The sequence below is a fragment of the Vicia villosa genome, linkage group LG1, assembly GCF_029867415.1.
Source record: "Vicia villosa cultivar HV-30 ecotype Madison, WI linkage group LG1, Vvil1.0, whole genome shotgun sequence".
Lineage (NCBI taxonomy): Eukaryota > Viridiplantae > Streptophyta > Magnoliopsida > Fabales > Fabaceae > Vicia > Vicia villosa.
The window spans coordinates 219072804-219361161 of NC_081180.1; the positions used below are offsets into that span (position 1 = coordinate 219072804).

Genomic DNA, 288358 nt, shown 5'->3' on the forward strand with positions numbered 1-288358 from the left:
CTTCGGTTCGGTCGGGTATGTACGGTTGGTCTTCTTGTGTCCACCCCTACTGCCCACTTTACTTTACCATGAAAAATATATGGAAAGTAGTTTATTTGACAAGTCCTTGAGGTCCAAGTGTTTATGTTAAGTATCAATTTGAAAAAGTCGATTGAATTTCTGTCAATCAACTCCAAAATGACAAGTGAATTCCAAAATGACAATTGATTTTATGGTGGTCTTATGAATTTGGTAAAACTATACTAGTGATGTCCAAGTGATTTTATGTAGCATAAGTCATCTAACTATATCAGTGGTAAAACTACACTGTTAGTCATGCTTTTCACAATTGGTCTTAATTTTCTTCTATGAGTTTATGAAACAAAAAAAGCAACACTACAGACAATTTGAGGACTAACGCACAAGATCTTGTTAGAACAAGAAATGTTCTGATCAATATTCTTAGTTTTGACGATAACATTATATATGAATTTTGTATAAGACAATGTGGTACTCTAATTATTCACGTTTTCCATTTCAGGAAAAGTCTAAAAGAGCATGCATAAAATCAGCGTTCAGAAGCTCTGACCTAGAAGATCTGGATGGCTTCATCAGAACATGGTCTGACAGATATCAGAAGATGGTCTTGAAGAAATCAGAACATAATCTGGAAAGCATCAGAAGATGGCAGTCATAAGAAAGGCTCTGAAGATCTGATTGTATCACGCTCCAAAGCACTTCTAAAGTTTGAAGACAGAAGTTATATCTGCACCAATGCTGAAGACTCTGATATTCAAATGTTTATTCTATATATTCTGAGTCCAGAAGCAAGTACAAGATGAAAAGGCTATAACGTCAAATCTGTCTGACTGACAAAAGGAACGTTAGAAGCTACAAAAGGCAAAGTAAAAAAAAGCAGTTGAAGCATGGCTCGAGGTAGTTGACAAAAGAGTGAAAGATTAAATGCAGTAGTGTACTATTCACGCAAAGCATTAAATGCTCTTAACGATCACATTTTATCACTGCCTATATATAGAAGTTCTGATTCAGAAGCAACAAGTACTCTTACATGCTAAGTACCAAAACGCTGCCAAAACATTATCACACCAAAGCAAAGAAGAACTTCATCTTCAACCTCACAACATTGTAATATTTTAGTGAGTGTTAGAACTTAAACCTGAGAGAAAAATCACTCGGTGATTATAGCTTATTAAGAAGCAATTTAATCTCTTGTAATATTTATTTTACATTGATTCTAGAAGGAAGTTCCTATAGTGATCAAGTTGTGATATGTAGACTCTAGAAGACTTAGAGGTTATTTAAGTGGAGAACCATTGTAATCAGTTTGATTAGTGGATTAAATCCTTAGTTGAGGTAAATCACCTTGTTAGGGATAGACTGGAGTAGTTTAGTTAACAACGAACTAGGATAAAAATAATTGTGTGATTTATTTTTATCTACCATTTTTGGAAACAACCCTTATTCAATCCCCCCTTTCTAAGTGTTTTTCACTCCTTCAATTGGCATCAGAGGGCCGGTTCTAGGTGCAAACACTTAACCGTGTTAGAGAAAAGATTCAGGGAGAAAAACACAAAATGGTTGATCCAGCTACTTGTTTACGGTGATTTTCGGTAAACAACCGCTAGTCTTCCAAACTATAATAAATATGATTTGGTTACTCGCAGGATCGACTAGATTGATCCTAGGACATAGTCAAAAAGGTTGTTATTCATGATAGTTCGAATTATTTCTATGATTGGTGTGTCTCGAAATAAGAAATACTTAATCAAAGAAATAAATATTAGCAATCACCTTGTTATACACGTAAATACAACATCAGCGAAGGATAAGTTAAAAATAAAACATAAGACAAAACTGTAAAAGTGCAAGAATCTTAAAGTGCATAGAAGTTAAATGCTTCGAAAATTAAATAACATGAAAGTAACAAGTGCAGGAATATAAATGACATAAAGTAAATGAAAGGCAGTAATATCGAAAGATACTTGAATAAAGAGAAAAATACACATGTATTTAAATTGGTGTTGGTGTCATACGTACATTTCTCAGCGAATTCTTTCTCATAACACTTGATACTTGAGTAATATGTGAGTGATTTGTACAAAATGAACACACAGAATCCTAACATTAAGACCCTTATTTAGACTAGTTTCGACCCTAACGGTCCTACACTAATCTAATGCCACGTTGCCCACAGAAAATCCAGGGATGCCATCTATCTTCGTGCAGTTACATAAACTATTTCGAAATTCAAATCATCCCGCCTAAATCTCCCTTCGACGCGTGGCAACATAATCAGAATCGAGAATACCACGAAAACATGCTAAGCTTCAGTACTTCGCATATTTCGCAAAAAATGTTTAAGTCCCAAAGACTATTCTTTTCGAATTTAGCTTCGACGCTCACTATCTTTGTTCCAACTTAAACATCATTCTCGAAGCATGGCCATCAGTAGCCATTTTTATCTTCAAAGATGATCATCAGTAACCATCTTCCTTTAAATTCCAAATCTTCGAAGGATATTCTTCTCAAACGAAATCTTCAGCTAACAAATTGCCCCCAATAAATGCCTGTTTCGAAAAACAAGAGAAATAGGCGTTTCTTGCTATGACAAGATTTCGTTTTTTAGAGTTCCGAGACCATTGACTGACATCGTAATCATTTATGACTCTATTTCCAAAACGTCTTGTCATTTTCAAAGATGTCTACTCATAACTTACATTCCCACGTTCTGGTCTTACTTCATGATCATTACTCCTATATACTAGGAGTGAAGCTAAGAACTATTCGACCGCCGTTGGATTAAATCAACGCCTGCCGCGTGTCTCTTGGCTTTTACACAAAAGATTTGAAAGGGTTTCCGTTAAACCTTTAAATACCTGAACTCTTACCTTCATATAACTTTCACCTCTATTTCCTCATTCTTTCCATAGAAAAGAACGTTTCTGGTTATATTCAAACCCATTTCCAAAATCAAACTTACTCATGGCGTCTTCCTCAAACGTTCTTCAACCAGCTTTGAAACTTCAAAAATCTACACAGATGGGGGATCAAGAGTACATACCAAACCCAAATACTTCAGAAGTGCGCGCCATTTATGCTTCTCAGGTAATCATTCCCTTTGAACTTTCTGGAAAAACTCATGCCTTCATGGGACCTTTACCAGGAGAAAATAATTCTGCTTTGAATAAATTCTTTCCTGCTTATTATAAAACTAGGCCCTTAGTTAGTAAGAACAAGATAGATGAAGATGGCCGTCCAGTCTTAGCAGATCCTAATGGTGCAGAAGATACTTCGACTGTAACCCCTTCAACCCTAGAAAAAATTAGGTTAAACTATGTAAACAATTTTGTGAAAGTTTTTAGGTCAATTCCCCTAGCAAAAGACCCTGAATTGTACTATGCCTGGTTAGCAAGAGTAGAGAAACACAAGGCTTCTTTCTGGAAACAACTGGGCATTTATGACTTAATCCAATTATCCAAAACTGGTTTAGAATACAACCAAACCATGTTAGTAGCATCAGTTCATTTCTGGGATGCTTCCCATAACACTTTCCATCTTCCATGTGGAATGGTCACCTTCACTCTTTTCGACATAGCTGCTATCACAGGGCTTCGACCAACCGGAGAAACCTTTGACCCCAATGTCATGGATACTGATATTATTAACTTTAACGAAGCAACAGTTACTTACACTGCGTTCATTCAACAATATCATAACGAAAACAATGAGGTAGTCTCGGATGAAGAGCATATTGCTTTCTTAGCCTTGTGGCTCTCGAGATGCGTTTTCTGTTCTAGGTCCATACAAGTAGCAAAGAGGTATCTTTATATGGCCAATCAACTACATGCTGGAACACAACTAAACCTGAGCCAGTTAATTCTTGGGTTTCTCTACGAGAATCTAGGTGAAGCAACAGACCTTGTTAAGAATTACAAAACAGGATCCCTGCTTTTCGCTGGCCCCTTCTGGCTGCTGCAACTGTGGCTCAATGCTACTTTCGAGGCTCAACTCCCATTTCGAGGTGTTGTGAACGAAGAAGATCCAAACATTAAAAATCGGGCTGTAGAAGGAACCAGGTTGGCTTTGCTAACCCCAAAGGAGGAAACTAGGAAGCTTCGCGAACATTTTTTAGCATACGTCATGATGTTTGCTCAGTGTTATCAATTCAGCCCTTCGATGGCTCCATTCGTAAACAGGACAGTGGGTCCTGAATGGTTCACTCGAAAGTTTCCAGCAATGTCTCAGGATCAGGAGGTGGAATCCATGACCATTTGGGAAGCTTTTCTCACTCCAAGGCTATTCTATCACCGACTTCGACCCTCCAAGGGCCAATGTGTTCTTCTTGGCTACCAACCAAATCTTGTATCAAGACAGTTTGGATTAGTCCAGGTGAAACCCAAATGCTTATATGACAAAAGGAACCACATGTGTCTATACACTTTACATCTAACTGAAGAAGAATGCGAGTCCAAAATTGCCAGATACGCTGGTGTTGCCAATCTTTCCCCTATTCCTTTCGAACCTGCCTTTTATTCTACTCCAGATTTCCAACAATGGTGGACAAATTACTACACCATGCAAATCTTCGATGCTGAGAGCCTTACTCGAGAACTAACTGAAGCTTTTGCTGATGTGCAGGAAAACTTTCACAAAGGTACTTCGACTCATATTAAAGAAATACAAGCTTTTCAAAAATTCTTTGAAACTATTTACGGGCCTGATGATCTTAGTCGGACCGTTCGTGAAGCTGCAGTTATTTTACGTGAAAAGTTTTATGCTAAACTGGATAAGTTGAAACTGCCCCCGTCTGTTCGACCAGAAATGCGTTATGAAGTGGCTTTCAAACTTAATCCTCCAAAATTCCCTCCACTGCCAAGCGCTGATTTTGGTGTGGCTTTGAGCCCTCCTTTCCCAGACTGGTTTGTGTGTGGGAATGCTTTTAAAATTCTTCAAGAACAAACTAAAAAACGCGCTAAACGAGTGGTCCCGACTAAGCATACCCTGGATACTTTCAAAGGACATCTCCATATAGATCTTGAACATGTTCGTGTCTTGACTCCAATACCTGAAGGTTTGGGTTTAGACATTCTTTCGACTAACTTTTCCTTTTCTACTGGAACACTGATTCCAATTTTACTTCCAGCCGTTACTCGAAAGAGAAAGATCAAAGAGATCCCGACGCAGAAGGCTTCTGAAGTTTCGAAGAGTAACAAACCAAGTGGGAGTGACTCTATCACCACTGATAAGAAACCCACGGTATATACATACTTTATATTCCGTTTGTATATCTTGTAAATCATACTTACTTTACTCAATCTCCATTTTCAGAGCTCGAAGCCTCCGACACATTCGAAGCGAAAAGCTTCTCAAATAGTCGTTTCAGACAACGACGACAAATCTCCTCCTCGAACCAGACAAGCCCAAAAGAAAAGACAGAAGGCCGTCACTCCTTTAGGAAAAGAAAAGGGATCTGGGTCTTCGAAAATTACGTCACCGGGTGAAAAGGTATCTTCTGAAGAGTCACCTTTAAAAGGTGGTAGTAACGTTCTTGTTGTAGAGAGCCACAACTCGAGTCCAGATAACATTCCAACCAAGGTATTTGGATTTCACAACATAATCATCCTTATAGTCTTTAACTTATACAATTAAGTTAACGTTTTACCTTATGATTGTAGGATGATGTTGGCACAGCCACTTCTGATCTCAAAGCCTTCACCCTCACTATTGACCTTGATAATCTCCAAGGTAAGTGCATGTTCTTTTTATGGCAACGAGATTTCTTGCAACCTTCCCACCATAATATGTTCTAATTACTCCATGCAGACAAATCTCACGTGCTTTCGCCAGTTGTCGAAGACGCTCAGCCTCTTGCGACTATCATTCCTACTACAGCAGTTGAAGAAAGCCATTCAACTGATGATTCTCCTCCTACCCACAAAAGCGAAAATATGGGGGCAGATCGTCAATGTTCCGGTAGTAAAAATGCAGCTGGACACCCAACGGGCAGTGTGGATACTACATCTGAACAGGATGCTATGGAGGAAACTTCCAAACTAGCCACCGCTGGTCCTCACGAAACCCCATCCTTTGGGACCATAGTTTCTCCTGAAACTACTTCGACGCCTGCCCCAGCAAAGCCTACCCCTTCAGATTTGGAGCAACTTAAGCAAATTGATCCTCTCAGCTTCCTCAAGGCCATGATGAATATTGATAATATTTCGCATTCTGAGCTCGAAACTTCTTCAGCTGTTCAGACAGAAACTAGTGACAAAGAGGATACTTCTGGTCTTCTTTATTAGATAAAGGAGAAGTTCTTTGAAACCAACCTTGTCGAAATTCTTAATAAGGATCCTACCAAAGGTCATAGCTTGAACCAACTTTTGAAGAAGGTGGATCTACTTGTGGTTTCAAAAGAAGTTTCAGAGGTGATTGTGTTGCTAAGTTCTCTAATCGAACAACTTCAGTCTAACATTCTCCGAAAGCGAAATGTTGATGAACAACTTACCACAAAGGTGGCTTCTCATAGCTCTTCTTGGAAAGCTGCTACTGATGCGACGAAGAAGGGTGATGCTCTCAAGCTTAAACGCTCAGAGAAACAAAAAGAGTGTGACGAATGTGAGCAGAATATCAAATCCTGGAAGCAGGAAATTATTAAGCTTGAAGAGAAGATAAAAGAGGCTGAATCTCGTAAGGCAACAATTCAACAAATCAGTGAGCAAGAATTGATTGAAGTTGCACATTTAGGAATCCAGCATTTCGAAGCTGCGCATAAACTAGTACCCGAAATCGAAGAATTGAAGAAACAACGGGCTTTGATTGAACTTCGCATGTCTTCATGGGAGGTTCAGTATTCGAAGATAAGAGACCATCTTCCCAGGGATTTCAATTAATCATTTCGAACCTTGTACTTTATTTTGTGATGCGCACTTATTTTGCTTTGTAATCGAATTCCTCCAGGAATAATATACATATGCGCACCTTTTGTCTTTCAATTTACCCATTTATTTCATTTTGCAATGATCATGAGTAACACTCTAGCAATTTCTTCAAATCTTGCCAAAATATATTTTTATTGCCACAGTAATCTTAATAAATGTAAGCACGTGACCTGACTATCCTTCGCACCCCTTTTAGCGTAGACTTGACGTTTCTACTCCCTTAGCCGTAACCATCATTAAGTGATGACGTCACTTTCTTCAAAATGTCTCTTTAAGACGTGCGTGCACCAGTTTTTCATGATTGCATCTCAACTTCCAAGGGCGGGAAACGGCGGAAGCCATAACTTCTCTTTGGAATACCAAACGCGGTCTAATCAATCATTAAAATTAAATCGTTCCTTTATTGCCCCAGGTCTATATAAAGGATTAGCATTATACTTCTTTCTTCACACTTGCTTCAAAACTCTTGTCCAAGACTTCGTTTCTCTTCTTGCATTCTCTCAAAACACAGAGTCTGAGAAAAACCCTTTTCAAACTTTTTCTTCTCCACATGGCACTACCTCTCACTTACAATAACATTAGGGCTTGCATAAAAAAGGAGTTCAAACTCTCTGAAGAGGAGTTTGATGAGAACTTCATAAGCATCAGTGCCCTTTTTGCTAACCAAGAACTTAATTTCTACTATGAAATCCTAGAGGGACCTATTTATCCCAACATGCTAGCAGACTTCTGGATGTTTGCATCTCTACGCATAGATCCGGAAGGCAGAACTACTATAGTCTCCGAGGTTCGACGTGCCCACATTAGAATCACTCCTTCCATCATCTCTGACCTGATGAGATGTAATAATTCTGGTGAGACCTTTGATGACAATAGCTTCAACATGACTACTCACCTTCTGCTGAGGACTCTTATGGATAACGATCCTTTCAGTGCCAAGGTCATCAGGGTTTGGCATCAACTGCTCGTGGGTAACTTTTATCCACGAAACCATGATCAAAACAGCATCATGGTGGAGGACTTGGAATTTATCCTCTGTGCCCTTCGTGGGAAGAAAATCAACTTCCCTTTAATGATTTTCAAAGGGCTTGTTGAAGCAGTTTCCATGGCTGCTGCTCGTCAAGGGGTTGTAACCTGTCTTCCATATGGAAGGCTCTTATCTTACATATTCCTCAAAAAGGGAATAGTAAGGAGGATGCATAACTCTGGATCCATGGACATGTTCGAGGCAGAAAGCTTGCCCATGTTGCCCCTAGAGGGTTTAGACCAAAAGATCAATTAGGAGGTAGTTTGTTTTAGGTTTTTTATGTTTTGGATTTTGTGACCTTCAATGTTTAGGGAACCACCTTTCCTGTAATGAATGTACTCTTTTAATATTAATGGAAGATATTTTTGAAGTTTCTTTGTCTTCTTCTTTATTTGCCATACATGTTTGTTTGAACACAAAGCCATTTTGGTGTTAGTTCAACCATTTTGGCTCACGTAGTACACCTCAATATCTACGTTTTTGCAATCTTTACTTCATGCATGCTTGGTTTGTATCTCTTCAGATACTTCCCTTTTACTCTTAAGATCCTGCGATCTTCTGCTAACTCTTCTATCTCGTAAGCGTTATTCGAGAATACTTTCAAGATTCGAAAGGGTCCCTCCCAGTGTGGAGACCATTTACTAAGTGCTTGATTCTTTCGATCTATAGGTAAAATAACTTTCCAAACTAAGTCATTATTGATAAAAGTTTTACCTTTCACCTTTTTGTTGTATGCTCTGGACACTCTTTCTTTTTGTCTTTTTATCATCTCCAATGCTCGAAGTCTGTCTTCGTCCAAGTCTACTAGTTCATTCATCATCAACTCCCAATACATGTTAGGAGGGATTTCTGCCTGTCTTTGTATCCGAACTGACTGCAAATATATCTCAACTGGGAGTACTGCGTCATGTCCAAATGTCAGTTGGAAAGGCGTAGTGTTTGTAGCTTCTTTTGGAGATGTTCGACAAGCCCAAAGCGCTTGGTCCAAGGTTTTGTGCCAACTCTTAGGCTTTTTTCCCACATGTTTCTTTATGAGACCGATTATTTTCTTGTTCGTTGCTTCGACTTGTCCATTTGCCTTAGCATAGTAAGGTGTAGAAGTAAACAACTTGAAACCCATTTCTGTGGCGAAGTCTTGCATTTTTCGCCCAGTGAACACTGATCCTTGATCTGTGGTTATACTTTCTGGGATTCCAAATCTGTATATGATATGTTTCTGAATAAACTCAATCACAGCCTCTTGGTCTACGTTCGCCAGTGGTATCGCTTCGACCCATTTTGTGAAGTAGTCTATTCCTACTAATATGTATTTTTGACCCTTAGAGGATTTAGGGTGAATTTCTCCAATCAGATCCAATGCCCAGCCTCTGAAAGGCCATGGTTTTATTATTGAACTTAATTCATTCGCTGGAGCGTGTTGAATACCTGCATGCTCTTGGCATTCTTGACACCCTTTTGCAAATTCTATGGAGTCTTTTAACATAGAAGGCCAATACATTTCATATCGAAACAGAAGCCATTTCATTTTGTGCCCCGCTTGATGTGCCCCACATGCTCCACTGTGCACATTTGAGAGAGCCAAATATGCTTCTGCTTCTCCCAGACATTTCAACAAGACTCCTTCAGGAGTTTTCTTGAACAATTCATTCCCCATCAGGAAATAGGATAAAGCTCTATACTTCACCTTTCTATCTGTGTCTGTCGAAGGATCTTTTAGATAGTTCACAATTGGACTCCTCCAATCTGTGTCTGCTAAAGAGTCTATATTTAATACCTCAAACTCTTCTTTGCTGGCAAAACCTAAGTGTGAATTCTCCAGGTCACTTGGGGAAAGCTTGGTAGCCATTGCTTTTCCTCTTACTTCGATCAGTTCCTCTAATTTCTCTTTCGATACCTTGTATCCTGAGGCTAACTGTGCCAGATCGTTTGCTTCTTGATTCTTGGTCCTCGAAACGTGATTTAACTCCACATATTCAAATTTTTTAAGCAGCCTATTTGCTATGGCAAAGTACATGATCAAGTTTTCTTTGATACATTTGTACTCCTTTGTTAGTTGCTTAATCACTAGTTCGGAGTCTCCTTTAATTTCGACTCTGGTTGCCCCCAATTCTAACAAAGCTTCAAGTCCAGTAATCAGTGCTTCATATTTAGCTTCGTTGTTGGAGCATAAGGGACCTTCAATCTTGTACTTGAGCTTTGTTGGAATTCCATCAGGAAAAATTATCAATATTCCAACACCAGTTCCCTCTCTATGAGTCGAACCATCGAAGTATAGCTTCCAAGGCTTCAATTCTACATATTGTTGAGGGTTCTCAACCACTGCATGGTCAACAATGAAATCTGATACAATCTGACCTTTCATTGCCTTAAGAGGTTGAAATATCAGTGAGCATTCAGTAAGGGCTAAAGCCCATTTGCCAATTCGACTATGCAATATTGGCTAGTCTCTGCATCATTGAGTACCCTACTTAAATAATAAATGGCTCTTTCGATGCCATTTTCATCTTCTTGTGCTAACATACTGCCTATTGTATTATCTGAAGCTGAAATATACAGGCGCATGTGCTTCTTCCCATTTGGGGGAGACAAAATTGGTGGATGGATTAAGTATTGCTTGATTTTATCAAAAGCTTCTTGATGTTCAACACGCCATTCGAACTTTCCTTGCTTGAGTCGAAGTAGAGGGGAGAAAGCTTGCGTGCGTCCACTCAAATTAGAGATAAACCTTCTTAAGAAGTTTATCTTCCCCAGCAAGGACTGCAATTCTTTCTTCGTGGATGGAGGCTTAGTTTCCATGATAGCCTTCGTTTTATTCTGGTTAATTTCTATTCCCTTCTTATGGACTACGAAGCCCAGGAAATCTCCAGCCTGCACAAAGAAAGCACATTTAAGGGGATTCATCTTTAAGCCATGTTTTCTTATTCTTTCGAATGATTGGCTTAGATGATCGAGATGATCGTAATCTGAGACAGATTTCACAACGATGTCATCTATGTATACTTGCATGAATGTTTCTATAAAATCATGAAATATAGAGTTCATTGCTCTCTGATAGGTTGCCCCAGCATTCTTTAAACCGAAAGACATTACAACCCACTCATAGGTGCCTATTGCCCATGGGCAACGAAAAGCTGTTTTAGACACATCTTCTTCTACAATGAAGATCTGATTATACCCAGAGTATCCATCCAACATACTTAGGTATTCGAAGCCTGCGGCTGAATCTACTAACATTTCTGCCACAGGCATGGGATATTCATCCTTAGGAGTTGCTGCATTCAGATCACGAAAATCTATGCATACTCTTAATGAATCATTCTTTTTAATAATTGGTACAATATTAGCAATCCATTCGACATACCTCGTAGTTCTGATGAACTAGCATCGTAGAAGTCTTTCGACCTCTGCTTTGATCTTTGAATGAATTTCTGGTGCGAACCTTCTAGGAGTTTGCTTTATGGGCTTTCTCCCTTCCTTTATGGGTAGCTTTAATTCGACCAAATCTCGCCCCAAACCTGGCATCTCGTCATAATCCCATGCGAATCAATCTTTATTTTCCTTCAGCAACGTGATGACTTTTGACTTCAGCGTTGGCGCCAGTTTCGCACTGATGTATGTTACCCTCTTCTGATCTCCATCTCCGAGATTTACTTCTTCGAGTGGATCTTGGGCTAACATTTTGATACTTCCCCCATTGGGTCTTTCCCGAAACCCAAAGGCTCTTCGTCGTAGATTGCATCCTATCTTTGACTTATCTCTTCGACTCGAACTGGATCTTCAGGTATTTGAGAGATCATATGTATCCCTGAATCTGGCGTTTCCTCCTTTCTTAGACCTGCATTAACCAACATATTTGATAATTCGGCTTCAAGAGCCGTCTTTCTTTTATTCTCGGCTATATAAGCCGAAATCTCTTCGAAAAATGATGACTCAGACATCATCAACGTCGTCATGCCAGCCTGTTGGCCGTATCGTTGGATAATGCTCCATTGGTGCGGTATCTTCTGGGCCATCCATTATTTCCCTATTCCATTGGAAACCATTTGGGTGCAAAGACAAGTAATACAACGCATTCTTATTTGGGGTGTATATATCTTCCGCAGCATGGCAAGGTCCTATGTTTGCCAAGTTCCTATCGAAGTTAGTCTTATTAACTTGGTTAACTTCAGCCATGTAGTAACTCTGATCCCCCTCAATATTCTCTACTATGCCATCTTCTCTCCAAATGGTTAACCTTTGATGCATTGTCGAAGGCACAGCAGCAACTCCATGGATCCATTCCCTTCCGAGCAAGAGGTTATAATTTGCTTTCGCTGGTATGACCATAAACATAGTTGGCCTTGTGACTGAACCCACCGTTAGATTTACTTGGACAACTCCCAAGTTTTGCCCTATTTTTCCTTCGTAGTTAGACAAAACCATTTTATGTGGCCTAATATCAGTATCAAACATACCAATTCTTTTTAGCATGTATTGGGGCATTAGGTTCACCGCTGCCCCTTCATCTACCAGGACTTTATTAATGCCAACATTTTCAATCTTAGCCCTTATGTAGAGTGGTTTCAAATGATTCCTAATACCTTCATCAGGCCTTTCGAAGAAAGCATTCCGCTCTTCAACTTCACCACTGTTCAGCACATAGTAACACACAGGTCTGTGTTTCGCCATCTCTTCGACGTCAACCTCTTCACAATCTTCGACTTCAATTTCTTGATTAAAGTCATGAGGGAGTACAGATATAACATTGCAGTTGAGGTTTATAGATGATACTCCATCAGGGTCAAAATCATTTTTCATTCTATCATCTTCTTTCCAAAGGCTGGAATGCATCTTTTCCTCTTCTTTCTCATTTTCAGAATCGAACAACTTGCGTTCCACTAGAGGTTTGCTTGTCCCTGCCCCTAGCACTGGGATTTGATTGCTACTTGATTCTCCAGCTTCCCTTGGTTTGAATTCCCTTTGGGCTTTCTTCATCCTCTGATGCCTTCTCCATTGGGACCTAGACATAGGATTTTTACCTTTGTAGTTTTCCAACCTGTACATCTCTCGATTGGAAGTCTTGAATTGCTTCCTATATGCCATTGCAGTTCTTCCTCCTTGATCCCAACTTCGCCATTTGTTGGTTCTGGCACCAGCTTGCATCCATCTATCCCTGGGTATGTCTGCAGGAACTTTGAATGTGACCCTTCGAGCTCTAGGGTGTGGGCTGTCAGGCCTTCTCGATGGGGTCCGGTTGTCGAACCCAAACAAGTTAGGAAAAAGTCCCTGAGTCTCCCGACCCATATAAAGATACACCCTTTCGAATGATCCTTCTAGTAATTCGTCATAGACTGCACCACATCTAGGGCACAGTGCAACTTCAGAATTGTCGTTGTGACACCTGACCAAGAAACCAACCAAGCTTTCTTCAGACTTTGGGTACACTTTCAACAGAAAGTTTCCTCCTCTCCAAGGTTGCTCTAATCCTTCTCGCAAGGCCCTCTCGAAATTGGCTTGAACCCTCCGATTTATCATAACTGAACATCTTGGGCACATCACCCTTTTCCCACCATTCTTTACATGGAAATCCCAGAGATAATCTTTCAGACTGTTTCCTCTTGGCGGGATCTCAATGTTTCCTTTCTCCCTTATTAACCATTTTTCTAGTTCTTCGATTTCAGATAAAGGACGTCTAACACTGACCATGTTAACAACTGCTGGAGGGGTTTCAGAAATCTGAATTTGTTGAAGTTTCACCCTGAGGTCTTCAGTGGCCTCACTGGTTTCTTCTTTCAAAACTTCCGTTGTTTTAGCATCGAAGGATCCTTCAACATCAGTATTGAGGATCGGATTGGTCTTTAGGCTTTCAGTAGCCTGCTTTCCATCTGAAATTATTTCTGATTCAGTAGCATGAATTTCAGATACTTCCACCATGTTGACATCAAGTGGTTCACACAAGTTAGTGTCAGCTGAAGGATAGAAAAACACTTAGAAAGGGGGGGTTTGAATAAGTGTGACTTTAAAAACTTGAACGGTAAAAATAAATTGCACAGTTATTTTTATCCTGGTTCGTTGTTAACTAAACTACTCCAGTCCACCCCCGCAGAGATGATTTACCTCAACTGAGGATTTAATCCACTAATCGCACGGATTACAATGGTTTTCCACTTAGTCAGCAACTAAGTCTTCCAGAGTCTTCTGATCACACACTGATCACTCCAGGAACAACTGCTTAGATACCCTCTAAGACTTTTCTAGAGTCTACTGATCCACACGATCACTCTAGTTACAACTGCTTAGTTCACTCCTAAGACTTTCCTAGAGTATTCTGATCCACACGATCACTCTAGTTACAACTTAATGTAATCAATTCTAAGAGTTTACAAATGCTTCTTAAAAGCGATAATCACAAACTGTGATATTTCTCTTAATCGTTTAAGCTTAATCTCACTAAAATATTACAGCAGCAATGTAGTGAGCTTTGATGAAGATGAAGATTCTGAGTTTTGATTTGAACAGCGTTTCAGCAAGTTAATTTGAGGTTGTTTTCGTTCAGAGTCGTTAACCTTGCTTCTCATCAGAACTTCATTTTTATAGGCGTTGGAGAAGATGACCGTTGAATGCATTTAATGCTTTGCGTGTTCCGTACAGCATCGCATTTAATGTTATACGCTTTTGTCAACTACCTCGAGCCTTGTTCACGCTGTGTCTACTGACGTAGCCTTTAGTAGCTTTTAACGTTCCTTTTGTCAGTCAGCGTAGCTTGCCACTTGTACTTCCTTCTGATTCTGATGTTTGTGAATACAACGTTTGAATATCATCAGAGTCAAACAGCTTGGTGCAAAGCATCTTCTGATCTTCTGACCTTGAAGTGCTTCTGAGCGTGATACCATCAGAACTTCAGTGCTTCTGATCTCTTGTTCTTCTGATGCTTCCATAGACCCATGTTCTGATTCTGCTTCGACCATCTTCTGATGTCTTGCCAGACCATGTTCTGATGTTGCATGCTGAACCCTTGAGACAAAGCTTCTGAGTGCTGAATTATGCGTACTCTTTATATATTTCCTGAAAAGGAAATTGCATTGGATTAGAGTACCATATTATCTTAAGCAAAATTCATATTATTGTTATCATCAAAACTAAGATAATTGATCAGAACAAATCTTGTTCTAACAATCTCCCCCTTTTTGATGATGACAAAAACATATATAAATGATATGAATTTGCAATCAGAAAGAACGGATGGCAAAAAAAAAACAAATTACACAGCTATAGCATAAGCATATGAATATGTCTCCCCCTGAGATTAACAATCTCCCCCTGAGATAAATAATCTCCCCCTGAAATAAATACTCGAAGAACTTTAATAAAAGACTTCCCTGATTATTTCGGTAGAGACGATCATATAAGCTTTTGTCTTCAGAGAATTCATAGCTTCTGACTTCTGCTTCCATTGGACAGCTTCAGAACTAGAATTTCTTTGGATTCCTAGAACACTCACAGCTTCTGATTCCTGCTTCCATCTAGGACAGCTTCAGAACTTGAATTTCTTTGATCTTCTGAACATTCACAGCTTCTGACTTCTGCTTCCATCTAGGACAGCTTCAGAACTTGAATTTCTTTGATCTTCTGAACATTCACAGCTTCTGATTTCTGCTTCCCTCGGATAGCTTCAGAACTTGAGTTTTCTGGATCTTTGGAACATTCGCAGCTTCTGATTTCTGCTTCCCTCGGATAGCTTCAGAGCTTTGAATTTCTACCAACATCACTTCATGCTAGGTTTGTATCAGAACATTGTTGAATGTACCAGAGCATTATCTGAGCATCTCTACATCCTGAAATGTTACAGAACAAAAAACTAAACGACAAAAGTCAGCATGAACGAGTCAGAACATAAAATGTATATTAGAACACATTATATGTATCAGAGCCATATAGGCTAAAATAATGTATCAGAGCAAATAGAATTTTGTTAGATCAAATAAACAAATATGGATCAAATTCTATTGTCAGTGCTTCTGATTCCTGAAGCTTGATAGCATTCAGCTTGCTTCAGTTTCCATGAGTTTATTCTTTTTACAGAATAACACTTCTTATGGTTTTGCTTCTTGTGTTTGCTTTGAAGATTCTCTTCACTCCTTTATACCTGCAAAACACTTAAACCATATAGAACTAGCAAGTTCTTGTTAGTAAATGTGTGGGAGCTTTTACCCAGCAACTGATAGATTAATCAAATCATTTATCATTTATCTTCTCCCCCTTTTTGTCATATCATCAAAAAGAATATTTTAAAAGATTCAGATGTAAAACGACAAAAACACTGGAACAAAGAAACTTTTCATTGATAATCAAAGCAAGATTACAAAAAAGGCATGCAGGAAAAATAGATGCAGCAAGGAAGGAAAACGACAAAGGCCAAAAGACTAAGATCCTAGCCTACGCAAAATCCGCGCCAGAACTTCATGAATCCCGTCAGTGCTTGTAGCTTGCCTTGCCATGAAGGAGCGAAACTCAGCATTTGCTACTTCTTGCGCGTCCAAACGCGAAGCCAGCATAGCTTGATTCTGATGCAGGGCTTCCAAGGTCTCCATCAGAGCTGAGGTTTCACCAGAAGAGGAGGCACCAGTATTTCTGCCAGGAGGGACAGTAATCTCAGCAGGGTGATCTTATGGGAGATCTTCAGCTTGTGCATCTTCCATTTCCTCATCTGAGTCTGACTCAGAAATAGCATTAGCATATACTGGTTCAGGTAGCTCAGAAGTTCCATCTTCCAACGCTTGAAGAATAGCAGCTAGGTTTGTTGGAGGAGTCGGACCAGCTACTTCAGCACGATACACCACTACTGGAAAGACCATGTGAGGTGCTTTTTCAGAAGGGTTCATTCTGAACCAGTTGAACAGCCACTGAAAATCTCCAGTCAGCACAGGAAACCATGGTCTCCATACCACGATGTCTCTACAGAGATTTTCTCCTTTCAACTCATCTGCTGGTATCTTCTTCTCAAAATGGTGATTGCTGCTTTCACCAACTTCCAACCGAAGACCACGAACACCAGGAGCTTCAGACATAATCCTTCTCTGAGTGTCTGTAGCCTTAGCCAGAAAATCCTGACGAAAGGTATTCCAGAGGTTGTTAGTAGCATACTCATCCAGATGGTTAAGGTGAGCAGCACCTAGAATCTCCAACCAGCCATTTACATCAGAATGTAAAAGCTCCAGAAATGATTGAGTGGTAGGGGCTGGAGGGTTGACAGTGAACCTGGAGTCAGGAAGAACAACACTGTAGGGATTAGGTGTTCTGGTGGGAAAGGGGTGTGAGAGAGATGAAGAAATATCTGATGGAAGGGTTGAAGGAGAGGAGATATCAGATGGTGAAGAAGGTGGTTCCGAGAGGATGACTGAAGAGGAAGAGGTGGTGGAGGTCTTTGAAGAGGGAGGTGATTGAGGGGTACCGTCAAGGGGTTGATACACTTTGAGAGGGTCATAGGTGATCCTTACTCTTTTTGGTTTGGTTTCTGGTTCAGCAGTTGCCTTTCTCTTTTGTTTTCGATCATTATCTTCATTTCCAGAGCTTGACGATGGATTCATGATGAATTTGCAGAAAATGGAAGCAGCTAGGGTTTATGATATGAATGCAAAGGGAGAGAGCGAAAAAGAAACTGAATGCAAAGTGTGAGAAATATAAGAGGGAAAAGAAACGTTTGATGAATTTAAAAAGAAAACTGAAAGAGAGTAAATGATGAAAAGCATTTAATGTTACGTGACGTGAGGAGAGATAATAATGACAAAAGACGTGATTTGCACAGTTACCTAAGTAGACGTCCCCTCCACTGCACGCACGCTTGTCCAGGAATAGTGAACACGTGTTTACCATCTGGATAGCCAGTTACAGCTGCTTTGCTTTAAAAGAGATTCTGAATCAACTTAGACAATGAAACGTTAGTAATAACTGAATCACAAATTCTAATTGATTTCTATCAGAACTTCTTAAAAAATTTCATTTCAGAAGATACTCATACATAAGAACTTCTCATCTTCTCATTCTGAACTTGTTTCTGAAGACCCATTTTGTACCGATTATATTGAACCCATCTGTTCTAGGAACAAGATCCCAAACATCATTCCTTGTAAACTGATTCAGTTCTTCTTGCATAGCAATTATCCAGTCTGGATCTTCTAGAGCATGATCAACAGAAGTTGGCTCGATCAAAGATACAAGACCTAATTGACAGTCTGCATTGTTCTTAAGGAATGCTCTTGTTCTGATTGGATCATCCTTCTTTCCAAGAATGACATCTTCTGAATGATCAGAGATGAGTCTGGATGATCTTCTGACAGGTGGTTCTTCAGAAATGTTTAGATTCTCCAGAGAAGCTGATACTTGTTCTTCCGATTCTTTGCTTCTGAGAAGCTCTGCTTCTGATGCATTGCTTCTTGGCTCAACAACTTCTGATATGTCAATATCATAATCTGCAAAATTATCAAACTGCTTTGGTTTTTCAGAACCAAGCTTATCATCAAACCTGATATTGATTGATTCTTCTACAACCAATGTTTCAGTATTGTATACTCTGTAGCCTTTTGAGCGTTCAGAATATCCAAGAAGGAAACATTTTTGTGCTTTGGAATCAAACTTACCAAGATGATCTTTAGTGTTCAGAATAAAGCATACACATCCAAAAGGATGGAAATATGAAATGTTAGGCTTTCTATTCTTCCACAATTCATAAGGAGTCTTATTTAGAATAGGTCTGATAGAGATTCTATTCTGAATATAGCATGCAATGTTTATTGCTTCTGCCCAGAAATGTTTAGCCATATTGGTTTCATTGATCATGGTTCTGGCCATTTCTTGCAGAGTCCTATTCTTTCGTTCTACAACTCCATTTTGCTGAGGAGTTCTAGGACAAGAGAAATCATGGGCAATACCATTTTCTTTGAAGAATTCTTCAAAGAATCTGTTCTCAAATTCACCACCATGATCACTTCTGACCTTTATGATTTTACACTCTTTTTCAGATTGAATCTGAATGCAGAAATCAAAGAACACTGAATGAGACTCATCCTTGTGTTTCAAGAATTTTACCCATGTCCAGCGGCTATAATCATCTACGATGACTAATCCATATTTCTTTCCTCTGACAGATGCTGTTTTGACTGGGCCAAACAGATCAATATGCAAGAGTTCTAATGGCCTTGAGGTAGAAATAACATTCTTGGACTTGAATGCAGGTTTGGAGAACTTGCCCTTCTGACATGCTTCACAGAGAGCATCTGATTTGAATTTCAGATTAGGGAGTCCTCTGACAAGATTCAGTTTGTTAATCTGAGAAATCTTTCTCAAACTAGCATGACCTAATCTTCTGTGCCAGACCCACTGCTCATCAGAAACAGACATAAGACAAGTCACCTTCTGACTCATAAGATCTTGCAGATCTGTCTTATAAATGTTGTTCTTCCTCTTGCCTGTAAATAGGATTGAGCCATCCTTCTGATTTACAGCCTTGCAAGACTTTTGATTAAAGATTATATCATAACCATTGTCACTCAATTGACTGATAGATAAGAGGTTATGTGTTAATCCTTCTACAAGAAGTACATTAGAAATGGAAGGAGAGTTACCAGACTTTATAGTTCCAGAGCCAATTATCTTGCCCTTCTGATCTCCTCCAAACTTGACTTCTCCTCCAGACTTAAGCACCAGGTCTTGGAACATAGACCTTCTTCCTGTCATGTGTCGCGAGCATCCAGAGTCCAGGTACCATGACATGTTGTGCTTTGTCCTTTTTGCAGTCAAGGATATCTGCAATAGGAATAATCTTATCCTTAGGTACCCACATTCTCTTGGGTCCTTTCTTGTTAGATTTTCTCAAGTTCTGATTGAACTTGGGTTTAACATTGTAAGCAATAGAAGGAACAGCATGATAATTTTTAATGTGAGTTTCATGATATTTCCTAGGTTGTGTCACATGCTTTTTAGTGTGTGTAATGTGAAAACTTTGAGCATGTGAAGTGTGCCTAATATCATGGGAGTGGCCAAACTTGAACTGATCATACAATGGCTTGTATGTGAATTTCATTTCATCAACAGGTTCAAGTTTGTATGGGGTTTCACCCTCAAAACCAATGCCTACTCTTTTGTTTCCTGACACAGCATATATCATAGAAGCTAGCTGACTTCTGCCAATACTTCTAGATAAGAACTTCCTGAAACTTAAATCATATTCTTTCAGAATATGGTTTAGACTGGGAGTGGATTTTTCTGAATCAGAAGGAGATCCAACATTATTGGATAATTTTAAAAGTTTTTCTTTTAATTCAGAATTCTCCAACTCAAGCTTCTTCGTTTCAAATTCAAATAGCTTTTTCAGCTTTTTGTATTTGAGACTCATCTGAGACTTGAGTTCCAGAAGTTCAGTTAGACCGGAAACTAACTCATCTCTAGTAAGTTCAGAAAATACCTCTTCAGAATCTGATTCTGATGTAGATTCTGATCCGTCATCTTCTGTCGCCATCAGCGCACAGTTAGCTTGCTCATCTTCAGAGTCTGAATCATCTTCTGACTCATCCCAGGTTGCCATAAGACCTTTCTTCTTATGAAACTTCTTCTTGGGATTCTCCTTCTGAAGATTTGGACATTCATTCCTGAAGTGTCCAGGCTCATTGCATTCATAGCACATGACCTTCTTCTTGTCAAATCTCCTGTCATCAGAAGATTCTCCACGTTCAAATTTCTTTGAACTTCTGAAGCCTCTGAACTTCCTTTGCTTGGTCTTCCAGAGTTGATTTAGCCTTCTGGAGATCAAGGACAGTTCATCTTCTTCTTCAGATTCTGATTCTTCAGGATCTTCTTCTCTGGCCTGAAAAGCGTTAGTGCATTTCTTGATATTGGACTTTAATGCAATAGACTTACCTTTCTTTTGAGGCTCATTTGCGTCCAGCTCTATTTCATGACTCCTCAAGGCACTGATAAGCTCTTCCAGAGAAACTTCATTCAGATTCTTTGCAATCTTGAATGCAGTCACCATAGGACCCCATCTTCTGGGTAAGCTTCTGATGATCTTCTTTACGTGATCAGCCTTGGTGTATCCCTTGTCAAGAACTCTCAATCCAGCAGTAAGAGTTTGAAATCTTGAAAACATCTTTTCAATGTCTTCATCATCCTCCATCTTGAAGGCTTCATACTTCTGGATTAAGGCTAGAGCTTTAGTCTCCTTGACTTGAGCATTTCCTTCATGAGTCATTTTCAAGGACTCATATATGTCATAGGCCGTTTCCCTGTTAGATATCTTCTCATACTCAGCATGAGAGATAGCATTCAGCAAAACAGTTCTGCATTTATGATGATTCCTGAAAAGCTTCTTCTGATCATCATTCATTTCTTGCCTTGACAGCTTTACGCCTCTGGCATTTACTGGATGTTTGTAACCATCCATCAGAAGATCCCATAGATCACCATCTAGACCAAGAAAGTAACTTTCCAGTTTATCTTTCCAGTATTCAAAGTTTTCACCATCAAATACCGGCGGTCTAGTATAACCATTGTTACCGTTGTATTGCTCAGCAGAGCCAGATGTAGATGCAGGTGTAGGTGTAGACTTTTCACTTTCATCAACCATCTTTTACTGAAGCGTTTTTCTCTTCCTGAATCTTTTCTAAACACGGTTAAGTGCTTGCACCTTAGAACCGGCGCTCTGATGCCAATTGAAGGATAGAAAAACACTTAGAAAGGGGGGGTTTGAATAAGTGTGACTTTAAAAACTTGAACGGTAAAAATAAATTGCACAGTTATTTTTATCCTGGTTCGTTGTTAACTAAACTACTCCAGTCCACCCCCGCAGAGATGATTTACCTCAACTGAGGATTTAATCCACTAATCGCACGGATTACAATGGTTTTCCACTTAGTCAGCAACTAAGTCTTCCAGAGTCTTCTGATCACACACTGATCACTCCAGGAACAACTGCTTAGATACCCTCTAAGACTTTTCTAGAGTCTACTGATCCACACGATCACTCTAGTTACAACTGCTTAGTTCACTCCTAAGACTTTCCTAGAGTATTCTGATCCACACGATCACTCTAGTTACAACTTAATGTAATCAATTCTAAGAGTTTACAAATGCTTCTTAAAAGCGATAATCACAAACTGTGATATTTCTCTTAATCGTTTAAGCTTAATCTCACTAAAATATTACAGCAGCAATGTAGTGAGCTTTGATGAAGATGAAGATTCTGAGTTTTGATTTGAACAGCGTTTCAGCAAGTTAATTTGAGGTTGTTTTCGTTCAGAGTCGTTAACCTTGCTTCTCATCAGAACTTCATTTTTATAGGCGTTGGAGAAGATGACCGTTGAATGCATTTAATGCTTTGCGTGTTCCGTACAGCATCGCATTTAATGTTATACGCTTTTGTCAACTACCTCGAGCCTTGTTCACGCTGTGTCTACTGACGTAGCCTTTAGTAGCTTTTAACGTTCCTTTTGTCAGTCAGCGTAGCTTGCCACTTGTACTTCCTTCTGATTCTGATGTTTGTGAATACAACGTTTGAATATCATCAGAGTCAAACAGCTTGGTGCAAAGCATCTTCTGATCTTCTGACCTTGAAGTGCTTCTGAGCGTGATACCATCAGAACTTCAGTGCTTCTGATCTCTTGTTCTTCTGATGCTTCCATAGACCCATGTTCTGATTCTGCTTCGACCATCTTCTGATGTCTTGCCAGACCATGTTCTGATGTTGCATGCTGAACCCTTGAGACAAAGCTTCTGAGTGCTGAATTATGCGTACTCTTTATATATTTCCTGAAAAGGAAATTGCATTGGATTAGAGTACCATATTATCTTAAGCAAAATTCATATTATTGTTATCATCAAAACTAAGATAATTGATCAGAACAAATCTTGTTCTAACATCAGCCACGTTCAAAGGATCTGTGTCAACCTTCATAAGGTTCTTGCTTTTGTCAGCGAATTTCAGACGTCCATCCTTGATAGCATTCTGGATTAGATCCCAAAAAAGAAAACATTGTGAGGTTTTATGGCCTAGAAAACCATGATATTTACAAAAACCTCTCTTCTTCCGTTGTTCTAACGGAGGAATTTTAGAATTAGGAGGCACTATCATTTGGCCATCTTTCACTAGTAAATCGAATATTTCGTCACACTTAGTGACATCAAACGTATAAGTTTTCTTAGGAAATCTATCACTTTTATCATTATCTACTGGATTTCTTCCATTAGAAGGGGTGAGTAATTTGCAAGCATAGGGTGGCGCTTCCTTTAACTCAGCAAGATCTATTTCGACCTCTTCCATGTCGTATGAGTCTTCGAAAGGTTCGCCATCAACTTTGTCTGCTTCGACGTATGCTACTCTCTCTTTCTTATAACTTTTACTTGCTCTAGCCTTTTCTGCTTTTAACCGTTCGACTTGCCGAACCCTATCTGCCAATTGGGCCATATCTCTCAGGTATTGAGTATCCAGTTTCTTTCGAATCGAATAATCTAGGCCACCTGCAGCCATTTCAACTAATTCATACTCTGGGACAGTCGTGAAGCATCTTGATTTCAGCAAACAGAACCTGTTTAAGTAATCGTCAATAGACTCCGTGAATTTCCTCTTGATGCTAGCCAATTCTTTCAGACTTATCTTGGTTTGACCCATGTAAAATTGTTCATGGAATAATCTTTCTAAGTGGGCCCATGAATCTATGGAATTTGGGGGTAAGGTAGTGAACCAAACAAAAGCATTTTTTGTCAGCGAACTAGGGAAGTATTTAATCCTTAAATCCTCATTTCCTGCTAAATCTCCAGCTTCTGTCAGATACCTGGCAATATGTTCCACCGTTGATTCACTAGTGTCCCCTGAAAACTTTGTGAATTTGGGTACTTTGGTACCCCTTGGCAATTCTGTTTGCATAATATAATCCGCTATGGGGGATGTATAATTTGGACGTCGAAGTCCAGTACTGAGGCCATTATTGGCCATAACTCTCTCTATCATGGCAGTAAGGTTATTCTCTGCAGCCAGGTTTTCTCTCCTGACTCTCTGAACTAATTCGTCTAGGTGTTCGTTCCTACCTACTACCCTTAATCTGGGTCTTTCTTCCTCAAACTCTTGCTGAACGGGAACAGTTCTTTGGTTTGAAGCCTCTAAATCTATTACCCGATTCCTTTCGACCGTTGTTGTTCTTTGTGGAGGAATCACGCCAGCAGTGGTGGTACCAGGCGGAGGAATCACGCCAGCAGTAGTTGTACTAGGCGGAGGAACCGCATTTTGGATACGTTCTAGAATGGGATCGCCTTCTCGATAAGAGGATTGGTTATTTCTCCGCTTGGGTTGTTGAACTCCCATGAATTCTGCCATTCGATTCATTTGGGAAGATATTTTTTGAAAAGTTTCCACATTCTCCGATTAGCATTAGAAATATTAATTGCTAATGGATTCAAGATTGACGCTAATTCTCTGGCCAGGGTTCCTAACATATCGTGGTTACTTGCGTCCATCTCTTGTCGGAATGCTGCTTGATTGCTTGTGGTAAAATTGGGTATTTGGGCAGAGAAGCCAGTGTTTTGTGCGCTTCGACCCACTGATCCAGCATTTGGCGAAAATGTTGTCGGGTTTGTAGTATATGTGGGTCCTGCTGCTCGTGTACCTGTCATGTATGGATTTGGCATTCCATATTGACTGTTTGTTCTCCATTCGAACGCGGATGATCCTGGGGTAAATAACTGATTTGCAGCATTTGTCGAGGCAAGTTGCATTGCGCTCGCACTTGAGGACGGAGGCGCAGTAGTCGATACTGAAACTGGGATAGTCCCTGTCGTGGCTGCATTATTTTCAGGTATAGCCTGGGAACTATCCGTAGGTCTCGATCCAGTCGGACCCGGTATATCCTGCGCTCCTTGAGTAGAAGTCGAAACATGCGTAGAATTTGCCGCTCCAGTTCCTGACCCTTGTGGGGGATCTTGATCTCCCCCTGCACTGGCCGTAACGACCATTTTCTTGTTGTACCTTCGTTTGGGAATCGGTTGTGCACTGTTTGTTAATTTACCGTTCATAAGGTTCATACAAGGTCTTGATATTTTCTAGACAAAACAAAACAATCGCTTAATAACAATCTGTTTGACATTGTCCAACTGGGCGTGCCAATTTGTTTACGGTGATTTCCGGTAAACAACCGCTAGTCTTCCAAACTATAATAAATATGATTTGGTTACTCGCAGGATCGACTAGATTGATCCTAGGACATAGTCAAAAAGGTTGTTATTCATGATAGTTCGAATTATGTCTATGATTGGTGTGTCTCGAAATAAGAAATACTTAATCAAAGAAATAAATATTAGCAATCACCTTGTTATACACGTAAATACAACATCAGCGAAGGATAAGTTAAAAATAAAACATAAGACAAAACTGTAAAAGTGCAAGAATCTTAAAGTGCAGAAAAGTTAAATGCTTCGAAAATTAAATGACATGAAAGTAACAAGTGCAGGAATATAAATGACATAAAGTAAATGAAAGGCAGTAATATCAAAAGATACTTGAATAAAGAGAAAAATACACATGTATTTAAATTGGTGTTGGTGTCATACGTACATTTCTCAGCGAACTCTTTCTCTTAACACTTGATACTTGAGTAATATGTGAGTGATTTGTACAAAATGAACACACGGAATCCTAACATTAAGACCCTTATTTATACTAGTTTCGACCCTAACGGTCCTACACAAATCTAATGCCACGTTGCCCACATAAAATCCAGGGATGCCATCTGTCTTCGTGCGGTTACATAAACTATTTCGAAATTCAAATCATCCCGCCTGAATCTCCCTTCGACGCGTGGCAACATAATCAGAATCGAGAATGCCACGAAAACACGCTAAGCTTCAGTACTTCACATATTTCTCAAAAAACGTTTAAGTCCCAAAGACTATTCTTTTCGAATTTAGCTTCGGCGCTCACTATCTTTGTTCCAACTTAAACATCATTCTCGAAGCATGGCCATCAGTAGCCATTTTTATCTTCAAAGATGATCATCAGTAACCATCTTCCTTTAAATTCCAAATCTTCAAAGGATATTCTTCTCAAACGAAATCTTCAGCTAACAAATTGCCCCCAATAAATGCCTGTTTCAAAAAGCAAGAGAAATAGGCGTTTCTTGCTATGACAAGATTTCGTTTTTTAGAGTTTCGAGACCATTGACTGACGTCATAATCATTTATGACTCTATTTCCAAAACGTCTTGTCATTTTCAAAGATGTCTACTCATAACTTACATAAAATACTTTGGATAAGGTCACATGCCTTAAACAAACTTTGGATATTTCTTAAAACCACATAAAATACTATTCATAATGTCACATGCCTTAATTTCAAAAGAAATAATTATCCAAATAATCAAACTGAAATAATAGAGCATAAACAACTCTCAATCAAGCGTTCCCCAGTGTTACAAGTCTCAGAGCATGACACCGACACCTATTTATTAAAACCAATGACATGACTTTACAAGCCATCCTCACCGATCGCTTAAGCCGCTACTTAAATCTGAAATCATCAAAGTAAGGGTGAGACTACATCATAAATTAAATAGCATTATAAATCGTCAGATATAGAATTCATAAGCAATTATCCACCCTACTTAGCATATTCAGATTTACCAATTCATACCAATCACAAGCACAAGTCAATAGTATGCACCAATAACACAACACCATCATAACACCGGATTTCATCCCGACATGTCACAATTTGTACAAAGACCATGCAGACTCTTATGCATGTGGTACCAAACATGGGCTAAACCCATCCGACTGATCTATTCCTCACCAAGATACAGCCCAACCGACACAAATTCCTCACAATGGAAATTATGCCCACCATTTGATCCACAACATCCCCAGGATCCATCACCAAAATGCATATGAATGAATGCACACATATGTCATACTTACAACATCACCGATCCGATGAACAACATCGTCTCACATAACTCAACATAGTTATCACCAACAAGTATGTACATGTATCATGCATCATTCAAAACAAATCAATCATCATACGATCAAAACAATCACCGGTTACAACCACGACATCATAACAAATAAAACATTCATCAAAACAAATGATAACCATATCTACCACGAACAAAATCTATTTGCATAACAAGCGGAAGTAATCATATTATCACAACACACATCTTTGCATATATTCACTTATGCAAACAACAAATCGTTGCACCTCGTCAATTATGCAATACAAGAATAAACCACATTGGGAGAAAACGATACTTTTTAAAATAAAATCAAGTTATTGTTGTTTTATTTATTTCATATGGTAGGGCATTCAATTTAAGGAACAATGTCCAAAACGGCATCTAAAACGAACTTACGGTTTGAAAATTAGAAGCTTTTAAAGTTAAGTGAAAATTAAGAAAATCTGTGGAACCCGGTTCCTCCCCATCTGGGAACCGGTTCCTGCTGGACAAAATCACCTCGTTTCGGGTTTTTATCATGGGAACCCGGTTCCTCCCACCTGGGAACCGGTTCCTGACGCCGCTGTAGCAGAAAACTCCAATTTTATGACTTTTCTTCATTCCTACTTCCACTATCAACACCAAATACGAACCCACACATTATAGTGACCAATATTCTTCAGTTTTCATGATTCTAACACAATAACAATGCAATATAACTATCATCCATCAATTATAATAAACCAATTGCATCATATTCATCAAATTGGGCATGTCAGTGTCAGAATCTCATAAATCTTAACATCCTAAATAGAGGTTCAACTCTTAATCTATTTTACCATCATCAAAACTATAATACTATTTAATAAAGAATAGTCACCCCTTACCTTATGTTTTCGGATTCCTCAAGCTCTTGCCATGGCTACCTGCACTCTCTTCCCTTAGGTTTTCCTTCTTCTCTTGCCTCTTCCTCTTGTTTTCACGATCCATAAAAAATAAAACCTATTCTCTCTATTTTTCTTCTTTTATCCAACATACTCTTAAATCATAATACCAACAATGCCCTTCTCTAATTAAAATAAATCAAATAATTATTATAATAATATTCATTCTATTATTTTGCTAATAATAATTATTATAAAATAATTATTCTCCAACTACACTTCATATTCTCAACACACCTCAAGTCCAACTAATCTCTCACAAGACCTTAATTGTTATAAATTTTAAGGCACCACTCCACACCAAAGCATCTAAATTCATTCCTTATAAATTCTAAGGCAACTACCCTTATCCCAGGTATCAAAATATCACGAAATCATAGATAACACAAACACTAACACATAAGCATCATGCTAAAATAATTAAATAAATAATTAGTCTAGAATTTGGGGTGTTACACTAATTGAATTGATTTATAATATCAGTTACTGGGCTTAAGTCTCAACATTCCTAACAATTATATTGCAAAGTTTTTCCGTCTCTGATAAATGTGCAAGAATGTGATACTCTGAACAAGCTCAAAAAGGGGAGAAGCGCATCTGAAGAAAATCTCTTAAAGAGTTGAAGCAAACAAGCTTAATGTTCTGATACAAGAAGTTTCAATATCACAAAGAAGTTATGCTCTGATACAAGAAATTTCAAGCTCTGGTACAACAAGCCTTCTTGATGCTCTGATAAGCCAAGTGCTCTCAAAGAGAAATTCAAAGCTCTGAAGCTGTCCAAATGGAAGCTCTGAAGTAAAGCTCTGAATCATCTGAAGTTTAAAGTTCAACGTGAAAGTCTCTTCTGAAATGGAAAATACTCAGGGAAGTCTTTTATTTATAAAATCTTCTAGTATTAATTTCAGGGGGAGATTGTTAATCTCAGGGGGAGACGTATTCACACACTCTGATTAATATGTTTTCATGCTATATATGCGTATTGTCTTTTTCATCTGATATTCTGGATACAAATTCATATCAATTTTGTATGTTTTTGTCATCATAAAAAAGGGGGAGATTGCTAGAACAAGAAATGTTTTGATCAATATTCTTAGTTTTGATGATAACATTATATATGAATTTTGTATAAGACAATGTGGTACTCTAATTATTCACGTTTTCCATTTCAGTAAAAGTCTAAAAGAGTATGCACAAAATCAGCGTTCAGAAGCTCTGACCCATAAGATCTGGATGGCTTCATCAGAATATGGTCTGACAGACATCAGAAGATGGTCTTGAAGAAATCAAAACATGATCTGGAAAGCATCAGAAGATGGCATTCAGAAGCAAGGTTCTGAAGATCTGATGGTATCAGGCTCCAAAGCACTTATAAAGTCTGAAGACAGAAGTTGCATCTGCACCAAAGCTGAAGACTCTGATATTCAAATGTTTATTCTACATATTCTGAGTCCAGAAGTGATGAGAATGTAATCCAAGACATAAATGATACAATGCGAATATTAGGAGGTCCTATGACAAGGGCACGTGTAAGAAGAGTCAATGATGCTTTAGTTCACTTCATGATCGAGTCAATAGAATGCATGGGCGAAATTGAAGAAAAAGAGCCCAAGTTTATTCTTATCATCCAAGCATGTGATAAAAGGCCCAATAATGCATAAATAAATAAAAATAAAGGAAATACCAATAACCACACTATAATGGACGAAAATTGCAAGAGAAGTGGTATATAAAGACTTGCCATTATTCTGCCCTTTCAAGAACCCCATTATCTCGTCTTTATTTTGCACTTTCTTTGTAATAAATGAACCCACTATCATGATAATTAGTGGCTGAAATACTTTTGTTTTCTTAGGAGTTAATTTTTACTTATTTCATCATCTTAAGCCATTCCTATATAAAGGGGGCATGTATCTTCTTTTTGGATCAATGAATTTTATCGACTTTACACATTGTGTACGTTAGAGTATTTGCTCTTAGGTTCTGGATTGGACCAAAACTGATCTTATCAAGAAATCCTTTTTTTGTGGTGATCCTCATGCATAGGCTTATCATTCTATCTTGGATAAGAAAGAGTGTGGCGCCCCTTCTACTTAATTCCATTTCTTATCTCTCGTTTATTTTATATGTATCAAATTCTGCCATTCTTTCACTTTTAAGGCAGATTACTTCCTTTGAGTCACAAGAATTAGTATTCCAAAAGTTAACAAAGTTAGTGCATATCAAGTGGTATCAGAGCATATTCCAAAAAAAAAGGGCCAAAACGTGGTAAATTGTCTATATTCTTGTTCTTCATTATTATCCATTTATCATTATAAAGAAAATAAAAAAAAATAGAAAAAAATATAAAATATTGAAAAAAAAGGGATCTGATTGTTAAAGATTATGATTAAAAAAAAATATTTCTTTTTTTTTGCTTGCCACACTCTTAAAATTCTTCTTGTTTCCTTTGTTTTAGAGTCTTCTTTTTTTTTTGTTTGCTGTTTTTTTTAAAGCTTTTTATATGTTGATTATCATCTGAAATTGATTTCTTTGTGCTGATTCATTTTGGTTTCTCTAAAGAACTAAAAGAGCAAATTGATCGGTAAAAGGCAGAGTGTTTTAATATTAAAAAAAAAGCCAAAAAAAAAAAAATTGAGTGAAACACGAGTGATTGAGTGTAAACACGTGAGTAGAGTGGTGAGGTCCATTTTTAAACACTTGTTCCTAATTTCACAAATATTTCAGAATTATGTCTAGTCCACCTTCACCTAGAACAGCGGCTTTAACTGTTCAAATCGCAACCATGTGTGACAATTTTGAAAGGTTGTTAAGAGAACAAGGTGAACAGTTTCAACAAAGAATTGATGAGTTGGAAAGGAGGCCACAAAATTCTAATGATGGTATTGGTGATGAGGATGAAAGAAGGCGTAGAAGGAGACAAGGGGGAGATAATTTGAGGGGCATAAAAATTAAAGTTCCATCTTTTGTTGGGAAGAGTGACCCAGAGGCATATCTAGAATGGGAGACTAAAATTGAACAAATTTTTAATTGTCACAATTATTCTAATCTTGAAAAAGTGCATGTTGCTTCTATTGAGTTCAAGGAGTATGCCTTAGTTTGGTGGGATCAATTGATCAAAGATAGAAGGAGGTATGCAGAACGACCAATTGATACTTGGGAAGAAATGAAAAGAATCACGAGGAGAAGGTTTGTTCCTTCCTATTATCATAGGGAATTGCACAACAAATTGCAAAGACTCACTCAAGGTTCTAAAAGTGTTGAAGAATATTTCAAGGAGATGGAAGTTCTCAAAATTAGAGCTAATGTAGAGGAGGACGATGAAGCAACTATGGCTAGGTTTCTCCATGGTCTAAATCATGACATTAGTGACATATTGGAACTTCATCACTATGTTGAAATGGATGAATTGGTACACCAAGCTATCAAAGTGGAACAACAACTCAAAAGAAAAAGCCAAGTAAGGAGAAATTCCACCACTTTCAATTCTCAAAGTTGGAAGGACAAAACAAAGAAGGAGGGTGCTTCATCATCTAAGGAAGCCACGGTTGAAAACAAAGGTAAGACTATTACACCTTCTTCTTCAAGTGTTTCAACTAACAAAAGTGTTAAGTGTTTCAAGTGTCAAGGCCAAGGACATATCGCATCTCAATGTCCAACAAAGAGAACTATGCTTATGGAAGAAAATGAAGAAATTGTTGAAGAGGAAGATGGTAATTATGATGAGGAGTTTGAAGAAGAAATACCTAGTGGAGATTTACTCATGGTGAGAAGAATGTTGGGAAGCCAAATCAAGGAGGAGGATACAAGTCAAAGAGAAAACCTTTTTCACACAAGATGCTTTGTGCAAGGAAACGTTTGTTCTTTAATTATTGATGGAGGGAGTTGTACAAATGTTGCTAGCACGCGTTTGGTTTCTAAACTAAATTTGGAAACAAAACCTCACCCTAAGCCTTACAAACTTCAATGGCTTAATGAAAGTGTAGAAATGCTTGTTAATAAACAAGTTGAGGTCTGTTTTAAAATTGGAAAATATGAGGATGTAGTGTTGTGTGATGTAGTACCAATGGAAGCTAGTCATTTGTTATTAGGTAGGCCTTGGCAATTTGATAGAAAAGCCAATCATGACGGGTACTCCAATAAGTACTCTTTTATGTATCATGGTCAAAATATCAATCTTGTACCATTAAATCCTAGTGAGGTGGGAGAAGATCAAAAGAAAGTGAGAGAAAAAAATGAGCAAGAAAGAAAAGAAAAGAAAAGAATGAAAAACAAAAACAAAAAGAAAAAGAAAAGAAAAAAAATGACAAAAAAAAGAATGATGAAAAGAAAGAGATTTTGATTGCAAAAAAAGGAGAGGTTAAAAATGCAATTGTTTCACAACAGCCCCTATATTTGCTATTTTGCAAAGAGGTGGCGTTGCCAGCTAACACTCCTAACACACCAAATTTGCCTAGTTGTGTTGAAACTCTTGTGCAGGAATTTGAAGACATGTTTCCAAAAGAGGTACCAAGTGGGTTACCACCTTTAAGAGGAATTGAGCATCACATTGATCTCAATCCGGGAGCGTCCTTGCCTAATAGGCCAGCTTACTGAAGCAATCCACAACAAACTCAAGAAATACAAAGACAAGTGGCTGAATTAGTAAGTAAAGGATGGGTAAGAGAAAGTCTAAGTCCGTGCACTGTTCCGGTAATTTTAGTTCCAAAAAAAGATGGTAGTTGGAGAATGTGCACCGATTGTAGGGCTGTTAACAACATTACCATTAAGTATAGACATCCCATTCAAAGGTTAGATGACTTGCTTGATGAATTGTTTGGTGCATGTTTATTTTCCAAAATTGATTTGAAAAGTGGATACCATCAAATTAGAATAAGGGAGGGGGATGAATGGAAAACAGCTTTCAAAACAAAATATGGTTTATATGAGTGGTTGGTTATGCCATTTGGTCTAACTAATGCACCTAGAACTTTCATGAGATTAATGAACCATGTTTTGAGGGATTTTTTGGGTAATTTTGTTGTTGTGTATTTTGATGATATCTTGATCTATAGCAAGAACTTAGATGATCGTTGTAATCATTTAAGGGCTGTTTTGCAAGTGTTAAGACAAGAAAAATTGTATGCCAATTTAGAAAAATGTGTCTTTTGCACCGATCATGTGATTTTTTTAGGTTTCATTGTAAGCTCTAAAGGAGTCCATGTTGACGAGGAAAAGGTGAAAGCCGTCAGAGAGTGGCCACCTCCCAAAAATGTAAGTGAGGTAAGAAGTTTTCATGGTTTGGCTAGCTTTTATAGGAGGTTTGTGAAGGATTTCAGTACCTTGGCAACACCCCTCAATGAAATTGTTAAAAAAGATGTTGGTTTTAAATGGGGTGAGAAACAAGAGCAGGCCTTTGTTGCCCTAAAGGAAAAGCTCACCCAAGCACCCATTCTTGCCTTGCCTAATTTTTCTAAATCTTTTGAAATTGAATGTGATGCATCTAATGTGGGAATTGGAGTTATTTTGTTGCAGGAAGGACACCCAATTGCTTACTTTAGTGAAAAGTTAAAAGGGGCTGGTCTGAATTATTCTACCTATGACAAGGAGTTGTATTCTTTTGTGAGAGCTCTACAAACTTGGCAACATTACTTGCTGCCCAAAGAGTTTGTAATTCATGGTGATCACGAGTCCTTAAAGCATTTGAAGGGACAAGGTAAGTTGAATAAGAGACATGCCAAGTGGGTTGAGTTTCTTGAACAATTTCCTTATGTAATCAAGCATAAAAAAAGGTAAATCTAATGTTGTGGCAGATGCACTCTCAAGAAGACATGTCTTGCTTTCTACTCTTGAAACAAAAGTTTTCGGTCTTGAGCATATTAAAGATTTGTATAAAAGTGACCTTGAATTTTCTTCAAAATTTTTAGCTTGTGAGCATATTGCCTTCAATGGGTATTTTAGGCACAATGGCTATTTATTTAAAGAAAAAAGACTATGTGTGCCTAAAGATTCCATTAGAGAATTACTTGTAAAAGAGGCGCATGAGGGAGGACTAATGGGTCATTTTGGGATTTCTAAAACTCTAGAATTCTTAAAAGAACATTTTTATTGGCCTCACATGAAAATTAATGTTCAAAAGCTTTGTGAAAGATGCATTGTATGTAAAAAGGCTAAATCAAAAGTTATGCCTCATGGTTTGTATACTCCTTTGCCTGTACCTGAATTTCCTTGGATTGACATTTCCATGGACTTTGTTTTGGGGCTGCCTAGAACAAAGAATGACAAAGATTCTATTTTTGTAGTTGTGGACAGGTTTCCAAAAATGGTACATTTTATTCCATGTAAAAAGGTGGATGATGCGTGTCATGTTGCTGATTTGTTCTATAAGGAAGTGGTGCGCCTACATGGCTTACCAAGGAGCATTGTCTCTGATCGTGACTCTAAGTTCTTAAGCCATTTTTGGAGGACATTGTGGGGAAAGGTGGGTACAAAGTTATTATTTTTCACTACTTGTCATCCCCAAACAGATGGACAAACTGAAGTAGTAAATAGAATTCTTTCTACTCTTCTTAGGGATGTTCTTAAAAAGAATTTAAAAATGTGGGAGGAATGGTTACCTCATGTAGAGTTTGCTTATAATAGGGTTGTTCATAGCACTACACAACATTCACCTTTCGAGATTGTGTATGGTTTTAATCCTTTAACACCTCTTGATTTGTTACCATTGCCTAACACATCTATTTTGAAGCATAAAGATGGGAAAGCTAAGGCTGAATTTGTGAGAAAATTGCATGAACAAGTAAAATTGCAAATTGAAAAGAAAAATGAAAGTTATGCAAAAAGTGCAAACAAAGGGAGAAAGAAAGTTATTTTTGTACCCGGGGATTGGGTTTGGATACATATGAGAAAAGAGAGATTCCCATCACAAAGGAAGTCCAAACTTCAACCTAGGGGAGATGGACCATTTCAAGTACTTTCAAGGATCAATGACATTGCCTACAAAATAGAACTTCCAGGTGAGTATGGGGTAAGTACTACTTTTAATGTGGCTGATTTATCTCCTTTTGATGTAGGTGATGATGGTCTAAATTCGAGGTCGAATTCTTTCCAAGAAGGAGAGAATGATGAGAACGTAATCCAAGACATAAATGATACAATGCGAAGCTTAGGAGGTCCTATGACAAGGGCACGTGTAAGAAGAGTCAATGATGCTTTAGTTCACTTCATGATCAAGTCAATAGAATGCATGGGCGAAATTGAAGAAAAAGATCCCTAGTTTATTCTTATCATCCAAGCATGTGATAAAAGGCCCAATAATGCATAAATAAATAAAAATAAAGGAAATACCAATAACCACACTATAATGGACGAAAATTGCAAGAGAAGTGGTAAATAATGACTTGCCATTATTCTGCCCTTTCAAGAACCCCATTATCTCGTCTTTATTTTGCACTTTCTTTGTAATAAATGAACCCACTATCATGATAATTAGTGGCTGAAATCCTTTTGTTTTCTTAGGAGTTAATTTTTACTTATTTCATCATCTTAAGTCATTCCTATATAAAGGAGGCATGTATCTTCTTTTTGGATCAATGAATTTTATCGAGTTTGCACATTGTGTAAGTTAGAGTATTTGCTCTTAGGTTCTGGATTAGACCAAAACTAATCTTATCAAGAAATCCTTTTCTTGTGGTGATCCTCATCCATAGGCTTATCATTCTATCTTGGATAATAAAGAGTGTGGCGCCCCTTCTACTTAATTCCATTTCTTATCTCTCGTTTATTTTATATGTATGTATCAAATTCTGCCATTCTTTCACTTTTAAGGCAGATTACTTCCTTTGAGTCACAAGAATTAGTATTCCAAAAGTTAACAAAGTTAGTGCCTATCAAGAAGCAAATACAATATGAAAAGGCTATAACGTCAAATCTGGCTGACTGACAAAAGGAACGTTAGAAGCTACAAAAGGCAAAGTTAGAAAAAGCAGTCGAAGCATGGCTCGAGGTAGTTGACAAAAGAGTGAAACATTAAATGCAGCAGTGTACTATTCATGCAAAGCATTAAATGCTCTCAATGGTCACATTTTATCACTATGTATATATAGAAGTTCTGATTCAGAAGCAGCAAGTACTCTTACATGCTAAGTACCAAAACGCTGCCAAAACGTTATCACACCAAAGCAAAGAAGAATTTCCTCTTCAACCTCACAATATTGTAATATTTTAGTGAGTGTTAGAACTTAAACTTGAGAGAAAAATAACTTGGTGATTATAGCTTATTAAGAAGCAATTTAATCTCTTGTAATATTTATTTTACGTTGATTGTAAAAGGAAGTTCCTAGAGTGATCAAGTTGTGATATGCAGACTCTAGAAGACTTAGAGGTTATCTAAGTGAAGAACCATTGTAATTAGTTTGATTAGTGGATTAAATCCTCAGTTGAGGTAAATCACCTTGTCAGGGGTGGACTGGAGTAGTTTAGTTAACAATGAACCAGGATAAAAATAACTGTGTGATTTATTTTTATCTACCATTTTTGGAAACAACCCTTATTCAATCCCCCCTTTCTAAGTGTTTTTCACTCCTTCAGATCTCAAATTTGTCATGGTTAATCTATGGTTATATATAATTTCACAAAATATTTATAATGATTAAATCGTGGTTATATAAGTCTTATGTGTTTTTTATTGTTAAATTACGATTAAGTTACATAAGGTTTCTAAGAAACTTAAGACAACTTCGAAAATGATAGTATAGACTTTGATTTGTAAATTTGTTAATAGTTTTTCATTAGATTTAAATAGATTTAGTTATAAAAACAATTTGTTTTTTTTAATGGTAAAACAAGATCAATAACAAAAACAACAAGAACAAGAACAAAAACAAAAACAAGATTGTTGTGAAAAGGATGCCTTGATGAACAAATGATAAACTGTTTCTTTGTGATCAAGAAACACACAAAGGTAGAAAAGATGATAAACAAGAAGAACAACAAGGAATGGTTATAACTTCTATTCTTTCCTTTTTTTTTTCAATCAAGATTACAAGTTACAAGAATAACAAATAACCCTCTCACCCTAAATTAGGATTTGTAGTATGCAATGATGAGAGACTAGTATTCTATTTATAATAAAATCTAACATACTAAACTAATGGGATTTTTTTTCTCAAATACCCATCACAAGCCAACTTAGGGTACAAGTTAACTTAAACAATTGGACATAACAAACATGCCCAGTTCGAAATACTAACAACCCTAGCATTTCAACACCCACATACTAAAACATGCTTCGACTATAGTATGTAGGTCTTCACACAGTCTCTATCGAACTAGAAGCTACCCTTCGACACACTAGAGTTCGATCCAATTCTCGGAAATCTCCACCTTGGAGCAAACTCCATAACATCAAAGAACAAACTATCTTTCTTCATGCAGCTTTATCAACTGTATACAGCGGAAAAACTTGCAACTCGACAATGTTTTGGTGATCATACCATCAACATTGTGATTTGTCGAAACATTTAGCACTTGGACTTCTCCACGCTCGATTACTCCTATCATGAAATGCAACCTCACATCAATGTGCTTAGTTCGCCCATGACATGCTGAGTTCTTCGACAGGTGTATTGCACTTTGACTATCACATTGCTTTTTTCACAGCTTCAATTAGGGCAATATACTCCGCTTCAGTGGTTGATAAAGCAACAATCTTCTGAAGTGTTGCTTTTGTTAGAACAAGATTGAGAATCTATGTTCAGAATCTAGTTTTGATGATAACAAGCATAAATTTTGTGAGTAACAATTTTATCACTAATGGTTTCATTTAGTGTGCAGATATTATACTATAAATCTTATACAAGATTCATCAGAAAAAGAGTACAACAACTACATCCAAAAGATTGACGAAGCTAAACATCATTCATCAGATGTTTTGATTAAGAACACGTCAAACAAGCCAAAGATTGCAAATTAGAAGCAAGAGAAGCAACAATCAGAGACAAGACCACTCAGAAGAACAAGCAATATCAATGCTTACATACAACAAGCACATAACCAGAAACTACATCAGAAGCTGCAAGGAAATGAACAAGAAAGATCATTACAAGAAGCTTTGCAAACATCAGAAAATAACACAAGTATAAAGATCAGAAGATCTGAAGTTACAAGTTCTGAAGCTACAACGAAGTGACATGCAAGATACAAACATCAACACAAGTCACGTACATGCCCGTGAAGAATCTATAGCGCAATATAAAGATTTGAATACAATATAAAGAGCTTAGAATCTAAGGGAGAGCTGTTAGAAACATCTTCACGTACAAAACGGTTACAACATTTAAAAGGAACAAATCCCAAGGTTAAAAGAAGAAGCAAGCTACATGCAACACATTGAAGAAAGAAAAACCAGAGTAGCATGCCACAAACTGACATCAGGATAAGGTTCTGTCATGGACACATGCAGCCAATCAATACGAAGCATTCAAATCCAAACTCAACCAGATTGCAACGACTACATTACAACGGTAACCACTCATCAAGCTATAAATAGAACCAATCTTCAAACTTGATGTGTATGGAGTGACCACTATGTATGAAATCCATCCTTCCTGCACTGAGTAAAGAATCAATCTACCCAGAATGGAGAGTGAGTGATCATCTATCCCTTGAATGGATCTGGAAGAGAAAAAGGCAATATCCAGTAAGGATCATCCATGGAGATAAGAAGAAAGTGTGCAACCAAAAATATATTCTGCACAAAAGAAGAAGAAAGAATCTGCAGAATACACCAGTGTATTTGTAGATGAAGCAGCTTAGCATGAACAATTAATTGAAGAAATATGAAGACCTACATAAGAAGATACAAGAGGCAACACATAGTCTGCATGTGATAAGCGACAGTGCTAATATACACTGATTATATGCTTGTACAATACAAGAGAGAGAGAGAGAGAGAGAGAGAGAAAATGTGTGAGAAATAAAACACTCGTCAAAAGATACGCAAGAGGAAACACATAATATGTATGCGAACATCCACAGTGTTGTTATACACTAAACGCGTGCTTATGTGATGGAAATAGAAAGCATAAACATGAAAGCTGACGAGCTAATTCAACTACTCCAATAAGAGGCAACATACCCTATGTGTATGATGATTAAATGTTGAAATACATATCATATGCCTACCATGAAGAATCTCTCAGAGGATGAAGAAGAAAACCTGCATGCTATGCAGAATGCTCCATTGAGGAGAATTGAAGACATCCAAGAATACTTGATCAAACATTAAATTGATCATGTTGAAAGACAAAGGGAACTGAATACACTGAATTGTTGCTCGTAGAGTGTTTCATGTTTACTGATGTTGATCAATGTGTCATAGGCTATTATCAGCTTGATGATCAGTATTGAAGAAGAAGATGAAGATCAAGACAGAAGCAATTGAGATTAATCTATTGATTAACTTAACCCACAAAGCAAGAGTCGCCACTGAACTTTATTGTTTCCAAAGGAAAGGGAAAATATTGATAAAACCCAACAAAAGAAAAGATCAAGGTACAAGGGTTAGTTATGCAAGGGAAAAGTATTAGCACCCATCACATCCGTGGTACTCCACAGGAACTGAAATTCTGGCACTTTGCAATCTTGATGTCAAGACTGATGTCTCAATACAAAACATAATGTCAGGACCAATGTTATGACATCATCTGCTGACTGAAAACACTTGGTAAAACATAAGAATATGCAGAAAATAAATTGCAGAAAAATAACAACATAATAAACTGTTAACCCAGTTCAGTGCAACGTCACCTACTCAGGGGGCTACAAAGCCATGAAGAAAATTTACTATGATAGTATAAGCTCACAGCCTAAACAATCTCAATTTATAACTTCTCGCCTAATCACTACCTTGTGCGACTTCTACCTAGAATCCTCTAGATATGAGATCCTCTCTCACTACCTGTCGCTACTGCAAAAAAATAACTAGAGTCGTCACTAATATATTTATCTCACAAAGAGGAAGGAATATCAAAAACTAACAAGAACAAGAACAAGGTCTCACGACCAGAGAAGAGGGTAAGGAAGTCGGTTACGCAAGGGGAAGGCGTTAGGACCATTCACATCCATCGAACTCGATGAGATCCACTTTTGTTTGTTTCTATCCAAAGGGTGTATCTAATAGTGTTTACTCGCTAAGAGGAAAATGAAAGGATTATAAACAATACGGGAGGAATCAAGTTTTTTAAATAGTTGTGCTCGCTTAGGTCCCGCAACCTAATGCCTATGTATCCCCTTATGAGGAATCAGAGCGCTGTAGTTCAGCTCAATATTTTTTGTTTGTTTGTGTTTTTTAGTGGACAAAGTTACGTTCGTATTCTACCGTTAGGATAACTGCTCGGTGAGTGGAGTCTTATGCGTTACCTGTTAGCAATAGAAAGGAAGTAACATGTCCGATTAAGAGAAAGAAAGCTCTGAAAGCGAGAAAGAAGATAGAGAATTATTTGTCGAGTGTTTTTAGTGACTCCCTTAAACAAGCGAGACTTGAACTTCTCTTTGTTGAGTTTTTTTTTATGGTTGGGAGAATAATCTCAAGTGACTCCCTTAAACAAGCGAGACTTGAGCTTCACCTCCCTCTTTATGAAGTTTCAACCTTTATGTATTTTATGTGTGTTTACTGTGTATTTTTTAAGGGAATTAATTTGAGTGTTTGTTAAGTGTTTTTGAAGTTGAAAAAGAAAAAGAAATTGTTTTATCGGAAATTTCTATACTAATGTTGTCATGTTAATCTACCTAAGTGGTTATAGGATTTTAGAATATGGGGAATGCTACCTAAAGTTATCATACAAAAGGTTTTGGTTAAAGACCTAAAAATTTACATCTTATCTTAATCTTATCTTAATATCTTAATCTTAATCTTAATCTTAATATATATAAATCTAAGGTTGTCATAATGACAACCTTTTTTTTTTGGAGCAAATAGGATATATATATTCCAAAAAACAGTTGGGGTACAAACTGATCCAAGGGATCCAAGTATCATAAAGACTAGGCCTAAGTTACTAACTAAGGCTAACCAAGGGCATCAACAAATAATTTGAGTTTGTTGTTATGAGCCACTCTCCCTTTTACCCTATACAATATGTCCTGAGCAAGTAAATTTTCCTCCTTTGGGCCATTAAACACTTTCCTATTCCTTTGAATCCAGACATGGTAAACAGCTTCAACTATGCACATTTTAAGAATCCTGGCAGATTTGCTACTACCTTTAGTGTGCTCACTGATCCAGCGAACTTCTCTACTCCATTCTTGTGGAACATGATTCAGCTTCAACCAAAATAGAATTTGTTGCCAAAGGACTTTTGTGACAGCACAGTCGAAGAACAGGTGATCACATGTCTCCATTGCACCACAGAAAACGCACACACCATCAGTATGAACACCTATCTTCAGTATGCGGTCCTTCGTGTTGAGTCGACAATGACATGCCATCCACAAACTGAAAACGGCACGAGGGCTTTCCAAATTCCCACGGATCATATTCTTCCATGGAACATCAGGCCGGATCCCACGCAATTCACTATAGATCATTCTCGTCCTATAGATTCCTGTACCTGCAAAATTGTTCCAAGCATCAGAGTTGCATAAGGTATCTCTATGTTTGAACATGGCTTTGATAATCCACGAGGCTGTCGGTTTAGGCACGAAATTCATAACATCATGGTTCTTCATATAGAAATGGTGCACCCAATTAATCCACATCCTATCCTTCTTTGTATGGAGGTTCCAAAGCATCTTTCCAATCGAGGCACGGTTCCAAACACCTAAATCAGTAATATTCAAACCTCCTGCAGCAACAGGATCACAGATGTGGTCCCAAGAGATAGGTGCTCGATTGCTGACAGTTTCTTGGCCAGTCCAAAGGAAGCTTCGGCAAAGACTCTCCACATGCTTTAGAATCTTCTTTGGAAGAGGAAAAATATGTAGCCAATAATTAGCTATAGATGTTATGGCGATCTTGATAAGTTGGAGTCTACCTGCATACGATAACATACGAGTATTCCAATGTTTGAACTTGCATAGCATTTTTTCTATAAGCGGTTGGCAGTTAAGGACAGTTAACTTCTTGCTATCAAGTGGAACACCAAGGTACTTAAAAGGCATGACCCCAATTTGAAAGCCAGTTTCTAGTTGAAGCTGCTCTTGGCAGGCACTGTTTACTCCACCAAAATAGATTTTGCTCTTTGCAGCACTCATGTGTAAGCCAGTTGTCTGTGAAAATTCTCTAATTTTCCCCATGATCAGCCTAATAGAATTTGTATCTGCCCTGGAAAAAAGCAATATATCATCAGCGAAACAAACATTCAACATTGACATCTTAGCACATTTGGGGTGAAATTTGAATGCTGGTTCATCCTCCAGTCCTTGGAGTACTCTGTGCATATATTCCATGATTAGAACAAAGAGCAAAGGGGATATGGGATCCCCTTGCCTCAGACCTCTCTTAGCATTGATGCTCACACTAGGCTCACCATTAATAGCGAACTTGTATGAAACTGTCGACACACAAGCCATAATCCAGATTATAAATTTATGAGGTATGCCTAGTCCATACATGATCTATTCCAGGGCCTTCCATTCAACGGTATCATACGCTTTTTGTATGTCCATTTGGATCATACAACGAGGAGACACAGATTTCCTACCATAACCTCTAACAAGTTCTTGCGCCAGCATAATATTGTCGTGTATTATTCTGCCAGGGATGAATTCTGATTGATTCTCATTGACGATGGTATGAATGACCTTACTAAGCCTTCTAGTTAGAATCTTTGACAGAATTTTGTAGAAGGTGCTGCAGCAGGCAATAGGGCGCCAATCTTTGATATTTTGAGCATGGTCAGACTTAGGAATCAAGGTAATCAAAGAGAAGTTTAGAGTTTTGTGCATATGATTAGTAGTGAAGAATTCTTGTATTGTTGTGATGACATCGTGCTTAACAATATGCCACGAGCTCTTGAAGAAATGGGAGTTGAATCCATCTAATCCTGGAGCTTTGGAACTGCCAATACTATCCAATGCATTCCAAATCTCCACCTCTGTGATGGGCTGAATCAGACTTAATGCATCCTCTCGAGAGAGGATAGGTCCCCTCATGATGCTTGGCAGGTGTATACCAGTCATCTGGTCAGTTGCAGTACCCACCAAGGCAGTGTAGAAATCGAGCACTTCATTGGTAATCTCCTCTTTAGTGCTAAGAGTCTCACCTGTCAAGGAAGTGATGGTATGCATGAATTTTTGCTTGTTCTTTTCTTTAACAGTGGAGTGGAAGAAAGTATTATTTCCATCTCCAAGTCTCAACCAATCTACTTTAGATTTTTGCCTCAGAATTTGCTCCTCTATTTGAGACAGGTCCAGCACTTTATCAGTCAAGTTTTTCACCTGTATAACTGCCTGTTCATCAAACAAATGAGACTCCAGATATTTGTGTGCTTCATTGAGATCTTTTCTGGCCTCAAGTATTTGAATCTGGATATTAGAAAAGCTTCTTTGTAGGGACTTCAGTGGTTGTTGCAGCCTCTTCATCTTGAGCCATAACCTCTGCATAGCATATCCTTGTGCTCTTTGATTCCAACTATTCTTGACAATATCAAGGTAACCATCTTTATTTGTAATACAATTCAGAAACTTGAACAAGCTTTTCCTCCGGGGAGCAGTCACCAGCCAACTAGCTCTGATAGGGGAATGGTCAGAGATATTAGGAGGGAGCACTTCAACAATCACATCTTGGTAAGCCTGGAACCATTGAGCATTACCTAAAAGTCTATCAATTCTCGAGTGAACGGGGTCAGCTGAGTGTTTATTAGACCATGTATAGTAGCATCCTCTAATTGGTGCTTCAAACAAACCTTGTTTGTGCATCATATTAGCAAGGTCAGAGTACTTTGCAGTATGTACACGATTACCACCGATTCTATCTTAACTTGTAAGGACATTATTGAAATCGCCTAGTACAATCCAAGGAACACTAGTAACACAACCCAATTGATCAATCTGAGTCCACAGAACTTTCCTTCTATCAGGTTGGCTTATAGCATACACTATGGTAGCCTGGTAGAGGATCTGCTTATTGAGATTCTTGACTTCAACATGAAGAAATTGTTCCTCACACTTTAACAATTTAACATTAATCTCCTGGTCCTTCCACAGTAACCAAATTCTTCCATTTTGATGGTGGGAATAGTTATCCAAATAGGACCAGTGATTACCAAAATTTCTACGAATTTTATTAGCATTGTCTTTCTTAACACGGGTCTCAAGCAAGGTAATGATGGGAACCTGAAAAGTAGAGAAGTAGGAGCAAACTTCTCGATACCGAGCTTCTTTATTAATACCCCTAACGTTCCATGAAGAGATCATTTAAGGTTACTACTCTCCCCCACCAGAATAGTTCCAATTCCAAGTGGAGTGAAGTTGTTCTATATTGGCATCTCAATAGTAGGCGTGAAGATGATTTTCTTCTTGGCTTTTTCTGTCTTATTCGTTCCAACAACCGTCCATGCTTCATCAGGTCTAGCCTTAGGAGGTTCACTAGTCACGTTAACTGGTTCCTCAGGGCACTTCTCTGGCTTCTGTATAACTGCTGCAGGTTTCTTGGCTGGCTGCCAGACTTTCTTTATCTGTTTATGTTGTTCAGGCTCCTTCTTATTTGAGCAGTCATGACCAATCTTAACGCATGTTTGGCAATATTTTGGTCTCCATTCGTATTCAATCTTTTGCTCCCATTCTTTACCATTGTGTCCCAGAATTGTGATAGTCTCTTTGATAGGTGTAGTGATATCAACCTCAACTAACACTCGCGCATAGGAGATTCTGAGTTTCCTAGCTGTGCATTCATCCGTAGTACTGGGTCGTCCCACAGCACTAGTTATCTTAGAGATGCTCTTGCTTCCCCATAAATACAGAGGTAAATTCGACAATGTAATCCAGATAGGAAGAACACGCAGCAAACCAGAAGTTATCTCAAAATCAATAGACCAGTATTTCAAGAACAATGGTTTACCATAGATGAAGTAAGGCCCTTGTTCCATCACCTGGCTTTGTTCCTCATGTGTCTTGAATCGGACAATAAAGTATCCGGCGTCGTTGAAGTAGAGTTCCGGTAGAGATACAAAATTCCACGACTTCTCCATAAAATTCTTAACGGCGTGCATAGAGAGGGTTTCACCCAACGCGAAGAGAATGATTGCATTATCCCAATAGTTCACCTCCTCCGTGACATCGCACTCCTCAATAACAATCTTTTCAGCTCCATTGATGATTTGAGGTGCGACGAACTCGAAAGTCATACCTCTATTTAGATTCCTATTGCCTTGCAAGATTTCCACCCAAGGTTTAGTTGCAATCTGTTCCTTTTCCGGCGACTTAACCACCGCTGGGACGGGTGTTTTCTTATTCTCCATCATCTTTTCAATGTTTTCCGTATGCCGTTCTGGTGGTACCTGTGTCACTGTAGTATCTGTGGTGCGTTCCGCTGTCCCTGGCTGCGCCACCACCGTGGATTTAAGGCGGCCGACGCGCCGCTTCGCCTTGGTCATCAACCCTAGCAGAGGAAGCAGAGGAACAAAAAATTTTCATAATGACAACCTTAAACACATGTCATCTTAATAAACTACTCTAAATCCACTCTAATTTTATTTAGACACATGCCATCTTGATAGCTTCTCTATCATCGACTTTTATTTTATTTTTTCTTAAATTAATCATACATTAATAATTAATAATAATAATCATATAATATTAAGCTAGCACTATTAATAATCTTAATCTTAATCTTATTTTAATCTTAATCTACTTAATATAAATCCAAGGTTGTCATGATGACAACTTTGGACACAATTCTAACCCTAATTCTTACGTGGCATCATATTAGAATCCTAATGCTTATGTGGCATCATATTAAAATTTAGAATTTTTATCACTCTTATTTTAATTCTTCATACCAACTCCAATTCAATACCACAATTAATAATAATATTAATATAATAATATTAAAATAATAATAATAAATATGTATTTATTTTAAATATAAATATGAAATAATAGTATAATATAATTTTCATACCTAAATTTTGATATTATCATATAAAATTTATATATTTTATATTTATCTATATCCCATAAAAAAATATCTCTCAAGTAAATAACTGGATAAAAAAATATGATTATTAAAAATCTCCTATATTTCTTAAGAGACATTCGATTTTTTTTAATTTTCTTCCTTAACTTAACATTAAATTGCCCGTTTCAAACATCCTACATTTTTGTAACTTCTCACATTTATAATTCCATTTATTCTACTTATTATTTTTAACTTTTTTTTTATATAGGTTAAACTTTTAGCATATTTTTATGTAAAATATTCTACCATTTGTTATTTGTTTTTGTCAATGAATATAAGCGAAAAATTAAGATTAAAAAAAATTTATGATAGAGACTCTTATAAATTTATGAAACTTTTACATTAAAGTTTTTATAGCTAAATTTAGATAGTATAATATAAAGTTTATATTCATCTATACCCCATCAAAAAATATCTCTCGAGTAAAAAATAGGATAAAAAATATTTTTTGAAAGAAAAATATCTCTTCTATCTCTTAATTGACATTCACTAATTAATTTTTTTCTTTAACTATTCATTTAATTGTCCGTTTCAAATTTTATAACTTTAATTCTCACAAAATATTCAGTTTAATTTCTCATATCATAAATAGAAAATGATAGGTCATAACATTAATGATAATATAATAAAACACTAATAAAATGCCATGTCTCTTTGCATTCTTTCACACATATATAACCTTACTTAATCTCATATTGGTATGCATTGTCATCTACTCATTTCACAAACTCACCATTTTATATGATTTTTTTATCATGTATGCTACTGATACAACTTCAACAAGTACGTTGTTTTTTTTTTCTCCTAATGTTTTTAAATTAGTGTGTTTTAAAGGTAAGTTTGTAAGTAAGTTTATCTTATTATTAAATCTCATATTCAATTATTATATTTTCATGTAATATATATTATATGTTTTTGTTGAACAGATGTAACTGGGTTTATTATTGAAGTAAACCTAATTGAGAAGATCATACATACAAATGTTGATATCAAGTCCCTCAATATTTAAAGAACCAAAACACATAGATTAAAAATAACTATTTCTTCCTATTTTTTTCTTTAATACTTATATGGATGAACTATGTATCACGTCAATAAAAATTATATCAAATACTAGCTCTATTTAGCTTCAAATTTAGTAAGCTAAAACAATATGTCTACTTTTTATTCGGATGCAACTCTTTGTCCAATCAACTATTGGAGATCTAAGTGATGTTATGGGAGACTTAGATAATCAACAAGTAAAGAATTGATGACAAAAGAAGAAGGATATTATGTATATTAATAATTTCTATTATACTATAGTAAATTAATAGTAGTAAACATGCTTATATTATTAAATTATTTGAGGTTTTTATTAACTTTTTAAATTGATGTTACTGAACATGTATCATATATTATGAAATTATATTAAAAAACCTTTTACTCTAAATTATGACTATTTTGAAAATATTGATTCAATATTGCATTATTTTAAAAATACATTAATTAAAAAAATCTCACAACCGTTTTTTTTTAATATTCTATACACTCTTATATTATTATTAAATTTATAAAAGGAAAATTATACTAACTTTTAAATTTATAATTTTGAAATTCTTAAGTGTATCTACTATGCTATTAAATAGAAAATAAATTCACTAATAATAATCAAATTTATTTAGTACCAATAGGGAGACTAAAAGTTATTTATTTGATATGATTTTTAATTGAATATACTTTTTATAAATAATATAATATATTTTATTTTAATAATATATAATAATCAATTCCATTCACTCAATTTTTAAATATTTTTTAATTGAGTTATATTTTATTTTAATATTTAACTAGTAGAAGACCCGTGCGTCCGCACGGGTAAATCAAATCTTAAGATGAATAATGTATTACAATCGCAAAAAAAAAATATAAAAATTCGAATAAGGAATGTTAATTTAAGATTAGCAAAACATAATATAGATGAAATGTATCTATATAATAGGTATGTAATATTTAAAAAGAAATATTTATCAAATCACCAATATGATATATTTAATATGTCAAATAACTATAAATATTTACAAGTATGACTAATAACTATAAATATTTACAAATATCACTAATAATTATAAATATTTATAATATTTTATTATTTAAATAAAAAAAGTATTGTGATGATAGTGTCCCGTAAAAATAGTGAGTTTATGTTGTTATTATAAATATTTATAATATTTAGTTGATTAAAATAAAAAAAATATTGTGGTGATAGTATCCTGTAAAAATTAATAGTAAGTTGTGAAACTGGAGATTCTATAGTTAGTAAAAAAAACTAAATTTTTATTGTATCCAAATACTTTTACCATGAACAGGAATGTAATTATAAGGATGGACCAAATTTAGTTGCAAATTTGTTATTGTTTGGTTTCATGGACCAACTTCATTTGTTTCTACTTTTCAAACCGTGACCTTTTTGATACTGTTCAGAGAGTGGTATCATGTGTGGTAGTGTGTTGACAGGTTAAGTGTTCTACAAAGTCTAACTTTTTATACTGTTAACACAGTAATCAAGGTTGACGACGTGACAAATTGAAAAGCTCTAGTTAGTTGGTCTGACAAATTGAAAAGCTCTAGTTAGTTGGTCTGAATTTAGGAAGAGAATTGCGTACTATATAATCACTATAGGGAGAGAATTACAATACTATTTAAAATTTAACTTTTAAATTTATTAATTCTGATAATCAGTGATGCTTAGTTAAAATAATTCATAGAATTAAAAAACACATTATATAATTAATCATTAATTTAAAAAAATTTATTTTAACTTGTTTTAATTTTTGTTGTTCACAAGTTATTTTAACAATAATATTGATTTTTTAAACTTAAAATGAATAGTGTTTTGAAATTGTTTGTAAACATCGATAAAATAAAATTGCTCAACTAATCACACAATTATTCATCAATCACTTAAAAAATTGCTTTTTATTTAATGTATTAACATTTGTCATAAATATTCATCAATACCTTTAAAATCACATAATTTTAGTTTTAATATAGAGTAATTGATAATTAAAATGTATTTATTTTGTATTTTTTCATACATTTGCTCTAGTTATTTTCTCATTTTTTGAATAAAAATGATTGGTCATAAGATTAATACTATTACAGATTATAAATATAGATTATTTAGAAATACATTTGTCTCTTACAATTCTCCTATACATTTTTAATCATTATAATTGCATATTATAGTGGGCACTTTAATAATATAGTATCAGACATTTTTTAACACATTATTTTTTATAATCAAATAATTTTATATTTTAAATTTTAATCTTATGGTTGCCTAACTCAATTTAAACTCTCATAGCATAAGGAGAATTCTTGAGGTTGAAAGAACTATAAATTTCAAAAAAATTCTTTTTAACTGAATATATATTTTTTCATATATCAATGAAAAAGAATGTTCCAATTATTATAATTTTTAAAAAAAAACTAAAAATAAACATTTTAACATTATTATCTTTGTTTATGCCTCTTAGACCACTTTTGTTAACATTTGTCCTCACTATTTTAATATCGAATACAATTTTTTCTTTTTTTTACCATAGCAGCAAGCAAATTCTTAATCATATACATGTAAAGCTAATTTAATCATAAAAAATACGCATGTTTTTCTCAAGTCATAATTTTTATTTTTATTTATCCAACAAATACTAAAGTTAATTTTCGTAATTATACATATTAAAATCATCATTTTAGTTATAAATAATTATGTTCAAACCTTATACAACTATTCATAAAAAAATAAATTTATAGAAAGTCAAGTAAACCAAAATAATTTATTTTCCTATCATAAAACTTTATTTAAATACATTCTAATTAATCCCGTGCAACGCATGAATTTATTACCTAGTATATATAAATTCAAGGTTGTCATGATGTCAACCCTAAACACATGTTATCTTAATAACTACTCTAAATCAACCCTAATTTTATTTAGACGCATGTCATCTTGATAGCTTCTCTATCATCGACTTTTATTTTATTTTTTCTTAAATTAATCCTACATCAAATGTTAATAATAATAATAATCATATAATATTAAGCTAGCACTATTAATAATAATAATAACAATAATTATTATAATATATATATATATATATATATATAATGATTTTTTGGTCTCTCTAAATATTTCAAATTTCGTTTTTAGTCCCTCAAAAATTTTTTTTCAAAGAATGGTCCTCCTAAAGTTTTTCGTCCACACTTTTGGTCCATCCTATCAACGTCCGTTAACAGAGACTGATGTGGCATGCTAGTGTTGCCAGATGTTGACGTGTCAGGCCACGTGGCTAAGATAAACATGATAATTGAACCCATAAAATTTCGTAGCTAATTGGTAGCTAAAATCGTAACTAATCTCTAACAAAATTTCTGGTTCTGAAAAATACAATTTGTTCATATGAAAAGAAGCCAAACAAAAACAGTAGATTAATATATCAGACAAAAATTTAAAATTAAATGCTAAATTAAACATAACAATCTAAAAAAACAGAAAGATGGTAAAGACCACACAGTTCACAGGAAATGAAGATGATTCTTCTAAAAAGAAATTAAATCTCTCTTGAATATTGATTATTTGCTTTGTTGTTCTAAGACAGATTAATGAGAAGTTACACCATAGCATCCTTGGAAAACATGGACGCAATTGTTACTTTTCGAGATATGTCAAAATATAAGAAAAAGAAAAAAAGTCTGACTTTATATCTTTTATTTCCAAACTTTGTGATAATTAACGATAATAGTATTCGGTTGATCTATGTGTATATTTGTGAATTGCATCACCTTTTTATAATATTACTATTTTTCTGTTTCAAGCTTTCTACTCTTTCTTTGTTCTACATTTGCGGCTAGTATAATATATTCTTCCTTAGTTTATTCTAGTACTTGGAGTGTGGAATATTGATATTTACATTAGTTGATTAAAAAAGACCTTAATATTTTGTAGTGTTGTGAATGAAAGAATTTGTAGGTGTAAGAGGCATCTTATGCTTAGAAGGTCATAGTTCTTTTATCTGGTTTTAAAGTGTCAATGAGGATAAAAATCTTCCCTTTAGGTAAGATGGTAAAGACTATGTCATATCTCATTACAGTCTTTACAAATTGCATAGAATAATCTATTTTACAATCCACAAAGTTCAAATCAAAAGAAAATAGTTTCCATGCTAAAGCAATCTTATTTAAAAAGTAACCCACTTTACAAATTTCATATTACACTGAAGCAACAAAAGTATTAAAGGTTGTAAATTTATTTTACTTAAATATCACTATTTTACTTAAATCTCATCAGATTTCTTTGGCTGCCTTGTAGGTTTTGAGTTATTTGAATCTCCCTTAGCCACATGGCATGCGACGTTAACATCTGACCATGCTAGCATTGCCATGTGGCATGCCACATCAGCTTCTGTTAACGGACGTTGACAAGAGGGACTAAAAATTAGATGAAAAATTTTAGGAGGACCATTCTTTGAAGGAAATTTTTTGAGGGAGTAAAAACGAAATTTGAAATATTTAGAGGGACCAAAAACTTATTTAACCTTAAACTTAATATAGTTTCAGTTGTCCCATTTTTATACTCATAAATTTATGTGTTAAGATTCTTTATATAAATGATAATTTATAATAGAGAAGTAATAAAAAGTAAACTATATATACAAAACATACTAAATATAAATCTATTTCAAAAATATTTCAATACATTTAATTCATGGAAGTTACATAATAAAAAGATTACTAGACTAATATTTCAATACCTTTAATTCACAGAAGTTACTTAATAAAAATATTACTAAACTATTAATTTCTTAAACGTTAAATGATAAATGAGTTATGAGAATCTTTTTAAAATTTAATAAATATAACGTCATAGTTAAATATATATTTTAAAAATTCAATTCATAGTTTTTTTTTTTGAGGAAAATAATACTTTATTTCTAACCAAAAACAGTTAATACATGCCGATCCGAAGATCCAGGCTACAAGATAAGATCAAAACAACATAACAACAACTCTAAAAGATAATTACTTAATCAGCATGTGTTCCACATCCAAATGCTCAGCTAGTTTCCTTTTATGTTGCCCACGAATCATTACCATGATTTTTATTCTCTCATCTATATTCATGGTTTGATTAGTGTTCCCAAAAACTCTTTCATTTCTATATTGCCATACATGATAAATGGTTTCAGCAACAACCATTTTTAGTAGACATCTCTTCCAGCCCTTCTTTGCAGTTTCTTCCATAATCCATTGCCACTCTCTACTCCAGTCCCGCCTCTGTATTTGGTACCCGAGCCATGTGAGTACCTTGGTCCAAATCTGTTGTGTGAAGCTGCAGTCAAAAAACAGGTGAAGGACCGTCTCGGGTTGGTCACACGCACTGCATTTTCCATCAGTGTGAATACCAATACGCCCTAGTCTATCCTTCGTAGGGATTCTGCCCAGAACAGTAAGCCAAAGAATAAACCGAGCACGGGGGCGAGCATAATTTTGATAAAACAATTTCCTCCAATTCATGTCAGCCCTATCACCTCTCAGCTCAGTGTACATTTTCCGTGTGCTAAAACTATTGTCATTTAGACTTTTCATCCAATAGGGGCTGCATCGAATCATGTCTCTTTTCTTCATAATACTTTTGAAAATCCATGAACAGTCTTGTTTCATTTGCCATTGCATTATGTCGACACCCTTCATATAATATGCATCAAGCCATCGAATCCAGAGTTTGTCCTCCTTCTTATGAAGGTTCCAAAGTAACTTTGCGAACGTGGCTTTGTTCCAGCAATCCAACGCCGTAATGTTTAATCCTCCAGCATTATGAGGATCACAGACTTTATCCCAGGCTACAAGCGCTCTCTTCCCAGTTGCTTTCCCCGACCATAAGAAATTTTTACACAAAGCTTCAACTCTATGAATTATTTTCTTAGGCAAAGGAAAAACTTGAGTCCAATAATTCGTAATAGCTAGCAACGTACTTTGAACCAGCTGAGTTCTACCTGCGTAACTCAAGAACTTTGTGGACCAGTGTTGTATTTTCGCGAGCATTCTATCAATGAGAGGCTGGCACTGATGTATCGTGAGTTTCCTGCTAGAGAGAGGTACACCCAGATATTTAAATGGTAGCTGCCCCAAACCGTAAGAAGTCACCTCCTTAATATTTGCCTGGTCAATTACCGATGTTCCACCAAAATAAATTCTACACTTAGACGGGTTAGCTTTGAGTCCCGTGGCCGCGGAGAATTCATTGAACTTCTGCATCAATCCTTTCACGGATTCAACATCACCTCTTGAGAAAAGTAAAAGGTCGTCAGCAAAGCAAATGTGCGTGATCTTCAGCTTTTTGCATTTCGGATGATAGTGAAACTCAGAGTTGCTGTTTAGTGTGCCCAGATATCTGTGGAGATACTCCATGATGAGTACAAAGAGAAGCGGCGAGATAGGGTCTCCCTGTCGGATACACTTCTGACAGCCAGCATGACCCATTTTGTAAATTTTGTGGGGAAATTCATTTCGTTCATAATTTGTTCCAGAGCATTCCACTCGACCGTATCATACGCTTTTTGGAGGTCAATTTGCAGAGTACATCGGGGAGAAAGATGCTTCCTATTGTATCCTCGAAGCAGCTCATACGCCATAATTATATTGTCGTGGATGGACTTGCCTGGTAGGAACGCTGATTGGCTGTCTTCGACTAAATGGTTGATCACTCTATTGAGTCTGGCAGTAAGAATCCATGAGATGATTTTGTAAATTGTTGTACAGCATGCAATAGGTCGCATATATTTCATTCTCCTTGCATTACTAGTTTTGGGAATTAGGGTCACCAACGCACAATTCACAGCTTTATACAATTTGTTATGAATAAAGAAATCTTGGACAGCATTGACGACATCGTGGTTGATCACACTCCAGCTAGCTTTAAAGAACTTTGCATTATAACCGTCCATGCCGGGGGCCTTGTTATCTCCCATCCCCTGAATTGCTTTCCAAATCTCAGTCATGGTAACAGGTTTGATCAAGTTTTCCTGTTGTTCCCTATTCAATTGTGCACCTCTCCGAAGCCCAGTAATATCCACATGCTGAATGTTCCTGGCAGACTGTCCAATGAGTTGTTGGTAAAAATCCAACACCTCTTTCTCAATGTCCTTTGGCTCAGTCAAACGATTTCCACACTCATCTTCCAATTCTTTAATGTGAATCTACTTGTTCTTCTGTTTGAGATTGGCATAGAAATACGCGTTATTTCCGTCCCCCAAATTGATCCAATCACTCTTGGATTTCTGCTTCAGAATTTGTTCTTCAATCTCACTATACTTCATCACATCCTCAGTTAGGTTTTTAACCTCAAGACAAATGTTTGCATTTTGTTGATCCTTAGCCCATTTTTCATGGGCCTGATCCAATCTCTGCCTGCTATCTCTTAGATTACGGACACCTTCAGTCATCTGCCAGCTTAGTCCTTTCAGAGGGTATTGCAGTTTCTGTAAATTCTTCCACAGTCTGTACATAGGAGAGTCATGTTGGTTTGGTGCCCAGTTTGCTGTCACGATGTGGAGGAAATCAGGATGCTTTGCAATACAGTTAAGAAAAGCAAACCGTCTTCTGTTCTTGTTCACGACCACACTAGAATCCTGTCTAACTCGCAGAGGGGAGTGATCCGAGATATGTGGTGAAAGCACATCAATTTCAGAGTTTGGGAAAGCATGGAACCATTTTGCATTTGTGAGAGCTCTATCAATTCTGGAGCAAATCAAATTTGCTGTTTGCCTATTTGACCATGTAAAATGAGGACCTATTGTTTCATGTTCAAATAAGCTAGTGTCAGTCATCATCTGTTCCATATCATTATACTCTGCAGCCTGCACATCATGACCCCCAATTCAGTCTCCTATTTTCAGAATATTATTGAAATCACCTATTATAATCCAAGGGCCATGGATAGTGCTTCCAATTTGTATGAGATCGATCCACAATTTTCTTCTATTGGCAAGCTGGTTTTGGGCATAGATAACAATCAGGTAATGTGAGAAACCTCCTCTTGTGTCATATACCTCACTATGTATCAATTGATCCGATTTATCACGGGCTATCACTTTCATCTCCACAGGGTTCCAAGCCAGCCAGATCCTTCCATTATTATGGTGTTCATAGTTGTCAATGAACTCCCATTGAAAACCTAATCTTTTACGGATAGTGCCGCAGTTTTTATTACGAACACGAGTCTCAAGGAGCGCAATGCAGTGTACCTGTAATTTTCTGAGGTGAGCTCCTACCTCAAGGCACCTAGCATGTTTATTGAGCCCACGAACGTTCCATACGATCATGTAACACCAGTAGATTGAGAGCCCTCTCCTATATGCAAGCCCCCCAATATGTTGTTGTTTTCTACTTGTATGTCCTGTGGTGCTTTTCCTCTGCTCCGATTTTGAACCACTGTCCAAGGGACCTCTGTTTCCATTTCAGTAGGTTTTGGTACTTCTGTTTCCACATGATCAGGCTTTGGTTGTTCAGTGCCTTTAGGTACATTCACAGTAGGTTCTGCTTGCTTTTCTTGAGGTTTCTTTTGTTCCCATGCTTGTTTCCCCTCCTTCTTTTTCCGAGCCTGAGCTTCTGTTTGCTTGCACACATGCCCAACTTTATTACACACAGTGCAATATGGCGGCGTCCATTCATACTCTACTTGTTGTAACATCTTTTCCCCCTGTGGATCGCGGATTGTGATGTGGGTTCTTAGTTGCTTCGTAACGTCCACTTCAATGAGTACCCTTGCATACGAAACTCTTAATTTCTTTGATGTACACTCATCCGTGAGTAACGGCTTTCCTATGGCGTTCGCAATTTTCCCTATGCTATGTTCCCCCCAGCAATATAACGGCAATTGTGGGAATATCACCCAGATTGGGAGAACTCGTAGGACATCATCTTGCAGCGTAAATTTGGGGGTCCATTCATGTAACAAGATAGGCTTCTTGAATACTGTGTATGGTCCTCGCATTAAGACCGCATCTCTATCCAGTCGTGTCTTGAATCGGACAAGGAAATACCCCTCCTCATTATAGTATAATTCCGGCAGGGTGACAAAATTCCAAGTGAGAGACATGAATTTCTTTACTGCGTGCATAGAAAGATTATTTCCTATGGCGTACATGATTAAAGCATTGCTCCAGAAGGCTTTCTCTGAAGCTACACCTTTCTCCTCTAGCTGAACCTCAATTTCACCATCTATCTCCACCGGTGCTGTATATTTCAATTCACAGCCATTCGACGGGATACGATTTCCTTAAATAATATCCACCCAAAGCTGTGGTGTTGCTTCCTGCTCTGCATCATTTTGTTTTCCTTCCACATGTGGCTCCTCAACAATTGGTTCTAGTTGCGTGTTTTTGCCCTCAGTTGGTTTCCTGATTCCAGTGGTGCCCTTCCCCGATGAGTTTGGAGTAGACGGGAACAATCTCGTACTCGCCGGTGGTGTCATAATTGCCTTCTTCTTCGGCCTGCCACGACCCATCTCCAAATTCAAAAGCGACCAAAAAAAACCCTAATACCCTTCCGTCGTGGCCCCTAACCCTAGGGTTAGGAGTTTAAGCCATCGTCCAGAGAGGCGTAGCGTTTTCCTTGATCTCGTCTACCCACCAAAAACGTAAGATTCGTGTGCGCTTCAATTGCCGGAAATCGCCTCAATTTCGCCGGAAATCGCCGGAAACCACAAAATTCAATTCATAGTTTATTATAGTACAAATGCATTTATCAAAACATTTTGAATTTCATAATTTATAAATCAAAATCAAATATGCCATGATATAAAATTATTTTTTATTAAAATTTATTAGATTATTAGTACAAGATTTTCTTAAAATCTACAATTGTATTTTTAAATATTATTAAACTATTAATGTAAAACTTTATTAAATAGCTCTCTCTACATTTCAAATTTAAATTTAAATAATACATTAAAATTTTAAATTATAAATTAAATATTAAATTTAATATAGTTTTAGTAGTCACATTTTTATACTCATAAATTTATAAGATACAGTCCTTTATATAAATAATTTATGATAGAGAAATAATAAAATATATATATATATATATATATATATATATATATATATATATATATATATATATATATATATATATATATATATACAAAATATATTAAATATAAATCTATTTCAAAACATTTTGAATTTTATAAATTATAAAGAAAAATATAATATGCCAAGATATAAAATTATTTTTTATTAAAATTTATTAGATTATTAGTACAAGATTTTATTAAAATCTATAATTGTATTTTAAAATATTATTAAACGACTAATGTAAAATTTTATTAAATCACTCTCTTCTACAGTTCAAATTTAAATTTAAATAATATATTAAATTATTAAATTTAATATTGTTTTAGTAGTCACATTTTTGTACTCATAAATATTTGTGTTAAGATCCTTTATATAAATAATTTATAATAGATAAGTAATAAAAAAATATATACAAAATATATTAAAAATAAATCCATTTCAAAAAATTTCAATACCTTTAATTCGTGAAACTTACATAATTAAAAGATTAATAAACTATTAATTTCCTGAACGTTACATGATAAATGGATTATAAAAGACTTATAAGAAATTTTTTAAAATTTAATAAATATAATTTCAAATTTAAATTTATTTTTAAAAATTCAATTCATAGTTTATTATAGTACAAATTCATTTATTAAAATATTTTAAATTTTATAATTTATATAGAAAATATTATAGTCCAATTTATTAAATTATTTTTTATTAAAATATATTAGATTATCAGTATAAGATTTTATTAAAATCTACAATTTTATTTTTAGATATTATTAAACTATTAATGTAAAATTTTATTAATTTAAATTATCTACTTCAATATTTTTTTTTAATTTAATAAATTTAATTTTATAGTTTATTGTTAAAATAAAATATTATATTCATAATTTATCATAGTAGAAATGCATTTATTAAAACATTTTTAATTTATTATGTAACACCCGAGGCCGAAGAAGGCGAGGGGTGGTTGCACCGCATGGAACACCTGGGGCCAATTGGGGCAAGGGTGGTCGCCACATCGGAATGAGAGGGATCCTAAAGCCGTGCAGGTATGGGACTGCATGGTTGAATGAAGGCTTATAAGGATTGATGGGTACTACCTATACCAACAAGATGCATCTTCTTTTCGGGAGTCCGTTCAATAAGAACTCCACAGTTAAGCGTGCTTGACTTGGAGTAGTATTGGGATGGGTGACCTTCTGGGAAGTTTCCCAGAAAGCGTGCGAGTGAGGTCAAAGCATGCTGAAAAGACCCGTGTTGGTTTGTGGGGTCAGTCGATCATCCCGAAAGCAGTCTGGGGTGTTACAAATGGTATCAGAGCCATACCTCTCCCAGTACGATGTGGTTCGAGGACGAACCATGCGGAAGCTGGTGGGCATGTAACACCCGAGGCCGAAGAAGGCGAGGGGTGGTTGCACCGCATGGAACACCTAGGGCCAATTGGGGCAAGGGTGGTCGCCACATCGGAATGAGAGGGATCCTAAAGCCGTGCAGGTATGGGACTGCATGGTTGAATGAAGGCTTATAAGGATTGATGGGTACTACCTATACCAACAAGATGCATCTTCTTTTCGGGAGTCCGTTCAATAAGAACTCCACAGTTAAGCGTGCTTGACTTGGAGTAGTATTGGGATGGGTGACCTTCTGGGAAGTTTCCCAGAAAGCGTGCGAGTGAGGTCAAAGCATGCTGAAAAGACCCGTGTTGGTTTGTGGGGTCAGTCGATCATCCCGAAAGCAGTCTGGGGTGTTACATATTATTTATTGAGGAAAAACACATAGCTCAAACTATTACATTATTATTTTTTTTTGTTGTAGTTTATTAGATTATTACTACAAGCTTTTGACACAATAAATAAATATAGTGTAACTCATATTCTTAACCTATGAATTACATTTTTTAATATTCTGTAACTCATATTCTTTCATTATTATGATTACTTATTTATTGTATTAATATAAATTTTAATTAATAATTTAATTAGTCATCATACTATTAATTATCATTGTTTATTATTTTATTTTATTAATATAAATGTAAAGATGTCATGATGGCAACCCTAGCCACATGTCATCCTTACAACAATCTAAACCACGTGTCATCATGAGAATAAAACCTTAATTATACAAACCTAATAATAATAATAAATAATAATAATTCATGAGAATAAAACCTACATGTCATAAACCAAATAATAATAATAATAATAATAGTAATAATAATAATAATAATAATTTATGAGAATAAAACCTTAATTATACAAACCTAATAATAATAATAATAATAATAATAATAATAATAATAATATTAATATTAATAAAATATTATGGTTGCTGAGACCGAAATCCAAGTCCAGACTCAAAGGCTACCATTACGGTTGCTGTAGATGAAATTGAGGACAATCTATATTACTTTAGTGATGTGATCTCTGCGGGAATTCTTGATGTTGAAAGGTTAATAACAGACAGCATTCTGACATTTCTGATTTTTCCAGTGCTTCTTCCTTCTCTAAGGATAGATTTCATAGGATACACAGTACCAACAACTATTATCTTCCTTTGATTCGGATCAATGAATTCACTAGTACAAAAAGATTAATATAATTTTTAAATTTACACCCATTATATTAAAAACGGGTGTAAATAAGAAACGCGGTGGCAATTTTGTAAATAAAGTATTATTTTAAAAACTATCATATGACAATATACACCCTATTTTCTAAAACCGGGTTTAAATTAAAAATATTATTATAATTAAATCTCAATTACTCCTTTTTATTTAAAAAAAAGGGTGTAAATATATATAAATTACAAATTTTTATTTAATTTTATAACTCACAATGTGACATATTAACCAATAATTTAAATATTATTAAAAATTAATGAATAAATATTAATAGATCTAAATTTAAATTTATAAAATAATTTAAACATTATTATGAATATCAATGGTCTAATAAATTGAATATAATAATCTAATTTCTTTCTAAACCCAGTTTTCAGAAACTCTCGTTCTAAATCGCATCGCAGTTTTCAACAAATTTCACCGAAAATGGAATCGAAGATGAAAGCCGCATCAAAATTTTCAACGAATTTCTGAGTTCTTCTCACAGAGAATCCAAACACAGTTTCATCGCATTTCACCAAACCCTTTTCACCGTCGCAGTGACGACAACGAAGCTGAAGAATGTTCACCATCGCTCGGTTCACATGACGACATCGCATTGGTAAAACGAAGGTAGAGTTTTATACTTTGAGTACATGCATTGGTAGCTGAAGAATTAGGGTTTTATACTCCTGAAAATGGATGTTGGTTCAGAAATTAGTTCCTATTGTTTGAATGTCTTGTGTTGTGTATGATTATTTTAGTAAATTTAAGCATTAATAGTTATTCAGGAAGTGAAATTGTTTTGAGTGAGTCTTAGGGAACATTTTTACATTGTCAGATTTTGGGTTGTCTTGTAGTGTGATTTCGTGGTGTTTTGGGAATTTTTTTACATAGTCAGATTTTGGGTTGTCTTGTAGTGTGATTTCGTGGTGTTTTGTGGTTCTCTGCAGGGTGAGAATAAGGGTTATTGTTGTGGGTTTTGCAACGTGTGAATCTCGGTTCTGCAATGGTGTGAAATGGGTTTTTTGCTGCAGATGAAAAAATCTCCATGTTCTCTGTGTTGTCGGGTCAATTATACAGTGAAAGGAACCATAACTCAAATCTCCAACTGTGGTGGCTCCAACTGCTGCTGCTGCTGTAGGTTTAGCATTCTTCAGCTATGGATTTCCACAAGCTGGCACTTGCGTTGAGTAACACTGGTTTTGAAAATCTGAGGTGAGAAACACTGTTGAGACAGCGGTAAAGGTGGGTTTTGTTCACTATTGAAAACTAGTGATTTGGTAGCTTAAAAGACGAGTCTTTATAGGTTTTGTTTTTTGCCCTTCTTTTTTTTTCCACTTCTTGGTTTGGTAGCTTGTGGCTGACAAGATATCAACAAGTATCAATTTATGTTTTGAATTAGAAACTCTTGTTGATGATTCTTTGATTCTTTTAAAGGCGTGTGTGAATTTTTCATATTCTATACTGTAGTGTTTTTCATTTTAGTGTTACCATTCTGGTTGGATAAGATAGCATCTTGTCAACAAGGTTGTCATGTCTCATGTTCCTTTCCTGTTCACTTTGAAATCTTTTCTTCACTGCTACTACTTCATTTATTGAGCTTTCATTCTTCACAAGTTTTCACAACATGTGAAGATTCTTTGGAACTGTTGTGGATGAGTTTGCTCCATGTAATTGGGTTTGGTCTAAAAGATCAATTTATTGGGGAGAAGATATTGGGGAGTGTGTGTAGAATTAATCAGCAATATTATCAGTGTATTGGGTTTAAAAAAGTTAGGAGAAAGTTATGGAGGAAATTGTTGTTGACATGGGTTTTGGGTTAGTGTATAGTGTCTTTGTGGATCTTTTGTTTTATGAATCTGCAAGTTACTGAGAAGAGGAAAGAGACTCTTGCTAGTATGTGTGATGAAAGAGCTAGGATGCTACAAGATCAATTTAATGTTAGTATGAATCATATTCAAGCCATGTCGATCTTCAACCAATTATTTTTATACATGATCTTCTTCGACCGACCTACCTAGGTACCCTCTCTACCTTCAATCGCACTTTCACTTATCATCTGATTATTCATGCTTTGCTTTCCTATCTGATTATTCACGCATTTAGGTTTAACTACTCTTAGGTGAATTCACACTCAACTTTTTTATCACTTCTTTACCATACCATTCATGTTTTTCAAATTCTGTATCAATATATTCAATTTACATTTCAATTCCGTTGCAGTTGTTTTTCGTATAATCATCAGAGGGATTACTCCTTTCTCCCAGCACTTTGCAGCTGAACCAACACCATGGAGGGACAATCTTCTAATGAAGGTTCCAGTACCGGCAATGTCTCAGCAGACTCTTCTGATTCAACTGTTCAGCTCAATATTAAAACTTTAGATTCCCGCATCTACAGTTTTCAAGTTGAAAAAAATGTGATTATAAACTCTACTGTCTTTGTGGTAATATATTATCAGTAAATTAGATTGTACCTCTAAATCTGATCTTTTTAATTATTTCAGATACCCGTTTCCTTGTTCAAAGAAAAAATTGCTAGTGAAATAGGTGTACCGGTTAATCAGCAACGACTCATATTTAGAGGAAAAGTCCTCAAGGATGAACATGTCCTTTCTGAGTATCGTATCCTTCAAATTCTACAATTTCATTTTAACCACACATATGACCTGGATCATTTAGAATCCTCTCTTTATCCAACATTGCTTATTAGTTTGGCTTTTAAATATGTGGATTTCTACGTCTAAGAGAATGCTATGGCTTGAACTAAAATTTCATGTTTCATTAAATGGTTTCTTGTTTGTTTGGATCATGCTGTGATGCTAATCTATTTATTTTACAACATAATCCTTATCCATTGTAAGATGTTGAGAATGGGCATACGTTGCATTTAGTTGAAAGACAGCCAAATCCGCCTCAGACTTCTGGTGCGGGTTCCGTTGAGACAACTAGTACAAACAGTAACCGAGGTATAACTTAAGTCATTCATGCCCCCTTTCATAGATTAAGCTGTGTTGTGCTAAATGCTGATGGTAAATTGTGTCATTTGAAAGGAAACGGTGCTGGATCAGGAGCTCCTCGTAACCGTGTTGGCCAAATTTCACACAGCGTGGTTCTTGGGACTTTTAATGTGGGGGAACAAGTTGAAAGCACTGCTCAAGACCTTACTAGGGTTTGTTTATGCATTCTCTGCATCTATCTTCAGTATCTAATACTTATGCTTTCTATTAAGTTTTTTTGCTTTGGTTTTTTGTAATTTATTGCCGTATTACGCATCTAGGTTTTTGCTTTGGTTGGTATTCAAATTTTTTCTTTCAAATTCTATATGCGCTGTAAGTGTATATATGTGTGTGAATATTTGTGTAGTTATCATTGGTAGAATCCCTGGAACTTCAAAATAGTGTTGGTTCTAGTGAGTTTCTCTCTCATATTAATTGAGAAAACAGATACAGAAGCTCCTTGAGAAGTTAAATTCATGATGCAAAGCCAGTTTCAAGTTTATGCTTCAGGAATTTGATGATTTTAATAACCAGAATAGGAGAGATGATCCTGGTTAAACCACTCTCCTCTTGGGTCCTCCGAGTTCAGGAAAGACCATTCTCCTCTTGGCTTTGGCAGGAAAACTTAATCCCAAATTAAAGGTGACAATTCAATTGTTAAATAACGCATTCATATTTTGTTTTGGAATTTTCAATTCTAGCTAGCTAATGAGGTGCAATTTCTACACCTAATGTGTATTGGATTGATAAAATTTACAGGATGATTTTTCTACAGAGCTTGACAATTGATGGGATTCTAACTTTGTAGATAGTTAAAGTCAACAACTCTGCTGGATTTGACTAAGCAGTCTTTAGAGGTATCTAGTTGTGTGCATGGCCACAGAAATATTTGTAATTGTTTTCTTTTAAACATGTTGTTTTTAAAATGGGTGGTTGCAATTACTTGATTTAATGTTAATCCTTGCGGTGCAGTCGGTATTCTGTTGACTACTGCTACAACAAACGTGAAGATAATGAAGTTATCTATCCCTTAAACTTTTATAGTAAATGCATGTGTTCTTTACGTTACTGTCTTCATATTTTTGTCTGTTTTCAAAGGAAGATGTTTTATAGTAAATTCCTATATATTAAACTGTGTACCGGCCACAATTATGCATGGTTCTTTCCTTTTTGTCTTAAACATTTGGAGTCACTATTCAATCCTCATCCACTTAAACATTTCATAAACCAATCACAAACCACCTTGCTCTATTCATACTCTTCACAACCTTTAAACCATGTTGAATTTCTTCAAAAGATTGTCATGCCTTATATGTTTTCTCTTGCTATTCTTTGATGTTTCTGTGTGTTTATCTTCTTCTTCATTTGATGACTTCAACTTTTGTTTGGAGAATCACAAAATAAAAAACTTCACTATTTTTCCTTACAATGATTACTATAAAATTCTCAACTTTTCAATTCAAAATCTTCGGTTTGCAGAACCTACGACACCTAAGCCGATAGTAATTGTACTTCAAGAGAGTTTGAAGCAGCTAAAGAAAAGTTTAGCATGCTGCAGAGAATTCTCTTTGGGAATAAGAGTGAGAAGTGGAGGACATAGCTATGAAGGTACTTCTTTTGTTGATGTTGACAGTATTCTTTTTGTCATCATTGACATGATGAATTTAAACCATGTTAAGGTTGATATGGAGACGAAAACAACGTGGATTGAAGGTGGTGCAACATTGGAAGAAACTTACTATGCTATCTCTCAGGCAAGTGATGTATATGGGTTCTCAGCTGGATCATGTCCAACTGTAGGAGTTGGCGGACATATTGGTGGTGGGGGGTTCGGTCTGTTGTCTAGAAAATATGAATCACTCGATATGTATGCAGTAGCAAGAAGAAAAAGAGAGGTCAACAGAGGGCTGTTGGAGGTGATAAAAGTGGAAGAGGGCTTCGTCAACTTTGTATAATTTGTATAATTGTTTGAATTTTTGTGTGTGAATTTTCTGTAGGAAAAAGCGGCTCTTGCATCGGCTGAGTCGCATCGATATGTTGAGACTCGAAAACCTGTTCCTGATCCTCAAGTTCGTCTTCTTACCACTTTTGGTTCTTATGTATTCTAGATTCCTTAGTTCTGTTTGCTGTTGTTTTCTAAATTTTGATGTTGCAATTTTGATTTCAGGTTACAGGTTTGATATATGGAAACAAAAACAAAGATAGTTCAAATAGGACACAGGATTAGCTTATAGCTTGTAAGTTTCTTGCCTTCTTACTTGTAGTAGTTCTATATAAATTTGTAAAGAATTAACTGAGTTGAGTTATAGTGGATTATGGTGGAAAAACATGCATTGACCGATATTTACCATTGCGGTGAGCTCAAAAACTTTCATGTGTATCTGCCATAGTGATGTAGTGGCGGGTATTTGATAACACTGGTCTCATGTCCATACGTTTTCTATTACTTAAGTATCTAGTTATTGGTTTTAATTATGGGCTAGGATTTTTGCTAATTGAAAATGTCACATGAGAGAATCGTAACTTGAGTTTAGTAACTGTACATTGACTACGTGTATACGTCCGATCGTGTTTCATGAATTTGACACGTTGCAAAGATGATCTTCTGAAAGTAATATTATGACGTGACAAAATAGTTGAACTTGATCGCGTGTACTTGTTAACTTTATTTACATTGTTGGTAATATAGTTATTATATTACTTTCTATATTGTACGGTGAAATGCTAATGCTATGTGGTGCACCGATTTGTCAATACACTGATATGGATATTTTAAAATTTGATATATGATAGACCTGGGGTACATGTTTGAATATGCTTTAAAAAGTTCATGGAGGATATTTACTTCCTAGATGTTACCTCTTAAAACTACTACCTGGTTTTGGTTGTATGCTGTAGGGTTTGGACTTTGGACCAGAGTAGTCAATAGCGGCACTATCCCGCTATAACAGAGCAGAGGCTGGCCGCTATGGGAAGAGCCTTCACGGTGCAAAACACTATACTGTAGCTCACTCAAGGAATAGGTCTTCTAAGACAACTAGTGATTTTGATAGTCCTCGTTCCGTGTTTCTTGAACGGGCATTTTCGTCATATTCTCGAAGGGGCACTATCAACGGCTCGGTATGGTTACCATTGATACATGTGGCTCTTGTAATAATTTCTTGTGTCTTGTTTTTTTGCATACAGAAAACAATTGCTTCTCCAGGACGTGGTATTTTGGCCATGGATGAATCCAATGCTACATGTGGAAAGCGGTTGGATTCAATTGGACTAGAGAACACCGAAGCTAACCGTCAAGCATGGCGTAAAATTATATATGAAGAAAGTGTTATGACTTAGTTAAAATATAATTTTTATGTGTATGATTTTATAATACTTGAAATATTATGACTGTACACGATTTTGTATACTTTTTGGTTAATATTAAAAATATTTTGACTTAGTTAAAATATGATTTTTATGTGTATGATTTTATAGTATTTGCAATATTATGACTGAAAATGAAATATAACTAAATGGTGTGTATGAAATAGGGTGTAAATAAAAATAATTGTTCATTCATAAATGGCGTATTTACACCCGATTTTTACTAAAATAGGGGGTAATTAAGAACATATTTACATCCGATTTTTATTAAAATAGAATGTAATTAAAACATAATTAAGCCCAATTACACCCGATATTTATTAAAATAGGGTGTAATTAAAACGTAATTACGTTCAATTACACCCGATTTTTATTAAAACAGGGTGTAATTAAAACGTAATTATGTCCAATTACACCCGATTTTTATTAAAACAGGGTGTAATTAAAAACGTAATTACGCCCAATTACATCCGATTTTTGTTAAAAATAACGGGTGTAATTAAAAACGTAATTACGCTCAATTACACCCGATTTTTGTTAAAAATAACGGGTGTAATTAAAAACGTAATTACGCTCAATTACACCCGATTTTTGTTAAAAATAACGGGTGTAAATTCGTTAGACATTTCTCACCCTGTGGATATACACCCGATTTTTATTAAAAATAACGGGTGTAAATTTAATAAAAAACGGGTGTAAATTAACATTTTTGTACTAGTGATTTCACTCCTGATTTCAAAACATTCACACTTCAATAAAATTAAATATTAAAAAAAATACTAAACTATATAAAAAATAAAATTCAGAATAATAACAACTCTGAAAAATTAAAACAAACCTGTGAAAACAAGAGGGAAACTCCCGTGCTTGAAAGCACCTTCGGAGTAATACTGTCAAAATTGTTCCTACTTGAAGAAGAACTAACTTCAGCCCCTATTATGATTGACCAAACACTCAGTGGGTGCCGCCAAGAATACCATCAGATAGAGAGAGGGTTGAAACAAACGGGGTTGAAACAAACGCTTCTTCCACTTCCGCAATCCGAAACGAGACCCAGTGACGCCGTGAAAGCTGAAGTAGAAGGTTTCTACGGAGTTTTCATGGGCGGCTAGAGAAAACCCTTTTTTATTAATTAATAATAATAAAAATTAACATAAATTTTCTTTATTTTGATTTATTTACAATTACAATTATACACATATAAAGTTTTAGTTATTTCAATTTAGGGTTAATAGTACTTCACCCCCCTGTAATGTTAGCGAATTTTGCTTTTGCCCTCTCCCTACCTTTTGGCAACGGTTTTTTCAAAAAAACCGTTGCCAAAACCTGCCTTTGGCAACGGTAGGGGGGTAAACCGAAACACACTCATATTACAGGGGGGTAAAGTACTATTAACCCTTCAATTTATTACCAATGATAAAATAAAAATAATTACAATTGTTAGAAATAATATTTAAATGACAGTTATATTATATTCATCAATGTCATTATTATTCATCCATTATAACCTTTTGTGTCACATCAATATAACATTTTTTGTCGAGTGGTCACACATCTTCAAATTTTGTCAATCAATGTCATTATAGTCATTTATAAAAACTTCCTATTATGATTTCATGACAATTAAAAAATATTTACTATATTGGTATCAATTCTTTTTTATAGATAATATTTAGAGAAAAATAAATTGATTTCTCATAATTATTCAATTAACATATTGCATATATTTATTTTTTTTCGTAATAAATTAAAGAGTCACTTTTGTAGGAGCAATCTAAAAAATATATAATTGGAATAAATATTGAACTAATTAATAAGTTATGTTTTAATATAAAAATAAGTTATAATTATTTGAAATACTCACATTTTTTACTATTTATTTTTTATTTTTTAAAGTAATAATACATTTTCAAAATAAAAATTTGGGTTTAATATACTTCACCCCCTGCCATTATAGCGAGTTTTGGTTTACGCCCCCTGAAGTTTTTTTTTATTAAAGGCCCCTTATAAAATATAAATCCTGGATTTACCTAGCCCTTTTACCACATTTGCTGACTGGACTTGACTTAATTGAATATGTGGCAAAAGGTGACATGGGTTTTTACCCTTTTATCCCACGATCACCTCTCCAACTTCCATCTCCACCACTACCACCATTACCAACTTCAATCTCACATTATTTCGCCGAGTTCATCAATGTCGCCGTTCATCAAAGCTTCTCTCCCAATCCTTGCGAGCACTACTAAGCGCTTGATACTGGATACAAGAAGGTTATCACGACGAAGATATCTAATTACCACCTTCTGCAGGACCTTCTTTGCAAGTCGAACCTACAAAGCAAAACAAAAGATATTATTGCTGTTAATAATAAATATGTTATAGGAAAATATTTTAATGGATCATCTACATTAAATGGTGCACATATAGTTTTATAATCCTCAATATAAAACTGCTCGTGTGTGTCATCACTAATTAATACTCCTGGTGTTTGAGTGGTCTCAATGATGGTGCCAAGTGGAAGAGAACCTTCTAAGCTTATTGCCATATTTAGAACACATCCAGCACGCTCGATGCTCCATGAAGGGGTATCACTCCAACCCCCAACAAAATCTACAATTGAGCCAATTGGTTGAAAGACTTAATTAGCTATTAAGCTGATAACGACTTCTCATACAGATCTAACTAAAGTGCCCTTTTCAATATTAATTATTTATTTGATAGTTTTGAATCTAATCAAAGGGAAAGAAAAATAACAAATTTAGCATAATGCTTTTGTTTGTTTCATAAAAAATAAAAATGTGTGTATTTGTTATTAATGTATGATATGATAATTGATGTTTAGAAAAGTAGCAATTTAATTATATTTTAAGTGTCTTTGCCATATTTAAAATGTTGTTGTCTATTTTTCTAAATATATGAATAGAGAATGTGATCTCTACAATCAATGCAATTAAGAGACATTTGACAACAAAAGAGTGGCTGTATGTATATGAGTTTTATTGTAGTTTTTATTTTACTATAGCTAATGCTTGTTTTAAGAAAATATAGAAGCATCTTTAGAGAGTAGGCGGTATACTATAAAAAAAAGTTATAAGAAAACATTCCTACAGGTTATGGATGTGTAAACTGAAATGAAAATAAATAAGAAGATTAAGTTAAAATCCTAGAAAACAAAGGTTAATTAAAGGGTGAAAAAATAGAGGCTGTTTTAGAAGAAGAAGAATAAGAACAGGGTATCTATAGAATTGCTCAAAGAAGGAAAATTAAAACAAGACTTTAACCAGGTGAGGTGCATTAAGGATAAGGAAGCAAAAGTGTTAATCAAAGGATGCACCTTTAAATCCAAATCTTACTGCAGAAGCAGTTTCATCAGCCACAGCATCCCAAACTTTGTGCTCCAAGTCACATGCTGTCTTTTCATCATTGCAAGCTCGAAGGAGGTCGACTTGCACCTGGTATGCTCGGCTCTTGGGAAGTATATTAGTGTTTTGCTCTTGTAGAGTTCTTGCAATAGAAGTTTGTGTTTGTTTTGACAAAATGATAACGGGACACACGAAGACAAAAGAAGAACAATGGGAGCTGAAAAAAATTTCAGAAATGAAGAAAATTAGGGGGCCCACGGACCATAGAATCATATATTGAAGAAATTGTCCCAGTCAGCAAACAATTGCCACCGTGGCCAATACTTCAAAGCCCAGTCAGCAAATGTGGTAAAAGGGTTAGGTAAATCCAGGATTTATATTTTATAAGGGGCCTTTAATAAAAAAAAACTTCAGGGGGCGTAAACCAAAACTCGCTATATTGGCAGGGGGGTGAAGTATATTAAACCCTAAAAATTTAGAAGATAAATTACTACTTTTTTTTTGATACAAAGATAAATTACTACTTTTATAAATTACTACTTTTTTTTTTTTGGTATAAACCGGGGTATCCTCTGCGCGCAACTGCAGAGACTAATCCCTCGAGCCGGGTAGGACCATATAGGCGGTAAAGCTCTCCCTCAAGAGATTTAACACTGCTGCGTACCCAGGGCCGGGATCGAACCCAGGACCTCTGGTTAAGCTGGAAGAGATCCTTGCCATCTCACCCAAGTGCTCTTGGGTAGATAAATTACTACTTTTAATAAATCATAATCATTTGTATAAAATAAACGCATTAATTGATAATTATTTTTATATAAATTGTTTATAAAATCAACAAATTAAATTAAGAATGATATTTAAAAACCAACGCATTAAATTGACAATAATTTTTTTAATATAAATTATATTTATTTTTTCGTAATAAATTAAAGAGTCACATTTGTAGGAGCAATCTAAAAAATATTGTAACATCCCTATTTCTAGAAGCATGAGAACTAAACTATAAGACCTATTAATATTGAGAATGGTTAAGAGGAATGGATAGAAGTATGACATTAAGAGAAGATTAGTTAGAATCAAAGGATTTGGTTAGAATAGAACTAAGTGGCATCTTAGTAAATATTTCATAGTTGAAGGGTAGTATGGTCACTCCACTCTCAAGAATGGGACTTAAGGACTTGTGTGGTTGCAATACTTCATTAATGTATTTCCAAAATCAGAATTGGTGGGAGAGCTAGAGAGAGGACGTGAGGCAAGAGGAAGAAGGAAATTGTCAACTCAAGTTCATCCTCCATTGATGCATGCATGAGGTTTGGATGGTTTAGGATGAAGAGCCATGATCAAGTGTAAAGAACAAGGTTGTAATCATCTCTATTCTTCCATCATCAAGTCAGAATCTTCTTCACATCTTCATCAAGTTCAGATTATGGAGGTGAGTTCCATTAGTTAGAACCTTGGGTAGAGTTTGGGAATAATGCATGATTTGGGAAATAAGGGTTTAGGTTGTGATAAATCCTTTGCATGTTGATTAAATGCCGAAAATCATGTTCCTATACTGATAATTTTTGCCTGGGGTTGTTTTATATGTTGAGGTTTGGATTGGGATGGATTAGGATGTGCTGGAACTGGTATATTGCGAGAAAAATGTGATTTTTGCTTCTGGTTCAGTAAGCAATCGATTGCAGGGGTCAAGCAATCGATTGCACTGTGAAAATTTGACATTCTGCGCTTCTGGTTCAACGAGCAATCGATTGCACACTGGTGCAAATCGATTTCACCTGACAGAAAATTATTCCTTAATTGTTTCGACCATAACTTGAGTTCTACAACTCGAAACAAAGCCCGGTCGGAAGCGTTGGAAAGGTCTTTTAATGATCTTTATGAATATGCTTAGATATAATGCTTTTAATTGATTTAAAATTTATGGCAAATGGATGTTTAGTTACATGATGTCGGATTAACATTTATAGAATTAAGAAATGTATGTTTAATTCCCCGAGTGCGGTTCCGTTCCATGTCGGGAATCGGAAGCCTCTTTGTTATGAGACTAATGTGTGTTCATGTACGTTCTAAATAATTATATGGTCTGATTATTTTTAATATATTCCATGATCGAAACATATTTAACTCACATGTGACAAGTATGTACAAATGACATGATATTTATACGATGGATTTTTGTCTAATATTATGTGCATATAATACAATGTAAATTGTTTTCCCGTCGTTCCGGTTGGATGTTCGGATGCTTGATTTTTGTGAACTTGCCTTGGTTGAATATGCGTGAATCGGAGTATAACCGTACTACTAGGATAGTAAATCCTGTTTACCCACTATGTGGATGCCCATTGGTAGCCCGTGTGGCGTTTGTGATATGTATTATATACCATGGATGATTTGCCTTTTATGCCTGTTGTATATACGTGTCTATATCCGTATATTTTGCGTTACCTGAGCTACTATTACGGTGGAAGCAAGTGAGGGTCTTTAATGGCGTTTCCCACTTGGTAACTCACCTGCGTGATTAGTATGGTAAGTGGGTGATGCCACGTGTCTCTAGTAACGTTAATTAGGCAATGTTACTAGGCTTTCTCCCGGTGGGTTTGTACGTCGAAAATGACATATTGCACCTGTTTACTCACCTGCGTACAGAGGATGAATACCATTGCAGTGGAAGCAAGACCGGGGTCTTTAATGGCGTTTCCCACTTGGTAACTCACTGGCGTGCTTGGTGATGAGGTTGTAAATTCCACGTAGGCAATGGTACAACTTAACTCATCTCGGGTGGAATTCCATATAGGAATGACCCGAATTCATCGTGCGGTGTGCTTGTGCAAGTCTTTCGACATATATGTACTTGGATACTCACCGAGGGTACGTGGCAGAGGTAGCCTAGTCAGATGGGTATAACTCCTTGATTCCTCACATAAGGATGTGAGTTTGCATATTGTGAATTGTTGTTTTATTGAACGCCTCATTGGATAGTTAAGGGACTTCCAATTGTGGTGATACCCTTGTTTGTATTTGCACCTAAACGTGAGGCATAACCCCGGATTCTAGGTGAATCCGTTTATGATGCATGCACCCTGTAGAACCGAGTGAACCCGTAAGATAGGGGAACTAACTGAGATTTAGTAATCTCACCCCATTCCAATTTTTTTTTTCAGGAACAGGTTATAAGTGTTAGATTTGCTAGATGATTGGTTTCGAAGCTACAGATGTGCAGAAGGCAGGAAGACCTCTGTAGAAGTTACCTTTCCGCTGTGCAATGATGGAGACAAGCTTCTTGGATACTCTATAATTAAGATTTATGTTGTATTCAGTTTTTTCCAATTCTTGTCTTTCACCCCGTACATATATGTCTAGAATAATATGCAGTAATGTTATTTATGATACAAGAAACATAAAAACTAGGTGAAAGACAAGAATCGAAAAAAACTGAATACAACTTAAATCTTAATTATAGAGTATCCAAGAAGCTTGTCTCCATCATTGCACAGCGGAAAGGTAACTTCTACAGAGGTCTTCCTGCCTTCTGCACATCTGTAGCTTCGAAACCGATCATCTAGCAAATCTAACACTTATAACCTGTTCCTGAAAAAAAATTGGAATGGGGTGAGATTACTAAATCTCAGTGAGTTCCCCTATCTTACGGGTTCACTCGGTTCTACAGGGTGCATGCATCATAAACGGATTCACCTAGAATCCGGGGTTATGCCTCACGTTTAGGTGCAAATACAAACAAGGGTATCACCACAATTGGAAGTCCCTTAACTATCCAATGAGGCGTTCAATAAAACAACAATTCACAATATGCAAACTCACATCCTTATGTGAGGAATCAAGGAGTTATACCCATCTGACTAGGCTACCTCTGCCACGTACCCTCGGTGAGTATCCAAGTACATATATGTCGAAAGACTTGCACAAGCACACCGCACGATGAATTCGAGTCATTCCTATATGGAATTCCACTCGAGATGAGTTAAATTGTACCATTGCCTACGTGGCATTTACAACCTCATCACCAAGCACGCCAGTGAGTTACCAAGTGGGAAACACCATTAAAGACCCCGGTCTTGCTTCCACTGCAATGGTATTCATCCTCTGTACGCAGGTGAGTAAACAGGTGCAATATGTCATTTTCGACGTACAAACCCACCGGGCGAAAGCCTAGTAACATTGTCTAATTGACGTTACTAGAGGCAAGTAATTCAGTGATTGCCTACGTGGCATCACCCACTTACCATACTAATCACGCAGGTGAGTTACCAAGTGGGAAACGCCATTAAAGACCCTCACTTGCTTCCACCGCAATAGTAGCTCAGGTAACGCAAAATATACGGATATAGACACGTATATACAACAGGCATAAAAGCCAAATCATCCATGGTATATAATACATATCACAAACGCCACACGGGCTACCAATGGGCATCCACATAGTGGGTAAACAGGATTTACTATCCTAGTAGTACGGTTATACTCCGATTCACGCATATTCAACCAAGGCAAGTTCACAAAAATCAAGCATCCGAACGTCCAACCGGAACGACGAGAAAACAATTTACATTGTATTATATGCACATAATATTAGACAAAAATCCATCGTATAAATATCATGTCATTTGTACATACTTGTCACATGTGAGTTAAATATGTTTCGATCATGGAATATATTAAAAATAATCAGACCATATAATTATTTAGAACGTACATGAACACACATTAGTCTCATAACAAAGAGGCTTCCGATTCCCGACATGGAACGGAACCGCACTCGGGGAATTAAACATACATTTCTTAATTCTATAAATGTTAATCCGACATCATGTAACTAAACATCCATTTGCCATAAATTTTAAATCAATTAAAAGCATTATATCTAAGCATATTCATAAAGATCATTAAAAGACCTTTCCAACGCTTCCGACCGGGCTTTGTTTCGAGTTGTAGAACTCAAGTTATGGTCGAAACAATAAAGGAATAATTTTCTGTCAGGTGAAATCGATTTGCACCAGTGTGCAATCGATTGCTCGCTGAACCAGAAGCGCAGAATGTCAAATTTTCACAGTGCAATCGATTGCTTGACCCCTGCAATCGATTGCTTACTGAACCAGAAGCAAAAATCACATTTTTCTCGCAATATACCAGTTCCAACACATCCTAATCCATCCCAATCCAAACCTCAACATATAAAACAACCCCAGGCACAAATTATCAGTATAGGAACATGATTTTCGGCATTTAATCAACATGCAAAGGATTTATCACAACCTAAACCCTTATTTCCCAAATCATGCATTATTCCCAAACTCTACCCAAGGTTCTAACTAATGGAACTCACCTCCATAATCTGAACTTGATGAAGATGTGAAGAAGATTCTGACTTGATGATGGAAGAATAGAGATGATTACAACCTTGTTCTTTACACTTGATCATGGCTCTTCATCCTAAACCATCCAAACCTCATGCATGCATCAATGGAGGATGAACTTGAGTTGACAATTTCCTTCTTCCTCTTGCCTCACGTCCTCTCTCTAGCTCTCCCACCAATTCTGAGTTTGGAAATACATTAATGAAGTATTGCAACCACACAAGTCCTTAAGTCCCATTCTTGAGAGTGGAGTGACCATACTACCCTTCAACTATGAAATATTTACTAAGATGCCACTTAGTTCTATTCTAACCAAATCCTTTGATTCTAACTAATCTTCTCTTAATGTCATACTTCTATCCATCCCTCTTAACCATTCTCAATATTAATAGGTCTTATAGTTTAGTTCTCATGCTTCTAGAAATAGGGATGTTACATTCTCCCCTCTTAAATAGAATCCGTCCTCGAATTCTTTACTATCATCATGAAAACAAGCTCCAGGCATCTTCCTCCAACGAGGGGGATGTAATGTCCTTTACATTGCTTCTTTGAATAAAACTTACGATTTTGTATGAGTTTCGTTCCATCCAAGAAAATACAATATGCTAATAAACTCGTGCTTTACTGTCCTCGATTGAAAACCTTAGGTCTCATATAGCACACCTTTCCTGGTACTCTGTCTGGACGTACCTAGAAAACGATCCTTTTGAGGTTTCCAATCTTTACTGTTCTGCACTGAGTCTATGTAGCTTCGAAACGGATGGCAATCCATACCTAGTTGGATATTTCTCGTTCCTCATGTCTACCAAACTTATCCTTACTCAACATAAGCCCTAGACCCTCCACGTTTGTCCTTGGTTTCTGGAAACACTACCATTCTAAGAAATCTTACCACGACTTCCTTCAATGATGATACTCCAGGTTCTCTCCCAAATGGATACTTATCATGTCGCATACCGGCTCGCTAAGTCCCAAAACTTATAAACTTTAAAAATAATAAAATTAATTATTTATATATTTCAGTTACTATTATAATTATTTTCTTATTTCAGTTACTAAACATAAAATTAGTAACAATTATTATTATATTTCATTTCTTTTATAATATAAGCAACTTAAAATTCTTTAAAAAACAAAACAAAATCTCTCTTTTCAATAACAACACATACTACTAATTCTTCACTGTTCATTCACTATAATACCAAATTTGATATGGGTATATACATGCACTACTATTAAATTTAACAACTTTCCATTTTACAACACTTTATTTTATAAATATTTTTATAGTATTAATTATATCATCACATTTTTAATATATTTATATTTTATATTTGTTTTAACTTTTAAACTGTGTTATTTTCCACTCTAAAACAGAAAAGCAACTTGGAGTGGCAGAAATTCAACGTCTCAATCGGCTCAAAAGGAAGCAACAACTTGATTTGAAACGTATTAAAAAAAACACATTTCAAAAGATGGGTAAATTTAAATATTCAAAAATATATTAAAATCTGTAAAAATAACAACACTTTATTTTATAAATATTTTTTATTTTTTAAAATATTAATTATATCATCACATTTTTAATATCTTTACATTTTATATTTGTTTTAAATAGATAAAGTGTGTTATTTTCTACTCTAAAACAAAAAATCAACATGGAAAAAATGAGGAAGAAATTCAACGTCTCAATCGGCTCAAAAGGAAGCAACAACTTTCAGACATTGATTCTTTTATTGAAAATCATAATGAGTACAACAACATGGTACCCATCACAAATGGAGAAGAGTCAGATATACCTTCTAATTCAGGTATTTTTTTTATATGAAAAATATTTATTTAAAGGATATATATTTTTAACATTTAAAAAAATATATAAAAATAGTCTAATATTGTATTTTATATAAAAAAATTTATAGTATCAACACACTAAATTAACAAATTTATTTGAAAAATCAAACGTATTAAATTGACGATAAATTTTTGTTTATAAAATCAAAGCATTAAATTAGCAATTGTATTAAGTTATTTAACCTTCAAAGATAGGTAAATTTAAATATTCAAGAATATAATAAAATCTGTAAAAATAACAGCACTTTATTTTATAAATATTTTTTATAATATTAATTATATTATTACATCTTTAATATCTTTATATCTTTATATTTGTTTTAAGTTGATAAAGTGTCTTATTTCCCGCTATAAAACAGAAAAGCAACATGGAGAAAATGATGCAGAAATTCAACGTTTCAATTGGCTCAAAAGGAAGCAACAACTTGATTTGAAACGTATTAAAAAAATCACATTACAAAATATGGGTAAATTTAAATATTATAAAATATATTCAAATCTTAAAATACGTAATTTTTAATGTAATTAAAAATAATTCGTCTTTTATCTTTCAGAAATTGATTCTTCTATTGAAAATCATAATGAGTACAACAACATGGTATCCATCACAAATGGAGAAGAGTCGGATATACCTTCTAATTTAGGTATTTTTATATAAAAATATTTATTTAAAGGATATATATTTTTAACATTTAAAAATTTATATTTACATAGTCTAATATTGTAGTTTATTTTCTTCTAAGAATTCTTTTTCAATTACAAATTGTCAATGATATTGTATTTATTTACACAAATTAGATTAGTATCATTTTGTAGAATATTTTACTCTTATTGAACTTAATTAATTAAAACGAATTTACCTTTTAACTTTCAGACATTATGTCAATGGTGGAAAATGATAATGAGTTAAACACCATGGTATGCATGACAAATGGAGAAGAGTCGAATGTACCTTCTAATTCAGGTAATTTAATCAAAATATTTATTTAAAGTAATATTACAATATTCTCAAATCTATGATTTAAAAACCTATTATATGTATATTTAACATTGTAAAAATATGTTTACTTATTTTAGGGATTCAATTTCCGTTAGAAATTGACAATGAACAATTAGATGATACTGCTAACTCAGGTTCAAAATTTTATATCTACATAATATTGCTACATTATATTGTTAAAGATATCTTGCCAATATTAAAATTGACTATTTGGCAAATAAAATTGTTAATTTTTTGTTTTGTATAAATTGTAGATTCGCAATATTTAAATATGGGTCACCCAATATGTGTTTGTGAATTCTGTGGTGCATTGATGTGGTATGACGAACGCGTTCAAAAATAGTATAGACCACTGACACCAAAATTTTCAATGTGTTGCATGCAAGGCAAGATTCTAATTGCTCCATACCCCAGTCTTCCTCAATCTTTGCATGATTTGTATCACAAACATGACAGAAGGAGTAAATTCTTTTTGGAAAATATTAGATCTTTCAATAGTATGTTTGCTTTCACCTCTATGGGAGGAAAAATAAATAAGGAAATAAATAATGGTAATGCACCACCAATATTTGTGATGAATGGTGAAAACTTTCATCAAATTGAAAGTTTGTTGCCTTTACCAGGGAACCAACCAAATTTTTCTCAACTATACATCTACGACACTGATAATGAAATAGCTAACAGAATGGCCGTTGTCAGGTAATTACACTCATTTGTATAGTTTCATAGTCATAATTATCATATCGAACCTTGAGCTTATTATATTTTTGTTTTAAGATTATTGATAAACACCACTTCAATTACATATAACCACCAATTATTTTTTCATATATTATAGAATGGATGGTGAAGACTTTGAGTTGAAATCAACAATTGTTAGCGATATAAGGGAAGTTCTTGATAATTTCAATCCCTATGTCAAAACATATAGGATAATTCGAGACACCATAACAAAACAAAATGCTCCAACTATGAAGTTAAGAATATTAAGAAAGAGAGGTTGTGATGGTCGACGATACAATCTTCCAACAGCTTCAGAGGTGGCAGCATTGGTTGTTGGTGATTTTGATTCAGTAGACTTTGATAGAGATGTTATTGTTGAGACTCAATCTGGATTGTTGCAACGTATTTCTGTATTTGAGCCAGCATATTTACCATTACAATATCCACTTCTATTACCTAGAGGAGAAGATGAGTTTCGAAAAGATATTCCATATAATGAAGATACTAATACGTCCACTTCAAAAAGGAAGTTTGTCACACAAAAAGAATGGGTTGCATACAAAATTCAACAAAGAGATACAAATCAGTCAACATTATTGTTTTCTAAAAGATTATTTCAACAATTTTTGGTGGATTCATTTAGTGCAATATGTCATACCCTAATTTTGACCCCCCTGAGATGTCATATCTTTTAAACTTTTCATCAAAGACAAAGCAGATTGTAACGCCCGGAAAATAAGTATATGCTTAATTTGGACGTTTGTGACGCTTATTGGAATTTTACCGTTTTTGGAGTTGTTTCAGTCGGTATTAGTTCGGGATGGCGGACTAATATTTAATTGAAGGTTTTCATATTTTTGGTACTAGAAATATTATTAAGGTAATATTCTGTGTTTTGGGGTTTTTCTGAGCAATTGAGTTTGGACCGTAAAGTGAGATATTTTGTAAAGTGGCTAAGAGATATTTGTGGGAGAAGAGATAAGAAGGGAAAAAGGATAGAAAGAAAGAAAAAGAAAAACAGAAAAGGAAAGAAGAGAGAAAGAAAGGGAAGAGAGAAAGAAGAAGAGGAAAAGAAGAAAAAGTGGAGATTGGTGGTTTTTCATCCGAATCGAGTTCTGATAGTCGCTATAGTCGGGTAAGGGGGTGAATCTAATTTATCTTGGATGTATGATTCTTATAGTCTTGTTCTTGTTTTTGTTCTTGTTCATCTTCTTCATCCTTCCCATATTTTCCATTTTTCTTGTTTTGTAAGAAGTTGTGAGGTTTTCATGATATAGCAAGATTCAAACATGTCATGGTTGGTATTTTGTATAGAATCATATCCTTGTTGTGTTAGGATGATTGATCATGTTTGTTTTCCATTTCTATGGCTTGATTGAAGTTGGAGAAAATGTTAGGTTTTGAGAAAGATTGATGAATCAACCATGAAAGTTGGATGTTATGTTGTTTATATGGTATGTATGTGTTGTATTGGTGTTATAATGATGTTTTGGAGTGGTTTTGGTGGGTATAAGGGGCTTGAGACAGTTCTGTTCGTGCTGGGTTTTTTCTGGTTTTTCTCAGGTCCGCTAAGCGGCCTCAGGCCCGCTGAGCGGAGTTTTCGTTGGTCCGTTTCTGGAATTTCCGCTTAGCGGCCTAAGAGGCCCGCTGAGCGGCCAACAGCATTTTCTGTTTTTCCAAAACTTTGAAACTTCGTAACTCTTGGACCGTAACTCCGATTTTGTCGTCGTTTGAAGCGTTGGAAAGCTAACGCAATGAACTATACTATTATCTAATTAAATGATTCATAGGATGTAGTCTCCTATTATTTTTATTAGAATCAAGTGATGAATTGTGTAGTATGTTCAACTTTCCAAACTTTGAAACCTTGTAACTTTTGATCTGTAACTCTGTTTTATACGCCGTTCGAAGCGTTAGGAAGCTAGTTGGATGTTCTATATGATAGTATAGACTTGGTTATCTTGTGATTACTTGGTTTTAATTGTTGTTGATGAAAACACATAATTATTTATATGCGCAATATGATTGGTAAATAATCTTAGTGCTTGGTTGCAATTGTTGTTGATGTGTGGATTAACATGAATGCATGTTCGTATGTGTTATGCATTAATGAATGTTCATTCTTGATATGTAACGATGTTTGGTTGTTTGTTGTTAACATGATGTGTGGCCTTATGGCAAGTAATTGTTGTTATGAGAATGATGTACTATCATTGTTGAATTGTTGTTATTACAACTTGTTGATGATGTATTGATGAAGTTGTGGGCCGATGGCCAATATTAATTTGATGTGTATAAGTGTGTTATACGTTCATCTATGCCGACGTGGCCAGTATGTTTTGATGGTGAATGTGTGTTGTATGCTTATTAATGCCTGTGTGGTAATTATGGTGTGATGTAATTGATAACGATGTTATTAATTGGTGATGTATCCTTTTGGATAGAATATAAACGATGTAACGTGAGTGTATGATCGTGTTATATTGTTGATGATGTTGTTGTCGTGTAATAGAGTCATATATTTGCACAGCATAACATTTCAATACGTTAATGGTGGAATGTTGTTAACAGATGGCATGCGGGCATGGTTACCAGTAGGGGCTTAATGCTCGGTAACGGAATGAGCCTGAGTGGCAAGAGGTCATCAGTGGGAGCTGCGTGCTCGATGACGACAGCCTGCGGGCTTCCTTAGTGGAAAAAAGTCCCAGCATAATGCTCGGCAGGTGTATTTGTCATAATGACAAGGAGGAGTTTTACTCCGGATTTGGTACCACATGCATATGCATAGTCGAGTCTCATTCATCATCGTCAGTCTTTATAATTTATGTTATCATTCATGTGTCGCATTACTTATATATTGATTGTGGTTGACTTAGTGGATTACTTTGTTGTATGATTATTGATGATACTTGTTGGCATTACTATAATTGTCATGCTTTCATTATGAATTATATTCTCACCCTTCTGCTGATTTGATGCTTGAGTGGCATCCTGCAGATTAGCCGCTTTGGGAGTCTTTTGGAAGAGGTAGCTCTCCAGTTGGTCTTGTCGGTCGCTCTGATACGTAACACCGGGGAGTCGGGAGTCTGTTGTTATTTATTTGTATATGACTCTTTGAACATGTATATGTGATGATGTGCTGATGTGTATAGTAAACGCTTTATTTTGGAAACCTCCTCTTTGAGAGCGAGAGCTATATGTGTATATATATATATATATATATATATGTTCATATCTTCCATGTGTTATGTATCGTTTTATTGGCAGGTGTTGTATGCTTTTGGCATCGCTGATGTCCGTTTGTTTTCTAGGTGTTTGTTTGGTTACTTAGTGTAACATCCTAATTGTGTTGTATGAAATTTTAAATACTCTGATATTTTCTTGCCTAAATGCTTTGGGTAGAATTGGGGTGTTACATTAGTGGTATCAGAGCAGGTCGGTCTGTCCGTCCAGTGTTGTCTAATGTTGTTTAATTCCTCAGTACGTGATAAGCGTGAGGAGCACTGTCAGTACTTGTTGTGCCTCTAGTCAGTTGTGTGCAGGAGTGGTTTGAAGCTAAGTGGGGGAGAAGATATGCTTCTCGGATATGTTTCAGTTGCAAGATGTTAGTATGCTACTGAGGGCAGCAGTACTAGTGTTGTTGGAATTTGTTGTTTTCTGAAGTGAAGGTGACTTGGACTTAAGACTTTGGTTGTTAATCAAGTTGGAGTGTCTCAGAGTAGATTTTGGTTATTTCCAAAGAATGGAATTTTGAGAGTTGTGATGCTCTAACGCTACTGATGGACTGTGAAGTTGTTGTTTGAGTAGCCTTGTGTGAAGTGACGTTGTTGGAAACGTTTTGGAACTCGAGTAAGAATTAGGAGTATGAAGAAATAAGTAGGATCTCAGGAATTTTGTTTTGAGATGTTGTTAGAAGTGTTTTGGTACGTAGCTACCGGACGTCGGTGTTAGCTGGTTCATATGATCTTGAGAGATTTGTGAATTATGGAATCATAGTGCTTCTGTGCTATGAGCAAAAGTTGGAAAAGAATATTATTAATGTTGGTACTGATAGTTTATACTCTATTATGATTGTCGGCTACCTATTGACAAATTGAGGACTTGATCACCCTTAATCTCTTGTTGATAGTGGACGGGATCGTATTGGACGTGATAGGCTTATCTGGCTAGTTTGATAATATTGGAAGTGAATGAGTCGGTGCAAGGTGGTACGACGTTGTTTATGTTGTCGACGACTTTGGATGTTCTTGAGAAAGAGCAATTGTGGGAATTGCGGATAGTTGTGCATTTGTATAAGTGTTTCTTGAAGGTTTAAGTGATTCGTCGTAGAAAAAGGGGAATTTCGTCTGGGAGTTCTATTTTGACGGATTTAGTTCCTAGAACTATTGTTTTGTCGAGGGTTCCGTATCGGATGCCAACTTCTGAGTTGAAAGAGTTGAGGAGTCAACTTAAGGATTTTCTTGAGAAGAGGTTTGTTTGTTCGAGCATGTTGCCGTAGGGTGCATGTGTTTTGTTGGTTAAGAAGGAAGGTTCTACGAGGCTTTGTGTCGATTTTAGACAATTGAGAAAAGTGACAATTAAGGAAAAGTATCCACTTTCGAGGATTGATATTTTGATGGATCAAATTGGTTTGAGCTTGTTTGTTTTGCAAGTTTGATTTGAGGTATAGGTATCATCAGTGTGAAAATGATCATGCTAAGTACTTGATAATTGTTTTGTCCGTGTTGGGAAGAAGAAGTTGTTTGCTAAGTTTCCTTATGTGAGTTTTTGGTTGAGTGAAGTGAATGTTCAAGGGGTAAGTGGTGGTTTATGCTTTTATGCAAGTTAAGATTTTTGAAAGGATTTATTTGTCACAAGATTTAGAGTTGGAAGTTGTTATTTCTGTTTGGGAAATTTGAAGGCACTAATTATTCGGATCGAGATTTGTGTGTGTAAGTGACTACAAGAGTTTGAAGTATTTGTTTGATCAGAACGAGTTGAATATGAGAAACCATTGCATACGTCTATGTCGATGATTCGAGTATTGTGATATTCGAAACAGTTGTGAGATTTGAGTTGGGTTTGTAAAGAGACTTCTTCAGGCGTTGAGCTTTATATGTGAAAGCTTACTTATGGTATTCTTGATGAGATTAGAAAAGGTCAGAAATCGGATTTGAATGGGTTGATAAGATGACATTTATTAGTCAAAGATAAAGATGGTGATCTTCGGATTGATAAGAGCAATGTCAAGGGATGTCATGATCAAGTTTGTATTCCTAATGTTCGGATTTGAAAAGAGGACTTTGGATGAAGTGCGTCGTAGTGATTTGAGTATTCATCCTGATGCTACTAAGATGTATCAAGATTTGAGAAGGTCATTTTTAGTGGCAAGGTAATGAATAAGGATATGAAGGTATTTATTTATTTGTGTTTGACTTGTCAGGAGTCGTCTGGTTTCATGTAACTGTTATCCATTCCTGAGTAGAAGTGGAATAGCATTTCTATGGATTTTGTTTCTGGTTTGCCGAGGACGTCGAGTAATTGTGAGGCGATTTGGGTCATTGTGGATATATTGACGAAATCTGCTCACGTTATTTCGATAAGAATGGATTAACCGATGGAAGTACTGGCGAGTGGTATGTTGATAAAATTGTTTGCTGGTTTATTTGTTTGCATGGTGTTTCGAAAGGTATTGTTCAGATTGAGATCTGAGGTTTATTTCTGAAATTTTGAGAAGGTTCGCAAAGTACTTTTGGTACGAAGTTACGTTTGAGTTTTGCTTATCATCCTCAAACGGATGGTCAAACTGAGAGGGCGATTTGGTCACTTAAGGATCTATGAGGGCTTGTGTTGTGAAACAAGGATGTGTTTGGATTAGCTTTTTTCCTTTGTTTGGATAATACAAAGACTTTTGTCTGGTGTGCGAGCTGACACAGCAGATTAAGAGGTTGAGTATGTTAAGAGAGAACAATGAGTTTCTGGTGAATACTAGAAAGAGCTGGAAGTTGGATATGAAATTGGTAAGTCTGTTTGTTGTGGGAAATCAGAGTGCACATCGGAAGCGTGAAATGACGCGGTTCGTGTGTGTATGAATTGTTAGAGTTCAAATTATGGACAGTGGATGTGGTAGGAATTATAAGACCACCAGATGTTTTGGTTACATGTTTGACTGCTATGTCTTGGCATGGTTATTTGGATGTTGTGCGACCGGGTTGTTGTATGTGTCTTGATTATTTCTTGTGTTTTGGTGTTAGTCGATGAGTGCATTGTATGGGCATTGCATCTCGTTGTCGTTGTTGTGTTTTGGTTGTTTTACTTTTAGCTAGAGTGATTCGTTGTTGGTGCTGATTGTGTCGTTGCTTCCGTGGCTTGATAGTTGGTTAGTCGGATGCGAGAGCGTATCCAAGTTTGTTTGTGTTTGGGATATTTCCGAGGACGGAAATGTTCTAAGTGGGGGAGAGTTGTAACGCCCGGAAAATAAGTATATGCTTAATTTGGACGTTTGTGACGCTTATTGGAATTTTACCGTTTTTGGAGTTGTTTCAGTCGATATTAGTTCGGGATGGCGGACTAATATTTAATTGAAGGTTTTCATATTTTTGGTACTAGAAATATTATTAAGGTAATATTCTGTGTTTTGGGGTTTTTCTGAGCAATTGAGTTTGGACCGTAAAGTGAGATATTTTGTAAAGTGGCTAAGAGATATTTGTGGGAGAAGAGATAAGAAGGGAAAAAGGATAGAAAGAAAGAAAAAGAAAAACAGAAAAGGAAAGAAGAGAGAAAGAAAGGGAAGAGAGAAAGAAGAAGAGGAAAAGAAGAAAAAGTGGAGATTGGTGGTTTTTCATCCGAATCGAGTGTGGTGGTCGTTTTCTTTACCTCCCCGTTTCACTTGGGAGGACGGCACACTAAACCCTTCACGCGAAATTTGGAAGGAGAATGCGCCCGTGGTGGGATGAATTTTATTTCAGTTCTTCCTACGATATCACACGAACTTTCTTATTTGTCCTACGAGTAGGAAAGGGGAAAAAAGATCTCAACTAAACCCTAGGAGTTTGCTAAGTGTGGGGATTCTACACCTAGACTAGAAATTCTGGAGTCCGGGAGGTCGGTTATACATAGGGAAGTGTTTAAACACCCTACATATCTGTAGTACTCTACAGGAACCTTCTCTGTGTCATTGTGATTGTGTTTGCTGCTAATGATTGGGAAAGTTTCTCCTTTGTATTAGGAGAAGGAATTGAATTGATTTTAAAAGACAGACAGACAGACAAACTGACTATTTTTGGTATTTTATTAGCTCGCTGAGATTCCTTATGAACCTCATGCCTACATATCCCTAGTGGAAGTCAGAGCTTAATGTAGTTCGGGGAACTAACTAGGGAAATTAATTGTTTTTGGTGCCTTGTTTGAAGCTCAAGGTTGAAGCTTGGAATTAAATCTCTGTTTACAATAAAGAGACATGAAATTATCTCTACAGAGAGGTATTTGTACTATTCTACCACAAACATTTAAAGGAGTGACAGAATAACTGAATTCATTTCATTCAAGAGGGGGACCTTACTTGTGTATGTGCAAGTATACCAGTCAAATGCCTCTTAAATGAAAGAAAGATGCTCATCCAAATTAGGGAAAGTTACCACATGTCTGGGTTTTACTGCCAGCTCATGCCTTTCAAAATCCTAAATGGGAGACTTGATTAAAATTGAAATGAAATGTTTGTTTGTTTGAATGTGGTAGAGTAGTAAAAATATCTCTCTATGGAGATAAGCTATGTCTATCTACTGTATAAAAGATTTGACTTTAGCTGGCTTGTATGAGGCCCAAGCTTGAGGCTTTTTGATTGATTAATTAATTATTGACTCTGGGAGATGACTCCACTGGGGATTAATTACAGGGTATTTTTGTGTTCTGTACAAAGCCCAGAATTGAGGCTGACTCTACTTAGGGAGACTCTATTTATGTGCCTTGTACAAAGCCCAAGGTTGTGGCTGACTGTTGAGGATAATTGAATGAATGACTCTATTTTATATGCCTTGTACAAAGCCCAAGGTTGTGGCTGACTGTAGCTAGGGAAAAACACTATTTTCTGCCTTGTACAAAGCCCAAGGTTGTGGCGGACTCTTAAATGAATTAAGTATGGATGACTATATGGGGAAAGATCCTAAGTGTTAGGAATCTTTGACACATGAAAGATATGGTTTATCTGCCTTGTACAAAGCCCAAGGTTGTGGCTACTGAGTGATGAAGGACTCACTGGGGAGACTCTATTATCTGCCTTGTACAATGCCCAAGGTTGAGGCTGACTCTTGACAGGGGAGTTTTATTGTTTGGGTGCCTTGTATGAAGCCCAAGGTTGAGGCTAACTGTTTTTGTTGGTTTTGACTCTACTGAGGAGGTTTTATTTATTAAAAGACTGTTTTTCTTTGGAAGCTAACCCTTTCCAGGGATTTTGACTCAGCTGGTGAATTTGTCTGTTAAAAGACTGACTTTATCATGTTTTTTGGAGGCTGACCCTTTCCAGGGGTTTTGACTCTTTTGGGGAAATTATCTCCTAAGAGAAATGAATCTTTATTTATTGATTTTTTTAATAATTGACTTTGGAGGCTAACCCTTTCCAGGGGTTTTTATTAAAATGAAGGAATGTGTGGAAGCTAACCCTTTCCAGGGATTTGACATTTTAGACAGATGTTGGAGGCTAACCCTTTCCAGGGATTTTGACTAAAGTGATTGATTTGGGTAGCACTCCATTAATTATTAAGGGATGAAAGGATTGGCAGAAAGATTATCTAGTGAGACTTCTTGTTTAAAGCCCAAGATGAAGGCTGACTCAATGCTGAGGATGATCAAACATGGATCCTAGACTCTGCTAAGGAAGATTGATGAAGATAAGGGTGACAGAGACTGTCCATGTCTCTCATTCCAAAAATGTACTCAATGTGAAATTGAGACAAACTTAGCTTGTTTAAAGTCTGGTTTAAATTGGAAGAAACTCACCAGGGTAGGCTAAAAGGTGACTAAAGACCTGTTCCTATGTTTATAAGAAACCTGATGGGTCCTTGTATACAAGCTCAAGAGGAAGCTGGAAATGCTTTTAAGAAGCCTGTGGGTCCTTGTACAAAGCCCAAGAGGAGGCTAATCGAGGGTCCTTGTTATAGCACAAGAGAAAGCTATGTAGTTTTGAACTTATTTTGGCTCTAAGCAAATGGGTAAGAGGTTTCACCGGGAATAATTCCTCTTTGGGTGGATGTGTCCTATTATTTGGATTCTAAGGTTTTTGCCAAGATGTTTCACCGGGAATAATTCATCTTGGGGGTTTGAACTACAGATCTCTAATTAGGAAAGAGCCTTCACCGGGAAGACATTCTCAATCCTAGGTCATATTCCTATAATATATATATAGTTTAACTGTCCTAAGGTTTATACTCAAACGCAGTTCTAAACTAATATATGCACAGTTTATATTTGACAGTAATTTAAATAAAGACTGTAAATTGAAAGCTTGTAAAGCCTAACCTGGATGGAGTGGAGGCCATTGAAGAAGTATGTACAGAGCCTCAACAGTATTTTTGTTGTTTTGTTGATAACAGTTGAATATATATGATAAACAGTTAATGGTTTTTGAAAACAGAAGAAGTGAAGATGGACAAAGGTCACATAGGTATCTGAAGAGTTTCACCGGGAATAATGCCCTTCAAATACCAGAAGAATGTTTTGAAAACAGAAAGAAGATTTTGAAAATACAGTTTTGAAAACAAGCTAAGAAGAGAAGGTTTTTGGGACTTACACTCTATTAGAGGCCCAGTACTTTACAGTACTGGTTATAAAAACAGTTTGAAAAAAATGATTTGGAATGATACAAGGTTTTGTTGTTTGAAAACCTTAATCATTTGATTTAATCGGAGATTGAAAACAGCTTTGAAAATTGACAAAAGTCAACTTAATTAAAGTAAAAATAAAGATTTTTACTTAATTAAGACCTAAACAATTAGGGTTTTATCATAAAATTATTTACAAAGTGATTAGGTTAAAACAAAGTGAATATATATATTTAAAGTATTTAAGAAAACACTTAAAACATACTATTTTAAACCTAATTAAAATACATGAAATAAATAATATTTTTATGATTTTTTTGATTATTCACAAAATAGATATATTAAATAAAAGTGTGTGAAAAATGAAGTGAAAATGATTTAATTTGATAGGTTAAATAATTGTGTGAAGTTGTGAAGAAATTAAATGTGAAAAGTGTAAAAAATATGGTTTTGTCACCTAGAGGGCTTGAACCCACGCCCTTGTAACCACACACCAAAACCTGACCAACTGAGCTACGCGCGCAGTGTTGTATAACTTGCACTCAATTAATTATATTTTCAAAACAAGTAGTAAATCAGGAAAAAATCAAAAAGTCTGGGGCGAGGGGGATTCGAACCCCAGACCATGAGGAGACTCATCTTCCACTAGGGCTTGTTTAGTCGTTAATAAAACGAACCATTCAAAATAAAATAAACTCTCTGAGTTTCTCGCGCCACCACCATCTTCGTCTTCAACCTCAAGCTCAAATTTCTGAACTTACTCATTTCTCAACCATTTGCACGATGTAAACATGAAACTTGCTCTAAATTCACTCACGATTCTATATGTAACTAACATGTAATTAACTACATCTAACTAATTTACCAGAAATCGTGAAGAACCCTAAAATTTAAAAATAAAATTAAATGATGCTGAAGAGATAAATGAATGATGATAGAGGGTTTTCAATCCTCTGATGATGCTGAACAAGATAGAATCGAGCTTTACCACAAAGAGTACTTAAATTAAAGAGGTGAGGTTCAGAAACTTACCTCTGAAAATGGAGGTCGTGAGGATGATTGAGAGCACCTGGGCTTGAATGAATGATCTCAATAGCTTCCCTGAGACTCAATGATGCTAACTGGATGCTTATTATAGCCTGAATCCTTCTGAATTGTTCTATGGACCTCCCTCGATTTCAGCTTCAAGTGAACATGGAGGTTGTTGAATTTGAGTTACAGATGAGCTGCAGCCATCTGGTTAGCTTCACTATGACCTGAGGAGTGTGTCTGGATGATTGGCTTGGCTTGAAACCTTCTGAATCACTCCATGGACCTCCAACTGCAAATGCTCCAAAGTGAGAGCAACAATGGTGTTCCTCCACTTACAGAAGTGATCCAGGTGCTTGGATCACCTCAAATGACCTCCCTTGAGATGTTAGAATGCTCACTTCCCAAAGATAAGCTCTGGTTTGAAGAAATCGATTCTTCTTGCCAAAGAACTTTGAAAAACAATGAACAAGAGAAGAGAAAGAGAAAGCAAGTAATATGGTTGCTTTGGTGTGTTTTTGAATGAGGAATGCATCTGTATTTATAGGCAAATGGATCAGTATAGCTGCAGAGGAGTGAGCTTCCTTAGTGAAGTTGATTTGGTTTCTTAGCCATGAAGGAATTTGCAAATATCTCTTATGCAATGATGAGAATTTTGATTCCATTTGATCAATCCCCTAGCCCTCGATTTTGCTTGATCTTAGGGGACAATTCTGAGCCAGAAATGAGCTCTAATTGGTTGGTGAGAAGATTCCTTGGGTGATTCATCAATTTGCCATAAATTCACAAATGTAATCATTACATAATCACATGTTCTTGTTTTTAGAATCTTCTTCAATTCTTATGGCATGGTGAAAATGAATGCATGGCATGTTTGCAGATGTATTATGGGTCATGTAGCATCCATGTATTTGAGGTCATGTGCACAAAATTTCAAAGTTCCAAAATGATGCATGACCTATAATTTTACTTCATGAGGCCAACTTTGAACAAGCATAACTCTTAGCTCAAATTGAATTTTGAGAAGGTTGAACACAATTTGGAAAGCCCTAAACATCTACTTTAAATCATTAGTTTATGTCTTCTTCAGAATCCTTTGGGAAATTTGTGAAAAATGAGGCCAAAGTTGGAAGAAAACTAGGTTAAAACACTTAGAAAAATTTCTAAGTGTTTATGACCTAAACTTCAAAATTTCCAAAACTTCATAAATGGTTGATCTTTTGAAAAAAGTTCCCTTGTAAGATGTTGTTTTATTTGGCAAGATCTACAACTTTCATGTTGGAAGTTTTTTGAGTTGTGTAGGTGAAATTTTGAGATCTCACCATGCCTTCAAAAACCCTAATTCCCGACTTTTCGCTCCTTGATGAATTTCTTTGAATTTCTTTGGCCAAATGACTTTGACATCCATATATTGATGATATTGATCTTTGAAAGTCATTTTTTGACCAAAAACCTTAAAAGTCAATGATGATCCTTCACAGTTGACTTTTTCCTGACAAAGTGAATTTTTGGGCTTTTGTGTAGAAATAAGATCTTCTCCCCAAATGGATGATATAAATGGATTATATGGAGGTAGTAGAGATCCTTGAATCATGTCTTGAGTTTTGGATTCATGCCCTGATCAGAAGTCAACTATCTTGGTGAATTAGGTCAAAACCCTAATTTGTCGACCATGTGAAAGTAATGACTGTAGACTTTGAATTGAAGTGTGATGTCCAGTAGACCTTGTAATATGAGTTATTTGAAGATGATTGATGTCTTTGAATGACCCTCTGAGGTTTTTTAGGGTTTCCCAAATGTGATCCCTGATTTCAGTCCTTGATAGGCTCAAAACCCTAGTCTGGTGACCTGAGTAAACCTGTACTCATATGACTGGATGTCTAATCAATCATAGATGAGAAAAGTGAAGTTTTTGAGCCCCATGATTGTATTAGAGACTAGTCTTTGTATTGATTGATCCTTTGCCTGAGCTTTCTTGTCTTTGAGCATCCTCGATTAGGTACCAGATGGAGAAATGACTGCTCTGGGTACTTGTCTTGACCTGATGAAAAATCCTGAAGATATGTCATCTCAGGGGGGTCAAAAATTAGGGTATGACAGATGCCCCTATTTAAGTTTCTTTTATCTGGAGGGAGAGAGATTGAGATCTCGATCTCTCCTGCGTAAAAGAGACTTAAATATCAAAGAATGCCCGAATTTTGGGCGCTCCTGAGATGTTGTAATTGATAAAATCTTTGCATGATTTGATCCCGTTGTCGCACTTGGCGGGGGATGAGGAGACAAACTCCTGCAGAAATACTTGATGTGGATTCTGGTGAATGGATGGCAATGTAGGATGCGCAATCCATCTTCTTTAACTAAGTGTTGATACTTAGAAAAAGGTAAACAACCTCCTCTCGTTCCGGATGTCCAAATCTCGAAACTGGTCTTAGTTGCGTTTGGACAATATCTCAGATAAAGAGAAAATTTCCAAAGGTTTGTTTCCTCATCAAACTTCTTACCAGCACTTGGAGGTAAGATACCATTTGACGGTAAATAAAGAAACTTCAAAGGTTTGTTTCCTCATCAAACTTCTCATCAGCACTTGGAGATGAGATACCATTTGATGGTAATAAAGAAACTTCAAAGGTTTGTTTCCTCATCAAACTTCTCATCAGCACTTGGAGATGAGATACCATTTGACGGTAATAAAGAAACTTCAAGGGTTTGTTTCCTCATCAAACTTCTCATCAGCACTTGGAGATGAGATACCATTTGACGGTAATAAAGAAACTTCACCATCTTCCCTTTTGACCTGGCATCTTTGAAAGATTGTCATATGGGCCCATGCTTTTTGAGGGGCTAATGACTTTGTTTGAAGGCGGACGAACTGTTTTCGGGGTGAAAACTGCCATTCGTCGATTGGTGCCTGGGGAATCAACAAACTGTTTTCTTAAGGGGAAAACTACCATTTATTGACTCTGTGGGGAACTAAACATCCCTGAAACAGACAAACTGTTTGAAGAAACTACCATTTGTCGATCTCTTGAGTATTTAACAGACAAACTGTCTTTCCTTGGGGAAAGACTACCATTTGTTGACTCCGCTGGGGATCATGAACTATCTTCTGGATGAAGACTACCATTCACTGATTCTGCTGGGGAATCATTTGTCGATCTGCTGGGAGATTCTGAATTATTTTCTTTGACGAAAAAGAAGTGGCATCTCTCGACCTTGCTGGGGAAATGCCAAACTTTTGGGGAAGCCCAAAATGCGAAGCAGACTATCTTATCTGAAAAAGACTGTTGAATGTTGCTTTGCAGGAGAATCTCGGCAAAGGAATTCCAAAAGTGAACAAACTATCTCCTTGAGGGAGACTACCATCTGTTGACTTGCTTGGGGAAATCTCTCTACATGGATCGTTGTCTTGAAGGAAAAAGTTTCTCCAGGACTTGCAGGGGAAACTTGAGTTCATGCCCTCATGACTCGGGCATTCTCATGATTAAAAGCCTAATTTGACTATGCAGTTGTGATGTAATGTATGCATGAATATTATGACAATTATAAAATGTAAAGTGAATGTGAATAGAATTGTCGCGGATGTAAAATCCTAATGATACGACTTGAATTCTTGTTGATCAGAAGATGTCCTCTTCTTGTAGTTCGAACTCTGTTTGGAATATCTGGCTATCAGTTGTCCGCTGTCCGAAGTAAATAATATGAATTGAAGTAAAGATCCGTCATCGGGAGATGTTCGCAAAGCGACCTCATGGGGAAATATTGGTTCCCGGAGTCTCAACCGTTCTCGGAGCAACTGTTTGCATTCTTCCTATTGTTTGTAAACCTCAGAAAGAAATTTCACCTTTATTTTTGCAAGTAAATTCATTTTTATTTTATGAAAACATTTGTTTCAAGAAAATGACTGTTTAAATTTAAAATGCATTTCAAGAAACTGAATAAGACTAGATTGCAAAGGAAAAGCACAAGGCTCAAATTATTATATATGGAATGGTAATCAGCCAAATGCTTGATTCCATGGAGTATTTACAAAGTTGGAAATTGGTAATTTTCGGGAAAAGGGCTACGATGAAACGTGACGACCGTTATCTCTCCCTTCCACTCCGAGTTGCGCTGTATTCGTGCTTCGTAGAAGATGACCTACTGCTGATGAACACTCCGCTATGGATTTTGAATGATCAAGTTTGTCCTGAACACAGTTACTTGCCATATATCCCTAACTTTTGCGTAAACTACCCCTTTCGGGTTTTAAGTTTACCGGGATTGATTATTTATTTTTTTATGTCTCTAACTTTTGCCTGAATCGCCCTTTCGGGTTTTCGATTCACCGAGACGCTCTTTTTTGCCTAAGTCGCTCTTTGCGAGTTTTCAACTTAGCGAGCTGTTCTTTTTGTTTATTTAGGCGAAGTATTTCTTGACTGCGTCGACGTTCACAGGACGGGTGAATTCTTCTCCATCCATAGTCGTGAGTATTAAGGCTCCTCCTGAGAAAGCTCTCTTGACCACGTAGGGGCCGTCATAATTGGGAGTCCATTTCCCTCTCGAATCTGTGAGAAAAGATTGAATCTTTTTGAGTACAAGGTCGCCTTCTTTGATTGTGCGAGGTCGAACCTTTTTGTCGAAAGCTTTCTTCATTCTTTGTTGATATAGCTGTCCGTGGCATAAAGCTGTCATGCGCTTTTCTTCGATTAAGTTCAATTCATCGAATCTGCTTTGACACCACTCGGCTTCTGTTAATTTTGCCTCCATCAAAACTCTCATTGATGGAATCTCAACCTCTATAGGTAGGACTGCCTCCATGCCATATACAAGGGAGAAAGGAGTTGCTCCAGTCGAAGTACGTACTGATGTACGGTAACCATGAAGAGCATACGGGAGCATTTCATGCCAATCTTTGTAAGTGATGACCATCTTCTGAATGATTTTCTTGATGTTTTTGTTAGCTGCTTCTACAGCTCCATTCATCTTTGGTCTGTAAGGAGATGAGTTGTGATGTTCGATCTTGAATTCTTCACAAAGCTCCTTCATCATTTTGTTATTCAAATTTGACCCATTGTCAGTGATTATCTTGCTAGGAATGCCGTAGCGACAGATGATGTGATTCTTGATAAACCTGACGACAACTTGTCTTGTAACGTTTGCATATGAAGCTGCTTCAACCCATTTGGTGAAATAGTCTATGGCTACCAAGATGAAGCGATGTCCGTTGGACGCTTTTGGTTCGATCATTCCAATCATGTCGATTCCCCACATGGAGAAAGGCCAAGGGGAAGAGAGTATGTTGAGAAGAGATGGTGGCACATGAATTCTATCGGCGTAGATCTGGCATTTGTGACACCTCTTTGCGTACTGGTAGCAATCTGACTCCATCGTCAGCCAATAATATCCTGCTCTCAGTATTTTCCTTGTCATGGTATGTCCATTGGTGTGAGTACCAAAGGAACCTTCATGTATTTCTCTCATGAGTATTTCTGCTTCTTTTCTGTCAACGCATCTGAGCAGAACCATGTCGAAGTTTCTCTTGTACAGAACATCTTCATTCAGGAAGAATCTACAAGCTAACTTTCTCAAAGTCTTTCTATCTTTCTTTGACGCCCCAAGAGGGTACTCTTGCTTTTGAAGAAAGTTCTTGATGTCGTAGTACCACGGTTTGTCGTCGATGATTGCTTCTACTGTGAAAACATGAGCGGGCCTATCCAGGCGCATAACATCGATCCGAGGAATGTCATTCCAATGATTTATCCTAATCATGGAAGAGAGTGTGGCTAATGCATCAGCCAAGTTGTTTTCTTCACGAGGAATGTGATGAAAATCTACCCTGTCGAAGAATGGTAACAATCTTCTCGCGTAGTCTTTGTAAGGAATTAGCCCTGGTTGGCGTGTTTCCCATTCTCCTTTGATTTGATTGATGACCAAAGCAGAATCTCCATATACATCCAAGTGTTTGATTCTTAGATCCATGGCTTCTTCGAGACCCATGATGCAAGCTTCATATTCGGCCTCATTGTTTGTGCATTTGAAAGTTAATCTGGCAGTAAATGGAATATGGGTACCCTGAGGTGTAACAATGATTGCCCCAATTCCTCGTCCATAAGCATTGACAGCTCCGTCAAAGATTAAGCCCCACTGGGATCCTATCTCAGGTCCTTCGTCTGGTAGTGGCTCGTCGTAATCTTTCATCTTGAGGTACATGACGTCCTCGTCCGGAAAGTCGAAACTGGTTGATTCATGACCATTGAGTGGGTGGTGAGCCAGGTGCTCAGCTAGAATGCTTCCTTTCACGGCTTTCTGTGCGTGATACTCAATGTCATATTCTGATAACAACATCTGCCAACGGGCAATTCTCCCGGTTAAAGCAGGCTTCTCAAAGATGTACTTGATTGGATCCATATGAGAGATCAAACAAGTAGTATGTCGAATCATGTACTGGCGGAGACGCTTGGCAGCCCAGGCCAAAGCACAACACGTCTTCTCGAGCATGGAGTAGCGGGATTCACAGTCAGTGAATTTCTTGCTCAGGTAGTAAATGGCATGCTCTTTTCTCTTTGTCTCGTCTTGCTGTCCAAGGACACAACCCATGGAATCTTCTAAGACGGTTAAGTACATTATCAAAGGTCTTCCTTCCACTGGAGGAGACAAGATGGGTGGTTCGAGCAGATATTCCTTAATGCTGTCGAACGCTTTCTGACAATCGTCTGTCCAGACGCAACTTTGATTTTTCCGTAGAAGTTTGAAAATAGGAGCGCAAGTTGCAGTCATGAGATATATGAATCTCGAGATGTAATTCAGACGTCCAAGAAATCCTCTAACTTGTTTCTCGGTTCTGGGTGAAGGCATTTCTTGAATTGCCTTGACTTTGTCTGGATCTACTTCAATTCCTCGTTTGCTGACAATGAAACCAAGGAGTTTTCCTGAGTAGACACCAAAGGTACACTTGTTGGGGTTCAGGCGAAGCTGAAACTTCCGTAAGCGTTGAAATAACTTTGTCAGATTCTGTATGTGATCTTCTTCATTTTCTGATTTGGCAATCATGTCGTCCACATAGACTTCCACTTCCTTATGCATCATGTCGTGGAAAAGCGTAGTCATGGCTCTTTGATAAGTTGCCCCTGCGTTCTTTAGTCCAAAAGGCATAACACGATAGCAGAACGTGCCCCAGGGGGTGATGAAAGCTGTTTTTTCCATGTCTTCAGGTGCCATTTTGATTTGGTTGTATCCTGAAAATCCGTCCATGAATGAGAAAACTTTGGATTTTGCTGTACTGTCTACCAACATATCAATATGTGGTAAAGGAAAATCATCCTTAGGGCTAGCTTTGTTCAAATCTCTGTAGTCGACGCACATGCGGACTTTTCCGTCTTTCTTAGGAACGGGAACAATGTTAGCTAACCACTGAGGGTATTCTGAAGTGACGAGGAAACCTGCGTTGATCTGCTTTTGAACTTCCTCTTTGATTTTCATGGCCATCTCCGGATGAGTTCTTCTCAATTTTTGCTTGACCGGAGGGCATTCTGCTTTTAATGGCAAGTGATGCTCCACTATACTGGTATCCAACCCTGGCATATCTTGATAAGACCAAGCGAAGACATCTGAGAATTCTTTGAGTAGCTGTATCAAACTCTCTCTGATCTCTGAACTGAGCGAAGCTCCAATCTTAACCTCTCTTCTGTTTCCATCGGAACCAAGGTTAATGATCTCTAGAGGCTCATTGTATGGCTGAATGGCCTCTTCCTTTTGTTGAAGTAACCGTGAAATTTCCTTTGATATTTCTTCGTCTTCTTCTTCCTCTGCCTCGAATACAGGAAACTCAAAGCTTGGAGAAGTCATACGGTCGCACGTTTCAACGGGGTATTTTATGATTAATCTGCATATGTGTGATAAGTTTTATTTAGACAACGAGGGAAGACTCGGTGTATGCAGTTAATGATTTTGATGTTTTTTAAGGGTGTTTTTTAGGATTACCAATTTCCGAAAAAAAGAAAAGGAAAAACTAAACGAAGGAACAGAATGACATTTTTATTTATGGACAGTCATTTCTTGAAACAAAGACCCTATAAAACAAAACTCTATTGCTTTGGGCGAAGCAAAGAGGGACATTTAACTAAGAAATAGTAAAATGCAAAGCCCTATGAAACATCTCTTCACCCTGGGCTATGGTGAGAGGACAAAATAACGGTGAAAGTTCCTACTTAGGAGTGCGAACAACAGTTGAAACTTCAACAGCTGTCCAGTAGTGGCGAACCCCATTGTGCACTAAGTAATCTGGAACCTTAGGCTTAAGCTGGCCTGTGGTAGGTCTTGATTTACCAACCACTGTCTTTGCAACACTCAGACGATCTTCTTCTACTTCAGCAGACTGAGCGGTGTGAGCATACCCATTTCCAAGTGGAGTATGTCGAACTTTCTTTTGAGGAAACTTCCAATCTTCTGAATGGAGAGACTCGTTGTCGGAGACACTTTCGAGATCATCCTCTTCTGTATTTTGGTCTTGCTCTTCTCCCAAGATGGCATTGACTAGATATGTGAACTCTAGATCCTTAGCCTCGGAAGGTGACTTGGGGATATAATCCTCAATGATGACTTCACCAGTAGATGATGATGAATAGCAAGGGTTATACATCTCTTTTGGCTGAGAGAGGTACTCAAAATCACTGTTCCATCCAGTTGGAACAATATCTTCAAGAGAGATTCTTGAACTTTCAGGAGCGGAGTATTTCACCATGTAGTCGAATTTTCCGCTTGGTTCTCCTAATGTATCCCAAGTCTCTTCGGGGATAGGAGGAACTTCTTCTGATGAACCATGACTTCTGGTGGTGAAGCTGTCAGTAACTTCATCACTGCTTGGTTGAGTCTTACTTTCAGATCCTTTAGTCGGATAACAGCAAAGTGGTTCAGATTCTGATAGGGAGATGTATCCTGCTTTGTTAAGATAGGATAACCATTCCTCTTCATCGGTGTTTTCCGTATCGATGGTATTGACTGTTTGTTGAACAGGTTGAAGAAAACCTCCACTGCAGAAAGTTTCTTGAATTGGGAGAACTACCTCAATCCCTGGGATAGCTTTTGATGATGTCGGAAAGAATCCAATTCCTGTTCTGTTCTTGTTGTTGGTAGGAATATTAATGTGCCCCCAACCACTGGTAGTGCCATCCTTTACAACTTGGATTGCATCTTTGTATGAAGAGATAGACGCTGCTTTCTCCTTTCCTTTGTCTAAGGAAAGTGCTTGGAATTTAGTTCCAACAACTTCTTTTGGTTCTATGTCGGAGAATGATGACAGGTTGCTGACGATCAGAGCTCGTTCTCCACATACGGTTACCAATTTGTCATTTCTTATGAACTTCAGTTTCTGATGAAGTGTTGAAGTAATTGCCCCAGCCTCATGAATCCATGGGCGACCTAGCAAACAACTGTATTGTGCTGGAATGTCCATAACTTGGAAAGTGATTTTGAACGTCTGAGGTCCAATAGTTATGGGAAGATCTACTTCTCCGAAAACTGACTTTCTTGATCCATCAAATGCTTTGACGATGACATGACTTTTTCTTAGAGGGTAATCTTCGAAAGATAATCTTGATAATGTTGATTTAGGCATGACGTTGAGAGAGGATCCATTGTCTATTAGGACTCCTGTGAGTGTATCACCCATGCAGCCAACTGAGATGTGAAGTGGAAGATTGTGGTCCACTCCTTCTTCAGGAAGATCTTCGTCACAGAAACTTAGGCTAGTTCCGGCGGAGATGTTGGCAACGATGTTGTTGAATTGGCTTATAGTAACACTTGGTTCTACGAAAGCTTGTTCCAAAACTTTCTGTAGAGCTTCCCTATGAGCTTCAGAACTCAATAGCAGGGAAAGAACAGAAATCCTAGACGGAGTATGTAGTAATTGATCTACAATGTTGTATTCACTCCTCTGGATTAACTTCAAGATCTCATCATTTTCTTTCGCTTGAACAGCATTGGTCGGAAGATTGTCTTGCCTATGTGGTACTTCCTCCGAAGGTTTCTCCACATTTTCTGTTGTTCTGTTGAAGACTCGTCCACTTCTGGTGACTCGACTAACATCAGCAATGTTGACAACAGACGGTAATGGTATTTCCTTACCATTTTCAATGAATGTAGCGTTGTACTTGTATGGTATAGCCTTGCTGGACTCATACGGTACAGGACCTGGTAAGTAGATGACTAGTGGTGCAACTGCTGTCTTCCTGCTATCATACTTAACTTGCATAGGTTCAACTTGATTAATTTGAGGAGATACGGTAAAGACTTCATCATCTTCTCTGTTGGCAAGAACAGTAATGGTATTGTCATCCATCAGCTTTTGAATGTCGTTGCGAACACGCAAACATCCTTGTGAATTTCTTCGACAGATTCTGCATCTACTGTAAGCGTGGAAATCTGTTCCAAAGTAGGCAAGTCCATTTAAAGTTTTGTGGAACCTGACTACCGATCCTTCAAGGTCTTCAACTTTGTAGATTTTGTATTCTCCTGGACATCCTTGAACCATGTTGATGTCATGTTCAGTTCTGACTCGGATATGTTGAATCCATCCCAAGTCCATTTGTTCTTGTAATGCAGCTTGAACTACGGCACATCCTTGATTATTCTTTGGACAAATTTCACATGTGAAGTAGTTGTGAGGTGGTACATGACCGTACCCAGCTTGTTTAGCGTGCATCTTGACAAGATTTTCCCCTATCTGACGAATGTCGTAGATTTGAATGACATTGGGGTGTTGATCTATCAGATTTACTGAAGCTTCTTTGTGCTGCGGCAAAGGATTTGCTTGGACGTTTGGATTAGTATCTTTGAAGGATAGCATTCCGCTCTTCACTAATCGTTGGACGTCAATCTTGAAAGGGAAACAGTTCTCAATATTGTGACCTGGTGCCCCCTGATGATAGGGACAAGATTGGTCAGCCTTATACCATGGTGAGGAACTGTTTGTAGGATTTGGAGGACTCCTTGTCTGAATGAGTCCTTTTGCCAGTAATGTTGGAAACAATTCTGCATACGGCATTGGTACGGGGTCAAAGGCAGGATACCTTGGAGCCCGATTGTTGTAATTTGGAGGTCGAACCTGCTGCTGAGGTTGCTGCGACCTTTGTTGAGTTTGTTGTTGCGAAACCTGAGGTTGATAAGCTGGCGCTGAGTTAACAACCGGAGTTATTGTTGCAACTTGAGGTTGGAATTTCTTCTTGATTTTGTGCAAGACATTGCTGACATCTTGATCCTTTTTCTTCTGGAAAGAACTTCCATACTTCCTTGGACCAACAGAAGATTCTGGTTCTTTGTTCAAGCGTCCTTCTCGAACTGCTTCTTCTAAACGCACACCCATGTTTACCATCTCAGTAAAGTCACTTGGTGCACTTGCAACCATTCGTCCGTAGTAAAATGGACTCAAAGTTTTGAGATAGATTTTTGTCATTTCTTTCTCTTCAAGTGGTGGACAAATTTGAGCAGCAACTTCACGCCATCTCTGAGCGTATTCCTTGAAGCTTTCTCTATCCTTTTGAGTCATGGCCCGGAGTTGATCTCTGTCGGGAGCCATATCCAGATTGTACTTATACTGTTTGACGAAGGCCTCTCCGAGGTCTCGAAAAGTACGAATCTCTGAACTGTCCAAGTTCATGTACCATTTGAGTGCAGCACCAGTCAGGCTGTCTTGAAAATAATGAATGAGCAATTGTTGATTATCAGTCTGAGTTGACATTCTTCGAGCGTACATCACAAGATGACTTTGTGGGCATGAATTCCCTTTGTACTTCTCGAATTCTGGTACTTTGAATTTGTGAGGAATCTTAACATTTGGAACCAGACAGAGGTCTGCAGCATTCTTTCCAAATAGATCTTGTCCTCGGAGAGTCTTGAGTTCCTTCTGCATTTGCAGAAACTGTTCCTGGAACTCGTCCAATCTTTCATACACGCCAGCATCCTCACTTGGAGCGTGATGATATACTTGTCCGCCTTGCGGGGGAAAAGTATGCATAATGGGCTGTGGAGAAGCCATGACAGCAGATCTTGGAATCTCAGCATTCTGTTGTGCGAAACCCATTGCCGTTGCTCTTGGAACTTCAATTTCCAGAGGTTTGTAACCCTCCGGTGGACGCATATCCATGGTGACTTTTGGAGCTTCAGAAGCTGGAGGTATGTACCCTTCTGGAGTAAAGTTATACGGCATGCCCCAAGGTCGATCAGGCGGCATGGTATACTGAGGAATAGGAGTAGAAACAATCTCGGAAACCACAGTCCTTTGTGGTTCTTCTGGCGTTGGTCGATTCTGCGCAACTACCAGGGCTTCTACCATACTATTGAGTCTTTCAACAGTACCTTTGAGAGTATTAATCTCTTCTCTGAGTTCTTCATTCTCTTGCTCAAAGTCTTCCATTCTTTTCTTGCGACTTGAACGAGTGTTGTATGGATGAGACAGCTTGAAAGTCTTGGTTCACCTCCTTCTCCTCCTCTCTTTCTGGAGAAAGGAAAGTGACTATTAGATCCGCGACAATTCTCGTGTCAGTGCGTACGACTAAAGCGATGTATGATATGCAATTAAGTTATTATTTTTCAAGGAAACACCATAATTACGTTATGAAACATCAAACTTTTATTAATTAAGCGAAAACGCCGTTTTTACACACTTTGAAAATGGAAATACAGAGAAACTGAGAGAAAGGACTCTAAAACTTTGATGAAGAGCCGACTTCACGTTCTAACATCTTCTTCTGTTTCTTGAGCTGAGCGTTCTCTGACGTGAGCTGATCGATGATCCAGGAAGCAGGAGGGATATGATGAGAAAGTGACGTTTGTGTCACTTGTCGATCGAGTACTTCAAGTAACTCATCCTTCCTTCTTAGGATGTTTTGAATTTCAACATTTTCCGTGTTGACAATTCGATACTTGTTCCTCCAAGCATTCCTTTCTTGGCATACCTTGTTTAATGCCGCTTGCAGTTTTTCAACATCGGTGGAGAAAAGGTAAATTGGTTCCCTTAGGGGAATAGGTTCTTGATGTTGATATGGCATCCTGAGCTTGAATGCTCTGACGCGTACCCATTGAAGGTAAGGATCCAGGGAGATGCAAAGATGTTTTCCTAACAATCTTCTCCCTTTGCTGTGAACAAGACGCCAGGCTTGGACAATTTCCTTCTTCAGCATGTTGCCATGATCGTCGATGTTCTTGAAGAACAGACCCTCCAATTGGATGTTACTTGGAATATTTTTCATGGGATAGCCGTATTGACGACGGGCTAAAGCTGGATTGTAACTAATTCCTCCCTTAGTTCCAATAAGGGGTATGTTGGGGAAACTTCCGCAACTGAAGATGATCTTGGTTTCGTCGTTGTCAGGACTACACCAATCAATGTCTGTATGAGTGAGAGACATGATTTTCTGTGACCAGTAAAGGCCATCCCTCATGTTCCAGAAAGTGCTAGACTTTGGCAGGTGCGAAACGAACCATTCGTATAACAACGGTACGCAGCATGTGATTAATCCTCCTCGCTGCAGGTTTCTTGAATGCACAGAGTGATAAGCATCCGCAAGCAAGGTTGGAACTGGATTTCCAATTAAGAAGATCTTAATTGCGTTGATGTCGACGAAATCGTTAATGTTAGGGAACAAAAACAATCCGTAGATAAGCAAAGCCAAGACTTCCTCAAAAGCGCTCATATCTTGGATGCTGACGAAGTACCGAGCTTGATCAAACAGGAATTTGGAGGGCAATCCTTGAATTCCTCCTCTACTCACCATATGAGTTCTGATGTCGACTACGTTCAAAGGAGTAGTTGCAGCAATGATAACGTCGTCAGGATTCTTTTCCAAACCGGAGTACGGATCTTGCGCGTACACGGGTATTCCAATCAGACGAGAGTACTCCTCTAACGTAGGCATGAGCTGATAATCTGGAAAGGTGAAGCAGTGATACGTTGGATCGTAAAACTGTACCAAGGTGGGAAGGATCCCATCCACGATGTTGGTATTGAGCAAAGGCAGAAGTTTTCCATACTTCTCCTTGAAAGCCTGGGGGTTGACCACCAGTTTTCCGAGCTTTCCCAGTTCCTCGACCTGGGGAATCTTGAAGGTGTATTTCCTAGCTCTCTTTCTTCCGTAATCCATGGTATAGATCCTTAAGTCCTTTCTCCGTTTCTCTCTTTCTATGAAGTTCAAAACGTTCGTTATTTAGTTTCCTTGAAAAACGACTCGAAAAAGACTCTTTTTGTTTTTAGTTGTTTATTAATGAATGATGCATGAATGCATGAATGCACACACAAGAGTTTTAAACAAACATGGCGTTGAAGGGTATAGTGGTCATGAAGTCAAAACGCAGTCTCCCGCCCCAATGGTAAACTAAGGTTAAGGATTTTTGTACCTGTAGAACGGGTTCTAGGGGTCTCAGAGTTTTTGCTCAACCTTAAAGATACGTTGACTGGTATCTATAAGAGAGTTTTCTCTGAGTGTAGTATCTGCGTGACAATTACTTCCGTAATCACCGCTCTACGTCCTAAAAAAGGCTTTAAGTGGGGTTAATGTGTTTCTAGGTCCTCCTGGTACAAATCAGTCTCGGAATGCAGTGGCGCAGTTAATCACAACCAGCCAGGCAAATCCCAAGAGTAGAATTGTGAACCAAGATTAGAGGGCCTTCACCGGGAAGACATCCTCCATCCTATCTTATGTTGCACTCAAATCCGGGTATAGGATTTCTCACCACAAGGGGGAATCAAGCCCTTTCCCGATACAGAATAAACAAAGTAAACAAATATATATGCAACAAACACATGATATGACACAGAGGTTAGGCAGGACCTCTCTTGTTTGAGGGGGAATTTGGCATCCCTAATTCCTCATTGGGGCTGGACCAGCAACAGGTCAACCATTGGTTTGGATGAAAAACCAAGGTTTTTAACACTTATATCCCCAGCAGAGTCGCCATTTTTCTGTGGTGGTCGTTTTCTTTACCTCCCCGTTTCACTTGGGAGGACGGCACGCTAAACCCTTCACGCGAAATTTGGAAGGAGAATGCGCCCGTGGTGGGATGAATTTTATTTCAGTTCTTCCTACGATATCACACGAACTTTCTTATTTGTCCTACGAGTAGGAAAGGGGAAAAAAGATCTCAACTAAACCCTAGGAGTTTGCTAAGTGTGGGGATTCTACACCTAGACTAGAAATTCTGGAGTCCGGGAGGTCGGTTATACATAGGGAAGTGTTTAAACACCCTACATATCTGTAGTACTCTACAGGAACCTTCTCTGTGTCATTGTGATTGTGTTTGCTGCTAATGATTGGGAAAGTTTCTCCTTTGTATTAGGAGAAGGAATTGAATTGATTTTAAAAGACAAACAGACAGACAAACTGACTATTTTTGGTATTTTATTAGCTCGCTGAGATTCCTTATGAACCTCATGCCTACATATCCCTAGTGGAAGTCAGAGCTTAATGTAGTTCGGGGAACTAACTAGGGAAATTAATTGTTTTTGGTGCCTTGTTTGAAGCTCAAGGTTGAAGCTTGGAATTAAATCTCTGTTTACAATAAAGAGACATGAAATTATCTCTACAGAGAGGTATTTGTACTATTCTACCACAAACATTTAAAGGAGTGACAGAATAACTGAATTCATTTCATTCAAGAGGGGGACCTTACTTGTGTATGTGCAAGTATACCAGTCAAATGCCTCTTAAATGAAAGAAAGATGCTCATCCAAATTAGGGAAAGTTACCACATGTCTGGGTTTTACTGCCAGCTCATGCCTTTCAAAATCCTAAATGGGAGACTTGATTAAAATTGAAATGAAATGTTTGTTTGTTTGAATGTGGTAGAGTAGTAAAAATATCTCTCTATGGAGATAAGCTATGTCTATCTACTGTATAAAAGATTTGACTTTAGCTGGCTTGTATGAGGCCCAAGCTTGAGGCTTTTTGATTGATTAATTAATTATTGACTCTGGGAGATGACTCCACTGGGGATTAATTACAGGGTATTTTTGTGTTCTGTACAAAGCCCAGAATTGAGGCTGACTCTACTTAGGGAGACTCTATTTATGTGCCTTGTACAAAGCCCAAGGTTGTGGCTGACTGTTGAGGATAATTGAATGAATGACTCTATTTTATATGCCTTGTACAAAGCCCAAGGTTGTGGCTGACTGTAGCTAGGGAAAAACACTATTTTCTGCCTTGTACAAAGCCCAAGGTTGTGGCGGACTCTTAAATGAATTAAGTATGGATGACTATATGGGGAAAGATCCTAAGTGTTAGGAATCTTTGACACATGAAAGATATGGTTTATCTACCTTGTACAAAGCCCAAGGTTGTGGCTACTGGGTGATGAAGGACTCACTGGGGAGACTCTATTATCTGCCTTGTACAATGCCCAAGGTTGAGGCTGACTCTTGACAGGGGAGTTTTATTGTTTGGGTGCCTTGTATGAAGCCCAAGGTTGAGGCTAACTGTTTTTGTTGGTTTTGACTCTACTGAGGAGGTTTTATTTATTAAAAGACTGTTTTTCTTTGGAAGCTAACCCTTTCCAGGGATTTTGACTCAGCTGGTGAGTTTGTCTGTTAAAAGACTGACTTTATCATGTTTTTTGGAGGCTGACCCTTTCCAGGGGTTTTGACTCTTTTGGGGAAATTATCTCCTAAGAGAAATGAATCTTTATTTATTGATTTTTTTAAATAATTGACTTTGGAGGCTAACCCTTTCCAGGGATTTTTATTAAAATGAAGGAATGTGTGGAAGCTAACCCTTTCCAGGGATTTGACATTTTAGACAGATGTTGGAGGCTAACCCTTTCCAGGGATTTTGACTAAAGTGATTGATTTGGGTAGCACTCCATTAATTATTAAGGGATGAAAGGATTGGCAGAAAGATTATCTAGTGAGACTTCTTGTTTAAAGCCCAAGATGAAGGCTGACTCAATGCTGAGGATGATCAAACATGGATCCCAGACTCTGCTAAGGAAGATTGATGAAGATAAGGGTGACAGAGACTGTCCATGTCTCTCATTCCAAAAATGTACTCAATGTGAAATTGAGACAAACTTAGCTTGTTTAAAGTCTGGTTTAAATTGGAAGAAACTCACCAGGGTAGGCTAAAAGGTGACTAAAGACCTGTTCCTATGTTTATAAGAAACCTGATGGGTCCTTGTATACAAGCTCAAGAGGAAGCTGGAAATGCTTTTAAGAAGCCTGTGGGTCCTTGTACAAAGCCCAAGAGGAGGCTAATCGAGGGTCCTTGTTATAGCACAAGAGAAAGCTATGTGGTTTTGAACTTATTTTGGCTCTAAGCAAATGGGTAAGAGGTTTCACCGGGAATAATTCCTCTTTGGGTGGATGTGTCCTATTATTTGGATTCTAAGGTTTTTGCCAAGATGTTTCACCGGGAATAATTCATCTTGGGGGTTTGAACTACAGATCTCTAATTAGGAAAGAGCCTTCACCGAGAAGACATTCTCAATCCTAGGTCATATTCCTATAATATATATATAGTTTAACTGTCCTAAGGTTTATACTCAAACGCAGTTCTAAACTAATATATGCACAGTTTATATTTGACAGTAATTTAAACAAAGACTGTAAATTGAAAGCTTGTAAAGCCTAACCTGGATGGAGTGGAGGCCATTGAAGAAGTATGTACAGAGCCTCAACAGTATTTTTGTTGTTTTGTTGATAACAGTTGAATATATATGATAAACAGTTAATGGTTTTTTGAAAACAGAATAAGTGAAGATGGACAAAGGTCACATAGGTATCTGAAGAGTTTCACCGGGAATAATGCCCTTCAAATACCAGAAGAATGTTTTGAAAACAGAAAGAAGATTTTGAAAATACAGTTTTGAAAACAAGCTAAGAAGAGAAGGTTTTTGGGACTTACACTCTATTAGAGGCCCAGTACTTTACAGTACTGGTTATAAAAACAGTTTGAAAATGATTTGGAATGATACAAGGTCTCGTTGTTTGAAAACCCTAATCTTTTGATTTATTCGGAGATTGGAAACAGCTTTGAAAATTGACAAAAGTCAACTTAATTAAAGTAAAAATAAAGATTTTTACTTAATTAAGACCTAAACAATTAGGGTTTTATCATAAACTTATTTATAAAATGATTAGGTTAAATCAAAGTGAATATATATATTTAAAGTATTTAAGAAAACACTTAAAAACATACTATTTTAAACCTAATTAAAATACATGAAATAAATAATATTTTTATGATTTTTTTGATTATTCACAAAATAGATATGTTAAATAAAGAGTGTGTGAAAAATGAAGTGAAAATAAATTAATTTGGTAGGTTAAATAATTTGTTAAAGTTGTGAAGAAATTAAATGGGAAAAGTGGTAAAAAATATGGTTTTGTCACCTAGAGGGCTTGAACCCACGCCCTTGTAACCAACACACCAAAACCTGACCAACTGAGCTACGCGCTCAGTTTGTATAACATACGCAACGAATTAATTATATTTTAAAAAGACCCAGGAGATTCAAATTTGCGCGCCACCATGGTCATCTTCTTCCTTGAGCTCGTGAGAATTCAAATTTCTAACTCTCTGGTTTCTCAACCAAATGGTATGATGTAAACATCAATTTTGCTTGTTTTTGGACGAGGAATATGGCCATGGGTTCAGAATTCATTTATTTTAAGTGTAACTAACAAATTTCAGTATGAACACGAAGAACACATAAACCCTAATTTTAAAATTAAATGATGCACAAGATGAATAAATGAATGATGATAGAGGGTTTTCAATCCTCTGATGATGCTGAACAAGATAGAATCGAGCTTTACCACAAAGAGTGCTTAAATTAAAGAGGTGAGGTTCAGAAACTTACCTTTGAAACTGAAGGTCGTGAGGATGATTGAGAGCACCTGGGCTTGAATGAATGGTCTCAATAGCTTCCCTGAGACTCAATGATGCTAACTGGATGTTTATTATAGCCTGAATCCTTCTGAATTGCTCTATGGACCTCCCTCGATTTCAGCTTCAAGTGAACATGGAGGTTGTTGAATTTGGAGTTACAGATGAGCTGCAGCCATCTGGTTAGCTCCACTATGACCTGAGGAGTGTGTCTGGATGATTGGCTTGGCTTGAAACCTTCTGAATCACTCCATGGACCTCCAACTGCAGATGCTCCAAAGTGAGAGTAACAATGGTGTTCCTCCACTTACAGAAGTGATCCAGGTGCTTGGATCACCTCAAATGACCTCCCTTGAGATGTTAGAATGCTCACTTCCCAAAGATAAGCTCTGGTTTGAAGAAATCGATTCTTCTTGCCAAAGAACTTTGAAAAACAATGAACAAGAGAAGAGAAAGAGAAAGCAAGTAATATGGTTGCTTTGGTCTGTTTTTGAATGAGGAATGCCTCTGTATTTATAGGCAAATGGATCAGTATAGCTGTGAAGGATAGAAAAACACTTAGAAAGGGGGGGGTTGAATAAGTGTAACTTTAAATCTTGAACGATAAAAATAAATTGCACAATTATTTTTATCCTGGTTCACTGTTAACGAAGCTACTCCAGTCCACCCCCGCAGAGATGATTTACCTCAACTGAGGATTTAATCCACTAATCGCACGGATTACAATGGTTTTCCACTTAGTCCACGACTAAGTCTTCCAGAGTCTACAGATCACAACTTGATCACTCCAGGAACAACTGCTTAGTTCACTCCTAAGACTTTTCTAGAGTCTACTGATCAACACGATCACTCTAGGCTTAGTTCACTCCTAAGACTTCTTGCTCAGCCAACTGCTAAGACTTCCTAGAGTATACTGATCACACGATCACTCTAGTTCCTTACAACTTAATGTAATCAATTCAAGAGTTTACAAATGCTTCTTAAAAGCGATAATCACACTGTGATATTTCTCTTACAGTTTAAGCTTAATCTCACTAAGATATTACAACAGCAATGTAGTGAGTTGATGAAGATTCTGAGCTTTGATTGAACAGCGTTTCAGCAAGTTAATGTGAGCGTTTTTGGTGTAGAATCGTTAACCTTGCTTCTCATCAGAACTTCATATTTATAGGCGTTGAGAAGATGACCGTTGAATGCATTTAATGCTTTGCGTGTTCCGTACAGCTTTGCATTTAATGTTATACGCTTTTGTCAACTACCTCGAGCCTTGTTCACGCTGTGTCTACTGACGTAGCCTTTAGTAGCTTTAACGTTCCTTTTGTCAGTCAGCGTAGTCTGCCACGTGTACTTCCTTCTGATCTGATGTTTGTGAATACGACGTTTGAATATCATCAGAGTCAAACAGCTTGGTGCATAGCATCTTCTGATCTTGAAGTGCTTCTGTTGCGTGATACCATCTTCTGATCTTCAGTGCTTCTGATCTCATGTTCTTCTGATGCTTCCATAGACCCATGTTCTGATTCTGCTTCGACCATCTTCTGATGTCTTGCCAGACCATGTTCTGATGTTGCATGCTGAACCATTTGAGACACAACTTCTGAGCGCTGAATTATGCGTACTCTTTATATATTTCCTGAAAGGGAAATTGCATTGGATTAGAGTACCATATTATCTTAAGCAAAATTCATATTATTGTTATCATCAAAACTAAGATAATTGATAAGAACAAATCTTGTTCTAACAATCTCCCCCTTTTTGATGATGACAAAAACATATATAAATGATATGAATTTGCGATCAGAAAGAGTAGACGGCAAAAGACAAATTACACAGCTATAGCATAAGCATATGAATATGTCTCCCCCTGAGATTAACAATCTCCCCCTGAGATAAATAATCTCCCTCTGAAATAAATACTCGAAGAACTTTGATAAAAGACTTCCCTGATTATTTCGGTAGAGACGATCATATAAGCTTCTGTCTTCAGAGAATTCATAGCTTCTGACTTCTGCTTCCATTGGACAGCTTCAGAACTTGAATTTCTTTAGATCCTTAGAACACTCACAGCTTCTGATTCCTGCTTCCATCGTGGACAGCTTCAGAACTTGAATTTCTTTGATCTTCAGAACATTCACAGCTTCTGACTTCTGCTTCCATTCAGGACAGCTTCAGAACTTGAATTTCTTTGATCTTCAGAACATTCACAGCTTCTGATTTCTGCTTCCATTCAGGACAGCTTCAGAGCTTGAGTTTTCTGGATCTTTTAGAACATTCACATCTTCTGATTTCTGCTTCCCTCGGATAGCTTCAGAACTTTGAATGTCTACCAATCATCACTTCATGCTAGATTTGTATCAGAACATTGTTGAATGTACCAGAGCATCATCAGAGCATCTCTACATCCTGAAATGTTACAGAACAAAAACTAAATGACAAAAGTCAGCATGAACGTGTTAGAACATAAAATGTATGTTTGAGCACATTATATGTATCAGAGCCATATAGGCTGAAATAATATATCAGAGCAAATAATGTATCAGAGCCATAACATTATATGTATCAGAGCAAATAGAATTTTGTCATAACAGAATAGACAATGATATTCAAATTCTATTATCAGTGCTTCTGATCCCCGAAACTTGACAGCACTCAGCTTGCTTCAGTTTCCAAGAGCTTATTCTTTTTACAGAATAACGCTTCTTATGGTTTTGCTTCTAGTGTTTGCTTCTGAAGATTCACTTCTCTTCTGTGTACCTGCAAAACACTTAAACCATATAGAACTTGCAGTTCTTGTTAGTGAATGTGTGGGAGCCTCTTTACCCAGCAACTGATAGATTTAATCAAATCATTTATCATTTATCTTCTCCCCCTTTTTGTCATAACATCAAAAAGAATATTTAAAAAGATTCAGATGTATAAAACGACAAAAGAAAACATTTACTGGAATGTAAAACACAAAGAAACTTTTTCATTTGATAATCAAAAAGATTTTACAAGACAGGAATGCAGGAAAACAGATGCAACAAGGAAAGGAAACTACAAAGACCAAAAGACTAAGATCCTAGCCTACGCAAAATCCGCGCCAGAACATCATGAATCCCGTCAGTGCTTGTAGCTTGCCTTGTCATGAAGGAACGAAACTCAGCATTGGCTGCTTCTTGCGCGTCCAAACGGGAAGCCAGCATAGCTTGATTCTGATGAAAAGTTTCCAAGGTCTCCATCAGGGCTGAGGTTTCACCAGACGAAGAAGCACCAGTATTTCTGCCCAGAGGAACAGCAATCTCAGCAGGGTGATCTTCTGGAAGATCTTCAGCTTGTGCATATTCCATTTCCTCATCTGAGTCTGACTCAGAAGGAGCCTTGGCATATTCTGGTTCAGGCAGCTCAGAAGTTCCATCTTCCAACGCTTGAAGAATAGCTGCTAGGTTTGTTGGAGGAGTAGGACCAGCAACTTCAGCACGATAAACCACTACTGGAAAGACCATGTGAGGTGCTTTTTCAGAGGGGTTCATTCTGAACCAGTTGAACAGCCACTGAAAATCTCCAGTCAGCACAGGAAACCATGGTCTCCACACCACGATGTCTCTGCAGAGATTTTCTTCTTCCAACTCATCTGCTGGTATCTTCTCTTCAAGAACGCTTCTGTTCCTGATGAGACAGTGGTGACTGCTTTCACCCACTTCCAACTGACGACCACGAGGACCAGGAGCTTCAGACAAGATCCTTCTCTTAATGTCAGTAGCTTTCACCAGAAAGTCCTGAAGAAAGGTATTCCAAAGGTTGTTTGTAGCATACTCATCCAGATGATTAAGGTGAGCAGCACCTAGAATCTCCAACCAGCCATTTACATCAGCATGTAAAAGCTCCAGATATGTTTGAGTGGTAGGGGTTGAAGGGTTGACAGTGAACCTTGAGTCGGGAAGAACAACACTATAGGGATTAGGTGTTCTGGGGGGAAAAGGGTATGAGAGAGATGAAGAAATATCTGATGGAAGGGTTGAAGGAAAGGAGATATCAGATGGTGAAGAAGGTGGTTCCGAGGGGATGAAAGAGGAGGAAGAGGTGGTGGAGGTCTTTGAAGAGGAGGTTGATTGAGGGGAGCCGTCAAAGGGTTGATACACTTTGAGAGGGTCATAGGAGATCCTAACTCTCTTAGGTTTGGTTTCTGGTTCAGCTGATGCCTTTCTCTTTTGTTTCCTATCATTGTCTTGATTTCCAGAGCTTGACGATGGATTCATGATGATTTTTCAGATATTGGAGACTGCTAGGGTTTATGATATGAGAAGAGAGAGAGAGACGAAAAAGGAACCGAATGCAGAGAGAGAGAAATATGAGAGGGAAAAGAAACGTTTGAAGAGTATAAAAAGAAAACTGAAGGAGAGTAAATGATGAAAAGCATTAAATGTTACGTGACTTGAGGAGAGATAATAATGACAAAAGACGTGATTTGCACAGTTACCTAAGTAGACGTCCCCTCAACTGCACGCACGCTTGTCCAGGAATAGTGAACACGTGTTTACCATCTGGATAGCCAGTCACAGCTGTTTTGCTTTTGAAGAGATTCTGAAACAACTTAGACACTGAAACGTTAGTAATAACCGAATCATAATTTCTAAAAGAATTCAATCAGAACTTCTGACAAAAAAAAAATGTTCCACATTCATTTCAGAAGATACTCATACATAAGAACTTCTCATCTTCTCATTCTGGGCATAAATCCATACTGATGTTCTTCAGAATGAACTTAAACCTATCTTCAGCCAGGGGTTTAGTAAAGATATCAGCCCATTGATGGTCTGTATCAACAAAGTTTAAAGATATAACACCCTTCTGAACATAGTCCCTTATGAAATGATGTTTAATCTCAATATGTTTAGCTTTTGAATGAAGAATAGGATTTTTAGATAAACATATAGCAGAAGTATTATCACAGAATATAGGAATGTTACTCTCAAATATCTGATAATCTTCCAACTGACTCTTCATCCAGAGCATCTGTGTACTACAACCAGCAGCAGCGACATATTCTGCTTCTGTTGTTGATAGAGCAATAGTTGCTTGCTTCTTGCTATACCAAGAGATCAAATGACTTCCAAGAAATTGGCAACTTCCTGAAGTACTTTTTCTTTCAATTCTGTCTCCAGCATAGTCAGCATCGCAGAATCCTACTAAGTTGTATTCTTTAGATTTTCTGTAAACTAAACCAACATTAGTAGTACCTTTCAGATACCTTAGAATTCTCTTAACAGCAGTTAAATGAGATTCTCTAGGATCTGATTGAAATCTAGCACACAAACAAACACTGAATAGAATGTCAGGTCTAGAAGCAGTCAGATATAGAAGAGATCCTATCATACCTCTGTATAACTTCTGATCTACCTTCTTACTTACCTCATCCTTACCTAGGATGCATGTTGGATGCATAGGAGTTTTGGCTTCTTTGCAGTCCAGAAGATTAAACTTCTTCAGAAGTTCCTTCACATACTTGGTTTGGTGAACATATGTTCCTTCTGATGTTTGATTTATTTGTATTCCAAGAAAATACTTGAGTTCTCCCATCATGCTCATTTCAAACTCAGCCTGCATAGACTTAGCAAACTCCTTTCCAAGTGTAGCATTAGATGTTCCAAAAATAATATCATCTACATATATTTGACAGATTAAAATATCCTTTTCAAAGGTTTTACAAAAGAGAGTAGTGTCCACTTTTCCTCTAGTGAAACCATTATCTAGAAGGAAAGAACTTAAGCGTTCATACCAAGCTCTGGGAGCCTGTTTCAATCCATACAATGATTTCTTAAGTTTAAAAACATGATTAGGAGACATAGAGTCTTCAAAACCAGGAGGTTGATGGACATAAACTTCTTCATCTATATAACCATTTAAGAAGGCACTCTTAACATCCATCTGATAGAGAGTGATGTTATGTTGAGTGGCAAAAGAAATTAATAGACGAATAGATTCTAACCTGGCCACTGGTGCAAAGGTTTCTGTATAGTCAATCCCTTCTTGCTGACTATAACCCTGAGCCACCAGTCTGGCTTTGTTCCTTACCACTTCACCTTTCTCACTGAGCTTGTTTCTGAAGACCCATTTTGTACCAATTATATTGAATCCATCTGGTCTAGGAACAAGATCCCAAACATCATTCCTTGTAAACTGATTCAGTTCTTCTTGCATAGCAATTATCCAGTCTGGATCTTCTAGAGCATGATCAACAGAAGTTGGCTCGATCAAAGATACAAGACCTAATTGACAGTCTGCATTGTTCTTAAGGAATGCTCTTGTTCTGATTGGATCATCCTTCTTTCCAAGAATGACATCTTCTGAATGACCGGAGATGAGTCTGGATGATCTTCTGACAGATGGTTCTTCAGAAATACTTAGATCCTCCAGAGAAGTTGATACTTGATCTTCAGATTCTTTGCTTCTGAGAAGCTCTGTTTCTGATGCATTGCTTCTAGGCTCAACAACTTCTGATATGTCGATATCATAACCTGCAAAATTATCAACCTGCTTTGGTTTTTCAGAACCAAGCTTATCATCAAACCTGATATTGATTGATTCTTCCACAACCAATGTTTCAGTATTGTATACTCTGTAGCCTTTCGAGCGTTCAGAATATCCAAGAAGGAAACATTTTTGAGCTTTGGAATCAAACTTACCAAGATGATCTTTAGTGTTCAGAATAAAACATACACATCCAAAAGGATGGAAATATGAAATGTTAGGCTTTCTATTCTTCCACAATTCATAGGGAGTCTTATTTAGAATAGGTCTGATAGAGATTCTATTCTGAATATAGCATGCAGTGTTTATTGCTTCTGCCCAGAAATGCTTAGCCATATTGGTTTCATTGATCATGGTTCTGGCCATTTCTTGCAGAGTCCTATTCTTTCGTTCTACAACCCCATTTTGCTGTGGAGTTCTAGGACAAGAGAAATCATGGGCAATACCATTTTCTTTGAAGAACTCTTCAAAGGATCTGTTCTCAAATTCACCACCATGATCACTTCTGACCTTTATGATTTTACACTCTTTTTCAGATTGAATCTGAATGCAGAAATCAAAAAACACTGAATGAGTCTCATCCTTGTGTTTCAAGAATTTTACCCACGTCCAGCGGCTATAATCATCTACGATGACTAATCCATATTTCTTTCCTCTGACAGATGCTGTTATGACTGGTCCAAACAGATCAATGTGCAAGAGTTCTAATGGCCTTGAGGTAGAAACAACATTCTTAGACTTGAATGCAGGTTTGGAGAACTTGCCCTTCTGACATGCTTCACAAAGAGCATCTGATTTGAATTTCAGATTAGGGAGTCCTCTGACTAGATTCAGTTTGTTAATCTGAGAGATCTTTCTCAAACTAGCATGACCTAATCTCCTGTGCCAGACCCACTGCTCTTCAGAAACAGACATAAGACAAGTCACCTTCTGACTCATAAGATCTTGCAGATCTGTCTTATAAATGTTATTCTTCCTCATGCCTGTAAATAGGATTGAGCCATCCTTCTGATTTACAGCTTTGCAAGACTTTTGATTAAAGATTATATCATAACCATTGTCACTTAGTTGACTGATAGATAAGAGGTTATGAGTTAATCCTTCTACAAGAAGTACATTAGAAATGGAAGGAGAGTTACCAGACTTTATAGTTCCAGAGCCAATTATCTTGCCCTTCTGATCTCCTCCAAACTTGACTTCTCCTCCAGACTTAAGCACCAGGTCTTGGAACATAGACCTTCTTCCTGTCATGTGTCGCGAGCATCCAGAGTCCAGGTACCATGACATGTTGTGCTTTGTCCTTCTTGCAGCCAAGGATATCTGCAATAGGAATAATCTTATCCTTAGGTACCCACATTTTCTTGGGTCCTTTCTTGTTAGATTTTCTCAAGTTCTGATTGAACTTGGGTTTGACATTATAAGCAATAGGAGGAACAACATGATAATTCTTAATGTGAGTTTCATGATATTTCCTAGGTTGTGTCACATGCTTCTTAGTGTGTGTAATGTGAAAACTCTGTGCATGTGAAGTGTGCCTAATATCATGAGAGTGGCCATACTTGAACTGATCATACAATGGCTTGTATGTGAGTTTCATTTTATCAACAGGTTCAAGTTTGTATGGGGTTTCACCCTCATAACCAATGCCGACTCTTTTGTTTCCAGATACGGCATATATCATAGAAGCTAGCTGACTTCTGCCAATACTTCTAGATAAGAACTTTCTGAAACTTAAATCATATTCTTTCAGAATATGGTTCAGACTAGGAGTGGATTTTTCTGAATCAGAAGGAGATCCAACATTATTGGATAATTTTAAAAGTTTTTCTTTTAATTCAGAATTCTCCAACTCAAGCTTCTTTGTTTCAAATTCAAATTGCTTTTTCAGCTTTTTGTATTTGAGACTAATCTGAGACTTGAGTTCCAGAAGTTCAGTTAGACCGGAAACTAACTCATCTCTAGTAAGTTCAGAAAATACCTCTTCAGAATCTGATTCTGATGTAGATTCTGATCCGTCATCTTCTGTCGCCATCAGCGCACAATTGGCCTGCTCATCTTCTGAATCATCTTCTGACTCATCCCAGGTTGCCATAAGACCTTTCTTCTTATGAAACTTTTTCTTGGGATTCTCCTTCTGAAGATTTGGACATTCATTCCTGAAGTGTCCTGGTTCATTGCATTCATAGCACATGACCTTCTTCTTGTCAGATCTTCTGTCATCAGAAGATTCTCCATGTTCAAATTTCCTTGAACTTCTGAAGCCTCTGAACTTCCTTTGCTTGCTCTTCCAGAGTTGATTTAGCCTTCTGGAGATCAGGGACAGTTCATCTTCTTCTTCAGATTCTGATTCTTCAGGATCTTCTTCTCTGGCCTGAAAAGCGTTAGTGCATTTCTTGATATTTGATTTTAATGCAATAGACTTACCTTTCTTTTGAGGCTCATTTGCGTCCAGCTCAATCTCATGACTTCTCAAGGCACTGATCAGCTCTTCCAGAGAAACTTCATTCAGATTCTTCGCAATCTTGAATGCAGTCACCATAGGACCCCATCTTCTGGGTAAGCTTCTGATGATCTTCTTTACGTGATCCGCCTTGGTGTATCCCTTGTCAAGAACTCTCAATCCAGCAGTAAGAGTTTGAAATCTTGAAAACATCTTTTCAATGTCTTCATCATCCTCCATCTTGAAGGCTTCATACTTCTGGATTAAGGCTAGAGCTTTAGTCTCCTTGACTTGAGCATTTCCTTCATGAGTCATTTTCAAGGACTCATATATATCATAGGCTGTTTCCCTGTTTGATATTTTCTCATATTCAACATGAGAAATAGCATTCAGCAAAACAGTTCTACATTTATGATGATTTCTGAAATGCTTCTTTTGATCATCATTCATTTCTTGCCTTGTCAGCTTTACGCCTCTGGCATTTACCGGATGTTTGTAACCATCCATCAGAAGATCCCATAGATCACCATCTAGACCAAGAAAGTAACTTTCCAGTTTATCTTTCCAGTATTCAAAGTTTTCACCCTCAAATACCGGCGGTCTTGTATAACCATTGTTACCGTTGTATTGCTCGGCAGAGCCAGATGTAGATGCAGGTGTAGGTGTAGTCCTTTCACTTTCATCAACCATCTTTTACTGAAGCGTTTTTCTCTTCCTGAATCTTTTCTAAACACGGTTAAGTGCTTGCACCTTAGAACCGGCGCTCTGATGCCAATTGAAGGATAGAAAAACACTTAGAAAGGGGGGGGTTGAATAAGTGTAACTTTAAATCTTGAACGATAAAAATAAATTGCACAATTATTTTTATCCTGGTTCACTGTTAACGAAGCTACTCCAGTCCACCCCCGCAGAGATGATTTACCTCAACTGAGGATTTAATCCACTAATCGCACGGATTACAATGGTTTTCCACTTAGTCCACGACTAAGTCTTCCAGAGTCTACAGATCACAACTTGATCACTCCAGGAACAACTGCTTAGTTCACTCCTAAGACTTTTCTAGAGTCTACTGATCAACACGATCACTCTAGGCTTAGTTCACTCCTAAGACTTCTTGCTCAGCCAACTGCTAAGACTTCCTAGAGTATACTGATCACACGATCACTCTAGTTCCTTACAACTTAATGTAATCAATTCAAGAGTTTACAAATGCTTCTTAAAAGCGATAATCACACTGTGATATTTCTCTTACAGTTTAAGCTTAATCTCACTAAGATATTACAACAGCAATGTAGTGAGTTGATGAAGATTCTGAGCTTTGATTGAACAGCGTTTCAGCAAGTTAATGTGAGCGTTTTTGGTGTAGAATCGTTAACCTTGCTTCTCATCAGAACTTCATATTTATAGGCGTTGAGAAGATGACCGTTGAATGCATTTAATGCTTTGCGTGTTCCGTACAGCTTTGCATTTAATGTTATACGCTTTTGTCAACTACCTCGAGCCTTGTTCACGCTGTGTCTACTGACGTAGCCTTTAGTAGCTTTAACGTTCCTTTTGTCAGTCAGCGTAGTCTGCCACGTGTACTTCCTTCTGATCTGATGTTTGTGAATACGACGTTTGAATATCATCAGAGTCAAACAGCTTGGTGCATAGCATCTTCTGATCTTGAAGTGCTTCTGTTGCGTGATACCATCTTCTGATCTTCAGTGCTTCTGATCTCATGTTCTTCTGATGCTTCCATAGACCCATGTTCTGATTCTGCTTCGACCATCTTCTGATGTCTTGCCAGACCATGTTCTGATGTTGCATGCTGAACCATTTGAGACACAACTTCTGAGCGCTGAATTATGCGTACTCTTTATATATTTCCTGAAAGGGAAATTGCATTGGATTAGAGTACCATATTATCTTAAGCAAAATTCATATTATTGTTATCATCAAAACTAAGATAATTGATAAGAACAAATCTTGTTCTAACAAGCTGCAGAGTAGTGAGCTTCCTTAGTGAAGTTGATTTGGTTTCTTAGCCATGAAGGAAGTTTGCAAATATCTCTTATGCAATGATGGGAATTTTGATTCCATTTGATCAATCCCCTAGCCCTCGATTTTGCTTGATCTTAGGGGACAATTCTGAGCCAGAAATGAGCTCTAATTGGTTGGTGAGAAGATTCCTTGGGTGATTCATCAATTTGCCATAAATTCACAAATGCAATCATTACATAATCACATGTTCTTGTTTTTAGAATCTTCTTCAATTCTTATGGCATGGTGAAAATGAATGCATGGCATGTTTGCAGATGTATTATGGGTCATGTAGCATATGTATTTGAGGTCATGTGCACAAAACTTCAAAGTTCCAAAATGATGCATGACCTATAATTTCACTTCATGAGGCCAACTTTGAACAAGCATAACTCTTAGCTCAAATTGAATTTTGAGAAGGTTGAACACAATTTGGAAAGCCCTAAACATCTACTTTAAATCATTAGTTTATGTCTTCTTCAGAATCCTTTGGGAAATTTGTGAAAAATGAGGCCAAAGTTGGAAGAAAACTAGGTTAAAACACTTAGAAAAATTTCTAAGTGTTTATGACCTAAACTTCAAAATTTCCAAAACTTCATAAATGGTTGATCTTTTGAAAAAAGTTCCCTTGTAAGATGTTGTTTTATTTGGCAAGATCTACAACTTTCATGTTGGAAGTTTTTTGAGTTGTGTAGGTGAAATTTTGAGATCTCACCATCCCCTCAAAAACCCTAATTCCCGACTTTTCGCTCCTTGATGAATTTCTTTGAATTTCTTTGGCCAAATGACTTTGACATCCATATATTGATGATATTGATCTTTGAAAGTCATTTTTTGACCAAAAACCTTAAAAGTCAATGATGATCCTTCACAGTTGACTTTTTCCTGACAAAGTGAATTTTTGGGCTTTTGTGTAGAAATAAGATCTTCTCCCCAAATGGATGATATAAATGGATTATATGGAGGTAGTAGAGATCCTTGAATCATGTCTTGAGTTTTGGATTCATGCCCTGATCAGAAGTCAACTATCTTGGTGAATTAGGTCAAAACCCTAATTTGTCGACCATGTGAAAGTAATGACTGTAGACTTTGAATTGAAGTGTGATGTCCAGTAGATCTTGTAATATGAGTTATTTGAAGATGATTGATGTCTTTGAATGACCCTCTGAGGTTTTTTAGGGTTTCCCAAATGTGATCCCTGATTTCAGTCCTTGATAGGCTCAAAACCCTAGTCTGGTGACCTGAGTAAACCTGTACTCATATGACTGAATGTCTAATCAATCATAGATGAGAAAAGTGAAGTTTTTGAGCCCCATGATTGTATTAGAGACTAGTCTTTGTATTGATTGATCCTTTGCCTGAGCTTTCTTGTCTTTGAGCATCCTCGATTAGGTACAAGATGGAGAAATGACTGCTCTGGGTACTTGTCTTGACCTGATGAAAAATCCTGAAGATATGTCATCTCAGGGGGGTCAAAAATTAGGGTATGACATCGAGTTCCGATCGTCGCTATAGTCGGGTAAGGGGGTGAATCTAATTTATCTTGGATGTATGATTCTTATAGTCTTGTTCTTGTTTTTGTTCTTGTTCATCTTCTTCATCCTTCCCATATTTTCCATTTTTCTTGTTTTGTAAAAAGTTGTGAGGTTTTCATGATATAGCAAGATTCAAACATGTCATGGTTGGTATTTTGTATAGAATCATAACCTTGTTGTGTTAGGATGATTGATCATGTTTGTTTTCCATTTCTATGGCTTGATTGAAGTTGGAGAAAATGTTAGGTTTTGAGAAAGATTGATGAATCAACCATGAAAGTTGGATGTTATGTTGTTTATATGGTATGTATGTGTTGTATTGGTGTTATAATGATGTTTTGGAGTGGTTTTGGTGGGTATAAGGGGCTTGAGACAGTTCTGTTCGTGCTGGGTTTTTTCTGGTTTTCTCAGGTCCGCTAAGCAGTGATCGGTAAAATAGCAAGTGTACTATTTTGCCTCTGTAGTAATAAAGGGAAAATTCCCCGAATATCGATCTCAAGGACTGCGTGAGATTATAGAGTTAGTCGCACTTCAATTAAACAAAAAGCCTCGGGGTTTTGGTTTTTGTGATTACAAATTAAATTGCAAATAAACTTAAAAAGGTTGAATTGGCCAAATATGAGTAACATGCCAGGGTAGGTGTGTGCATTAACATGTAACAATTCTGAACCCTTACTTCATTAACAAAGTTCAACTTATCAATTACCGGTTCTTAAGGGTATTTGCTCCTAAGTCCTTAGTGGGCAACCTTTTGAACATTGAAATCCTAATCCCAAAGTCCTTCGAAATTAGTGATCAAATCAAATATTATTATAATCAAGAACAATCCGGTTACTATAGGGTATCCCTAGTCCTAGGTGATATCTACTATAATATAATGGTATAAAAACCCTAACAATGGAGGTCAATCCTAATTGTCAGTCATAAATCAATCCAGTTGGTCCGACGAGGAAAGCATTAAAAACCTTATACCATTAAATGGAATGTAAAAGAGAAACATGTTATTGAAATTCGGAATTCAAAATCATCACAAATGTTAATCAGGGACACCCCCCTAGCATTGGGGGGTTTAGCTACTCATATCATCCAAAGAAATTACAAAGATATCAAATAAAGACATTACAATAGAGATGATGAACTTTGATCTTCAATGGCTTCCGCTCATGAGAGTTCTCCGTTCTTCTCCAATTGCATAGGCTTCTTCTCTCAATCCTCCAATTCTTCGTGTCGCAAAAAGACCCCTAATTCATCTTGGAAACCCTCCTAAATAGTGCAGACTCACTTAAGTTGGTTGGAAATTCCAAAAACACCCATGCAGGCCAACCACTGAACTAAATAATAAAAATCACTGAAATCAGCGTCATCACCCAACACGGGCCGTGTTGTGCAACACGGGCACCCGTGTTGGTCCCCTGTAATATTTATTTTTCAACTTTGGTCCCAGGATGTGCAACACGGGTCGTGTTGAGCAACACGGGCACCCGTGTTGCACCACTGTTTTTTCCTTCCTCTCAAACTTTGCTCCCAGCTCTCCTCCTGACACGGCCCGTGTTGAGCAACACGGCCACCCGTGTCAGGCCTTCTGAAGCATGTTTTCTGAACTTCCTCAAAACTTCCGAGTTTCGCACTGATTTACTCCGATTTCTCCACATGAACCTGAAAACATTAAAACACACAACCAAAGCATAAAATGACGAATAATAAAATAAAACACTCAATAACATAACTTAAAAATACTTAAAAACAACGATAAATATATGTGTGAAAACCACTGATCAAACTCCCCCAAACTTAAACCGTTGCTTGACCTCAAGCGACAATTACAAAAGTTAATGACCTTCAAAGCACACGGTGTTCATACGTGAGATATCCGTCTGTATTGATCAAGAAACAGTGGGTTTGGCATTCACATGACGCGACGAGTTTTGTTACCACATTAAACCTCAAGCTCCCGTTTCGGATACCTCTCCAACTATGCTTTGCACTTAAGTCTCTTTCCGATTTTCCTCCTCTTTCATTCGGACAATCATATTAAGGCACTGCATTTCTTATAATAATCATCACCTGCATGAGACGAATCAAGGCTTCTTATTTTCTTTTCCTGGCACCAAACTAGCAGCATTGGCTACTTTTTATTACCGATGAAATTTTCAAACTTTGCAGTTATATATTGTCCTTTTGGACGACGTTTGGGGATCAATCTCCTTTGGGCTGAATAACCGGGTGAGGGTTACCCAACTTAGCGAGCCGATTGCCTTTTACCGCCTTTTCATCATTTGGTGCCAACTTTATATCTCTTTTTTTTTTTCTCAACCAGCCATCATGCAAGTGAATCCGAATTATGCCGGACTGTATCAATAAACTACTCGAGAAGTACTTCTCAGGAGACAAGCACTATGGTGCAAATCTACACGTTAGACTCGTATCTCTTTCAGGGAACCAAGGGTGTTTAAACAAACCTCTTGTCACATTATTCCGCACTTCCTGTCCTCAAACAATCCTCGCTTCATCTCTATATACTATTCCCGGTCGCTCTTTAGGATCAAAACTTCTTCAACAAAAATTAAAATTTCGGTCAAAATTTGGGCAAGAATTCACTTTATGGTTTCACATCATACCAGTAACATAAAAATAACATAAAAATAAAATGCAAAGAGAAGAGCCTCCCCCAAACTTGAACTAAACATTGGCCTCAATGTTTCAGAACGAGCTTGAGAGAGGTGACTCACAGAGGGTAATGCACTCTAATGATCACTTCCAAGCTTTCACCAGAGACGTCCTCTTTTATTTCCTGAAAATAAAATAAACAAACAGAGAAATTAATTATTAAAACCGTGGGTTGCCTCCCACGAAGCGCTTCGTTTAACGTCGCATGGCTCGACGGTCCATTACCCTTTATTATGGAGGGTATTTCCTTTTCCAAACCTTGTTGCTTGTCACTTTCGCAACCACGAACTCATGAAGATGCAAAGCATGGATAACTTCTCTCTTCAATTTGCTTCCCACATTCTTCTTGACTTCCTTAGCTTTCTTAGGACTTTTGACAGCTGCATAAGTTGGTTCCACCCGAGAGGCTATGCTTGACACTTTTTCTTGGAGATTTTTAGGATTTTTGCCTTCTTTCTCACCTTCTGTCATACCAGCTGAAGTTTTCTCATTCATACCTGCCCTATTTTTCTTAACTCCTAACATCTTCAAGGTTACTTCTTCATCAAATGATTTTAGAGTTAGTGTCCCTTTTTCAATGTCGAGGTTGCAGCGGCCTGTTGACAAAAATGGCCTCCCAAGAAGGATAGGAGTTTCTTCGTCTTCCGGAATATCCATGATGTGGAAGTCAACAGGGAATACAAACTTATCAACTTCCACTAGTACATCTTCAGCTACCCCATAGGATTTCTTGACGGTGTAATCAGCGAACCTTAACTGTGTCTTACTTTCACTAATCTTTTCTAATTCAAGCTTTTTGAAAATGGACAAAGGCATTAAACTCACACTAGACCCAGAATCGAGGAGTACCTTTTTAAATGCTATATTCTTGATAGTGCATGGTATTGCCACCGCCCCAGGGTCTTTCCTCTTTATCGGGATCTTTCTTTCTGACGAGATTATTCCACACTTCTCGGTTGCAATTTTTGATTCTCCTTCCACTGATCTCTTTTTCACCAACACCTCCTTCATAAATTTCTTATACAAGGGCATGTGCTCAAGTGCTTCAAAGAATGGCAGATTTACCTCTAGCTTTTTGAACAATTTAGTGAACTTCTCGAAGTCTTTCTCTTTTGACTTCTTCTTTGTCACTCTGGAAGGGAAAGGTAGTTTGATCGCCGGTTCAGCATCTTTCTTTTTTTTCTTCAACTGGTTTAACCGGTGGTATCGCAACTTCTGGCTCTTTCGGATTCTCTCTTATTTTTAGATCCACCTCTATTACCATAGGGTCATCTATTTCCTCTTTCTCTTTTTCTGATTCAGCCACCCTTTTGCTCCTTGTTGTAACAGCATTAATCTTCTCTTGATCTTTCGGATTTTTCACAGTTGCACTCGGAAAGTTACCTTGTGCCTGTAGAGTGATATGCTGTGCTATTTGACCCACTTGAACTTCCAGATTTTTTATTGAAGCTGTGGTGTTCCTGTGGTTGTTTCTTGTCTCTTCTTGAAACTGAGAGCATTGTCCAGCCAATCTCTCGATAGCCACTTCCCACTCCGCTTTCTGAGGGCCTTGTTGTTGTTGTTGATCTTTCCAAGCGAAGTTGGGATGATTCTTCCACCCAGGATTATAGGTGTTAGAATAAGGATTATTTTGCCGCAAGAATTTGATTTCTTCAACTTGCTTGGGGGTTGCGACACAAAAAACAGTTTGATGAGGACCATTGCAAATTTCACAGATTACAGGTTGAGCTTGTTGCACTTGAGCCACCCGTTGTGTACCTATATTCATAGCCTTCAATCTTTTTTCAACTTCAGCCGATATCGCATCTTCAACTCGGATTTTTGAGGTTTCCAGCTTGAGGTCAATGATTCCTTCTGGTTTACTGGCACACCTATCATACAGCTCCAAATGCTCATTTGCAGCTATAGCTTCAATGATCTTGATGATACCAGAGGCTGTTGTGAAATTTGTTGAGCCTCTAGCTGCTGTGTCGATTAACTGCTTTGTTTTCATTCTGAGCCCATTGACAAATACTTGCATCTGTTCAGTCTTGTCCATATTATGAGTGGGACATGCTACTAGAATTCTTTTGAATCTTTTTTAAGCATCTCCTAAGGGCTCACCCTCCTTCTGCTTGAAGTTCAAAATGTCATACCTCTTTCTTATAAAGACCGAGGCGGGGAAATACTCATTCAAGAAAGCCTTCTCCATTTCTTCCCATGATGTGATACTGCCTGCTGGAAGAGAATAAAACCACTCTTCTGCTTCTTCGGCTAATGTGAACGGGAACATTCTCAGCTTCTTTGCTTCTTCTGTATGCCCTTCAATTTTTAGAGTTGTGCTCATGGTCAGAAATCTCTGCAGGTGCTTGTTTGCATCTTCATTTACCTTTCCGGTGAAAGGTTTCCTTTCAAGCTGATTGATTGTGCTTGGATGTAGTTGAAAATTTGCAGCATTTACCGGTTGGTTGACAATTGTTTGTCTTCCTCCCGGGTTGTTTGCAACACCGTAGTCTCCAAGAAGCCTCTCAGGAGGAGGAGGATTTTCACCCATGGTTTCTTCTTCACTTTCAGACTCTGAATCGGAATGAACTGACACAATTTCCTCTTCAGGTTCCAGTTTAGCCAACCGAGCTTGTCTTCGCCTTGCGTGCAAAGTTCTTTCGATTTCTGCGTCAAAAAGAAATTCAGCTGAGGCCTTACCTCGCATACACAGATTAGACAAATATTAGAAATAGGAAAAATAAATAAAAAGTGCAGAAAATAAAATTTTAGTCGCAGAGCAACAAAATTTTAATTGAAATAAATCTAGAACTCTATAATCTTCGGCAGTCCCCGGCAACGGCGCCAAAAACTTGATCGGTAAAATAGCAAGTGTACTATTTTGCCTCTGTAGTAATAAAGGGAAAATTCCCCGAATATCGATCTCAAGGACTGCGTGAGATTATAGAGTTAGTCGCACTTCAATTAAACAAAAAGCCTTGGGGTTTTGGTTTTTGTGATTACAAATTAAATTGCAAATAAACTTAAAAAGGTTGAATTGGCCAAATATGAGTAACATGCCAGGGTAGGTGTGTGCATTAACATGTAACAATTCTGAACCCTTACTTCATTAACAAAGTTCAACTTATCAATTACCGGTTCTTAAGGGTATTTGCTCCTAAGTCTTTAGTGGGCAACCTTTTGAACATTGAAATCCTAATCCCAAAGTCCTTCGAAATTAGTGATCAAATCAAATATTATTATAATCAAGAACAATCCGGTTACTATAGGGTATCCCTAGTCCTAGGTGATATCTACTATAATATAATGGTATAAAAACCCTAACAATGGAGGTCAATCCTAATTGTCAGTCATAAATCAATCCAGTTGGTCCGACGAGGAAAGCATTAAAAACCTTATACCATTAAATGGAATGTAAAAGAGAAACATGTTATTGAAATTCGGAATTCAAAATCATCACAAATGTTAATCAGGGACACCCCCCTAGCATTGGGGGGTTTAGCTACTCATATCATCCAAAGAAATTACAAAGATATCAAATAAAGACATTACAATAGAGATGATGAACTTTGATCTTCAATGGCTTCCGCTCATGAGAGTTCTCCGTTCTTCTCCAATTGCATAGGCTTCTTCTCTCAATCCTCCAATTCTTCGTGTCGCAAAAAGACCCCTAATTCATCTTGGAAACCCTCCTAAATAGTGCAGACTCACTTAAGTTGGTTGGAAATTCCAAAAACACCCCTGCAGGCCAACCACTGAACTAAATAATAAAAATCACTGAAATCAGCGTCATCACCCAACACGGGCCGTGTTGTGCAACACGGGCACCCGTGTTGGTCCCCTGTAATATTTATTTTTCAACTTTGGTCCCAGGATGTGCAACACGGGTCGTGTTGAGCAACACGGGCACCCGTGTTGCACCACTGTTTTTTCCTTCCTCTCAAACTTTGCTCCCAGCTCTCCTCCTGACACGGCCCGTGTTGAGCAACACGGCCACCCGTGTCAGGCCTCCTGAAGCATGTTTTCTGAACTTCCTCAAAACTTCCGAGTTTCGCACTGATTTACTCCGATTTCTCCACATGAACCTGAAAACATTAAAACACACAACCAAAGCATAAAATGACGAATAATAAAATAAAACACTCAATAACATAACTTAAAAATACTTAAAAACAACGATAAATATATGTGTGAAAACCACTGATCAAGCGGCCTCAGGCCCGCTGAGCGGAGTTTTCGTTGGTCCGTTTCTGGAATTTCCGCTTAGCGGCCTAAGAGGCCCGCTGAGCGGCCAACAGCATTTTCTGTTTTTCCAAAACTTTGAAACTTCGTAACTCTTGGACCGTAACTCCGATTTTGTCGCCGTTCGAAGCGTTGGAAAGCTAACGCAATGAACTATACTATTATCTAATTAAATGATTCATAGGATGTAGTATCCTAATATTTTTATTAGAATCAAGTGATGAATTGTGTAGTATGTTCAACTTTCCAAACTTTGAAACCTTGTAACTTTTGATCTGTAACTCCGTTTTATACGCCGTTCGAAGCGTTAGGAAGCTAGTTGGATGTTCTATATGATAGTATAGGCTTGGTTATCTTGTGATTACTTGGTTTTAATTGTTGTTGATGAAAACACATAATTATTTATATGCGCAATATGATTGGTAAATAATCATAGTGCTTGGTTGCAATTGTTGTTGATGTGTGGATTAACATGAAATCATGTTCGTATGTGTTATGCATTAATGAATGTTCATTCTTGATATGTGACGATGTTTGGTTGTTAGTTGTTAACATGATGTGTGGCCTTATGGCAAGTAATTGTTGTTATGAGAATGATGTATTATCATTGTTGAATTGTTGTTATTACAACTTGTTGATGATGTATTGATGAAGTTGTGGGCCGATGGCCAATATTAATTTGATGTGTATAAGTGTGTTATACGTTCATCTATGCCGACGTGGCCAGTATGTTTTGATGGTGAATCTGTGTTGTGTGCTTATTAATGTCTGTGTGGTAATTATGGTGTGATGTAATTGATAACGATGTTATTAATTGGTGATGTATCCTTTTGGATAGAATATAAACGATGTAACGTGAGTGTATGATCGTGTTATATTGTTGATGATGTTGTTGTCGTGTAATAGAGTCATATATTTGCACAGCATAACATTTCAATACGTTAATGGCGAAATGCTGTTAACAGATGGCCTGCGGGCATGGTTACCAGTAGGGGCTTAATGCTCGGTAACGGAATGAGCCTGAGTGGCAAGAGGTCATCAGTGGGAGCTGTGTGCTCGATGACGACAGCCTGCGGGCTTCCTTAGTGGAAAAAAGTCCCAGCATAATTCTCGGCAGGTGTATTTGTCATAATGACAAGGAGGAGTTTTACTCCGGATTTGGTACCACATGCATATGCATAGTCGAGTCTCATTCATCATCGTCAGTCTTTATAATTTATGTTATCATTCATGTGTCGCATTACTTATATATTGATTGTGGTTGACTTAGTGGATTACTTTGTTGTATGATTATTGATGATACTTGTTGGCATTACTATAATTGTCATGCTTTCATTATGAATTATATTCTCACCCTTCTGCTGATTTGATGCTTGAGTGGCATCCTGCAGATTAGCCGCTTTGGGAGTCTTTTGGAAGAGGTAGCTCTCTAGTTGGTCTTGTCGGTCGCTCTGATACGTAACACCGGGGAGTCGGGAGTCTGTTGTTATTTATTTGTATATGACTTTTTGAACATGTATATGTGATGATGTGCTGATGTGTATAGTAAACGCTTTTATTTTGGAAAACTCCTCTTTGAGAGCGAGAGCTATATGTGTGTATATATATATATGTTCATATTTTCCATGTGTTCTGTATCGTTTTATTGGCTGGTGTTGTATGCTTTTGGCATCACTGATGTCCGTTTGTTTTCTAGGTGTTTGTTTGGTTACTTAGTGTAACATCCTAATTGTGTTGTATGAAATTTTAAATACTCTGATATTTTCTTGCCTAAATGCTTTGGGTAGAATTGGGGTGTTACACAGATACTCAGAGCAGTCACTTATTCATCTGATACTTAGTCGAGGGTGTTCAGGAACAAAAGAACTCCGGCAAAGGATCAATCAGAAAAGGGGTGGTTTCTAACACAACTATGGGACTCAAAAGCTTCATTCTATTCACCTATGATTGATTAGATACCTATCACCTGGACTCAGGATTGCTTACCTCACTAGTCTAGGGTTTTGAGCTTGTCAAGAACTAAAATCAGGGATCACATTTCGGAAACCCTAGAAATCTCAAGAGCATCACTCAAAGGCTTCAATCATTCTCAATTAGTTCATATGACAATGTCCATAGGGCATTACACTTCAATCCAAGGCCTACAGTCATCAATTTCATCTGGTCGACAATTAGGGTTTTTGACCTAATCCACCAAGATAGTTGACTTTTTAATCAGGGCATGGATCCAAAATTCAAAGCATGACTCAAGAGCTTCTATTACCTCAATATAATCCATTCACATCACTCATTTGAAGAGGAGATTTTGATTCATCACAAAAGTCCAAGAATTCACTTCATCTGGAAAAAAGTCAACTGCACAGGATCACCTTTGACTTTTTGGAAATTTTGGTCAACCATGACTTTTGAATTTTTAAATCATCAATATATGATATTTGAAGTCATTTGATCAAGAGAAATCATGAAAATCAATCAAGAATCAAAAGTCAAAAGTTTGACTTTTCATACTTAGAAAATTTTCTAAGTGTTTTCAAGTGATTTTTGCCAAACTTTGGAAGGGATTTTCTCAAAATTTCACCTACAAACTGAAAAAAACTTCCAACATGAAAGTTGTAGATTTTGATCCAATAAACAACTTTGACACATATAATTTTCTGGCTAAAAATCAACCATTGAAGAGATATGGAGCTTCAAAGTGGTTGCCTTCACAAAACATGCAAGAAAACCCTAGTTTTCTTCAAACTTCATGGGACTTTTTCACTAATTTCCCTAAAGAATTTGGGCAAACACCAAACTAATGAATTGAAGTACATGTTAAGGGCTTTCCAAATTATGCTCAACCTTCTCCAAATTCATTTTGAGCTAAGAGATATGATTGATCAAAGTTAGGCACTTGAAGTGAAAATTATAGGTCATGTGCAATTTGGAACTTTGCAATTTTGTGCAAATGACTTCACTAAGTGATGCTACCCGACCTCTAATACATCTGCAAGCACACCATACATCCATTTTCATCATTGCATAAGGATTAGAGAATATTCCTAAAAACAAAGGCATGTGATTATGTAATGATTACATTTGAGAATTTGTGGCAGGATGATGAATCACCAAAGGAATCTCTTCCCAACCAATTGGAGCTCATTTCTGTCTCAGATTTGTCCCCTAAGATCAAGCAAAATCGAGGGTTAGGGGATTGATCAAATGGAATCAAAATTTCCATCATTGCATTTTGGATATTTTTGAATTCCTTCATAGCCAAGAAACCAAACCAACCTCACTAAGTAACCACACTCCTCTACAACTATACTGAACCATTTGCCTATAAATACAAGTGTTATCCTTCATACAATTCACACCAAAGCAACTCTATTCCTTGCTTTCTCTTTCTCTTCTCTTGCTTATGGTTTTTCAAAGTTCTTTGGCAAGAAGAATTGTTTTCTTCAAACCAGAGCTTCTCTTTGGAAAGTAAGCATTCTAACATCTCAAGGGGGCTCATTTGAGGTGATCCAAGCACCTGGATCACTTCTGTAGGTGGAGGAACACCATTGTTGCTTTCACTTTAGAGCTGTTGCAGTTGGAGGTCCATAGAGCAATTCAGAAGGTTTCAAGCAAAGCCAAGCATCCAGACACGTTCCTTAGGGCATAGTGAAGCTGTTCAGATGGCTGCAGCTCATCTGTAACTGAAGATTCATCATCCTCCATGTCCACTTGAAGCTCAAATCGAAGGTTTTGGGTAGAGCAACTCAGAAGGATTGTAGTCACAATAAGCATTCAGTTAGCATCCCTGAGTCCCAAGGAAGCTTTTAGGATCACTCACACAAGCCCAGGTGTTCCTCATCATCCTCACGACCTCCATTTTCAGAGGTAAGTTTTTGAACTCCACCTCTTTAATTTAAGTACTCTTTGTGATAAAGCTCGATACTATCTTGTTCAGCATCATCAGAGGATTGAAAACCCTCTGTCATCATTCATTTATTCATCTTGTGTGTCATTTAATTTTAAATTTAGGGTTCATATATTCTTCGTGTTTTCTGAGAAATTAGGTAGCTATAGTTAACATAAATAAATGTTAGTTACATATCTAGATTCGTGAGGAAATTTAGAGCAAGATTGATGTTTACATCATGCCATTTAGTTGAGAAACCAGAGAGTTAGAAATTTGAAAATCTTTGAGCTCGAGGAAGAAGATGAACATGGCGCGCGCAAAATTTGAATCTTCTGGCTTGTTTTTAAATATATTAATTTTGATGCATATGAATAACAAACTGCGCGCGTAGCCCAGATGGTGGGAGTTTTGGTTAGTGACTTGGAGGGCGTGAGTTCAAGCCCTCTAGGTGACAAAACCTTATTTTTACCACTTTTTTTTACTTAATTTCTTCACAACTTTAACCAATTATTTAACCTATCAAATTAATTCATTTTGACTTCATTTTTTACACACTTGTTGATTATTATATATATTTTATGAATAATCAAAAAAATCACAAAAATATTATTTATTTTGTATATTTTTGTTAGGTTGAAAATGGTGTTGTTTTAAGTGGTTTAAAATATGTTTTAAAATATGTTTTCACTAAACTTTTAAAAAACCTAATACCTCATGAATATTTTGTGATAAAACCCTAAGCCATTTAGGTCTCAATTAGGTTTAGATTTCATCTTTACCCTAATTAAATTGACTTTTTGTCAAAATTCAAAACTGTTTTCACAACAGTAATCAAGTCAACTATTTTCACAACAGTATTTCAATCAACCGTTTATCATAAATACTCATTTTCAAGTGGGCCTCTAATAGAGTGTAAGTCCTAACACCTTTTTCTTTTCATAGTTTGTTTTCAAAAACTGTATTTACAAAATCTCCTTTCTGTTTTCAAAACATTCTTCTGGTATTTGAAGGGCATTATTCCCGGTGAAACTCTTCAGATACCAATGGACCTTTGTCCATCTTCACTTCTTCTGTTTTCAAAACCATTAACTGTTTATAATAGATATTCAACTGTCATCAATAAAATTGCTGGTAAGGCTTTGTACATACTTCTTCAAAGGCCTCCACTCCATCCAGGTTAGGCTTTACAAGCTTTCAATTTACAGTCTTTATTTAAATTACTGTCAAATATAAACTGTGCATATATGTTAGTTTAGAACTACGTTTGAGTATAAACCCTAGGACAGTTAAACTATATATATATATATTATAGGAATATGGCATAGGATTGAGAATGTCTTCCCGGTGAAGGCTCTTTCCTAATTAGAGATCTGTAGTTCAAACCCCCAAGATGAATTATTCCCGGTGAAACATCTTGGTAAAAGCCTTAGAACCCAAAATAGGACACATCCACCCAAAGAGGAATTATTCCCGGTGAAACCTCTTACCCATTTGCTTAGAGCCAAAATAAGTTCAAAACCACATAGCTTTCTCTTGTGCTATAACAAGGACCCTCGATGACCCTCGATTAGCCTCCTCTTGGGCTTTGTACAAAGACCCACAGGCTTCTTAAAAGCATTTCCAGCTTCCTCTTGAGCTTGTATACAAGGACCCATCAGGTTTCTTATAAACATAGGAACAAGTCTTTAGTTACCTTTTTAGCCTATCCTGGTGAGTTTCTTCCATCCTTTAAACCATACTTTAAACAAGCTAAGATTGTCTCAATCTCATATTGAGTACACCTTTTGGAATGAGAGACATGGACAGTCTCTGTCACCCTTATCTTCATCAATCTTCCTTAGCAGAGTCTAGGATCCATATTTGCTTATCCTCAGTCAGTGTCAGCCTTAATCTTGTGCTTTAAAACAAGAAGTCTCCATTAGTTAATCTTTCTGCCATAACAAAAACCCCTGGAAAGGGTTAGCCTCCATTCATTCTTTCATTTTAACAAAAACCCCTGGAAAGGGTCAGCCTCCAAAATCACTCCTTAAAATCCAAAGATTCATTCTTTTAAAAGATAAATTCCCCAAAAAGAGTCAAAACCCCTGGAAAAGGTTAGCCTCCAAAAACATGATAAAAATCCAGTCTTTTAATAGACTATTTCTTCAGCTGAGTCAAAATCCCTGGAAAGGGTTAGCTTCCAAAAAACATAAAAAAATGAATTAGTTTATTAAAACCTCTAGCAGAATAAAACTCCCCCAGTGAGTCTTTCATTTTTAGTAGCCACAACCTTGGGCTTTGTACAAGGCAGATAAACCACATTTCCTATGTCAAAGATTCCTAATCTCTAGGATCTTTTCCCCATAGAGTCTTCCATACTCAGTTTCTTTAAGAGTCCGCCACAACCTTGGGCTTTGTACAAGGCAAAAAATAATCTTTCCCTAGATAGAGTAGCCACAACCTTGGGCTTCATACAAGGCACATATTAATAACTTCCTCAGTTAAGAGTAGCCACAACCTTAGGCTTTGTACAAGGCACGCAAATAGAGTCATCCATAGTCTTCAAAACTCAGTTTCCTCAGCAGTCAGCCACAACCTTGGGCTTCATACAAGGCACACAAAATAGAGTCTCCCTAAGTAGAGTCAGCCACAATTCTGGGCTTTGTACAGAATACCAAATAAATCTCATAAAATAAACACTCTCCAACTAGAGTCAGCCTCAATTCTGGGCTTTGTACAGAACACAAAAACTCTTTAGTTTAAATTCTCCCTAGTAGAGTTATCTTTCAATAAGTCAATAAATCAATCAAAAGCCTCAAGCTTGGGCCTCATTCAAGCCAGCTAAAAAATCAAATCTTTCAAACAATAGATAGACATAGCTCATCTTCATAGGTAGATATTTCTCTTATCTCACCACAAACAAACAATCATTTCAAACAATCATCATTTCAAACAAATCATCATTTCTCCCATTTAGGACACTGAAAGGCATGCTCTGGCAATACACCCAGACTTGTACGACCCTTTCCCTAATTTGGTTGAGAATCTTTCATTTTAGAGGCACGATGGCTGTCATACTTGATCAACCAAGTAGACTCCCCTCTTAATGAAACATCATTTTTTTTAGCTTTTCTGTCACTTTAAAAATGTTTGTGGTGGAATAGTAGAAATACCTCTCTGTAAAGATGATTTCATGTCTCTTTATTGTAAACAGAGATTTAATTCAAAGCTTCAACTTTGAGCTTCAAGCAAGGCACCAAAAATAATTAATTTCCCTAATTAGTTTCCCGAACTACATTAAGCTCTGACTTCCACTAGGGATATGTAGGCATGAGGTTCACAAGGAATCTCAGCGAGCAAATAAAATACCAAAAATAGTCAGTTTGTTTGTCTGTCTGTCTGTCTGTCTTTTTTAAATCAATTCAATTCCTTCTCCTAACACAAAGGAGAAACTTTCCCAATCATTAGCAATAAACACAATCACAATGACACATAGAAGGTTCCCGTAGAGTACTACGGATATGTAGGGTGCTTAAACTCTTCCCTATGTATAACCGACCCCCCGGACTCCGGAATTTCTAGTCTAGGTGAATCCCCACACTTAGCAAACTCCTAGGGTTAATTTGAGATCTTTTTCCCCTCTCCTACTCGTTAGGACAATTAAAAAGTTCGTGTGATATCGTAGGAAGAACTGAAACAAAATTCATCCCGCCCCGAGCGCATTCTCCTTCCAAATTTCGCGTAAAGGGTCTAGCGTGCCGTCCTCCCAAGTGAAACGGGGAGGTAAAAAAAACGACACCACAGAAAAATGGCGACTCTGTTGGGGATATAAGTGTTAAAAACCTTGGTTTTTCATCCAAACCAATGGTTGACCTGTTGTTGGTTCAGCCCTAATGAGGAATTAGGGATGCCAAATTCCCCCTTAAACAAGAGAGGTCCTGCCTAACCTCTGTGTCATTTCATGTGATTGTTGCATATATATTTGTTTATTTTGTTTATTCTGTATCGGGAAAGGGCTTGATTCCCCCTTGTGGTGAGAAATCCTATACCCGGATTTGAGTGCAACATAAGATAGGATGGAGGATGTCTTCTCGGTGAAGGCCCTCTAATCTTGGTTTCCAAATCTACTCTTGGGATTTGCCTGGCTGGTTGTTATTAACTGCGCCAATGCATTCCGAGACTGATTTGTACCAGGAGGACCTAGAAACACATTAACCCCATTTAAAGCCTTTTTTAGGACGTAGAGCGGTGAATACGGAAGTAATTGTCACGCAGATACTACACTCAGAGAAAACTCTCTTATAGATACCAGTCAACGTATCTTTAAGGTTGAGCAAAAACTCTGGGACCCCTAGAACCCGTTCTACAGGTACAAAAATCCTTATCCTTAGTTTACCATTGGGGCGAGGTTTGCGTTGTGACTTCATGACCACTATAACCTTCTATGCCATGTTTGTTTGAAAACTCTTGTGTGTGCATTCATGCATTCATGCATCATTCATAATAATTAAAACAAAAAAATGAGTCTTTTTCGAGTCGTTTTTCAAGGAAACTAAATAACGAACGTTTTGAACTTCATAGAAAGAGAGAAACGGAGAAAGGACTTAAGGATCTATACCATGGATTACGGAAGAAAGAGAGCTAGGAAATACACCTTCAAGATTCCTAAGGTTGAGGAATTGGAAAAGCTCGGAAAACTGGTGGTCAACCCCCAGGCTTTCAAGGAGAAGTATGGAAAACTTCTGCCTCTTCTCAGCACTAACATTGTGGAGGGGATCCTTCCCACATTGGTACAGCTTTACGATCCAACATATCACTGCTTTACCTTTCCAGATTATCAACTCATTCCTACGCTAGAGGAGTACTGTCGTCTGATTGGAATACCCGTGTACGTGCAAGATCCGTACTCCGGTTTGGAAAAGAATCCTGACGACATTATCATTGCTGTAACTACTCCTTTGAACGTAGTCGACATCAGAACTCATATGGTGAGTAGAGGAGGAATTCAAGGATTACCCTCCAAGTTCTTGTTAGATCAAGCTCGGTATTCGTCAGCATCCAAGATATGAGCGCATTTGAGGAAATCTTGGCTTTGCTTATCTACGGATTGTTTTTGTTTCCTAACATTAACGACTTCGTCGACATCAACGCAATTAAGATCTTTTTGATTGGAAATCCAGTTCGAACCTTGCTTGCGGATGCTTATCACTCTGTGCATTCAAAAAACCTGCAGCGAGGAGGATTAATCACATGCTGCGTACCGTTGTTATACAAATGGTTCGTCTCGCACCTGCCAAAGTCTAGCACTTTCTGGAACATGAGGGATGGCCTTTACTGGTCCCAGAAAATCATGTCCCTCACTCATACAAACATTGATTGGTGTAGTCCTGACAACGACGAAACCAAGATCATCTTCAGTTGCGGAAGTTATCCCAACGTACCCCTTATTGGAACTAAGGGAGGAATCAGCTATAATCCAGCTTTAGCCCGTCGTCAGTACGGCTATCCCATGAAAAATATTCCAAGTAGTATTCAATTGGAGGGTCTGTTCTTCAAGAACATCGACGATCATGGTAACATGCTGAAGAAGGAAATTGTCCAAGCCTGGCGTCTTGTCCACACAAAAGGGAGAAGATTGTTAGGAAAACATCTTTGCATCTCTTTGGATCCTTACCTTCAATGGGTACGCGTCAGGGCATTCAAGCTCAGGATACCGTATCAACATCAAGAACATATTCCCCTAAGGGAACCAATATACATTTTCTCCACCGATGTTGAAAAGCTACAAGCGGCATTAAACAAGGTATGCCAAGAAAGGAATGCTTGGAGGAACAAGTATCGAATTGTCAACACAGAAAACGTTGAAATTCAGAACATCCTAAGAAGGAAGGATGAGTTACTTGAAGTACTCGATCGACAGGTGACACAATCGTCGCTTTCTCATCATATCCCTCCTGCTCCCTGGATCATCGATCAACTTACGTCAGAGAACGCTCAGCTCAAGAAACAGAAGGAAATGTTAGAACGTGAAGTCGGCTCTTCGTCAAAGTTTTAGAGTCCTTTATCTCAGTTTCTCTGTATTTCCTTTTATTAAAGTGTGTAAAAACGGCGTTTTCGCTTAATTAATAAAAGTTTGATGTTTCATAACGTAATTATGGTGTTTCCTTGTAAAATAATAACTTAATTACATATCATGCATCGCTTTAGTCGTACGCACTGACACGAGAATTGTCGCGAATCTAATAGTCACTTTCCTTTCTCCAGAAAGAGAGGAGGAGAAGGAGGTGAACAAAGACTTTCAAGCTGTCTCATCCATACAACACTCGTTCAAGTCGCAAGAAAAGAATGGAAGACTTTGAACAAGAGAATGAAGAACTTAGAGAAGAGATTAATACTCTCAAAGGTACTATTAAAAGACTCAATAGTATGGTAGATGCCCTGGTAGTTGCGCAGAATCTACCAACGCCAGAAGAACCACAAAGGACTGTGGTTTCTGAGATTATTTCTACTCCTATTCCTCAGTATACCATGCCACCCGATCGACCTTGGGGCATGCCGTATAACTTTACTCCACAAGGGTACATACCTCCAGCTTTTGAAGTTCCAAGAGTCACCATGGATATGCGTCCATCGGAGGGTTACAAACCTCTGGAAATTGAAGTTCCAAGAGCAACGGCAATGGGTTTCACACAACAGAATGCTGAGATACCAAGATCTGCTGTCATGGCTTCTCCACGACCAATTATGCATACTTTTCCTCCACCGGGTGGACAAGTATATCATCACGCTCCAAGTGAGGATGCTGGCGTGTATGAAAGATTGGACGAGTTCCAGGAACAATTTCTGCAAATACAGAAGGAACTCAAGACTCTCCGAGGACAAGATCTATTTGGAAAAAATGCTGCAGACCTCTGTCTGGTTCCAAATGTTAAGATTCCTCACAAATTCAAAGTACCAGAGTTCGACAAGTACAAAGGGAATTCATGCCCGCAAAGTCACCTCGTGATGTACGCTCGAAGAATGTCAACTCAGACTGATAATCAACAATTGCTCATTCATTATTTCCAAGACAGCCTGACTGGTGCTGCACTCAAATGTTACATGAACTTGGACAGTTCAGAGATTCGTACTTTTCGAGACCTCGGAGAGGCCTTCGTCAAACAGTATAAGTACAATCTGGATATGGCTCCTGACAGAGATCAACTTCGGGCCATGACTCAAAAGGATAGAGAAAGCTTCAAGGAATACGCTCAGAGATGGCGTGAAGTTGCTGCTCAAATTTGTCCACCACTTGAAGAGAAAGAAATGACAAAAATCTATCTCAAAACTTTGAGTCCGTTTTACTACGGACGAATGGTTGCAAGTGCACCAAGTGACTTTACCGAGATGGTAAACATGGGTGTACGTTTAGAAGAAGCGGTTCGAGAAGGACGCTTAAACAAAGAACCAGAATCTTCTATTGGTCCAAGGAAGTATGGAAGTTCTCTCCAGAAGAAAAAGGATCAAGATGTCAGCAATGTCTTGCACAAAATCAGAAAGAGGTTTCAACCTCAGGTTACTACAGTAACTTCGGTTGTTAACTCAGCGCCAGCTTATTAACCTCAGGTTTCGCAACAACCATTTCAGCAAGGGTCACAACAACCTCAGCAGCAGGTTCGACCACCAAATTTCAACAGCAATCGGTTTCCAAGGTATCCTGCCTTTGATCCCATACCAATGCCGTATGCGGAGTTGTTTCCAACACTACTGGCGAAAGGACTCATTCAGAAAAAGAGCCCTCCAAATCCTGCAAATGAATTATCACATTGGTTCAAGGCTGACCAATCTAGTCCCTATCATCAGGGGGCACCAGGTCACAACATTGAGAGATGTCTCAATTTCAAGGCCGACGTTCAAAGGTTAGTGAAGAGTGGAATGCTGTCCTTCAAAGATACTAATCCTAATGTCCAGGCAAATCCTTTGCCACAGCATAAAGAAGCTTCAGTAAATCTGGTAGATCAACACCCCAATGTCATTCAAATCTACGACATTCGTCAGATAGGGGAAAATCTTGTCAAGATGCACGCTAGACAAGCTGGGTATGGTCATGTACCACCTCACAACTACTTCACATGTGAAATTTGTCCAAAGAATAATCAAGGATGTGCTGTAGTTCAAGCTGCATTACAAGAGAAAATGGACTTAGGATGGATTCAACACATCCGAGTCAAAACTGAGCACGACATCAACATGGTTCAAGGATGTCCAGGAGGGTACAAAATCTACAAAGTTGAAGATCTCGAAGAATCGGTAGTCAGGTTCCATAAGACGTTAAATGGACTTGCCTACTTTGGAACGGATTTCCATCCTTACAGTAGATGCAGAATCTGTCGAAGAAATTCACGAGGATGTTTGCGAGTTCGCAACGACATTCAGAAACTAATGGATGAGAATACCATTAAAGTTCTTGCCAATAGAGAAGATGAAGAAGTCTTTACCGTATCTCCTCAAATTAATCAAGTTGAACCAATGCAAGTCAAGTATGACAGCAGGAAGACAGCAATTGCTCCGTTAGTCATCTACTTACCGGGTCCTGTACCGTATGAGTCTAGCAAGGCTATACCATACAAGTACAATGCTACATTCATTGAAAATGGTAAGGAAATACCATTACCATATGTTGTCAACATTGCTGATATTAGTCGAGTCAATAGAAGTGGACGAGTCTTCAACAGAGCAACAGAAAATGTGGAAAAGCCTTCGGAAGAAGCCCCACATAGGCAAGACAATCATCCGACCAATGTTGTTCAAGCGAAAGAAAATGATGAGATCTTGAAGTTAATCCAGAGGAGTGAATACAACATTGTAGATCAGCTACTACATACTCTGTCTAGGATATCTGTTCTCTCCCTACTATTGAGTTTTGAAGCTCATAGGGAAGCTCTACAGAAAGTTTTGGAACAAGCTTTTGTAGAACCAAGTGTTACTGTAGGACAATTCAACAGTATCATTGCCAACATTTCCGCAGGAACTAATCTGAGTTTTTGTGATGAAGATCTTCCTGAAGAAGGAGTGGACCATAATCTGCCACTTCACATCTCAGTTAGCTGCATGGGTGATGTACTCACAGGAGTCTTAATAGACAATGGATCCTCTCTCAACGTCATGCCTAAATCAACATTGTCAAGATTATCCTTCAAAGATTACCCGCTAAGGGACAGTCACGTCATCGTCAAAGCATTTGATGGATCAAGGAAGTAAGTTTTTGGAGAAGTGGATCTTCCCATAACTATTGGACCTCAGACGTTCAAAATGACTTTCCAAGTTATGGATATCCCTGCACAATACAGTTGTTTGCTAGTTCGCCCATGGATTCATGAGGCTGGGGCAATTACTTCAACGCTTCATCAGAAACTGAAGTTCATTAGAAATGACAAATTGGTAACCGTATATGGAGAACGAGCTTTGATCGTCAGCAACCTGTCATCATTCTCCGACATAGAACCAAAAGAAGTCGTTGGAACCAAATTCCAAGCACTTTCCTTGGATAAGGTGAAAGGAAAAGAGAAAGCAACGTCTATTTCTTCCTACAAAGATGCAATCCAAGTTGTAAAGGATGGCACTACCAGTGGTTGGGGGCACATTGAGATTCCTACCAATAACAAAAACAGAACAGGAGTTGGATTTTTTCCAACATCATCAAAGGCTATTCCAGGGATTGAGGTAGTTCTTCCAATTCAAGAAACTTTCCGCAGTGGAGGTTTTCTTCAACCTGTTCAACAAACAGTCAATACCATCGGTACGGAAAACACCGATGAAGAGGAATGGCTATCCTATCTTAACAGAGAAGGATACATCTCCCTATCAGAGTCTGATTCACCTTGCTGTTATCCGACTAAAAGATCTGAAAGTAAGACTCAACTAATCAGTGAAGAAGTTACTAACCGCTTCACCACCAGAAGTCATGGTTCATCAGAAGAAGTTCCTCCTATCCCCGAAGAAACCTGGGATACATTAGGAGAACCAAGCGGAAAATTCGACTACATGGTGAAATACTCTGCTCCTGAAAGTTCAAGAACCTCTCTTGAAGACATTGTTCCAACTGGATGGAACATTGATTACGAGTACCTCTCTCAGCCAAAAGAGATATATAACCCTTACTATTCGTCATCAGCATCTGGTGAAGTCATCATTGAGGATTATATCCCCAAGTCACCTTTCGAGGCTATGGATTTAGAGTTCACATATCTAGTCAATGCCATTTTGGGAGAAGAGCAAGACCAAAATACAGAAGAGGATGATCTCGAAAGTGTCTCTGACAACGAGTCTCTCCATTCAGAAGATTGGAAGTTTCCTCAAAAGAAAAACCGACATACTCCACTTGGAAATGGGTATGCTCACACCGCTCAGTCTGCTGAAGTAGAAGAAGATCGTCTGAGTGTTGCAAAGACAATGGTTGGTAAATCAAGACCTACCACAGGCCAGCTTAAGCCTAAGGTTCCAGATTACCTAGTGCACAATGGGGTTCGCCACTATTGGACAGTTGTTGAAGTTTCAACTGTTGTTCACACTCTTAAGCAGGAACTTTCACCGTTATTTTGTCCTCTCACCATAGCCCAGGGTGAAGAGATGTTTCATAGGGATTTGCATTTTACTATTTCTTAGGAAAATGTCCCTCTTTGCTTCGCCCAAAGCAATCGAGTTTTGTTTTATAGGGTCTTTGTTTCAAGAAGTGACTGTTGATAAATAAAAATGTCATTTTGTTCCTTCATTAGTTTTTCCCTTTTCTTTTTTCGGAAATTGGTAATCCTAAAAAAAACACCCTTAAAAAACATCAAAAAAATCATTAACTGCATACACCGAGTCTTCCCTCGTTGTCTAAATAAAACTTATCACACATATGCAGATTAATCATAAAATACCCCGTTGAAACGAACGACCGTATGACTTCTCCAAGCTTTGGGTTTCCTGTATTCGAGGCAGAGAAGAAGAAGACGAAGAAATATCAAAGGAAATTTCACGGTTACTTCAACAAAAGGAAGAGGCCATTCAGCCATACAATGAGCCTCTAGAGATCATTAACCTTGGTTCCGATGGAAACAGAAAAGTGGTTAAGATTGGAGCTTCGCTCAGTTCAGAGATCAGAGAGAGTTTGATACAGCGGCTCAGAGAATTTTCAGATGTCTTCGCTTGGTCTTATCAGGATATGTCAGGGTTGGATGCCAGTATAGTGGAGCATCACTTGCCATTAAAACCAGAATGCTCTCCGGTCAAGCAAAAATTGAGAAGGACTCATCCGGAGATGGCTATGAAAATCAAAGAGGAAGTTTAAAAGCAAATCAACGCTGGTTTCCTCGTCACTTCAGAATACCCTCAGTGGTTAGCTAACATTGTTCCCGTTCCTAAGAAAGACGGAAAAGTCCGCATGTGCATCGACTACAGGGATTTGAACAAAGCTAGCCCTAAGGATGACTTTCCTTTACCACATATTGACATGTTGGTGGATAGTACAGCAAAATCCAAAGTTTTCTCATTCATGGACGGATTTTCAGGATACAACCAAATCAGAATGGCACCTGAAGACATGGAGAAAACAGCTTTCATCACCCCTTGGGGAACGTTCTGCTACCGCGTTATGCCTTTTGGACTAAAGAACGCAGGGACAACTTATCAAAGAGCCATGACTACACTTTTCCACGACATGATGCATAAGGAAGTGGAAGTCTATGTGGACGACATGATTGCCAAGTCAGAGAATGAGGAAGATCACAAACAGAATCTGACAAAGTTATTTCAGCGCTTACGAAAGTTTCAGCTTCGCCTGAATCCCAACAAGTGTACCTTTGGTGTCTACTCAGGAAAACTCCTTGGTTTCATCGTCAACAAACGAGGAATTGAAGTAGATCCAGACAAAGTCAAGGCAATTCAAGAAATGCCTTCACCCAGAACCGAGAAACAAGTTAGAGGATTTCTTGGACGTCTGAATTACATCTCGAGATTCATATATCTCATAACTGCAACTTGTGCTCCAATTTTCAAACTTCTACGGAAAAATCAAAGTTGCGTCTGGACAGACGATTGTCAGAAAGCGTTCGACAGCATTAAGGAATATCTGCTCGAACCACCCATCTTGTCTCCTCCAGTGGAAGGAAGACCATTGATAATGTACTTAACCGTCTTAGAAGATTCCATGGGTTGTGTCCTTGGACAGCAAGACGAGACGAAGAGAAGAGAGCATGCCATCTACTACCTGAGCAAGAAATTCACTGACTGTGAATCCCGCTATTCCATGCTTGAGAAAACCTGTTGTGCTTTGGCCTGGGCTGCCAAGCGTCTCCGCCAGTACTTGATTCGACATACTACTTGTTTGATCTCCCATATGGATCCTGTAGCAACCTGCCCTAAAAATGTATAGATTTAGAGTCGCCACCTATTCTGAAGGGCAAATAGGAAACCCTACACAGTATAGAGATCAGGGTAAGATACTATATTCAGGTCGAGGGAAGGTGTTAGGCACCCTCAACCCTTTCCTATTGGCTTTGAATCTAAGGTGAAGGTTTATGGCTAAAATATTGAGTAGGGGAAAAATTGAGATTTTAGGGAGGGGGACTCGCCTTGGTTATCCAAGTGCCTACGTATCTCCTTAGGGAGAATCAGAGTCAACGTAGTTCGGGGCACAGGGTTGTACGCTTTAGATTTTGATATGAAGGTATTTGAAGGCTTTTTGAGTTGCCTTATCGTAGTTTTTGAAATGCGAAGTTCGAAGGTAATTGAATTACCTTATCGTAGATTTGAAAATCGCGGGGATGGAAATCTGTAGTTACGTGGTTTAGTGTGTTTTAAATGTTTGGGCGTACAACCCTGATTTTAATTTGTTGTCGTTAGTTGCAATAATCAATAGGTTTGATTACCATGGCTAACAGATTGAAGGGAGGATTGCTAACCACTATAATCGATAGATTCGATTATCGCGAATAGCAAATGTGTATTTTAATTATCGTTACTCCTCATAATCGATAGATTCGATTACAAATAATAACGAATTTATAAAGGAATGCTAATCATCGTAACCAATAAGATGGTTAAAACCTTTTAGCAAAATAAACTTTGTTCGGATTTAATTAATTAAATGATTGATTATTAACCATCGCGACGGATTAATTCGATCGAAACGATTAATAAATCAACCATCACCTAAATTGGCTAAATAAATTAATCCTACATTAAGTTAATTATTAACCTAAATTAAATTAATTATCTAATTAACCTAATTAAAATTTAAAAATAAAATTTAAAAATACTAATCCTAAAATTAATATAATTATTCTAACTATAAACCTAATTTAAATAAATAGCCTGTGTTGAAAAAAAGTTATAAAAAGGTTTTATAAATAAAATCTAAGAAACTATACCTAAATTAAATTAGATAAAAAAACCTGGTATGTAATTTTGTGTAGTGGCTTATTGAAACAGAGGAACTCCAATACGCTTGTATTCCGCAATAGATGGACCGATGCCGCCATTAGACATCAAGCAAACATGAGCTGCGTGCTTTTTCATATGAATATTTGCTATTGACATCAATTTTACACACTTCACACCACTGGGTAAATTTGGTTTGGTTAAACATCATTGTTGTAATTTCATTGCCATAAATTTGATGTGGTCATGTAGCATTCCACACAGACGGCTCGTATGCCGAACCAAAAGCCACGAAGAAATACTTGAGAGGCGGCTACACGATCGTTCCTCCCCCTTTGTGTTTGTGAATGGCCTCTTTTTATAGTGCTCAACTTAGGGTTTTCTACACCCTAATGGGCCTATTGCCTAATCAATTATTTTGGCCCAAAGTATTCTATTACCTTAATAAATATTTTGATTAATTAATTGATGATAATAATCTTAATAATAATAATAAAATTAATAATAATACTAAAATCCTAATAATAGTTAGTAATAATAGTATTAATTAACAAATGATAATAATTAACAATAATAGAAAATACTCACACCAAATATTAATAATCAGACAATACTAATTAATAATAATAGTTAAAAATGATCAAATCAAATAGTGAAATAGTCCGACAAAAAATCATAAGCTACATGATCAATTGTGAAACGGACTAAAAATCTCGGAGATGGCACGGATGGGTTAGATGACTAGGCTCCAACACTTTCTAACTCTACCCCTCATTTTAACTCAGGATATTCTATAAGAACGCAAGTTTGACAATAGGAATGTCAAACCCCATGATTCTTAATTTTGGTCCTTGATGAATTAAAAGACATGAATTGATCGGGCAAATTTTGGGGTATGACAGATCCAATCAAGTACATCTTTGAGAAGCCTGCCTTAACTGGGAGAATTGCCCGTTGGCAGATGTTGTTATCAGAATATGACATTGAGTATCACGCACAGAAAGCCGTGAAAGGAAGTATTTTAGCTGAGCATCTGGCTCACCATCCACTCAATGGTCATGAATCAACCAGTTTTGACTTTCCGGACGAGGACGTCATGTACCTCAAGATGAAAGACTACGACGAGCCATTACCAGACGAGGGACCTGAGATAGGATCCGAGTGGGGTTTGATTTTTGACGGAGCTGTCAATGCTTATAGACGAGGGATTGGGGAAATCATTGTTACACCTCAGGGTACCCATATTCCATTTTCCGCCAGATTAACTTTCAAATGCACAAATAATGAGGCCGAATATGAAGCTTGCATCATGGGTCTCGAAGAAGCCGTGGATCTAAGAATAAAACACTTGGATGTATACGGAGATTCTGCTTTGGTCATCAATCAAATCAAAGGAGAATGGGAAACACGTCAACCAGGGCTAATCCCTTACAAAGACTACACGAGAAGATTGTTACCATTCTTCGACAGGGTAGATTTTCATCACATTCCTCGTGAAGAAAATAACTTGGCTGATGCATTAGCCACACTCTCTTCCATGATTAGGATAAATCATTGGAATGACATTCCTCAGATCGATGTTATGCGCCTGGATAGGCCCGCTCATGTTTTCATAGTAGAAGCAATCATCGACGACAAACCGTGGTATCACGACATCAAAAACTTTCTTCAAAGACAAGAGTACCCTCTTGGGGCATCAAAGAAAGATAGAAAAACTTTGAGAAAGTTAGCTGGCAGATTCTTCCTGAATGAAGATATTCTGTACAAGAGAAATTTCGACATGGTTCTGCTCAGATGCATTGACAAGAAAGAAGCAGAGATACTCATGAGAGAGATACATGAAGGTTCCTTTGGTACTCACACCAATGGACATACCATGACAAGAAAAATACTGAGAGCAGGATATTATTGGTTGACAATGGAGTCAGATTGCTACCAGTATGCAAAGAGGTGTCACAAATGTCAGATCTACGCCGATAGAATTCACGTGCCACAATCTCTTCTCAACATACTCTCTTCCCCTTGGCCTTTCTCCATGTGGGGAATTGACATGATTGGAATGATCGAGCTGAAAGCGTCCAACGGACATCGCTTCATCTTGGTAGCTATAGACTATTTCACCAAGTGGGTTGAAGCAGCTTCATATGCAAAAGTCACAAGACAAGTTGTCGTCAGGTTTATCAAGAATCACATCATCTGTCGCTACGACATTCCTAGCAGGATAATCACTGACAATGGGTCAAATTTGAATAACAAAATGATGAAGGAGCTTTGTGAAGAAATCAAGATTGAGCATCACAACTCCTCTCCTTACAGACCAAAGATGAATGGAGCTGTAGAAGCAGCTAACAAGAATATCAAGAAAATCATTCAGAAGATGGTCATTACTTACAAAGATTGGCATGAAATGCTCCCGTTTGCTCTTCATGGTTACCGTACATCTGTACGTACTTCGACTGGAGCAACTCCTCTCTCCCTTGTATATGGCATGGAGGCAGTCCTACCTATAGAGGTTGAGATTCCATCAATGAGAGTCTTGATGGAGGCAAAATTAACAGAAGCCGAGTGGTGTCAAAGCAGATTCGATGAATTGAACTTGATCGAAGAAAAGCGCATGACAGCTTTATGCCACGGACAACTATATCAACAAAGAATGAAGAAAGCTTTCGACAAAAAGGTTCGACCTCGCACAATCAAAGAAGGCGACCTTGTACTAAAAAAGATTCAATCTTTTCTCACAAATTCGAGAGGGAAATGGACTCCCAATTATGATGGCCCATACGTGGTCAAGAGAGCTTTCTCAGGAGGAGCCTTAATACTCACGACTATGGATGGAGAAGAATTCACCCGTCCTGTGAACGTCGACGCAGTCAAGAAATACTTCATCTAAATAAACAAAAAAACAGCTCGCTAAGTTGAAAACTCGTAAAGAGCGGCTTAGGCAAAAAAGAGCGTCTCGGTGAATCGAAAACCCGAAAGGGCGATTCAGGCAAAAGTTAGAGACATAAAAAAAAAATATAATCATTTCCGGTAGACTTAAAACCCGAAAGGGGTAGTTTACGCAAAAGTTAGGGATATATGGCAAGTAACTGTGTTCAGGACAAACTTGATCATTCGAAGTCCATAATGGAGTATTCATCATCATTAGGTCATCTTCTACGAAGCACGCATGCAGCGCAATTCAGAGTGGAAGGGAAAGATAACGGTCGTCACGTTTCATCGTAGCCCTTTTCCCAAAAATTACCAGTTTCCAACTTTGTAAATACTCCATGGAATCAAGCATTTGGCTGTTTACCATTCCATAAATAATAATTTGAGCCTTGTGCCTTTTCTTTGCAATCGAGTCTTATTCAGTTTCTTGAAATGCATTTTAAGTTTAAATAGTCATTTTCTTGAAACAAATGTTTTCATAAAATAAAATGAATTTACTTGCAAAAATATTGGTGAAATTTCTTTCTAAGGTTTACATACAATAGGAAGAATGCAAACAGTTCCTCCAAGAACGGTTGAGACTCCGGGAACCCAGATTTCCCCATGAGGTCGCTTTGCGAACATCTCCCGATGACGAATCTTCACTTTAAATCATGTCACTCACTTCAAAACAGCGGGTAACTGATAACCAGATATCCCCAACAGAGTGCAAAGTACAAATTTCGAGAAGAAGACATCTTCTGATCGTCACAAAATTCAAGTCGTATCATAGGATTTCACATCCGCGACAATTCTATTCATATTCACTTTACATTTTTATAATTATAATAATATTCATGCATACATCACATCATAATTGCATAGTCAGCATAGTCTAGTTGGGGTTTGATCATGTTAATGCCCAAGTCACTGAGGCATGTACTCGAGTTTCCCCTGCATGTTATGGAGGAACTTTCTTCTTCAAGACGACGGTTCGTACACAAGGATCTCCCCGAGCAAGTCAACAAATGGCAATCTCCTTTAAAGAGATAGTTTGTTCACTTTTGGAGTTCCCCAGCTGAGATTCTCCCGCAGAGCGACACTCGACATTTTTCTTCAGATAAGATAGTTGGTTTCGCATTTGCCTTTCCTCACAAAGTCGTTGAACAAATCCCCAGCGGAGTTAATGGATGACAGTTTTCATCAGGAAAATAACTCTGATTCCCCGGCGAAGTTGATAAGCGACAAGTTTTCTCCCAAGAAGATGCTTCACCAAATTCCCAGCGGAGTCAGTAAATGATAATCTTCTTCAAGAAGATAGTTCAAATTCCTCAGCACGAGTTGATGAACGATAGTTTTCACCTCAGAAAACGATTTGTTTCCACCCCAGCGGATCGACCAAAGTTGGTCCTCTTTTGGAAAACAGTTCATCCGCCTTCAAGCGAAGTCATTAGCCCCTCAAAAGGACAAATGATCATATGACATTCATTCAAGAGCTTTGAATTAAAAGAAAGCATGACGAAGTTTCTTATCAATCATCAAACGACGTCTCTCCAACAAGCGCTGGTGAGAAGTTTGGTGAGGAAACAAACCTTTGGAAATTTTCTCTTTATCTGAGATATTGTCCAAATATAACTGAGACCAGTTCCGCGATATAGACATCCGGATCGAGGGGAGGTTATCACAACTGAGACCAGTTTCGAGATACAGACATGCGAAACGAGGGGAGGTTGTTTATCGTCATTATAACTGAGACCAGTTCCGCGATACAGACATCCGGATCGAGGGGAGGTTATCACAACTGAGACCAGTTTCGAGATACAGACATCCGAAACGAGGGGAGGTTGTTTATCGTCATTATAACTGAGACCAGTTCCACGATACAGACATCCGGATCGAGGGGAGGTTATCATAACTGAGACCAGTTCCGCGATACAGACATCCGGATCGAGGGGAGGTTATCACAATTGAGACCAGTTTCGAGATACAGACATCCAAAACGAGGGGAGGTTTTTTATCGTCAATATAATTGAGACCAGTTCCGCGATACAAACATCCGGATCGAGGGGAGGTTATCACAACTGAGACCAGTTTCGAGATATGGACATCCGAAACGAGGGGAGGTTGTTTATCGTTATTATAACTGAGACCAGTTTCGCGATATAGACATCCAGATTGAGGGGAGGTTGCTTACCTTTTTCTAAGTATCAATGCTTAGTTAAAGAAGATGGATTGCACATGTTAATTTGCCCTCCATTCACCTGAATCCACATTACGTGTTTCTACAGGAGTTTGTCTCCCTATTCCCCGCCAAGTGCGACAACGGGATCAAGTCATGCAAAGATTTTCATCACTACAACATCTCAGGAACGCCCAAAATTCGGGCATTCTTTGGTATTTAAGTCTCTTTCACTCTGAAGAAATCGAGATACCAATCTCTCTCCCTCCAATTGAAAGAAACTTAAATAGGGGCATCTGTCATACCCTAATTTTGACCCCCCCCTGAGATTTCATATCTTTTAAACTTTTCATCAAAGACAAAGCAGATACTCAAAGCAGTCACTTATTCATCTGATACTTAGTCGAGGGTGTTCAGGAACAAAAGAACTCAGGCAAAGGATCAATCAGAAAAAGGGGTGGTTTCTAACACAACTATGGGACTCAAAATCTTCATTATATTCACCTATGATTGATTAGATACCTATCACCTGGACTCAGGATTGCTTACCTCACCAGTCTAGGGTTTTGAGCTTGTCAAGAACTAAAATCAGGGATCACATTTGGGAAACACTAGAAAGCTCAATAGCATAACTCAAAGGCTTCAATCATTCTCAATTAGTTCATATGACAATGTCCATAGGGCATTACACTTCAATCCAAGGCCTACAGTCATCAATTTCATCTGGTCGACAATTAGGGTTTTTGACCTAATCCACAAAGATAGTTAACTTTTTAATCAGGGCATGGATCCAAAATTCAAAGCATGACTCAAGAGCTTCTATTACCCCAATATAATCCAGTCACATCACTTATTTGAAGAGGAGATTTTGATTCATCACAAAAGTCCAAGAATTCACTTCATTTGGAAAAAAGTCAACTGCACAGGATCACCTTTGACTTTTTGGAAATTTTGGTCAACCATGACTTTTGAATTTTTAAATCATCAATATATGATATTTGAAGTCATTTGATCAAGAGAAATCATGAAAATCAATCAAGAATCAAAAGTCAAAAGTTTGACTTTTCATACTTAGAAAATTTTCTAAGTGTTTTCAAGTGATTTTTGCCAAACTTTGGAAGGGATTTTCTCAAAAATTCACCTACAAACTGAAACAAACTTCCAACATGAAAGTTGTAGATTTTGATCCAATAAACAACTTTGACACATATAATTTTCTGGCTAAAAATCAACCATTGAAGAGATATGGAGCTTCAAAGTGGCTGCCTTCACAAAACATGCAAGAAAACCCTAGTTTTCTTCAAACTTCATGGGACTTTTTCACTAATTTCCCTAAAGAATTTGGGCAAACACCAAACTAATGAATTGAAGTACATGTTAAGGGCTTTCCAAATTATTCTCAACCTTCTCCAAATTCATTTTGAGCTAAGAGATATGATTGATCAAAGTTAGGCACTTGAAGTGAAAATTATAGGTCATGTGCAATTTGGAACTTTGCAATTTTGTGCAAATGACTTCACTAAGTGATGCTACCCGACCTCTAATACATCTGCAAGCACACCATACATCCATTTTCATCATTGCATAAGGATTAGAGAATATTCCTAAAAACAAAGGCATGTGATTATGTAATGATTACATTTGAGAATTTATACTGAACCATTTGCCTATAAATACAAGTGCTATCCTTCATACAATTCACACCAAAGCAACTCTATTCCTTGCTTTCTCTTTCTCTTCTCTTGCTTATGGTTTTTCAAAGTTCTTTGGCAAGAAGAATCGTTTTCTTCAAACCAGAGCTTCTCTTTGGAAAGTAAGCATTCTAACATCTCAAGGGGGCTCATTTGAGGTGATCCAAGCACCTGGATCACTTCTGTAGGTGGAGGAACACCATTGTTGCTTTCACTTTGGAGCTGTTGCAGTTGGAGGTCCATAGAGCAATTCAGAAGGTTTCAAGCAAAGCCAAGCATCCAGACACGTTCCTTAGGGCATAGTGAAGCTGTGCAGATGGCTGCAGCTCATCTGTAACTGAAGATTCATCATCCTCCATGTCCACTTGAAGCTCAAATCGAAGGTTTTGGGTAGAGCAACTCAGAAGGATTGTAGTCACAATAAGCATTCAGTTAGCATCCCTGAGTCCCAAGGAAGCTTTTAGGATCACTCACACAAGCCCAGGTGTTCCTCATCATCCTCACGACCTCCATTTTCAGAGGTAAGTTTTTGAACTCCACCTCTTTAATTTAAGTACTCTTTGTGATAAAGCTCGATACTATCTTGTTCAGCATCATCAGAGGATTGAAAACCCTCTGTCATCATTCATTTATTCATCTTGTGTGTCATTTAATTTTAAATTTAGGGTTCATATATTCTTCGTGTTTTCTGAGAAATTAGGTAGCTATAGTTAACATAAATAAATGTTAGTTACATATCTGGATTCGTGAGGAAATTTAGAGCAAGATTGATGTTTACATCATGCCATTTAGTTGAGAAACCAGAGAGTTAGAAATTTGAAAATCTTTGAGCTCGAGGAAGAAGATGAACATGGCGCGCACAAAATTTGAATCTTCTGGCTTGTTTTTAAATATATTAATTTTGATGCATATGAATAACAAACTGCGCACGTAGCCCAGATGGTGGGAGTTTTGGTTAGTGACTTGGAGGGCGTGAGTTCAAGCCCTCTAGGTGACAAAACCTTATTTTTACCACTCTTTTTTACTTAATTTCTTCACAACTTTAACCAATTATTTAACCTATCAAATTAACATATATATTTTAGGAATAATCAAAAAAATCACAAAAATATTATTTATTTTGTATATTTTTGTTAGGTTGAATATGGTGTTGTTTTAAGTGGTTTAAAATATGTTTTAATATATGTTTTCACTAAACTTTCAAAAAACCTAATACCTCATGAATATTTTGTGATAAAACCCTAAGCCATTTAGGTCTCAATTAGGTTTAGATTTCATCTTTACCCTAATTAAATTGACTTTTTGTCAAAATTCAAAACTGTTTTCACAACAGTAATCAAGTCAACTATTTTCACAACAGTATTTCAATCAACCGTTTATCATAAATACTCATTTTCAAGTGGGCCTCTAATAGAGTGTAAGTCCCAACACCTTTTTCTTTTCATAGTTTGTTTTCAAAAACTGTATTTACAAAATCTCCTTTCTGTTTTCAAAACATTCTTCTGGTATTTGAAGGACATTATTTCCGGTGAAACTGTTCAAATACCTATGGACCTTTGTCCATCTTCACTTCTTCTGTTTTAAAAATCATTAACTGTTTATAATAAATATTCAACTGTCATCAATAAAATTGCTGGTAAGGCTTTGTACATACTTCTTCAAAGGCCTCCACTCCATCCAGGTTAGGCTTTACAAGCTTTCAATTTACAGTCTTTATTTAAATTACTGTGAAATATAGAATTGTTTATATATTGTTTAGAACTACGTTTGAGTGTAAACCCTAGGACAGTTAAACTATATATATATATTATAGGAATATGGCCTAGGATTGAGAATGTCTTCCCGGTGATGGCTCTTTCCTAATTAGAGATCTGTAGTTCAAACCCCCAAGATGAATTATTCCCGGTGAAACATCTTGGTAAAAGCCTTAGAACCCAAAATAGGACACATCCACCCAAAGAGGAATTATTCCCGGTGAAACCTCTTACCCATTTGCTTAGAGCCAAAATAAGTTCAAAACCACATAGCTTTCTCTTGTGCTATAACAAGGACCCTCGATGACCCTCGATTAGCCTCCTCTTGGGCTTTGTACAAGGACCCACAGGCTTCTTAAAAGCATTTCCAACTTCCTCTTGAGCTTGTATACAAGGACCCATCAGGTTTCTTATAAACATAGGAACAGGTCTTTAGTTACCTTTTTAGCCTATCCTGGTGAGTTTCTTCCATCCTTTAAACCAGACTTTAAACAAGCTAAGATTGTCTCAATCTCATATTGAGTACACCTTTTGGAATGAGAGACATGGACAGTCTCTGTCACCCTTATCTTCATCAATCTTCCTTAGCAGAGTCTAGGATCCATATTTGCTTATCCTCAGTCAGTGTCAGCCTTAATCTTGGGCTTTAAAACAAGAAGTCTCCATTGGTTAATCTTTCTGCCATAACAAAAACCCCTGGAAAGGGTTAGCCTCCATTCATTCTTTCATTTTAACAAAAACCCCTGGAAAGGGTCAGCCTCCAAAATCACTCTTTCAAATCCAAAGATTCATTCTTTTAAAAGATAAATTCCCCAAAAAGAGTCAAAACCCCTGGAAAAGGTTAGCCTCCAAAAACATGATAAAAATCCAGTCTTTTAATAGACTATTTCTTCAGCTGAGTCAAAATCCCTGGAAAGGGTTAGCTTCCAAAAAACATAAAAAAAATGAATTAGTTTATTAAAACCTCTAGCAGAATAAAACTCCCCCAGTGAGTCTTTCATTTTTAGTAGCCACAACCTTGGTGTCATACCCCAAAATTTTCCACACTTTTCAAAAATTCAAAGCTATTTCAAAAAAATTGGATTTTATAAAATCTCGGGTTCATTTGCATTGATCTTCTAAATTTTGTAAATATTCGATTTAGAGTCTATTTTAAAATATAGTAGTTTACCCTTAAATTGCTTATATTTTAATAAATAAAAAATGATTGCCGATGCTTCGTACACTTTCAATTGGCTATTTACTTCAAACAAATAATATAGCACAATTGGTAAGGAAGTAAGGCTTGCAAACATAAAGTCATGGGTTCGAATCTCACTTGATACAATTTAAACTTTTTCATTATTTTATTGTCACTAATTTTATTTCCATTTTAAATTATATTTAATAAAATCACAAAATTGTTTTTTTTAATTATTTAAATTGAATTTTCGTTTTCTATTTTAAGCTTTTTTTAAAATTATATTTTTTTTCATTAAATCTTGATTTTATGCATTTTTTATCATTGGTTAATCATATCACAAAAAAAAAGTTTTCTTGTTTCCATGTTTAGAATAGCATTTTTAAGAGTGAATTAATATTATTGATTCTTTTAAATTATTACTTTTATCTCACTAATTTTCTTTCCATATATATTAACCTAATTGTCCATTATAAATAGGTCCCAAAAGATCAACAATAGACAACAACGAGGCCCTTCTCCACATCTCTCACGAAAACCTACACTAACAACCCCTAAAAATCACTTTAATTTCCCATTGCTGTACAATTTTCTTCCTAGTAATACATCCATACGTTAAACCTTCATGATAACTCTTCACCAAGTTCCATTAGCTTAACCTTATACCACACATAAAGTCATCTTCACTTCTGTTCAAAAAAAAAAAAAAGTCATCTTCACCAAATATCATCATGTTAACTTCACAAATTTAATCTCACCATATTCTAAGTTCCAAACAATTTCTCAAAAGTCATTACCAACTATTATCAAAACATCATATTTCATATAATTTCTCCATGCTACCATGACCAAATCATGCTCTAACAATTTAATCATGTGCTAACTTATAATCAAAAGCTTAAGTTTTTTTTTGCAGAGATTAGAAGAAGAGAAGAGCAACATCATCAAAATCACGGCTGTCCAGCACCACTTCTGTGACGGCAATCAGCCCCCTCACGACGTCGTCTGCCGACGAGCCACCCCCGATGTTGGTTCAACAATAATCAAAGCAAATCACGACCAGCCATGATGAGTTACACGAAAACGCATCGCTTCAATCTCCGACTACCACCCCCGATCCGCGGTTCAGCCACGGCCAGCACAACACCGTCCCGCCGTTCATTACCGAGAACCACCGCCGTCTTCCTCCGATTCGAAACTCCAGTCGTTGTTGTGCTGTCTCAGATCCTATGTATGGTTAGCTTTCTTGCTCTCCATTGTGGTACATCTATTTTATGCTAGATCTGAATTTTGATGTGGAAATAATAATTTTTCCTTGTTGGTGTTATGTTATATGCTCTGTGAAAATATAGGTGAAGAAGAAGATTAAGTTTGGTTTCATGTATGTACTGATAGTATTTTCTCTAATGTTGTGTGGTCCTGTATCACGTGTCACCTTGTAATTGGTTCCTATAGAAAAAATCCAAATGCAATCTACTATCTACTCTACTATCTACTATCTACTATCTACTATCTATTCATTAATAATAGATTGACCAAATTGCCTAAATTACCCTTTCATTAAAATTTATTTGCACTAATAAAAGGTCATTTTTGTAACTAACAAATTAAGTATTCACTCTTTCAACTTTATTGAATGGATGCCCCAAGTGTTAGCTTTTCATTGGTCCAAATTAAATAACATTTTCCCTACAACTTTATTGCATGAATGATGACATCACATGTAAGCCATGGATGATGGAAGTCATATTTAAATTTCTTTTACATTTCATTTTCCCACACTTTCTTACTTTCATTTTAATTTTTCTTAATTTATTTATTATCACAAAAAATATTAATAATCTATTTTTAAATTTTAATCTTACTAAAAATTTCAAATTTCTTTCGCATTTCATTTTTCCATACTTTCATTTTAATTATTCAATATTTATCTATTATCGCAAAAAATATTAATAATCGATCATTTAATTATTATTCCCAAAAATATTTAATTATTTCACGGGCCACTATCAACTCAATATTTAATTTTTTTTAATCGATCATTACACATTTTCTCTATCTTAATTAAAATTTCAAATTTATCTCACATTTTTTCACACTTTCTTACTTTCATTTTAATTTTTTTCTCTATTTATTTATTTATTATCTCACGGGTCACTATCAACATAATGTCTATTTTATTTTAATCAATCATTGTCTTTATTTGAGAGATAATATCTTTATTTTTATTTTTTTTCTCCATCTCACGATTTTTTATCATTATTTAATACAATTAAATTTCCATGATTATTGTTTATTTTACATTTGTTTTTAAATATATTTTATATCGTATCAAATTAATTTTTTTATTTCACGGGTCATTATCAACATAGTAGCTATTTTATTTTAATCAACAATTACTATTAATTGAGAGATAATTTTTATTTTTAAATGTTAATATTTCATTTTTATTATCTCCATTTTATAGTATTTTTTCTATGATTATTTAATATAATTGAATTTATATGATCATTTTTCATTTATAATTAAACCATAGTGATCTATATCATTTTCTTTTAATTGTTGTTGGACCGTCAATTATTAAATTACCTGACCCAATTTTGCTATTGTGTTCTTAACCTATCTTAAACATTTTTTGTGGATCATTGTTTTCTATATAATTATTGTTAAATTTACAATTAAGTAAATTATTTCATATTTTTCATTTATATTTAAAATTTTACATTTGCATTTGTTAAAATTTTATTTTTTCTCCAACTCACATGTCCTTTTTTATATGGTTCTTTATTACACACAAAATTAGCACATGAATAAGATAATAATGTTTAATCTTAAGGGTCAATTTCAATACAATGCCTATTTTATTTTAAACAATAATGACTTTTATTTGAAAACTAAATTATTTATTTTCAAATTTCAAAACGATTCCTATGGATATTAGGTTTTCAAAGAATTGGGAGTATAACAGAGCAATCAATAAAACTCTAACTCTAGAATTTAACAGTTAGAATTTTCTCTGATAATATTTGTTTATATTTCTTCCGACCCCCCGGACTCCAGAATTTCTAGTCTAGGTGAATCCCCACACTTAGCAAACTCCTAGGGTTAATTTGAGTTCTTTTTCCCTTCTCCTACTCGTTAGGACAATTAAAAAGTTCGTGTGATATCGTAGGAAGAACTGAAACAAAATTCATCCCGCCCTAGGCGCATTCTCCTTCCAAATTTCGCGTGAAGGGTCTAGCGTGCCGTCCTCCCAAGTGAAACGGGGAGGTAAAAAAACGACACCACACAATAGAGTCTTCACGCTTGAAGTGGATTAGAGATCATCAAAAAGACTTAAGAGCAGAAATCTACAAGGGGTTAACTGAGGCCATTCTTAGAGGAGAGACTATTCCAACTTCATCAGGAAAAAGAATTGTGTTGCCGTCTACATTTGTTGGTGGAGCAAGATATATGATACAAAATTATCAGGATGCCATGGCAATTTGTGGTTGGGCAGGATATCCTGACTTATTTATCACTTTCACATGTAACCATAAATGGCCTGAATTGGTTGATTTTTTGAAAACATATCACCTAAAGCCAGAGGATAGGTCCGATTTAGTGATTCGACTTTTCAAAATTAAACTTGATCAGTTAATAAAAGACAACAAGAAAGGCACTATTTTTGGAAAAGTCAAATCAGGTAACCTTATATGTACTTTCATTCCTCATCTAATATTTTTTATATAATTATTACTCAAATGTATTTTTATCTAACATTTAATATTAATTGAACTTATTTACTTCAAACTTGCAGTAATATACACAATTGAGTTTCAAAAGCGTGGACTCCCACATGCTCACATATTGGTTTTCCTTCAAACTAATTATAAGTGTGTCTGTCATAATGATATTGACAAAATAATATCTGCCGAGATTCCAGATAAAGATAAAGAGCCTGAGTTGTTTAAAGTGGTATCTTTATTGATGATTCATGGTCCATGCGGCGCTCAAAATAAAAAATCTCCATGCATGCATAATGGAAAATGTTCAAAACATTTTCCAAAAAAATTTGTTGATTCTACCGTTATTGATGAAGATGGATATCAGGTATATAAAAGGAGAGACAATGATGTGTTTATTCAAAAAGGTGACTCATTTGTAGATAACAGGTTTGTGGTTCCTTATAATAAACATTTGTTATTGAAGTATAATGCTCATATAAATGTGGAGTGGTGCAATCAGTCACGGTCAATTAAATATCTTTTTAAATATGTTAACAAAGGGCATGATCGAGTCACTGTTGCCTTTTATAGCAGTGGAAATGAGCAAAATAAATCTGATTGTTTGGATGAAATAAAGATGTACTACGACTGTAGATATTTGTCAGCATGTGAAGCTGTTTGGAGAATGTTTTCTTTTGATATTAATTATAGAGAACCATCAGTGGAACGACTAAATTTTCATTTAAAGAATGAGCAACATGTGATATATGATGATTATGCTGACATTCAGGATGTTGTGAACAAAAAATATGTTCATTTTACAAATTTTTTGGCATGGATGGATGCCAACAAAATATATCCTGAAGCAAAAAAATCTTACATACAGTCAATTTCCAACAAAGTTTGTGTGGAAAGTTGAAGAACATAAATGGGCTCCACGAAAATAAGGATTTGCAATTGGAAGACTACATTTTGTTCCCCCTAAATCTGGTGAGATATTTTATTTGAGAACTTTGCTAAATCATGTGAAGGGTCCTGCATCTTTCGAAGAAATAAAAACAGTTAATAATGATACAAAGAAGACTTTTAAGGAGGCTTGCTATGCATTGAGATTTTTGGATGATGATAAGGAATACATAGATGCAATTGTGGAGGCAAGCCAATGGGGTACAGGAGAATATTTGTGCCTATTGTTTGCAACTTTATTATTGTCAAAGCAAATATCTCGCCCAGATTTTGTTTGGAATAACACTTGGGAGTATTTGTGTGATAATATTTTACATAAGCAACGACGCCTTTTGCACATTGAAGGTGTAACACCCCGTACATATATGTATAGAATAATATGCGGTAATGTTATTTATGATACAAGAAACATATAAACTAGGTGAAAGACTGTCGCACGCTCGCGAAATGTGAACAGAGTCGCCACTAACATATCTATCCTAAGAGGAAAGGAACGTCAGCAAACCTAAGATGAATAAGAACGAGGTCTTTCGACCAGAGATAGGGTACGGGAGTCGGTTACGCAAGGGGAAGGTGCTAGCACCCCTCACGCCCATCGTACTCGATGGTATCCACCTATGTTTGTTGCTATCTAAAGGGTGTGTACTATAAATCTAAAGCTTAATGCTAAGGGAATGCATGCAAATGAAAGAAAAAGAAACACGGGGGAAAAATAAGTGATCCGCTGTCGCACGCGGGTCAAATTCGAGTAAAATTGCAAACTGTAGTAACAACGGTAACGGTAACTCGTGTATCGTCTCTCAAGGACTCTTGATTTTTATTAACTAAAAGCTAAATCGATTAAGGGGGGGATTGGTTTGGTGGTCGAATTACAGAAAAAGCGCTTAAAATAAGTGATTCTGAGAATAAGCTGTTTTGAAATAAGTGATTAAAATGCAAACGAATTCACTGTTTCGGGTTCTACTTATCATCGATTGATACAACTACGATCTCTATCCTATTTGAACACAATATCATTCAACAAGCGTGATCGACATCGTAAGATATATATCCCTATTGCCGGATTAAGCATACGGTTAAAGATATCGCAAATTCAACGGTTAAGCAGAGTCGAATTGCGATCAAAATTCAAGAACATGTATCAATCCAAATTAAATCAACAATATTATAAGAAAATCGAATTAAGCAAACAATGATCATATAATATTATTGAAAGGAATAGAAATCTAATTGTAGTTATAACAAACTCAAAGCATTGAACCTGAATACAGTAAATCCGTCCGGATGGTTTAGTTCTCCATAGCAAATCGTGAAAAGCTCTCTAAAATTCGTGAATGGAAGATAGATGAACAGTAACCGCGGCTGCCTAACCTAAGTCAAAGCCACGACCCGTTTTACAATCCAACTGGGTCAAACATACGACCCAGGCCCAAAACCAATTAACCCGAAACTTAACTAAAGCTAGTGCAGCAACTTCAACGCAAATTCTGGCCCTTCTACAGTCCGATTCTGACTTTGACTCAAACATAAGAATTGTAGCTCTTTCTCTTAGCTTTCCGGCGATTATTAGAACGCCTCAATCGGACTCCTGGAACTCCAGATATGATCGTTTCCGTGCAGACTGTTATTGCTGAAAAATTAATACGAAAAACAAATAAGTGCAAAAATAAAATAAAATATAAAAACATATTAAAACATAAAAATAAATAAAACAAACCGAAGAAATGCTTGAGTACAAACATGGAAGAACGTGCATAAAAATGCACTGATCAATAAGTTTATAAATAATTGTGCTCGCTTAGGCCCCGCGACCTAATGCCTACGTATCCTTTTCAGGAATCAGAGCGCCGTAGTTCGGCTCTTTAGTTTTTGTTTGTTTTTGTGTTTTTTAGTGGACGAAGTTACATTCGCACTCCGCTGCTCGACCTCTGGAGTCTTAAGCTGGGAATGGAGCGGAAATAACGTGTCCGATTAAAGAATGCCTCGGAGGCGAGATAGAGAAAAGAGTTTGAGCGTTCAAGTGGCACCCTAAAGCAAGGGAGACTCGAGTTGCTCTTTGGTTTGTGTTTTTTAGAAATTGGGAACTTACGCTCGAATTGTTCCCTAAAGCAAGGGAGATCCAAGCACTCGAATGATTCCCTAAAGCAAGGGAGATTCAAGCTTCCATTCCCTTTTTAATGATTTTCACTTTTATATTAATGTTTTATTAAGTGTTTTCTTTGTATTTTTTAAAGGGATTTTATTTTGATATTTATTAGATGTTTTAATGTTGAAAAGGAAAAGAAGCTAGCCTAAGTATGAAGGGAATTTCTACCTAATGTTATCATGGTTTCTACCTAAGGTTAGAAATAAAAGAATATGAAAATAAAGATCACAATTAGAAGTCAACAAGTAGGATACATGAAAATAGTACAAGAGCATGAAATAGAACAAGTCAAAATATAGCACAAAAGTGAGTAAAAGTACTATTATTTTTATATTGATTTTTATGAGAGGGAATTGAATTACAAATCAAGTAAAAAGACTAAAACAATTAGCCTAAAAACTAGTATTTTTTATGATCATTTTTATATGTAAAAAATTGCATTAAAGGTCTAAAAATGAGTATTTTTATTATCTAAAAATAACATGAAAAAACTATATGAAAAAGCCTAAATCTAACATGAACAGGGGGTGCAAATTGCAATTCGTATGGCCCAATATAATTTTTGTATCAGACTTTCAGGTTACCAAAAAAAGTATTATGGGCTCAAAGATGATGAATAGCAATTAGTGGCCCATGGTAATGATCCAGATTTTCATGATCCAAATCAGATTTTATTCAATCTAAACCTTATAATAATTAATGACAACTAATGAAATTAACCTCATTTTAATTCACATTGTTATCAATTAGTTAACTTAATTTCTAATGTTAATACCAAATTATTAATCAAAAAGGGGCTAGGGTTAGAAATATGACCATTGAAGTTACACATTAAGACTCTCTCGTTCCTTCCTTCACTCGCGAACGGCGCTGCAACGCCCGCCATCTCCGACGAAATAAAATCTCGCCGCCGTGAAACCATGAGAAGACTCCATCATTCTCGCCTCACTCTCATCTCCAAATTCAACCTAACTCGTCTGATTTCCTCTTGATTCACCCTAATCTAAGAGAGGATCTACAAACCCTAACTTTCTAAAATAGCGATGTAAATGTTGAATTGGAACGCGGGACCTTAGGGGTTTGACTTTTAGAGAACCGTTATACACCGTGGTGGCAGGAAATGCGTGAACATATGAGGAAAGGGGAGAATTAGAACTTACCTGAACAACGGAGCACAAAAATCGTGGATGAAAACCATAAGGGAGAATTCGTGCTACTTGAATTGCGAAATAAACACGTGAATGATCTTTAGCTCAGGTATGCTTCTTGCTCTCTTTTCGTTTTCGAATTCTCTTTCTTTTCTCTTGCTCTCGAGTTCTGAAGTTATCGTTGTTGTGCTGATGTAACCGCAGAGATGAACATGTTGATGATGATGGAGATTGGAGGGTGATATTGGTTGGAGAGAATCGGAGAGGAAGAAGATTGAAGAACTGGTGAAGAGAGTTGAGCGTTGGAGTTTCTGCAGATCTCGTGAATTTTAGAGGGATTGGAATGCAGTGAAGATGATTCTGAGAGTGTGGAGAAGATGAAGAAAGTGGATGATGTAATGGTGTGAGATTGAAGGATGAATCTGAAGAAAGTGAATGATGAAGATTGATGATTATGTGAAAAACGGTGGAAATTATGTGTAGTTGATGAATGGTGAGGTCTTAATATATAGAAATTGAGAGTGAGAAGGTGAAGGTGGAGTGAAGGTGATGATTGGAGGTGGTGAAGAGATGAAGATGATGATGAATGAAAGTGAAAAATGGTGGAGAAGTGGTGGCACCCTGAAATGTGAATGGTGATGCTGATATATAGAGGCTTCTCATGTTAGTTACACACTGACTTTCTGTTATCTCTGGTATAAGTTTGTTACATTCAGTTAGTTATGCTCTGAAGTTGGTAAGGGTAGTTATCATTCTGTTTCAGGTGCTAAGAAGGTAGTTAGATGCTATTAGGTTAGTTATAAGATGGTTGGGTTCTGTTAGAAATCAGTTGATGGTTAAAAGCAGTTAGGAGTTTTTTAGAAGTTTCTGCTTCTCTGTTATGTCAGTTAGTAACAGTTGGCTATAACTGAAATGTTAGTTACAAAAGGTGGTTGGAAATTGGTTACATGCAGGGTAGTATAGGGTATGCACAAGTCTCTTGGCAGGTTTTGTTACTGTTGTGTGCAGGCAAGGAGCTTTTTTATTTTTGGAGCATGATGAAGCCTTGAATTGTGGCAGCATTGCTAGGGAGCTATTCGGAACAGACATAGCTTGAAGAATGAAGGTTGAAGAAATGAAGAGAAATAAGTTTAGGATAGGAATATTGACTTGTGAAAGAATGGTGATGTAACATAATTGTAGTGGTTCTTTTTCTTTGTATTTATTTGATGGAATGTAATGATGTAATAACTTGGACTTGATTTTTGTGTAAATATGGATGGATTTTAAATGATGTAATGTTTGTAATCTCTTGAATTTCAAGTGACATCTCCATGTGATTCAATGATTTTGTATTTGAGATGAATTACCTTCAATGTCTTTATTTTTTTTCTTTCAAGTTGAATTTCTAAATATATCCTTTAAACTTTGCAAATGTGAATGGATGACATAATATAGCTTCAAAAGCAAAGTCAAAACTCTTAATCTTGTATTCTGAATTCAATGGGTAATCCTTTATACCATGATGCCTCAAGCCTTCGTATTAGAGCCAAAGAGATAATTTATACCTCGAGCAATGAATCATGAACCAAAGGAGTTTATTTTTTTTTGTATTTAAGGGATGAATCAAACACATAAATAGAGAGATAGTTCTAATCACGTCAACCCCATTTGAAATAAGCTCGCCCAGCTCAGAAACTTTGATTAGAACCTTATAATTTCCTTGATCGTGATAACTATTGAAGGTGAAAAAGCCTTGTATATTGAGGAGAATCACACACTAATTTAATCCATGCTCAATAAAAACCAGTTAAATCAAACTCATTTGATGTGAAAATCTTCAAATCACATATGAGTCATAGCTTGCCAGATTTCTTGATCCCATGCTAGATTATTGATGAATGCATGACTTTATTTATGACCTAATGAATGAGATTATAAGATGCATAAGCCGGTTAGAAATAAAAAATTATATGGGCAAATTTTGGGGTGCAACAGCTGCCCCTATTTAATCGTCTTAAACCTGAAGGAGAGATTGGCGTCAGCCTTTCGAGCATTCAAGGTAGAAGAAGATTAAATATCAAAAGAACCTGAAAATTTGCCTAATGAGAGATAGGATCCACTGGGGAAAATGATGTCAACTCCACTGAGGAATATCAGCTTTGGGTTAGAAATGAAATAAACATCAACTCTAGGTTGAAAAAGAAAAGTAGGTCAACTCCAGGTGGAAGAATAAAGGGAAATCAGTATTAGTGGAACAAGATATGGGCATCAACTATGGGTTGAGAAAGAAAGCAAGGAGATCAACTCTGGGTTGAGTGGGAAAGATAATCAATTCTGGATTGAACAAGGGATAACCGTCAATTCTGGGTTGAGTGGGAAAGAAGAAATCAATTCTGGATTGAACAAATGATAACCGTCAACTCTGGGTTGAGTGGGAGAAGGAAACAAATGATAACCGTCAACTCTGGGTTGAGTGGGAAAAGGAAAGGATCAACTATGGGTTGAACAAAAGATAACCGTCAACTCTAGGTTGAGTGGAAAAAGACACAAGAGATAACCGTCAACTCTGGGTTGAGTGGGAAAGGAAGCAAGAGATAACCGTCAACTCTGGGTTGAATAAAAGATAACCGTCAACTCTGGGTTGAGTGGAAAAAGACACAAGAGATAACTGTCAACTCTCGGTTGAGTGGGAAAGGAAGCAAGAGATAACCGTCAAATCTGGGTTGAATAAAAGATATCCGTCAACTCTGGGTTGAATGGGGAAGGAGAAAAGATAACCGTCAACTCTGGGTTGAGAGGGAAAGGACAAAAGATAATCATCGACTCTGGGTTGAGAAAGAAGTAACCGTCAACTCTGGGTTGAGTGGGAAAAGATAAAATATAACCGTCAACTCTGGGTTGAGTGGGAAAGGACAAAAGATAACCGTCAACTCTGGGTTGAGTGGGAAAGAAAGAAGATAACCGTCAACTCTGGGTTGAGTGGGAAACAAAAAGTCAATTCTGGATTGAATAAAGGATAACCGTCAACTCTGGGTTGAGTGAGAAAATGAAAAGATCAACTCTGGGTTGAATAAAAAATAACCGTCAACTCTGGGTTGAGTGGGAAAAGGCAAGACATAACCGTCAACTCTGGGTTGAGTGGGAAAGGAGAAAAAAATCAATTATGGATTGAACAAAGGATAGCCGTCAACTCTGGGTTGAGTGGGGAAATATAATTAACTCGGGGTTAAAAGATGAAGGGAGAGTCAACTCTGGGTTGAACACAAAGACATCAACTCTGGGTTGAAGAAAGATGAACATGATTGAGTTTGGGAGATGACACCACAATGGTAACTTTGAGTGATCCAGTGGACTATTAATTGAACGCTTGTAGGGACCTTATCTGATGAGTAACTTGGCTTATGCTTCATATGCAATTTTTGATTTAGTTTATGCACTTTTGGAGATGCGATGCAATGAACTCTATATGCAGTGTACTGATTGATCAGGTTTCCGCTTTGTATGGAATAGATTAGATGGAGTTCTGAAACTCTACTTGAGAATCAATGTAGGGTGGATGCCCTTGATTTGTTGATGATTGGATTATGCGGGAGAAATGATAATGAGAATGCAATGATATGCATGGTGCGTGTATGATTATGAATGGAATGATGGTTTCCAAGATACAAGGAGTGGATGGAGGAATCCTTGCAGGAAGGTTGTTGCTTGAAGGATAGCCCTTGTGAAGGTGAGGTGTTTGGCTTGGCTCCTCAACACTTGTCTTGACATCTGACACTTGCTTGAAGATGAAGAAATGAATTGTTGCTAGCTTGCCCCAGCTTGTAGGCTCTTTTGAGATAGAACTTTGATATGCTTGAATCATGGAGATGTGCAATGATCTGCCCCCAGTGTAGATCAAGGAATGAATGCCCCATATTGAAAGGAACTCTTCCACCTAATGGATTCTTCAAATATTTGCTCAGTGGATGGCCAACCTTTGCCTTTGTAAGACTACTCGATGGAATCTCAATGTTGAAATTTCCTTGGTATCAAGTACTTACTTTCGAATTTAGAGACAATTCTGTTTTGAAAAAGATAATGAGAATGCAATGCACATGTTAATCTCAGAAGAAAAGTTTTTATTTGTCACAATGTTGTACTGATACTAACACAAATGACACAGCAACATTAGGAGTCAGTTTTGACATGGTTTTACAGTTTGTATGCTTTCGGAACGAACCCTGCTTCAATTAGGACTTTCGAGGGTTGTAATGTGGCCGGGTTCACGGTTTGAGAAACAAAGGATAAAGGCTCAAGTTCTACTTAACCCACCCCTTCTTCGTGATGTTCTCCAGTCCTACGTTCAGCTAGTTCGACACGAGTATTCCCCTTTCAGGAAGGATTATGATGGATGAGGATCCTTTATGGCTTTGATGGAGGTGGCAGTCACCCTTTGGTGCTTTCGTTGATGATTATAACAACTTGTCCCTTGGAGGATTTTTGTTCTTGTTCTTTTGCTTTCCCTAATTTTTTCCTGGAGAAAAAGTTTCATTTGATTTTGGTTTTCGTTGTCCAGCGGGATATGCCCTAATTTTTTCCTAAGTCATTTGCTTCCGAGCTTTTCTTTTCTTTTTGACTTAGCGGGCTATTGTTTCTTTCTTTTTTTTTGTGATTCATAACTTTCTTTTCATTCTTTTTTCGTCTCGTTCGAGAACAAGTTGTATGACTTTTGTGATTGACTTGATGAAAAGGTTGTGACTTCCTTCTTCTTAGTGAATGAGAGACATCCATTGTGGATTGTGTTCTTCCTTTTTTGTTGCGAGAGATAGAATTTGATTGATCCTCTGATGGAATACCTGAAAGTTGAGCGCTCGGTCGCACTAACTGAAGTCTACCCTGCCCCTGGTTAAGATTGAGGGTTTTGTATTTTTTGAAAAGAAACTACTACTCCTTAGGCTCAAAGGGGTTGACGAAGGTTTCACTCCCTTATAACTCCAGTGTTTAGGAATTGAAACAATGCCTGTACATCGTCAGCAGGGTCTTTGTTCCAAAAGCATACAATCAGTGATTCATGTGTTTTTTGATTTTCATCATTCTCCTTTTTTAGTTGCTTAAGACAAATGAGTTGAATATCAATGAACATAATGACAAAGATGAAATGATTTGAGAAAAACATGTATATTGCATTATTTTTATTTATTCGAACAGAATGAGTTTCTTACATTGAGAAGTACTTGATAACAACAAAAGTAATACAGTTGAAGATACTTGAGAAATCTATACAATGGCAAGTTTGGCCTTATTTTGATGCAAATGAAATGTTCTTTGACAAACATAAAGTCTTTAGGCTCCAATGGTGGAAGGTGCCCCCATGAGGAGGTATGGGGTTTTCTGATAGTAGCTTGATCTTGTTTGTAATTCCCCATGATTCTTCTTCTGCGGGCTCTTGTCAGATATCGGTGTGGAGGAATCGTCTTGACTGATCTGATGGAGAGGAAGAGTGGTAAGAGTCTTGGTAACCATGGATGCAAATGTATGAATGCAAAATGTTAATGATGATGTGAATGCAGCATAAATCAGGATCAAGGCCTCTTGGATAGTAGCTTCTCATTGTCAATAAGATATGGTCGAATCCTCCAGATTCAGAGGTTTGACGTTGCTTTCTGGATAAATAGCTTGTGCATAAGTCAAAGATGGTCGAATCCTCCAGATTCAGAGGTTTGACGTTGATTCTGATATATAACTGATGTAGGACTTCTGTATAAGTCAAATGTGGTCGAATCCTCTAGATTCAGAGGTTCGACGTTGATTATGATAGATAACTGATGTAGAACTTCTGTATAAGTCAAATGTCCCAGGATCAAAGGTTCGACGCCTTTCATCGAATAGCAGAAATCCGGGTATGATGAAGGTCAAGTTTCCTGTCCCATCCCAATCTCACGGGTATGTAGTCTAGACACGGACAAGTGGTCCCTAATGGTCACTAGGGTCTACAGTTCCCATGGGGTACAAAGTGTTTGAGGAAACAAGCGTGCCAGACACAATGTTCCATGAAAAGACCTCGCCCAGTTGTGGTACCCCATGTCAAGCTCGATCATAGAAAGCGCTATGGGAGTCAACATGAGCATCCACGCTAATCCTATGTGTCACTGGCCTGGGTAGTGGGCCTTTTACCTCACAAAACCCCCCACCTGCAAAACAAAGCAGAAAAATATGTGGCCCCCACGGGGGCCCATAATATAGTCCAGAATGCGAGAAAATAAACATGATATGCAAGCATAAAGTAAACAATGCAAAACATAAACAATATTTAAGCACACCCAATAAACAAACAACAAACAAAGGCTAGGATCGACTCGCTAAGTACGGACCTGCAATAGGTCTGACGTCCCCAGCAGAGTCGCCAGCTGTCGCACGCTCCCGAAATGTGAACAGAGTCGCCACTAACATATCTATCCTAAGAGGAAAGGAACGTCAGCAAACCTAAGATGAATAAGAACGAGGTCTTTCGACCAGAGATAGGGTACGGGAGTCGGTTACGCAAGGGGAAGGTGCTAGCACCCCTCACGCCCATCGTACTCGATGGTATCCACCTATGTTTGTTGCTATCTAAAGGGTGTGTACTATAAATCTAAAGCTTAATGCTAAGGGAATGCATGCAAATGAAAGAAAAAGAAACACGGGGGAAAAAATAAGTTTATAAATAATTATTTATAAATAAGTTCGGCTCTTTAGTTTTTGTTTGTTTTTGTGTTTTTTAGTGGACGAAGTTACATTCGCACTCCGCTGCTCGGCCTCTGGAGTCTTAAGCTGGGAATGGAGCGGAAATAACGTGTCCGATTAAAGAATGCCTCGGAGGCGAGATAGAGAAAAGAGTTTGAGCGTTCAAGTGGCATCCTAAAGCAAGGGAGACTCGAGTTGCTCTTTGGTTTGTGTTTTTTAGAAATTGGGAACTTACGCTCGAATGGCTCCCTAAAGCAAGGGAGATCCAATCACTCGAATGATTCCCTAAAGCAAGGGAGATTCAAGCTTCCATTCCCTTTTTAATGATTTTCACTTTTTTATTAATGTTTTATTAAGTGTTTTCTTTGTATTTTTTAAAGGGATTTTATTTTGATATTTATTAGATGTTTTAATGTTGAAAAGGAAAAGAAGCTAGCCTAAGTATGAAGGGAATTTCTACCTAATGTTATCATGGTTTCTACCTAAGGTTAGGAATAAAATAATATGAAAATAAAGATCACAATTAGAAGTCAACAAGTAGGATACATGAAAATAGTACAAGAGCATGAAATAGAACAAGTCAAAATATAGCACAAAAGTGAGTTAGAGTACCATTATTTTTATATTGATTTTTATGAGAGGGAATTGAATTACAAATCAAGTAAAAAGACTAAAACAATTAGCCTAAAAACTAGTATTTTTTATGGTCATTTTTATATGTAAAAAATTGCATTAAAGGTCTAAAAATGAGTATTTTTATTATCTAAAAATAACATGAAAAAACTATATGAAAAAGCCTAAATCTAACATGAACAGGGGGTGCAAATTGCAATTCGTATGGCCCAATATAATTTTTGTATCAGACTTTCAGGTTACCAAAAAAAGTATTATGGGCTCAAAGATGATGAATAGCAATTAGTGGCCCATGGTAATGATCCAGATTTTCATGATCCAAATCAGATTTTATTCAAACTAAACCTTATAATAATTAATGACAACTAATGAAATTAACCTCATTTTAATTCACATTGTTATCAATTAGTTAACTTAATTTCTAATGTTAATACCAAATTATTAATCAAAAAGGGGCTAGGGTTAGAAATATGACCATTGAAGTTACACATTCAGACTCTCTCGTTCCTTTCTTCACTCGCGAACGGCGCTGCAACGCCCGTCGTCTCCGACGAAATAAAATCTCGCCGCCGTGAAACCATGAGAAGACTCCATCATTCTCGCCTCACTCTCATCTCCAAATTCAACCTAACTCGTCTGATTTCCTCTTGATTCACCCTAATCTAAGAGAGGAGCTACAAACCCTAACTTTCTAAAATAGCGATGAAAATGTTGAATTGGAACGCGGGACCTTAGGGGTTTGACATATAGAGAACCGTTATACACCATGGTGGCAAGAAATGCGTGAACAATGAGGAAAGGGGAGAATCAGAACTTACCTGAACGACGAAGCAACAACAATCGTGGATGAAAACCATAAGGGAGAATCCGTGCTGCTTGAATCGCGAAATAAACGCGTGAATGATCTTTAGCTCAGGTATGCTTCTTGCTCTCTTTTCGTTTTCGAATTCTCTTTCTTTTCTCTTGCTCTCGAGTTCTGAAGTTATCGTTGTTGTGCTGATGTAACCGCAGAGATGAACATGTTGATGATGATGGAGATTGGAGGGTGATATTGGTTGGAGAGAATCGGAGAGGAAGAAGATTGAAGAACTGGTGAAGAGAGTTGAGCGTTGGAGTTTCTGCAGATCTCGTGAATTTTAGAGGGATTGGAATGCAGTGAAGATGATTCTGAGAGTGTGGAGAAGATGAAGAAAGTGGATGATGTAATGGTGTGAGATTGAAGGATGAATCTGAAGAAAGTGAATGATGAAGATTGATGATTATGTGAAAAACGGTGGAAATTATGTGTAGTTGATGAATGGTGAGGTCTTAATATATAGAAATTGAGAGTGAGAAGGTGAAGGTGGAGTGAAGGTGATGATTGGAGGTGGTGAAGAGATGAAGATGATGATGAATGAAAGTGAAAAATGGTGGAGAAGTGGTGGCACCCTGAAATGTGAATGGTGATGCTGATATATAGAGGCTTCTCATGTTAGTTACACACTGACTTTCTGTTATCTCTGGTATAAGTTTGTTACATTCAGTTAGTTATGCTCTGAAGTTGGTAAGGGTAGTTATCATTCTGTTTCAGGTGCTAAGAAGGTAGTTAGATGCTATTAGGTTAGTTATAAGATGGTTGGGTTCTGTTAGAAATCAGTTGATGGTTAAAAGCAGTTAGGAGTTTTTTAGAAGTTTCTGCTTCTCTGTTATGTCAGTTAGTAACAGTTGGCTATAACTGAAATGTTAGTTACAAAAGGTGGTTGGAAATTGGTTACATGCAGGGTAGTATAGGGTATGCACAAGTCTCTTGGCAGGTTTTGTTACTGTTGTGTGCAGGCAAGGAGCTTTTTTATTTTTGGAGCATGATGAAGCCTTGAATTGTGGCAGCATTGCTAGGGAGCTATTCGGAACAGACATAGCTTGAAGAATGAAGGTTGAAGAAATGAAGAGAAATAAGTTTAGGATAGGAATATTGACTTGTGAAAGAATGGTGATGTAACATAATTGTAGTGGTTCTTTTTCTTTGTATTTATTTGATGGAATGTAATGATGTAATAACTTGGACTTGATTTTTGTGTAAATATGGATGGATTTTAAATGATGTAATGTTTGTAATCTCTTGAATTTCAAGTGACATCTCCATGTGATTCAATGATTTTGTATTTGAGATGAATTACCTTCAATGTCTTTATTTTTTTTCTTTCAAGTTGAATTTCTAAATATATCCTTTAAACTTTGCAAATGTGAATGGATGACATAATATAGCTTCAAAAGCAAAGTCAAAACTCTTAATCTTGTATTCTGAATTCAATGGGTAATCCTTTATACCATGATGCCTCAAGCCTTCGTATTAGAGCCAAAGAGATAATTTATACCTCGAGCAATGAATCATGAACCAAAGGAGTTTATTTCTTTTTGTATTTAAGGGATGAATCAAACACATAAATAGAGAGATAGTTCTAATCACGTCAACCCCATTTGAAATAAGCTCGCCCAGCTCAGAAACTTTGATTAGAACCTTATAATTTCCTTGATCGTGATAACTATTGAAGGTGAAAAAGCCTTGTATATTGAGGAGAATCACACACTAATTTAATCCATGCTCAATAAAAACCAGTTAAATCAAACTCATTTGATGTGAAAATCTTCAAATCACATATGAGTCATAGCTTGCCAGATTTCTTGATCCCATGCTAGATTATTGATGAATGCATGACTTTATTTATGACCTAATGAATGAGATTATAAGATGCATAAGCCGGTTAGAAATAAAAAATTATATGGGCAAATTTTGGGGTGCAACAGCTGCCCCTATTTAATCGTCTTAAACCTGAAGGAGAGATTGGCGTCAGCCTTTCGAGCATTCAAGGTAGAAGAAGATTAAATATCAAAAGAACCTGAAAATTTGCCTAATGAGAGATAGGATCCACTGGGGAAAATGATGTCAACTCCACTGAGGAATATCAGCTTTGGGTTAGAAATGAAATAAACATCAACTCTGGGTTGAAAAAGAAAAGTAGGTCAACTCCAGGTGGAAGAATAAAGGGAAATCAGTATTAGTGGAACAAGATATGGGCATCAACTATGGGTTGAGAAAGAAAGCAAGGAGATCAACTCTGGGTTGAGTGGGAAAGATAATCAATTCTGGATTGAACAAGGGATAACCGTCAACTCTGGGTTGAGTGGGAAAGAAGAAATCAATTCTGGATTGAACAAATGATAACCGTCAACTCTGGGTTGAGTGGGAGAAGGAAACAAATGATAACCGTCAACTCTGGGTTGAGTGGGAAAAGGAAAGGATCAACTATGGGTTGAACAAAAGATAACCGTCAACTCTAGGTTGAGTGGAAAAAGACACAAGAGATAACCGTCAACTCTGGGTTGAGTGGGAAAGGAAGCAAGAGATAACCGTCAACTCTGGGTTGAATAAAAGATAACCGTCAACTCTGGGTTGAGTGGAAAAAGACACAAGAGATAACTGTCAACTCTCGGTTGAGTGGGAAAGGAAGCAAGAGATAACCGTCAACTCTGGGTTGAATAAAAGATATCCGTCAACTCTGGGTTGAATGGGGAAGGAGAAAAGATAACCGTCAACTCTGGGTTGAGAGGGAAAGGACAAAAGATAATCATCGACTCTGGGTTGAGAAAGAAGTAACCGTCAACTCTGGGTTGAGTGGGAAAAGATAAAATATAACCGTCAACTCTGGGTTGAGTGGGAAAGGACAAAAGATAACCGTCAACTCTGGGTTGAGTGGGAAAGAAAGAAGATAACCGTCAACTCTGGGTTGAGTGGGAAACAAAAAGTCAATTCTGGATTGAATAAAGGATAACCGTCAACTCTGGGTTGAGTGAGAAAATGAAAAGATCAACTCTGGGTTGAATAAAAAATAACCGTCAACTCTGGGTTGAGTGGGAAAAGGCAAGACATAACCGTCAACTCTGGGTTGAGTGGGAAAGGAGAAAAAAATCAATTATGGATTGAACAAAGGATAGCCGTCAACTCTGGGTTGAGTGGGGAAATATAATTAACTCGGGGTTAAAAGATGAAGGGAGAGTCAACTCTGGGTTGAACACAAAGACATCAACTCTGGGTTGAAGAAAGATGAACATGATTGAGTTTGGGAGATGACACCACAATGGTAACTTTGAGTGATCCAGTGGACTATTAATTGAACGCTTGTAGGGACCTTATCTGATGAGTAACTTGGCTTATGCTTCATATGCAATTTTTGATTTAGTTTATGCACTTTTGGAGATGCGATGCAATGAACTCTATATGCAGTGTACTGATTGATCAGGTTTCCGCTTTGTATGGAATAGATTAGATGGAGTTCTGAAACTCTACTTGAGAATCAATGTAGGGTGGATGCCCTTGATTTGTTGATGATTGGATTATGCGGGAGAAATGATAATGAGAATGCAATGATATGCATGATGCGTGTATGATTATGAATGGAATGATGGTTTCCAAGATACAAGGAGTGGATGGAGGAATCCTTGCAGGAAGGTTGTTGCTTGAAGGATAGCCCTTGTGAAGGTGAGGTGTTTGGCTTGGCTCCTCAACACTTGTCTTGACATCTGACACTTGCTTGAAGATGAAGAAATGAATTGTTGCTAGCTTGCCCCAGCTTGTAGGCTCTTTTGAGATAGAACTTTGATATGCTTGAATCATGGAGATGTGCAATGATCTGCCCCCAGTGTAGATCAAGGAATGAATGCCCCATATTGAAAGGAACTCTTCCACCTAATGGATTCTTCAAATATTTGCTCAGTGGATGGCCAACCTTTGCCTTTGTAAGACTACTCGATGGAATCTCAATGTTGAAATTTCCTTGGTATCAAGTACTTACTTTCGAATTTAGAGACAATTCTGTTTTGAAAAAGATAATGAGAATGCAATGCACATGTTAATCTCAGAAGAAAAGTTTTTATTTGTCACAATGTTGTACTGATACTAACACAAATGACACAGCAACATTAGGAGTCAGTTTTGACATGGTTTTACAGTTTGTATGCTTTCGGAACGAACCCTGCTTCAATTAGGACTTTCGAGGGTTGTAATGTGGCCGGGTTCACGGTTTGAGAAACAAAGGATAAAGGCTCAAGTTCTACTTAACCCACCCCTTCTTCGTGATGTTCTCCAGTCCTACGTTCAGCTAGTTCGACACGAGTATTCCCCTTTCAGGAAGGATTATGATGGATGAGGATCCTTTATGGCTTTGATGGAGGTGGCAGTCACCCTTTGGTGCTTTCGTTGATGATTATAACAACTTGTCCCTTGGAGGATTTTTGTTCTTGTTCTTTTGCTTTCCCTAATTTTTTCCTGGAGAAAAAGTTTCATTTGATTTTGGTTTTCGTTGTCCAGCGGGATATGCCCTAATTTTTTCCTAAGTCATTTGCTTCCGAGCTTTTCTTTTCTTTTTGACTTAGCGGGCTATTGTTTCTTTCTTTTTTTTTGTGATTCATAACTTTCTTTTCATTCTTTTTTCGTCTCGTTCGAGAACAAGTTGTATGACTTTTGTGATTGACTTGATGAAAAGGTTGTGACTTCCTTCTTCTTAGTGAATGAGAGACATCCATTGTGGATTGTGTTCTTCCTTTTTTGTTGCGAGAGATAGAATTTGATTGATCCTCTGATGGAATACCTGAAAGTTGAGCGCTCGGTCGCACTAACTGAAGTCTACCCTGCCCCTGGTTAAGATTGAGGGTTTTGTATTTTTTGAAAAGAAACTACTACTCCTTAGGCTCAAAGGGGTTGACGAAGGTTTCACTCCCTTATAACTCCAGTGTTTAGGAATTGAAACAATGCCTGTACATCGTCAGCAGGGTCTTTGTTCCAAAAGCATACAATCAGTGATTCATGTGTTTTTTGATTTTCATCATTCTCCTTTTTTAGTTGCTTAAGACAAATGAGTTGAATATCAATGAACATAATGACAAAGATGAAATGATTTGAGAAAAACATGTATATTGCATTATTTTTATTTATTCGAACAGAATGAGTTTCTTACATTGAGAAGTACTTGATAACAACAAAAGTAATACAGTTGAAGATACTTGAGAAATCTATACAATGGCAAGTTTGGCCTTATTTTGATGCAAATGAAATGTTCTTTGACAAACATAAAGTCTTTAGGCTCCAATGGTGGAAGGTGCCCCCATGAGGAGGTATGGGGTTTTCTGATAGTAGCTTGATCTTGTTTGTAATTCCCCATGATTCTTCTTCTGCGGGCTCTTGTCAGATATCGGTGTGGAGGAATCGTCTTGACTGATCTGATGGAGAGGAAGAGTGGTAAGAGTCTTGGTAACCATGGATGCAAATGTATGAATGCAAAATGTTAATGATGATGTGAATGCAGCATAAATCAGGATCAAGGCCTCTTGGATAGTAGCTTCTCATTGTCAATAAGATATGGTCGAATCCTCCAGATTCAGAGGTTTGACGTTGCTTTCTGGATAAATAGCTTGTGCATAAGTCAAAGATGGTCGAATCCTCCAGATTCAGAGGTTTGACGTTGATTCTGATATATAACTGATGTAGGACTTCTGTATAAGTCAAATGTGGTCGAATCCTCTAGATTCAGAGGTTCGACGTTGATTATGATAGATAACTGATGTAGAACTTCTGTATAAGTCAAATGTCCCAGGATCAAAGGTTCGACGCCTTTCATCGAATAGCAGAAATCCGGGTATGATGAAGGTCAAGTTTCCTGTCCCATCCCAATCTCACGGGTATGTAGTCTAGACACGGACAAGTGGTCCCTAATGGTCACTAGGGTCTACAGTTCCCATGGGGTACAAAGTGTTTGAGGAAACAAGCGTGCCAGACACAATGTTCCATGAAAAGACCTCGCCCAGTTGTGGTACCCCATGTCAAGCTCGATCATAGAAAGCGCTATGGGAGTCAACATGAGCATCCACGCTAATCCTATGTGTCACTGGCCTGGGTAGTGGGCCTTTTACCTCACAAAACCCCCCACCTGCAAAACAAAGCAGAAAAATATGTGGCCCCCACGGGGGCCCATAATATAGTCCAGAATGCGAGAAAATAAACATGATATGCAAGCATAAAGTAAACAATGCAAAACATAAACAATATTTAAGCACACCCAATAAACAAACAACAAACAAAGGCTAGGATCGACTCGCTAAGTACGGACCTGCAATAGGTCTGACGTCCCCAGCAGAGTCGCCAGCTGTCGCACGCTCCCGAAATGTGAACAGAGTCGCCACTAACATATCTATCCTAAGAGGAAAGGAACGTCAGCAAACCTAAGATGAATAAGAACGAGGTCTTTCGACCAGAGATAGGGTACGGGAGTCGGTTACGCAAGGGGAAGGTGCTAGCACCCCTCACGCCCATCGTACTCGATGGTATCCACCTATGTTTGTTGCTATCTAAAGGGTGTGTACTATAAATCTAAAGCTTAATGCTAAGGGAATGCATGCAAATGAAAGAAAAAGAAACACGGGGGAAAAAATAAGTTTATAAATAATTATTTATAAATAAGTTCGGCTCTTTAGTTTTTGTTTGTTTTTGTGTTTTTTAGTGGACGAAGTTACATTCGCACTCCGCTGCTCGGCCTCTGGAGTCTTAAGCTGGGAATGGAGCGGAAATAACGTGTCCGATTAAAGAATGCCTCGGAGGCGAGATAGAGAAAAGAGTTTGAGCGTTCAAGTGGCATCCTAAAGCAAGGGAGACTCGAGTTGCTCTTTGGTTTGTGTTTTTTAGAAATTGGGAACTTACGCTCGAATGGCTCCCTAAAGCAAGGGAGATCCAATCACTCGAATGATTCCCTAAAGCAAGGGAGATTCAAGCTTCCATTCCCTTTTTAATGATTTTCACTTTTTTATTAATGTTTTATTAAGTGTTTTCTTTGTATTTTTTAAAGGGATTTTATTTTGATATTTATTAGATGTTTTAATGTTGAAAAGGAAAAGAAGCTAGCCTAAGTATGAAGGGAATTTCTACCTAATGTTATCATGGTTTCTACCTAAGGTTAGGAATAAAATAATATGAAAATAAAGATCACAATTAGAAGTCAACAAGTAGGATACATGAAAATAGTACAAGAGCATGAAATAGAACAAGTCAAAATATAGCACAAAAGTGAGTTAGAGTACCATTATTTTTATATTGATTTTTATGAGAGGGAATTGAATTACAAATCAAGTAAAAAGACTAAAACAATTAGCCTAAAAACTAGTATTTTTTATGGTCATTTTTATATGTAAAAAATTGCATTAAAGGTCTAAAAATGAGTATTTTTATTATCTAAAAATAACATGAAAAAACTATATGAAAAAGCCTAAATCTAACATGAACAGGGGGTGCAAATTGCAATTCGTATGGCCCAATATAATTTTTGTATCAGACTTTCAGGTTACCAAAAAAAGTATTATGGGCTCAAAGATGATGAATAGCAATTAGTGGCCCATGGTAATGATCCAGATTTTCATGATCCAAATCAGATTTTATTCAAACTAAACCTTATAATAATTAATGACAACTAATGAAATTAACCTCATTTTAATTCACATTGTTATCAATTAGTTAACTTAATTTCTAATGTTAATACCAAATTATTAATCAAAAAGGGGCTAGGGTTAGAAATATGACCATTGAAGTTACACATTCAGACTCTCTCGTTCCTTTCTTCACTCGCGAACGGCGCTGCAACGCCCGTCGTCTCCGACGAAATAAAATCTCGCCGCCGTGAAACCATGAGAAGACTCCATCATTCTCGCCTCACTCTCATCTCCAAATTCAACCTAACTCGTCTGATTTCCTCTTGATTCACCCTAATCTAAGAGAGGAGCTACAAACCCTAACTTTCTAAAATAGCGATGAAAATGTTGAATTGGAACGCGGGACCTTAGGGGTTTGACATATAGAGAACCGTTATACACCATGGTGGCAAGAAATGCGTGAACAATGAGGAAAGGGGAGAATCAGAACTTACCTGAACGACGAAGCAACAACAATCGTGGATGAAAACCATAAGGGAGAATCCGTGCTGCTTGAATCGCGAAATAAACGCGTGAATGATCTTTAGCTCAGGTATGCTTCTTGCTCTCTTTTCGTTTTCGAATTCTCTTTCTTTTCTCTTGCTCTCGAGTTCTGAAGTTATCGTTGTTGTGCTGATGTAACCGCAGAGATGAACATGTTGATGATGATGGAGATTGGAGGGTGATATTGGTTGGAGAGAATCGGAGAGGAACAAGATTGAAGAACTGGTGAAGAGAGTTGAGCGTTGGAGTTTCTGCAGATCTCGTGAATTTTAGAGGGATTGGAATGCAGTGAAGATGATTCTGAGAGTGTGGAGAAGATGAAGAAAGTGGATGATGTAATGGTGTGAGATTGAAGGATGAATCTGAAGAAAGTGAATGATGAAGATTGATGATTATGTGAAAAACGGTGGAAATTATGTGTAGTTGATGAATGGTGAGGTCTTAATATATAGAAATTGAGAGTGAGAAGGTGAAGGTGGAGTGAAGGTGATGATTGGAGGTGGTGAAGAGATGAAGATGATGATGAATGAAAGTGAAAAATGGTGGAGAAGTGGTGGCACCCTGAAATGTGAATGGTGATGCTGATATATAGAGGCTTCTCAGGTTAGTTACACACTGACTTTTTGTTATCTCTGGTATAAGTTTGTTACATTCAGTTAGTTATGCTCTGAAGTTGGTTAGGGTAGTTATCATTCTGTTTCAGGTGCTAAGAAGGTAGTTAGATGCTATTAGGTTAGTTATAAGATGGTTGGGTTCTGTTAGAAATCAGTTGATGGTTAAAAGCAGTTAGGAGTTTGTTAGAAGTTTCTACTTCTCTGTTATGTCAGTTAGTAACAGTTGGCTATAACTGAAATGTTAGGTACAAAAGGTGGTTGGAAATTGGTTACATGCAGGGTAGTATAGGGTATGCACAAGTCTCTTGGCAGGTTCTGTTACTGTTGTGTTTAGGCAAGGAGCTTTTTTATTTTTGGAGCATGATGAAGCCTTGAATTGTGGCAGCATTGCTAGGGAGCTATTCGGAACAGACATAGCTTGAAGAATGAAGGTTGAAGAAATGAAGAGAAATAAGTTTAGGATAGGAATATTGACTTGTGAAAGAATGGTGATGTAACATAATTGTAGTGGCTCTTTTTCTTTGTATTTATTTGATGGAATGTAATGATGTAATAACTTGGACTTGATTTTTGTGTAAATATGGATGGATTTTGAATGATGTAATGTTTGTAATCTCTTGAATTTCAAGTGAAATCTCCATGTGATTCAATGATTTTGTATTTGAGATGAATTCCCTTCAATGTCTTTATTTTTTTTCTTTCAAGTTGAATTTCTAAATATATCCTTTAAACTTTGCAAATGTGAATGGATGACATAATATAGCTTCAAAAGCAAAGTCAAAACTCTTAATCTTGTATTCTGAATTCAATGGGTAATCCTTTATACCATGATGCCTCAAGCCTTCGTATTAGAGCCAAAGAGATAATTTATACCTCGAGCAATGAATCATGAACCAAAGGAGTTTATTTTTTTTGTATTTAAGGGATGAATCAAACACATAAATAGAGAGATAATTCTAATCACGTCAACCCCATTTGAAATAAGCTCGCCCAGCTCAGAAACTTTGATTAGAACCTTATAATTTCCTTGATCGTGATAACTATTGAAGGTGAAAAAGCCTTGTATATTGAGGAGAATCACACACTAATTTAATCCATGCTCAATAAAAACCAGTTAAATCAAACTCATTTGATGTGAAAATCTTCAAATCACATATGAGTCATAGCTTGCCGGATTTCTTGATCCCATGCTTGATTATTGATGAATGCATGACTTTATTTATGACCTAATGAATGAGATTATAAGATGCATAAGCCGGTTAGAAATAAAAAATTATATGGGCAAATTTTGGGGGGCAACAAAGACAAGAATTGAAAAAAACTGAATACAACATAAATCTTAATTATAGAGTATCCAAGAAGCTTGTCTTCATCATTGCACAGCGGAAAGGTAACTTCTACAGAGGTCTTCCTGCCTTCTGCACATCTGCAGCTTCGAAACCGATCATCTAGCAAATCTAACACTTATAACCTGTTCCTGAAAAAAATAATAATTGGAATGGGGTGAGATTACTAAATCTTAGTGAGTTCCCCTATCTTACGGGTTCACTCGGTTCTACAGGGTGCTTGCATTATAAACGGATTCACCTAGAATCCGGGGTTATGCCTCACGTTTAGGTGCAAATACAAACAAGGGTATCACCACAATTGGAAGTCCCTTAACTACCCAATGAGGCGTTCAATAAAACAACAATTCACAATATGCAAACTCACATCCTTATGTGAGGAATCAAGGAGTTATACCCATCTGACTAGGCTACCTCTGCCACGTACCCTCGGTGAGTATCCAAGTACATATATGTCGAAAGACTTGCACAAGCACACCGCACGATGAATTAGGGTCATTCCTATATGGAATTCCACCCGAGATGAGTTAAGTTGTACCATTGCCTACGTGGCATTTACAACCTCATCACCAAGCACGCCAGTGAGTTACCAAGTGGGAAACGCCATTAAAGACCCCGGTTTTGCTTCCACTGCAATGGTATTCATCCTCTGTACGCAGATGAGTAAACAGGTGCAATATGTCCTTTTCGACGTACAAGCCCACCGGGCGAAAGCCTAGTAACATTGTCTAATTGACGTTACTAGAGGCAAGTAATTCAGTGATTGCCTACGTGGCATCACCCACTTACCATACTAATCAAGCAGGTGAGTTACCAAGTGGGAAACGCCATTAAAGACCCTCACTTGCTTCCACTGCAATAGTAGCTCAGGTAACGCAAAATATACGAATATAGACACATATATACAACAGGCATAAAAGCCAAATCATCCATGGTATATAATACATATCACAAATGCCACACGGGCTACCAATGGGCATCCACATAGTGGGTAAACAGGATTTACTATCCTAGTAGTACGGTTATACTCCGATTCACGCATATTCAACCAAGGCAAGTTCACAAAATCAAGCATCCGAACGTCCAACCGGAACGACGGGAAAACAATTTACATTGTATTATATGCACATAATATTAGACAAAATCCACCGTATAAATATCATGTCATTTGTACATACTCGTCACCTGTGAGTTAAATATGTTTCGATCATGGAATATATTAAACATAATTAGACCATATAATTATTTAGAACGTACATGGACACACAGTAGTCTCATAACAAAGAGGCTTCCGATTCCCGACATGGAACGGAACTGCACTCTAGGGAATTAAACATACCATTCTTGATTCTATAAATGTTAATCCGACATCATGTAACTAAACATCCATTGGCCATAAATTTTAAATCAATTAAAAGCATTATATCTAAGCATATTCATAAAGATCATTAAAAGACCTTTCCGACGCTTTCGACCGGGCGTCGTTTCGAGTTACGAAACTCAAGTTATGATCAAAACAATAAAAGTCATTTTTCGTTCAGTGCAAAATCGATTTACACTATAGGCAAATCGATTGCATGCTTCAGTTTTTGTCCAAAAACCAGTTTTTCAAGGGAGAAATCGATTGGGATCCTGTGCAAATCGATTTGCACCTGTAGCAGAGTAAAAAAAAACGTATTTTCCTGCATAAAACCAGTTCCAAAACATCCTAAAACATTCCTAAGGTTCCCTAATGATCCAAATTCGAACTCCATCATGTATCATCATTCTACGACATATAATCACATCAAAGAACACATACTTCATCCATTAAACAAACATGCAATGATTTTTATCACACAAATCCCCAATTTTCCCCAAATTCCAATTTTCCCACAAAACCCCAAGTTCTACCCAAGCTCTAACTATGGAACTCACCTCAAGCTTGAAGATTCTGAGTTGCAGAGATGAAGATAATAACAATGCTGCTCCCACAATCCTTTCTTAATCAAGGTTTTGCTCCCATCATCATCAATCCCGTAACCCTCATATTCACACTTTCAGCATGGATCACTCAACTTCAAACTAGATTATCTCCATCAATATAGTGCCTATAAATTCGAACCATATATGCAAATCGTAGAGAAATTCACAAGCTTTCCAACAAGACCAGAATCAGCTCAATCGGAGTTACGAGCAGAGAGATATTACCTTTTTAGTGAGGGCTTTACCATCGTTGCGAAAATGAGTTTTGAAGATGAACACGTGAGCTTCTCTTCCTTAACACTCTCCACTCCACTTATAAAAATTTGTTTTAAGAAACACTATCACTCCAAACATGCCTTAAGTCCACATGCACAATGTATAATGTCCAAATTGTCCTTTAACTAAGTGGTTCATTTCCAACTAATTACCCAATTCTATTTAAGGCTTCTAGTACATATACAATAATGCTTAGGTTAATATGGGATATTACATTCTCCCCCCCTTAAATAGAATTCGTCCTCGAATTCTTTCCAATCACCATGATAACAAGCTCCTCACATCTTCTTCCAACGAGGGGATGAATGTTCCTTACATTTCTCCTTTGGATACCCTCATGACTTCCATTGAAAGTAGTTCCATCCAAGAAACACAACTCATGTATACACATGTGTACAAACACTCTTGACTGGGACCACAATCCACACACAGCATATTTCTTTTGATACTCTGCATCAACATACTTCGGAATGATCCTTCCAAGGTTCACAACCTTACTTCTTCACACGGAGTCTTCATAGCTTCAATATTTCGAGAAATCTACTCCGGTCGGACAATTTTCATCTGAAATGTCTGCCAAGCTCAACCCTACTCCAAACTTTCCACTTCCTTCCCTTAGTTCCATTCATTATCTCAAATCCATAAGGTGTCATGCAGATGCTTGTTGAATTCCTCAGTCCCGAATTCTGATTCCCAAATGCTGAAATTGACTTGCTCTAAGTATACTATCTTGGTACGATAAAACTTTTACTTCGATCCTTGATTCAGCTTTAGACGACTTAACTGTAACTGCAAGCCACAAGGGTGTACAATTCTGAAACGACAGTCTTGATACGTCACAACTTTACACAAGGCTCCACTGATAAAGGGTGAACTGTAACAACAGTCCTACAACCATCGCCCAAGCTTTCACGCACGCTCATAAATGCACAAGACATATCCACGATGACTCTTCGTTAAGCAACATATTTTACTTGACTTCATCATTCCCATGGTCACTTTATTCACAAGCTTGACTGTCGACCAGGGGGGACATCTGATCATGCATCAATCATGAAGCCTCCTCTAAGCTGTTACATTAACAATACCTCTCGAGATTATGGTGGATCACTGGGAGATAGGAACAAACAAAACATTGCTCTAGCGAGTTCTCTTGGGATGATATCCACATTCCAACGTAAAATCCTACAAGTAGTCTGTCCACCCCACTATATACTTATCTGGTCCTGCCTATCCGGTGCGCTACTCTGATCTCTACCGGTCACACATTCCTTGGAATCCTCTGAATCACACTTCGTCCATGGTCCACTTAGTTCCATTACTACACCATACTTAGTCTTTCAGTAGAAACAGTTCCTTCTCGGCATTCGTCCAAATACAACACGTGCCAGAACCTTAAACACACTCATCGCCCACTACTCTCCGAGGTTAAGTAATCCCCAAAATCTAGTTGTTGCACCCCAAAATTTGCCCACTTATTTATTCCCCAATTGGATTTCATATCACATCCATGTGCATTCTTCCTATCGGTCATTCAATCGATACATTCATTCATATCATTGTCATTTTTCAAGAAAATTGACAAAAAAAAGGGGAAGCTAAGGCTGAAGAAAGATGCAAGCTTCAGGTTCATCAAGACTGCCAAATTAGGGTTTTGGCCAAAGTCAACCCTGTTGACTTTGTATTCAAAATTTAATCAGGAGTTGATTTTTAGTATGAAGTATGGTTGCCTTGAAGAAATATCATTCATTGGAGTTTCTTTGGTTGAAAGTTGATTGAGAATTACATCGGAAACGGATTAATCGGGAAATTCATCTAGAATAAAAAAATCAGGAAATGTTGACTTTTGGGTCAAAGTCAGGGTCAATTGTCAAACATTGACTTTTGGTGGAAAATTAGTCAAGAAAAGTCAAAGAAATAAAGAAAATTGAGAGTTTGACAAAATTTCCAAAAGAAAGAGAAAATTCCAACACTTAGAAAAATTTTGGTATTTTGGAGGTTTTCAAACATGGGTGAGTAGCTCACTTCAGGCCCAGATTACATGTGTCAAATGGCAAAATTTTGAAACGAGTTCAACATAAACGTTGTTAATATCATTGATATGAATAACTTTATAGTTGGAGGTTTCTTCAAAGGATGCTTATATCAAAAGATATGGAGGTTGGAAGTTGTTGGATCATAACTGTTCCAAGGCAAAATGTTGGGCAAAACTCTGCGCCAGCGCAAGCATTTAAGCGAACACGTGGTGTGCCGTTTTCAAGATGAATTTTAAGAGGCTACAAGCAGCTACTTGCAACAAATCCAATTCCAATCTATTTTCCATAATTCCCTATATCCAACAAGCAAAAGATCAAGTCCATTGGATAAGTATTGAGTAAAATATCAAGCCTCAAAGTCATGCTCTTGGAAGATTGCGTTAGGTCTAAGGCATGGAGCCAGATCAAGGTTGTGCGCGCGCGTGAGGCCTTGCTGTAGCAGCATGTTTGTGAACATTTTTTTTACACCTCCAATTGTCATTTCAAGCAACTCTCAACACCAAAATTATTCATCTCATGGCACTCTACATTTTTATAGTTGGATTTATTTTCAAACAATGCTTGGATGAAAAGATACATGAAAGGAGAGTTGGTGACTCAATGTTGCTAACTTCCGTCACTTGGGAGAAATTCAGAGACTTTGAATCTCAATGAAAGCACAACTTTGAGGGAGAACTACACATTGATTTAAGCCTCTATTCAAGAATAGTTCAACACAAAAGTTATCCTATCATATCCACTCTTTGCCAAGAGAATAAAGTGGTATCATTTGAATCAATGGTTGATGAGAGAAATGATGATAAAGTCTATTGGTAAGCCAGGCCTTGCATTTGTCCCAGCATGAAATCAGTCGCGAGTCCACATCTTCAAGGCTAGTTTCCATGCATTCATACGCCTCATTTCAAGATGTCATCAACTTGGAACTTATTCTATCATATGTCATCTTGGTATTGAGCATAGGTTTGTGTCAAAGGATAATCCATGGCATGAGTTATACATGTTGGAAGTTGGTACCTTGGCCTGAGATATGTAAGGTTCACGTGAGCAATGACCAAGAGAGATATTATCACCATGATTCTGTAGCAAGAGGATAGTGTTTGTATGACAGGGGTGGGCACACCTATTTCCTGTTGTAGCCATGCAAAAGCTGTGTGAAAGAAAGAAACGAGAAGGCCTTACTACAAATACATTACTCTTGCTCACTAAAAGCATAAAAAGGATTCACTACATCACAACCACACCATAAGTTCCATACACCTCACACTCACACTATAAAAAAGGAACTCCCTTCACAAACTCGGAGGACGCTTCATTTTTTATTCTCATCCCTTCTCAACTTTCAACTCACCAAACTCTCTCCTCATCATCTCTTCTCTCATCTTATTCTCACCATCACCACCATAACCATCATAACAGATTCTATAACCTCCATAACAAACTTCCATAACCGTTTTCTTTCTTCAATCTCTTTCACCATCATTTTGAAGCACAACCAATCTTCTTCATCATCATCCTCAACAACCAGATTCATCTCAATTCACTCTCATAATCTCCATCTCAACTCACTCTCATCATCTCCATCATCAACGTACTCAAACATCACCACCATAGTCACACTTCTTGAGACTTGATATATCATCAACATCACCATATCTTTCCGTGTAGAGATCCTGCAAGCTTCGTCCCTGTACTGCATGATGCTTCGAACAAGCAACCAGTTCGCACCTTCGATTCCTTCTGAGAGATAATCGCAGTATCATTTGCATTCTTTAGTTCGGGTTCAAAGAAGAACATTGCGTGAGTTTATTTCTCTGTTGCTCTTTTCAAGTTATCATCAAAGAGGTTTGAACAAGATTGTGGAGTTTTTTTTTCTTTTCCGAAGTTCGTTGCGGTTCGGCACCAGGTAAGTTCTTGCGACTTTTCTCAGCATATTAGGAACACGTAATAGGTCATACTGCATCTGAACGGAGCTCCTCATACTAGGAGGCTGAGCATTGGCTATAAGTTTTCGATGATGTATGTGCACTGTTGTTTCTGTGTTGTATTCGTTCGGTCATTCGCGTTCTCGCAGGTTTTAAGGTGATGCATGGTGTTAGTATATTCATGGATGGTATGGTAGCAATTTCATGGGCGTGTGTATCTTTAGGGCGAACTGAGTTAGGCTTGTTCATGCAATTAGAGACGTTGATCATAAAAATTAAGTTCAGATATGAAATCTACGTTGAAAATCGATTGAGAAGGTGGCGGAGTGTTAATTTTCTGGGCGTTATTGTGTTGCTCCGGCGAGAGGTTGGCCGGTAGGGATGACCGGAGCCCTAGCTCCGGCGTTTGTTAACTGAGTTTCCCCTGTATACGTGGCATCACCTAATTCGCTGCCATCCCACTCTTTTGGAGTTTTTGTTTTAATCCACATGATTAGCTTATGACGTGTCTAGTTGTGTTTGGCCGAGGGAGTATTTTGTCTTATTACACTTAAGCTCATGTTGACCAATTGATAGAGGCTCATAGTTATTTTGATCACGTTATTTGATTTCCTGAATAAATGAAAGACATAAAAAAAGAAATAAAAGATGGTAAGAAGGGCGAGTGTTGGGCCTCACGTGAATCTGGGCCTGGGAGTTTTCTGAAGTTGCACTCCCCTGTTGCTAACGCACCTATCCAATAACCATGGGCCTGGGCGCTAACGCTTTTCACACCCCCTAAATCAGGCCCTGTTTTTGCTTAACATGATTTCAGTCTATTTCCAGAACTACTTTTACACCCCTCTGCTGGTTAATAAACAAATATAAATAAATAAATAATTTTCTTTCTTTTATTCCTTTTTGCATATTAATTGATTTTTGCTTAGATAAAATTGATAAAAAATAGTTTTTGGTCAATTAGAATTTTTAGGAATAATTGTTTTCATTAGAATTTTAATTGTTGAATTTCTTTGAATTTTGATTGGTTCACACTATTAAATAAATAGTTTTTAGTTTTAATTTTTGAAAATAGCTTTGACATGAGAATAAAAATACAAAATTGCTTGTGAATATTTTCATGGTTAGTTTAGATTTTAATTCTTTCCTTTTGTGAATATTTTCATATTTTGTGGAATGTCTAAAATACCCCTAGTTGCTAAAGTTGACTTTAGTCAACTTAAACAACTTTCTTCTTAGTATTCTTCCCTTAGATAGTAATTAGGATTAGAATAACAATTAGGCTAGAAAATAGGTTAGTCTCCCCTCTTTCATTCTTTTTTCTTTCAACATTAAAACACTAATAAATAGAGATGCGAATCACACCTTACTAAAAGTGAGAGAGAAATGAGTGGGATTTATTCCCTAATCTGTTTCTCGCTCACTTAGTGGGAGAGAAATGAGTGGAATTTATTCCCTAATCTGTTTCTCAATCACTATATAATGGGAGAGAAATGAGTGGAATTCATTCCCTAATCAGTTTCTCTGCCATTATACATTTTTATGTGATTCAAATCGCAAATTACTTCCCCTTAAAAAAAAACACTCAACCAAAAATACTTAAAACACTTAATAAAAGCTCAAATTAAAACAAAGTATTGAAGTGGTGCGAAACCTTGTATTGGGTTTTGTTCATCATGTAGTTACATAAAAAAACACAAACCCAAGATTCTTTTCTCCTTAAGAACAAGTTAAGTCCATTCTAAAAATAGGCGTATAAGTCTCCAAAGGTCGAGCATCGTGGATTGTGACCTTAACCGCTGTTCAACTAAAAAACACAAAACAAATGGAAATTATTGAGCCGAACTACGGTAGCTCTGATTCCTTGTAAGGGATACGTAGGCATTGGGTCGCGGGGCCTAAGCGAGCACACTTGTAAATAATTCCTTCTTTTCCCCGTATTTCTTTTGCATGCATTCGCATTTAGGTTATAGACATAGATACACCCTTTAGATAGAAACAAACATAGGTGGATACCATCGAGTACGATGAGCGTGAGGGGTGCTAGCACCTTCCCCTTGCGTAGCCGACTCCCGTTCCCTGTTCTCTGGTCGAAAGACCTTGTTCTTGTTTCGAGTTAGGTTTTCTGATATTCCTTTCCCTTGATGGGATAAATATATTAGTGGCGACTCTGATCCATTTTTCGCGGTAGCGACAGCTGGCGACTCTGCTGGGGATGTGATAGACCTGTGCTGGTCCATTATTAGCGAGTCGATCCTAGCCTTTGTTTGTTTCTTTTCTTTGGGTGTTTTTCTTTGTTTGTTTATATGTTTGCATCATTTGTATATATATATATGCTTGCATATCATGTTTATTTTCCTGCTTGCATATCATGTTTACTTTCCTCATGCATCTGGACTATATTATGGGTCCCCGTGGGGGCCACATATTTTCTCTGTTTGCAGGTTGGGTGGGATGTTCTATGAGGTAAAATGCCCAATACCCAGGCCAAAGTTGACACATAGGATACCTAGGATAGAGCGGATAGTCATGACGCCAACAGAATGTCAGGTTCTGTTGATTGCGATCATGAGACCCACAACTAGTTAAGATTCAAATGAGATACCATTGTTGGCATGTATTTGCAACAATGATGGTGTTTCAGGAGAATTATTAATGCTGGGTACCTTTGACCTACCTTGACCTAGATTCACCTGTGAGTGGGGTGGGATATACATGACAGGTACCGTTGGTGACTATTCTGTTCTGATGGTGACTATTGTTCTTATGGTTCTGTGGTACCTATGCCGGACCTTTGATCTCATGACATCTGACCTATATCAGTTATTCAGAGGATTGTATAGTGATTACTCGGATTATATGGACCTTGATCCCATGCTTTTGCATTGCATAACATCATTGTTTCGTCCACTTCATTTGTGGGGGATTCTAAAGTCTATTTCCAAAAAAAAGAGGAAACGAAAAAAAGTAGAAAAAACAGAAAAGAGAAAAAAAAAAGAAAAAAAGATACTATATGCAAAAAAAAAAGAATAAAGGAGAAACAAAAGTTGATGAAAAGGCTTTAGGATCCCTTAGAAATGAAACATGCATTCATACTATCATGCATTTCATAGTTCTCTCGGCAGCTTATGAGGGCCCTTTCCATTCAAATTCTGACTTCAACAACAAATTGACTTCTCACCTCTACGTGCTCGAAAGTTAACAATGGAACAACTCCGTGAGGACTTGAATAAGATGAGGACAAAAATGGGGATTGACTCGAATCAGTGTATGGAGGCTATTCAAGCCCTTGCTTTTAGACACGAAGAATTGAGACAAGTTCGTCAAAGGCCAAATGCAAATGTTAATTTCACCCCAAGAGAAGGTCTTGTGAATCAGAATGTCTGAGTACTGTTGAGATTCCTATTACTGTTAAGGAGGGAAACCATCATGAGGACAATTTGGAAATTGAAGTCTTCAAGTTTTCGATTATTGAAAATGAAAAAGGTTCCACCTCATGGAGAAAAGTTTGGAAGCCATAGAAGGTCGTGACTCCATTGAGTTAGACATTGTGTGTTGATGCTTAGTGCCTGGTATCAAGAGCTACAAAAGTCATTTATGCTCACTCCGAATGGTTTGGATATACAAGCCAGAGTGGTAATCTATCTCTTGTGCATATGTGGAAGTTGCTTGGGGCTCCCGACCGAGGGATAAGCAATACGTATTCTTATCTTGAGCATTGTACCACTCGCATTGCTCGAATCCCTAAAGCACTACAAATTTTTGTGCAACTTTGTCAGAATCCTTTGCGATGTGATAATCAAGAGTGTTCTGCAGAGGCATTACTCATTCTCAGGCTGTTGCTTCATATAATGTGTGATCTCTTCCCAGAATTTTCTTCTCAGTGGCCTTTGCTCGTCAATAGAGAAAGAAAGAATATGAGAAATGAACCGATGTAATTTCAATACCTTGTGCTCAGTTATATCCCTGATTGTTGGTATTTTAGTTGGTGTTTTGGGTCTTCCTCACCACAGATAGCTCTTGAGTTCGATGATAATGAAATATTCTTTCAGTCATGGTGGTGATTACCGTTCTAACATCTATTCTTGGGGCTCCCGACCGAGGGATAAGCAAGACGTATTCTTATCTTGAGCATTGCACCATTTGCATTGCTCGAATCCCTCAAAGCATTACAAATTCCTGTGCAACTTTGTCAGAATCTTTTTCCATCTGGTAATCAAGAGTGTTTTGCAAAGGCATTTCTAGTTCTCAAGCTGTTGCTTCATATCGTGTGTCATCTCCTCCCGAAATTTCCTCCTCAAAAGCCTTTGCTTGTCAATAAAGACAGAAATAATATGGGAAACGAACCGATGTAATTTCAGTGCCTTATGCTCAGTTATATCCCTGATTGTTGGTATTTCAGTTGGTGTTTTGGGTCTTCTTCACCACACATAGGTCTCCTGAGTTTGATGATCATACTAGCTTCTTTCATTCATGATGGTGATTACTGTTCTAGCATCTATATTTGGGGCTCCCGACCGAGGGATAAGCAAGACATATTCTTATCTTGAGCTTTGCACTATTTGCATCGCTCGAATCCCATAAGTAAGGCAAAAATGCACCACTCTTGTACGCCTTTGTTGGAATATTCTTCTAGGAAGTAATCTAAAGTGTGTGGAAGGAACATATGATAATGCTAAGTGGCTACCATGCTGGGGCACCTAGCCATTCAACTGAATTTGGTAGGACACTCAAAGGCAGAATTCAAGTCCTCGTTGATTTCAGAACAACCACATCCACTCCAAGAGGTTTATGCTTAAATTGAAGTCTCGACGGGGTATCAAAACTACAAAGGCATTTGAGAGCAATAAGTCCATACGGAGTCAAGTCTCCTCAACAATGGCATTCATTTAGTTCTCTATTGCATTCTCATTTGTAACATTTCATTGTTTGTTTAAGCATTGATTGCGTGTAAAAATTTGTTAATTTTCGAATGAAAACCATAATACATTGTCTATGTTTGTCTTGAAGTCCATTCGTTTTCACTCAAAAAAAAGTTTTTGGCATTACGAAACCAACTTTATCAATATCTTGCTTAGTCAACGAGCGGAGGGAGAATGATGATAAAGAAAGATTCAAAATCCCTAATTGTGTGTTTTTGAATAAAACCCTACTGAGGATGTACATGCATTGTTTCAAATCCCCAAACACCGGAGATATAAGGGAGATAGACCCTCGTTAACCCCTTTGAGCCTTGAAGTATGAGTTTCTTTTCTGATTAGAAAAAACCCTTATTTTTAACCCTGGGGCAGGGTAGTGTTCATTTAACTTGATCAAGTGTTCAAAACTCATAAAGGACATGCATCCAAGGGTACAACAATGGTTATCCTTCAAAAGGTTGAGGAGAGTCAAAACCGTGATGGTTATCCTTCACCTACCAAGAGGTCAGAAGATGATGATACCACAATGGTAATCCTTCATCAATCATGGAATGAGGCAGTGGAAATCACTTCCAACGAATTAAAGATAATACGAGGTCACACGACTTGTTAAAAAAAAAGCAAAAAAAAATGAAAAAAAAGAAGGAAAAAAAAGTGATGAAAGAAAAGAATATAGCAGTAAAAAGAAAAATGATGGTAAAAGTAAAGCGAGAACAAAGTCGTGTGATAACGAATCAGAAGAATAAAAGGTGAGCGACTGCCATGTCTGAAAAACCTCATTGATTCCTCAACCGTTTCAAAAACTCCTTGTGAGGGATGAGCATTCATGTTGAGTTAATTGAACTTAGGAGTGGAGAACATCACGAAGGGGGTGGGCACCAAATAATTTTGAGCCTAAAAATCCTTTGATTCTAAAAACCATGAACCAGGCCAAGTTACAACCCTTAAAAGTCCTAATTGAAGTAGGGTTTATTTCGAAGACACACTCCAATGAGATAGCGTTTAGCTGACTCCCAATGAAGCGTAACACATATCTATGTTGGTATTGTATGCCCGCTTTACATTTCATTCACAAGAGGTGACCACCTCATTGCATAAAAAGTTTTAAACTTCAAGACTAGCATAGGCTTTTGTTATACCCCAAAATTTGCCCGCATCTTTTTTCAAGAAAACTCCAATCTGAAAATTAAGAGTCTCATATAATCATGGATTTTTATTTCAACAAATATCCTAACATATGAAACACTTAGTTTTTAGAATTTTTCTTATACAGTAATTTGGCCTGTAGTTGAATTTATTCTTACGCAAACGCCAAATACTGTTTATTACTTCACACATGCTATTTATTTATTTACAGATAAATAGTACTCACACAATTGGTACAGAGTTAGATCTTTTTGCAGGCGCAGAATCAGGAAACTCAGACTATACTGGTAACAATCAGTCGACAGCCAAACTGCTGGCAGTACAATTCTCAGTGTTTTGTACCATCAATCAAATCAATCTTTCACAATTCAAAATTCCAAGATCTTTTGTGCTAGAAGTCTTCTGAATATCACGCGATTAGCAGAAACTCAACACTGCACAAAAATCAGGTACGTTTAACTGTCTCCTACACAAACAGTCCCTAATCAGGGTTTTTCTTGTTTTTACAGGAGCAACAAGTTTTTGAGAGCTCAAATGGATTTCATACACATCCATATATCTCAAAGTACCATCATACAAATTTTCAAACTTCAATTCACTCAGACGCACCGTCAGCAGCTCAAACAGTCAACAGACGACCCGTTTGACCAAAAAAGTCAACAGACAGTCAAAAATGAATTTTTTTGTCAAAGTCCATATTTTGTCAAAGGATTCATCATTTGATCATTGGATGATCATAATTCATCAAGGAAAGATCAAAAATCAACAAAACCCTAAGATTCAAAATTAGGGTTTTTGCCTGAAAAGTCAACTCAACTTTGACTGATCATAACTCTCTCATCCTTCATCCAAAAAATTCAAACCAAAGCTTGTTTTGAAGGAAATTCAATTATCTTTCAAATGCCATTGATCCCATGGTCATTGGATTCACCATTTGAAAAATATGATCAAAGACATTACAGGTCAATTTCAAAGTCAACAAAAAGACACTTTTTTCAAAAGGACACACAAGGAGCTTCAAAAATCATTTTGACATGAGACCAAAGGCATTGGTTAGAGGACTCTTTGAGGTTTCCAAAAAGTGCAAGATCTCCTTCATATGACAAAAATTGAGGGATTTACACCTTGTTGAAGTTGGCTAAATTTTGGGAAAATACATGAAATCAACATTGCTCAAAAATGTATTTTTTCCAAATGGGGCCAAGTTTTCAGCATTCAAACATCATTTCCATGATGTTATGGGCCTCCCACGACCAAGACTAAGCCCATACCTTTTTTTATCCATTTTTGCATGATTTTATCTTATTTTAAGATTAAAATTAAAAGGAAAAAAAGAAGGATAAATCATAGCTTATTTTCTAAGCTAAAAGCTCACACATGTGGCTTAATTATGCAGCAAGAATGCTGCAAGGAAAGGCTAAGGAAAGAGCAAGCCAAGGTTGCTTGAGTTCCAAGCTTGAAAGTCAAAATTCAACAAAAGCAATCATTGCTTTTAGCTTCAAATTTAAGCACTCCAAGGCCTATAAATGAAGCTGCATATTTCATAAGCAAAGAGAGCCAACACACCACGAAATTATAGCTCAAGCATAGCATAGAAACATCATAATCCTCACAAAAATTTCCAAACTTTGTAATTTTCAATTTCCATATTCCAATCAATATTAATACAAACAAACACTTTCAATCATCTTCTGAGATCATATAGAGTAAGAATAAATTCTTTGTGTGGTCCCATGAGAGTCGTAGCACGTGCCTAATGTTTTCCATGAACATACATGTACAAGCTTTCGTTTTCTATATTAATGTTTGTGTTAATATAATATAATCACTCTAATTCATCTCTGACACCATTTAGAGGAAACTGGACGTATCACATGAAGCTCTAAGTCCCTAATTCATCATTCACCATTCTTGGGCCGTGGAGCTTAGTTTCTTCGAAACTCAAAATCCATGAACTTTTAGTCCAAACTAACCTCACCAATGGATTCCCAGACCTCAATTTAGGGGGGTAGGGTCCTCCTTTGGTATTTATTTTACGTTTTTTGCAGGTTTAAAGAAGGAGGAAATCGAACATCAAAACTGTTGCCAAAAGCCCTAAAAAACCGTTGCCATAGCTGTGAAGAAGATGATGAATAGTAACCGAGACCTATTGACTTCCACGCGTGCATCCCTGATTGGCCGGTCAACTTTTCAAACCTCTCTCCCTCAGCTTCCATTGGTTCACGCAGTCAGTGGTGGGCCCAATCTGACTTTGGTCTCCCCACTAATTCAATGCTTCACTCAATCCCATCATACCATGTTCTCTTCAATCTGAGCCACATGATCAATCTCAAAGCCAATCCAACGCATCAGATAAGCAGTCCATACCATGCACTTTCCAGCCCATCACACCTGATAAGTATCCCTTTTATTTCTATTTTTATTTTCTATTTTATTTTAATTTCTTTGTTAAATTAATTAAAAATAGTTTTAAAAATCCAAAAAATACACAAAAAATATTTTTAGACTTCTAAAATAACATATTATTTTCTGAAATAAAAGTATTTTATTTTTCTTCAAAATTTCAATATTTGCATAATTAATTAGTATATATTTATATATTGGCTTTTTAATTATTCTAACCAATCAAAAATCATAAAAAAAATTGTTCCTTATGTTAAATATTGTTTATATATTATAACTAATTTTGTACATATTTTGAATAATTTTATCTTTAAGTTTTAATTATTTGTATAATTATTTACATAATTATGTTTTAATTAACTTAAATCAATTCCAAAAAATTCCAAAAAAATTAGTTTTGTTTTAAAATTAATTAACAAATATTTTGTACATATTTTAAACTTAATTTCTAGGTTTAAATCTATTTTCATCTTTTTCTTCATTTTAATTTAATTAATTATGCATTAATTATAATTAAAATCAATCATAAAAAATCCAAAAAACATGCCTTTTATTTTTCTTGCAATTTAAATTCCTAGATAAATGTATAGGATGTCAAATTCATGTAAATAGGCTAGTTTACATTTCCTGCATAATCGATGTAATAGCGTAGATTTACTTTCCGCACTTTACATTTCCGCATTTTAATTTCCCGCATACATATAAACTGCGTATATGTCAAAGATAAAATTGAACCGTTAGATCACTAACTTCAAAGATAAATATCTGAATCCAATCACAATCACACTTGCACCTCTTAAGGTAATCCCTTCTCATTCTTTTCAAAATCAAAGTCAAAATTCTACTGTTTCGAGTACAAAATCGAACCTTGCTTTTATATCCGGTGAAAGGATAGATTTTTAAAGGAAACAGGATAAAGACCTTACAACTCAGGGTAGACCTCCTAGTTTGCTTGCTCAAATCAAAACAAACAAAATTCTCATACACTGTTGATTTTTCAAAACTTTCAAAAAAGACAATACTTTGTATACATCCAAACACAGGTTATTACAAAGTTAACGTTCTTTTCAAAACATCTTTCGAAAGATAAACAAGCATTTTGTATACATCCACACACGGATCATTACAAAATTCAAATTACAAAGGTATTTGAAACCACATATGAGCAATTTCAGAGCAATTGAAAAGTGATCGAAAAACAAGTGAGCTAAGCAAACTTAAGAGCCCATGGATAACCATGGATACAAAGGGTGCTAACACCTTCCCTTTGTATAACCTACCCCCTTACCCAGAATTTCTTAAAGGTCTTTTTTCTGTTTCTTTTATAAACCTTTCCTTAATTGGATAAAATAAAAGGTCGGTGGCGACTCTGTGAATTTTCAAAAATGCGAAAGCATTAAGCGACAAAAAAGAGTCAGTTCACGTATCTCTACAGAACAGAGGTATGGCCCGGTATAAAAAAATCGGAGGTCCACAGAACTGGCGACTCTGCTGGGGATACTTTCAAAAACAAAATGTTTTCAAAAGGGGTTACCTTAAGAGAATAGACCACTTCGATGTTTTCAATTGATTGATTTGATTGCTCTATTTTTCAAAGGTTTGTTTGGGTATTTTGCTTATGTTAAAGATTCTAACCCGAATCTCGAGATACCTTAAGTATATGACAATAGACCAAGGAAACTGTACGGCATGTACCGATACGGTTGATCTGGTAGTCATCGTTAGTGCGATACTTTGGTTTATACTGATGTCCCTTGAAAACGATCAAGGAGTATATTAGGCTTCCGAAATGTCATTAAACACTAATTTGTCTTAGAACCTTTTTAGTTGAACTTGACTTGTGGCCTATTAAGTGGCTAGCTTTGAAATTGATCGAAGTTAGTTATCCTCGAGGAATATTTTGATCGGCCGCTCGAGCGCTGTATTGAGATGTTACTTCCAAGGATCATAGAACCCGAATACTATTCTAGGACAGGTTTTAACCAACTCAACTTCAGGGGGGAGGGTATCACCTATCAGCTCCATGCAAGCCTTTAAACCTAAGGCTATTGTTTGATTTGTTTTTGTGTGCCACATGTTTGCATCATAAGCATATCATTTTTGCACCAGACACTTCAAGGATCAAAGAGTTCACCTTTGTTTTTGCAGGTAATGGCTCCCGCCACCAAAGATTACATCCGAATCAACATCTCAACGATACCATCTGAACTAAAAGACTTAGTGTCAGAATTCCCCAGGAATGTTCAATTCACTGAAAGGCATGGTCACCTACTCCATTTGGTTACCTCAAAATTTGAAGAAGACATGATACGGGTCCTGTTCCAGTTCTTTGACCCTGAACATCATTGCTTTACCTTTCCTGATTACCAGTTGGTACCCACTTTGGAAGAATTCTCTGAACTAATGGGATTGCCTGTTCGAAATCAATTACCTTTCACTGGTTTAGAAAGGATTCCAAAACCTGAAGTCATTGCTGCTGCTTTACATCTGCGAAAATCAGAAATCGAGCCCAATTGGGAAACAAAGAGTGGAGTTAAGGGTTTGCTTGCCAAGTTCTTATTGGAAAAAGCTCGACTACTGCTAGAAAACAAAAGTTATCCAGCTTTTGAGGAAGTTATGGCACTTTTGATCTATGGGTTGGTTTTATTCCCTAATCCCGACCAGTTCATAAGTGTACACATCATCAACCTTTTCCTAATCCGTAACCCAGTACCAACATTGCTGGGAGACATTCTACATTCTCTACACACTCGTACCATGAAGAAACGAGGAACTCTCATGTGCTGTATACCACTACTGGCTAGGTGGTTTACATTTCATCTTCCCCGATCAGTGTTGAGAAATGAACAAAGAATGCAATGGTCTCGCAGGATTATGTCTTTGTCTCATTCAGATATCCGGTGGAACAACTTCTTTCAAAGAGACATTACTATCATTGATCATTGTGGAGAGTACTCTAATGTGCCACTCCTTGGCATCAAAGGAGGCATCACTTACAATCCCTCTTTAGCTCTACGCCAATTCGGATATGCAAGGAGCAACGGTCCTCATGACATGATTATCCATGGCATTGTGTTTGATTACGAGAATGATTCTCATAGACACCGACGAAGGTTCATACATGCATGGGGCAGTGTCTATAGAATAGAAAGCAAAACTCTGGGGCAATGGAATTCTATTCCTATGGAACCCTACCTCAGATGGGTCCGCACTCATGCTCAGAAACTCCTTATGCCATATCCTGCTGTTCTACCTGTGACTATTGAACCAGAGGTCGAAGGATATGAACCTCAAGTTATTCTACACCCGGACATGCCAACTGACCTAGAAGAGTTGCAAAAATCTTGGGTTCAACTCAAAGAGGAAAGAGACACCTTCAAATCATACTGTCAGGACTATGAGAGAAGGATATTGGAGCTCACCGGACAGCTTCAAGAAGAACAGCAGATCAACACATTCCTGGGGGCAAAGAGAAAGCGTCCACGGGAGACCTGAAGGATCATTTACTTTATTTCTGTCTTGTAAGCCCAAATGAGGCAAAGAAAAAAGAAGCAAAAAAAAAAAGAAATAAATTGATTAACTAACGTTTGTTTCTTCTTTAACAAATCTAAACTCTAAGATCCTTGAAACATTGCACACACATTTCACTTCATGCATTGCATATACATTTCATACATTGCATTCATATACATTGCATATACATTTCATACATTGCATACACATGGCATCCAGTCATACACATGGCATAACAGGTTCACATGGCGGATTTCTCATCTTCTCGCTGTTTATTTCAGTCAGAAGAGATGGAATCTGAAATGAGCATCAAGAATCTCGAAGCACAGAATGCCCAAGTTCAAGTGGCAATTCTGGAACTGGCAAAAGGGCAACAAGAACTGAAAGCCCTGATAATCAAGAAGAAAAAGAAGCCCAAAGGATCTGTAGGTGTGAGTCACCTGAGAAGAAAGATCAAAATCCCAGTCAAAAAGTTCACAAAGCCACCGATCCCTGAAACAGTCGGTGATGATGAACAAGAAGACAATCAAAGCAACCAGGGTTCTGCTAAACCCTCTCTCTCTTCAAATGAAGAAAATGATCATTTTGGGGACGAACCGGATGATGAAAAATACCAACAGCTAGAAGACCGTATGAAAGCTATGGAGATACAAAAAATACCTGGCTTAGATTTCAATGATCTGGGGCTCATCTCGGATGTTGTTATCCCTCCAAAATTCAAAGTTCCTGTCTTTGCAAAATATGATGGAGTTTCCTGCCCGAAACTACATCTGAGATCCTATGTGAGGAAGATACAACCTCATACAACGGATAACAAATTGTGGATTCACTTCTTCCAAGAAAGTCTGTCGGGTACACAACTCGAATGGTACTATCAGCTGGAAAATACCAAGGTTCATACTTGGGAAGAATTAGCTGCTGCTTTTTACAAACAGTACCAATACAATGCTGATCTTGCGCCAACCCGTACTCAACTAAGGGGCATGTCTATGGGACCAAAAGAAAGTTTCAAAGGATATGCACAAAAGTGGAGAGATATGGCTGGAAGGGTTCAACCACCCTTATCTGATCGCGAACTAGTTGACATGTTCATGGGCACTTTAACTGGCCCTTTCTATAGCCATTTGCTGGGAAGCTCATCATCAGGTTTCACTGACCTGATACTAACCGGAGAACGTGTCGAAAGTGGCATTCAAAATGGAAAAATTCAAATAGGTTCCTCCTCTGGTACTACAAAAAGGCCCATCAGCGGGAGAAATGAGGTCAATGCAACACAAATTCAGAAAAGTCGCAAAAGTGAGCGGCATCAATCTGTAGGGGCAGTTCTGATCTCCGCATCTGCACCTCAAAAAGATCAACAGCCAAAATATACGCATCGACCAGATGCACCAAGAAGAAATTTCACCAGAATCAACATGCCAATCTCTCAGGCATTGCAGCACTTGCTAAAAGCAGATCTGATCACATTAAGAGGTCCTCCAAGGAATGTCAACACTTCCTCTCCAAATTATCGCCCTGATGCAACATGTGCCTATCACTCAAACTGTCCAGGACATGACGCAGATCACTGCTGGGCCCTGAAAAATAAAATACAAGATATGATAGATGCTGGGGAAATTGAGTTCGATCCTCCAGAAACTCCAAATGTCATCACAGCACCTATGCCAAAGCATGACAAAACTGTCAACGCTATCCTGGATACTGTTTACATCTATGATGTGAACGAATTATCAACTCCACTCTGCGAAGTCAAAGGAAAGCTAATCCGAGCTGGTTACTTTCCAGGGTGTGACCCCGACTGCTTTTACTGCTCCTGCCTGCCCAATGGTTGTGAAAATCTGAGGATGGGAATTCAAAAATGGATGGATCGCCGTATCATTATGTTTGAGAGGCTCCCTTCTATGGACGTACTGTGCGAAGTCTTTGCAAACGGGATGAGAATAGAGGATGCCTCAGTGATCTCCAGCTTACCATTCAAAATCTCTGCCAAGGCTCCATTCAAAATTTCTGCTACACTCAAAGTGGCATCAGTAGTCATTGCTAGTCCAACTCCATTTCCATACTCCTCAGACAAAGCTGTCCCATGGGGATATGACACTAATGTTTATATTCATGGAGTTAAGCAGAGTACCTCGACTGAAGAGACCGCAAAGTTATCTACTCCAACTGTGGGTAATATTGTGGGTACCAGCAAGATCACGAGAAGTGGAAGAATCTTTTCACCAGAAATTTCTCCAAATGTTGCTGCTGGTCCAGTCCGAGTCCCAGTTCCTAATCAAAATAACAGCGCTCGAGGCAAAGAGCCACAAGTTGAACAAGTTCAAACCCCGGTGGAGATCACTGCTGAGGATCCATCAAAGCAAGAAATGGAGGAAATATTGAAGATCATCTGCAAAAGTGATTACAATATTGTTGAGCAACTGGGGCACACCGCTTCAAAAATCTCAATGCTATCTCTGCTAAAATATTCAGAAGCTCATGCCAAAGCTCTGATGAAGTTCCTAAAAGGTGCGCATGTGCCTCAAGAGATCTCAGTCGACCAATTTGAGAATTGTGTTGCCAATCTAACCGTGAGCAATGGTCTCGGTTTCTCCGATGTGGATCTAACTCCTGCTGGAAAAAATCACAACAAAGCCTTACATATCTCCATTGAATGTAATGGCACCACTCTATCTCATGTGCTAGTAGATAACGGTTCTTCTTTGAACGTGTTACCGAAAACAGTACTAGAAAAGCTTGACTTCGAAGGAATTGTGTTACAGCCAAGTGATGTTGTGGTAAGAGCCTTTGACAGGTCAACCAGAACGGTATACGGAAAAGTGAATCTCCCAATCAGAGTGGGTTCTCAGATCTTTGATTCTATCTTTTACGTAATGGAAATTCACCTAGCCTACTCCTGTTTACTTGGACGCCCTTGGATACATGGGGCAAACGCTGTAACTTCTACCCTGCATCAGAAGTTAAAATATCCAGTAAAAGGAAAGATTATCACAGTCTATGGCGAAGAGGAATATGTGGTTAGTCACCTAAGCAATTCCAAATATGTTGAGTTGGAGGACGAATTCATCGAAACTCCATGCCAATCATTTGAGGTGGTCTCTCCAGATGTCTCTACCACCAAGCATATTCCTGCTACTCCAACTACAACTATGGCTCCTCTCAAAGATGCCAAAGCCATGATTGAACAGGGTGATTGCACAGTATGGGGACAGCTTCCCGATATACCCTACAAATCTGACAAGCTAGGCCTGGGCTATGATAGTGAAAATCAAAAGAATGATCAAGGTCCTCGTTCTGGAGGATTAATGTCACACTTCGTCAGCCAAGAAGTAAACGCTATTGAAGATGAAGGAGTGTTCATGAACCATATCATTCAGCCATATCCAGATGAAATTCCACCCATTTCCATGGAAATGTGGGATGCTGTTCAAGAACCAAACGGCGGGTATAATTATCAGTATGCCGAACCTCAGAATTCTTATATTGCTATGGAGGACCTTACCCCGACTGGATGGGGTGATGAAATTGGAAATGATCAAATTTTCACAAGTCCTGCCACTGAGCAATATCAAAATCCACCCAAAGAAGTATGGGACACGCTAGGAGAACCCAGCGGCAAATATGACTATGTGGTGAAATATTCCGCTCCTCCAAGCTCACAAATTGCTATGGAGGACATTGTCCCAACTGGATGGGATGAACATTACGATGACAATTTCGCTTTCGAAGAAGCCAGGGAAATACCAAATAACGAGGGTTGCTTTCTGTCAGCATACACTCCTCACCAAGATGCACAAGTCTCTATTCAAAACATCATCCCGACTGCATGGGACGGCCTTATCGAGCATCTCGCTCAACCAACAGAGATATCTCAGCCTGGGCTCTCGTATCCAGCAGAGTATATCCCTTATCCCGAAGGATCACCGGCTCATTTTCCCACTAATGAAATCAATGTTGTGGAAGATGAAAAGACAACTACAACTGGAAAGCTGAGGATGTGATCTCCTTTGACCAGGAGTAAATGCCATTTCCTGTTTTCTTTGTGTATAATGTGCAAAGATAAAAGTGGTTCCTGAACAATCGAACCATGAGCTTGAAAGCCGTGTGCCTTAGCACACCGGTCCTTCTACAAGGGCTTATCATATCATGATCATGTGCATTCAATAAAATCATGGGACGCTTGCATATTTAAATTTTGTGATCCTTTTTCTTTCTTTCTTCGCTTTCAAATAGCTATGTTTTTTTTCCACACATACTCACATAATTAACATGCAGATTCACATACACTCTGGATCCAGTCAACAACGATTCTGCTATTGCCCGTCATGACTTTGAAAATCCGATCTACCAAACTGAGGACGAAAGTGAGGAAGATTGTGAAGTGCCAAGAGAACTTGCAAGGCTGCTAGAACAAGAAGACAAGGCCATACAGCCTCATGAGGAGCCAATTGAGGTCATCAACTTGGGCAGCAACGAAGAAATGAAAGAAGTCAAAATAGGGGCTGATTTAGAACACAGCGTCAAGCAAAGACTGATTCAAATGCTGCGAGACTACGTCGAGATATTCGCCTGGTCCTATGAGGATATGCCAGGCCTTGACACGGACATCGTAGTTCATCGCCTACCAATCAAAGAAGGTAGCATTCCAGTCAAACAGAAACTACGAAGGAGTAGGCCTGATATGTCAAAAAAGATCAAAGACGAGGTTGAAAAACAGTTCAATGCCGGATTCCTAAAAGTTGTAAGTTATCCTCCTTGGATAGCTAACATCGTCCCTGTACCTAAAAAAGACGGGAAGGTCCGAATGTGCGTGGACTACAGAGATCTGAACCGGGCAAGCCCCAAAGATGATTTCCCTCTACCACACATCGATGTACTGGTTGACAATACCGCACAATGCAAGGTATTCTCCTTTATGGACGGATTTTCAGGGTACAATCAAATCAAGATGGCACCCGAAGACATGGAAAAAACAACCTTCACAACACCCTGGGGAACCTTTTGTTACAAAGTAATGCCCTTTGGTCTGAAAAACGCCGGAGCAACCTATCAACGTGCAATGGTAGCGCTATTTCATGATATGATTCATCAAGAATTAGAGGTGTATGTCGATGACATGATTGCAAAATCCAACACCGAGGAAGAACATTTGGGTCATTTACACAAGTTGTTTGACAGACTCAAGAAATACAAGTTGCGACTGAACCCAAATAAGTGTACCTTTGGAGTAAGATCCGGCAAACTCTTAGGTTTCATCGTCAGCAGCAAAGGTATTGAGGTTGATCCCGCCAAGGTTAAAGCCATTCAAGAAATGCCTATACCTCGTACCGAGAAACAAGTCAGAGGATTCTTGGGACGTCTGAATTACATCGCCCGATTTATTGCCCACATGACTACTACTTGTGTGCCGATCTTCAAACTGTTGAAGAAAGATCAAGTGGAAAGGTGGAATGACAAATTCCAGTTAGCCTTTGACAAAATCAAAAGAATATCTCCAAAAACCTCCAATCTTGTTGCCACCTGTGGAAGGCAGACCTCTGATAATGTACCTAACTGTGTTAGAAGACTCAATAGGGTGTGTACTAGGACAACATGACGAATCCGGCCGAAAGGAGCACGCAATCTACTATCTTAGCAAAAAGTTTGCCGATTGTGAAACAAGATACTCACTACTCGAAAAAACTTGTTGTGCCTTAGCTTGGGCAGCTCGCCGGCTAAGACAGTACATGCTAAATCACACTACTTTCCTAATCTCCAAGATGGATCCCATCAAATACGTGTTCGAAAAACCTGCTCTCTCTGGAAGAATAGCGAGATGGCAAATGATCTTAACAGAATATGACATTCAATACACTTCACAAAAAGCAATCAAAGGAAGTGTGGTAGCTGATCATTTGGCTCATCAAGCAGTGGATGATTATCAAGCATTGAACTTTGACTTCCCAGACGAAGACATTATGCTAGTCAATGACTACAAACAACCAGGACTAGAAGAAGGACCCGAGCCAGGATCCCGGTGGACTATGGTTTTTGACGGAGCTTCTAATGCACTTGGCAATGGCATCGGAGCTGTGATCATTTCCCCCGCAGGAGGTCACACACCGTTCACTGCCAGGTTATGCTTCAATTGCACTAACAATATAGCCGAATACGAAGCATGTATTCTGGGTCTTAAAGCTGCAATCGATCTAAGAATCAAATTCCTGGAAGTCTACGGAGACTCGGCCTTGGTAATCTACCAAGTCAAAGGGGAATGGGACACAAAGCACCCAAATCTAATTCCTTACAAAGAATATGTGCTGAGTTTGATTCTTTACTTCGAAGAAATCACTTTCGAACACATCCCACGCGAGGAAAATCAACTAGCTGATGCTTTAGCTACCATGTCATCTATGTTCAAAGTCAGGTGGGATAACGAGGCGCCTATGATCACCATTTACGGGCAAGATGAACCATCCTATTGCAATGAGATCAATACCGAAGGAACCGAGGAAAAACCATGGTTCCATGAAGTAAAAAGATATCTCGAAGCTCAGGAGTACCCTGAAGGGGCATCCATTAATGACAGAAAATTTCTAAGGAGGTTTGCTGCCAAATTCTTCCTAAGCAATGGAACCCTATACAAACGCAACCATGACTCGACTTTACTTCGCTGTGTAAACAAGAAGGAAGCAGAACAGATCATGGAAGAAATACACAATGGTACCTTCGGTACTCATTCCAGTGGACATACAATGGCTAAAAAGATCCTTAGAGCAGGTTATTACTGGTCTACCATGGAAACAGACTGCCATCATCACTCCCGAACATGTCACAAATGCCAGATATACGCTGACAAAGTACATGTACCTCCAGTTCCATTAAGCGTCCTGACGGCTCCTTGGCCTTTTGCAATGTGGGGTATTGATATGATTGGAGAAATCAAACCTACTGCCTCCAACAGACATCGCTTTATCCTGGTCGCTATTGACTACTTCACAAAGTGGGTAGAAGCAGCTTCATTTGCTTCTGTCACCAAAAATGTGGTGGCCCGGTTCATCAAATACAATCTCCTTTGTCGGTACGGCATCCCTGAACGGATTATCAAGGACAATGGCACAAATCTAAACAACAGAATGATTACTGAACTTTGCACACAGTTCAAGATCAAACATCATAATTCTTCTCCATATCGACCAAAGATGAACGGCGCGGTGGAAGCTGCCAACAAGAACATCAAGAAAATCATACAAAAAATGACAGTAACCTACAAAGACTGGCATGAGATGTTGCCTTTTGCTCTTCATGGTTATCGCACATCTACGCGTACTTCAACAGGGGCAACTCCATTTTCCTTAGTCTATGGTATGGAGGCAGTTCTTCCAATTGAAATTCAGGTTCCTTCCCTAAGGATTATGAAAGAAGCCAATCTAGACGAAGACGATTGGATTCAAACACGGTTGGACCAGATAAGCTTGATTGATGAGAAAAGGCTCGCAGCTATTTGTCATGGTCAGCTATACCAAAAGCGTATGATCAAAGCCTTCAACAAAAAAGTCAAAAGTCAAGCATACCAAACTGGTGGCTTGGTTGTCAAACGCATCATCTTACCACAAGGTGATCCCAGAGGCAAATGGACTCCCACCTACGAGGGACCATTCATAATCAAGAAAATATTCTCCGGCGGCGCCATGTTGCTTACCACCATGGATGGCGAGGATTTCCCACACCCTGTGAATGCTGACATAGTCAAAAAATACTTCTCTTAAAGAAAAAAAACAGCTCGCTAAGTTGAAAACCTGAAAGGGCAACTTAGGCAAAAATGAGCGTCTCGGTGGATTGAAAACCCAAAAGGGCGGTCCAGGCAAAAATTAGAGACTAAACAAATACTATCCCGGTAGGCTGAAAACCTGAAAGGGCAGCCTAGGCAAAAGTTAGGGAATGAAGCATACAACTGTGTTCCATTCAGCTGCCTACTCACCATCAAGATTCAACACCTCAAAGACACCGATCAGTCTAATCACTTTCTTCCAACAAGTGAGGGATGAGATGCTCGAAGACAGATTGGCAATAGCAGAGTTGAAACTTGACTGGATCATTTTCACATAGCTATTTATCTTCATAAATATTTTCCAAAACTTTCTGACAATTTCCTACTTCTAGGATTGTTGTCTCCCTGTGCTAACCAGCCTATCATGGCTCTTTTTCAAAAATCAATGCAGCTTAGGCTCAAAAATCACCATTTTCACTTTTTCTGTTTTAAATACGTAAGCGTCCCAATGATAATTTTGAATGAGCATGTGCATTTGAATATGATTGATGTTTACCAGGAAAAACAGGAATAACATTCAGGAAATGTCCCAATTATCTGGACATCATTCCATTAGAAGAAAGTTCCCAAGAGAAACGCATTTCTCAGCAAATTCCTCAAAAAGATTTTCTCTTCAAAAGAAGTCTTATCCCCCAGCAGGGTTGTTCCAGATTACTATCTTCAAAAGGTGTGATCCCCGCACCCGGACTTGGTCAGATAGTGCATCGGAGGATTATGCATCTTCCTCATTCCCATTTGAAAGGGCATCAGAACTTCCAGCTACCTTTCATTCTCAAAGAGATATTCAAAGATCCTTCAACAGAATACCAGGGTTCTCAAAGAATTTCCCCAGCCAAGGGTACTCAAACAAGACAAAAGATCATCAACGATCACAATATAGTCATATCCAGATGACTGACGGAAATTTATTTTCCCAAATAGAAGCTTGACATCACATTCATACATTCATACATTCATACATTCATACATCATGCATCATACATCATACATCATGCACAACATAACATGCATATTTCTCCGGGAATATCTCACATTTACATGCATCATAAACATTGCATATTGCTAACTTGATTTTTCAGGTAGACGGATATCTTCAACAAAGATGTTCTCAATCACATGCAGTGTTCACCTGAATTCCATGAACGGTTCTCTCAGATATAATCAAGCCGAAGATTCATTCTGATCACTTACCAACTCAAAAACAGACATTGCAGATCTAAAGTTGATACCTCAGACGGTTCCAGAACGATCTAACATTGCTGATCTAAAGTTGATACCTCAGACGGTTCCAAAACGATCTAACATTGCAGATCTAAAGCGATACCTCAGACGGTTCCAGAACGATCTAACATTGCAGATCTAAAGCGATACCTCAGACGGTTCCAAAACGATCTAACATTGCAGATCTAAAGCGATACCTCAGACGGTTCCAGAACGATCTAACGTTGCAGATCTAAAGCGATACCTCAGACGGTTCCAAAACGATCTAACATTGCAGATCTAAAGCGATACCTCAGACGGTTCCAGAACGATCTAACATTGCAGATCTAAAGCGATACCTCAGACGGTTCCAAAACGATCTAACATTGCAGATCTAAAGCGATACCTCAGACGGTTCCAGGACGATCTAACGTTGCAGATCTAAAGCGATACCTCAGACGGTTCCAGAACGATTTAACATTGCAGATCTAAAGCGATACCTCAGACGGTTCCAGAACGATCAACTTCCAAAATCTAAACCGAAAAAACTTGGGACAAGTTCCGTAACGATTATCCTCCTAGACTTAAAGCAGTAACCTTGGACGGTTCCGAAACAGTCAACACAAAGACTTTCAAATCCTTCATCAAGATATAATCAATGGATTCATTCTGATGAACAAACCCTCAACCCATTTACCAGGTGGCATCTGAAAGCCCATCTCAGGTAATGTTCCAATCTGCCAACAACATTTCGCAGACGACATTCAAATGCAACTTCCAACATCTCTTCTGATCAAGGTAAGTGCAAATTTTCAGGGCATCTAAATATTCAATCATCTTCTACCTTCAGATTTCAGACAATCTCTTCAGGTTTAAGAAGATTGAATAGGGGCAACTGTTATACCCCAAAATTTGCCCGCATCTTTTTTCAAGAAAACTCCAATCTGAAAATTAAGAGTCTCATATAATCATGGATTTTTATTTCAACAAATATCCTAACATATGAAACACTTAGTTTTTAGAATTTTTCTTATACAGTAATTTGGCCTGTAGTTGAATTTATTCTTACGCAAACGCCAAATACTGTTTATTACTTCACACATGCTATTTATTTATTTACAGATAAATAGTACTCACACAATTGGTACAGAGTTAGATCTTTTTGCAGGCGCAGAATCAGGAAACTCAGACTATACTGGTAACAATCAGTCGACAGCCAAACTGCTGGCAGTACAATTCTCAGTGTTTTGTACCATCAATCAAATCAATCTTTCACAATTCAAAATTCCAAGATCTTTTGTGCTAGAAGTCTTCTGAATATCACGCGATTAGCAGAAACTCAACACTGCACAAAAATCAGGTACGTTTAACTGTCTCCTACACAAACAGTCCCTAATCAGGGTTTTTCTTGTTTTTACAGGAGCAACAAGTTTTTGAGAGCTCAAATGGATTTCATACACATCCATATATCTCAAAGTACCATCATACAAATTTTCAAACTTCAATTCACTCAGACGCACCGTCAGCAGCTCAAACAGTCAACAGACGACCCGTTTGACCAAAAAAGTCAACAGACAGTCAAAAATGAAATTTTTTGTCAAAGTCCATATTTTGTCAAAGGATTCATCATTTGATCATTGGATGATCATAATTCATCAAGGAAAGATCAAAAATCAACAAAACCCTAAGATTCAAAATTAGGGTTTTTGCCTAAAAAGTCAACTCAACTTTGACTGATCATAACTCTCTCATCCTTCATCCAAAAAATTCAAACCAAAGCTTGTTTTGAAGGAAATTCAATTATCTTTCAAATGCCATTGATCCCATGGTCATTGGATTCACCATTTGAAAAATATGATCAAAGACATTACAGGTCATTTTCAAAGTCAACAAAAAGACACTTTTTTCAAAAGGACACACAAGGAGCTTCAAAAATCATTTTGACATGAGACCAAAGGCATTGGTTAGAGGACTCTTTGAGGTTTCCAAAAAGTGCAAGATCTCCTTCATATGACAAAAATTGAGGGATTTACACCTTGTTGAATTTGGCTAAATTTTGGGAAAATACATGAAATCAACATTGCTCAAAAATGTATTTTTTCCAAATGGGGCCAAGTTTTCAGCATTCAAACATCATTTCCATGATGTTATGGGCCTCCCACGACCAAGACTAAGCCCATACCTTTTTTTATCCATTTTTGCATGATTTTATCTTATTTTAAGATTAAAATTAAAAGGAAAAAAAGAAGGATAAATCATAGCTTATTTTCTAAGCTAAAAGCTCACACATGTGGCTTAATTATGCAGCAAGAAAGCTGCAAGGAAAGGCTAAGGAAAGAGCAAGCCAAGGTTGCTTGAGTTCCAAGCTTGAAAGTCAAAATTCAACAAAAGCAATCATTGCTTTTAGCTTCAAATTTAAGCACTCCAAGGCCTATAAATGAAGCTGCATATTTCATAAGCAAAGAGAGCCAACACACCACGAAATTATAGCTCAAGCATAGCATAGAAACATCATAATCCTCACAAAAATTTCCAAACTTTGTAATTTTCAATTTCCATATTCCAATCAATATTAATACAAACAAACACTTTCAATCATCTTCTGAGATCATATAGAGTAAGAATAAATTCTTTGTGTGGTCCCATGAGAGTCGTAGCACGTGCCTAATGTTTTCCATGAACATACATGTACAAGCTTTCGTTTTCTATATTAATGCTTGTGTTAATATAATATAATCACTCTAATTCATCTCTGACACCATTTAGAGGAAACTGGACGTATCACATGAAGCTCTAAGTCCCTAATTCATCATTCACCATTCTTGGGCCGTGGAGCTTAGTTTCTTCGAAACTCAAAATCCATGAACTTTTAGTCCAAACTAACCTCACCAATGGATTCCCAGACCTCAATTTAGGGGGGTAGGGTCCTCCTTTGGTATTTATTTTACGTTTTTTGCAGGTTTAAAGAAGGAGGAAATCGGACATCAAAACTGTTGCCAAAAGCCCTAAAAAACCGTTGCCATAGATGTGAAGAAGATGATGAATAGTAACCGAGACCTATTGACTTCCACGCGTGCATCCCTGATTGGCCGGTCAACTTTTCAAACCTCTCTCCCTCAGCTTCCATTGGTTCACGCAGTCAGTGGTGGGCCCAATCTGACTTTGGTCTCCCCACTAATTCAATGCTTCACTCAATCCCATCATACCATGTTCTCTTCAATCTGAGCCACATGATCAATCTCAAAGCCAATCCAACGCATCAGATAAGCAGTCCATACCATGCACTTTCCAGCCCATCACACCTGATAAGTATCCCTTTTATTTCTATTTTTATTTTCTATTTTATTTTAATTTCTTTGTTAAATTAATTAAAAATAGTTTTAAAAATCCAAAAAATACACAAAAAATATTTTTAGACTTCTAAAATAACATATTATTTTCTGAAATAAAAGTATTTTATTTTTCTTCAAAATTTCAATATTTGCATAATTAATTAGTATATATTTATATATTGGCTTTTTAATTATTCTAACCAATCAAAAATCATAAAAAAAATTGTTCCTTATGTTAAATATTGTTTATATATTATAACTAATTTTGTACATATTTTGAATAATTTTATCTTTAAGTTTTAATTATTTGTATAATTATTTACATAATTATGTTTTAATTAACTTAAATCAATTCCAAAAAATTCCAAAAAAATTAGTTTTGTTTTAAAATTAATTAACAAATATTTTGTACATATTTTAAACTTAATTTCTAGGTTTAAATCTATTTTCATCTTTTTCTTCATTTTAATTTAATTAATTATGCATTAATTATAATTAAAATCAATCATAAAAAATCCAAAAAACATGCCTTTTATTTTTCTTGCAATTTAAATTCCTAGATAAATGTATAGGATGTCAAATTCATGTAAATAGGCTAGTTTACATTTCCTGCATAATCGATGTAATAGCGTAGATTTACTTTCCGCACTTTACATTTCCGCATTTTAATTTCCCGCATACATATAAACTGCGTGTATGTCAAAGATAAAATTGAACCGTTAGATCACTAACTTCAAAGATAAATATCTGAATCCAATCACAATCACACTTGCACCTCTTAAGGTAATCCCTTCTCATTCTTTTCAAAATCAAAGTCAAAATTCTACTGTTTCGAGTACAAAATCGAACCTTGCTTTTATATCCGGTGAAAGGATAGATTTTTAAAGGAAACAGGATAAAGACCTTACAACTCAGGGTAGACCTCCTAGTTTGCTTGCTCAAATCAAAACAAACAAAATTCTCATACACTGTTGATTTTTCAAAACTTTCAAAAAAGACAATACTTTGTATACATCCAAACACGGGTTATTACAAAGTTAACGTTCTTTTCAAAACATCTTTCGAAAGATAAACAAGCATTTTGTATACATCCACACACGGATCATTACAAAATTCAAATTACAAAGGTATTTGAAACCACATATGAGCAATTTCAGAGCAATTGAAAAGTGATCGAAAAACAAGTGAGCTAAGCAAACTTAAGAGCCCATGGATAACCATGGATACAAAGGGTGCTAACACCTTCCCTTTGTATAACCTACCCCCTTACCCAGAATTTCTTAAAGGTCTTTTTTCTGTTTCTTTTATAAACCTTTCCTTAATTGGATAAAATAAAAGGTCGGTGGCGACTCTGTGAATTTTCAAAAATGCGAAAGCATTAAGCGACAAAAAAGAGTCAGTTCACGTATCTCTACAGAACAGAGGTATGGCCCGGTATAAAAAAATCGGAGGTCCACAGCTTTGCATTAGAATTATCATTCTTATAATCAACATTCTTTCGCATAAAAAACATTTTCTTAAACATCAAGAAAGTTTCCATGATGAGAATCCATGAAGAGCTTGATCATGTCAAAGTAAAAGAGACTTGAGAACTCCATAGAGTAAAAAGCAATCATTTCAGAGACTGATTATCAAAATACTCCATTGAGCGTGTGTAGTTTGATGCCCTCGTTGTTTGATCGTTAAGGGACAAGTGCATGATGACTCCGTTAAGCCTGATCAGTTTGATATTGTTCTTGATTGGTTACCCTGAGGGGAGATGGTTGAATGCTCCATTGAGCAAATCAGTTGATATCTCCTTTGATTGACTACTCTGAGGGGAGAAGTCTGAATACTCTTTTGAGTAGATGCATTTTGATTAAGTACCCCGAGGGGAAGAATTTGAAGACTCCATTGAGCGCGATAAAGTTGATTCCATAGTGTGGTTGACTTCAAAGGAATTAAACTAGAGGATTCTGATAAGATGTACATAATTAGGGTCAGTCACAACGACGAATCTCTCTCATGAGTTTAACCAATCTGGGGCAATCAAATCGAGGTTTGACATCTCAAATTCAATCAATCTGGGTCAATCAAGTTGAGGAATCTCTCTCTTGATTTCGACCAATATGAATTATTGATGTCGAGACATCTCTCTCAAAAATCAGTCAATCTGGGGGCGTTATGTCGAGATTCGAAAAATCTCTTCAAGGATCTGTTGATCAAGGGAAAGAATATTTCAAATGTATGAATATACTGGGGCAAGTGATCTCAAGTAATTGGGGCATAAGGATCCTTTCGAGGCAAATATATTTACAAGTCAGACAGCCTGGGGCATACTCTTTTGGTTTGTATTGAAGGAATCGCATTCACCTGTAAAGTGCGGTTGGCCATCACATAGGGGAGAATTATCACAATGCTTTTCCCCAGCAAGTTACTCTCTCCCCAAGCATAGGAGTTTATTTCTCCTGAGAGTTAGTTCCATTCCTCAAGCATAGGAGTTTATTTCTCCTAGAAAAGTCTCTCCTCAAGCATAGGAGTTTATTTCTCCTGAGAATTCATTCTCTCCCCGAGTATAGGAGTTTATTTCTCCTGAGAGTTTGTTCCATTCCACGAGTATAGGAGTTTATTTCTCCTAGGAGTATTCCAATCCTCCCAACAAGGGTTCCTCATCAGTATTTCTTATCCTCAACAAGGTGAGTCGAGGGAATCTCCTCAAGCTGAAAATTCTCCGAGCAGTGGCACATGGTGAGAAGTCAGAAGTTATTCTTCAAGTCAACGAAGAAGTATATCTCACAAGTTAAAGTCCAATGTCTATTGGCACCCCCACAGAGTTCTTAACACTAAGGGGATTCTCCCTGGTGTTTACCTCTCCCGAGGTCAGAGACAAAGTTCAATTGACAAGTCAGTGGAATATTCTCTAAAGGGCCCTCGTTATCTTTGCATATAGTAATCATTGCATTCACATTGCAACTACAAAAACGCGTAGCATTTCCATGAATATGGAGCATTACGCCATGGAAAAATTCAAACATGCATCAATGCATAAGCCAAGTTTGTATGTGCTCCAAAAGCACAAAGTAATATATCCTCAGAAGGAGTCTCACTTTCTCCCTCTAGTGTGGATTGGATACAAAGTCTCTCTTTATCAAGATCATTGTCTCTTTGGTTATTTCCCTTTTGTTGAGTTCAATCGTTTGGATAACCCATACTTTGTGTATGGCAATTCAAGTGATTGTCACTCTTGTAGAATTACACCCCGCCTGTTGGCCTGAGGGAACCATGTAGTTCTTATGTTCCATAAGTAACGATACCTCTTTCAAAGTCCAGTGTTTACTGGCATAATCTAATAGAGTCTGGTCGTCACCAGTCTTCTCTTTGTACTTACTTTTTGTGGGTCCCCTTACTGCCTTTTGCATAAGGGATATCTCTTGCTTCTTGCAAGTTTGCCTTGGTTATTTTCCCATATGCTGCGTGCAGATTAGAGTGCGAGTGAGGGTGGGCATTCAACCCATCTCATTTTTCAATCATTTGGGTAATCATACTTGGTGTGTGGCAACTCGAATGAATTCCACTGTTGAAGAGTATACCCCGCCTTTTGGCCTGAGGGATCTATGTAACTTTTATGCTTCGCAAGCATCAACATCTCCGTGAATGTTCAGTGGTTACTGTCATCCGCGTGTCGAGTCTATTCATTACTAGTCTTGTTTTAGTTATTTTCCCGCATGCCGCATGCATAATAGAGTGCGAATGAGGGTGGGCATTCAACCCATCTCATTTTTCAATCATTTGAAATACATAATATGTGTGTGGCAATTCGAATGATTGCCGCCCTTGAAGGGTTACACCCCGCCTTTTGGCCTGAGGGATCCATGTAATTCTTATGCTTCGCAAGCATCAACATCTTCTTGAAAGCCCAGTGTTTACTGGCATCCCCTGATTGGTTCTAGTTGTCACTAGCCTTTCTTTCAGTCAAGCCCAATAGTTATTGGCATCTCTTTCGAATCCATTGTTCATAAATATCCCCAATAAGTGTCTAGTCATTACTAGTCTTCCTCAATAAAGTCCAATGATTATTGGCATATCTTTTCAGATCTAGAGTCACCCTACGGCTGTGTCTCTTTTTGAAGTCTAACTAAGGTTAGCAGTTTGGTAGATTCCCCTACGACTGGTTTCTTCCTTTTGGAGTTGTCCCACGGCTACGTCTCTTTTTCAAGTCTAACTAAGGTTAGCAATCAGGATCGGATTCCCCTACGGCTGGTTTCATCCTTGTTGAGTCACCCTACGGCTATGTCTCTTTTTGAAGTCTAACTAAGGTTAGCAGTTTGGTAGATTCCCCAACGGCTGGTTTCTTCCATTTGGAGTCGTCCCACGGCTACATCTGTTTTTGAAGTCTAACTAAGGTTAGCAATCAGGATCGGATTCCCCTACGGCTAGTTTCATCCTTGTTGAGTCACCCTACGGCTGTGTCTCTCTTTTTGAAGTCTAACTAAGGTTAGCAATTTGGTAGATTCCCCTACGGATGGTTGCTTCCTTGTGGAGCCACGCTACGGTTGTGTCCACTTTTTCAAAGTCTATCTATGGTTAGCAATTTGGTGGAGTCGTCTACGGATGGTTTCTTCCTTGTGGAGCCACGCTACGGTTGTGTCTCTTTTTCAAAGTCTAACTAAGGTTGGCAATTTGGTAGAGTCGTCTACGGATGGTTTCTTCCTTGTGGAGCCACGCTACGGTTGTGTCTTCTTTTTCAAAGTCTAACTAAGGTTGCAATTTGGTGGAGTCGTCTACGGATGGTTTCTTCCTTGTGGAGCCACGCTACGGTTGTGTCTTCTTTTTCAAAGTCTAACTAAGGTTAGCAATTTGGTAGAGTCGTCTACGGATGGTTTCTTCCTTGTGGAGCCACACTAGGGTTGTGTCTTCATTTTCAAAGTCTAACTAAGGTTAGCAATTTGGTGGAGTCGTCTACGGATGGTTTCTTCCTTGTGGAGCCACGCTACGGTTGTGTCTTCTTTTTCAAAGTCTAACTAAGGTTAGCAATTTGGTGGAGTCGTCTACGGATGGTTTCTTCCTTGTGGAGCCACGCTACGGTTGTGTCTTCTTTTTCAAAGTCTAACTAAGGTTAGCAATTTGGTGGAGTCATCTACGGATGGTTTCTTCCTTGTGGAGCCACGCTACGGTTGTGTCTTCTTTTTCAAAGTCTAACTAAGGTTAGCAATTTGGTAGAGTCATCTACGGATGGTTTCTTCCTTGTGGAGCCACGCTACGGTTGTGTCTTCTTTTTCAAAGTCTAACTAAGGTTAGCAATTTGGTAGATTCATCTATGGATGGTTTCTTCTTTGTTGAGCACCGCTACGGTTGTGTCTCTTTTTCAAGTCTAACTAAGGTTAGCAACTCGTTTGGTCCGCCTTTGGCTGACCTCTCTTAATAATACTCATCACTCTTTGTTGTACCATAGAATGCAAATTTTGATGGTACTTTTGGGTATTCAATCCATTCGCACCTTAAATGTCCAGAACTTGTGTCGTTCATACATTCAGGTTCAAGAAGATTGAATAGGGGCAGCTGTTGCACCCCAAAATTTGCCCACTTATTTATTCCCCAATTGGATTTCATATCACATCCATGTGCATTCTTCATGTCGATCATTCAATCGATACATTCATTCATATCATTGTCATTGTTCAAGAAAATTGACAAAAAAAGGGGAAGCTAAGGCTGAAGAAATTCCTAATTAAGAAAAGATTAGATCTGAGGTCTCATGCATCATCTCCAGTGGCATTCCTCTGAAGCCAGAGTTTTATCACCTCCAAGTCTGAACTTTGTTTGAAAGATGCAAGCTTCAGGTTCATCAAGACTGCCAAATTAGGGTTTTGGCCAAAGTCAACCCTGTTGACTTTGTATTCAAAATTTAATCAGGAGTTGATTTTGAGTATGAAGTATGGTTGCCTTGAAGAAATATCATTCATTGGAGTTTCTTTGGTTGAAAGTTGATCGAGAATTACATCGGAAACAGATTAATCGGGAAATTCATCTAGAATCAAAAAAATTAGGAAATGTTGACTTTTGGGTCAAAGTCAGGGTCAATTGTCAAACATTGACTTTTGGTGGAAAATTATTCAAGAAAAGTCAAAGAAATAAATAAAATTGAGAGTTTGACAAAATTTCCAAAAGAATGAGAAAATTCCAACACTTAGAAAAATTTTGGTATTTTGGAGGTTTTCAAACATGGGTGAGTAGCTCACTTCAGGCCCAGATTACATGTGTCAAATGGCAAAATTTTGAAACGAGTTCAACATAAAAATTGTTAATATCATGGATATGAATAACTTTATAGTTGGAGGTTTCTTCAAAGGATGCTTATATCAAAAGATATGGAGGTTGGAAGTTGTTGGATCATAACTGTTCCAAGGCAAAATGTTGGGCAAAACTCTGCGCCAGCGCAAGCATTTAAGCGAACACGTGTTGTGCCGTTTTCAATATGAATTTTAAGAGGCTACAAGCAGCTACTTGCAACAAATCCAATTCCAATCTATTTTCCATAATTCCCTATATCCAACAAGCAAAAGATCAAGTCAATTGGATAAGTATTGAGTAAAATATCAAGCCTCAAAGTCATGCTCTTGGAAGATTGCGTTAGGACTAAGGCATGGAGCCAGATCCAGGTTGTGCGCGCGCGCGTGAGGCCTTGCTGTAGCAGCATGTTTGTGAACATTTTTTTTACACCTCCAAGTGTCATTTCAAGCAACTCTCAACACCAAAATTATTCATCTCATGGCACTCTACATTTTTGTAGTTGGATTTATTTTCAAACAATGCTTGGATGAAAAGATACATGAAAGGAGATTTGGTGACTCAATGTTGCTAACTTCCGTCACTTAGGAGAAATTAAGAGACTTTGAATCTCAATGAAAGCACAACTTTGAGGGAGAACTACACATTGATTTAAGCCTCTATTCAAGAATAGTTCAACACAAAAGTTATCCTATCATATCCACTCTTTGCCAAGAGAATAAAGTGGTATCATTTGAATCAATGGTTGATGAGAGAAATGATGATAAAGTCTATTGGTAAGCCAGGCCTTGCATTTGTCCCAGCATGAAATCAGTCGCGAGTCCACATCTTCAAGGCTAGTTCCCATGCATTCATACGCCTCATTTCAAGATGTCATCAACTTGGAACTTATTCTATCATATGTCATCTTGGTATTGAGCATAGGTTTGTGTCAAAGGATAATCCATGGCATGAGTTATACATGTTGGAAGTTGGTACCTTGGCCTGAGATATGTAAGGTTCACGTGAGCAATGGCCAAGAGAGATATTATCACCATGATTCTGTAGCAAGAGGATAGTGTTTGTATGTCAGGGGTGGGCACACCTATTTCCTGTTGTAGCCATGCAAAAGCTGTGTGAAAGAAAGAAACGATAAGGCCTTACTACAAATACATTACTCTTGCTCACTAAAAGCATAAAAAGGATTCACTACATCACAACCACACCATAAGTTCCATACACCTCATACTCACACTATAAAAAAGGAACTCCCTTCACAAACTCGGAGGACGCTTCATTTTTTATGCTCATCCCTTCTCAACTTTCAACTCACCAAACTCTCTCCTCATCCTCTCTTCTCTCATCTTATTCTCACCATCACCACCATAACCATCACAACAGATTCTATAACCTCCATAACAAACTTCCATAACCGTTTTCTTTCTTCAATCTCTTTCACCATCATTTTGAAGCACCACCAATCTTCTTCATCATCATCCTCAACAACCAGATTCATCTCAATTCACTCTCATAATCTCCATCTCAACTCACTCTCATCATCTCCATCATCAACGTACTCACACATCACCACCATAGTCACACTTCTTGAGACTTGATATATCATCAACATCACCATATCTTTCCGTGAAGAGATCCTGCAAGCTTCGTCCTTGTACTGCATGATGCTTTGAACAAGCAACCAGTTCGCACCTTCGGTTCCTTCTGAGAGATAATCGCAGTATCATTTGCATTCTTCAGTTCGGGTTCAAAGAAGAACATTGCGTGAGTTTATTTCTCCGTTGCTCTTTTCAAGTTATCATCAAAGAGGTTTGAACAAGATTGTGGAGTTATTTTTTCTTTTCCAAAGTTTGTTGCGGTTCGGCACCAGGTAAGTTCTTGCGACTTTTCTCAGCATATTAGGAACACGTAATAGGTCATACTGCATCTGAACGGAGCTCCTCATACTAGGATGCTGAGCATTGGCTATAAGTTTTCGATGATGTATGTGCACTGTTGTTTCTGTGTTGTATTCGTTCGGTCATTCGCGTTTTCGCAGGTTTTAAGGTGATGCATGGTCTTAGTATATTCATGGATGGTATGGTAGCAATTTCATGGGCGTGTGTATCTTTAGGGCAAACTGAGTTAGGCTTGTTCATGCAATTAGAGACGTTGATCATAAAAATTAAGTTTAGATTTGAAATCTACATTGAAAATCGATTGAGAAGGTGGCGGAGTGTTAATTTTCTGGGCGTTATTGTGTTGCTCCGCCGAGAGGTTGGCCGGTAGGGATGACCGGAGCCCTAGCTCCGGCGTTTGTTAACTGAGTTTCCCCTGTATACGTGGCATCACCTAATTCGCTGCCATCCCACTCTTTTGGAGTTTTTGTTTTAATCCACATGATTAGCTTATGACGTGTCTAGTTGTGTTTGGCCCAGGGAGTATTTTGTCTTATTACACTTAAGCTCATGTTGACCAATTGATAGAGGCTCCTAGTTATTTTGATCACGTTATTTGATTTCCTGAATAAATGAAAGACATAAAAAAAGAAATAAAAGATGGTGAGAAGGGCGAGTGTTGGGCCTCACGTGAATATGGGCCTGGGAGTTTTCTGAAGTTGCACTCCCCTGTTGCTAACGCACCTATCCAATAACCATGGGTCTGGGCGCTAACGCTCTTCACACCCCTAAATCAGGCCCTGTTTTTGCTTGTAACATGATTTCGGTCTATTTCCAGAACTACTTTTACACCCCTCTGCTGGTTAATAAACAAAAATAAATAAATAAATAATTTTCTTTCTTTTATTCCTTTTTGCATATTAATTGATTTTTGCTTAGATAAAATTGATAAAAAATAGTTTTTGGTCAATTAGAATTTTTAGGAATAATTGTTTTCATTAGAATTTTAATTGTTGAATTTCTTTGAATTTTGATTGGTTCACACTATTAAATAAATAGTTTTTAGTTTTAATTTTTGAAAATAGCTTTGACATGAGAATAAAAATACAAAATTGCTTGTGAATATTTTCATGGTTAGTTTAGATTTTAATTCTTTCCTTTTGTGAATATTTTCATATTTTGTGAAATGTCTAAAATACCCCTAGTTGTTAAAGTTGACTTTAGTCAACTTAAACAACTTTCTTCTTAGTATTCTTCCCTTAGATAGTAATTAGGATTAGAATAACAATTAGTCTAGAAAATAGGTTAGTCTCCCCTCTTTCATTCTTTTTTTTCTTTCAATATTAAAACACTAATAAATAGAGATGCGAATTACACCTTACTAAAAGTGAGAGAGAAATGAGTTGGATTTATTCCCTAATCTGTTTCTTGCTCACTTAGTGGGAGAGAAATGAGTGGGATTTATTCCTTAATCTGTTTCTCAATCACTATATAATGGGAGAGAAATGAGTGGGATTCATTCCCTAATCTGTTTCTCTGCCATTATACATTTTTATGTGATTCAAATCGCAAATTAATTCCCCTTAAAAAAACACTCAACCAAAAATACTTAAAACACTTAATAAAGGCTCAAATTAAAACAAAGTGATGAAGTGGTGCGAAACCTTGTATTGGGTTTTGTTCATCATGTAGTTACATAAAAAAACACAAACCCAAGTTTCTTTTCTCCTTAAGAACAAGTTAAGTCCATTCTAAAAATAGGCGTATAAGTCTCCAAAGGTCGAGCATCGTGGATTGTGACCTTAACCGCTGTTCAACTAAAAAACACAAAACAAATGGAAATTATTGAGCCGATCTACGGTAGCTCTGATTCCTTGTAAGGGATACGTAGGCATTGGGTCGCGGGGCCTAAGCGAGCACACTTGTAAATAATTCCTTCTTTTCCCTGTATTTCTTTTGCATGCATTCGCATTTAGGTTTTAGACATAGATACACCCTTTAGATAGAAACAAACATAGGTGGATACCATCGAGTACGATGGGCGTGAGGGGTGCTAACACCTTCCCCTTGCGTAACCGACTCCCGTGCCCTGTTCTCTGGTCGAAAGACCTTGTTCTTGTTTCGAGTTAGGTTTTCTGATATTCCTTTCCCTTGATGGGATAAATATATTAGTGGCGACTCTGATCCATTTTTCGCGGTAGCAACACAAGTCACTAACTTTTCCATCATTCTGGATTAAGTCCACTTGAAAACAACTTGGTCCACATGTTTTGGTTCAAGAGCTCCTAAAGCCAAATACTTTCTCTAATTACGAGTTTGCCTTATCTTACCGACTTCCACGTCTTACAGCTTCCACGATGACTCTCGCCAACCATACGACCTCATACTGTTGGTGTGACAATACTTATAACAACCCACGCGATTTGACTAATGTAATAATCCTTTCTTAGTCGTACTTCAATCACGTGGTCCTCCAATGCCTTTCTTCTCTAAATCTGACACAAAGATGACTTCTTCGGTTTTGTTCCCTAATGCAACATTTCTAACTGCTAAGGTGTAGTTACAAAACAAGAGATCATACTCTGTGCCTTGGACATCTCCCTTCGAAATTCCACGACACTCCCAAAACTAATGTGCCTCTACTTTTCCATGTTCGGCATTTCTCCGTTACTAAGGACCTACTAATACTCCTCTAGGTATATCCCACATTGAGCTAATCCAAAAATACGCTTTATCCACTCCAACATTGTTCACCAAGGTTATATAATAACCACATATTGTGTTGTCCAGGAATCTCTATTCACACATATCTCATATCTCGGACACTTACGCACAAAGGATTACCAATCTGACAGATTTAAAACATCCACGATGCAGGAACCTAAAATTCTCACGTGACCAAGACTACCCAAGGTCTCCTCATAGGCGTAGATTTAGAATCTAATACATCTCATGGTCACCCGCTCGCATAATCCTGAATCATCGAGCGCAACATATGAATCCTTATCTCACCAACCTTATGAGAGTTTCGGGTTCGTGTCCCACGAGTGCCAAATCAGGATCCTACCTCGAGTTTCAGATTAACACTGCCTCATAGCCGTGCTTCACTGTTTCTGAAGCTGCTCTCCAACAAACTATCTCAATCGCGCTCCCAAATGCAACGTTTCTAATGTCTTGAGTTTGACCACGATACAATAAATCATACTCTGTGCTTCTGCTTATTGATACTGACATTGCTTGCTTCTGAGAGTCTACAGATACTCTCCTAGACTCATCACATATTGGCTAACTTAGAATAAACTCTATCCATTCCAACACTGCTCACCATTAGTAGATGCTATCCAAACAATACGTCGGCCAAGATATAACAACTTCACATAAGTCCCACCATTGGAATTCATGCACCCTCGCCACTTGCCACTTTATGAAACAAGAACATCTACAAGGGATCATCTGACATCATCCACGCGGTTACGACCACTTAGCACCCCCATAAGCATAGTACTACAACTTGGTCTGTCCCACTATTGCCTGATAGTTAACCACTACCTAGTACGACACATGGGTCCTCGTAACGCCTACCTTAAGAGAATTCGAGTTCGCGTCTTACGAATACAAATAAGAAACTTGCCTTAAGCTCTGGGTCAACACTGTCCTACATTTGTCAGATCTCGTGTACGATAGCGTTACTGTGGCGTTATACCTATCTGGTAGTACTAATCATGGTGGTCCCACTCCGAAGCCATGTAGTCACGCAACCTACTCTACAGCGTATAACGATCTTCACTCATATCCTATAGTCACGGTCGACAATGTTTGGACAGGGATCTGTTAAGGTCATCGCTATTCAAAGCCTTCCAACCACACTCCTTAGAAAGCTAAAACCTAGGAGTGCTTCGCGCTCAGGGTTCACTTACTAGGAACAATAAGCTAGATCATAATGGATAAGATTTCGGTTCGAACTGCTATGTCATGCGCGTACCCACTTGCATAGTGCATGCATAAGAAATTCTATGAATAGCTCTTCGCATAGGAATACCAAGGTTCAAACATTCAATACGACTTTAATCATCCTACGAATACTTCGGAATGACACTAGTTTCCATTCATCTAAATACCCAACACCAAGCGTAGTTCTGTGGTATCTCTCGGGGTTAGACGAATCATAACTAGTACGAACCTTAGGCTACAACACATTTGGGTTTCACTTGCTTCAACTGTCGCCTAGCGTAGTTCTAGGACTCATTCACAGGTTAGCAAAAATGGGAGTATAGTAGCTCTTCCCCTAATCGGGTATCCAACTTTTTCCCAATTAGAGACTGACATCTTTACTTTTCCAACAATTATTTACTGGGTAATTCACACACAACTTACGGCTTACCAAAATGACTTGGAGTGAAACATCGCGTTCATCCAAGTACTACCCACATCATAGTAACTAGGAGATTTAGACTACTTCGCTAAAATTCTCAAAAGTCTTACATCTGACAGGTTCTCAAAACATATCTGCCACTAGCATCACGATCGGACAACAAATTTCTAATAGCCCCAGACTTCATTCCATCTCAGAATTCCTTATTATAATCCTACTCAAGTTCTTCACACTACTAGAAATTTGGCCTACGGCCACGCTAAAATTGTCCACAGCTCAGAAACTGTGGCCACATATATGATTTAGCCATGGTTATCAAAGCGTAGAATTATGTTATAAAATACTGAATCCGGAGTATGAAACTGTGACCTTTACTTCAATTGCCACGGTTAGACAACTGCAGATATTTTTAGCCGCAAAGAAAAACCGCGGCCTTATAATTTTCATTTCAAACTGTGGCCCAAACCTAATAAAATATATCCCTCCAAAATTTCCCTCTTTTTTTTTGTTTCCCTCTCATAATTATTTTCTTTTATAATTTTTTTTAGATTAAAAAAGAAAAAAATTGAAAAGATAAATACACTATGAAACCCTAAAATCAGTCAAAACTCCCTCTTCTATCTCTTTCCCAAACACACGGCGCCGCTCTCACCATGTTTCTTCTCTCTGTTTCGATCCCTCTGCTTCTCTCTCGCGATTCTTTCTCTCTTTACCCGTTCTAATTTTATCTCACGATTCAAACCATGATCATGATTTTGCCTCACTCTATTGCCCCCTCGACCTCCGTTTACGACAACAAAAAAGCAAGATAGCAGATGCAATCAAACACAAACAAAACCCTAACCCCCCAAATTGAACCCTTATACCCCAATCCATTATACTTTCAGTGATTACATGGATCGATTATAACAACGAGCAACAAAAGTGTAAAGCAACAATGAAACTAGTAAAACGCTACATCGTGAAAAGAAATTTCCAGGTATGATTCCAAATCCTTACCCTTCTTTGCTCTGCTTCGTCTCCTTTCCACGATTCTGGATTTGCGGAAATGTTGCGCTTCTGATATGCTTTTATCTGATGCTGTGATCCGTGTTTTTGTTGCTGCTCTGAACTGAGGGAGAGAGGTCGATTGATTGAGTGATGCTGATGGTGGTTAAAGGTTTTTAGTGAGGTTGCTGAGTATAGTTAATGTACTGTGTGAAGGTAAATTGAATGGCTCGGTTTTGCCCTTCCCTTAAAAAAATGAAGAGAAGATTAAAATCAAGTATGTTGTTCTGTGTTCTTCAAGCCTTCTTTTTCTAACCTCTTCTTTCTATGCTCTGATTTACTTTTGATTTACTGTGGTTTGTTGTTTGTGTTTTGAGTATAGTGAACCTGGTTAAACCTGATTAAATTGTTTGTACATTCGATGAGTGACTTTATGTTTGATGTATTATTATACGAGGTTCCTGTCTTCATAGCAGAAATCGCACCAAAAGAACGTCGGGGAGTCTGTAGCTTCCTTCGATTTCTCCAACAACACTACTGCACGCGACGAATACGACCTACAGTCACACAATAATCTCTTTCGTTGCTATTTTAAGTTATTCTAATTGTTGTTGTTGCAAATATTGCTTGCTCCGATACCGTTGACGCTTTACTGTTAATATGCCATCGCGTTTTCGATTCCGTTTTTTTTTGTCTGAGCGAGAGTGGTCTGGTTTAGTTTCAACTAGTTATTTAGTTTGAGAAGCTGAATTGTTGTATTTTTTTTAGTTTCTAGGTCTTGGAAGTTGTTTCTGTTTTAATACTTAATAGTTATATTTTTGGTCATAGTCACTGGTGAAGGGATTGGAAAAGTATGGTGATCAGAATGATGAGGACAGAGATATGACTGATGCCATTGCTGCTCAGGTAACAAACTGTTGATAATATCTCATTGTTTTTTTCTTTTAAAATGAGCTTTAAAGAGAATTTGAATTTTCTTATCACGAAACTATTGTTTGATATTGCCTTAGGTGCGCCGTTTGGCCAATGAAGTTCGGCAGATAGCGTCAAACAGGTTAATCACAGTGCTGAATAATGTGGATGCTGCTTAAGATGCTTTGTTTCTCTATTGGTTTTTATATGTCCTTTTCCGTTTTCTGCAGGTAGTTTATCATCTCTTGTGGTTCCAGCAGCTGTCGTCGGTGCTGCAGGCTATGGCTATATGCGGTTCAAGGTATGGAACTTGGATCCTTGCTGTTTTTGTAATCGTTTCATTAGTTTGTGGTTGGCAGTTTATTGCTGTTGGAGATGGATGATCTTTGTTGTTGATATTCTTGGAGAGTGAGTTTCTATGTGGTATATTCTTGTTGATTTTTTGTACAAGGATTTGAGGGAACTGAATCAAAGTTGAGGGCCTTTTTTGTGTATTTTTGTAGGTGAGTGTGTATGAAGATTTTTGTATGTTTGAGAAAAGTTTTTGCAGAGAGTATTATCTCTTTTTCTTCTCTGCAAAGGTAGGGTTTAAAAGGAAGTTTTGGTGTATGGTGTGTGTTGCAGATTATGAAGTATGGTGTGTGGTGCATCTGTGTTTCACGTCTGAATTTTTATGTGTGATCGACTTCCCTAGACAATTTTGTTTACAATATGCAGTTGTATGATTTAGATTTGCAAGTTTTTGGAGGTGTCAATGTTGTCTTTTTCACCTGAATATGGCCCTAAGCTGAAGGAGGAATATGTGATGGTGAAGCATCTACCTAAAATTAAGAAGGATGAAGACTCCCGAAAGTGTTGTTTGTCTGACTGCTTTCATTGTTATAATGACAATTGGCAGAAGGTAGTGAATTATTTTATGACCAGGAAATTTAGTGGTATCATTTTAATTCTAACTGAGTAGCTTTTATTATTTCGTATTAACTTCAGAGTTATCGCTTTCCTGTTTGTGTATAGGTGTGGGCTGTACTGAAACCTGGATTCTTGGCAAATTGTGAAACCTGACACAAAACAATATTATCCGAGCTGTGAGGATTATGATTCTAGTGTGGATTGTTTTTCAGCTCCAACCAAGTACGTGATTTGGAGTAGTAGAATAAATACTCATGTTTGGCCTGCATATGTTATAAGCTTCAGGGTTCCTTCATTCAAAGGTTATGTAGAGGTTCAAGAATAGCTTTATCTATATAATATCACTAATATGCCCAGGAAAATGTTGTTCTGAATATCTATTCCTTACTGCAGACTTAAGCAGATGGACCCTGTCATCAGTGGGCGTGGTGCTGAACCTGTATTTCGTGATAACTAAGGAAACGATATTCTAAAAGTACTTCCATATACTTTCTCCAATACTGCATATCATTATTTTGTTTATACTGTGTTTCTTATATGTTTGTAGCTTTCTATATGCAATGGGCTGCATATTATATAGGTGCAAAATGTGAATATTCTTGGCTTAATTACATTTTCCAATGTTTTTAGTCTCTCTCTTTTAAATTTAATCAAATATGACCACGTCATCCATTTTCTTTCACTTTAAATCTCTAAAATTCTCTTTTTTTATCCAAATATTTAATGCTAGATGATGAATTTTAGATGTACACATGTGTTCGTTGCAAGATGATTTTATTAATGCTGAAGGATAACTGCATCAAGAGGATAAGAAACCATCTATATTTGCTTAGTCATTTTGTTTATATGTTGTAACTGAAGACTGGAAGTTATTTGTATAGATGCTTTAACAGTGATAATTCCTATTCTCATATCGGTTGTCGAAAATTTTTAGCTTTATAATGATATATATATATATATATATATATATATATATATATATATATATATATATATATATATATATATATATATAACATATTTATGTAATGATATAGAAATAAACCGTGGCTAGATAAATGGTTTAGAAAGCATAACATATAACAACGGTTTTAAATAGGTGGTCTTAACCAAACCGTGGCTATATCTTGAACTAATACTGTGTCGTAAACGTTAAAATGAAACTGTGGCTTTACCATATAGCCACAGTTTTGAAGTCATGGCAAATACAAACCGCGGCCTTAATCTAGCTACCTAAACCGTGGCCTAAAAAAGCCACGGTTGTAAAAAAGGCGTGGTCTATACCAAAAAACCGTGGACTTTACTTTAGGCCACGGCCGAATACTCCACAGTTGGATTTCCGTGGCCAAACCGTGGCCTCAGCGTTACGCCACGGTTATTTTGCATATAGCCTCGGTTTTCTGGTCGTGGCAGGAGACCTTTTTTTTTGTAGTGTCACGAAATTTACTCCAATACCATTTGGATCCAGATGAGGTCTCACTTCGCCCCATCGGATCTCTGAAACTCCCGACGTCTTAGATCTCTACCATGACAAGGTCGTCAACTACTTCGGCTTAAGTCGCTTTGGATCTTACGCGTCCTCGTGGTGGCTCCACCATGATCTCATCTATCGCATATACAGCCAGTGAGCTGGCCAGGCTCAATGAGTGGATACTACGATAGTAAGAATCGGGCGAGCAACACACACATGTGAGGGAGAAGAGAATATCTAGTGATGTCTCATGGCAGGGACAAGAATCGACCTGCTCTGATACCAACTGTAATACCCCGTACATATATATCTAGAATAATATGCAGTAATGTTATTTATGATACAAGAAACATACAAACTAGGTGAAAGACAAGAATTGAAAAAAACTGAATACAACATAAATCTTAATTATAGAGTATCCAAGAAGCTTGTCTTCATCATTGCACAGCGGAAAGGTAACTTCTACAGAGGTCTTCCTGCCTTCTGCATATCTGCAGCTTCGAAACCGATCATCTAGCAAATCTAACACTTATAACCTGTTCTTGAAAAAATAATAATTGGAATGGGGTGAGATTACTAAATCTCAGTGAGTTCCTCTATCTTACGGGTTCACTCGGTTCTACAGGGTGCATGCATTATAAACGGATTCACCTAGAATCTGGGGTTATGCCTCACGTTTAGGTGCAAATACAAACAAGGGTATCACCACAATTGGAAGTCCCTTAACTACCCAATGAGGCGTTCAATAAAACAACAATTCACAATATGCAAACTCACATCCTTATGTGAGGAATCAAGGAGTTATACCCATCTTACTAGGCTACCTCTGCCACGTACCCTCGGTGAGTATCCAAGTACATATATGTCGAAAGACTTGCACAAGCACAACGCACGATGAATTCGGGTCATTCCTATATGGAATTCCACCCGAGATGAGTTAAGTTGTACCATTGCCTACGTGGCATTTACAACCTTATCACCAAGCACGCCAGTGAGTTACCAAGTGGGAAACGCCATTAAAGACCCCGGTCTTGCTTCCACTGCAATGGTATTCATCCTCTGTACACAGGTGAGTAAACAGGTGCAATATGTCCTTTTCGACGTACAAGCCCACCGGGAGAAAGCCTAGTAACATTGTCTAATTGACGTTACTAGAGGCAAGTAATTCAGTGATTGCCTACGTGGCATCACCCACTTACCATACTAATCACGCAGGTGAGTTACCAAGTGGGAAACGCCATTAAAGACCCTCACTTGCTTCCACCGTAATAGTAGCTCAGGTAACGCAAAATATACGGATATAGACACGTATATACAACAGGCATAAATCCCAAATCATCCATGGTATATAATACATATCACAAATGCCACACAGGCTACCAATGGGCATCCACATAGTGGGTAAACAGGATTTACTATCCTAGTAGTACGGTTATACTCCGATTCACGCATATTCAACCAAGGCAAGTTCACAAAATCAAGCATCCGAACGTCCAACCGGAACGACGGGAAAACAATTTACATTGTATTATATGCACATAATATTAGACAAAATCCACCGTATAAATATCATGTCATTTGTACATACTCGTCACCTGTGAGTTAAATATGTTTCGATCATGGAATATATTAAACATAATCAGACTATATAATTATTTAGAACGTACATGGACACACATTGGTCTCATAAAAAAGAGGTTTCCGATTCCCGACATGGAACGGAACAGCACTCTAGGGAATTAAACATACCATTCTTGATTCTATAAATGTTAATCCGACATCATGTAACTAAACATCCATTTGACATAAATTTTAAATCAATTAAAAGCATTATATCTAAGCATATTCATAAAAATCATTAAAAGACCTTTCCAACGCTTCCGACCGGGCTTCGTTTCGAGTTACGAAACTCAAGTTATGATCAAAACAATAAAAGTCATTTTTCGTTCAGTGCGAAATCGATTTACACTATAGGCAAATCGATTGCACGCTTCAGTTTTTGTCCAAAAACCAGTTTTTCAAAGGAGAAATCGATTGGGATCCTGTGCAAATCGATTTTCACCTGTAGCAGAGTAAAAAAAACGTATTTTTCTGCATAAAACCAACTCCAAAACATCCTAAAACATTCCTAAGATTCCCTAATGATCCAAATTCAAACTCCATCATGTATCATCATTCTACGACATATAATCACATCAAAGAACACATACTTCATCCATTAAACAAACATGCAATGATTTTTATCACACAAATCCCCAATTTTCCCCAAATTCCAATTTCCCCACAAAACCCCAAGTTCTACCCAAGCTCTAACTATGGAACTCACCTCAAGCTTGAAGATTTTGAGTTGCAGAGATGAAGATAATAACAATGCTGCTCCCACAATCCTTTCTTAATCAAGGTTTTGCTCCCATCATCATCAATCCCGTAACCCTCATATTCACACTTTCAGCATGGATCACTCAACTTTAAACCAGATTATCTCCATCAATATAGTGCCTATAAATGTGAACCATATATGCAAATCGTAGAGAAATTCGTAAGCTTTCCAACAAGACCAGAATCAGCTCAATCGGAGTTACGAGCAGAGAGATATTACCTTTTTAGTGAGGGTTGTACCATAGTTGCGAAAATGAGTTTTGAAGATGAACACATGAGCTTCTCTTCCTTAACACTCTCCACTCCACTTATAAAACTCTGTTTTAAGAAACAGTATCACTCCAAACATGCCTTAAGTCCACATGCACAATGTATAATGTCCAAATTGTCCTTTAACTAAGTGGTAATTACAACAATGCCACTTGGTTCATTTCCAACTAATCACCCAATTTTATTTAAGGCTTCTAGTACATATACAATAATGCTTTGGTTAATATGGGATATTACAGAAGGTAATTTGCATATTAATTTAAACTGCACTTTTTATTTTTGTATGTATTATATTTTGTGCTTAATAATTAATTTCTTTTAATTAATTACATATTCCATTAAAATTATAGATCTGGTCTTGACTCCCGATCAACTGAAAAGCTACACTTTAGCTGAAATAGAGACATTCTTACAAAGTAATAACAAGAGTTTGGAAGATTATCCTGAAATGCCTCAAGCAGATGTGTCATTAATACCCAAGAGAAATGATACATTGATTTATGATGAGTTGAACTATGACAGAAAATCTTTGGTTGAGGAGGATCGTAGATTAATGTCAATAATGACTGTTGAACAAAAAGAAATATATGATCGTATCATGAAAAGGGTAAATGAAAATAAACCAGGATTTTTTTTCCTTTATGGATATGGAGGAACTGGAAAAACTTATATTTGGAGATCAATGTCAGCAGCATTAAGATCAAAGGGTGAGATTGTTATAACAGTAGTTTCAAGTGGGATAGCTGCATTGCTTATTCCAGGAGGGAGAACTGCACACTCAAGGTTTTGCATACCTATAAATGTTGATGAATGCTAAACATGCGAAATAACTCCAAAAAGTGATTTGGCCGATTTAATAGCCAAGGCAAAGATGATCATATGAGATGAAGCACCAATGATGCATAAGCATTGTTTTGAAGCTGCTGATCGCACTTTAAGGGATATTCTTCGATCTTATAATAATGGAAGTTTAGATATCCCATTTGGTGCAAAAGTAGTTGTTTTGGGTGGAGATTTTCGCCAAATCCTTCCTGTCATACCTAAAGGAACTAGACAAAACGTTGTTCATGCTACTATCAATTCTTCCTATCTTTGGAATTTTTGTGAAGTTCTTACATTAACTACAGACATGAGACTTCTAACTGGAAGTTCAACGTCTGATATTGAAGAAAGAACAAAATTTTCTCGGTGGATTTTGGGAATTGGTGATGGAAGTATTGGAGAAACTAATGATGAAAATATCACAATCAATATACCAAACAATTTTCTAATTCCAAGTTTTGGTGATCCACTTGCCGCTATTGTTCAAAACACATATCCAAATCTTTTCCTAAATATGAGTGACCAGCCTTTTTTTCAAGATAGGGCTATATTAGCTCCTAAGAATACAAATGTTGACTTAATCAATGATTACATGCTGGATTTAGTAAGTGGAAAAGAAATAATATATTTGAGTTTTGATTCTCCGTATTATAAAAACTTAGATGTTGACATCCCAAATGATATACACACTCGTGAATTTTTAAACACAATTATTTCTCCTGGACTTCCAAATCACAAGTTAAGATTAAAAGTTGGAGTACCAGTAATGTTATTCAGAAATATTGAACAATCTTTAGGTTTGTGTAATGGAACACGATTAATAATTATAAAAATGGGAAAATATGCCGTTGAAGCAAAGGTCATTTCAGGAAGCAATATTGGTCAAAAATTTTATATTCCAAGGTTATCATTGACTCCTTCTGATAAGAGAATCCCTTTCAAATTCCAACGGCGCCAATTTCCTTTAGCTGTTTCATTTGCAATGACTATCAATAAAAGTCAAGGACAGTCACTGAAACATGTTGGAGTATATCTACCACAACCAATTTTCTATCATGGACAACTATATGTTGCCATATCACGGGTTACTTCAAAAAAAGGGTTGAAGATATTGGTGACTAATGATGAATGTGAAGATATAGATACAACATCAAATGTAGTTTACAAAGAAATATTTAATAATATTCTTTAGTTACTTAATTTTTCTTTCTTCTAATTTATACAATCTAACTAATTAATAGTATAATTGCAAATATAATCTATATGATGTATAAAATAATTTTTATGCAAATAACAAATAAATATCAACTATATATTATTAAATAATTATTTCTAACATACCCGTGCGAAGCACGGGTCGGTAATCTAGTTATAGAATAAGTATAATGATTTCTCAAATTTTTGTGATATCATTATGTCTTTTTTCTCTTTCATCTTATAGATCATATCATATAAAGTGTATATTGAAGAAACATGTATTATATTTGGACAGAAGATTATGTACAGTATTATATTAACTAAAATTTCATAATCATCTATCACCTGAAAAATGTTAAATATAAAAGATGTATAATTTATTCTTCTATGATGTTTTACATAAACAGTGTAATAAATTTTTGTGTATAAACTAGCGTGATACCCGTGCATGCGCACGGGTACCTGTTGGTGCCGGGTCATTTTGTTCAATTTATGTTTTTTTGTTCAATTTATATTCTCGTTCATATTGATTATTTTACTCAGTTACTTCATGTTCCCGCTAATATTCATTATTTTGATCAATATGTTCGTATTCCCGTTAATATTCCAAATTTGTTCCCGCTATTCAATATTTTGATCAGTAACTTCATGTTCCCGTTAATATTCATTATTTTGATCACTAACTCTGTGTTTCCGTTAATATTCATTATTTTGGTCAATAACTTCGTGTTCCCGATAATATTTCAAATTTGTTCCCGTTAATATTCAAAAAAAATATCAGTAACTTAATGTTTCTATTAATATTCAATAAACTTATCACTAACTTCGTGTTCTCGTTAATATTCAATATTTTGTCAATAACTCCGTGTTCTTGTTAATATATATTATTTTGATCAGTAACTTCGTGTTCCCGTTAATATTAAAAATTTGGATCAGTAACTTAATGCTTCCGATAATATTCAAAATTTTGATCAGTAACTTCGTGCTCCCATTAATATTCAATATTAATCAATAACTATGTGCTCCCGTTAATATTCAATATTTTGAATATTAACGGAATACGCGTGCATTCGCACGTGTACCAGTTCTGACACGCTTATTTTGTTCAGTATTGTATTTTTTACAGAAAAATGAAATTTATGTAATTATTATTATAATACATTTTGTTTAGTAAATATACATAATAAAATTAATATTGAAATTGATGTATTGATTAAATATTATATTATAATCATGTTTGTAAATTTTAGACTATTATACTTTGTTTAATATTATAATTATATTTTTAAAGAGAAATATTATAACTATATATGTTGTTGATATATTATTTTATTAATAATATTTTATTATTAGTATTATTTAATTGTCAAATATAAAATGTCCCAGCTATTTTCTCTTTCGACATTAATTTAGCAGATAATTTACATATATTAATTGGTATGTGTCAGCAAACTAATTGACATTTTGTGTAGAATATGATAAGATTATTTTTATAATAGACTATGTATACTATTTTAAAAGTAACTTCATGTACAATCTCTCAATAATATACTAATAAAAGAGCGATGGCTTTTTATATATATATTTTTACTATGAGAAAAAAGTTTAACATTTTATTTGGTTTCAAATGTTAACTTTGAGGTTTATTTTATTTCTTTAACTTAAAGAATTTTATATTAATCATTTAATTCAACAGAATATATTTTAAAAAATTGAGTGATCAATATAAATATTTTTTAAATTAACAGATTAAAATGAACCCAAGTATTATATTTTCATTTTGATCCACTGCTTGATATAGTGAAATGAATGATGATAAAACAAACAAACAACCACAACATAAAAGTAACAGAAGAAGACAAAATATATTGGTATCTCAATCAATGTCATTCTACAAAATTTAGTTTTTAGGTGAAAAAATTTGAACCAATTAACCGAATATTTTCCAACATACAAAAAACCCTTGAAACTCTATAGAGGAAGGGAAAAACATCTTTACAGTAGTCTTAAAACTCTAAACAACTTCCTCAAACATTGAAGAAGACACCATTGCAATGATACACACCAGCACAACAATCAACAAAACAGTTATGACCCAGTAGATTCATTTCCTGTTCCTCTTCTTCAACTGGCTTGCATAATAAAAATTAGTAGTTCCGCCATGAATGTAATGACCAGAATTTACCACGTTATTTTCAACTTTGAGACTCCCTGATATCATCTTCTCCATAACCTCATTGCTACGAACATCGTCTATAAAAGTATAGTACCTTCTCTTCAAATCTTCCTTATGATCCAACAAAATCTTGTCTCTTAAGGACTGAAAATCATTCATCATGTCCCTAAGCTTGACCTTTAAACCACTTGTGACAGACACTCTTGTTCTATCAATAGGGCTCCCTTCTCTGTAGCATTCCGACATGCTTTGATTCGCGATGTTTGATTTCTTAAGAGCCTCTAACCTCGCCTTGATCACATTCGCCTTGCGAAGCCCGACAACCATATCGGAATCCATTCGGTCTCTTAGCCCGCGTAAAACTCTCGCACTGTGAGTCAATTTTGTCTCTTCATTCAGTTGTTGTAGATCTGACAAGAGATTGGTGATCTCCTCCATTTCAACCTTGATTGCTTCAACTTCTTGGAAGAATTGAGAGAGGTTACGGTCTTGTGTTAGGTTGAGGTTCCCTAGTTCAATGTCAGGATCTTGTTGAAATTCCTTTTGTGCCTGTTTCTTCAACTCTACATAACTTAGGAAACTTTTTGTCATCTAGTCATTCATCTTTGCAACATTTATCAAAACACTACCTTCATAACAAAAAAAAAAAACCAAACCCACAGTCATTACAATGGTAAAACAAAACAAAATAAAAATGTTGGATTCCGCTAAAACGATTGGTGTCTCAAGATTTCTCACATACAGATACAGTAGATTCTGCAAGATAAAATAATGTCATTAGGGCATTAAAGTTCACATATAAGTGTTGCTAAAAATGTGAAATGTATGAAAATATTGAATGTCAGTAGCAAAAAGTAACTCACCTTAATTCTATAGGACCGAGGTCGAAGTTCCTTCCATATCCCAACCATCTTTTGTTCCTCCCGATTCAATCTCATTGGCAACAAATACGGATGCAATAGCCCTGGTGTATTACAATAAATAAGAATAGTCTTGAGGCCAGGAGGTGTCTCAGAACAGTGATTGTTGTAAAGAGCTCCAATTTACACGCACAGTTAAATGTAGTAAGAAATAGGACTAAAACAACAACAACAAAAAACAGTAGTTAATGAACATGTTTAAGAATGAAACATAATATAGAGTGCCAAGAAGACTAAATCACTGACCTCGCATGCACCAAACCTGACTCACAGTAGCACTACGAATTCAATCTACCTCGACTTCACCGCATCACTACTCACAAACCTTACCACCGCAGAACACACACATACAACATACAAAAGCACAAGAAATAATCCACTGAACCCGCAAAAATGAACATAGAAGAATACTTATCACAAAGGCATAAGCAATATTATGTTAGTAAAGCCAATAGTAAAATGTGTTCGACAACACAGTTTATGTTAGTTTATATCTCCAACAGTCAATTGTAGCAATCTAATTTGCGAGCAATCGATCAACGCTTGTATCCGAGTTGAGATATATATAAACCTACTCATTATTTCTATCGGTGTATGACTTTAATGCCAAGCAGTGGCTCTTAGATGGGATTCATGAATCCTAACTCAGTGGCTTGAAATTCAAATTCCCAATCATTCAGTCTAACAATGTTAACAAAATGCAAGCATATCATCATGATCCTATATAGATATGAAGTTCATAAACAACATATAATTCAAAAATCATAGGAAGATTACAGATCCTGGCAATGTTAGATCATCACTTTCGTTTTGCAATTGCATTATCTCACCTGCAAGTGCTGCCTTTATCTTAGAATTGATGCAAATTGATTTTGACCTGACCATTTCACAACCTCTACATGATGAATCGCGAAAAAAATCATAAACACGAACAAACAAACAACACACTACCTTTCCGAAAATTGGATACTCGGGTTTGAATCTTGTAAGGGCAATCACCAATCATATAATATATTTCAATAAAAGTGGCCAAAGACTTATAACACGGATCATCTCTAATTGTTCTGATCATATTAAAAGTAACATTATTTATTATATTAAAAGTAACATTATTTATTGAAATACTAATATATATCTTGCAGACTTTTGAATAATGGATGAATGTAACATTATTACACTCATCTGTTAAGGAATCAATTGTTGTTTTCTACTTCTGCTCAAACCATTCTCCATCGGAAACAAATGGAACACTGACACGAGATCTCTTCTGAGTAGGAAAGTAAACATCAACGTGAGAGCCAACAGACTGGAAGATGCTTGCTTCCTTGGGGTCTGTGTATATCAAACCCCCATGGCAAAAGTTATCACAGGAGAACAAACAAATTCAGCAAACTCATTAGAAAAGAACAAATTCAACATATAAACATAGTGAATGAGATCTATATGTAACCACAAAATTTAACACAAAAATAACATCTATTTCATGAACTAAATATTTGATCAAATCAAACAACAAAATCAATAGCATATGTCTGCATGTACAAGATAATGGAGTTATCAAGCTTCCTTGCCATAAACCTTGTATAAGCATTAACTGCAAGTTTCCAACAGCACATGCTACTTCAATTAAAATCACATTTTAGATATCAGAATATAGCATACAGTGATAACGCAAAGTCAGTGTAAACAAAACCACACATATATTCATTTCAAACACAAAGTATACATAGGATTTGAGGAAACCCTGCACGTTCCAAACTTGATTGAACCTGTCCACAAGTTGACGTTTCGAAATAGTTCGAAACAGGCCCATACCAAGAACATTCATACCAGTTCAGCATTGCATATCAAAACCTAACATTTCCTATTGATATTTCAGAGTTCAAGCATACGAGACACACTTTCGTTCCACTCATGAACAACCGCGTACCTGCATATATATACATAAGGTAGAATGTAGGAGTTATAAACTCTTCATTACACTCTTCATTACATAACCATAACCGATGTTGAAGCTGAATGGAAAGAAGCATATAAAGTCCTCATTAAGTTCTTTATGTAACACATAATTATGGAGCATAGAAGATGCATGGACAGAACTACCTTAATGCTAATTATGTAAGACATCAATAGTGGAATATGGAAGAACATACCTTCATAAATCAACAGTCCACATGGCGCATCAAGAAGAAACACTTCCTACTCTCAGAATAAGCCACTTGGCAGCATGAGAGAAACTCTTCAAAAAGATAGAGTTTTCTTATAGTATAAATTTTTGTGTATGTCTTAGTTCATAGTCTTATACATATCAAATGTCTTAAAGTGTAATCAATCGTTTTAATAAAATTAAATAAAAATAGATATCTACATCTACATATGGGTTTGGATCCTCTCCTTCAACATTTTCTCTCCAACCCATCCTTCCCTTTTATATCTCTATCTCTTTCTAACATTTCCTCTCTTTTATTATATTTATCATCTACTTAATATAAATGTAAGGTTGTGATGATGACAACCCTAGCATTTGCTTATGTGTCACCTTCACATAACCTCATGCTTATGTGTCATCCTCACAAAAGCCTACCTCCCAAAATTCTACCAATTAAATATAATTATAATAATAATTAAATTTTTAATTTTTAATAGATAACAAATTAACAATATTTTATTATTTAATATTTTGTAGCTCTAAAATATATTTCAATTATAAAGTATACAAATATTAGATAAAAAAATTTATATGTATGTAACAAATTATATATGTAACTCTCAAATATATTATATGTATGTATTTTTATGTTTATATTTTAATAATATTTTATTATTTAATATTTTGTAACTCTCAAATATATTCTAATTATAAAGTATAAAAATACTTTATATGTATATATTTTTAACTTTTATATGTATGTATTTTGATGTTTATATTTTTAATAATATTTTATTATTTAAATTCTACCAATTAAATATAATAATAATAATAATAATAAAAGTTATATTTAATTTTTAATGGACAAAATTAATTTTTACATTAACTCAAATTCTTACAAATTACTCCTCTAATGATAATAATTATAATATTTTATTATTTAATATTTTGTAACTCTCAAATATATTCCAATTATAAAGTATAAAAATATTAGATAAAAACTTTTATATGTATGTATTTTTATATTTATATTTAAATAATATTTTCTTATTTAATATTTTGTAACTCTCAAATATATTCAAATTATAAAGTATAAAAACATTTGATAAAAAAACTTTATATATATGAAATTTATTTTAATAACTAATTATGATAAAAAGAATTTTTCACTTAGTTTATAAACATCATAAGAAAATTTTATCTCTATTTTATTTAGTGACTAAGTCATATATTTAATTTTATATAATTTAAATTTTAATTATGAAATATAACAAAATTATTTTTTATTTATTTAAGTTAGTACAATAGTTTTTAAAATTCAAATTAAAAACTTTTTTTCAAAATAAATTTATCAAATAAATTTTTTCTGTATCATAATAGATAATAAATAACTACAAGGTCTGGCAAAGTAAGCAAGGAACAATGGCTACAAATAAACCATTAATAGTAAATGAGCCAAAAGACACCCCTGAATGCAGCAATAACAAGACAAATGAAATGGAAAAAGCTATTGAGGCAAACATACAAGAGATATGGAAGATTGTCTGATTTGGTAATCATAGCAAAGGGAAACAAAATACTACACTAAAGAAGAAAGATGTATTAGAAGCTCCAGATTTGCTAAGCACAAATGGATTTGATGTCCTTGAAGTTGGCAACTGCTTTGAGGATATTGAAGATAAAGTGCCATGATGATTAGCTGGAACATAAGAGGGCTTAATAAACAAGCTAGATGCAGTGAGGTTAAACCCCACCTCAGAAAATTCCAGGTTAGTTGTACTGTTTTATTGGAAACTAGATTTAAAGCCAATAATGCTGATAAGATCAAGAATAAAGTAGGGAAGGATTGGAACTATAGTGATAACTATAACTCATCCTAATGGTAGAGTGTGGCTCATGTGGAAACCTAATATTTGGGATGTGAAGGTTATAAAGGAAACTGATCAGGTTATTCATAGTGTGATGTATATGAAAGATGGTAGTTTCTCACATTTCCTATCTGATATGTATGCTCATAATCAAATTGCTAAAAGGAAACAACTGTGGGAGAACATACAAGAGTTTGGAAACACTGTGAAAGGCCATTGGATTGTCATAGGGGATTTTAATAATGTTCTTAAGATCAATGACATAATTGGAGGCAATGAGGTCCATCAGAATGAATTTGTGACTTGGAGAACATGATGAGTTCTACTGGCTTACATGAACATGAAACAATGGGGAACTTCTACACATGGTCTACCAAACATACTAATGGAATGATCTATTCAAGGATAGATAGAGCTATATGCAACACAAAGTGGTTTCTTCAATTTGCCACTAGTGAAATAGAAATACTTAATCCCCACATATCTGATCATTCACCCTTACTAGTGAAAATGCAGAATGCCTATAGGGATGTTTAAAGAGGTACATATAGATTCAGATTTTTGAATTGCATCACTGACAAATCTCAGTATAATGCTATAGTGAAAAACAGCTGGGAACAAGATGAACTGGGCAGACCAATGTACAAATTATGGAAGAAACTCATAAGGCTCCAGCCACACCTTAGGAAGCTTACCACAGAAGTAACAAGAGGAGTTCAGAATATCCAAGATAGTAGAGTAATGTTGGACCAGGCTCAGAAAGCTCTCTCTGCTGATATGTTCAATCAGCAACTCATTGAAAATGAGAAATTCTGGTGTGAAGAAGTTATCAACAATACTGAGTTGGAAGAGAAAATCTTGCTGCAGAAATCCAAAATTGATTGGCTCAAGTTGGGTGATGGTAATAATCAATATTTCTATGCCAACCTCAAAGAGAAAAATAGACAAGCCTCATTACACAAGTTAGAAGACAAAAATGGGAGGAGTCTAACTGAGTTTACAGATATGGAAAATGAGATCCTGAATTTCTATGGGGAGTTGATTGGAACTGCATCCCCATCACTCCCCCATGTAGACATAGAGGCTCTTAGAAGAGGAAGACAATTGCCAATGGAGAAACATAACTGCCTTATTAACCTAGTTAGTGAAACAGAAATTTGGCAAGCCCTGCAAAGCATAGGAGATAATAAAGCTTCTAGGGCAGATGGATATAATGCTCTTTTTTAAGGAAAGTTGGCAAATCAACAAGGGAGATGTGATAAATGCAATCCAAGAGTTCTTCCAACAAAACAGAATGCTTGCCTCTTTAAATTTTGCCCTGGTCACCTTGATACCAAAGACCAAAGATGCCAAACACATGAAAGATTTGAGACCCATAGCCTGCTGCACCACAGTATATAAGATTATCTCAAAAATCTTGACTCTTAGATTGAGCAAAGTGATTAGTGAAGTTGTTGAAGACAGTCAGTCAGCTTTTGTCCCTGGTAGAACAATCCAAGACAATATTATAGTGGCTCATGAGCTGATCAGAGGTTATAACAGAAAACATCTATCTCCAAGATGCACTATTCAAATGGACTTGCAGAAAGCATACGACACTGTTGAATGGATAGCCCTTGAGAACATTATGAAAGAACTGAACTTCCCCCAGAAATTCATTGACTGGATAATGGTATGCATTGAAACTGTCTCATATAGATACACCATTAATGGTCAAGCTAGCAAGCTTCTCAAGGCAAAGAGAGGGCTGAGACAGGGTGATCCCATCTCACCCCTTCTTTTTGTTTTGATAATGGAATATCTCCACAGATGTATGGAAAAGCTGCATGACACCTCTGATTACAAATACCACCCTAAATGTGCAAAAATGAAAATAACAAACATCTGCTTTGCAGATGATCTACTGCTATTTGCAAGGGGTGATGAGACCTCAATTATCCAAATGATGAAAGTGTTCTAGCAATTCTCTGCAGCCACTGGTTTGAAGGCAAATCCTATAAAATGTAAAGTGTACTTTGGAGGTACACATGTGGTGGATAAGAGGAAAATTCTGCAAATCACTAGTTTTGAGGAAGGACAATTACCTTTCAAGTATTTGGGAGTACCTCTAACTAGTAGGAAACTCTCCATTAGCCAATGCCAACCTTTGCTAGATAAAATTGTTGCCAAAATCCGCCATTGGACATCGAAACTCTTGAGCTCATTTGGAAGGTGTCAGCTGGTTAAAAGTACTCTGTTTGTCGTGGCAGCCTACTGGATGCAGGTGTTTCCACTGCCTAAGAAGATTATCCATCAAGTGGAGGCAGTGTGTAGAAATATTTTGTGGAGTGGCAAGGAGAATAGCAGGAAAGCTCCTATAGCTTGGGATAAAGTGTGTGATCCTAGGTGTGCTGGAGGTTTGAATGTCACAGCTCTTGAGGATTGGAATAAAGAAACAGTGCTTAAGCTCCTATGGAACATCCATGGAAAGAAAGACAAGCTTTGGGTAAAGTGGCTAGATGAATACTATATGAAGGGCAGAGATATATTTCAAATTCAAATCAATACCACTTGGTCTTGGATGCTTAAATAGATTCTAAAGGTTAGAGATGATATTGATGATAGACAGAAATGGAACAACATCCTTCACCAAGACAAATTTCATACCAAACTGTGGTACCAAGCCATTTGTGGGGAGAAAGAACAGGTGCCATGGAAACATGTCTTCTTTTCAAATGCTGCAAGACCTCGTGCTTTGTTCCTGCTTTGGCTTCTATTTATGGGTCGATTGGCAACAAAGGACAGACTGATTCGATTTGGAGTGAATGTGGACAAAACTTGTGCTTTTTGTCATGAAGATGAATCCATAGATCATCTATTTTTTTACTGCAGGAAAACAAAGTATATCTGGAAGAAAATTCTGCATTGGATAGGCTATGTGAAGGAACCAAGACAACGGGCCTTTGAAAAGATGTGGTTGACCCAAGAGTGTCGCAAGAAGGGCTGGAGGCGTCACCTGCTGTATAAGTTTGGCTGAAACTATATATCTTATTTGGAAAGCAAGAAACGAAGCTATCTTTAATCACGTGCTTCTGGATCCAATTGAAGAGATTAAGACTTGTGTTCTGACTAGGAACAACTTATCTAAGCATATTCGAGGGCATATTGATGTAATGACTGTGAGTTTTAGATAATGTGGTTGTTTATAGTGGTGAGGTTTGATAACTTTTAGAACCAGGATCCTATAGGATCGGTATGTAATATCTGTTTTTGTGGAATAAAAATTTTATATTCTCCAAAAATATAGATAATAAATAAATATTAATAAATATATTTATTATTATTATTTTTTTGTATCATAACTTAGTTATGAATAATAATAACAATAATATTCATAATCATATTTTTATTCCAATTTCATCTAATTCCAATTATAAATTTAATAAATAAAACTTAGAAATATATTTACATTCCATTCCAATTATTAAGGGTATCTAATAAAATAAAAATAAAACCTATAAAAAATTAAAATTAATATATATTTTTGGAATATTTTTTTCTTATTTTTAAATGTATAGTGAATTAATTTTAAGTTTTTTACAATAAAAATAATGGACATTTAACATCATATAGTTACAGAATTGATTTCCCATCATTATATAATTATTCTTTAAACGTTAAACTTTGCATTTTATCATTATGAAATTAATTTTCTTAATAAATATTCCAAAAAAAATTTCTATCTATTTCCTTTTCATAAATAAATTAATTAACTTTACTCTTTGAATAGTCAATAAATTAATTAACGTTACTCTTTGCATAGTCATAAATAACGTCATAAAATTAATTTTCTTAATGATAATTATGGAAAGTTAATTGATAGAATTATTATAAATTGATAGGCACAAATAAAAATCAACAACAGACTCTCTCTTTCCCTCTTTAAACCGACGTTATAGCCATTCGCATGCAAATACCAATAAAACTCAACAACAATCTCTCTTTTTATCAATGTTAGATGCATTATGCATTATCACACAAAATACTACATGATGTGTCTCGGAATTACAATTTAGAAGATAAGGTAATTTAATTTGATTTATTGCTTTCTATCTTATTGCATTCTTGAAATTCAAATTCTCCTCACAAATTCCATTAATTCATGTTGATTTTATTTTTTATTGATCAACTTATTTTTTTATGATTTGTATTATTTTTAGTGTCTCAAAGAAGCACGAATTTCCACTATGATTTTAACTCTAAATAGGATTAACCATGTGTGAAGGATGAAAATATTGAAATATAGATGAATTCAATAATTAAATAATTGTCATTGTGTTAGATGTATATGTTGGAAATGACTAAAAAAATTCATTGTTTTGTAAATAATAAAGTTAATATCATGTTCTATTTTTAATTTGTAAGCCTTACTTGAGTATGTAATTGTGATTATCTATTGATATGTATTAATTATTTCAATTGCAGCTAGGTGCAAAAACAAAATGTTGGTGGGACTAAATAACACACTACTTAAGGACAATGAACCACCTTTATAAATTAGGCAGTATTATGAGACTATTGATTTTATTTTATGGATGCAATGGTATGATTTATCATATACTTCCACTATGAAATGTATTTGAGCTAATAAGAAAAATAGTCTCATTTTAAAAACCAGTAGAGAGTAGACTATAAATTTTAATGTTCAAAGAATAGTAACACTTTTTACTATTATTGACAAAATTAATTAAAATGATTATAAAATAAATTTCATTTTTGGATAAAATAATAAATTCCATGCATTGAACTTCAATCACTATGTAATCTAATAAAAATTTCAATTACTATTACTTAAAGACGTTTAAAATCATTTTTAATTATTATCAATGTAAAAAAATTTAACATAATAAAATATATTTTAACATATAAAAATTTTATGTTAAAAATTACATAAATGTAACACCCCGTACATATATGTCTAGAATAATATGCGGTAATGTTATTTATGATACAAGAAACATACAAACTAGTTGAAAGACAAGAATTGAAAAAAAACTGAATACAACATAAATCTTAATTATAGAGTATCCAAGAAGCTTGTCTTCATCATTACACAGTGGAAAGGTAACTTCTGCAGAGGTCTTCCTGCCTTCTACACATCTGCAGCTTCGAAACTGATCATCTAGCAAATCTAACACTTATAACCTGTTCCTGAAAAAAAAAATAATTGGAATGGGGTGAGATTACTAAATCTCAGTGAGTTCCCCTATCTTACGGGTTCACTCGGTTCTACAGGGTGCATGCATTATAAACGGATTCACCTAGAATCCGGGGTTATGCCTCACGTTTAGGTGCAAATACAAACAAGGGTATCACCACAATTGGAAGTCCTTTAACTATCCAATGAGGCGTCCAATAAAACATCAACTCACAATATGCAAACTCACATCCTTATGTGAGGAATCAAGGAGTTATACCCATCTGACTAGGCTACCTCTGCCACGTACCCTCGGTGAGTATCCAAGTACATATATGTCGAAAGACTTACACAAGCACACCGCACGATGAATTCGGGTCATTCCTATATGGAATTCCACCCGAGATGAGTTAAGTTGTACCATTTCCTACGTGGCATTTACAACCTCATCACCAAGCACGCCAGTGAGTTACCAAGTGGAAAACGCCATTAAAGACCCCGGTCTTGCTTCCACTGCAATGGTATTCATCCTCTGTACGCAGGTGAGTAAACAGGTGCAATTGAAGGATAGAAAAACACTTAGAAAGGGGGGGGGGGTTGAATAAGTGTATTCTTAAAAACTTGAACGATAAAAATAAATTGCACAGTTATTTTTATCCTAGTTCGTTGTTAACTAAACTACTCCAGTCCACCCCCGCGGAGTGATTTACCTCACCTGAGGATTTAATCCACTAATCGTAACAAATTACAATGGTTTTCCACTTAGCCCACGACTAAGTCTTCTAGAGTATCTTGATCACAACCTGATCACTCTAGGAACAAATGCTTAGACACAAGCTAAGACTTTCTTAGAGTATCCTGACCACCACGTGATCCATCTAAATACACCTGCTTAGACACAAGCTAAGACTTCCTAGAGTATTCTGATCAACACTTGATCACTCTAGTTACTTACAAATTAATGTAATCAATTATAAGAGTATTACAAATGCTTCTGAAAAGCTATAATCACAACAGTGATATTTCTCTTAAAGTTTAAGCTTAATCTCACTAATATATTACAACAGCAATGTAGTGAGCTTTGATGAAGATGAAGTTACTGAGCTTTGAATTTGAACAGCGTTTCAGCAAGTCTTTCAGAATAATTTCGTTCAGAATTCATAACCTTGTTTCTCATCAGAACTTCATATTTATAGGCGTTTGAGAAGATGACCGTTGGGCGCATTTAATGCTTTGCGTATTCCGTACAGCTTTGCATTTAATGTTTCACGCTTTTGTCAACTACCTCGAGCCTTGTTCACGTTGTGTCTACTGAGGTTGCCTTTAATAGCTTCCAACGTTCCTTTTGTCAGTCAGCGTAGCCTGCCACTTGTACTTTCTACTGATCTGATGTTTGTGAATAAAATATTTGAATATCATCAGAGTCAAATAGCTTGGTGCCTAGCATCTTCTTGTCTTCTGACCTTGAAGTGCTTCTGAGCGTGATACCATGAGAACTTCAGTGCTTCTGCTTCTGACCTCAAGTTCTTCTGATGCTTCCATAGACCCATGTTCTGATTCTGCCTTGACCATCTTCTGATGTCTTGCCAGACCATGTTCTGATGTTGCATGCTGAACCTTCTGAGACAAAGCTTCTGAGCGCTGATTTGTGCATACTCTTTATATATATTTCCTGAAATGGAAATTGCAATGTATTAGAGTACCACATTATCTCACACAAAATTCATATCCTTGTTATCATCAAAACTAAGAATATTGATCAGAACAAATCTTGTTCTAACAATCTCCCCCTTTTTGATGATGACAAAAACATATATAAATGATATGAATTTGCGATCAGAAAGAGCAGACGGCTAAAGACAAATTACACAGCTATAGCATAAGCATGTGAATATGTCTCCCCCTGAGATTAACAATCTCCCCCTGAGATGAATAATCTCCCCCTGAAATAAATACTCGAAGAACTTTAATAATAAAAGACTTCCCTGATTATTTCGGTAGAGACGATCACATAAGCTTCTGTCTTCTGATAATTCATAGCTTCTGACTTCTGCTTCCATTGGACAGCTTCAGAATTTGAATTTCTTTAGATCCCTAGAACACTCACAGCTTCTGATTCCTGCTTCCATTTAGGACAGCTTCAGAACTTGAATTTCTTTGATCTTCAGAACATTCACAGCTTCTGATTCCTGCTTCCATTTAGGACAGCTTCAGAACTTGAATTTCTTTGATCTTCAGAACATTCACAGCTTCTGATTCATGCTTCCATTTAGGACAGCTTCAGAACTTGAGTTTTCTGGATCTTTAGAACATTCACAGCTTCTGATTTCTGCTTCCCTCAGATAGCTTCAGAGCTTTGAATTTCTTCTTACATCACTTCATGCTAGATTGTATCAGAACATTGTTGAATGTACCAGAGCATCATCAGAGCATCTCTACATCCTGAAATGTTACAGAACAAAACTAAACGACAAAAGTCAGCATGAATGAGTTAGAACATAAAATGTGTATCAGAACACAAAATATGTATCAGAGCCATATAAGCCATATAGAATATATCAGATCCAATAGACAATGTATCAGAGCAAATAGACAATGATTTGGATCATATTCTATTATCAGAATTTCTGATCATTCTTCCTTCTTGCTTCTGATTCTGAAGCTTCCTAGCACTCAGCTTGCTTCAAGAATCCAAGAGTTATTTCTGATCATTCTTCCTTCTTGCTTCTGATTCTGAAGCTTCCTAGCACTCAGCTTGCTTCAAGAATCCAAGAGCTTGATTCATTTTGTTTCTTCTTATGTTGATCTTGAATCTTTGATTCCTGCAACAACACAACTTAGAAACATAGAACTTTGCAAGTTCTGTTAGTAAATGTGGAGCCTTTTTACTCGGTAACTGATAATATTAATCAGATCATTTATCATATATTTCTCCCCCTTTTTGTCATAACATCAAAAAGCATAAAAGATTCAGATGTAAAGCAAGAGACAAAAGGAAAGAAACATAAATAACTTTTCATTGATTTCAACAAGAAGGATTACAAAAGAGGAATGCAGGAAAACAGATGCAACCAAGGAAAGAAACTGAATGCAAAGTGAGAGAAATATAAGAGGGAAAAGAAACGTTTGAAGATTATAAAAAGAAAACTGAAAAAGAGTAAATGATGGATAGCATTTAATGTTACGTGACGTGAGGAGAGATAATAATGACAAAAGACGAGATTTGCACAGTTACCTAAGTAGACGTCCCCTCAACTGCACGCACGCTTGTCCAGAAATAGTGAACACGTGTTTACCATCTGGATAGCCAGTTACAGCTGTTTTGCTTTTAAAGAGATTCTGAATCAACTTAGACAATGAAACGTTAGTAATAACTGAATCACAATTTCTAATTGATTTCAATCAGAACTTCTAAAAAAAATCCAATTTCATTTCAGAAGATACTCATACATAAGATCTTCTCATCTTCTCATTCTGGGCATAAATCCATACTGATATTCTTCAGAATGAACTTAAACCTATCTTCAGCAAGGGGTTTTGTAAAGATATCAGCCCATTGATGGTCTGTATCCACAAAGTTTAAAGATATAACACCCTTATGAACATAGTCCCTTATGAAATGATGTTTAATCTCAATATGTTTAGCTTTTGAATGTAAAATAGGATTCTTAGATAAACATATAGCAGAAGTATTATCACAGAAAATAGGAATGTTACTCTCATATATCTGATAATCTTCCAGCTGACTTCTCATCCAGAGCATTTATGTGCTACAACCAGCAGCAGCAACATATTCTGCTTCTGTTGTTGAGAGGGCAATAGTAGCTTGCTTCTTGCTGTACCATGAGATCAGATGAATTCCAAGAAATTGACAACTTCCAGAAGTGCTCTTTCTTTCTATTCTATCTCCAGCATAGTCAGCATCACAGAATCCTACTAAGTTGTAATCTTTAGATCTTCTGTAAACTAAACCAACATTAGTAGTACCTTTCAGATACCTTAGAATTCTCTTAACCGCTGTTAAATGAGATTCTCTTGGATCTGATTGGAATCGAGCACACAAACAAACACTAAAGAGAATGTCAGGTCTAGAAGCAGTTAGATATAGAAGAGATCCAATCATACCTCTGTACAACTTCTGATCTACCTTCTTACTTACCTCATCCTTACCCAGTACACATGTTGCATGCATAGGAGTTTTGGCTTCTTTGCTTTCAGAAAGATTAAACTTCTTCAGAAGTTCTTTCACATACTTCGTTTGATGAACATAGGTTTCATCGGAAGTTTGGTTGATTTGAATCCCAAGGAAATACTTGAGTTCTCCCATCATGCTCATTTCAAATTCAGCCTGCATAGACTCAGCAAACTCCTTTCCAAGTGTAGCATTAGATGTTCCAAAGATAATATCATCAACATATATTTGACAAATTAAAATATCCTTTTTAAATGTTTTACAAAAGAGAGTAGTGTCCACTTTTCCTCCAGTGAAATCATTTTCCAGAAGGAAAGAACTCAAACGTTCATACCAAGCTTTGGGAGCTTGTTTCAATCCATATAATGATTTCTTTAATTTGAAAACATGATTTGGAGACATGGAGTCTTCAAAACCAGGAGGTTGGTGAACATAAACTTCTTCATCTATATAACCATTTAAGAAGGCACTCTTGACATCCATCTGATAAAGAGTGATGTTGTGTTGAGTGGCAAAAGAAATTAATAGACGAATAGATTCTAACCTGGCCACTGGTGCAAAGGTTTCTGTATAATCAATCCCTTCTTACTGACTATAACCCTGAGCAACCAGTCTGGCTTTGTTTCTTACCACTTCACCTTTCTCACTTAGCTTGTTTCTGAAAACCCACTTAGTACCGATGATGTTAAATCCTTTTGGTCTAGGAACCAAGTCCCATACATCATTCCTTGTAAACTGATTTAGTTCTTCTTGCATGGCAATTATCCAGTCTGGATCTTCTAGAGCTTGATCAACAGAAGTTGGCTCGATCAAAGAAACAAGACCTGATTGACATTCTGCATTGTTCTTAAGGAATGCCCTTGTTCTGATGGGATCATCTTTCTTTCCAAGGATCACATCTTCTGAATGAGCTGAGGCAAGTCTAGGTGATCTTCTGATAGTTGGTTCTTCAGAAATCCTAAGATTCTCTAAAGATGCAGCAACTTGATCTTCTGATCCATTGCTTCTGAGACTGCCAGCTTCTGATGCTTTGCTTCTTGATTCTTCAACTTCTGATATATCAATATCAAAATCTGCAAAATTCTCAAACTGCTTTGGTTTTTCAAGACCAAGCTTATCATCAAACCTGATATTGATTGATTCTTCTATAATCAATGTTTCAGTATTGTATACTCTGTAGCCTTTAGAGCGTTCAGAATATCCAAGAAGGAAACATTTTTGTGCTTTGGAATCAAACTTACCAAGATGATCTTTAGTATTCAGAATAAAACATACACATCCAAAAGGATGGAAATATGAAATGATGGGCTTTCTGTTCTTCCACAATTCATAAGGAGTCTTATTTAGAATAGGTCTGATAGAGATTCTATTCTGAATATAGCATGTAGTGTTAATTGCTTCTGCCCAGAAATGCTTAGCCATATTGGTTTCATTGATCATGGTTCTGGCCATTTCTTGTAGAGTCCTAATCTTTCGCTCTACAACTCCATTTTGCTGTGGAGTTCTGGGGCAAGAGAAATCATGGGCAATACCATTTTCTTTGAAGAACTCCTCAAAGAATCTGTTCTCAAATTCGCCACCATGGTCACTTCTGACCTTTATGATTTTACACTCTTTCTCATATTGAATCTGAGTGCAGAATTCAAAGAACACTGAATGAGACTCATCCTTGTGTTTCAAGAACTTTACCCACGTCCAGCGGCTATAATCATCAACGATGACTGATCCATATTTCTTCCCTCTGACAGATGCTGTTTTGACTGGGCCAAACAAATCAATGTGTAAGAGTTCTAACGGCCTTGAGGAAGAAACAACATTCTTAGACTTGAATGCAGGTCTGGAGAACTTGCCCTTCTGACATGCTTCACAAAGAGCATCTGATTTGAATTTCAGATTGGGGAGTCCTCTGACCAGATTTAGTTCGTTAATCTGAGAAATCTTTCTCAAACTAGCATGTCCTAATCTTCTGTGCCAGACCCATTGCTCTTCAGAAACAGACATAAGACAAGTCACCTTCTGATTCTTAAGATCATGAAGATCTGTCTTATAAATGTTGTTCTTTCTCTTGCCTGTAAATAGGATTGAGCCATCCTTCTGACTTACAGCCTTGCAAGACTTTTGATTAAAGATTATGTCATAACCATTGTCACTTAATTGACTTATGGACAATAAGTTATGAGCTAATCCATCTACTAGAAGAACATTAGAAATAGAAGGAGAGTTACCAGACTTTATAGTTCCTGAGCCAATAATTTTTCCCTTCTGATCTCCTCCGAACTTCACTTCTCCAGCAGATTTAAGCACCAATTCTTGGAACATAGACCTTCTTCCTGTCATGTGTCGCGAGCATCCAGAGTCCAGGTACCATGACATGTTGTGCTTTTCCTTCTTTGCAGCCAAGGATATCTGCAATAGGAATAATCTTTTCATTAGGTACCCACATCCTCTTGGGTCCTTTCTTGTTAGTTCTCCTCAAGTTCTGATTGAACTTGGGTTTAGCAAAATATTTAGCAGGAGGAACAGTATGATACTTCTTATTCTGAGTTCCATGATATTTCTTAGGTTGTGTCACATGTTTCTTGGTGTGTGTTATGTGAAAACTTTGTGCATGTGATGTGTGCTTAATATCATGGGAGTGGCCAAATTTAAATTGGTTATACAGAGGCTTGTATGATATTTTCATATCATCCACATATTCAAGCTTGTATGGGATTTCACCCTCATAACCAATGCCAACTCTCTTGTTCCCAGACACAGCATATATCATAGAAGCTAGCTGACTTCTGCCAATACTTCTAGATAAGAACTTCCTGAAACTTAAATCATATTCTTTCAGAATATGATTCAGACTGGGAGTGGATTTTTCTGAATCAGAAGGAGATCTAACATTATTGGATAATTTTAAAACTTTTTCTTTTAATTCAGAATTTTCCAACTCAAGCTTCTTAGTTTCAAATTCAAATTGTTTTTTCAGCTTTTTGTATTTGATACTAAGATGAGCTTTTAATTCAAGAAGCTCTGTTAGACTGGAAACTAACTCTTCTCTAGATAGTTCAGAAAATACCTCTTCAGAATCTGATTCTGATGTAGATTCTGATCCATCATCTTCTGTCGCCATCAGCGCAAAGTTTGCCTGCTCTCCTTCAGAGTCTGATCCTGATTCTGATTCAGAATCATCCCATGTTGCCATAAGACCATTCTTCTTATGAAACTTCTTCTTGGGATTCTCCTTCTGAAGTTTCGGACACTCATTCTTGTAATGTCCAGGCTCATTGCACTCATAGCAGACAGCCTTCTTCTTGTCAGATCTTCTGTTACCAGAAGATTCTCCTCGTTCAAATTTCTTTGAACTTCTGAGGCCTCTGAACTTCCTTTGCTTGCTCTTCCAGAGTTGGTTTACCCTTCTGGAGATCATGGACAGTTCATCTTCTTCTTCAGATTCTGATTCTTCAGGATCTTCTTCTCTAGCCTGAAAAGCGTTAGTGCATTTTTTGACATTAGATTTTAAAGCAATAGACTTACCTTTCTTCTGAGGTTCATTAGCGTCAAGTTCAATCTCATGACTCCTCAGGGCACTGATCAGCTCTTCCAAAGAAACTTCATTCAGATTCTTTGCAATCTTGAATGCAGTCACCATTGGGCCCCATCTTCTGGGCAAACTTCTGATGATCTTCTTTACATGATCAGCCTTGGTGTAGCCTTTGTCGAGAACTCTCAATCCAGCAGTCAGAGTTTGAAATCTTGAAAACATCTTTTCAATATCTTCATCATCCTCCATCTTGAAGGCTTCATACTTCTGGATTAGTGCAAGAACTTTGGTCTCCTTGACTTGAGCATTTCCTTCATGAGTCATCTTCAAGGACTCATATGTCATGGGCCGTTTCCCTGTTAGATATCTTCTCATACTCAGCATGAGAGATAGCATTCAGCAAAATAGTCCTGCATTTGTGATGATTCTTGAAATTTTTCTTTTGATCATCATTCATTTCGCTTCTCGTGATCCTTACACCAGTAGCTTTAACAGGATGTTTGTAACCATCCAACAGAAGATCCCATAGATCAGCATACAGACCAAGAAAGTAACTTTCTAATTTATCTTTCCAATACTCAAAGTTTTCACCATCGAATATTGGTGGTCTGGTGTAACCATTGTTACCATTACCATTGTAGTATTGCTCAGCTGAGCCAGATGTAGATGTTTGAGTTTCACCAGCCATCTTTTACTGAAGCGTTTTTCTCTTCCTGAATCTTTTCTAAACACGGTTAAGTGCTTGCACCTTAGAACCGGCGCTCTGATACCAATTGAAGGATAGAAAAACACTTAGAAAGGGGGGGGTTTAAATAAGTGTATTCTTAAAAACTTGAACGATAAAAATAAATTGCACAGTTATTTTTATCCTGGTTCGTTGTTAACTAAACTACTCCAGTCCACCACCGCGGAGTGATTTACCTCACCTGAGGATTTAATCCACTAATCGTAACAGATTACAATGGTTTTCCACTTAGCCCACGACTAAGTCTTCTAGAGTATCCTGATCACAACCTGATCACTCTAGGAACAAATGCTTAGACACAAGCTAAGGCTTTCTTAGAGTATCCTGACCACCACGTGATCACTCTAAATACACCTGCTTAGACACAAGCTAAGACTTCCTAGAGTATTCTGATCAACACTTGATCACTCTAGTTACTTACAAATTAATGTAATCAATTCTAAGAGTATTACAAATGCTTCTGAAAAACTATAATCACAACAGTGATATTTCTCTTAAAGTTTAAGCTTAATCTCACTAATATATTACAACAGCAATGTAGTGAGCTTTGATGAAGATGAATTTTCTGAGCTTTGAATTTGAACAGCGTTTCAGCAAGTCTTTCAGAATAATTTCGTTCAGAATTCATAACCTTGCTTCTCATCAGAACTTCATATTTATAGGCGTTTGAGAAGATGACCGTTGGGCGCATTTAATGCTTTGCGTATTCCGTACAGCTTTGCATTTAATGTTTCACGCTTTTGTCAATTACCTCGAGCCTTGTTCACGCTGTGTCTACTGACGTTGCCTTTAATAGCTTCCAACGTTCCTTTTGTCAGTCAGCGTAGCCTGCCACTTGTACTTTCTACTGATCTGATGTTTGTGAATAAAATATTTGAATATCATCAGAGTCAAACAGCTTGGTGCCTAGCATCTTCTTGTCTTCTGACCTTGAAGTGCTTCTGAGCGTGATACCATGAGAACTTCAGTGCTTCTGCTTCTGACCTCAAGTTCTTCTAATGCTTCCATAGACCCATGTTATGATTCTGCCTTGACCATCTTCTGATGTCTTGCTAGACCATGTTCTGATGTTGCATGCTGAACCTTCTGAGACAAAGCTTCTGAGCGCTGATTTGTGCATACTCTTTATATATATTTCCTGAAATGGAAATTGCAATGTATTAGAGTACCACATTATCTCACACAAAATTCATATCCTTGTTATCATCAAAACTAAGAATATTGATCAGAACAAATCTTGTTCTAACAGCAATATGTCCTTTTCGACGTACAAGCTCACCGGGCGAAAGCCTAGTAACATTGTCTAATTGACGTTACTAGAGGCAAGTAATTCAGTGATTGCCTACGTGGCATCACCCACTTACCATACTAATCACGCAGGTGAGTTACCAAGTGGGAAACGCCATTAAAGACCCTCACTTGCTTCCACCGCAATAGTAGCTCAGGTAACGCAAAATATACGGATATAGACACGTATATACAACAGGCATAAAAGCCAAATCATCCATGGTATATAATACATATCACAAACGCCACACGGGCTACCAATGGGCTTCCACATAGTAGGTAAACAGGATTTACTATCCTAGTAGTACGGTTATACTCCGATTCACGCATATTCAGCCAAGGCAAGTTCACAAAATCAAGCATCCGAACGTCCAATCGGAACGACGGGAAAACAATTTACATTGTATTATATGCACATAATATTAGACAAAATCCATCCTATAAATATCATGTCATTTGTACATACTCGTCACATGTGAGTTAAATATGTTTTGATCATGGAATATATTAAACATAATCAAACCATATAATTATTTAGAACGTACATGGACACATATTAGTCTCATAACAAAGAGGCTTCCGATTCCCGACATGGAACGGAACTGCACTCTGGGGAATTAAACAAACCATTCTTGATTCTATAAATGTTAATCCGACATCATGTAACTAAACATCCATTTGCCATAAATTTTAAATCAATTAAAAGCATTATATCTAAGCATATTCATAAAGATCATTAAAATACCTTTCCAACGCTTCCGACCGGGCTTCATTTCGAGTTACGAAACTCAAGTTATGATCAAAACAATAAAAGTCATTTTTCGTTCAGTGCGAAATCGATTTACACTATAGGAAAATCGATTGCACGCTTCAGTTTTTATCCAAAAACCAGTTTTTCAAGTGAGAAATCGATTGGGATCTGTGCAAATCGATTTGCACCTGTAGCAGAGTCAAAAAAACGTATTTTCCTGCATAAAGCCAGTTCCAAACCATCCTAAAACATTCCTAAGGTTCCCTAATGATCAAAATTCGAACTCCATCATGTGTCATCATTCTACGACATATAATCACATCAAAGAACACATACTTCATCCATTAAACAAACATGCAATGATTTTTATCACACAAATCCCCAATTTTCCCCAAATTCCAATTTCCTCACAAAACCCCAAGTCTCTAACTAGAGACTCACCTCAAGCTTGAAGATTCTGAGTTGCAGAGATGAAGATAATAACAATGCTGCTCCCACAATCCTTTCTTAATCAAGAATTTCCTTCCATCATCATCAATCCTGTAACCCTCATATTCACACTTTCAGCATGGATCACTCAACGTCAAACCAGATTATCTCCATCAATATAGTGCCTATAAATGCGAACCATATATGCAAATCGTAGAGAAATTCGTAAGCTTTCCAACAAGACCAGGATCAGTTCAATCGGAGTTACGAGCAGAGATATATTACCTTTTTAGTGAGGGTTGTACCATAGTTTCGAAAATGAGTTTTGAAGATGAACACACGAGCTTCTCTTCCTTAACACTCTCCACTCCACTTATAAAAATCTGTTTTAAGAAACACTATCACTCCAAACATGCCTTAAGTCCACATGCACAATGTATAATGTCCAAATTATCCTTTAACTAAGTGGTAATTACAACAATGCCACTTGGTTCATTTCCAACTAATTACCCAATTCTATTTAAGGCTTCTAGTACATTATACAATAATGCTCAGGTTAATATGGGATATTACAATAAACATATAAATAATTCACTTATTCATAAAGTTTCTAGAATATTTGTGAACTTATTTTAAAATTTAAAATTTTATTAAGAATTTATCAAATGTATTTTATAAGTGAAGTTGCGCATCGCGCGTGCTTACATCTAGTTTTTTTTAATTCTCTATAAAATTGCATGTGTTTTGGTTGAAGGAGATGGTGGATAGAAGGAGAGGATCCATTGTGTCTACATAAATATAAACGAATTTACATATATGATAATATGATAACTTCCAAGAGACAATCAAACTTGAGTAAGAACTTTAAAATATATAATTTTGATTAATTATTTTTTATATTTTTTATTACCCTTTTGATAAAAGAATTCCTTTCAAATTTCAAAGACACAAATTTCTTATGGTTGTTTCATTTGTACGACTATTAATAAAAGTCAAGGACAACTAAAACATGTTGGATATATTAACTATATATATTGTCGTATCAAAAATTACTTCATGTACAACTATATGTTGTCTTATAAAGGGTTTTTCTATGGAATGGTTGGATATATTGGTGACTAATGATGATTGTGATGATAGATATTAATACAATTTCAAATGTAGTTTACAAAAAGTATTAAATAATACTTTTTTAGTTAATTAATATTTATATCTTTAAGTTTATACATTTTAAATTACCATAGTAAATTTTTTTCTAATTTATTGTCTTTCACATTAACAACTTAGTAGTATAATTGCAAACATAATCTTAATGACCTATAAGATAATTGTATATACTTTCACATTAAAAAATTAATAGTATAATTACAAACATAATTTAAATGGCCTTATTTTATATGCCAATAAAAATTAAAATATCAACTACCGTAAAAAAATATAGTTTTATTTCTAATATATCCGTACGAAGTACGGGTCGGCGATCTAGTTTTAGTTCAATTTAATCAAGCGAAGCACTCAATTTAATTGACCTAAAATCTCCTAAGGGAACATACAATTACAAGTCACAAATCACCCAAAAAAATAAGCAACACAATCACATTGAAATTGGTAGAAAAGCATACAAGAAATAATTCAAAATTAAATGCAAAATTGATTAAAATGATTAGTATTTTTCATGAGTTTTCATGGAAAAATCCTAAAAGAAACTAGAAATAAACTCTTAAAAAAAGACCTAAAATCTACCTAGAAAGCTATGATTTTTATTCATTGTTCATTAAAAAATAAAAGAAAAAAACTAAAACTAATTCTAACTAGAAAACCAATGATGGATAGGGGGTGCAATTGCCAAAATTAGTGTTACACAAGTAAAGGCAGAGGGCCCTGTCAGAGGAAGCCCAGAAGGGGCGTTTTTGTTTGGACAATTTCTTTATAAACCCCCATAGAGTGAAAAAATTTGTTGAAAATCTCATAATATTCTTTCGGAGATGCATCTCCGAAAACACTCAAAAAAATTGGAATTTTGGTTAATTCGGAGATGCATCTCCGAAAACACCAAAAACAAAATTGAGATTTTTCCGGATATGCATCTCAGAAAAAACCTCTGACAATTTTTTGGAGTTTATTTCGGATATGCATATCCGGAAAAATCCCAAAAAATTAAAAAATTCAGATATCTTAAAATTGATATAATTTATAAGTTATAAATAATAATGATGATAATTATTCTATTTATATTTCTATTCTAACTCCAATTACAAATTAAAAAATAAAACTCATAAAAAATTTCATTATTCTTTTGATAAATTTTATATTAATAATTACTAAAATTATAACTAATACACAACAATTATGATTATATAAAAAGTAAATACATTAATAATTATTCAACAAAAAATTTAAAATAAAAGAGATCGAGTAAGAATAAAATTATTTACTACTTTATTCATATTTTAATATAAATTTCGAATTACATAGTTTATCAGAATAATAAATAAAAATCACAAATATAAAAATTATTTTAATAACTAATTATGATAAAAAAATCATTTATATATAAAATAATTTTTAACTTTAAAATTGTTTTGGAAATTTTGTTTTAAAATGAACTTTTTTAATTATAAAATTATTTTTGAAAATTAGTTTATGAAATGATTTTTTTATGTATCATAAAAAATAATAAATAAAAAAATAAATATCTTTATTAATTTTATATATTTCTGGTCCTTAAATATGAATCTTGTTAGACTTAGAACAATTGTATTTGGGCCATTTCAATAGCTCACATGTTTACACTCTTGAGTGGTAATGTGTGCTTTGTAAACTCTAAGGCTAAAACTAAAAATCGATGTGGGAGTTGTTGTTGTTGCTTTTCAATGCTGGGAGTATGAAGCTGCAATCCTGTAGTGTAGTAACTTGCAGTTCATCTCCAATCCTGTAGTTTGTCCATGGAATCATGACAATTATATGTGCATGCATGGAATATTATAACTGCTGTTGAGTCAAGAAATACACACCACATCATACAGTGAATGTGTGTCACTTGGCTTTCTTATGTTGCTTTAAATGATTCTCATTCCAGATACCACATACTTACGTTATCTCTTTTTTATTTACATGCTCGATATTTAAAGCTTTGTCTACGTTTGAGTTGAAAAGAAGTCTAAGTATGTTGGGCTTCAGGCCCATAAACTCATTTTAAAAATTTGTATTAAATAATTAATAATTTCAAAAAAAATTAATTAAAAAAAATTATGAATTAATTGAGTTATAGAAAAATATTAATTAATAAATAAATCTAGTCAATATTGTCAACTAATTAAAAATAATTTTTTTATTCCATTCATCAATGCAATGCCACGTATGAGAAATTGTAGGGATCATGAAAAGTGTATTTAAGTCAATTTTTTAAAATTTCAAGATAAAAAATTGAAATATTTCGGATATGCATCTCCGAAGATACTTCTTTTCAAAAAAAAAAGTCTTCGGAAGTGCATTTCCGAAGACACATTTTTTCTAAAAAAAGAGGTGTTCTTCGGATATGCACTTCCAAAATAACTTTTTTTTTTCAAAAAAAAATGCATCCGGAGATGCACTTCTGAAATATAAGGGCGTTTTTGAGGATTTCTAAGAAGGTAAGGGTCTAAATGGTCTTTTGTTTGAGCAGCAAAAAAAAACTGTGTAATGGGTTCAAAGGTGGTATGAGATGGTGATTTTCGTTAGGCTTGTTTTGTTCCAAATTTTGATTCCATTTCAATTATTAACAGATTTTTGATTCAATCCTATAGTCTACTAACGCAATTAATCCTAATAAATTTTAATTAAACTATACTAATCTCAATTAACTCAAATCAATCAGATTAAAAGTAACGTCACCAGCAAAGAAAAATGAAGAATCTAGGGAGTACGTGGATCTTACCGGCGGTGGCGATTCTTCAAGATGCTCAAATGGAAAAGAAAATACCAGAGGCAAACCGCTCCCTTCAGGTTATCTTCTCTTACTCTCCTTCTTCTCTAATGTCCTCCTTCCTCTTCTTCTTCTTTCCTTTTTTTTAAAGGGGGGTAAATCAAAACACGCCTATTTTGCAGGGGGTAAATCACTATTAACACAAAAATAATTAATGTTAAACGAAATTCTCTCTCTGCTTAAACATCCCACATACCTCTCTCTCACGCTTAACTCCCTCGCTTCCTCTTGTTATCCCTTCACGCTTATCTCTATCAAATCTCTAATCTCACGATTTTTTAACCTCTTTTCTCTCATCACCGAACGGGAAATCATATGTAAGCCCTCATCTCTTTTGATTACACAAATTAAACACCATCATCAAACAAAAATAAAATAGATAAAAACCCAACAGCCCCTACCTCAATTCATTCTCATTATATTGAGCATTATAGATTATATCAACCGTGATTGTAAAAGGTAAAACATGAAATCAAGTAATAAAATGAAATTCTTCTTCTGGATCCTCTTTGCTTCTGAATCCTCTTCTGGATATGAAATTTTGTCCCTATTCTTCTTCTAAGTTTGTGGTGTTTCTCGATTTGCTGTGTGTCATACCCCAATTTTTGACCCTAAGATCATACATCATTTGCATTTCAATCATCAATCAAGATCACAATCTTGAGGTATCATTTTTCCTTTGAGGGGAATCATCAAGCACTTTTAGCTTTTTATTTGTTATACTAACCCAAATACCAAAAACATTGCTTTATTTCTTTGTAGGCTTTTGTTTTGTAGGTACCAAGCCAAGACATGCAATAAACAAGGCATTTTTCACATTTTTGACTGATGAAATCGATTTCCCTACTGGGTAAATCGATTTCCCTGCAGCAATCATCAACAAAATCACATTCTGGACAGCATGAAATCGATTTCCCTCCTGGGTAAATAGATTTCCCTAGTGTATTTTGCGCCAATTTCTCTTCTGGAACAGAGTGAAATCGATTTCACTCCTGGGGAAATCGATTTCCTTAAGGCGAAATTCAAAAATATAGAGAGGGAAGCTTGATTTCATTTTGGCACCTTTTTATTTGATCATTTTACCAACTTTCCACCTCATCAAAATTAACCCCTTCATTAGACCCACTTAAACCTCATTTTACCATTTCTTACCATTTAAATGCCACTTTAATCACCAATTAAACACAAGCTAATTACCAAATGCAAAAAGACCAAACTACCACTACTCTTGCTCTCATCCTATAAATAGAGCCCACTACTCTCTCATTTCTCAAGCTTGGATAGCCAAAAAAGTTCTTGCAAATTCATTTCTCAAGCTTTGAGAGCCAAAAAACCCCTTGCAATTTCTCTCCTCATCCCTACCAAATTCACCAAAGCTCTTTGTTCTTTCATAAAGTTTGTGAGTCACATCTTGAACCTCACAAACTTTGAGCTAAACCACCATCTATTTCACTCTTTTTTCTTCAATTGTTAAGAGATCAAGATTTGTGTTGGTGATTCTTGAAGTAGATCTAAGTTTTGTTCAAGATTTGGTAATTTTCTTCATCCTTTTTGTATATCACAATGTGATTCTTTGTTGTTTGTGTTCAATGCATCTTTGATGCTATATTGGTGCTATTTGTTGGTGATTTGATGGAAAATTCGTGCTCTAATTGATGTGTGATCATAAGGTGTTTGTATATTTGTTCAAGTCAAGTTTCATGCCTTTAAATGTTGTTTTTGCTGAAATTTACACTGAGGAAATCGATTTCCTTAAGGCTGAAATCGATTTCCTGCTGAACGTAACTTGTTTTTTTTGAAAACTGCACTATGGAAATCGATTTCCCCCTGCATGAAATCGATTTCCAGCTGGCAGAATGTGGTTTTTTGCCTTTTTTGTGCTTGTTTTGGCTTCCTTCTTCCTACACTTCATTAATATCATTGGATCTAGGGTGTTGATAGGTTTGAAATGACCTAATCCACCAAAATGGATGAATGATATTAATGATAGTGTGAGTTGATTATCTTTTGTGTTTTCATTCTTATTTTCATCTTATTTTTCTTTTGATCGATGAAAGTCTTAATATCTTGAGAATTCTATGGATTCTTGATGAAGACTAGATCAATTTGTTTTCATTCTTATCTCTTCATCTTACTTTCTTTTGATCGATGAAAGTCTTAATATCTTGAGAATTCTATGGATTCTTGATAAAGGCTAGATCATTTCTTCTTCTCCTTCTTATTTCTTTTGATTGATGATCTTGATACATGGAGAGTTCTCCTACATTTGTCCCGACTCGATAAAAGATCAAATATGGACGAGAATTGTATGCGGTTGATTTATGACTTATGGAAATTTATCGTGTAGTCGCTATGATTTTATCAAGCTTCTGATAAGTTTCCGTTGACCTTAAATCCGAGTACATCCTTCACTCACCATCGATCTTCATTACTAACTTTGATAACATACTTGACAAGTTTCAAGATGGTTATCTTTAACATCTAACAACTAACTTTAATTTCCGCCATTTATTATACCGCTCTTTATATTTCTCGCTTTATCGCTTTATTTTATCATTTCATCATATTTACATTCCGCCATTTTCTCTTTGTCCATTTGGACGTTTATAATTCCGCTATTTTCTCTTTGTCCACTTGGACATATGTTTATGCTTCCGCTATTTTCCTTTTGTCCACTTGGACCATACTTTACTTTTATGCTAAAACACTAATAAACAACAAAAACCTAAAAAACGTTTAAGGCTCTCTTTGGACTATTGGTTACTATCCCTAGCATTTTGGAGATTCGGACTTATGGACCTAGTGCCTCTGGACTCTTATTCTGTTATTACTCTGCTGTTATTCTGTCTGTCTGGCATTGGATTGTTGTCTTTTTGTATGTGCAGGTATTTCCTTGAAAGCCCTTGATGGTTAATTCCAAGGCATTGAGATAAGGATTTTACCCGAAAACAGCCGTTACTCTGCCCGATTTTCGTCAGAATCTTAATGTGCTTAATGCAAAATGGTGCTAAGATAATAAATTCATCTGGATCCCCAAGTGATAATGTGTTGGTTTAGTATTGATATTCCAAAGGAAAGGAAATCTACCTTGACTCACAATGTCAAGTATTGGCTTCTTATTTCGGTTAGACCGTTTCTTTCCTTAGCTTTTATTTTACGCAATAGGATAACCTCTTCATCTCCTCTCCTTCTTTAATTTTCAAAATCTTCTCCCTTTTTCCAAAACATTCTTATGTTTGCAATCTTTTCAAAACTTTTTTTCTTTAAAATATCTTTCGCCCTTAGTGGCTTTTCTTCAAAAGTTTAGACACCGTTAATTGTCGAAACGAGTGGTTATACCCCACGATTTTGAAATTGATTGATATAATGAGATCTTTTCCGCGTGAGAGAGCTAGTGGCATACTCGTCGATTTTATCCGAGTTGGAGCCCTTCTTTCATTTGCGATGCAAAGAACTTGTTTGTTCTCATGCTCAAGATCAATGGCTGAGTATTTCTCTCTAACGACAATAAAGTGTTTATTCGTTTTTAAACATTTTTTCCCTTTAAGCGGAACTACATTAGCTCTGACTTCTCCGTTGCACCGAGGAGGTATGTAGGCCCAAGGCTTAACGTCTTGCCGAGCTTATTTTAAAAATAAAACAAACTCTTTTTTTTAGCACACACGACACAGATTTTCAAAAAGGTTCCTGTGGAGTACCACAGATATGAGTGGTGCTTAAAACCTTCCCCTTGTATAAACAACACCCGTACCTAAGATCTCTTCTTTTTGTTTTTAAAAACAAACTTTGGGTTTTTTCGTTCTTTTCCCTTTTCCTTTGGAAACAATAAAGCGCGGTGGCGACTTTCACTGAAATATTGATTCGAGTCAATTTCATGGCTTCGATATCAGATTTTCCCCGCTACACTGTGTTATGCGATTTGGCTCTAAATCAGGTTTGAAGGGTTGAATGCCGTTGTTGTACCCCAAAATTTGCCCACACTCTTTAGTGACAAAAAATTTTGAAATTATTTTAAAATTGGATTTTTATAAAATCTTGGATTCATTTACATTGACATCCTGAATTTTATAAATATTCGATTTAAGGTCTATTTTAAAATATAGTAGTTTACTCTTAAATTCCTTATATTTTAATAAATAGAAAATGCTGGCCGATGCTTCATACACTTTCAATTGGCTTTTTATTTCAAATAAATAAAATAGCTTAGTTACTTAGGAAGTAAGGTTTACAAACGAAAGGTCATAGGGTTTAATTCCCGCTTGGTGCATTTACATGTTTTTAAACTTTTTTTTGATCTCTTTTGCACCTGGATGCACCTGGACACAAGTACGTCTAGGTTTTTAATCTTGGTCATCAAGGAAAGGTCCATGGGCCTTTAGGTTGGATCTTTTTCTTTTTAGGATTATTTTGACCTAGTTCTCATTCTCCTACTTTTCCACTCACACATTCTCTCAATTTCATCAACAGTTATCTTTTTTTTTTTATCTCTTTTGCACCTGGACGCACCTGGACACAAGTACATCCAGGTTCTTAATCTTGGTCATCAAGGAAAGGTCCATGGGCCTTTAGATTAGATCTTTTCCTTTTTAGGATTATTTTAACCTAGTTCTCATTCTCCTACTTTTCCACTCACACATTCTCTCAATTTCATCAACAATTATCTAACATTTTGCTAACCGTTCATACAATTTCATTCCTACTTTTTTTAAAAAAGTTTTTTTTTTTTGCACAAATACTTTCTACGCATTTTAAACATTATTTTGACCGATGATGATACCTGAGGCCTAAATTTATGATTTATGTTCATATTCAAAGATTTTTTTTCTTTTAGCCGATGATTAACATATGAGATCCGATGTATGTTTTTATACTAACTTTGGTTTTTGGCCTTTGGCCAATAATTTTTATATTTTTATACTAATCATTTTTTAACCCATTGAAATGTATCTTAAATGATAGTTGTTAAATACATTTCCTTCATTCCCATTGGTAACGACTCTTCGATGGTAACATTTCCTTCATTCCCATTGAAATGCTTGTTAAATGATAGTTGTACATAGAGGGTTGTTTTTATGTTTGATTGTGTTTGTTCTTGTGTGAGTAAACAGAGTGAACAACACAGAGAGAGATGAAGAATGTTGTTATTGTTGTTTCATGATTGAGAAACAGAGGTTATGTGAGAATAGAAAGAGAGGTCTGAATATTTGGTTGAGAAGATGATAGAACACGTGAAACACATGAATGGCCGTGAGAGAATCTGAGAGAGATGTGAGGGAAGCGGACTTGGTCCCTCCACCATAGGGTTCTTTTTTTCAAATTCAGCTTGGGTTTGGTTTGTTTGTTGGGCCCAACCGATTTTCTGCATGCTAAACCCTATTCTCAGCGCACACACCTCCTGACTCTTGTCTATTATTATATTTTTGGGCTCAATTACTTAAAGCCCAGCACTCCTTATTATATTAGCACCATACTTTTTTTTCCTAGTATTTTAAGCCCATTTTGTTTTCAATAATTGATTATTTAGTTTCTTTTGTTTGTTTTATTAATGTTAATACTACTTAATTAGATTTTCTTTTATTTCACATATTAAAAAATACAAAAATATTTTAATTTAATTTCTCATATTAAAAACACCAAAAAATACGTTATTTAATTTTAACTTCCATTTTTTTAGAATTTAATATGTTAATATTTGTTAATTATTTTATCCATTTTTTTTAGGATTTAATACGTAAATATTTGTTAATTATTTTATCCATCATTTAATTTATATCTGTACTAACATCTTCTTTTGACTGCGAGGTACCATCTTTGAGCAATTGGACTATTTCCTATGGGCATTTACAATTTGTTTATACTTTAATTTCTACTCTTTATTTTCTCGCAATTTTTAATATTATGTATTTGCTCACATGGTGTAATAGTTTAATTAGGATTTTTATCTTTCTGCACCTCTAATTATGTAACTGCCCCGAAACCCTGTAATAGTTAGGATTTTACGTTTCTGCCTTTACTTTCCTGCAATACTTATCTGCGTGTGATAGTAAATTAGGGTGTGAAAAGACATAAATCTCAATCGTAGATCACTAACTAAAAGATAAAATATTCTGAAACAACACACGTGATTGCTACACGCACTCACCCTTAGGGTACGCCCCTTTTGGTTGCCTTCGATTATATGGTCGTGTCCCTTGAATATAGAGGTATCCATTAGCAAAAGACCCTTGATTAAAAAATCATCACAAAGATCATAAGTCCCTCGATGACCCTCGATGTTGCCTACGAAAACATGATCTTGTCCCTCGAATGGTTGCCTAACAAAAGATGATTGTCCCTTCGAATTTGCTAAAGGTACCTCTACTTGTTGCCTTCAACGACCTTCGATGACCCTTCGATTGTCCCGCACGTCCAATAAAAAGGAACTACCTACCCATAAATGGTATGGTTAGTCCTAGGAAATTTAAAAAGCATAGAAAAGACAAAGTATAGGGTAGTGCTCCTAGTTTGCTTGCTCAAAACAAAGAAATTGTTTTTCACACCTCTTTCAAAAACAAAGGCTACGCTTTTAAGCTAAAGTCCTTTTCTATTCAAAAATCTCTTTTCCAAACAAACAATAAGCAAACATGAGCTACGCAAACTAAAAGCCCACAGAGAACTGTGGATGAAAAGGGTGCTTACACCTTCCCTTTTCATAACTTACCCCCCGAGCCCGTTTCTTCTAAAAAAGGGTCTTTTTCTGTTCTTTTTACCTTTCTTGAAATTAGACAAAATAAAAGTCGGTGGCGACTCTTGCTTAACCGTGACATTTTAAAAGTCAGTTCTCCCATCGAGTTACAGCCGTGAAGACCAATTCACCAATTCATCAAATAGTGAATGAACATTCTCAAGACCAAGAAGCTTCGAAGCTTTCCTCTTCTATTCATTACTCTAAAATAACAGAAAATTGCTATGGATCTCTAGCATAATCAAGAACTAAGTTTGCAAGGCTACCTCAAGAGAATTAATGAGAAAAAGAAGAACTTGGGCTGCAAAATGCTTCTTGCAATCAGAAAGTTACCTAAAAAATTGAAATCAAAACATAAAGCATGAGTTCAGTTTGTAATCAATCATATACAAAATAATAAGAAATAAGGAAGGCGGCCATACAACAAGATTGATTGAAAAAATAAAACTGCAAAGTGTGGAGTAAGAGTTGTTCTAATTTGCACATCTTTATAGCATGGAAGATCTGATGAAAGAGCAGCATGGGTAATGACATAAAAATTAGGTTATAGTGGAATCATTTGAATTTGGCCATAATCTAAAAGGTTGGAATTGGGAAGGTAGAAAGCATTAATTAGGGAAGACATGCATTGGTGGAATTTCGGCTGGACCATTGAAGCATTTGTTGTTGTAAGTATTCAAACGTGAGACTCAAATGAGAAGAATTAATGAAAGAGAGCATTTAAAGAATTAATAAAATAATAAAGTAAATAAGAATAAAGTAATTAAAGTTAAATATAGTAAGATTACTATTAATAGCATGTTTTAAAATAGAAAGACCTCTAAAAAGATGACATTAGGCAAATTTGCCAAAAACTCATCTTGCTTTATTCTATTGTATGATTTTCCTCTTATTTAAAAGAGTTAAATATATTTGTGGTCCTCCTAAACATTTCAAATTTTATTTTTAATCCTACAAAACATTTCCTTCATATTTTGGTCTCTCGTGCAACTTTGCAATTATTTTAACAACTTAATGACAAAATTAGCAGCGATTTTAGCGACAATTTATTCCTTTACGAGTGAATTAGCGATATTTTAGCGACAATTTTTATATTAGGGACCAAAAATATATCTCAAATGAACAACAAGTCATTTTCCATGGTTTTTAAGTGGTAAATACTAAAACTTTATCCTTTAAATAAATAAGCTGAAAATTTTAAGTAAAGGACACACCAAAAATATATCTGAAATGAACTCCGAACATCATAGCATCTTTTTAAAAAAGACAACTTAAATCATAACAACTTCTCAAGATAACAACTTGAGTTCAACTTTAAAGGAAATAACAGCGTAATACAAAATAAGCGTTTGTTTTCCCCCGAGTGCTACGTATCATAGCGACGACACCCAAAACCCAAAAGCTACTAAATCTTTACTCCTCGTTACTTGCACGTTACCAATATAAAGGCAATGGTGAAAAACTGAGAAATGATGAGATATCGAAAAGTATAAGCAAAAGTATGATAATTGATATATTAGACATAAAATCATACAATATTCACCACATTCAAATACAGCCACAATACAACCATCAACCAATCAACAAAACAAATAACTATGACGCCAAAAGAATGCAACTCAACATGAAACTCGACTATGCAATGCATGTGGATCCATCAGAGTACAACTCCTAACTTAATCATATGCCAGGTTATCGAGGCATTGTAACAACTTTATCAAGGTGCCATCAAGGCCAACTTAATCAATGCCATCAAGACCAACTTAATCAATGCAATGTTATGCGACCACATGAACGACATTCAATCAACAATATCACAACGCATTCAGATCAACAACGAAAACAACAACTTAACCAATTTTCAACTTTGGCTATTTGAGCCTACAACCAAAACTTGTCCAAATTCGGGACAAAACCAACTTACTTCAACAATACCTGCAATTCACTCAATCGATATGATATTCAACAACACAACCAACATACGTTATCTAATTATATATTCGAATCACCCCTACAAATTTCATATAATTCTGGTTATTTAATTTCTCGTTTAATTTACTAATTCGACTGATTCAGTACTTTTTCCATTCACTACTATCACTGCCAATTATTAACTAGCCTCTACAAATTTTATTATTCTGTTATAAATAATTTCCCTACATTCAAAATTATGCTGTCAACAAAATTCAACTATGTTACTACATATACCAGTATCTATTAATAAATTTGTTATCAACTATTTCCTATTTCTGCTAAACTGTAATATATCATACTAATTTATTCATTTCTAATTAATTACACTAAGCCATTACTCCAATATATATATATATATATATATATATATATATATATATATATATATATATATATATATATATATATATATATATATATAATAGACTAATTGATAACCTAGAGGCCCCGTTCCACTTCCAATTCCTCTCCAGTTCTGCCATTACGTATACTCTTATAAATTTTTGCAATACAATTTCATTGATTCACCAATATATATATTCCAGACTCAATTCAACACAACATATGCCAACAATTATCAACCACAGAACAACTTAGTTATAAATCTAGATCAACCGATATACAATAAAATAATAGAAACCACAATTCAACACATGAACATAATTTAGTAGTAAAATCATACAACCCTAAATCCCACATAACAACGATCATACAATCGATTATATTAGTCGAACCCCACCCCTTACCTTTGGATTGAACGGAGCTCTAAAATAGATCGGTAACTGCAACTTATAAGACTGCTACCTTCAAAATCCAGACTGCTAACAACAAACCCTTATTTCTTATTTTTCCTCTTGCTTATGCTACGTGACTATTTCTGTTCCTCTTTGTTTTGGTTTGATAACTACCACTACACTAACAAAACCTAATAGAATGATTGGGCTCTCTAAAACTCATGTTTGGATTTTACTAACTAATACCCCTTAATTGCTAATACCACACATAATCTCAACTCACTTATTTAATTAAAACTCTCAATTTTACTCGCTAACTCTTATTTTACGGTCTAATTTTATTTGCTTCGAAAATTCCGAAAATAAAACACGACACTCTAATAATAATTCTAATACTAAAAATATTAAAAAACTCAATTAGTTATCGATCCACTATCCCGAACTAATACCGACTAAATCGTCCCAAAATGCAAAAATTTCATTAAACACTCCAAACGTCTAAATAAAGCGAATAATCGAATTTTTGGGCATTACAACTCTCCCCCAATTAGAATATTTTCTTCCTCGAAAATCTATACGACATCATTATACTTAACTTTGCTTCCACACTTTACTTCTACGATTCCAAATTCTCATTTTTGCTATTCTTTGGTCACCACCCCTCAACAACTCAATCATACGAATTCCTTACACACGAAAACATTTTTACTAATAACAAAAACCCAAGCAACTGATAACACATAATCAAATGTAGCTATTAAAGGAGTATACTAACGAAACATTACCTCCAACGCGCTCGTCCTCACAATCAATCTGACTTACCACCAACGCGAACACGTTTCCACCAGATTGCGTCTTCTTCGGTTTTAGACACTGACCCCCAATGTGTCCTTCTTCACCGCAGTTAAAACAAACCATTTCCTTATGCTTACAATCCGAGATAGCATGTCCCATCTTACCACACCGAAAACATTTCTTCATTTCAAGGTTGCACGCATTACTCTTATGACCAGGTTTCCCGCAATTGAAACAAACGAGGATAGCAGGAGATTCTCCCCCACTAGTTCTCTTTCCATCAACCACATCTTCTTTACTCTTTCCAACTGGAGCATCATAAGGTGTGCCACGGTTCTGCTTGCCTCTCTTATCCTTGACAATTTTGTAATGTGCATTATGATCTTTTTCATAAATCCTTCAACTATCAACCAAATTAGGAAAGATACAAATGTTATGATACCCAACAACTTTCTTGATCTCAGAGCGAAATTCGTTCTCAAACTTGATTCACTTTGAAAACTCAGCACCTGCTCCATCATAATACGGGTAAAACTTAGCCAACTCAATGAACTTTGCAGCATACTCTGTCACTGACATATTCTCCTGTTTTAGCTTAAGAAACTCAATCTCCTTCTTACCCCGAACATCTTCAGGATAATACTTCCTCATAAACTCTCTACGGAACATAACCCAAGTGATCTCTTCACCAGCAACTTCCAATCTCTGGTGAGTCTCTAGCCACCAGTCATCAACTTCGACTGCCATCATATGAGTTCCATACCGAATCTTCTGTGCCTGAGTGCAGTCCATCACACAGAAGATCCTCTCAATCTCCTTCAACCACTCCAATGCGCCATCAGGGTCATGCTTTCCTTTGAAGACCGGCATATTCTCCCTCTGGAAGGTCGCCAAACTGCGAGATCCCGCATTCTCATCAGCATTTGGCTGATTTGCCAATACCTGAGCCATAGCCTCCAAAGCAGCAGCAATCGCAGCATCGTTTCTACCAGCCATCTCAACTAAGCACTACAACATAAACAACAGTTAGATAAAAGTAATTAACAATATTCGATTGTTAACTAACTACGACTCGACAACTGGTCGGACGGATCGACCTGCTCTGATACCACTAATGAAACACCCTTAAATTCTACCCAATGTTTATATAATAAAATCAGAGTAAATTTCAAATTTTCAGCAACTTTGGGATATTACAATTCCACTTAACACAAAACCTGTCATTTGCATATTTGCAATAATGATACATATCACACATTCAATCATATTATAAATCACAACCTGTATAGCCTCACACTCAAATAAATTTTTAATTAAAATACTCGCAGCAGATTATTCAACGTAATTTCAAGTATCAACATAAACTCCGAACATCATAGCATCTTTTTAAAATAGACAACTTAAATCAAAACAACTTCTCAAGATAACAACATAAGTTCAACTTTAAAGAAAATAACAACATAATTCAAAACAAGAGTTCGTTTCCCCCCGAGTGCTACATATCAGAATGACGACACCAAAAAGCTACTAAATCTTTACTCCTCGTTACTTGCACGTTACCAATATAAAGGCAATGACGAAAAAAAGAGAAAGGGTGAGATATCGAAAAGTATAAGCAAAAATATGATAATTGATATATTAGACATAGAATCATACAATATTCACCACATTCAAATACAGCCACAATACAACCATCAACCAAGCAACATAACAAATAACTACAACGCCAAAAGAATGCAACTCAACATGAAACTCGACTATTCAATGCATGTGGATCCATCGGAGTACAACTCCCAACTTAATCATATGCTATGTTATCGAGGCATTTTAACAACTTTATCAGGGTGCCATCAAGGCCAACTTAATTAATGCCATCAAGGCCAACTTAATCAATGCAATGTTATGCGACCACATGAACGACATTCAATCAAAAATATCATAACACAATTAGAACAACAACGAAAACAACAACTTAACCGCAACTTTAACAATTTTCATCTTTGGCTATTTGAGTCTACAACCAAAACTTGTCCAAATTCGGGACAAAACCAACTTACTTCAACAATACCCGCAATTCACACAATCGGTATAATATCCAACTACACAACCAACCGACGTTATCTAATTATATATTCGAATCACTCCGACGAATTTAATCTAATTCCGATTATTTAATTTCTCGCTTAATTTACTAATTCGGCTGATTCAGTACTATTTCCATTCACTGCTATCACTGCCAATTATTAACTAGCCTCTACAAATTTTATTATTCTGATATAAATAATTTTCCTGCATTCAAAATTATGCTGTCAACAAAATTCAACTCTGTTACTACATATACCAGTATCTATTAGTAAATTGCTATCAACTATTTCCTGTTTCTGCTAAACTGTAATATATCATACTAATTTATCCATTTCTAATTAAATACACTAAGCCATTACTCCAGTATGTATGTGTGTGTATATATATATATATATATATATATATATATATATATATATATATATATATATATATATATATATATATATATATATATATATATATATATATATATATATATATATATATATATATATATATATAGGGAGCATATCAAGTGAGAGCATTTAATGAGAGATGAGAGGAACAAATATCAACCATTGAATCCATCAAGAGAGAGAAATTAATAGCCACATTAATGTGTTAACATTCTCTCTCTTGATGAATTCAATGGTTGATATTTATTCCTCTCATATCTCATTAAAAAATGCTCTCACTTGATATGCTTGCTATATATATATATATATATATATATATATATATATATATATATATATATATATATAGGGGACGTATCAAATGAGAACTTTGACTATTATGAGAACTGAGAACTTTTAATAATAACCCTACGATTTAAAATCAATGCTTCAGATTTCACTTAAATTTTAAGAGACAATAATTAATAGTTAGATTCTGGTTTAAATACATATCACATAAATGCATATCTGAGCATTGATTTTAATTCGTATGGTTATTATTAAAAGTTCTCATTCTCATAATAGCCAAAGTTCTCATTTGATACGTCCCCATATATAAATCCAGATCAACCGATATACAATAGTCATAATAGCCAAAGTTCTCATTTGATACGTCCCCATATATATCTGAGCATTGATTTTAATTCGTATGGTTATTATTAAAAGTTCTCATTGTCACAATTATCAACCACAGAGCAACTTAGTTATAAATCCAGATCAACCGATATACAATAAAATCACATAAATAACAATTCAGCGCATGAACACAATTTAGCAGTAAATCATACAACCCTAAATCCCACATAACAACCATCATACAATCGATTATATTAGTCGAACCCCACCCCTTACATTTAAATCGAACGGAGCTCGAAAATAAATCAGTAACTGCAACTTCTAAGACTGCTATCTTCAAAATCCAGACAGCGAGCAACAAACCCTTATTTCTTATTTTTCCTTTTGTTTCTGTTACGTGACTATTTGTGTTCCTCTTTGTTTTGGTTTGATAACTACCACTACTCTAACAAAACCTAATAGAATGATTGGGCTCTCTAAAACTCATGTTTGGATTTTACTAACTAATACCCCTCAATTGCTAATACCACACATAATCTCAACTAAATTATTTAATTAAAAATCCCAATTTTACTCGCTAACTCTTATTTTACGGTCTAATTTTATTTGCTTCAAAAACTCCCAAAATAAAACACGACACTCTAATGATAATTCTAATACTAAAAATATTAAAAAACTCAATTAGTTATCAATCCGCTATCCCGAACTAATACCGACTAAATCGTCCAAAAATGCGAAAATTTCACTAAACACTCCAAACGTCTAAATTAAGCGAATAATCGAATTTCCGGGCGTTACAAGTTCTAGTAGCATTTGTCGAAGCATTTCCTCGCTTTCTTGATATTTGGACTTATAACATTATTCTAAGTCCTAGACAACATATGACTTTGTCGAATCTGACCATTTTGTTGAAATTCCCTTTTCAAAATTTTATATATTTTTAAAGGAGCGAGTAATACTAATCTTATGAATCCATTCTTAAGATTCTTCCAAATCATACTTATCATGCTTCGTCACACACTTTTTTCTCTCCGTGTTTGATAAGTTGAAACCCATTTATTCAAGATTCTTGAACACTTACTTTCAACGTAATTAATTAGTCTTATTTATTGACTTTCTAACATTATTTGTTGACTTTTTTCAACTAGAATTTTCAAACTAACAATTTCCTTAAACTAAACTACTAAGTTTTAAATATAGTGTAATCTTGAACCTCTTTAGGACAGTCTCCAATAATCTTTAAATCCAAAAATTCAAAACAAAAGACAATTATATCTCATACAACCTTAAAAGTTATAACACACATTAAGCACTTCTAATGCTACAAGAAACTAGCTACAAGTGAAGCTGCAACTTCAGCTACGATAGAGAAATATATATATATATATATATATATATATATATATATATATATATATGGAAAAATCATGTATTTAGCTGGTACAAATCGCCATCACATGTGAAGTGCATGGGATTACTGATGTGGAGTATTGATTGGCTGAAGATAACTAACTGAAAGTTAGTTATGGTTAGCTTAGTTAGTTACACTTGTATATAAATCTTGTAACGTCTTTTGTAACTGACTAATGAATGCAATACTATTTTCTCTCTCTTTTTCTTTCTCGTTTCTTCTCTGCAATTATAGAGCTTCGTTCTCCTCCATCAATGGAGTTTGTTAGCATTCATTCATTATTCACATTTGCTTAGATGGTATCAGAGTAGGTCCTTCCTACTCTGCTTTCGTTGCGCATATCTCATTCTTGAGAAGTGATTTGTTGTGTGTTCTTTTCTTGCATTGCTTTTCTTGTTCATTGTTGCATTACCGCTTTTGATCAATGACGAGAAATAACAACAACAATAATCAGGATCAACTTGATCCATACTACATTCATCCATCGCAGAATCCATCGACGGTATGTGTATCACCGGTGTTGAGTGGCGATAACTATCATGCTTGATCGATGAAGATGAGGCGTGCACTTGCTATGAAGAACAAGTTCAGATTTGTATATGGATCCATAGAGATACCTAATGAAGACGATCTGAACTATGTTGCGTGGCAAAGATGCAACAATCTTGTTCATACGTGGATTATCAATTCTATAACACCTTCGATTGCTCAAAGCGTGGTGTTCATTGATAATGCTGTAGATATGTGGAATGATCTTAAGGATCGATTCATGAGAGGAGATCGCATTCGTGTGGCACAACTTTATCAAGAAATATCAAATCTGAAGCAAGGTACGAAGAAGATTTCTGACTATTTTACTGAATTGAGAAGTTTATGGGAAGAGCTTGATCAATATAGACCTATGCCAAATTGTACTTGTCGTATCGCGTGTGGTTGTTTAGCTATGAGGAATAGCAGAAGCTTTAGAGCTGAAGACAGAATCATACAGTTCTTGATAGGATTAAATGAAGAGTATCATAGTGTTGTATCACAAGTGCTGTTGAAGGATCCTTTAACACAAATCAACAAGGTTTTCTCTATGATCATGCAACAGGAAAGAAAGATCTGTGGAATATCTTTTTCTACTGGTAATGTAGTTGAAGAGGGATCTAGGATGATTAATGCTGTGGATGGAACAAAGCAATTTGGCAGAGGTAGAGGCAATGGAAGTTTTTCCTCAGGAAGAGGTAGAGGTAATGGAAAGGTTTGTACCTTCTGTGGGAAGACAGGACATACCATTGAAAATTGCTATAGGAAGCATGGTTATCCACCTAATTTTGGTAGGGGTAATTCATCTACTTCATATGCTAATCAAGTTGAAGTTGAAGATTCAGAGGCAAAAGGAGGAGCTGCTACTTCTTCAGGTGACAATGGTAGCATGACATTGACCAAGGAGCAGTATACAAACTTGATGGCACTCTTAGAGAAGAGTACAAGTTCTGTGAATCTCACTAAGGGAGGTAAATTCAACTCTTATGCCTATGTTGCTAGTTTCAATATTCGAAGTAATGTGGACTGGATCTTAGACACATGAGCAACTCATCATATCAGTCATGATTTAGCATGCTTCTTTAAATATGAGAAGATAAGCCCTATGGTTATCAACTTGCCTAATGGAAATTCAATTACTTCTTCTGTATGTGGTAGTGTGCAGTTGACTAATGAACTGACTATTGATAATGTTCTTTATTTGCCTCAATTCGAAGTGAATCTTATATCTATTTCAAAGTTATGTAAGGAGCAGGAGTGTGTTTTAAGCATTGAAACTGACAAGTGTATTGTACAGGCAAAGAAGGACTTGAGGAAGATTGGTTCAGCTAGAGTTATTGATGGCTTGTATCATTTGGAAGCTAGCACTGGAAAAGTCAATAAAGATAAGGAGGCTGACTTTGTTTCAAGTATTTTCACATGTAATAATAGAGCTGCTGAGTTAGCTCCTGCCATTTTGTGGCACCTAAGGCTAGGGCACTTAGCTTATGATAGAATGGAAAGTATGAGCAAGCTGTATAGTTTTATTCCTAAGTATGTACATACAGCTTGTGATGTGTGTCAAATGGCAAGACAAAAATGTTTACCATTCCCTATTAGCAATAATAATGCACATGATATGTTTGATCTTATTCATCTTGATGTATGGGGCCCCTTTAGTACAATTTCTGTCCATGGTTTTAGATATTTCTTGACTATACTTGATGACCATAGCAGACATGTTTGGGTGATTATGATAAAATCCAAATCTGAAGTGTGTCAAAGGGTTCAAGAATTTGTAGCTATGGTAGAAACTCGGTTTGATAAGAAAGTTAAAATGGTAAGAAGTGATAATGGGACTGAGTTACATATGCCAGCCTACTATGCTTCAAAAGGAATTCTTCATCAAAGAAGTTGTGTGTATACACCACAACAAAATGGGAGAGTTGAAAGAAGACATCAACACATATTGAACATTAGTAGAGCACTAATGCTTCAATTTAAATTGCCTAAGAAGTATTGGTCCTATGCTGTACTTCATGCTGTTTTCCTTATGAACCGGATTCCTACTAAGCTTCTAAAGAACAAATCTTCTTATGAAGTCTTATATGGAAAGTTACCTGAGCTGAGTTCTCTTAAAGTGTTTGGATGTTTATGCTATGGATCCACCTTGCCTACCAATAGACATAAATTTGATCCAAGAGCCAGGAAGTGTGCTTTCTTGGGATTCAAGCAAGGTATGAAGGGCTATATTCTTCTTGATACCAGCACTTTTGAGATTGTTGTTTCTAGAAATGTCAAATTCTTTGACATGGAGTTTCCTTTCCTTGCTAAATCCAGTACCAGTGATTCTACTTGCATCTATTTTGATCAGTCTAGAACTTCATATGATTCTTTTATGATTGAAGGTGTGTTAGATGATCATTCAAGTGGAACAATGTTTCCTTCTGATTCTAATGTTCAAATTGCCCCCACTGAACTTGCTGAATCTTCCAGCTTATCTCCTATCATTGAGTCAGCTTCCCATGATGATTTAGATGCTCCAACTAATGATCTTACTAATCAGGATCAGGACACGTCTCTTCACTCTTCTATCTCAAATTCTTCATCAAATGAACATAGGAGGTCTGCTCGTATTTCTAAACCTCCTTCTCATTTGAAGGACTATGTCTGTAATTCCATCACTGCATCTACCAGCCAATATCCCATTTCCAAATATCTCTCCTATGCTCAGTTATCTCCTTCACATCAAGCTTATGTCATGGCCTTATCCTCTGACACTGAACCACCAAATTACAAGGTTGCTAGCAAGGATCCTCGATGGGTTCAGGCCATGCAACTTGAGTTGGAGGCTTTGAAACGTAATCACACATGGGACTTGGTAGATTTACCACCTGATGCATCCTCCATTGGAAGCAGATGGGTGTATAAAATCAAGAGACATGCTGATGGTTCCGTTGAACGTTTCAAGGCAAGACTTGTAGCTCAAGGCTTCACGCAAACAGAAGGCCTTGACTATTTTGAGACGTTTTCTCCTGTGGCCAAAATGTCCACAATTCGTGTATTATTTACACCTGCGGCTATTCATGGATGGCATCTTCACTAGCTCGACGTGAACAAAGCTTTCTTGCATGGGGATTTACATGAGGCTGTCTATATGAAGCTTCCACAAGGTGTACTCTCCTCCAAAGTTGGCCAAGTATGTAGGCTTAACAAATCATTGTACGGCTTAAAACAAGCGAGTCGACAATGGTTTGAAAAGTTAACTACGTTTCTTCAAGCTCAAGGTTTCCTCCATGCCCATGCTGACCATACTCTCTTTACTAAGACCGATTCATCTTCATTCACAGCCATCCTTGTGTATGTTGATGACATCATCTTAACAGGGACTTCTCTCTCTATGATCAACTTTTTGAAGAAATCTTTGGACGATACATTTCATATCAAAGACCTAGGCCAACTGAAGTTTTTTTTAGGTCTTGAGGTTGCACGCTCTTCTAAAGGTATCTCCCTTTGCCAACGGAAATATTGCCTTGAATTACTCCATGATGCTGGCTTAGCTGGTTGCAAACCAGTTTCAACTCCTTTGGATGCCTCTTCTCGTCTTCATCAGGATGGTGGCTCTATTTTTTCTGATGTCACGGCTTATAGAAGATTGGTAGGAAGACTCCTCTATCTCACCAACACACGGCCAGACATTGCCTTTGCTACTCAGCAACTGAGCCAATTCATGAGTTCACCTACTGAATCTCACTGCAAGGATGCGTTAAGATTTCTTCGTTATCTTAAACAATCTCCGGCTCGTGGTATATTTCTATCTCAGGCCTCTGATTTACAGCTATCAGGGTTTAGTGATGCTGACTGGGGTGGATGTGTTGACACGCGCCGTTCCATATCTGGATATTGTTTCTTCATTGGGCAATCACTTGTGTCTTGGAAGGCTAAGAAGCATCTCACGGTTAGCTGTTCATCTGCTGAGGCAGAATATCATGCCCTCGCATCTGCTACTCGTGAGCTTCAGTGGCTATGCTTCTTGTTGCATGATTTGCATCAACATCCCTCTCGGTTGCCAGTACTTTATTGCGACAGTCAAAGTGCCCTACATATATCTATAAACCCTGTCTTTCATGGGCGTAATAAACACCTTGATATTGACTGCCATTTAGTTCGTGAGAAGTTGCAAGCTGGAGTAATGCGCTTGTTGCCTGTCTATTCTCAAGATCAAGCTGCAGATGTTTTTACTAAGGCCCTTGGTCCGCGGCCGTTTCACTCTTGTCTGTCCAAGCTTGGCTTGATAAACATCTATCAACCTCAAGCTTGTGGGGGGTGACAAAGCATGTGCATGAAGCTGACGTGGAAGAGTGATTAAGCGTGTGCATGGGATTACTGACGTGGAGTATTGATTGGCTAAAGATAACTAACTGAAAGTTAGTTATGGTTAGCTTAGTTACTTACACTTGTATATAAATCTTGTAACGTCTTTTGTAACTGACTAATGAATGCAATACTATTTTCTCTCTCTTTTTCTTTCTCGTTTCTTCTTTGCAATTATAGAGCTTTGTTCTCCTCCATCAATGGAGTTTGTTAGCATTCATTCATTATTCACATTTGCTTAGACTTGGTGAATAAAGCACACGACGAGAACTTCTTCATCACTAGTATATTATTGAAGACATAGTAATCATTTTCATTGGAAAAACAATAAATTATGTTGGAAATGATTTCCTAGTTAAAGGCCTTATGCTTTCACTGTTCTGGACTAAAAATCCAAAATTCCATTTGCATATTAAAATCAATCATATATTTTACAGTATTAGAGTATGAGTTATAGTATTAAGGTAAATTATTGTATATTGCATGTAATAACTTTCCTGTTATTACTGTTTTATTTAGTTAGGATTTAGTTACTACTTTTTAGGCTAGTTTGTTACACTTACTTACACCCTAAGTAACCCGTGGCTGTGGTTGTATATATAGCAACTAGCAAACTCTTTTGTTCTAATAATCAGCCTCAATAATACATTCATTCTTATTTTATATTATGGTATCAACAGTGTGAATAAAATCTTTTTCGCTGTTCATCACCTTCTTCCTCCTATCTTTCTTCTTTCTTGAGTTTCTACAAACATTTCCTCCATGGTTGACCCAACAAATTCCACAACCAAGAACCCTTATCTTGATCAATCAAGCCTTTATTACTTACACCCAACTGAGAATTCATGCACTGTTCTAGTCACACCACCACAATCTGAGAACAATTGTGAATCATAGAGCAGATCCATGAAGCGCGCTCTCCTCAGCAAGAATAAAGTCAAATTTATCGATGAAACGATCACGGATCCTACGGAGACAGATCCTTTATATGACAGTTGAGAACGATGCATCAACATCGTTCTTGCATGGATCTCGGCTTCACTTTCTCCTGATATTGCGCAAAGCACAATCTACGTCAAAAATGCATCGCAACTATGGACAAAATCAAAATTATATTCTCCAAACCTGATCATTTATGACTATCAAATCTTCTTCAACACATTCATTCCATACGTCAAAGTGATAAATCTGTAACCTCATACTTCAATGAACTCAATACTCAATGGGAGGATCTATAAACACTCAGAGGCTTACCTACATGCACTTGTGGCACACATGATACCATCAAGAAGCAAGGTGATATGGAATACGTGATATGGTTCTTGAAGGGTTTAAACGATAACTTCAATAACATCAAGTCTCTGATTTTTATGATTGAGCCTATACTTGATGTTTCCAAATTTTTCTTGTCCATCTTGCTACAAAAACGTCAACTCACCCCTCATTCATCTTTAGAAACCACAAGCGTTGTCTTGGCTCAATCTCAACAATCTCCTTACAAACGCTCCTACCCTAGACTCACCTAAGGACGTGACAAATCTTCCTTTCAAACAAAAGCCCCAATATTTCTAAAGTCTGCTCCTTTTGTGGCAAAACTAGGCATTTAGTTGATTCATACTACTTCAAGCATGGTTTTTCCACAAGTTTATACTTCAATGACAGAGAAGTCTCCACCAACAATGTTACCACCAACACTGAACAAATATTTATCTACCAATGCCAACAATGAAGATGGCAAAGTGTGAAAATTCTAGTAACTAACATGCGATGTCGTACTGGATGTTATGACATCCACAATAACACAGAATAATACTTTAAAATAGAAAAGCATAAAACAGTAAATAATATAGAAAATTGTTCACCCAGTTCGGTAAACAACAATACCTACTCTGGGGGCTACCAAGCCAGGGAGGGAATCAAATATAAGCAGAATTCAGAGCTTAACAACCCCGTTTACAAATCCTCACTTAAGACCTACCCAATGCAGTTTGAATCTAGTCCTAGACCTGAGTATCTTCACTCACTCTCCGTCAATCACAATAGTGATTACAAACAGACTTTAATTAAAAGAGAGAAGACATACTTCAAAAACACACCTTGATCTTGCTTAAAAGCTTCAATCAAGAGACACACCCTCGTGCTTAAAAGCTTTGAGTGACAAAATACAAAAACAACCTATTCCAATTCAACCATCAAAAGACAATTGCTTGGAGTACAAGAGACTAAACACACAGACACAAAACTACGGTTCTTCACAATTAACAAATCTCTCTGCGTTCCAAATTAGGATTGCAGTCTTCTTACATGCAGCTCTTGGGCCTCAAGATTTCCAAGAAACAAATTAGGGTTAACCAAGTTAACCTAATTCACACGTCATCAGGCTGTTACAGAGTGTGCTGTTAACAAAATCTTCTAGGAGAAATATTCAGCATACAATAAAATGTTTCCTAAATTGTAGATTGAGAGAAATCAGGAAACATAATATTAAAATACAACAACTCCTGCTGTCAAACATGGATGTCATGACATCCGTCATGACAGTCACTAACAAAATCTGTATTAGCTTAAACATATGTAACCTGCATAACACAATATAAAGCATGTCATGACATTTGTCAAGACATTAAATACCCAGGTATGTTTTACCACAAATGCAGCCAACATGAAAACACCTACAATCCCCCCTTTTGGCAAATTTTTGGCTAAAACATCCTGTCACACCATATCAGAGAAACACTTGCAGCAGAAAACACACAACCACACACAATCAGAGCTAATACAGTATAACATACCACACAAGCATGCAATCACTGCTACTACCATCAGCATGCACACATAAACCACAACTACTGCTACTTCTACAACACACATCAAAGCACATAACATGGCTATACTACCACTACAACCATACCACATGAGCAGCTGTCAAGTATAACAGAAATAAACTACGGTACTACACACAATCAAATCGAACAGACTAACACAAAATTAGCAGAATTATTGATCACCCACACACTTGTTATTCTGGGGTGACATTACTACTTCCCCTGTTTGGCCAGAAAAGTAGCCAAAGCAACCTTAATATGCAAATAAGTACAAACCAGAATTAAATTAATAAAAAAACCAAAATAACAAGAAAAACATCACCACCACCAGTTGTCTTTTGTAATCCTCGGATTTTTATGGGATGCGAACTGACTCTTCTTTTATTTTTTGAGTTGTGAAAATCAGAGAGTCGCCACCGACTTTTATTTTATCCAATTAAGGAAAGGTTTATAAAAGAAACAGAAAAAGACCTTAAAGAGATTTTGGGTTCGGGGGTAGGTTATACAAAGGGAAGGTGTTAGCACCCTTTGTATCCATGGTTATCCATGGGCTCTTAATTGCTTAGCTCACTTGTTTGAATCGTTTGTCTTGCTTTGAAATGCTTGTATGTGGTTTTAAATATTTTGTAAAGAGTTAACTTTGTAATGATCCTTGTGCGGATGTATACAAAGTGTTTATCTTTCGAAAGATATTTTGATGGTTTGAAAAAAGATTTTTAACTTCGTAATGATCCTTGTTTGGATATATACAAAGTATAGTCTTTTTGAAAGTTTGTTTTGAAAAAACAGTGATGTGTAAAAGCTTTTGTTGTTTTTGATTGAGCAAGCAATTAGGAGGTATACCCTAAGTTTATAAGGTTCTTTCCTATTTCTTTAGAAAATTTTCCTTGACTGGATACAGAAGAAAAATTTGAATTGTATTTGAAACAGTAAGATTTGATTTTGAAAAGAGTAACAGAGGGATTACCCTAAGAGGTGCAAGTGTGATTGTGATTTATTTTCAGATATGTTATCTTTGAGATTAGTGATCTAGCGCTTCAGTTTTATTCTTGTCGTACACGCAGTTTTATATGTATAGGAATTAAAGTGCGGGAATGTAAAATGCCGAAAGTAAATCTACGCTATTACATCGATTGTGCGAGAAATGTAAACTACGCTATTTACATGAATTTGACAACCTATACACTTATCTATGAATTTAAATTGCAATAAGATAAAGGGAAAATATTTTTTGATTTTTGGATGGTTGATTTTAATTAAGATTAAGGCATAATTAATTTAATTAAAAGGTCAAAAATTAGAAATAAAATTTGAACCTAAAAAATTAAGTCTAAAATATGTCCAAGTTGTTTGTTAATTAATTTTAAAATAAAATTAATTTTTTTGTGATTTTTGAAATTGTTTTTAAGATTATTAAGTTAATTAACATATAATTATACAAATAATTATACACATAAATTAAACTTAAAGAGAAAAATATTCTAAATATGTGAAAAATTAGTTTATAATATATAAACTTAATTTAATAAAAAGAAAATATTTTTTTGATTTTTTTGATAGGTTAGGAATAATTAAAAGATAAATATATAATATTATCTAATTAATTAAACAAAATATTTTAATTATTAAGAAAAATAAAATATTTTTGTGTCAAAAATTAAGACAATATTTTATCAACCTAAAATATTTTTTGCATATTTTTTGATTTTTTAAAACCATTTTTAATCAATTTAAAAGAGAAATTAAATTAATTTAAAAGAAATATAGAAAAAAAAGTTAAATAGAAGGATCCTATGTGGTGCTCCTCTGAGGGAGCATGGTGGACTGTGCGCTCACGTGTGCTGGATGGAGAATCAGATGCATCTAATGGTGAATAGAGTGAGGCACATGGCAAGAGTGTGGACTGCAAAGCACAGGAACCGAAGGATTCAAAAAAGCTAACGCGCGCTTTCTGGCCAATCAGGGCCTGCCACACTTCATCTTCTTCCTCCCTTCCGTTGCTAAAACCTCTGCAACCGTAGCTAAAGCTTTTAGTTACGGTTTTTGTCCGTAGCTACAAGACCTGTACATGTCAAAATTTCATACAAGCAATATAAATTATTTAGGAGACCATGGTTCAGCTTAAAATCGTCCCCTGAGTTCAAATATGCCACTGGTTTCTTCTAATTTTGCCTAAATCAAAGGATCCCAAATTTTAGCTTAAGAACCCTAGAATGGTATCTCCATGAATACACGACCAAACCTTAATTAAATGTCCAGAATCGTTCAGAGTGTGATACTAAACACAAATCTACAAATTAAACATGTTAATTATGCCTGAAAGATTGTATTCGTGTTCATTTTTGTTGGAACAAACCGTGAGCCTTAGTGGATGATTCTGAGTGCTTTGCTTGCTGAAAATGATTGGGATAGGTTCAGGGATGTTTGAGGATCGTGTTTAGATAATTATTTGGACTTGAAATTAGCTTAAACTCAGAATTCAAAATTTAAATTTATTTGAAAATTTCAAGTTGATACAAGTGTGATACAAGTATGATATTGGTTCAAAATTCGTGTGTGTCTTCTTGCTGAAGTGTTCTAAGCTATTTATAAGCAATAGAGGTGCTGCAAACTTAAGCTAACAAGCTTTGAGTGTCTTTGAACTTTTGAATTTTTTAATAATAAAAGCTTTGAATTTCTTGACCATGGCTTTAATTTTCTTCACCCCTCTTGCCATAGGTCTTCTGTACCTCTATGCTGCAGAACTTGGATCAAACTTGGTGAGTCAAGCTAAGGACAAAAGCCTTGAATCATTATCTTGAACCATTTCTTTTTTAATTTAACTTTAAATGAAATAAAATTAAATTAAAAAAGAAATAAAAATGTCATGGGCCTAATGTTGGTCGTGGGAGCCCTTTAACATCATTAGAAACATGTTTGGATCATGAATGCTTGGCCTCTTTTGGAAAAAAAACAATTTTGATCAATGCTAGTTTCATGCATTTTCCCAAAAAATGACCTACTTCAACAAGGCATAAATCCCTCAATTTTGATCATATGAAGGAGTTCTTGTACTTTTTAGAAACCTCAAGATGTCCTCTACAAGCTACTTAGGAAGTTTTTTTGCATTTGGAGAAGTTATCTTGAAGTTATGGGCTTTGACAAAAAACTGCTTTTTGTTGACTTTGAAAATGACCTGTAATGTCTTGGCTCATATTTTCTAAATGGTAAATCCAATGACCATGGGACCAATTTCATTTGAAAGATAATTGAATTTCCTTCAAAATAAGCTTTGGTTGGAATTTTTTGGATGAACGAGGAGAGAGTTATGGCCGGTCAAAGTTTAGTTGACTTTTTAGGAGAAAGCCCTAATTTTGAAACTTAGAGTTTTGTCGATTTCTGAACTTTTCTTGATGAATTATGATCAACCATTGATCAAATGATGAATCTTTTGACAAAATATGGATGTTGACAAAAAATTGCATTTTTGACCGTCTGTTGATTTTTCGGTCAAACTGGTCGTCTGTTGACTGTTTGAGCTGTTGACTGTGCGTCCGAGCGAATCGAAGTTTGAAAATTTGTCTGTTGGTACTTTGAGACATATGGAGATCCATGAAATCCATTTGAGGTCTCAAAAAACTTGTTCCCCTGAAAAAAACAAAAACCCTAGTTAGGGACTGTTTGTGTAGGAGACAGTTAAGCGTACCTGATTTTTGTGCAGTGTTGAGTCTCTGCTGATCATGTGATTATCAGAAGACTTCTAGAACAAAAAATATTGGAATTTTGAAATGCAAAAGATTGACTTGACTGATGGTACAAACACGGAGAATCGTGCTGTCAGCGGGTTTGACTGTTAACTGGTAGTCCGGGCATTAACGTAACAGTTAAAGTGAAAACTTTAACAGTTAAAGTGAAAACTTTAACAGTTAAAGTTAATTTTTTCTTTTTGCTTTTTTTTTTGTTGTGTTAATGGTGAAAAATTATTTACATGATTTGTTTAAAAAAAACAAAAACATAATAAATAAAATATACTGTACGCGAACGAAATTATTGATAATAATATTGAAAAGGATTTAATGTACAGAAATATAAATATTTAACTAGCAATAAACACACATAATATTATCTCGATAATTAAACGACGGTACAACAAATAGTACAATATTTAATACTGACAGTACAAATATCACATAAGAATATAGCGAACAGTACGACAAATATAATGAACGGTACGTTATTTGAAAGCGAAAGATACGACAAACTTTATGTATGACGATTAAAAACCCATGCTATAAACAACAATATATAGATGTACGGGAGTGCAAGCATCCCAGGTCCGCATTTTTCAGGACTATGTAGACAGAAAAAAGACATGATCACCGTAAAAACAGTGATGACCATAAGAAAAAACGTATCCACCCACTTTGCCATTTTTTGCCGGGGAAGAAGAGGAAATAATTATGAGATAGTATGATAGAAATTTGGGAGATGAGTGAAATTTGATGTGAGATTTTATGGAAAAAATGAGGGGTATATATAGAGTGAAAAGATGGATGGAGACGTTGGGGAATGAAGTGATACCGTACAAAAAAGGAAAGTTTGAGTGGTAGTAGGGTTTGAAAGAAAGTGTATGGAATAAAGTTAGGATTTGATTTGAAAGAAAAAGATTTGAAAAGAAAGAAAAATATTTGAAAACAATAATATAGTACAAAAATTAGTGGGGAACAAAACCAATAATAATTTAATTGTTACCAGTACAGTCTGAATCCCTGGATTCTGCGCCTGCAAAATTTGATTCTGTAACAATTGCGTCAGTATTATTTATCTGAAAATAAATCTCAAATAAACAGCGTGTGAAGTGATAAACAGTACTTGGCGTTTGTGTAAGAAAAAATTCAACAGCGAACCAAAATACCGTATAAAAATATTCTAAAAACTGAGTATTCATAAAATCAGGATATTTATGAAATAAAATCCAAGATTATATAAAACTCTAAATTTCTAAACAGAGGTCTGTTGCCTTCTTTTTTTGAAAAAAGGATGCGGGCAAATTTTGGGGTATAATAGTTGCCCCTATTCAATCTTCTTAAACCTGAAGAGACCGATTGGAATCTGAAGGTAGAAGATGATTGAATATTTAGATGCCCTGAAAATTGCACTTACCTCCACCGGAAGTGATGTTAGAAATTGCGTTGAATGCGGCTTGAGAAATATCGTTGGTGGATCAAAACATTACCTGAGATGGGCTTTCAGATGCCATCTAGTGAATGTGTTGATGGTTTGTTCATCAGAATGAATCCATTGATTATATCTTGATGAAGGATTTAAATCTCTGTGTTGACCGTTACGGAACCGTCCGAGGTTACCGCTTTAAATCTTGGAGGTTGATCGTTACAGAACTGTCCAAAGTTTCCGCTTTAGATTTTGAATGTTGATCGTTACAGAATCGTCCGAAGTTTCCGCTTTAGATCTTGAAGATTGATTGCTTTAAGGAACCGTCTGAGGTATCGACTTAGATCTGAAGGTAGATCATTAAGGAACCGTCCAAGGTATCGACTTAGATCTGAAGGTAGATCATTAGGAACCGTCCAAGGTATCGACTTAGATCTGAAGGATTTGAAGTTGTTTATTCGACTGTAGTATAGCCTGGAAGCGTCAGAATGAGTCACTATTAGACCATATTTGCTTTGCTTGTTTAGAGTTGATAAGTGGTTTGGAAAGAGAGAACTCTTCAAATTGAATCTTTGGTTTGATTATATCTGAGAGGAATGCTTGTCTGAATAGAACCCAGGAGAATATTGCATGTGATTGAGAATAACTTGCTGAGGATATTCGTCTACCTGAAAAACCAAGTTAGTGACATGCAATGTCATGATGCATGTAATGTATATGTTGAAATTCTCAAACTAAATTAGAACCGTGCATGTTATGTATGCGTTTGCCATGAAACATTATATGCTATGTATGAATATGCGTATGATGTATGATGTATGGACATGACTTATGCAGTTTAGAGCGTGTCAAACTTCTGGTTCGAGTACACTCAGCTGGGGGAACTTCCTTATGGACCAGGAT

General features: G+C 36.7%; 10 protein-coding genes, 1 long non-coding RNA gene and 2 pseudogenes across 13 annotated transcripts; 6 read left to right on the forward strand and 7 right to left on the reverse strand.

The window, feature by feature from the left end:
- Positions 1-40903: 40903 nt before the first annotated feature.
- LOC131595058 (uncharacterized) lies at positions 40904-42406 on the reverse strand. Its single transcript, XM_058867291.1, has one exon. The coding sequence runs from the start codon at positions 42404-42406 to the stop codon at positions 40904-40906; it is 1503 nt and encodes a 500-aa protein (XP_058723274.1).
- A 1904-nt stretch (positions 42407-44310) lies between these two features.
- LOC131595068 (uncharacterized) lies at positions 44311-45429 on the reverse strand. The gene has a single exon (XM_058867314.1). It carries the CDS (start codon positions 45427-45429, stop codon positions 44311-44313), a length of 1119 nt encoding a protein of 372 aa, XP_058723297.1.
- Positions 45430-52073: 6644 nt separating this feature from the next.
- On the reverse strand, positions 52074-53534 carry LOC131595077 (uncharacterized). Its single transcript, XM_058867324.1, has one exon. The coding sequence runs from the start codon at positions 53532-53534 to the stop codon at positions 52074-52076; it is 1461 nt and encodes a 486-aa protein (XP_058723307.1).
- A 716-nt stretch (positions 53535-54250) lies between these two features.
- Positions 54251-55375, reverse strand: LOC131595086 (uncharacterized). Its single transcript, XM_058867335.1, has 2 exons — positions 55103-55375; positions 54251-54910 (listed from the first exon to the last, which is right to left on the reverse strand). Exons 1-2 carry the CDS (start codon positions 55373-55375, stop codon positions 54251-54253), a joined length of 933 nt encoding a protein of 310 aa, XP_058723318.1.
- Positions 55372-56199, reverse strand: LOC131595094 (uncharacterized). Its single transcript, XM_058867345.1, has one exon. It carries the CDS (start codon positions 56197-56199, stop codon positions 55372-55374), a length of 828 nt encoding a protein of 275 aa, XP_058723328.1.
- A 4876-nt stretch (positions 56200-61075) lies between these two features.
- Positions 61076-63767, forward strand: LOC131595097 (ubiquitin-like domain-containing protein CIP73). Its single transcript, XM_058867361.1, has 7 exons — positions 61076-61675; positions 61959-62154; positions 62242-62359; positions 62599-62703; positions 62788-62906; positions 63015-63066; positions 63706-63767. The coding sequence occupies exons 2-7, from the start codon at positions 62026-62028 to the stop codon at positions 63765-63767; spliced, it is 585 nt and encodes a 194-aa protein (XP_058723344.1). The 5' UTR covers positions 61076-61675; positions 61959-62025.
- LOC131644883 (berberine bridge enzyme-like D-2) lies at positions 62909-66124 on the forward strand. 3 transcript variants are annotated; one of them, XM_058915496.1, is made up of 6 exons: positions 62909-63375; positions 63493-63590; positions 64213-64341; positions 64413-64649; positions 64731-64802; positions 64901-65150. In XM_058915496.1, exons 3-6 carry the CDS (start codon positions 64336-64338, stop codon positions 64958-64960), a joined length of 375 nt encoding a protein of 124 aa, XP_058771479.1. In that variant the 5' UTR covers positions 62909-63375; positions 63493-63590; positions 64213-64335; the 3' UTR covers positions 64961-65150. The 3 variants fall into 3 exon arrangements, with proteins under 3 accessions (XP_058771479.1, XP_058771478.1, XP_058771477.1); XM_058915495.1 differs by lacking the exons at positions 62909-63375; positions 63493-63590; positions 64213-64341 and adding an exon at positions 65632-66124 and having other exon boundaries at positions 64364-64649; positions 64901-64970; XM_058915494.1 differs by lacking the exons at positions 62909-63375; positions 63493-63590; positions 64213-64341 and having other exon boundaries at positions 64364-64649.
- A 7430-nt stretch (positions 66125-73554) lies between these two features.
- LOC131595100 (uncharacterized) lies at positions 73555-232671 on the forward strand (annotated as a pseudogene).
- Positions 226369-227034, forward strand: LOC131644884 (uncharacterized). The gene is made up of 3 exons (XR_009296741.1): positions 226369-226529; positions 226643-226839; positions 226931-227034. It is a non-coding gene; the product is annotated as an uncharacterized LOC131644884 (long non-coding RNA).
- A 2109-nt stretch (positions 232672-234780) lies between the features above and the next one.
- On the reverse strand, positions 234781-235455 carry LOC131622690 (syntaxin-112-like; annotated as a pseudogene).
- A 4154-nt stretch (positions 235456-239609) lies between these two features.
- Positions 239610-241016, forward strand: LOC131595109 (uncharacterized). Its single transcript, XM_058867382.1, has 3 exons — positions 239610-239690; positions 239761-240069; positions 240378-241016. Exons 1-3 carry the CDS (start codon positions 239610-239612, stop codon positions 241014-241016), a joined length of 1029 nt encoding a protein of 342 aa, XP_058723365.1.
- Positions 241017-270038: 29022 nt separating this feature from the next.
- Positions 270039-271319, reverse strand: LOC131595123 (uncharacterized). The gene is made up of 3 exons (XM_058867401.1): positions 271287-271319; positions 270583-271097; positions 270039-270486 (listed from the first exon to the last, which is right to left on the reverse strand). Exons 1-3 carry the CDS (start codon positions 271317-271319, stop codon positions 270039-270041), a joined length of 996 nt encoding a protein of 331 aa, XP_058723384.1.
- A 6943-nt stretch (positions 271320-278262) lies between these two features.
- On the forward strand, positions 278263-279435 carry LOC131595135 (uncharacterized mitochondrial protein AtMg00810-like). Its single transcript, XM_058867421.1, has one exon. The coding sequence runs from the start codon at positions 278263-278265 to the stop codon at positions 279433-279435; it is 1173 nt and encodes a 390-aa protein (XP_058723404.1).
- Positions 279436-288358: the final 8923 nt, after the last annotated feature.

What these genes read in the sequence shown, in the direction of transcription:
- LOC131595058 (XM_058867291.1), bottom strand. Translation starts at nt 42,406, where the DNA reads ATGGCTTGTGTGTCGACAGTTTCATACAAGTTCGCTATTAATGGTGAG.
- LOC131595068 (XM_058867314.1), bottom strand. Translation starts at nt 45,429, where the DNA reads ATGACCAAGGCGAAGCGGCGCGTCGGCCGCCTTAAATCCACGGTGGTG.
- LOC131595077 (XM_058867324.1), bottom strand. Translation starts at nt 53,534, where the DNA reads ATGGGTCATGCTGGCTGTCAGAAGTGTATCCGACAGGGAGACCCTATC.
- LOC131595086 (XM_058867335.1), bottom strand. Translation starts at nt 55,375, where the DNA reads ATGATCGTATGGAACGTTCGTGGGCTCAATAAACATGCTAGGTGCCTT. An exon ending in ATCAATTGATACATAGTGAG is followed by an intron (nt 54,911 to 55,102) that starts GTATATGACACA and finishes CATGATGTGCAG; the next exon opens with GCTGCAGAGTATAATGATAT.
- LOC131595094 (XM_058867345.1), bottom strand. Translation starts at nt 56,199, where the DNA reads ATGTACGCCATAGGAAATAATCTTTCTATGCACGCAGTAAAGAAATTC.
- LOC131595097 (XM_058867361.1), top strand. Translation starts at nt 62,026, where the DNA reads ATGGAGGGACAATCTTCTAATGAAGGTTCCAGTACCGGCAATGTCTCA. An exon ending in CTGCTCAAGACCTTACTAGG is followed by an intron (nt 62,907 to 63,014) that starts GTTTGTTTATGC and finishes TTACGCATCTAG; the next exon opens with GTTTTTGCTTTGGTTGGTAT. An exon ending in TTTCAAATTCTATATGCGCT is followed by an intron (nt 63,067 to 63,705) that starts GTAAGTGTATAT and finishes CTTGCGGTGCAG; the next exon opens with TCGGTATTCTGTTGACTACT.
- LOC131644883 (XM_058915495.1), top strand. Translation starts at nt 64,389, where the DNA reads ATGATGAATTTAAACCATGTTAAGGTTGATATGGAGACGAAAACAACG. An exon ending in TCAACAGAGGGCTGTTGGAG is followed by an intron (nt 64,650 to 64,730) that starts GTGATAAAAGTG and finishes AATTTTCTGTAG; the next exon opens with GAAAAAGCGGCTCTTGCATC. An exon ending in AACCTGTTCCTGATCCTCAA is followed by an intron (nt 64,803 to 64,900) that starts GTTCGTCTTCTT and finishes TTTTGATTTCAG; the next exon opens with GTTACAGGTTTGATATATGG.
- LOC131595109 (XM_058867382.1), top strand. Translation starts at nt 239,610, where the DNA reads ATGATGATTAGCTGGAACATAAGAGGGCTTAATAAACAAGCTAGATGC. An exon ending in CCCACCTCAGAAAATTCCAG is followed by an intron (nt 239,691 to 239,760) that starts GTTAGTTGTACT and finishes AGAATAAAGTAG; the next exon opens with GGAAGGATTGGAACTATAGT. An exon ending in ACATAATTGGAGGCAATGAG is followed by an intron (nt 240,070 to 240,377) that starts GTCCATCAGAAT and finishes GACAAATCTCAG; the next exon opens with TATAATGCTATAGTGAAAAA.
- LOC131595123 (XM_058867401.1), bottom strand. Translation starts at nt 271,319, where the DNA reads ATGCAAATGACAGGTTTTGTGTTAAGTGGAATT. An exon ending in GTTTTGTGTTAAGTGGAATT is followed by an intron (nt 271,098 to 271,286) that starts GTAATATCCCAA and finishes TTTATGTTGTAG; the next exon opens with TGCTTAGTTGAGATGGCTGG. An exon ending in GCAGGTGCTGAGTTTTCAAA is followed by an intron (nt 270,487 to 270,582) that starts GTGAATCAAGTT and finishes TGATAGTTGAAG; the next exon opens with GATTTATGAAAAAGATCATA.
- LOC131595135 (XM_058867421.1), top strand. Translation starts at nt 278,263, where the DNA reads ATGAAGCTTCCACAAGGTGTACTCTCCTCCAAAGTTGGCCAAGTATGT.